The following is a 262935-nucleotide window of genomic DNA, read 5'->3' on the forward strand; positions in this document are numbered from 1 at the left end:
GTCCCAAAGTTATCACGTCCTAGTGAGCTGAATGACTTTCAGCCTGTCGCTCTGACATCACATGTGATGAAGACCATGGAGCGGCTGCTGCTTCACCACCTGAGGCCACAGGTCCACCACGCCTTCGACCCTCTGCAGTTCGCATACCAGGAGAAGGTGGCAGCGGAGGATGCCATCATCTATATGCTACACCGATCCCTCTCCCACTTGGACAGAGGCAGTGGTGCTGTAAGAATTATGTTTCTAGACTTCTCTAGCGCCTTCAACACCATCTAACCTCGGCTTCTTAGTGACAAGCTGACAGAGATGGGAGTAGATTCATACCTGGTGGCATGGATCGTGGACTATCTTACAGACAGACCGCCGCAGGGGACTGTACTTTCTCCGGTCCTGTTCAGCGTATATACATCGGACTTCCAATACAACTCAGTCTTGCCACGTGCAAAAGTTCGCTGAAAACACTGCTATCGTGGGCTACGTCACAAGTGGGCAGGAGGAGGAGTATAGCAATCCTAATCAAGGACTTTGTTAAATGGTGTGACTCAAACCACCTACACCTGAACACCAGCAAAACCAAAGAGCTGGTGGTGGATTTTAGAAGGCCCAGGCCCCTCCTGGACCCCGTGATCATCAGAGGTGACTGTGTGCAGAGGGTGAAGACCTATAAATACCTGGGAGTGCAGCTGGATGATAAATTGGACTGGACTGCCAATACTGATGCGCTGTGCAAGAGAGGACAGAGCCGACTATACTTCCTTAGAAGGCTGGCGTCCTTCAACATCTGCAATAAGATGCTGCGGATGTTCTATCAGACAGTTGTGGCGAGCGCCCTCTTCTACGCAGTGGTGTGCTGGGGAGGCAGAATAAAGAAGAGGGACGCCTCACGCCTGGACAAACTGGTGAGGAAGGCAAGCTCTATTGTTGGCATGGAGCTGGACAGTTTGACATCTGTGGCAGAGCGACGGGCGCTCAGCAGGCTCCTGTCAATCATGGAGAATCCACTGCATCCACTAAACAGGATCATCTCCAGACAGAGGAGCAGCTTCAGCGACAGACTGCTGTCACTGTCCTGCTCCACTGACAGACAGAGGAGATCGTTCCTCCCCCACACTATGTGACTCTTCAATTCCACGGGGGGTAAATGTTAACATTATACAAAGTTATTGTCCATTATACCTGCCTCGCACTCTCCACCTTGCACTGCGTTTTTATTGCTCTTTAATTAATATTGTTTTTATCAGTATGCTGCTGCTGGAGTATGTGAATTTCCCCTTGGGGATTAATAAAGTATCTATCTATCTATCTATAAATAATATTCATACAGCTGGTAATTGTTTTTTGGAGTTAACAGGTTTTTGCTTGTGTGGACCAAGTTTACTTCTTTCTCAGTACTCCGGTTTCTCTTTTAAATTTCAAAAAACATGCACATCAAACAAGGTGGTATGGTGCGAGCATGGGTGTATATGTTCATGTATCCTCTGATGGGATGTTATTCCATTCACAGCTCTTTCCAGTCTCCCCCCAACAACTGAATTACAAGTGTCTAAAACTTGTTGGAAATAGACACCATACTGTAAATTAAGATTCATGCATTTAATATAGTCATGAAGTAAATATTTACTAAATACCCAAATTGTCAGTCTTGTTTATAAACCAGATTTCCAGATCTGCTATAACTGACTAAATATTCTTTAAGAAGCATTTGTTTCAAATTTCAGTTTGTAGTTTGAATTATAAAAGTCTGTGAGTTTGATGTATCATCTAAAAAAAGAAGAGAAAGAATGCTGTGCTCCTTTGTCCATCACCATTCTGTTAATGAAATCACTAATAATAAGCTTCAAGTCGCACTGTTACATCAATAGCCAACAGAAGTCTTCAGCATTTAAATACCTACAGTAACTGTAGAATTACTATTAACTAAAGAAAGGATTCTTGAAAAATATCTGTACCACTTTCTCTAATATTGAGTTTATTTTTTGTATAGTGCCTTTCACTGAGCACAGAGTCAGAACTATCCAGGTAAGGCAGAAAGGTACCATTTCTAGAGGATACACTGGTCTATCACAGGGCCAAGCACATATCCACACATTCATAATTCTGCTCATTTCTTCTGTGCATGAGAGAAAGCTTCTATACTATACATTTAACTATCATTCCTAATTGTCTTTTTTTTTTTTTTTTTTTTTTAAACGGAACAAGAAACCACAAATTATCACAGCTCAGGTCAAACATTTGTTTCAGATCTCACATTTCATACTTCATATTTTGTTTGCTTTCATACTAATTATGTATCATAAATTTAGTTTGTCTTAGTGATTTAAGGGGAACTGCATAAAGGGTGGTTGGAGGTACTCACTTTTGCTTTTCAGCTTTATATTGCTGTGTGCAATCATCAAACAACTTCTGGTTCATCTCCATAAAAAGCTTAAGGGCATTATAGATCAGTCCATGGATTGTCCTTTGTATAAAAAATACATAAATAAAAAAACATTCAAATTAGTTTACTAACTGGAAAAGCAGAAAATAAAATATTCTGACAAAAACAGCTTGTGTTATTTACCCACCACATATACAGTAACAGGCTTACTGACCGAAAGCTATTTTATACCAACAACAGTGTCTGGTGTACAAATACAGTGGAACCTCGGTTCACGAACGTCTCGGTACACATACAACTCTGTTTACGACCAAAAAGGACGCCAAACTTTTGCCTCGGTTCACGACCACACACTCGGTATATGAACAAGCCAGTTTCCCTTTCGGTTTGTGCGTGCCGATGATTTCCGCACGTGTTGCATTGTTTTCGGTCAGACGTGCGTGCGTGTGTGCTTTCGCTGTGAACTCTTTGTGCTCTGTTTCATTTCCCTTCCAGTTCGTACGTGCCGATTACTGTATTTAAGCACGTGTTCAGCCTCTCCCTGTTCATTGTTCTCAGTCAGATGTGCGTGCTTTACCTGTTAACTCTTTGTGCTCTACAGTATTTCGTGTGCTTTTGCAGTTAACCATGGCTTCTAAGCAAGTGAATAGTGGTGAGAAGAAAGTGTTGCAATGTTACTTTTCTCTTTTTTCAAATGTTCATTTTTTTCCCTGTGCTTAAAACTCATTTAAAAAGAGTGTTTACAGCGATCGGGTTGTAATGCTATTGGTGTGAACTCCTGCAACGTTACTTTCTTGGTTGGCTTTTAAATAAAGTTCGGATTTGTTCAAATGTTCCTTTTTTCCCCCCCTGTGCTTAAAAGTCATTTTAAAAAAAAAGTGTTTATACAGTAATCAGATTGTAAGGCTATAGCGCGAACTGCTGCAATGAGAGAGAGAGAGAGAGACTGCGCATGCAGCTGAGCAGGGAGCCTGGGTGTTTGTCAGTGTTATTCAGTGTTTTTACATTAGTTTACTATTACACTGTGCATTCTATGGTGTAATTAACTATATTTGTGCTTACAAATCTTTAAAAAAATATATTTACATTTAGTTCGTACGGTCTGGAACGGATTAATTGTATTTACATACAATCCTATGGGAGAAACACACTTCCTTTAAAGCAAAGGAACACTCCACTGTAATGGATTTAGAAAAAAGTGTTGCATGCATTATGGTAACAGGTCTCCGCTTAGTATAAACATGACTGATATATAACTGAACGGAGTTCACAAAAAATAACCTTTAATCTAAACACTTAATGTGCGTTTACAAAAACCTACTTGTTCCAGTGGCTTTTGGAGTTCTTGTATAGTGCAGGAAACATGATTGGGAGAATTTTTGCAGCATTATCACTGATCAAACTCATTATATATTCATTGTTCCAGTAGTACAGTGCTCTTTCTGCCACCTGCCACAAAACAGACAGAATTTTTATAAAGTTGATGTTCTATTCATAAACAATCCTCAGAATAAAGTTATAATTTCAATTAGAAACATTAATAAAATTCATTAAATGGGGCAAATGTATAGGAATCACTCCTGCACAAAAAAAACCTTTGAAATCAGAGCAGACACAGAAAACAAACAAACAAAAAAAAACCTGAAGAACTAAGCCTTCATATCACTTCATAAATTAAATTAACTTGGTCTACTTTTGTGCTTACTGATTCACCAATAACATAAAATTATTCACGGATTTCAATTATTACAGCTAAGCATATTACACATGTACCATAAAGAAGCAGTTAAATGGAAATGTTAATGTACTATTCCATCTTCTAAAAAAAAAAAAAAAATTCTGCAATCTAGAAAGCAAAGACAATCCATCATTTAACAAAGGCAATACCTAAAACCTGCAAGAAATCCATGTTATTGAAGCTTTACGCAATTTACAGAACACTCAGAATACTTGTGTGTTTCAAGAATTACCAGATTACGTGGCACACCTCTCAGCAGACCCTACATCATCTTGCTAGATGACAGATGTTCTGGAGCAATCTGGAACTTTTCTACTAGTCTATTAAACACCTCCAGAGGCACCAATTTGCTTTAAATATTTTCAATACTGCATGTAAAGTTCCAATTTAAAAACTAATCATACACTGTCAGAGTACATTTTCGAATGTAGTTACACAAAGTTTCATGGGGTATTTACACTGAGCAATGTACATGGTTAGAATGCCCTACTGTGCTTCTGGATCCTTCTCTAGCTTTTTTCCTATGCCCTAGATGCCATGATCGTTGGCTTCTTGACATTAATAAACAAAGACTAGGATGTTAATAGTAGAGACACTAATTGAATCAAGTTGCTCCACAATGATTTTTGTAGAGTACAAACACCAAAACTACACATAGTACTCCAAGTGAGGCTTCACTAGTGTGTTATGTAGTTTAAGCATATCCTCTCTTGACTTGAACTCCACACAAAGTACTATATAACTTAACATACTATCAGCCTTCTTGAGTCCACTGTGATTTTTCTCATAAGGTGTACTCTTAAGTTCCTAACCTGCATGTCTTTTGAGTAGTGATGTTCCAATTGATCAGCCAACTATCTAAATCAGTCAATTTTCACTACATAATACTCCATTGGTGATCAGTAAATAATCATTCCATACGTTTATGTTAATTTAGTTGTAGTGCTCCTTTTTGTAAGGTATTACGGAAGTTGAGCTAGCATGTATCTTTTTTCCTGAAAACCTCCTATAAATTTTTTTCCAGAGAACTTCTTATAAAAAAAGAGCAATAAGGCAGACCCGAGAGAGAGAATCAGAGAAGGCTGGATATTCGCCTTTACATTAATGAAAGTAATAAACAGGGAAAACACAGTTTGTCTGAGTTTGTATGGTAAGCGAGACTGTGAGAAGTACAACAGCTCACATTTTTGGTTTTAAAAAAAAAAAAAGAAGAAATAAAGAATTTGAAATTGCCTCTTAGTAAAAAACAGACTTGTTACCTTGATATCAAAATGTGTTTATTTTACTTGTAAATTATTAAGCATATTAGCCTTGTATCTTCTTGATAAACATCTTATGAACATTTGATAGACTTGGGGCTTATTTTTTAAGGTTTGTGCTGTGTTTATTACTTGTTTTGTGTGTCACTAAGTACAAGTATTGGTAAGAAACAAATACTACATAATGACAATATTTAAAATTACACCTCAAGAATTAGGAATGTCTATCTGGTAAATTGGAGGGAAAAAAAACAACTGCTTAAATATAGTAAATGTATATTTTTACTGTAATAAAAGCTGTAGTGCAACTATTAAAAATTATTCAAAAATTGTATTTTTACATTTAAGCGGTGTTTAACTGCTAATATTAACAGAATGTTTGAGAATATATATTTTTGTTTGACAAAGGGTGAAAACAGCTATTTTTAATTAAGCTTTGTTTTAGATAAATACATTACAGAAGAAATTAAACAATATGGCAGCTTGTAAATATGAGAAGCGCTTTATTTTCTTTAATGCTTTATTTATTATGGATGCATTTGCTCTACGTAAAAAAATATGTATTTAAGGGAATTTTATTTATTTTAGTATTTTTATGGTCACTGAATAAAACACCTACAGAATTTCACCTCTGACGTTTTGTCTCTGTCCCTTTATATGAAGTTCTAAACCAGACTTGTCCTAAACCTCAACCCCCTTTTTCACAGTTTAACCAATCCTTTCCTAACCTGCACCTCCCTAACATACTGATTAACGTTTGTAATACACCATTTACTCTAAAGCATTCACTGAAGCATATGAATTGTAATAATCAGGATTGTACTGATGGCGTAGAGGTGAATGAGCCACTGGGGTCACCATAGTGACCATAATATAATGCAGTTCTGAGTGTTTTGGAAGATTGCAAATGCAAAGACTAAAACTGTTAAGTTTAAATTTAGTAGGGCAGATTTTCAGCAGATGTGGCTAAATCTAATGAGGATAAACTGGGATAAGTTTTTAAGTGTGGAGATATTCAAAGAGCAGTGGAACAGGTTTATAAACGTTTTACATATAATGCAGGACAGGTACATACCTACAATTGGAATTAGGAAATTAAAAAAAAACTCTGCAAAACGTTAATAAAGAGTTGAAAAAAGAGCTGCAAAGAAAAAAAACAGCTGTATAAAGCGTATAAGACTAATAAAGTGATCCCTCCTCGATCGCGGGGGTTGCGTTTGTGGCAGATGAAATTTAATGCAAGTAAATGTAAAGTATTACATGCAAGAAAAAAAATTTTAGATTTAAATACACAATGGCTGGCCTGAAAATCAAAAGTACACCTTATGAGAAGGATTGAGGAGTCACAGTGGACTCAACACTATCAACTGCCAGAGAATGTTCAGGAGCCATTAAGAAGGCTAAAAGGATATTAGGTTGTATAGCACAATGTACCCAGTACAAATCCACTGAGGTTCTGCTCAAGCTTTGTAATGCACTGGTGAGGCCTCATCTGGAGTGCTGTGTGTAGTCTTGGTCTCCAGGTTAAAAAAAGGGCCTAGCAGCACTAGGAAAAGTCCAGAGAAGGGCGAATAGGCTGATTCCAGGGCTACACAGAATGAATTATGAGGAAAGATTTAAAGAGCTGAGCCTTTTCAGCTTAAACAACAGAAGATTAAGAGGAGACATGATTTGAAGTGTTTAAAATAAAGGGAATAGGTACAGTGGAGTGAGACTTATTTTAAACCAAGTTCATCAAGATCACAGGGATACAGTTGGAAACTTGTTGAGGATAAATTTCTCACAAACAATAGGAAGTGTTTCTTTATACAGAGAACCACAGAAACATGGAATAAGCTACCAAGAAGTGTGACAGACAGTAGGACTTTAGGGGTGTTAAATAAATTACACAAACTGAACCCACCCAACAAATAAACTAAAGCACAACTTATTTACATGTATATAAAATGTCTATATTTTGTATTTCTAAACAAACACTGCAGGAATGAATAAATAAAGAGGACAGGTATAAATTAACATTCACTAACCCACTAAAATCCCATTCAGGGTCCTGGGAGCATAAAGTAACAAATAGGAAACTTGGTACATCACTATAAAGTCTATATTACTGAATTTAAGGTATCGTTGAGATTGGAAAGAAAATATTTTGTTATTTTACCAAGGTCTATGAATGAAAACTCTATTTCAAATTCCACAGTGTGAAAATGCAAACATTGTATGTACTGTGCTTACTTAGGATAAAAGCCAAATTTCTTGAGCAACACAAAAAAGCAGAAGCCATTTTAATAAATATTTGTTATTCCTAATCTTAAAATGGCAGTTGTTTGAGGTGATCATTACATATTTTTTATTTTGCTAACCAATGTCTTCTCAATGAAGTGCACAAAATGAAGATACATTGTGTAATATAACAAAGTTCACATCATCATCTGTTATTTATTTATGTTAATAAAGCATTTTACTTAACACCATACACACAGAATCTGGGTCTCTAAGTAGAAAAATGCTAACTGCTTACCAATAAATACAACCTGTAAAATTTCTGGATCAGTTTAGGTAATCAGATGTTAACAATTACTGTCTTTATTGTTACAAATGCAAATTTAGCTTGTTGTAAGACAATCCAAAAATTTATTTCTCATCTCATTGCAAAGAACACTATTTCACTTAACATCTTGAAAAATGCTTGTTTTCAACTAAGGTGCACACAATTATTAAGGAATAACTATACCTGACCACATTTTGGGTGCAGAAGCAGTACTATTATAATGATTATTCACACTTTATATATGTTATGAGAGTGTGAAACTAGATTGTTTCTTTATAATAGTACTTTGTTTTTAAATCAGTATTATAATACTAATATTAATGTCCCTTTGTTTATCAAGTAAGAGGTGACTTGGACTACCTTACTGCTGTCATGATCAAAACCTGTAGCTACAGGAAACAAGACAAGACAACTTTAGATTGTCGTAGTACTTCCACAATATGTGCATCTGTATCTCTTGTTCCAGATCTTTCACTAGCCTGATTGTTTATCTTATGTGCATCTTCCTAATTACACCTGATATTAAAAATAGGTATCTCCAAAATTGGATTGCTAATGTTTACTATCTTCTGACTTTCCTTCAGTAAGGCAAATGTGTGTTTTTAGATATACTGAAAACTTGTTTGAACATGGTTGGTTATTTTTTAAATGAACTGTCATGTATAAATGCTTTCAAACAAGGAAATTAATAGGTTTTCCATTCTAGTGTTTTCAAAACAATTCCCCCACAATTTTCAGGACAGTTAACCATTAACCTAGCAAGGCTCCACATTCTATTGGTGAATAAGTCAACTGATAAACTAAAGAGGCACACCCAACACTTCTTTTAGGACAAACACTTAAAATAATAAAACTGAGAATGTTGAGAATTTTTCTCAAAGTTCTTTTTCAAGTTCTGATTGACCATTCCAAGTTCTAATTGTCATCAAGATTTTTTTCTCTCTAAGAGTACCTGTTCACACAGTATATAAATATTAAAAATATTGAATCAAATAAATGTCTACATACACACACATAATTTTTATTTTGTTTAAATTTGTAAAAGTAACATTAGTGAAGTGCTTAAAAAGAAAATCAAGCATATAGCAAATTAACTCTAAATTAGTTTGCTTTTTTGGTGTTTCTCATAATCGGCTAAAAAATGACAAAAACCTGCAAACAGTTTCCTAGTCTGAGACCATACTGAGGTTTGGTAAGTGGTAGCCTTCCTGTATTGTTGAAAAAGCACAATGCTTGCTTTAAGTGACCTCTATTAGAAGAGATTTTCTAAGGTGATCTTAAAGTCTTGTTTTTTTAAACTACAGTAATCCCTCCTCCATTGCGGGGGTTGCGTTCCAGAGCCACCCGCGAAATAAGAAAATCCATGAAGTAGAAACCATATGTTTATATGGTTATTTTTATATTGTCATGCTTGGGTCACAGATTTGCGCAGAAACACAGGAGGTTGTAGAGAGACAGGAACGTTATTCAAACACTGCAAACAAACATTTGTCTCTTTTTCAAAAGTTTAAACTGTGCTCCATGACAAGACAGAGATGACAGTTCAGTCTCACAATTAAAAGAATGCAAACATATTTTCCTCTTCAAAGGAGTGCGTGTCAGGAGCAGAGTCTGTCAGAAAGACAGAGGAAAGCAAACAAATCAATAGGGCTGTTTGCTTTTAAGTATGCGAAGCACCGCGGCACAAAGCTGTTGAAGGCGGCAGCTCACACCCCCTCCGTCAGGAGCAGGGAGAGAGAGAGAGAGAGAGAGAGAGAGAGAGAGAGAGACAGACAGAGTTTGTTTTTCAATCAAAAATCAATACGTGCCCTTCGAGCTTTTAAGTATGCAAAGCACCGTGCAGCATGTCCTTTCAGGAAGCAGCTGCACAAAAGATAGCAATGTGAAGATCTTTCAGCATTTTTAGACGAGCGTCCTTATCGTCTAGGTGTGTGAACAGCCCCCCTGCTCAATCCCCCTATGTTAGGATCAGAGAAAGGCAGCACAAGAGAGACAGAAAAGTAAGCTGGGTAGCTTCTCAGCCATCTGCCAATAGCGTCCCTTGTATGAAATCAACTGGGCAAACCAACTGAGGAAGCATGTACCAGAAATTAAAAGACCCATTGTCTGCAGAAATCCACGAACCAGCAAAAAATCTGCGATATATATTTAAATATGCTAACATATAAAATCCGCGATGGAGTGAAGCCGCGAAAGGCGAAGCGCGATATAGCGAGGGATCACTGTACAGTAGGAGATCTCAGTTGTCTTACTTTTTCAAGAGTACTCCACTGAATGCTGAAAAAGAGCCAATTTGAGCAAGAAAAAGGAATAATTCAACAGTGCAGCAGAAATTAAGGATTTATACCATAAAGATAATTTGCTGCCACATGCTGCACCTTCTCTAAATCTATTGGTTGCAGATTGGAAACATTTCAGATACACATTCTATAATGGATTACAAATCAATTTGGGGCTGGTTCTTGCCAAGTTTCTATTATCAATAGGATGGGCTCTTCCTTGCAAAACCAAAGTAGACAATAAGATATGAAAAGAAATAGAATGGATGGATGAATTTAACACACACACACACACACACACACACACACAAAGAGAATCAGAGATTGCAAATGGAATATAATACCCTCAGAGAGCTTGCAGTAAACTCATTGTCTAGGCATACATTTTGCAAACCATATTGGGCACAGCACACAGTTAAACATGGAAACACTGTCAGCTTTTGTTAGAAGAAAACAAAAGGAGTGGAAGCCATGCTTTCTGCCAGACCAAAACAAAAATTAAATTACCAGTTAAAATGGGACATCACTCCTTTCATATTATCCATGTTCTTCAAGAATCTTTCAAAAGTTGAAGAAAATGTTGAGTATGAAATATTAAGATGCAAGTCTTTTCTGATTTAAAAAAATAAGTGCATGCTCCAGCTCAAATGATTGCTACAAGGAATATTTTGATTTCTTTGAAAGTTAAAACTACTTCGTACAGAAGCACATTTACGGCAGAGTATGTATATTTTCACTACATCCCTTCCACAGAAAACTTTTACCATTTGATAATTAATTTTTACTCAAATGAAAGACTGGACTTTAGAAAAGCTGCCATATAACATTTTTTCCAGTCTTTCGCCATTTAAAGATAGATATTTATCTTTTAGAATAGACTATCAAATATTTCTGGAGCCTTGAATACTACATTACAACACTTTACTGTCCTCACATGATGTATCAGGAGTGACTTTCTAGTTCTTTAGTGTTGCTGTTTGCCTAAATATCATGACCTGCTCAAAACCAACAGCACTTACACACAATTAGGGTAGTATTAATTTTTTTTTTAATTGGGCCAATACCACAGACAGAAAGGCAGGGGGAAGTTTACTACAAAAAAGAAAAGAAGGGCCCATATGTATATTTTGTGAGTGCAATATCAGTATATGCTATCAATGAAGGAACACATTCATTTTAAATTACTTGCTAACAACAAACTCCAAAACATAAACAGAAGTCACTGAGTTTTATGTGCATAATAAATGGTGTATATTCTTAGCACAGTCAGGGCAAAGATCCAATTAATATTGTGTATTAATTTATGTAATAGAGAAAAGACTTAGGTAACTGTATACAAACAGGTATCTTAAATAATAAAATGGTAGGCAACTACCTAATACAACATTTCTTTGCAATTATTGACAGGAGAAAATACTACAAGAATGCATATCTATCCACTTCCAGAAGACAAAGAGACTCAAAATGATAGCTTACAAACATACTTGACCTGTGGTCATTAGGGTACTGGTAACTACAACAATATACTGTATGTTATGCTGCATTAATGTACTTAATATATTTTGTCCTTACCTGGAAATGAGGACTGGACACACATTTGGCTAGCTGTCTAAAGAGTGGCTCCATGACCTTTACAAACTCTGATGGCTCAATCACATCAAGTATTTCTTCCAGTTCATTCAAGAACATAACTTCTTTTGGACTGTGAGTCTTTGGCCAGAACTTCAGTAAACCCATAATCACCTAAAATAAAACAAGATAGATTTATTGTCTATAAAGGAGATAAAAGAGACAAATTGTTTAAAAATTGAAAAATTACAGCTGAAAACACATATTACACAAATAATTCCCCCCCATGGGTTCTGTGTTCTAAATTACTCAGGAACACAGGCCAAAGGTATAATGGAGATTGTCAGAAGACCCCACTTATAAAGTGATCTAGTCAGCTCACCTTCGGCGTAAGGTAAGCAAATGCTTCCAGAAGAAAGGGCGTTCCTTACAAATTAAACCTTCTGTATCTTTATTCTGAACCTTTACAAACAGCATAAAATTGCTACCAAACTAATCAAGTCCCATCCTCATCAATTTATTTATTTTTACTAGCTTTAAGTTTTTCTCCGTTGGCCATGCTCTCTTTCTCAGGGGTGGGGGTTGATTTGTTTTCAATCCTATTTTTTGTAAAAATTGATCTATTTGTATGGAATGATAACAATAAAATCAAAATAAAAAAAAAAAATTGCTACCAAACTAAGTCCATGATTATATAAAGGTATAAGCATAAAGGAGTGAGGAGCAAGAAGAAAGGGGCAGACACCACTCTGTCCCCCATTATCTCATATCATTTAAAATCACAAACTTAATTGTGGTACTGTTCAAAGAAATTAAGGAATTAACAGAGGAAAAATAAAATTTTATATGTAACATTCTATGATCTGCTTCTCACAACTGAGAAAGGCGTGGCGGCAGATATATATACATATACACACACATACATACATACATATATACATATATATATATACATATACAGTGCATCCAGAAAGTATTCCCAGCGCATCACTTTTTCCACATTTTGTTATGTTACAGCCTTATTCCAAAATGGATTAAATTCATTTTTTTCCTCATAATTCTACACACAACACCTCATAATGACAACGTGAAAAACGTTTACTTGAGGTTTTAGCAAATTTATTAAAAATAAAAAAATTGAGAAAGCACATGTACATAAGTATTCACAGCCTTTGCTGTGAAGCTCGAAATTGAGCTCAGGTGCATCCTGTTTCCCTTGATCATCTTTGAGATGTTTCTGCAGCTTAATTGGAGTCCACTTGTGGTAAATTCAGTTGACTGGACATGATTTGGAAAGGCACACACCTGTCTATATAAGGTCCCACAGTTGACAGTTCATGTCAGAGCACAAACCAAGCATGAAGTCAAAGGAATTGTCTGTAGACCTCCGAGACAGGATTGTCTCGAGGCACAAATCTGGGGAAGGTTACAGAAAAATTTCTGCTGCTGTGAAGGTTCCAATGAGCACAGTGGCCTCCATCATCCGTAAGTGGAAGAAGTTCAAAACCACCAGGACTCTTCCTAGAGCTGGCCGGGCATCTAAACTGAGCGATCGGGGGAGAAGGGCCTTAGTCAGGGAGGTGACCAAGAACCCGATGGTCACTCTGTCAGAGCTCCAGAGGTCCTCTGTGGAGAGAGGAGAACCTTCCACAAGGACAACCATCTCTGCAGCAATCCACCAATCATGCCTGTATGGTAGAGTGGCCAGACGGAAGTCACTCCTTAGCAAAAGGCACATGACAGCCCGCCTGTAGGACTCTCAGACCATGAGAAAGAAAATTCTCTGGTGATGAGACAAAGATTGAACTCTTTGGTGTGAATGCCAGGAGTCACATTTGGAGGAAACCTGGCACCATACCTACAGTGAAGTATGGTGGTGGCAGCATCATGCTGTGGGGATGTTTTTCAGCGGCAGGAACTGAGAGACTAGTCAGAATAAAGGGAAAGATGATTGCAGCAATGTACAGAGACATCCTGGATGACAACCTGCTCCAGCGCTCTTGACCTCAGACTGGGGCGACGGTTGATCTTTCAGCAGGACAACAACCCTAAGCACACAGCCAAGATATCAAAGGAGTGGCTTCAGGACAACTCTGTGAATGTCCTTGAGTGGCCCAGCCAGAGCCCAGACTTGAATCCGATTGAACATCTCTGGAGATCTCTTAAAATGGCTGTGCACCGACGCTTCCCATCCAACCTGATGGAGCTTGAGAGGTGCTGCAAAGAGGAATGGGCGAAACTGGCCAAGGATAGGTGTGCCAAGCTTGTGGCATCATATTCAAAAAGACTTGAGGCTGGAATTGCTGCCAAAGATGCATCGACAAAGTATTGAGCAAAGGCTGTGAATACTTATGTACATGGGATTTCTCAGTTTTTTTTATTTTTAATACATTTGCAAAAACCTCAAGTAAACTTTTTTCACATTGTCATTATGGGATGTCGTGTGCAGAATTCTGAGGAAAAAATTGAATTTAATCCATTTTGGAATAAGGCTGTGTAACATAACAAAATGTGGAAAAAGTGACGCGCTGTGAATACTTTCCGGATGCACTGTGTATGTGTGTATATTATCCATATTACTAACCGAGAATGCTAAACCGGATGGACGCAGGGACATCCGGCCATGGGCCGTAGCCGCAAAAAGACGTACTGCGCAGGCGCAAAAAGAGTCCGCGAGAGGCGGCTGAGGAGCCGCGAGAGGCGGACAAAAGAGGCCGCGAGACGCGGATGAGAGGCCGCGAGAGGGGGACAAAAGAGGCCGCGAGAGGCGGATGAGGGGCCGAGAGAGGCGGACAAGACCACAGAAAAAAGGAGTGAGCACAGAAAAAAGAGAAAAAAGGAGTCAAAGAAATGAGGCGCAACGAGCACCGAAAAAAGGAAAAGGCACATAAAAAAGTAGTCAAACGCAGGCAAAGCACGAAACACATTGCACACGAAACTAGACCCAAAAAAAAAAAAAAAAAAAAAAAGAGGCTTGCACACAACAGCAAGGCACCCCCCCCCCCCCCCTCTACAGGCACCGGACGGGACACACACCAAGATGGGGATTCAACAAGCCCATGGAACACAAAAAAAAAAGAACACAAAACCACCCCACAGACCCTACAAGCAAGGGACGGGACACACACAAAGAGGGGGATTCAACAAGACACAGGAACACAAAAAGAAAGAAGACGCTCGCGCAACAACAATCCTCACCCCCCCCCCCCCCCCATCCATAAGAAGTGACACCCAAAGCCACATATTCTAAAGTGAATGTCAACACCTTCACACTAGGCAGCATAGGTGTCAGCATAGGTGGATCTCCTTACAATAAAGCACTATTAACCGTTCAACTGCAGAAAAGGAAACATATTAACAGTGAGTGCGATCCTCCTTATTACTTATCCATATTTCGCATGCTGACAAAGAAACAAGTCATGAATACACGGTCACGGGTACAAAACGATTCGGAAAGGATAACAGGAACAAACACACACAGAGACGTGCCCAAATGGACAGACACAATGAACGTAGACGCATACAGCGCGCGTCTCAAAGTGCTGCATCGAAACAAGCACGATTTCAAAACGAAAGAGCTCGCGTCTCAGACATACAAAAAAGGGAGCAAAGAGAAAAAATAAATGAACGCAGACTTCTACAAAGCGCAAATGAACTGCCAGAAAAAAAGAAAGCAAGACTCCAAAAGGAGAAAGCTCAAATGACCGACATACAAAAACGGACAAGGCTCAATACAAACAATCCACGACGTAGACTGAAACGGACTTTGCGCAAAGCGGAGGCGAATAAATTAAAAGAAAAAAATAGCGCATCCCAAATACTGGACATGCAACAACGCGGCACTCAAACGCCAAAAGCAAAACATGCACGTAGCGGACATCAACGCCAGACACATGTTAAACGCTTAAGCCAAATGGCTGAAAACGCCTTCAATAATGAATCCACTATTGAGGAAAATTCATTGGGATTAATGAATGTCATTTGCAATCATTGTCATTCACTTAACTTCCCAGAAGAAACAACTGGCAATACAAATAATGAATTTACACGTTGTTGTCAAAAGGGGCAGATTAAACTGACTCCTTTCCATTCATATCCTGAATATCTACAGAAGCTTCTAACTAACGATGTGCCTGAAAGTAAAAACTTTATGAACTGCATTAGATCCTACAATAGTTCATTTGCTTTTGCATCTACCGGAGTAAATATCAGGCCACCAAAAGGCAATGGCCCATACTGCTTTCGCATATGTGGACAAATATTGCATCGCATTGGAACAGTGCACCCTGAAACAAATCAACAACGCAAATATGCACAAATCTACATCCTAGATCCAGATGAGGCAATCTATCAACGAATGAACCTTCCTGAAAACAAACAATGCACAGAGTTTATAATGAGAAACGTCACTCATGTCATAAACAATCACCCATTAGCTAAGTCTATAAAAATGCTACATGAAGTTGAAAAGGAGGCCAATACAAAAGCAAATGCAGAAGGTATAGCGGCAACTACAATTGCTTTGGTCTTGATAAAGGACAAAGAACAAGATCCAAGACTAACCCGGCCGGATTACCACAACACAACCTTACCCTTAAAAACGGAACAATATTCATGCTATTAAGAAACCTTAACACTAAACAGGGTTTATGCAATGGTACACGGTTAGTCGTCAACACCATGACACACAATGTTATTCAAGCAACAGTTCTTACAGGATCACATGCTAACAATACTGTTCTCATTCCTAGAATTGACCTTACGAGTTCTGACCTAGAATTACCTTTTACATTGAAACGCCGACAGTTCCCCATTAAAGCTGCATTTGCCATGACCATCAACAAATCACAAGAACAAACCATGGACAAGGTTGGCATCTACCTCTCTGAACCCATTTTTGGACATGGACAACTTTATGTTGCCTTCTCACATGTTCGACGTTCATCTGACGTTAAAGTTAAAATTATAAATGATCCATGCCAAGGAAGACTCATTCAAGGACAAGACACCATCTTTACTACTAATGTTGTATACAAAGAAATATTCCAATAAAACATTACTCTATGCCAAACACTCTATTTTTTATTTCTATATGCATCATCCAAACCTGCACACTGTACTATATCTAAATCATACATCTCACTCTTTGTCATGCCCCAACGCCAGGGGTTGGCGAGCGAAGCGAGCAGGGGGCGGAGCCCCCTAGTATATATATATTATATAAATGAAGAGAACACATAACACACAAAGAAGTAAGGTACTGTAACTAAAAATAATGATCTTTAAAATTACACTAACAACAGCTATTGGAAAAATAATGAAAAACAACTATACTTAACACAGTAAACCAACAGCTGAATAAACAACTGAGTAAGCAAATAAAAAGGCATAAACAAACTATATCAAAAAGAGGAGTCCAGTTTTGTCTATTCTTGTAATCATTGGTATGTGCGTCCACAGATTCCAAATTTTTAAAAAAAATTTGGAATTATGAAAAAGGCTTCAGTTGTTTCTGTGTAGATGAAAAAAAATCTCCACACATGTTAATCCTGACCACCTATGAGACTGGACAAGGGTAATCCATACTGAATTCCACCTTCTTCAAGCTTCCTTTTATTGCATTTGGGCATATCAATTGTGCACCAAAAAGATACCACTCTCTAAAGCAACAAAGACTTTATTATGATAATTTCGTGGGTTGCAATTCAAGTGTTTTAAATAGTTATCTGTGTCAGTTTCAGCTTGCTAAACATATGTAATGAGGGTGCTGAAGAGTTTTACAGTGATGTCCACATAAATCTGGTTTTTTTTTTTTCATATCATCTTCCAGGGACTCAGTTCTGAAGAGGACCTGCTTCAAGTTTTTGAATTCTGTTTGAAGTGCAACTACTTCGACACAAATTGTATTGCAAATCACTTCCATGAGTTGTGATGATGAGCTATCGTTTGGCCATTATGACAATCTAGTAAATTGAATAACTGAAGGTTGTAAGTATCTTAAGTTTTCTCACAGTCTTTTTCGAGGCAAAGCATTAAAAAAATAAATAAACAAATAAAAATGACATGTCCACACACTACTCTAACTTATATTTCACCACAAAGTTTAAACAGGTAAAACACACAAAATACTGGTCATCTGGGGCACTAAACTGACACAGAAAAATGAAAATGAGTGTTACGTGTTTATATGATTAAATGTTCTCTTTATCAGAGTATTTAACAAAACTGTAGGCACTTTCAGTTTTACCTTTTTTCCAAGATTATTGATTTTTATTACACCTTACAAATGAAATAATGCTGTGAAATTCAAATGATTATTAATACAATCATATCTTTACAAAGCACAATGATTATCTTCACGTACATGTATGTAAAAATATTACAGTACAAAAGATTATTGTTAAAATGAAAAAAACTGACTGTAAAAACCATTCTGTTCCTTTGTTCTACTTTGCAAACCAATAAAAGGTAGACCAAAATGCATTATTCACCTCCTGACACTGCTAGATTGTGAACTTACAGTCTTATTTAGTACTACATTTATTATAATTACATTGCACCATATTATCGTCAGGATATTTTATTATCAAGGATGAACCGGCATTACATTCATTTATGTTTAAACTGTGCATTACTTTTATTTTTTTTAAACATCTGTACAGGTGTTTATAATGTAATACAGATGACTAAAATAGTTCTCCTAAATCCTTTTTCACCTCTGCATATTCTCTGTACGTTTAATTATGCTAGTGAATTACCCTCTACAAAACTGTTTATATGTAAAAACACCGTAACTTTAGTCTGTGTAAATGAAAGAGTGGATGGGGTTGTTGTATGGCTTGATGAGATCAGGAGTGGCAGCACAGGTGTATGTTTATCAAATACTAAAAACCTTCACATCAAAATAAATCCCAAGAAATCGCAAGCTGCCACTGACATGCTTATTATTGTATAGCTTTAAAACTGGAGCTCATAAAAACGAATACCTTTTCCATGGAAAAAAAAAAAAAGATTTTTTTTTGACCTTGACAAGTTACAAGTGCTGACGATTTCCATCTACTTTAAGTGAATGCACATATGGTCATCACTGTCAGTAACATAACTTGTGACATTCTGCTGCATTGATAACTAGACTCTTACCATCTGTGCTGTAACTCCACAGTCTGCTTTAACCTTTCTATTTAGAATGAATACCCTGCATTCAAACTACAGCAGGTTCAAGATGCTAGTGCTAGTACACAACCTCAATAGAAAAAAAAAATCTTTACTGGCTCGGGTACAGTGGCATCTTTTCCACTTCACAATCAAGACACCTGTATTTACCCAAAAGGCTTTGAAAATAAATGTAGAACATCTAACTAGCCTGCTTATTCAGAATATACTGATGAAGCAACCGCAATCCTTTGGAACCAGTCTTTTAATATTACAAAGTTTAAACTGAGCTCCATTTTCAATCAGCTATTTAAATCCCATTTGGAACAATTAGGTCTTCCTTAGTGACAGGTCAGTACAGGTCTGAACTGCACTGAAATGTCATTTACTCACCCGTCACCTTACATCTGCCCAGACACTTACAGCTATGTCCTTGAGTCATAATCCTCTCACAACAACAACAAAAAAAAACTTTCTGTAAAAAGGTAAAAATGCTGAAAGATAAAACCAGCATTAAACTGGGTAAAATGGCAGCCAGGACCCTTTAGCTTACTTCAAAAATCTTGCTATGCTGTTATGAAATAGAAGCCAACGCTCTTTAAAAGCCATCAGTTTTCTGTGTCACTTTTTCATACCTCCTGCTTTCTCATTTATTAACTGCATATTTAAAACCCCTGGAAAGGCAGATGTCAGTCTGAGCCAGCTTTTCCTCACAGATGTAATCAATAGGCCACGTTTACAAAGACGAGCACTCAATGCCAGACCAATCCACAAAGGAAGACAGCAGCACCGTTGCACTGGAAGAATGCTCAAAGTTTTTGTTTAGGTTAACAAATGTTATTATTAAAGTTCTGAATGGGAAACTCTTACTAATGGCCACTGAATACTAAGTGAATACTATGCAGTAGCATAGCATATTGGTATCATTTGGCTAAGTAGTTGTGCAGATATAATCACAATGATTTCTCAATCAAGGTTTCACACTTCAGATACACATTCATATCAGAAAATAAAAACAACCTCCCTATACACACAGAGCAAGCAGATGAAAACTCACAAAAGTTGTCAATGCTGTTAAGTCCAGAGTATTGCATCTAAATCATAGATGAATTCAAATAGATCATACAATTCCCCATGTTTTATTGATGTATGTAAACAGAGGAAATATCAATAAAAAAAAAACAACAGACAATCACAAATGATGTCTTTAACTAGCATGTTTATGTAAATGTAATTTCATAATCGGATAAGGAATGGCAACACAAAAGTGTTTTAATTTACTTAATGTTCATGCGAATGTTCTGCATCAGAAAGGTGTAAAACTAAACACATTCTAAGAAAGAGATTAAAGGGATATATCATAAAAAAAAAAGCCTGATATTCATTTGACCTAGTCACAGAAAGGAAAGTAAATCTTGGCAAAAGAAGTGAAAACAATGTATTCTGAAGTGTTCTTTCATGTGTTACATGTTTGAAAGAAACAGGACTTTTCATCATGATTTGAATATCCTTCAACGTCATCTATTTTTCATCATTTGTAAGATAATTAATTGCATATTCTTGACAACATGTCATGTGTTTATGGTGTGGATGTATTTTGGTGCTGTTGTAATTTTAGACTGGCTATTCAAAGTGTTTATAAATCTCAGTTAAAGTTTTGCAAATTAAAAAAAAAAATTAAACATACCACAAACTACTTTCTCAAATTCAGAATTTTTTTCAACACAGCATTACTTACAAAGACTAAAAACAAGGTAAACTTGTTTGATGTACAGTCTGCCACTGCATGGCAAACACTAACAATTATTTTGAATTTGAAATACCCTAGGTCTTAATTCCTTTATCCTGTACATAGAGATGAATGGATACTTAGACTGTTTCTTTTTTTTTTTTTTTTTTAAATGTCAAAATCTCAGCCCAATGACATGATTAATTACAACATGGATGACAACAATGGCATTATGATAAAGCAAGTAAGCAAATAAAGATTAAAAAAAGGACAATTCACAAATTAGTAATTTTTATTAGTACTAAAATATGTTTATTACCATCTGTAGAGCATGACACTGTAGTATTATAATGAATACGTCGTCTCCCGTCCAACTTCTCAACCTACGTATCCAGTGCAGGTTTGCTGGGCTGCAGGAGCTTTGAAGAACACACACACACACGCGCACACACACACACACATGCGCGCGCACACACACTCTCTAAGGCCAATTTAGTACCATCCTTAAATGCAACTATAGCTGAAACATCATGGTACCTAATTTGAGTGAAGTAGCAACACTTGCATGCACAAAACAAATCATTGTATACTTACTGGTTCTGTCAGACTGCTATCCTTTTCTAAAAACTGCACAACACAATAAGCGAGCTATAAAAAATAAAGTAGAAAATCACTAATTAGGGGAATATTCACAGATTAAATTCAAAATAACAGTACTTATATTAGAATTTCCAAATCTTTACCATTGAAAAAACACTACCAAATTATATACATTTTATACAACAAAAGACTTTCTACACAATAGTTCATTTAACTCAAAAAGAATTGCATACCTGCGGATGATACACGCTAAGTGATTTCACTTTATGTAATGGTAATAGTACTCTAATCAGAAACATTTTGTGCTCCTCCTTCAGTGGTAAAGCAAAACCATTTATTATGCTGTGGACAAGAAAAGAAATGGCTTCAACAGAAACAATACAAAACTACATTATATAAGTGATAAAACTTGCCAAATTAAAATTTTAAAATAGAATTTTGCCCACCTTACCTTCCTAATATTTCTAATAGTTCTGCAATTCCATTATGGTGTTCCGTTTCATATATAAACCTAAAAGTCATAAACCAATTAGTATTAAATAGGGTACATTTTTTGGGAAATCTAATATAGGAAAAACAGGTTTTACACAAAAGAACCACATCTGAACTTTTCAAAGAAAAAAAAATATAAAATTCAAGAAAGCCAGGTAATACACAGGCCTTTAAAAATATCATTCTATTGCTATAAAACTAGTAATTGGAAAGACTGAATGGTAACTTATAAATTAATAGATTACCTGTAAAATATATTATTAATCTGTCTTCGAATATATGCTCTAAGACCTAGGAATTTGCCATAGATCCTGTGTAGAATAGTTTTTAGAAAATCTCTTTCCCTGGGATCTTCGCTGTCAAATAATTCCAGAAGCTGAGAGGAGGAAGACAAGGGGGGAGGGAGGAATAAAACAAAAAGTATTGGTACATAATAGAACAGTTAATTAAATAAGTATTCTAATTCCTACTTCAAGTAACATACCGTACAGGTTCTCAAAGATAAAATACAAGTAGATATGCTACTGTATTTCTTAAAAAATATTCAACACTTTTTTTTATTTCCAATATACTGCCTCACAGTGATTAAACATTTATAACATTTTCATTTTTTAACAAATATGTATCTGTTTAAAATGTAAAGTCAATTTGCAAAAGTGATGCTACACCTAAGTTGGCTAGTATCACTATCAAAATATTAAAATAGCCACTACTATATTCATAAAACAAAAAAGACTGTAAAAATAAAGTAGTAAATATTATACCAAAAATAAAAACAAACTAAAATTGCACAAAGTCCACTAAAAGTAAAACTGATGGTACAGTGGCCCTAAGCAATGCAAAGATATCATTTGAAATTGTAGTCAGTTTAAGGGGTGACATGAATCTGGGGTTCCCCGGGCTATTTTACCTCCTTGTGGGATTTTTAATCTCTGACCACATAAATTAGTAAAAGCATTTTCCATTGGCTGTACAATAAATAAACATTTAATTAAAAAAAAGATCCATTGCTATTTCCAATGTCTCACAAATAGTAATTGTAAAAACGTAAGGTTTTATGGTCAGAGAGCTGCACATCTTTATAGACTAAAATTATAAATAAATCATTTAGCCAATTGACAAGTCATAACAAAGTAACACATGCTTCATACCTGGTTTAAATACTTACAGATAACACAAATTTCTGGTCAATGTACTTCTTTGCTACATTTGGCTGAAAATCTGGAGATTCCAAGAATCTCAGAAAAAACTCATATACAAGCTAATAAAAGAGAAGAAAATGTGACTCTTTTAAAAAGTACAGCAAATAACAAAACAAATCCTGCTGATATAATATTGAAAAATAGCATGTACAGTATTTCCAAATATGCAACAGTACGGTTTTAATCAACCTATCCTACAAAAGTATATAAAAAAAAAAAAAACTAGCCAAATAACCATTAGGACACAAATGGCATGTATTTATGAAAAACATTTCTAAATATTTTAACTAGAATGTTTTGTGTGAATGAAAGTACTAAACTGAATGACAGTAACAGCTGTTTCCAAAAAAATGAAAAATAAAGTACTGTGAAATGAAGATCTACTGAAGTATGGTAAAATTACACCTAAAAGTCAGCCTCAGTTTAGACTGTAACTAAAATGAATCCTCTCTTCCAAAATTACACTTTCTGTTGAAAGATTTTTTTAACCAATAATGAGACAAAGATATCCTGCTTAGGAAAATGTTGATTAGAGCGATTATCTTAACAGAGTAAAAAATAGTTTCTTCAGAATGTAACTTGAATTCTGCACTATTTGGAAAATAAACACTCAGTGGAAACCTACCTGCAGATGAGGCCATGCTGCTTCTAGTGTTGGCTCATCCTCCTCAGGATCAAACTCTGCTCCCGTTGGATTTGAAGAAGGAGGCAGTGTTCTAAATAGATTTACTGAAAACTACACAATAAAAGATAAAATGTTACAGTAATCCATGGCCATAAGAATAAAGATTCACCTTTGAAGGCTTTGAGGCAAAATTCAGTAACCTTAAAAACATCACTAACATCTAAGACCCCTTTAACACTAGTTTACAGTATACCTTCTTCTTATGTACCAGAACTGTACAGAGATTTGACTGCACTACAATCTCCACCTGTAACCCTTATGAAATAGGACAGTTTAACAGATGGAGCGCACCATAGTCCAAAGAATTCTGTGGGAGGGTTACACTTCCCACTGGTAGCACCACATGCTACTTTTCTACTCGGAAACACTGCCTATAGTACAAAGTGCTGCAAGGAATAATGGAGTACAAAAGGGTAAATGTGTTTGAACTGTGTATCACTGCCAAAAATTAAAATACACATTAGCATTAAAAGAAAGTATTCTACACAGTTCAACCTCAACTAAACTGTAGAAAAACATGTAATATTTGAGTTCTGCAATGCACTGTAAATATTTAAGTACAAACATTGTTATGATTAACATTATCTTATTACATTCACTACATAAAACAAAATTTAGTAGACAGTTCCAAAATCTACACTTAAAATTTTACTGCTCCCTCTCACAGTGGACAACTGCTACCAAAGTCACCATTGGTAAATGAACATTCCTGAAAAGTCAGATAAATTCCAGAAAACAGAAATAAGTTGCATTTGCATATAGCACCTTTGTGAACTTAGGGCAAGCTTGGTGTACAGCTGCAGTTTTGATCAGGTTCAATTAAAACAGGGGAACAGAACATCACAGCTTTAAGGAGTACACAGAAGCAAATTAAAAAAAAAATTTCAGCAAGTTTAATAATTGGTCCTCACTCACTAAAACAGCAGGCTTCAACCCACTTTTCTGAGCAAAGTTCTAAAAAGGTTTCTTCTAATAAAAGTATCTAATGTATAAAAGAAATTAACTGATGAAAGATTATATTTGAGACACAATTGTTTGAATGATGATAAATACAGTGTCAAAATACAAATCTCTTAATGTCACAATGCCGAGAGCATTCCATATCTTTAAAACTGTCTATGACTACTGACGAGCATGTGTACTTGGGGACAGTTCAACAGCTAAAAGCAGTTAAGCACTACCACTCCAAGTCAAGATGGGCTACTTTCATTAACATAATCAACTGAAGCTCAGAGGAATGCCAGCTGGAAAACAACTGACCTCACTTCCTCTCCATACCAGGAAACCCCACCCCTTCTGGGAGACCACTATATAAACCCTTTTACTACCAGAAGTTGTCATTTATTTTAAGACCAGCATCTGTAGAGGACAGAACACCCTCTCAGAATGGCAAAATACTATTCTGAAGACCTTTGGTTTTGTTATTGGCTTAAGCCATTATTTTGCACCCTTGTGTGCCATTTATTTTGATCAACCTTTTCTGAATCAAAATGGGGCTAACCAGCTGGTAACCCCAACTCTTTGGGCTGACTCTTTCTAGTTTGTTTTCACACTACAAGGAAATTTAACATCCAAGTTATTTTCTGCTGCATGGTCACTATACTCTAGGTTAGTGCTGAAACATCAAATGGGTCTTACATCAACAGTAATTAACAATTAACTGGTAAAAATCACACAGGAAAGAATTATGATAGGATGTCGTCTCCACAGCTAACCAAACCAGCTCAAGTTTACTTATTTATGACTTCTTCCATAGTCTCATATAAAGTTTGATTTATCTGCAACCCAGTAGCAGAACTAGAAGTTAGGTAGCACTACATACCCCATCAGCTTTAGATCCCTTCCAAATCATTTATTTCTATCTGTGGCCACTTTGTAATGAATAAAGTTAGAATTATACCTAAGATTTGCTAATTTAATAGGGCGGCACGGTGGCGCAGTGGGTAGCGCTGCTGCCTCGCAGTTGGGATACCTGGGGACCTGGGTTCGCTTCCCGGGTCCTCCCTGCGTGGAGTTTGCATGTTCTCCCCGTGTCTGCGTGGGTTTCCTCCCACAGTCCAACGACATGCAGGTTAGGTGGATTGGCGATTCTAAATTGGCCCTAGTGTGTGCTTGGCGTGTGGGTGTGTTTGTGTGTGTCCTGCGGTGGGTTGGCACCCTGCCCAGGATTGGTTCCTGCCTTGTGCCCTTGTGTTGGCTGGGATTGGCTTCAGCAGACCCCCGTGACCCTGTGTTCGGATTCAGCGGGTTGGGAAATGGATGGATGGATTTGCTAATTTATTGGAATACACTAAAAAAAAAAAAAAAAAAAAAAAAAAAAGACAGAAAAGACGCTTAACCCTGAATACCGCCTAGGTGTAATATGATTTCCTATACTGCAATTCTTCTGATGATTAACATTATTAAACTTAAGGTCTTTAAAGTATTACAAAATCATGATCATTCTATATGAACTGTTGTAATTCTGTTAAAGAAAAATGATCAAGTTAAAAGTGATGCTCAATTTCATCAGAAACATGCTATTGTTCAAATGAATCTAGAACTGAAATTTAGCAGAACTTCTCAAATTTATTAAATTATATACAGAAATTATGAGTATGGACCTCTAATATACATGACCATGTCATATGCCGACAAATTTTATTAATCACAATTCCATTGATATCTAGTTGTTTAAACGAGCAAATAGCAAGATGTCTAATAGCTATTGCAAATAAAATCAGGAATAAACAGAAATGAGTGCATTTTTAATAAAATTCTTTTGAATAGCTGACTTAATCTGCATCTTTTCCATCTTTAAGAGCTCTAGCAACAAAGGATCTTGGAGAGTGTTAATATACCAAGCATGTCTAGACAAGAAAACTATAGCTGTGGTACTTGTATTCAAAATAAATGTAGATGTAATAAAACTAAAAAAGAAAAAAATCTTTACTTAGTACATCATTTTCATCAAATCATGGCGAGTAAAGCATCTCGTATCATTCCTTTATACAGTATGTTTGGTTCCTGATGAACTGATAAGTTGTTTGACAGTGCTAGACGCTTCTTTCTTATGTAATTGGTGGGCTAGTAACTTAATTGCCTTTTCTTGTTAGTCATAATAAAGATGCACTGATTTAAATAATAATTGGTTCAGCTCTGCTGAGATCAATGAATTGGTCTTTGTTCTAAAAATGAGTCTCTTTTAATGTGGCTTATAATTCTTCATCGATTTTATTGATGTGGATGGTTAATTCCATTTCCCCTTCTGTTGTGGAGTTAATTTTTTGTCAAACATAAGTTATTGTTTGTCCCCTCAAATATACTGTACTGTGTTTCCAGGTAGCTCTAGCATCTAATTCCTGATGACTGATATTTTGTTGAAACTAAACTATTGATGTGGAAATGAATATCAATGTTTTAAATAATGAAGTATTTCTCAGCTAAAGCTAAATCAACAGTGCTTGATATTCAAGGCTCAAGGATAAGTAGGGGTATGGTCGGAAATAACAATGGTGCAATTACTGTAATTTCAACAAAAAATAATCTTTAATAACTATAATGTAACAAAGAAAAAAAGGAATTTTGCTTAATATGTGGCTGAAGAAAAAAATGTAATATTCCATAATCCATTTAATAAACTGATGGCTGCAGTTGAAGATGAATAATCTAAAGCAGGGTTAAATACAGAATAAAATCTCTCTTGCTATTATAACTTTGTCACTGTACATACTGTGGATTAAAGAGAGAAAATTAACTCAGAATTACCTATTCTAATTAAGTGTAAATACAACATGTTACAATTAGTCTTCCCCACTACTGTATCTTTGTTAAGAGTCAAAAAATTATCTTAAATGTCACAACAGGTATTGCTTTAGGACTAAATTATGCCCCTCCTCCTTTATTTACATTTGCATAATAACAATAAAACACATATCCAGCCCATCTTCTCTTTAACCCAGAATTAATCATTAATATTAAAATGAATGTCCTATAAGAAAGCTTCATCTGGACTTCAATAAGATGCAAGGGGAATTTTTTTCAAATTCATGATTAACACTGACAGCATTAAAAGAATTTTCTTAGACATCTGTTTTCTTACCATGATGACAGCTTCAGGATAAATGGACTCGGTGATAACATCCCTGTTATGTGTAATGTACTCCACCATTTCATTGAGACCAGCTCGCTTAACTTCCTTGTATTTCAAGTCACTGAGGGGGTCCGTAACAAAATCAAAAAGCACACAGCACTGCCGTAACTTTTGGATAAAAAGTTCTTCCCTGTCCTGAGAAGGTGCATCTGGGGGGACAAAAAAGTGAAATATACAGGTTTTTATAAGCTGTTCAAAATACATTTATCAATTTTTAAGAAAATGTATCATGTATTAACTACTTTGTTCTTGTGACTGATAAAGTACCACTAAAGTCACAAAATCTTTTTTTTTTGTGATCAAAAGTATATTGGAATTTTAATAACTAATGTACAAGTGATTAGCAATTAACAGGTTTTCCATAACATAATTAGTTATAAGAAGCAGTGGTAACATCTATTCCTAGCAATAATCCCCCATTCTTCACACCCAATCCCACCCACAAAATTAGCCTTCCTTGAAGAGAAACAATATAAAAGAGACAGGGCCAGAGCAAAACCAAGTAGAATAAAAATAACCCAGGTGATAGCTGCATAGGGGACAAAACTTAAATAGAAATAGAGTAAGCAAGCGACACCTATCTGTGCCAAACATAAGCTGCACTAGAGTACACCATTTTGTAATACAACAGGGGCAGATGACCTTATTATCACCACCAGTGAGAGGTTTAGATTTAAAAATTAGGATTGCCAAGATATAAAAGACAGAGCAACAACAGTTTTCCAGTAAGTGGCCATTGCAGCTATTGTTCCTAGACAAAACAGTCTTTGCTAGATACAGTAGATAAGGACAGAGATGAGAACTAGTTGTGAAGTTTTCAACAAAACAAAGTTGTTGCACTCAGTTTTACAATTGATAGCTGGAGCTCAAGTGTGTCTCCGACGTCAATGTTGAGTCTAATTGCACAGTATGAAAATGAAAACTTTCAATTGAAACAAGTGAATCTCCATTACCAAGAATTCACTGGCTCTCACATAGCTGAAACTTTGGTTACAGCATATAATGTCATAATGCTCACAATATTACAATGACCATGAGGAATTGTTGGTTTCCCTGGCCTATGATGCCCCTGTGCCTATAGGAAAATGACGATGCGTGTTCAGCTCCGTGCTCCCATCTTCTGCTAGGGAGCCCTTGGACCCAACACCGTCGGTAATGTTACCGATGAGCTAGACAGTGAGGCAATAACATTAGAGCAAGAGGTTGGTGCAAAGTGCAAAAGTGCTTTTATTTACAGCCAATCAACAAAAACAAATGTGTTCAAATAAAGTGCTGTGCATTCAAAGTTCAATAAATCCAATAAATAAATAAATAATCCATTAAAACAATGCAAATCGTGGAGGCTAAAATAGAAAAACACAATCCTTTAAAACTGAGGTTAAAACGTTGTGCAGGAAGCAGTCTTTAAAAAACCAATGACAAGTCTGGTGCTTCTTTTAAACTAGCGTCTCACCTGCTTCTCCCGTTAGGGCCCTGCAGCAGGCGAGACGCTCTCTCTGCAGCTGACCTTCTCTCACTACTACTTCTGCTGCCAGTCGCCGTACCGATCCTTGGCTCTGGTTGGCCCCTCCTGACAGTTACTTGGGACTCCCCAACGACCAAGGGTCCAACACTGGGGAGACCACATCCCAAGTCCCAACTCCCACTGCCTCCCGCAGCCTTAAGCGGAGAGTCACCTGCCTCCGGTCACTTCTGCCCTTCGTAAAAACAAACTCTGCGGGAGCGACCACATCTACTACTTCCCTGGGTGTCGGCCAAACACCCAGGCTGTCTGCTCTGCTGCTGCGAGCCTGCTCTCGCTCGCTTTCCTGCACCGGCTTTCTCTCACTTGCTCCCTTTCTGCTTCCTTCTGCAACCTCCATTTACTTTTCTTTTCTTGTTCATCGTTCATTCCTAGCCGGCTCAAGCTTCTATTTATGCCGAGAGGACATAGTAGCTGCAGCACATTAGCCCCAGGAACAATCACGGATGTGGGCAGTCTCTCACCTGTGCACTTAGGTGAGAAACGCCCACACCACAGATTGCCCTGAGACCCACTACAGCCGCAAGCGCGGCGATTATTTATTTAAACAAAAACTGGCCTTTGCTGGGAGAGCTGTGGACCCACAAACACCACAATGGCACTTCAAGCATTCTACCCAAACTTGCTCACGATTTAAAAAACACTAAAAACTACTTGACCAGCCCATGAAAAAGTCACAGCAGGATATCAAGTCAAGGTGGAACAGCATATGTTATATGCTACACTGTCATTTGGAGAAAAAACACATATTGCTGGCTTATGTAGCTGACTAGGACACCCTGATCTTCACGTCAACATAACAGAAATTAATAGAAAATATGGATTCCTTCTTGGCAACATTTGAAGAGCTAACAAAAGAAATCTGCTCACTGATCGCATCTGCTGGAGAGTCTCAGAAAAGGTGTAAAAACATGAAAACAAAACTCTTTGTGAAGCAGCTGAAACAACATCCAACAGCATAGAATTTGAGCCTCTCAGTGTAGTGCTAGGATACTTGATCCAAGGTAAGAAACGGAAACAGTGCATGTAATATGTTATCTAGTTAGCATTTACATGTGTATTTTAACAGTTCTGCTTTTTTACGCATTACGGTAGTGAACAGAAAGAATTCTGGAACTCTAAGTGAATTTGTAATTTCATAGCCAGAAGGCACCTTTCATAACGGTGTCCTTGACCTTTAATTGGGGCTTGTACTGCAGTTATGTATTACAGTAGTGCTGGGTGATTATTTGATTTTTACAATAAATAAGATATGCAAATGTTTTGACTGAAGTCTTTTTATTAATATTTCAGTGAACATGTAGATAGATTGGGGAAAAAGGATAATACTGTGACCGACCAAGCTATTACCCAAATATAAACTATCAAGTTGATACAGATTAGTTAGCAAATTGTAATCTATCTTCTCATTTGGTTGATGAGCACAGTGTTACAAGCCTAGTTCATGCAGTCATAGTCCTGAATAAAATGATACTAAATATGCCTGGGTTTGCTACCAGATGAAGTCAAAGGCATCAGAGATTGATCTCTACATCTGTGAACCTCTCACCCCAACAAGCACAGAGCCACTGGCTTTCTAAAGGCATACTTTTCCTGAATTGACAAAAGCAGTACAGGTATATCTTTGTACTCTTTGATCAAGCGTGGACAGCAAACGTCTGTTCATTAATGCTTTACACATTTTAGATGAGAGGAAGAACGGACAGTCTTCAAAAAATGCAGAGATGCTTAAATTCTTAAATTAGAATCTATCTTCAATGCTTAACAAAGAATAGGCTAAACAGGGCTGTCTTGATTCTTGTTGATATAGTCCACTGTCTTACTTTATATATCCTACTGAACATTTTATTACAATTGTGAAGTGTGATTAAGACCAGCCTTTCATTTTGTTTTAACTTGTTTTAGTTCTCATATGAATGCACTGTGTGTAAATAAATGTTCAATGTATATAACTCTTTTAACCATTATAACAAATAAAAATGTTAATAGGTCAGTGAATAATCAGCATACATTTCATTTTGTTAATAGAAATTAGGCAAAAAAAAAAAAAAACTCCTGTGGTCCACATTTTCTTTTAATTAGAAAAAAAAATTATGTTAACAGTTTATTATTTCATATAAACCTTATACATGGCAGGTGATTGAGTAGCTAAGTTAAAAAAGAAATTGGTTTTGGTATTGAGATTGGCCAAGCAGGCTCTAAAAATGCCTGATTTGTTATCTCTAAGTACTGTAGATGGCGCAGATGTTTTTGAAACCTAAGTAATAAGTGGTAAAACCTGTTCTTGGATTTTATGAAGCAGAACCACTTGCTGTTTCACAGATTTGAAAATACTTGCCTAGAGTGTATGAACTGTTATAATATTGCACAGACTTATAATATGCCACAGGCTTAATTTTATTATTTTATAATAAAATGGCTAAATTTGGCTAAATTACCATGGTACAACTGTGGCACCTTTTGGTTTAACGCTTAGTGTTTTTTGCAAAACACCACATTGCCTACTTTACTTTTGGTAGCACATACATTTTCAGATGGTAGTGACCCAATTAACAGCAAGATATACAGCACTAAACACCATATGGGGTGTTAAACATTTGAACAGCCATCATCGCATGTTTATAATTAAGCCCACTTGTCACACTACCCGACACCTGATTTAATACTTCTGTAAAGAGATATAAAGATATAAACCATAACTTGTAATGCAAAATCTTTCCTGTTGCTAAACAGCTTGAAATTGCTCGCATTCTTTTGTATGGTGATGTGTGACTACAGTAAATGCAGTTGTTTAAGACTTGGAGAAACAAATTCACAACAGTCCTAATAAGTGAGCTTTATCAGTAATGCTTAGCTTGTAGATAGGAAACATTGGATTGGAACACAAACCTTCAACTACTATCACCCTCCAGGAATGAACTTGAGAGCCCCAGGTGTAAAGAATTATTTTTTTCAAATACTGCCAAAATGTGCACGTGCGCCATATGAAACAAAATTCTGTTGTTGTTCTTTACCTTTCGACAGTGAAATATATGACTACACCTATTTCTTAATTTAAAAAAGTATGGCTATATAATGGATTTATAATCATTAGTACAAATAATTACTATACATTTAGAAAAATTGATAACACAATAAAAAAAAGCTAGTTAATAAGTATTAATTTAATAAGTGTTCACAGGCTTAATAAAGTAGATAATTAAAACTTGTAAAACAGAGCACAAAAATTAATAAGCAACAAGCTAACCAATAAAGAAGACGGTGATTGGAACTGCAAGAGGAATACTGTAAGGTTAGTTTTGTTAGTCAAAAAGGCCATCTAGATGAAATAACTGTTGGAAAACCAGAGGTGTGCTGTTTGTGAAATGCATCAGAGATCTTTGTTGAAGTCAAAGCACTTTTTAAGGATGACTGGGCACTAATTTCTCAAAGCAGGTATGAGTAACAGATTAGTAACTATAGGAAACGTACAGCATTTGTTGTCCTATGTAGTCAGGAATGCACTGAAAGTTAATGAATTAAAAGCTGAACAATTATACTCAGGGTGATTGATGTTGTATTGAACAAACATATTTCATATAATAAACAATTTAGTTATAAGTTTTAAATCACGTATTAGGTGTAACACACATATCATCCCATGGATTTCTATATATAATATGTAAATAAGTTTACTTAAAAATATCAAACTACATTTTTCTAGAAATAGATAAAGCAACCAGTTCAAATACTACTTCATAACAATTGCTATTAATTTTCTAAATAAGTTCAAATTTATATCGACAGACTTAAATCATGGGACAAAATATTATTTGCACCAATCATTAGTCAAGTCTTAGTGCTAATCAAATTTTTATATGTAATATGTATGACCTAATGTTATACCATAATATTATGCTCACAACTATATTAGATATTTGTACAAGGTTAAGATTTGATTACTGTGTTCTTTGTGAATGTGTTTTAATGTTACATTATGGTCTCTCTGTAAAACCTGTTGACAAACCAAATTTTCCCCTTGGGAGAATAAACTGAATTGAGATATGTGTATATGTATGTACAGTATAAATGTGTTTTATCACTAGTATACTTAGAATTACTGCAGATAAAAATAACATGAGCAACACTGTCCACATACTCAAACTACACTGCAGTATAAACACACCTCTCTGCTCAGCTTTATTTGAAGGAGTTGTTGGTCTTCTTTAAACATTTAAATAACTGAAACAATATTTTAATACTTAATGAGCCTTGCAATGGACTGGAACAGCACCCTATTCCACAGTGACAGGGGTCTACCCTCCCACTGCTTTCAAATAAGCATATTCCTACAACAACTCAATACATTATTGATTTCAATTATATGACCACCTGCTAAAGTAAGGTGATGCCCGTTACCAATTGTCTGTACTTTAAGGCCAATGATCTAATATGCTCTCAACACTGTGCTGTATTTACTCCACATAGAAGGTTTTCTGCTAGCACTGCTACAAAATTAAATAATAAAAATCTGTCATATATTCTCAAGAAGCATGTAATGTTTTTCAAAATTCATGATGTGAAAAATGTGCATGTCCAGACAGCTACTTGTCTGCTATGCAGATTATTGGTGTGCTCCCCTGTAAATTAAATACTTAAGTCCTGGTGCTCCAACCCCCATGTTTTGATTTCATCAGCAACTCATAGCCAAAAGTTGAAATTATGCCTCTTAAAATATTTTATGTGTAAAAGAAAAACAATCCAGCATTTGGAGACATCATATACACAGAAGGGTAGTTTTATTTAATTAATTTACTATCACATACAGAAAAGGCTATTTTTACTTAATTTGTCAGAACTTTTGTATAGCCCTTTTTTTAAAGATAATTCTAACAGGGGTGAAGAAAAAAAAAAAGAAAAAAATGTATATAGAGAAAGCTACAGCAACGCTATTAACACTTACTTCCACCATCTCTGACCTTAACACACACACACACACACACACACACACACACACACACACACACACAGTGGTGTGAAAAACTATTTGCCCCCTTCCTGATTTCTTATTCTTTTGCATGTTTGTCACACAAAATGTTTCTGATCATCAAACACATTTAACCATTAGTCAAATATAACACAAGTAAACACAAAATGCAGTTTGTAAATGGTGGTTTTTATTATTTAGGGAGAAAAAAAATCCAAACCTACATGGCCCTGTGTGAAAAAGTAATTGCCCCCTTGTTAAAAAATAACCTAACTGTGGTGTATCGCACCGGAGTTCAATTTCCGTAGCCACCCCCAGGCCTGATTACTGCCACACCTGTTTCAATCAAGAAATCACTTAAATAGGAGCTGCCTGACACAGAGAAGTAGACCAAAAGCACCTCAAAAGCTAGACATCATGCCAAGATCCAAAGAAATTCAGGAACAAATGAGAACAGAAGTAATTGAGATCTATCAGTCTGGTAAAGGTTATAAAGCCATTTCTAAAGCTTTGGGACTCCAGCGAACCACAGTGAGAGCCATTATCCACAAATGGCAAAAACATGGAACAGTGGTGAACCTTCCCAGGAGTGGCCGGCCGACCAAAATTACCCCAAGAGCGCAGAGACGACTCATCTGAGAGGTCACAAAAGACCCCAGGACAACGTCTAAAGAACTGCAGGCCTCACTTGCCTCAATTAAGGTCAGTGTTCACGACTCCACCATAAGAAAGAGACTGGGCAAAAACGGCCTGCATGGCAGATTTCCAAGACACAAACCACTGTTAAGCAAAAAGAACATTAGGGCTCGTCTCAATTTTGCTAAGAAACATCTCAATGATTGCCAAGACTTTTGGGAAAATACCTTGTGGACTCATGAGACAAAAGTTGAACTTTTTGGAAGGCAAATGTCCCGTTACATCTGGCGTAAAAGGAACACAGCATTTCAGAAAAAGAACATCATACCAACAGTAAAATATGGTGGTGGTAGTGTGATGGTCTGGGGTTGTTTTGCTGCTTCAGGACCTGGAAGGCTTGCTGTGATAGATGGAACCATGAATTCTACTGTCTACCAAAAAATCCTGAAGGAGAATGTCCGGCCATCTATTCGTCAACTCAAGCTGAAGCGATCTTGGGTGCTGCAACAGGACAATGACCCAAAACACACCAGCAAATCCACCTCTGAATGGCTGAAGAAAAACAAAATGAAGACTTTGGAGTGGCCTGGTCAGTCAAAGTCCTGACCTGAATCCAATTGAGATGCTATGGCATGACCTTAAAAAGGCGGTTCATGCTAGAAAACCCTCAAATAAAGCTGAATTACAACAATTTTGCAAAGATGAGTGGGCCAAAATTCCTCCAGAGCGCTGTAAAAGACTCATTGCAAGTTATCGCAAACGCTTGATTGCAGTTATTGCTGCTAAGGGTGGCCCAACCAGTTATTAGGTTCAGGGGGCAATTACTTTTTCACACAGGGCCATGTAGGTTTGGATTTTTTTTTCTCCCTAAATAATAAAAACCACCATTTACAAACTGCATTTTGTGTTTACTTGTGTTATATTTGACTAATGGTTAAATGTGTTTGATGATCAGAAACATTTTGTGTGACAAACATGCAAAAGAATAAGAAATCAGGAAGGGGGCAAATAGTTTTTCACACCACTGTATTATATTATACAAACAAAATAGGAAAAGTCCCTGAGCCTCTGAAATTGGTGATTTGGTTGCTAATTTTGAGCTTCTTTATTCCCATTCAGAAAATGCCATCAGGATTCTGGACTTAGCAACATAGCGGTATTTTAATAGCCTTTAGACGCCTCAATCTTTTCTCTTCTTGTTGTACATGACAAGTTTACACAACATGAGTAAATGCTCCAGAAAAACTCTTGGATAGTCAACAGTTAAAATCCTGACATCTCTGCTCATCATCAGATAATGATGCACCAATATTCCCTTTTTCAAGAGCAGCCGCAAGAAATGATATAATCCACCTCAAGCAGGCAGCAGAATTTAAAATGGTTCCCCAGTTTTAATATCCCCAAGGGTTGTTTTTTTTTCATCTCTGTGATTAAAGCCATTTTAAAGCACAAACAAGAGCGAAGAAACAGAACATACATTATATCTACACACAATTATGCAGCTATCACTACACAGTCCCCTTGCCTGAATTCAGACAGGTGCTGGACTCGTTACTGGAGAACTGACATCTCACAAAAACTGAATATATATTTTAAGACAATCATTTAAACAAACACAACCTAAAGACACATATCAATTCCCAGTAACATTCTCAAGGTGGACACGCTCAGTATGTTTGAAAGTTTTTGTTATGTGTTTGGACTGGACCTGTGTCCTGTTTACTGTGATTGTAAAATTACCAACTACAGTTTCACTTAAAGAAACCTCTAGAAAAGGATAGTCTGCACAATGACGACAAAATAACGCAAAAATGCACCCTTTATCTAGGGTAGATTCAATTCCACAAAACATTTACACACAGTCTATATTAATATGCACTTCTTTTAAAAGCAATACCTTCCAAAAAAAGTGTTAAAAATTTTTTTACAGGATCTACTTTAACTCAAAATTCACTCTATAACTAAGATGAACAATTTAAACTGCTGTGAAACTATGGAATACATATACTTAATCAAATTCATAACACATGTCGACTACTGTATAGTTTGGTTTGCTAATTTATTTTGAAATGTTTACATGAAGAAAAATCACTTTGCAATCTATCCCACCTGCATGAAAAAATAGAATAGGAATTTTTTAAAAATATTGTAAAATGCTAATTACAAATTAATATCATCATGCCTGGAAAAAAAATGATTGAGTCGGATATTCTTCCAGACACTTAAATATATAACATGTATTATATTCAATTGTAAAAAATAAGTAAATTAATGAAACACCAATACATAATATACTGTACACATTACATCCCAGTCTAATCTAACAAAAACAGAAGATCCACATCAAATACTTGCTTGAAAGCATCTTTTTACACAAACAAATAGAACACTCCACACTTCAAGCTCACTCAGGAATTACATACATCAGAGTCTGCAGCAGCTCCTGTTTAAATAATTTTCTGTATGCACTATGGAAGTTTGACAACAAGGCTTACCAGCTCCCAAAATGAAGAAGTCTGACACCAACAACCATGTTTTTATCTTTTACTTTTCAGTCACTTTTTTCCAATGTATTTTCTGTTTACAGTCACAATAAGGTGATGATGAACTAACTTGTGACTTATTTCAGCATGACACAAAACTAAGCTTTTCCTTAATCAATATGATTTAAGAAGGAAGTGTATGACTCCATAGGAAATAACTGTCAGGGAAACAGTGGTCCTGTGATATATATTGTTATACTGTAATTCATGGTTTCAAAAAAATATATAGAATCAAAACACCAATAAGGTACGAATGAGCAAGGGATGCAATATTAAATGAAAGGAAGAACGTTCTTTGCAACTTCCTCACAGACCTGCAGTGCCACAGGAATTCCAACCCTACCCGTGTAATTCTAGGATGTGACCAAGCAAATCCCAGTATATTTCTATGATTAAAAAAATAAATAAATAACACTCCTCTGCTTTAAGAACAGTAATCACATTCAAACCATTATATGTACTATTACCCACCAATATTCATCTTATTAAACTGAAAATTAACAAAAAAGGTTTCAAACTATCCCATTAAATCCAACTGAAACTTCCTACAATCTGATAGCACAGTAATAATTGTGATAATATTATGCGAATTAGTTTTATCCCAAATGAGATCTCAGACCTATTATTATCACAATATTTGGCTTCATTCAAACTAGCCAAAGTCTAATCATCCTAAGCACTGGCTCAATGTATTCTCTAAACATTCGTGTACGCAATGTAGCAGGAAGATTGTATTTTCAACCCAAATTTGATATTCATTTTAAGCACTTTATTCAGTTTTCAGTCTGAACTATTGTTTTATTTTCTCCCTTCTAGAATGTCTTATTTTCTTCAAGATTACTTGTGTAATAAATTGTATTAAGTTTTAGGCACAACAATAATCCATAAAAACAGATTCAAATTCATCATCAAGCAGTTTCTATTTCAAAAACCACTTCAAGTAATAAACAGAGATGTTAACATTGGAACAAATACTGTACTGTAGTACAGAGTTTAAAAAACAGTAGTTTTCTATAAGATTTAGCAGCTTTAAGTGAGAAAAGCGCTATATAAATGCAAAGAATTATAGAAATTGCACCATAAACTCCCTCACTGCCAACCTTAGGGAATTTCTAATATACATTTAACAAGCAACATATTATAAATATTAAACTATAGAATATTCAATGCAAGTATCAAAAAATTTCAATACACACTGCCTGAAAATAATACATCAAGATAAAAAAAACTACCATGTTATTAGCATTATATATAAAAGTAATTTGCATGAATAATCTTTAACCAACAATTTTGCTCTAATATGATAAAGTTCTTGAAGCTTTTAATTAACACATTTGTTAAATAACCAAATAGCTATGCAAAAAGTTACAGGTCAGGTTGGGGAGCATGCAGTGATACAGCGTATTGCCGCACCCACTCCACTACACAACGAAACAGCTCAGGTTCCAGGTTGGCAATCCCCCCAGGCAGACACGTGGTTCAATCCCACCCCCAGGAAATGGCCATCTCTCTGCCTATGCTAGGTGTTACAGTATATGGGTGTCCCCTTGACCCCCGGTCTAGCCACTCAGGTCCTCAACAATGAGAATCCTGTGAGCCAAATCACCCACGGGGAATGCCACCACATGGCCATAGTACCGTAACTGACACTCCCTCACAATGCAGGTAATGTGCTTCATTCGGGACTCCGTGAGCAACCGCTCATTTCACAAAGTCAAACCAGCAGTACCCAAGGATACTCCAAAGAGAGACAGTACCGAAGGAATCCAGTCTTCATCTCAGGTCACTGGATAGCGTCCATGTCTCGCAACGATATAGCAAAACTAGAAGCACCAGGACTCTAAAAGGCTTGGACCTTAGTCCTTTTACAGAGATACCGGGAGTACCACACACGCTCTCCCAATCAGTCTACTGACATCATAGGAAGAATCACCAGAGACATGAATGTCACTGCCAAGGTAAGTAAACCTCTCGACAAGGTCGACACTTTCTCTGCAGACAGACACACTGCTGTGTCCAAGAGGTCATTAAAGGCCTGGATCTTGGTTTTTATCCAGGACACTCACAAGCACAGACACTCAGACTCATTGCTCAGTCTCTCGAGAGCCCTGATCAGAGTCTCCATTGACTCCGCGAAGATCACAGCATCGTCAGCAAAGTCAAGATCAGTGAATCTTTCATCACCAACAGATGCCCCACAGCCACTGGACCTCACAACCTTGCCCAACACCCAGTCCATGCAAGCACTGAACAGAGTAGGAACAAGAACACACCACTGATGAACCCCAGAATCAACTTGGAAAAAACACATAGGCTCTGCCTCCACTCTGCACGGCACTCACAGTACCAGTGTACAGGCCGGCCATGATGTCCAGAAATCTTGAGGGGATCCTGCAAAGTCTCAGCTCAGGATGTCCCACAGGGCATCTCGATCATCCGAGTCGAACGTTTTATGAAAATCGATAAAGGCTGCAAAGTAACTGCCGATATTCATGTTTTATACTCCATGAGAATCCTCAGTGCCAGGATGCTGTCAATGGTAGACTTCTTAGGCGTAAAACCTAGGTGAGCAAGTGATCATAGATCCTATTAAGAATGACTCTAGTAAGGACCTTACCCAGCACAGAGAGCAGTGTTATCCCCCTGTACTTGTCACAATCAAGCGATAAACCCTTCCCTTTCCAGGTAGGGATGACAAGTCCTGTTTTCCATTCAGTTGGTATGACACCAGTCTCCCAAATGGAAGCAAAGATTGCTTGCTATGCCAGGAAGACAGCCTTACCACCAGCCTGGAGAAGTTCACCCTGGATACCACAGATCCCTGCAGCCTTGCTTACCCTCAGCTGGTTCACCACTTGTGCAATCTTAGTGAGATTGAGTGGTTTACAACTAATTGTTACAAAAGTTACAACAAAGACGGAAAATGTAAATAGAAAACAGCATTGACCTAGAAAGCCAAAAGCTATTATGAATGCTATCCAAGAAACATTGACCTTTTTTTTTTCTCCTCCTTAACAGAAACAATTTGTTGAACATTTTTTTTGTCATGCATTAAATTCTGGAGTCAGGAAAAAAAAAAAAAAAAAAAAAAAAAAAAAAAGGAACAGTTAAGGTTACCAAAAACTGAAATATTCAACTATGGAAGGGCCTGAAGTACCATACCATAATAATATAGCTCTACTTTTATTCAGAATGGTGTAGTCTATGCACAACACAGCACAAACAATGTAACAATTATAACATTTGACAGAAATTAGAGTATCAGAGTATAAGTAAGGAAAATTTTTGAAGCTGGAGCCACCTGATCATATGACATAATTATATGAAGCTGAAACACGCTCTGGTTGAGCGGTTTGATTACAAACACAGAACAAAAGACGACTTATCATGCATACCAAGTGACCAGTAAACCTAATGTAAAAAAGAATTTCACATAACAGACTATTTAAAGTAAAAGATGAATATATGACAATAACAATAACACCCAGAAATCTATCAGTAAAGCAAATTAGCAGAATACAGTTAAAGAGATTACAGTACTTAGGATTTTAAATCCTTATTAAATCTTAAAAAAAAAATCTTAAAACTACACTAAACACACTTTAGATTTGGATTAAATTCTAAATAAAATATCATACCTTTCAGAGCTGGCAGTTTTTGTAGTTCCCGATTTTTACTGAGGTTAAAACGTGATGAACTCTGGCGTCTTTCTTTTTTCACAATCTGTGGTCCCCCAGAGTATTTGATTTTATTCAGCTGAGTAGGTGGCGGGGTGCTATTGCTGGGCCGTTTACTTGCAGTCTGCTGTTGCTGCGTCTGTTTGAAATAAAATTTACTCAAGTCAGAAACACAAAATGAAAAATTATTCACATGAAAATAACACAACCTAACTAGCACTTTTTATATTCTGTGTTACAATATATGGAAAGTGATTTATTATGCCCAAGCACCTGGAGAATATTTACCAAGTGTTATTGAACAAGCAAAATATAACAACTTGGACAAGTTAGACAAGCCTTATTCCTATTTATCTGCGTAAACAAAATATGTATGCCATGTAAAATTGTACTTAGAAAGAAAAGGACTTCTGGGCCATTCAAAAGGTACACAAATGAATGGCTAAACATAAATTAAAATTTGCATATCTGAATTCTTCCTGACTTGGTCACAGGCAATGTACATTACATCCACTCATCATTGTAAAAGGATCCATAGGGGAAGGAAGTTTTTACGAACTTGCAAATGGGATATCAAATATGTTTACAGTATGCAACTGTAAATGAGTATCTCCACAGAACAAAGTCAAAGAAACTGTTTGATTTCGTTTTTGTCCAATAAATGCAGGGATTAAACAGAACAACAGTGGCATTTATTTTCTCAAACTTTAAGCTTCCTTCATTATCCAGCAGAACATACAAATGTCATCTTCACAATCCCCAACATTAAAACTCACCTGCTACAAACGCATCTCACCGTCTTGGAGCCATATTTGACAGCATTCTGATCCTATTACCTATAATCACTGAAACATTACAAGCCTACCTCTTCAATTATGCAGAAATTCTATTCCAGCTTAATTCAACTTAATTTATAACAGCTTCCACTTTCAGATCCTAGCACTACACAACCTAATGTGGCTAAAAGTCATGAAACATAAAAATAAAACACAGCTTTGAAGGAAACAAAGGAAAGGGTCATGAAATACTTACAAAAGATATACCGTATAAGCACATTTTAGATTTTTTTCCCCTTTAAATCCTGATTAAGATGAAATGCTGTACGTCAGTCACATTATAATAGTGTATATCACTGTCCTATAGCTAAAGGCTCTACCTCCTAGGTAGTATCTTCTATTTTCTTTTTGTTTTAATCCTTTTTTTTTTTATTAAATACAATATAACAATAGCCAACTCTGCTTGATGAAAACATATAGACTAGCATTTAACAAACAATCCTAAATTTGAAATATTTCAAAAATGAAGAAACTTAGTTTTTAAACATGAAGTGATCTGTTGATTGAAGACTAAATGAAAATCAAAGTCTGTTTTGTTTGCATCCAGCCAAACAAACTTTACTCTTTTGATATGGGAGTATTCAGTACAGTCTTGCTATTAACAGTTACCACTCAATTTGTTTTCTGAAGCTAAAGACAAATAATTGACCCTTATCAAGTAGTTAACAATGTAATTAAGGATTATATGTTAAGAGGTTAAATGAGAAATACAATTAGATGTCATCCGCATATATTTAGAAAAAAAGTTCCCCTTAATGAGAAAACAAACGTTCTTAACTGGATCAATGGACAGAAGGAAGAACAAATCAGGAATAAAGGTGTTCTATGATTTTCTTCCAGGCATTTAAAACTACTCTGTATCATTAAAGATGTAACAGGTTGCTCTGAAACTTTTATTTATAAGCACAGCCCAAGACTGGAATACCATAACCTACTAAAGCACTGGCCACAGAATAGACTTTAAAATTGAATGATGTATTTGGTACCTAAATCCAAAAGGTATACAGTGATCCCTCGCTATATCGCGCTTAGCCTTTCGCAGCTTCACTCTATCGCGGATTTTATATGTAAGCATATTTAAATATATATCGCGGATTTTTTGCTGGTTCGCGGATTTCTGAGGACAATGGGTCTTTTAATTTCTGGTACATGCTTCCTCAGTTGGTTTGCCCAGTTGATTTCATACAAGGGACGCTATTGGCAGATGGCTGAGAAGCTACCCAGCTTACTTTTCTCTCACTCTCTCTTGCGCTGAATTTCTCTGATCCTGACGTAGGGGGTGTGAGCAGGGGGGCTGTTCGCACACCCAGACGATACGGACGCTCGTCTAAAAATGCTGAAAGATTATCTTCACGTTGCTACCTTCTGTGTGCAGCTGCTTCGTGAAGCGACATGCTGCACGGTGCTTCGCATACTTAAAAGCTCAAAGGGCACGTATTGATTTTTAACTTTTTGTTTTCCTCTGTCTCTCTCTCTCTCTCCCTGCTCCTGACGGAGGGGGTGTGAGCTGCCGCCTTCAACAGCTTTGTACCGGCGGTGCTTCGCATACTTAAAAGCCGAACAGCCCTATTGATTTGTTTGCTTTCCTCTCTGTTTCTGACAAGTCTGTGCTCCTGACGCGCACTCCTTTGAAGAGGAAGATATGTTTGCATTCTTTTAATTGTGAGACAGAACTGTCATCTCTGTCTTGTCATGGAGCACAGTTTAAACTTTTGAAAAAGAGACAAATGTTTGTTTGCAGTGTTTGAATAACGTTCCTGTCTCTCTACAACCTCCTGTGTTTCTGCGTAAATCTGTGACCCAAGCATGACAATATAAAAATAACCATATAAACATATCGTTTCTACTTCGCGGATTTTCTTATTTCGCGGGTGGCTCTGGAACGCAACCCCTGCGATGGAGGAGGGATTACTGTAGTCAGTCATGCGATACATTACCATACAAGGGATGTCACAAGAACCAATTTTTTGGTAACAAGGCTAAAATGCCAAAAATGTAACTGTATTAGCTTTATCACAGTATCAGTACCCAAGTGAACACCAGTACAACGTTGATAAATGACTACAAGTAGACTTATTACTTTGAAAAGCAAAATAATATATGATAAAATCATAAGAAAAAAATAGTCATGAAAATGCCTCAGAGTCCTACAGCACCACATGAAGACATATTGTTACATTAAAAAACAACCATTTTTGGAGGTAGATCAAAAACAGATTTGTGCATACTTTAAGAGCAAATGACATCACCAATTACATACAACTGTTTAACTTTTAGATGGCAAACTGAATTGAAGATGAATTGCTTTTTCATATCATGTCCTGTACTGTCTCGATAAATGAATGCCACCTTTGCATTCATTCTGTGATTGCTCATCAACAGGTATCCATCTAAGCATCAATCTATTTTCTAAGTGGTGGCAGTGTCACGAATATTGGACTGGGGGATGTACAGTGGAACCTCGGTTCACGACCATAATTCGTTCCAAACCTCTGGTCGTAAACCGAAGCAATTTCCCCCATAGGATTGTATGTACATACAATTAATCCGTTCCAGACCGTACAAACTGTATGTAAATATATTTTTTGAAAGATTTTTAAGCAAATATAGCTAATTACACCATAGAATGCACAGTGTAACACTGACACAATCTCTCTCTCTCTCTCTCTCTCTCTCTCTCGCTCTCTCTCGCTCTCTCTCGCTCTCTCTCGCTCTCTCGCTATAGCCTTACAATCCGATCGCTGTATAAACACTTTTTTTTTTTAATGAGTTTTAAGCACAGGGGGGAGAAAAACGAACATTTCAACAAATCTGAAATTTATTTAAAAGCCAACCAAGAAAGTAACATTACAGGAGTTCACGCTAATAGCATTACAACCCGATCGCTGTAAACACTTTTTAAATGAGTTTTAAGCACAGGGAAAAAAGGAACATTTAAAAAAAGAGAAAAGTAACATTGCAACACTTTCTTCTCACCACTCTTCACTTGCTTAGAAGCCATGGTTAACTGCAAAAGCACATGAAATACTGTAGAGCACAAAGAGTTAACAGGTAAAGCACGCACGTCTGACTGAGAACAATGAACAGGGAGAGGCTGAACACATGCTTAAAATACAGTAATCAGCGCGTACAAACCGGAAGGGAAATGAAATAGAGCACAAAGACTTCACAGCAAAAGCGCACACACGCGCGCACACACGTCTGACCGAGAACAATGCAACACATGCAGAAATCATCGGCACGCACAAACCGAAAGGGAAACTGGCTTGTTCCTATACCGAGTGTGTGGTCGTGAACCGAGGCGAAAGTTTGGCGAACATTTTGGTCATAAACCGAGTTGTACGTGTACCAAGACGTTCGTGAACCGATGTTCCACTGTAGATGGAAACTGTATAGCAGAAGTGCCAATAGTTGCTGCATGTAAAAATCGAAGGAAGATTCAAACAAAGTGGGTATCTGACTTGTCTACACAGCAATGAAATTAGATTCTCCATTTGTTAATAACAAAATAAAATTAATGAGTGTTTTGATGCTCGGAAGCACAAAGCATGTCTCTCTAGTACTGTGTTAACAGAAACGGATTGCACAGATGTGCAGTTGTAGCAATGCTGGCAAAACAGCATACTGAATACAAATCTACAAACACTAAATTTGTATCAGTCAGTTGGTTTTTAAAGGCAAAAAAAAGTTCACGAATATAACTCCTACCCTGTATTGCCGTGGTATTGAATATCATGAAATCTCACTGGAATTGGTATCAAATAGTGAAATTCTGGTATTGCGACATCCCTATATCACAATACTAGCTGTGCTACCCCCATTTAAGACGGGCTGAAATCTAAGTAATCAACTTAGACCTCAGCATTAACATTTGCAGTGCATCATGCAATGCATATGTCTCTGTTATATGCCATCCGGTATGGAATTCGTAAAAGCAATGTTAATGTTTGTGATGCGCCATATGTTGGAATGATAAATGCAATGCATTTTACTTCTACAAATATTTGTGAGGCGTACCGACCAAATGGACATGCAGACACTTATCCTTTTATTAATGTGGATCATTAAGCACTTTCAGCCAACAAATTATTTAACAATAGTTTGTCAAGAAACACTACTGGGGCTCCTTCATACACTACTGCAATGCATCTTTATACTTTCTCAACTGTGACTGCACTCTTCCCATTAATCATGTCAGATGTCTGTTTTTTGTAATTTTTGTGTGTCATTGTTGTTCATTAAAATATATTTCCGTATCTCTTGAGCGTCTGTAAAGGCTTAATTTCCCCTTGGGACAAATAAAGTACTAATTTTCTTACTATCTACTTGTCAATATCAATTCAGAATTCCCAACACTGACACTAAACAACATTAAAGTACTAAATGATAAAATGCTCTGGTCTTATTACCAAAAAAAAAAAAATCTCTTGTTTTGTTCACATATCTGTTTAACAATAATTTACAAACCAAAATCTGTACAGTTGATGGATATTAATAAAAATAAACAAAAGAAGACCGAGTTTAAAGAAGACAACACACGATCTAATGCATTTCTGGATACATTACAGTTACCACAAATAGATAGATAGGTTCGCTTCCCGGGTCCTCCCTCCATGGAGTTTGCATGTTCTCCCTGTGTCTGTTTCCTCCGGGCACTCCGGTTTTCTCCCACAGTCCAAAGACATGCAGGTTAGGTGCATTGGTGATTCTAAATTGTCCCCAAGTGTGTGCTTGGTGTGTGTGTGTGTGTGTGCGCGCCCTGCCCGAGGTTTGTTTCCTGCCTTGCGCCCTGTGTTGGCTGGGATTGGCTCCAGCAGATCCCCGTGACCCTGTAGTTAGGATATAGCGGGTTGGATAATGGATGGATGGATGGATGGAACTGGATAAACCTCTGGCGCTATCAGAATTACAGATGCTATAAAGTCACTTCAAGGCGGGAAAGCAACATGCCCTGATGGCTACCCTGCAGAATTTTATAAGAAATTCTCCGCTCAGCTAGCTCCACTCCTATTAGCAAAACTTACAGAAACTAGAGGCAATCAAATTCTACTTCAAACTTTTTGCCAAGCATTAATCACCGTCTTTCCTAAACAAAATAAGGACTTATTACAATGTGCATCATACAGACCAATTTCACTTCTGAATAATGATGTTAAGATACTCTCAAAAATCATAGCTAGAAGGATGGAGAAAGTGCTGCCTTCGGTAGTATCACAAGATCAAACTGGATTTATCAAGGGTCGACACTTATCCTCCAATCTTCGACGCCTGTTTAATGTAATATACTCACCAACAAAGTCAAACACCCCAGAAATAATATTATCATTGGATGCAGAAAAAGCATTTGACATGATTGAATGGAAATACCTTTTCACTACATTAGAGAAATTTGGGTTTGGCCCGAACATTTGTGCATGGATCAAACTACTGTATACCAATCCAGTAGCTTCAGTTTGTATTAACAACATTTGTTCAGACTACTTTAAACTAGAACATGGTACCAGACAAGGATACCCCTTGTCACCACTGCTATTTGCAATCACCATTGAATCACTGGCGGTTCACTGTCGAAATGCTGATCAGATAAATAGGATTATCAGAGAAGGACTGGAACAGAAAATTTCTCTATATGCAGATGATATGGTACTGTATATATCAGACCCACAAAATTCTGTGCATGCAGTCCTAACAGCACTTACAGAATTTCAAAAGATCTCTGGTCTCTGAATTAATCTGAATAAAAGTGTACTCTTTCCAATGAATTATCAAGCATTTAATATTAGATTAGACACCCTAACTTTTATCATTGCAGATCAGTTTAAATACCTAGGGGTAAACATCACAAGTAAACACAGAGCTCTTTATCAACAAAATTTTGCTGTCTGTATGGAAAAAATTAAGCAAGACTTGCATAGATGGTCAACCCTTCATCTCACTCTAGCTGGAAGAATTAACGTTGTTAAGATGAATATTATTCCTAAGCTTCTTTTTTTATTTCAAAACATTCAAATATACATCAATAAATCATTTTTTAAGCAATTAGATTCAACAATAACCTCATTTATTTGGAACTCAAAACATCCACGTATCCAAAGAGCAACCCTACAAAGACCTCAGGCAGAAGGTGGCATGGCTCTACCTAATTTTCAGCTTTATTACTGGGCAGCAAACATACAAACTATAAAAACCTGGACACAAATAGATGAACATACACAGGCCTGGTCTGCAATAGAAGTAAAATCCTGCAGTACTTCTTTATATTCCCTGCTTTTTGCCCCAATAAATGCAAGGTATCGGCAATATACTAACAACCCAATTGTGCTTCACTCACTCAGAATATAGAACCAATGTACAAAGCATTTTAAGATGGAGAAGCTTTTATCTGTGGCACCTCTGCAAGAGAACCACCTCTTTCAACCCTTGCAAACATATGCAGCTTTTAATATCTGGAAAAAAATTGGGATTAAATTGCTCAGATATCTTTATACAGACAACACCTTTGCATCCTACGAACAATTACATTCCAAATTTAACTTTCCAGCTACACATTTCTTTCACTATCTTCAAATTAGGAACTTTTGTTAAACAGAACCTGCCCAATTTTCCTCATCTTGCACCCTCGTCCATGCTGGAAAAAATATTGCTCAATTTCAAGGATTTAGACACAATCTCTGCAATATAAAATTATTTTACAGTCCCTCCCTTTCAAAGATCCAAGAGGAGAATGGGAAAAAGATCTCTTAAATAAACATATCAGAAAGGGAGTGGAAAGTAGCAATGCAGAGACTTCACTCGAGCTCCATATGCTCAAAGCATACAATTATTCAACTCAAAATTTGATATCGTGCACATCTGATTCGCCTAAAACTGTCCAAAATGTTTCCAGGGCAAGATCCAACCTGCAAACGCTGCAATCAAGTCCAGCCTCACTGGGTCACATGTTTTGGGCCTGCGCCAAATTAACATCATTTTGGACCAAAATTTTTAAGTGCCTTTCAGACAGCCTTGGTGTCACAATCCTTCCTAACCCATTAACAGCTGTGTTTGGTGTTCTTCCAGATGGGTTTAAAGTGGAGAAGGACAAACTGTGATTGTATTCACTACACTTTTGGCACGCAGACTTATTTTGCTAAACTGGAAGAATCCTAACTCTCCTCTTTTACGTCAGTGGGTAACCGATGTTTTATACTATTTGAAATTGGAAAAAAATCAAATATTCAGTTAGGGGATCTGTATAGAATTTTTTTTAAACCTGGCAGGATATAAATCAATAAAAGTTTAGAATAAGCTCTTAAAGCACCGAGGAAGAAATTATTTCCACATTTCTTTTTCTTCTCCATTCATCTCTACTGGCCTATTAAACTCATCAATTTAGGTATATTTACAAGCCTTAAGTTTTACCCCGTTGGCCATGCTCTCTCTCTCTCTCATGGGTGGGGGTCGACTTGTTTTTCAATCCTACTTTTTGTAAAAATTGATCGATTTGTATTAATGATTACAATAAAATTAATTAAAAAAAAAAAAAAAACTTAAGTTGTTCAGAATGATTTCAGGAATTGTGGAACCACACGTGAACTACCAGGCCATCCTTCCCAATCTACTTTTTGAACCACACGTGAACTACAAGGCCATCCTTCCCAATCTACTTTTTGAACCACACGTGAACTACCAGGCCATCCTTCCCAATCTACTTTTTTATTCCACTATCCTAATGGATAAAACTTTTGCTCCCAGCAAGTTTTTATAGAAATCACTGTCTACAATAAATAGTTTGGATATTTCGTTGGCTTCACATTGTTGTTATCTGGTCAGCAGCTGAATTTTGTTTTTCTTGGTAAATCGGTCACAACACCAGTACGAAGTTGGTTCTTAGTTTTGCATAATAGGAGAGCTCATGTTTGGGGAGGTGTCTGAAAATATGTAGAGCACCAGCTTATATTATTTACAGCCGGTAGCTGAAGCGTCCAATGTTATTTAAGGTGTAAACAGTCAAGGTGGTTTTGAAACCAAATGCCAGCTTTAATGTAAACCTGACAGGAAATAACTGCAGGTCAAAACTAACAGAGCATGACCTTTTGAGAAATCAACACACAAAACCACTTTATTATTTGTTTCACCACAGCACAGCAATTTAAATTTTTACATTGCAAGAAAAACAAAAAAAACTTCCATCGCAAATGGGCTACTTTTGTCACTCACTAACTATGTTGCCTGGCAATAAAGTCCCATCCAGTTTGACTCAGTTCCATTCAGTTAAATATTATCTTACACTGAAAACATCCACTCGTATTAAACTTAAACAGCAACACCAAATTTTCTATTAAAAATATCTTTATATAAAAAAAAAAAAAAGAGGCCAATGGAGCACAGCAGTTATAAATAATAAACTGATATCAGGAATCACTATCAGGCCACTAAAGCCTGCTTCATTGTTATTGTGTGCATTTCTGATCATTCTGACTTGACAGTAAACTGAAAAATTCAAAAAATATATTCTTATGTCATAATGTTCCAATTTTGTTCTCTGTATTTTAAATTAAATGCAGCAAAATATAATTTGAGATATCATCTTCTAACAAGAGGCTTAAAGTAAGCAGCAGGCTATTACTACAGATGTAAGTTACCGCTTGAAGGATTCTGGTGAATCCTGTGGCACTGTTCAAATCCAGTTCAACTTCAAACACTTTAATAATAATAATAATAATAATACATTTTATTTATATAGCACCTTTCCCATGCTCAAGGCGCGTTGCAGTTGTAAGTCACTTCAAGAACTGGATTTCAACATGGAGGCTCCAATACTTAGGGGCTTCCCCTAAATATGCCAATTATTACAGACACTATAAATAATCAGTATGTCATTTGCTTTTAAATACAATGCACCCAAAATAATACAGGAAATGTATGTAGTGAAATGAAAAAGAAAAATGATCAAGCATACAGTATAATCTTCCTAGCAAGCACCCAGTGGTCTTATGATATACAATTGCCACAGCATCCTCATTATATCTAGCACTAACAAAAGCCTCCATGTTCAGATTTTATTGCTGAAGCATAACATCCTAAAACTTTCAATTTAGACTACTGCAGTAACCACCTAGTAGACATCTCTGAAGCAAGTCATCAATATATAGTCAAACACATTTTTTATAAATATAAAGTGTATCAAGTCAGTCACACATTAATCTGTATACCTCAAAAGACAGAGCTACATCCATGTCAATAACTGAGGAACAAAGGTGTACCTAAACTCAGAGGACATGGCATAGACCTACAACACTGAGGTAATACTGAGGAAGGCACAAGAGCTTATTCCGAGTTATCTGGGGAAATGCACCATTGAACATACCCTTACACAATCATAGAGAAGTTAACATTAAATGAAGAGATGTAAATCAAACATTGCTGTAATAAATTAGTGCTTTGTAAAACACTCAATTTCACACCAGCAGGATCAAAAAATATTCTTACTGCGTATCACACCAAAATGCGAAGCATATGATGTGAACAGTTCAAGTATGACTTAGCTCTTCTGTTTATTTGTAGTTTGATATATTTGTAATTATTCCTCACCATGTGTTTATTCTGAGCTGAACAAAATGCATGTGTTTTGGTATTTTGTTGCCTTTGGCCATCATTCTGGATGCAGTACATAATTTATTCTTACTACTCAGGAACAAAAGATATGCACTAATTCAATGATTTGGTTTATCACCTGTACTTGGTTTCTTACAGTTTATTACAATATTGCTTATTAAACTGCCCAAAGCACCACCTTAACAGTACAGAAAAGGACAGAGAAGTACTGCAACAGAAGAGTAACATTTTTGTTTTCTGATTGCCAGGAACAAACTTTACTCCTTAATTCAAAGCAGTAGCCGTTAAGGTACAGTATGTTTGTATCCTACAAGATGTGCCTTTAAACAGATGCAAACCACTGATGAATGGTATTATCCTATGTTCAGAGAGCACATTTATACATTAGAAAAAGTGCTACTCACCACGTGGTGAGCTGTATATGTTCTTGTTGTTCATTTAGGGAACGGTGTTCTATCTCAATTTTCTTCAGTCCAGAAAGTGGGGATTCGGGGGGGGGGGGTAAAAAAAAATAAATAAATGAGAAAAAACAAAAATGTCTACGTATTTTGGCATATTTAATAATTAAAATTCAATCATTAAAGTAGTACAAGAAAAAAAATATACTGTATATATTGCGGTGTCTAATCAGTCCCTTAAAGAAGCAACGCAAGTCGAGAAAGACTCAAGCTTCTCATTGTGCATTATTATTTATATCTTTAATTACTGAGGCACATAGAACAGGTTTAATATTACTGGATAATGTAACTATCACCACTAGCTTACACTGGATTAAAGGTGTACAAGGGGTCTTTCAGAATTAATTTTGTCATATAATACTAGGGTCATCCCTTGATGGTTTTAGCCTAGAATAAGGAGGAAAAAGTTGGGAGGAACAGCTCAAAGAAATTAAAGAGTGAAAAAAATAAATGCACCTTTTCTTCAAGAAATGATGTATATACTGTAAATACAGCAGATTGAAGAATTCATCTTCGATCCCCAAAAAAATTTAATTTTTTAAATTTCTCAGTCCCATGTCTCCTCTAGATCAAGAATACCTCTATTGCAACCACCTACCTATCTGATCAAATTTGAAAGCACTAAGAATCATTTATTTTTCATTACTGGGAATAATGTATCATACATATCGAGATAAATCTGGTAGTCTACTGTGATCATATTTTTTTTTCTCTAAAGCCCATGATAAAATGCCCCTCATTTGTTGCTACATAGCACTAAAATGTAAGCTCTGGCACTGTTTAGCAATGAGTATCAGCTTAATATTCATAGGTTTAAATTTTATAAATTTCCTCTACTGACTAGTTTGAGTGTTCTGCTCTACCCACGCCAACAGTAAAAAAGCAGGCTGTGTCAAGTTTAGGCACAACTAACTTAATAATTTGACTGAAGACTGTTACAAAGAGTTTAGTGCTTAAGAGGATTAAAGATATGGTCCTAGAATATTAATATTATAATCACTATAACATAGGCCTGTGCGATATATCGAGTGGCATGATATGAACAATATTTTTTAATGCATCGTTTGAAAACAAACCTATCGCGATATATTATGTAATATATTTTATTAAACACTACAAGTGTGTAGTGCGTTATTTGTGCTAACTGGAGCACATCCTAAATGCAGTCATTGCGATTAAACCACGCCTCCTGCTTATCTTAAACAGTAACAACAACGGCTGAGACAGAGTCAGAAACGAGTACGGCTATCAGCGATGATTTAGTGCCAAAAAAAAGGTACAAATGTGACCTCCGTTGTTTGGAAATGGTTTGGCTTTAGACAAAATGATACAGAACAAAAGACTGTTATATGTAAACTTTGTAACAGAAAAGTAGGAACGAAGAGTGGCAACACCTCAATCCTCTTCAATCATTTGAAAACAAAACACGTTACGAAGTACGAAGAATGTATTAAACTTCGCGAGAACTCTGCTCAAAACGCAACGAAACACATCCCTGCCGCAAAACAAATCACGCTGGTGGCAACGTTCTCTCGTTGCATGCCGTATAAAAACACAAGCCCCAAATGGAAGGAAATAACAGCTGCAGTAACATACCACATTGCAAAAGATATGGTCCCTGTTACCACTGTCGAAAAACAAGGATTTCAGAAACTACTGAGAACGATTGATCCCAAATATGTAATTCCCAGAAGCGCTGCCCAAATTATACAACGAGGTAAAGGAGAAAATTCTGAATCAGCTTCAGAACGTTCACCACTTCTCCACCACATCCGATCTGTGAACTAATCGTACCATGCAACCATACATGAGCTTAACGGTTCATTTTATTGAAAACTGGGAGATAAGAAGCGTTTGTCTTCAGACAGGATTTGCACCAGATGACCATACCAGAGAAACGATTGCACTGGGACTCAAAGATGCGCTTAAATCGTGGAAATTAGACGACGCACGACAAGTGTGCATCACCACGGATAACGCTGCAAATGTGATTAAAGCCGTTGATCTGAACAAATGGAAGAGACTGCAGTGCTTTGGTCACTGGCGTGTGTGTGCGTGCTAGTAATGTGTCGCTCACGAACGAAACGGTTCTTTGAGCCGGCCCTTTTTAGTGAACAGTGGGAGCCGATTCCCATTTTTTGGAACCGATGTCTGTGTAGTGTTTGTAGCGAAACACTAAGTGCAAACATCTAATCATGGGTCAGAACACTGCTAAATTTGGCTGAATTATAAAAGGCTAGAGTGGGAAAATGATGAGGCGTTTGGGAGCCGAAAGAGCAGATTCTTAGTGAGCTGGGCAAAATGATCCGGCTCACTAAAAAGAGCCGAAATGCCCATCACTAGTGCGTGCGTGTATGAGAAATGTTTGAAAATAAATAATAGCACGTAATAAATATAAGAAATTTGTAATAATAAATGTAAAGTGTGTGTGTGTGCACGTATGGGAAATATGTTAAAATAATAAATATGCTAAGAAATAGTAAATAAACGTAAATAATAGTATGAGAAATATTATTAATTAATAATAACGTAAATAATTAATAAGACTGTAATTTGTGTTTGGTATTAGAGAGAAGCATGAGAGATCACCGCATTGAACGGGCAATTGGTGTATGCAAAACAATTGTTGCATGTTTTTCCTTCAGCTGGAAAAAAAGAAGATTTGACCGCAACACAGAAAGAACTCAATCTGCCTTCCCATCAGCTCATAACAGAATCCCCTACAAGAAGGGGGTCAAGGGCAGCAATGATACAGAGAATGTTGGAACAAGAGAGGGCCATCACCCAAGTTCTCTCATCTGACAAGAAAACCAGACATCTGGCACTTACATGGCAGGACATACTGTAGATACTAGAGTCAACTGATAAAGCTATTCGACCCTTCCTGGAATTTACAGATGCACTCTCAGCTCAGTCCTCTGTTACAGTCTCCTATGTTAAGCCAGTGCTACACCTTTTTCAAACCAGCATCTTGGCTCACCAGCCAGAAGAGACAGAGCTCACTATGTCAAGACCAAAATTCTTGATTATCTGAGAGAGAAATTTGATGACCCTGCCACCCAGCAACTACTAGACATTGCTTCTTTTTTGGATCCACGTTTCAAAAGATCATACATTCCTGAGGAAAAGTATGAAGAGGTCAAACACAGAGTTGTGTCTGAAGTGGAGACCAGTGCCCAGCCTGACTTAGCTGAGGAACTTTCAGAAGCAGCTGAAGCATCACCACCACCAGCCAAAAAGGAGAAGCGAAGCCTTGGTAGCTTCTTTAAGAGGCCAACATCTTTAATCGACATTGTCTGACAGAGTTAAAATTGAAGCTGAACTTTCAACCTACCTACAAGCAGCTGAAACTGACACTGAGACAAACCCACTTGCATGGTGGAAAGAGCATGAGCCAATCTTTCCAACTCTCAGTCGCCTTGCAAAAAAATATCCCTGCATACAGGCCACTAGTTCGCCCTCAGAAAGGGCATTTAGCACAGGTGGCAACATAGTGAACTGCCACAGGGCATCTTTAAAGCCAGAGGCAGTTGACAGACTTGTCTTTCTTGCACAAAATTTGTGAAATTGTGTTACCTGAATGCATGTTCTTGCCACGCTTGGTTTACAAAACGTAGCTTAAAAAGAGCATATTGAAACATTATTATTTTAAGTTTTTTTTAGGCAAACCTAGTAAAGTAGATAAAGCATCTACTCCTACGTCACCTAATATTCAGACAACTGGCTTTCTTGCGTAAATGCTTAGATGTGTTTCTTGCATTAATGAGTATATTTTGGTTTATGCCTATGATGTAAAGTTGTAAGTTTGCAATTACATGTAAATAACTAGAGAGCAATATAAATGTGTGGCTTCTTTTTTAGTAATAATGGATAGGAAAAAAATATTGTGGCATATCGTATATTGACTTTTGGTCCAAAAATATCGCAATTTGAATTTTGAGCCATATCGCCCAGCCCTACTATAACATACTTTATTAGGTGAAAATCTAAAAGCTGTAGAGCACTGTACGGATGAACATTTACACATATCATGCAATTTATTTTTTGGTTATGAAAGTCACTACTTGTAATTTTATTTAAAATGAGTCACAACAGTCGGTCTTCCACAAACCTTCACTACCTGATGATTTTCAACATCAGACAGATTAACATTGCTTGTTTGTGGGGTCCACAACATCTGTGTTACTTATTTCTTGTCGCTGCATTCTAGTCATTGATCTGTCTGCTCTCATGTGCACACACAGCTTGCCTCTACAAACAAAGACAATAGTGAGTCACAGACTAGCCACGGCCAACTTCATTGCAGCGCACAGTCGACTGCCTCCGACTTGAATGAAGGCTACAAATAAAAATCGCCTGAAAAGTTGCGTAATGTGATGTAGCCCTAACCTGTAGTTACACTGGAAACCAGCTGAAGTCAATTATCCAACACAGAAAAGTGAAAGGAAGGTGACATGACTCACTGTCATTGAGAATTTGACTGTTTCAAAATTACACGGAATATGTTAGATGTATGAATGAGAACTGAAGAGTAAATTCACTACAAACACTACAAAGCTGTCAGTGCTAACCACCCTCATGTAGGCTACCTGTTGGCTACCCTTGCCATATGTAATCCAAGTTTTTTCATTCCTTGATACTTCATTGCTATAGAGTATATGGACAGAATAACGTTTGCATTTACACTTGCATTAAATATCTGTCACTACTTGTGACTGGTTCGCATCTTGGGTTCTCCCAAGTTTGCAGAAAGTTTGCATGTTCTTTCCAGTCATTGTGGGTTTCACTTGGTGCTCTGGTTTCCTCCCACAGTCTAAAGACATGCAGATTAGGTGAATTGGCGACACTTAAGTTGGACTTAGTGTGTGTTTGACATATGTGTTTGTTCAGCCTGAGATGGACTGATGCCCTTGTCCAGGGCTTATTCCACCTTTCAGTCCTATTATAGTTGGGAAAGGTCCCAGTCCTCCTTACAACCCTGGCCTGGATTAAAATTCATTAGAAAATGACATGACAGCCCATATTTGAACTTTTTAAAGTGTGCTCCGAGTTTAAATTACAATGTCATCTTCAGTTTGTTTATATAGAATTTTTTAATATGAGCAACAGCTATCTGATCACAATCAGATTACCAGATATTAATGTTAATGTGAGGTGTAAAAGTACCCTTAGTTGCACAGCTGTTGCAGGCTTTTATTTAATAAGATACAATGGGTCAAAAAGCAGTGGAAAAAACAAAACAAAGTACCCAGCAGAGGACTACATTTATGTATTCTGCACAAAAAGCTCTAAATGAAACTTAGTAATGATGAAGTGATGGCTGGTCTCAGGCATGCATGACATACCAAAACAGTGCTGAATGGGGCAACATTAAGAAGGAGGAAATCACTGTATTATTTATTTTGAAATACTGCATTTTTTAATAGACTTCAACAAATTTGTTATTGTTACAAGCCTTGGCATGCTTCACCAAAGCTGAAGAGAATGTGCAATTTATGTTTTGTTGTAAAATTAATTTTGCCTTCCTGTCTTATGGATTTGTTGAGCAGGTGTTCATACATGTGGCCAAGTGAACATGCACAAACAATGTTTTCATTGTTGCTTGTTTTAAAAGCCTTTCTCTTACAAATGCCCCCCAAAATAAAAAAGGATTGGAAGCTTTAGTATTTAGGATACAGACATCAAGACCACTGGTGCTTAAGATTCATCTGTACAAAGTGAACTATGCGGATGCCCAATGTTGCATTCTTAAGCCATTATTCATTGAGACCACCAATAAGGTTGATTCAATATGTACACCTGTGTAGGCCAACAATTGTCAAGTAATTCTCTATACCATAAATGCATACTGTTCAACTCCTGTGCCTATGCCTCGAACACATTTTTTTTTCCCAGAAAAAAAATTTTACTTTAGATTTTTCAAACTTTTAACATTGTTTACACTTACTATTTAATGCTTATTTAAAGAAAGTAAAATGTAAGCTGGAAAAGAATCTAAGACATGTTTTCTAGGATAATTGAAGTGAGTGTATACATAGATAGACAGATATACAGTACCAATAGTTAAAACTTTTGTTTAGCATTTTACAGAATGTCAATAAATAAATAAATAATAACAAAAAAATCCTTCTCAAACACACACCAGAATTACTTAAAAAATATCATGAATGAAGAAAAAGAGCAGACAGAGTGAGGCATATTGGTGTTTGTAGACATTTCTAAATGTATATGAAAGAAATCTCTCTCTGATGCCTTCTTTTTTTAAATATTTTGCTCAAATTCTCAAGTGTAGTTAAAATACATACAGACCAACAGTTGTGTTTCTTTTTTCAGGGAGGAAATAATATCAGCGGTGTATTAGAAAGATTACAATATGCAAGCTTTCGAGGCAACTCAGGCCCCTTCTTCAGGCAAGATGATTGATTACATCTTGCCTGAAGAAGGGGCCTGAGTTGCCTCGAAAGCTTGCATATTGTAATCTTTCTAGTTAGCCAATAAAAGGTGTCATTTTGCTTGGCTTTTCTCTACATTCATAATGGCTAACACGGTACAACACCCTAGTACTAGCGGTGTATTAGTAATTCTGTCTGTGTAAAAATGGTTTCATCAGCAGTTTCCACTTTTCTTTGCTCACACCTACTGTTGCTTTGTTTGCCGATCCTGTGCAAAGCTGTTCCATTACATCCCACTCAGGCGCTCTGGGTACTGAAACACTAACCCTCCAAATATGCGTATGCTTCAGCAGCACAAACTAAATAATCTTGCTGCCTCCTTTCCAGCTGTATAAGCTATGTGGTTACCGTACAAATGCTTTAAATAAAATTACTGACAAAATTAAAACATTTGTGATACTATCCATGGCATAACAATATATAATGAAAATGATCAGTATGGCACAATATTAATGCCAACATATTAAAAAAATAAAATTTCAATGACATTTTCCAGTACTAGTTCAAAAACTGAATTATTTTCTCTTTACTATAAAGTTTCCATTCATTAAATAACAAGCTTGACCCATTGCTATTATAAGTTCATTTTATTTTTTAATTAATTTAATGGAACCTTGTATTATCTTTCGAATGTGTTGTTGTCACACTTGTTCTTGGCTTAAATGATGGGCATTCATGAGTATTAATATAGTAATTGACCAAAGCAACAAAATAAATAGACTTAATTTTCAAGGATTTAAAAGTATCTTGGAGAACAATTTCTGAAAAAAAAAAAAAAAATGCAAAAAAAAAGTTCTAGAACTCAAACTGGAAATAGCATTACTGACAAGGCGTGTGATCACAAGCACACAGAGAAGAATATTGCAGATTATGCAGAAATCAAACCACAATGACTCTTTCACAATATGGCAGCAAAGGTTTGATAATAAAGGAGCTAAAGTATATTAATAGCTCACAATTGCATAATGATTAAAAATGCACAGATAATTAAAATAACAAATACACTTCCAGGGTATTTCTGGTTTTGGGGGAGGAGAAAAAAAAAAAAAAAAGATACTGCCGGTTTTGTCAAAAGCCATATCGTTCTTGCATTTTTTTTTTAAACCACACAAAGATATAACTCCTTTAAAGTTTACCACATGAACATCTGTAAACACCAAAAGTGTTCACATGCAAATTGCAGAATGAGGCTGCAAAACAAACCCACTGGTAAGCTTCCCCACCCCATCAACCTTAACATTTCTCCGAAGATACAACTGCTCTGTCCCTCATGTACTGATGTGACCTTAACTTTTAGAATAAGCTATGCACGTTTTTGATTCTTTAGGCTGTATACACTGATTAAAACATATGATTATTTTGATATGTACTACAATCTGGTCATGACAAACACAAGTTAACATCTCATGTTTCTGTTTACTTATCATGGTTAAAAGCATTTAAAGGCATAGTAAATCCCACTAGAAAAAATACATTTTATAAAAACTTTTTAAAAAAATAAACTTGTCAAGTTACAAAATTATTAATGAGGCTTCTGATTAGTAAGTGTGTTAACAGGAGTCCTGTGTGTAGGCAGAAAACTACTTAACAGTGACACATGCAGTAAATTTAGGCTATATATGGTGTTTACACACATTCACAGAGATAAAAGTTCCTTTTAAGATTAAGAAGCACATTTTAAAAAAGGATGACAAACATACAATAAAAATTTGGAAATTCTGTGCTTAGTCATAACTGGACGATAAATTTGTCTTTTCATTTGAAATGATATTTTCAATTCTCAATTTTGTAAACACAATAATGACATAATCATGATTATACAATGTTGAAAGTCACTGTAAATGGCTGTCAATTAGCACTCTTAAAAATTTTAATAAGACCATATCTTTAAAACTGAGCTACATGACTAGGAATAGATTATGACAGTAGTTGTTAAACTTAGGATTTCAACTTAGTGAAAATGAGATTAAATAGCCCAACAACCGCGATGATACATGGTGTGCCAAAGTGCTCAGAGGCTCTCCTCCTGGATCCTTGCAACTATGAAATGTGAAATACAATTCAGGCGTTTTATTTTTATTTTTTTTGGCAAAAACGTTACTTGAATTTAGCACACTCGTCTTTTCTAGCATTTTATAGTTTGTTGGATATACTGTGCCAAGGAGGAGATATGGCATTCATTTGGTATTATTTGTGTTTAAAGAGCTTGGTTTTCCACAACTTTGTTTTCTGTAATCACAATCTCCTTTTTTTGTAACTCTTTCTTCAACTAAGAGTTACGAAGAGATAAGACCAAACTATCAGGTATGGTCTTTTATTGTACACTAGACAAAGAGCCTGTTTCGACAACGTAAGATGAAATGGGCACGAGTGGAATAGTATAATAAGTATAAGCACCACAAACCTGATATAGGTGTATTGAATGAATGCGTAATTAGGCCTCGGGCTGTAGTCGAAATCGCCTTTCAAGCCTCTAGAGCTTTAATCGAAGTCGCCTTTCTCTTTGAAGTTTCGCGGCCGTAGTCGCCTTTCTCTTTGAATTTTCGCGGCCGTTAATCCGCTGCCTGCCGTGATGTCGGTCTCGTAAGGTTTTTCGGGCAGATGCACGGAAGGCGGCGTGCGCAAAAGGCGACTGCGCATGCAGCTTCGGACAGACGTGAGTGAGTGAGTGAGTGAGGAGACTGGCGATTTATGTATTAAGATTTAACTCAAACACCTTTTTCTATTACAATTATGTTATTCTTGCAGGTCACATATGTAATTGTGAATATTCACAACGTTTGCTTAAAGCATCACAGAAACTATTAAATATTCCTGGGGGGGGGGGGGGGGAAATAGAGTCACCACACCCCACTGGGGTTGCAATGCAAAAAAATTGAGAATCACTCAGGTATGCAGATGTTTTAGCAATTTTAAGACAAGTGAATGCACCTAAAGGCTCTGCACTCTCAGGCGCACTCCTTGAACAGTACACAACTTAGGGTCTTAGCAGGATTGCTGAGGTATCCCTGTAATAATGATCCTGACTAGAATAAGCAATTGCAACAAATAGAAGGACAGATGCAACAGAATCAAACATTAAGTACTCAGGAGAGCCAAAAACAGCAAAACAAATCCTATTGAATGGCAAAAAATGCACATTTGTCATTTGGAGTGTGGGTCAGTTCACAAAGGAATACCTTTGTATTCTTCCACCACTATTACTGGAAATTAAGTAAAAAAACAAAACACGGTAATCTGTCCTAATGCTACACCGACTGATAACCGGTACTCCTGCCACATAACTTGCACTACATGCTGTTCACATAGCACAGAATTTTACCTGTTCTATAAAGAGATCTCAAGAGTTACCACTTAGTGACACCTTCTCAATTTGTTTTGTTCACAAGCATTTCTTATCAGAGATTAGGTGAAGCAGTTTTTCATTGGTTCAATTTGTACAAACTGCTATTAAAAAAAATGTTTTTTTCTGTAGTGAAAATAAAAAGGAGTGGGAATGCACTACACAAATATTACATTTCTCCATATATAATCAAATAAAAAGATGCCATAATAGAAGAGATGGATTACTATTTTTGTGATAATTACATGACAGATCAGAGTAACGTCAAAACTCAACAAAAATTCATGTAATACAAAATTCTTCAATGATAGCGATTACTAGAAAGAATTCAAGTGAAATTTACCCAAATGTTGCATTAAAGGATGTGAGCTCAGCTTTTTTTTTTTTAATTTATATATATATATATATATATATATATATATACACACACACACACACACACACACATAGTGTCTTCTATTAAATCAGAATCACAAAACAACATGCTTTAACACACATTACCTACAAACAAAATATACAAATATCATAATATTGTATGAGGTTATGCACTAAAAAATTAGAGTTTTACATAGTTTTACATTATTGTTTATTCCTACTTTGTCATGATATTAAACAAATATAAGATCCCAATGAAAGCAATCAACCACCACCCAAACACTAACTAAAAACTATTGCATTGATTTAGCCAACAATGATGCAATGTAGTGGGAGGAAGCAGATGGAACAGTAAATAGCATTTGCCTCGATACTAAATAGCAAATCATTGTCTTATAAGTACACAACAAGCAGGTCTTAATTGCAGAAGCACAATAGGTAATGATTGGCTGGAGTGATGGCTGTTAATACAGCATCACTCAATTCAATGGGTTCATATGTCTATTCAAAAGACCAAGCAGTAGTTTGCTTCTGTAAGCTAGCATGCCTCCTAGTTGCTACTGGCAACTGTAATAAATAAAAACATTAATAAAAGGAGAGTTTGGTCACAACTGTATGAGATACAGACAGAACCACTGTTAACCCAGCTACATTGCAAAATTTCAGCAAGAAATTAATTCAAATTTTTCTATGTACTGCCAACGAGGATGACTCTAGAATGTCATTATCCTCTGCTCGGCTCTTATTAAATAATATAAAAATTATGAGATAGTAATAAGCAATGAAGACTAAAAACAAAATCACCAGTACTCAAAGTAGCCAATTTTTGATTCAAGTTTTCTTACTTAAATTCTGTTAAATGAGTTTAAGTTACCAAAATACACAGCAAATTTTTAAAATAAAATTACAGGAAGCATATATGGTAAGCTACAGCTACATTATAAAAACACACAGCTACACTATTCGATAAATTTGTATTGCAGCAGTAGTTGGGTGCTGTGGGTGGGAATAACAAGATTAAACTGTACTGGGTCCCTTTTCCCACTTTACAGATGCAGCAAAATATAATTCATGTAACCGTAATACCTACTTTTCATTACACCTTTATTTTAGGCATTATGAGTCAAGCCAGCATCCACCTAAAGGCACATATTGTGTGTGACAAAGTGGGTTGACTGAAGTAGCTAAATCTGCAACAGGACATTGAAAATGGTACTTAAAATGATGACTTTAAAGCTGCTAGAATTTATTTTTAAAAAGTCTAATATTATCCATTGCAATTAATGAAAAAGGAAAACAGCTTTTGTTTGCTATAATGGAGAAAACAGTGAACCAGATTACAAGCAGAACAATACTATAAGGATGATACATTTAAAAATCTGTTTTTAGTATACCTACTGACAAAAACAATAGCAGTGAGGCAGAAAAAAATCTGTTCTAAACTGCATTGTGAATGGGTGTTTTTAAGATGGAGAAGACTGTTTATTTTATTAATAAGATGGAGAAAACTTTATTTTATCAACAACTACACAAGCTAACAATTCAAAAATATGAAGAAGCAGATTATGGAAATGACGTGTAAAATCGATCTGAAAAACACTTAAGTACTGCACAGGGTGCCTGAAGAAGCACACTTTAGAATTTAAAAAATAAAAAACAAAAAAACAGTTGCTGAATTTGCCTCATTTCTAATGTCAGCTTTTGCCTTCAAATAAGTCTTTTCAAATACAGGTCGGCCCACCTGCCTTATCCATGGGTAGGTTATATGGTTCCAGGACCCCCAAAGCAGATGTGCAAAAACCATGCTCAGGACTTATATTAAAGCACAAAGACAACTGCATGAACAAAGGGGCTGATACAGCTGGACTGAGCAAGGCATGGGTACACCGTGACCCAACAGCATCAGCTTGCACATGTTTCTTGTGCATTATTTAGTTTTTTTAGTATTCTTTTATTTTTTTTAATAATTTTGAACTGTGGATGCCAAACCAAGACGTCACTACATTCAAATTGTGACATTCGATCTGTTGGCCCTAACCAGTACCTGACAAAATCCTACAAACTATTTCATTTTTCTGTATTTAATATAAACCAGAAAAGTTGACAAATTAGCCTACAATGTAACAAAACAATAAAACGAGATTGCCCTCACCCAAGCATTAACAATGCTTTTACAAGCATCATTGGCAAATGAATGGAATCAGTTACAAAACTCAGTTAATAAAGCAACTGTCTAAGAAAGGTTCATTAGCAAAAATTCAACAAAGATTAAAAAAAGTATTATTCCATTTCACTAATATATGGACATTTTTATTATGAAGCCAAAAAAAGACTCAGTAGCAGTATACAGTATAAGGTGTCTCTCTTTTGATGAGATATCCTATAAGAGACTAATTAAATTACAAGCAGCAGGGCATTTAGGAAACGATACACTTTTAAGAAATGTTTGTCTAAGTACTAAAACTAATGATTGGCTTTTCATTGATCACATTAATTCAGTTTATTTTTATAACCTTCTTCAACTAACTGCAAATGCAAGTATTCATTTTACAAATTAGTAAATATAGATGAAGTTGCATTGAATAATCTGCCGCTATCCAAGCTCATGGGGTGGACAAGAACTGTGTAAGAAACAGACTTCGGGTCTTATTCCAGTATTTCAGATGATTTTCATTTCTTGGGATTGGTGCTTCTGACAAAAATCCCTACATTAACTGAATAATTAAACATGCAGACATATACAGCATTGTATTCAATTCCATCTTTCACATCCAAATGACTGACCTGCATTTTGGCTTTTAAAAGGGCTGTCAGATTAAGATTTGAATCTTCTTATTTTAAAAAAAAAAAAAAAAAAAAAAAAAAAAGGGGTAAATGTTTAGGGTGCTTCAACACACATCTGAATTATATGCAAGGCTTTTAAAATATTTTCTTATTGATATGCTATTTACTTATGTGTTTACGAGTACTGCATCATTACTTAAAAGACTCAAGTGAAAAATGTGGCTTTAATGAACATGACTAACTCACAAAACGCAATAAAAGAGAAATAAGATACACATCGCACTCTTCTTAAGTGAGATATGACAAGCAAACAAAACTGTCAGTGATTGCTCATACAAATCTTACTAGACTTTTACTAACCTTGATGTACTAACCAGAAATCTATATGTGAAGAACAAATGTATCACTTGGTGGAAAAATAAAAGAAAATTTCAATGCCTCTGGCGCAGAAGTGTGCACAGCATTTAACTAACACTTCATGGAAACATTTATTTCATTCTAGCAGCACATTTATTTAAATAGGTCTCTGTCAACTCAGCAGACCAGAATTTTTCATTTTACCTTGGATATTATGTTTTGGGAGAGACTGCTTTATTCTTGCTACCCTACTTCCACATCTCACACTTTTAATATACAAGGAGTCACCAGTTGCCAACATTAATGGCCGAAAGTCTTTTAAATTAGCCTTGGGCCTTTATGTGGCCTGCATGATGAGCTCTCTGCCCAACCATACATTTTAGAAAGCCATTCTTTACCATGTCTCATTGGCTGTACCTTTTGCACATTTCTTCAAGACGGTCTTCAAAATACTCTGTAATGTACTCAATTACTTCAAAGTTTGTAGTCGGTTTTTTTTTGTTTGTTTTTAAATCCCTCACCTGATGTGTACTTTTACCCAACAAGTCCATAGCTATTTAGTTAGCCTATTGTACATTTAAGGCTATTTATACATAGTTCCCCCATTACACCTCCAAGCAAATCTGTCAGAAACACATTATATTTTCATTTAAACACTGCTAGATACAAAATGTAAGGGTGAAAAGGAATTTAATGAGAGTTTTGACTCCAGTCTTTACATTCACAAAAACAGATTTCAAGTGTGGAGAAGACTTTTAAAACCCAGTGTATTTTTCCTACTAATACATTTTTGGACATCATCTCTTAACACATAAATAAAAGCAACAATTTAGTTTTGAGTTTTCCAAAAACTACAGTTTGTAAAAGAAACTTACGAAGTCTTAGCAAACCCATTACTTATGCAGCCTACGCAGTTTTCAGAAAACAGCAATAAAGGTTAAATCAGAACAGAATATGCTTCAGATGTATGGTATACCTGCACAGCCTACTGCAATTTCCATACTACAAGAACAACGATGCAATACCAGAGAAGGTTCAAAGAAAAACCACTAGATCAATTCCAGGAACTGTCTGATAAAAGCTGTTGTACAAGAAAACAAAAAACTGAACAAGGTCAGTATTTACATTCAAAACAAAATAAGATTAGAAGGAAACTTTAGTGATGAGTTTTGTAAAGAATAAGGAAGGTGAAGGGAGCTGTAACTTTAAAATACATTTTCAACAAGAAAGGGTAAGTAGTAGTCAGTTGTGCACAGATTTCCCCAAACATAACTGCATATACTGCACATGGAATAGTAATAACACTGTAGTGTATTCAAAAAAATATCCAAGGGAGCATTTTTATTTCAGCATCACATATTCTGGACATGTGAGGGAAACAGTCAAGTTATGCTGGGGGGAAATGTTCCCTTGTGAAAAATCTCTCTTCTTAGGAATATGTGCAAACCTATAAAAATTACTGAAATAGATGCAGAATACATTCAGTCTGTTTAAAAAATAACAAAAAAAAAAAAACAAGACATGATAAACATTATGACCATCTTAGTATGAAACGCATTATAAATACACACACATATATACAGAGTGAGAAAAAGAGGAGAGAAAACATTTATTGAAAATATTCAATAAATCCAACCTTCACATGTCCCTTCAGTAAACATGAGCCCAGGGCAAGCTACCAGCTGATTGCACTACAGTTGTTTACATATTTTTACAACTGGAGCAAGTTATGTGACTTGTGCAGTATCACAAAATAAACATGTGGCAGAGACTGAACAAGCAACAATAAGCTCAGCCATAAGACTGCACTCGCTGTCCAAGACAAAAGTCAGAAAAGCGAAAAAAATAAAGAGATCTATGAAAAACATATTAACCTCTTTCATTTTGTCTGTACCATTAAATATTTTGACATGGAATGTTATGAAATCTTCAAATAGTAGCAGTTCAACAAATGTTCCTACCAAATTTTCATACATATTTTATTAACAAAAATGATAAAATAGCTGATACCTCCAATTGAAACAATCTAATTAAAGAAACATCTATGGCCTGCTGTCTTGACAAATTCAAAGATAATCCAGATCAGTCCCATCCTATATATATATATATATATATTTCAGAAACTTTGACTCAACCTAGCCTTCATCACAGATCCTTGAGATATTATAACTAACCAGGAAAAGAGTTATGCAGCAAACTGATAGCTACCACCAAAGGATTCCAAACATCAAAACAAGCAGCAAAATAGGAAAGGAGGATGTGAGCATGTGATGAGAACAGAGAAAGCTTCAATTTCTCCCTCCTACTCCAGTTTTTTGTATATACACCATGAAACCAGTTCTACTCTTCCTGGCAGGTTATATAGACTGCGTAAATGAAATATAAATAAACTAATTAAGTAAAATAAAAACTAAAATAGCTTATCAAGGAGTATGACTCATGTGATACATAGTGTTAATCCAAATGCAAGTATCTGCATTTTTATTCCTTTTAAGAAGACCAATGCTGCACAATTTCACTGAAGTCATTTATATAGGCGACCTGTTGTAACTTCTCTGGGAAATGGGCAATAGGTGAGGAATACCTCAGCCAAGCTTCATTCCTTCATACCTGCTCTGCTGGAAGCCATTAAATGAGCAGCTAGGCACTATATCCAGTTTCGTATGGTGTGGGTGTACATACATAACACATTAAAAGGCAATTTGCAAAGGTACTCGGCTTTACAAATGTAACTGGAGAACTTTACTTCACTCATATTACAGTAAGGGCACCTAGCGAATATGAAGCTGCTTTTTTCAACTGTAAGCAGTGATATTCCTTTAACATACTGTACAAGTCATCTGTGATGCCAAGATAAGACTGACAATCGATGTGCCTCAGTGGTCCGGGGAACCTGCGACTCATTTACTTTGAAGCAAAGTAGCTTTGGCAGATGTGAGAGTTCTGTACATGATGGCTGGCTTGTTGGTAAGGTAACTGGCTGAACCCTTAGTGTTTCATATTCCACATACTATTCACTCTAATAGCATTAACATCATTACATGTGCCAAATACTAGTGGCTACCCACTCAGAAGCTGGCATCTTACACCTTTTCCCGACTCCCACAGCACAGAGAAGAGGCACTACAATATAATGCTGAGCACAATCATGCATTCTCAGTTGAAGAGAGCAGCCACATACTCTTGAATGCAGGTAGTGGGGTCTCAGTGTGTCAGGTGGGAAGCTGCTCAGTCAGCCAATGGCTTTCTGCAGCATTTTGATTGCATGTGTAGGATGTTGATTAGCATAGTCCATATATGGTTGTTTCATGCGACAAATGTGCAGGGCTAGAGGCACATCCACCTACTCATAAGTACAAGGTGAATGCAATTTATAAAATTAAATTGCCTAAAAATGTGCGCACCCCAAGCATTATAAATCTTTTTTTTTTTTGTTTTGTTTTTTTTGTGTACACGTTTCCATTTTTTTTGGTATACACTAATATGCATGCTCAAATCCACATAACGTTTTAGAAATAAGGCCCCACGTCTGAATGTAACTCCATTCCTATCACAGGTCACCCAATCAAAATGTGTCATTTTAAAATCATCACCCACCCCAAGCTGCATCTATTTAGTCTGAAAGAGAAAAACTGGAGTGTCAGAAGAAAAATGCACATAGCCACAAGGCAAGCAAACCTCAAACAGTTGATACCTAAGGCATGAATTTGATCTCTTATAACTGTGAGGCTGTAAAACTAATAACTGCATCACCTTTCTGTTAAAAGGAACACCAGCATCAATTAAATAAAGAGGAATGAGAAGTCACTGTTTAGCAAAACAACTACAAAGCAAAAGACCATAAAGAGGATGACATGGTGGCACAATAGTGAGAACTCAAAGATCCAGCATCCTGAATTCAAATCCTGTGCCTGGTCATTGTCTATCTGAGTTCTGTACATCCAGACTGTATCAATGTGGAATTTCCTCAGTATTCCTCTCACGCTCCTAAAAACATGCAAGATGGGTTTAGTAGCAACTCTAAACTGAAAGTGAGTGCATGAGAAAATGTACCTTGTAATGGACTGGCACCTCTGGGACCAACCTTGCACCCAATGTAGCTGGTATATACTCCAGCCACCTAAAATTATGAATTTAAGTAAGCAGGATTTAGAAGGTTATGAGACCACAGCTTTAACCAATACTAACTAAACATGAAGAAAATGAATATCCTAAAGTTTTAAAATAAATTCAACAGAAAAAAGGCAAGGCATAAAAAATTTAACTAACTACCAGCCTAAACATAAGTGAGATAAACAAACCTGCAAAAATATAAGCAGTGGTTGGGGAAATGTACACTAAACTACAAGACTGCCAGTTCAACTCCTGTTTCCACCTCACTGTGCAACTCTTACCAAATCAGTTAACCGTGTATGCTTGTACTGTAGCTTTAAAAACAAGAATCAAATGTACAGAAACAACTGAAGGTCAACTGGACTAATGGCAATTACAAAATATAAAAAATGCATACAAGCTGGTATGTGCTGCTTCACTTACATCTAGATATGCAACTGCAATCTGGATATAGGTCACTAACTCTGAACAACATGCAGAAGAACACCTTCTTTGCATGGATATGAAGTTTAAAAAAAAATCTATATGACAACTGGATTACAATGATAAAAAAATCAAGTATGTAAATATGAATAAACAGTACTTTACAGTAAAAAATAAAAAGACAAAGTGAAGAAACTACACACATCTGATTTCCATGTTGTTTCAACACTATACCAGGTACCAATGGGCAACGTTTCATTAAAAGAATTTGAATTTTTTTCTGGAAAGTCTGAGAAGTCTGGGAAGGCAGCTTAAGATTTTTATTTCCAGGAAGCTGAAGTGACTTGCTGATGATCACACAGTGTCAACAGTGGGATCTGAGCCCACAACTTTAGGCTACACCACACTGCCTGCCCGCAACATCTTGTCATACAACCGACTACTTTTTTTGTTCGTTTTTCCAATTGGATCCCAGGCAGGTGAAGTGACTTTCTTATAGTCAAACAGTATCAGTAGTAGGATATGAAGTTCAGAGCCATATTCACTACACCACACTCCCTATATAACTCTGTAAGTGAAATATGCTAAAAGTCACTTTTCTATACGTCACAGTTTCTTGCTCCAATACTGAATAGTTGGGAAATTACATACAAAAATGACAACAAAAAAAAAAGAGGAAAACATTCACTTGGCAGAAACCCACTCCCAAAAACCATGCGGCAGTAAGTTCTGCTAAAGGACTTTCCATCAACTACAGACCAGGTAGCACAGAATTTTAAAAAGTGCATCCACTTGTCTAGGTGTAAATACCTAGATGGGCCAGCTGCCTTCTACATTTCTTTTAACTACAGTATGCTCGCCTTATCTCCCCCATCTTGACAAAAACAAAAATTACATTTTTCACCTTCCTCTTTACTTAACCGCCCCCCTATATAATTTACAATACATTGTAATGTTAGTTACAAGCATCCAGTCATCTTAATATAAGCAAAAAAAAAGAGCTAAAATGTTATTTAATGAACAAAAGCATTTTTAACACAACTACAAGAAAAGTACAAATATTTTTGCGATGCCGGCATTTTCTTAAAAGATTTCCTCTCATGTGGCAACTAGCCTGCTTTTCCACAAAGCCGTCAGTGCATCTGTCATCTTTAAAGACCTGATGCCTATAAACTCAGCAAGGGATCCATCATTTTCTGATGAAAGCTTTTATGTCATCAACCATCCAGGGGTCATGCAGACTTCACAATTCTTTCTCCTTCTGTGGGCTGTGGTATACTTGCAATATCGGGGCGTTTCAATGATTGCACTTTTTTTAAAATAAATAAAGTTGAAATTGCTGCCTACCTCTTCCGAGTTTTCAGCTCCTGCGTCCTTCCCACCGCTACTGCTGCTGTTTTTAGTCCCGCTTTTGGCAGATTTTGTTGACTCCTATAAACAAAGTCGTAAGACTTGTCATCCATCTGCATAATTTACAACCAATCCGTTCGTAAGCTGCTGTCACAAATCATAGATAATAATGAGGTGTTCTGTATCCTGAAACGCACACAAGAGAGTTGATTTCTGCAGGGTACAAGTAACGCTAAACGGGTCTGACAGCACACGGGTCAAAAGCTGGGATGTTTCACGTTTGTTCAAGCAGCTCCTCTTTAAGTGTTATAAATGGACAACACAAGGTGAGCTTACACAGAAAGAAAATAACGTTACCTTAACTTTACCGATTGCGGTAAATGTTTACTTACATATCTCCAAGATTATCGCCACAGTCAGAATGAAGAAAGCCAACTGCGTGCGTAAGGTTAATAGTTTTACACATAAAGAGAATGACTACTCAAAAAGGTTCAATCCAAATTCAATATCCATCCATTGCCCTGATGGTGAAACAATACGGATCGTTAAATGAAAAACAAATTCAGTTCTCCTCTCTCCATGAGTGCCGGTAACCGATGTCAATTGCGCGGAACAATAACTACAAAAAAGAAGTGCTCCGAGGAGCATATTTTTTCTACATCACCGGGATTTATTAAAATGTGATTTCTTTCAACTGAAAATAAACACTTAAATCATGCGGATACTGCGGACCGAATTAATCAAGGGCCAGAGAGCGAGGCAGGCTGGGCGCTTTTTTTTTTTTTTTTTTTGCAGCGTCTCCAAGGTAGGCCCTAAGATTACATAGCCTATTAAAATAAACGGCGCTTTCCCCATTTTGAAGACCTGCTGTGGCCTGCAAAAGATAACACCGCTGGTTGCTTATCATGCATTACCTTTTCCTTTTTCGTTTTATTCGGCATTTTGCTGCTGTTGATTCTGTTGTTGACGTTGCTCACGGTACCTCCGTGACTCGTTTCCCCCAGTACTCTGTCCGCTCTCACTCGGTTACCTCCAGCACCCTGCGCCCTTGTAGGCCAACAATTTTTTGATTGGTCGAGAACGGGGAATTCTACCTAGTGACGGAGAACAGGGAATTTTTTTCATAGGGCAACTGTGCGCACTGTTCGTCTTTCTTTTTTCCGATTGCACAGTGAACTGTAAACTACCTAGCAACCTCCCAAATGAAAAAATGGGATTGGTTGGCGCAGCTGCGGAAGCGTGGACATGTCAAAGCGGGCAGTCTATAGAGGAGGGGGCGGCAAAAGCTCAGGTTGCGTTTTATTTTTCACGCTCGCCCGCGCGGTGGTTAGGTAGGACACCAAATTTGGACTTTCGATAGAAGTGTTGAGACCGGATTTCAAAAACTGCAGTTTTATAACTGACAAAAGAAAAAAAAAGATTCAAGCCTTTCAAATAGCACGTTGCGCTTCAGTTCAGTTTAGATGATAACCGTGATGCTTTGCTTTACACTGAATTTTAAAATAGCAGTTGAAAAATGTAACTCGGATTTTTGTCTAAACTGCACGCTGATCTGATATCCGTGATAAAGGCGCCCTCCATAGAGATGAGGGAGTACGTGTTTCGGAAGGGTTCTTTCTGGTCATTATATGACAGTTTGCATGGGCACTTAACAACATCAAAACTCTTCAAACTGATACAGACGAGAGACGTGCAGTCAACATACTTTTCTGTTATGTTATCCATTTCCATCCCGATGATGGTTACTGCACATGGCGCCGGCTTTACTATTTTTTGCTGTCCCAGGTGATGCCGCAAATGTCACCCCGCCAACCACCTTGCTTTGAGTGGAATCATCACTGCCAGACCTCTACATGGAAATCTGGAGACACAGGGAGCCAGGAATGGAGAAAGTGAAATATGGAGGATTTGGATACAAAACAGTGAATTTAAAATTCTAGAATGTCTTGGGGGACATTTAATTACTGGTATAAATGTCTGTTTACAACACTGGTCCATGCTTGAAAGGGTGCCACTTCAGAAAACACAGGAATTGGGCTGTATTAGCAGGCTTTATGTATTTTGCATTTAATAGTTCATTGATGAAAAAAAACACATGATTTGCAATCAGAATATTTCAACTAAAATTACTTGGTGTAGCTCTCTATTTAAACTGCCAGCAAACCGGGCAGCTTAGAGTGACGATGACAGTTAAGTTAAAATCTTACCAAGATAGCTAACATAAACATATACAGTAAATCTTTGCTATACATGGGGGATGGGGGTAAGGGCACAGGACCACCACAAATGTGAAAATCTGTGAATATGTTTTAGCCCAATGTGTATTCAAAGTTTATTGAACTAAATAAGATGTGAAAAGTTGCAATAACCATAAGATAAAACGTTCACTGCATAATCAAATCACATGTGTAAGAATGGCAGCCGAAACAAAGACGTGTGCCGTCCCACAACCAGAATACATTGTTCAGCAGTTCTTTAGTGAACAGTAATTTTCTATAAAATTGAAATTATAACAAATTTGTGTGTATAGTTATTGTAGTAAATCACAGAAATTATTAATATTACAGATGCAAAACACTAAGCACAAAATAATAAATGCTCACGGCACAGTCCAGTTTTTCAGATGGAGATGAAGGTAGTGTAGTTATGAAATGAACATCCCCTGTGAACAGCCTCCTGAAAGTTTTATAAAGTTTTGTCCTACTTTGATGCCGATGTTTGTGAAGACTTTTAGAAGTTGGGTGTGCTTCAGGGTGAAGCCTTCCAACCCAGACATACTCACACGAAAAAGAGGGCACAGGGGAAGAACATAAATCAAAAGAAAATTGTAATCCGACAGGTGTAATTGTAATCCAGTTGTGCAGTGAAGCGCTGATACAAAATGACATCACCGATTGTGATCCTGCCAGCTCGTTATGGCTCACTCTTAAAGCTAGTGCCCTCATCTTTCACCTAGAAGCCCTGGCAGCAACTGCCAAAGCTGTGGAATGACCCAGTACCCCGAGGGTTGCTGGCAGCTGCAGTCCATTTTAGTTGCAGGTCAACAGCATGAGCTGTGGTTTTCCACAATAGGTTAGCAAAACTTGGAAAAATAATTTCCATTTAATTTTTGATGACAAACCCACAATAGGTGGATCTGTGAATTGTACACCTGCTAATCACAACAGCTGACCTGTACATTTCATTTACATTACTGAAGTAAATTGACACGCTTAATATGATGACTTACAATTGTTCAATGAAATTGAAGTATAATGATTATCTTTAAACATTTACCCAGGATTCCTATTTATGCATCTTTACTAACATATGCTAATAATGTCATTTAACTTTCCTGTCAATACAGAAGGACTATGGAGAACTTTTTCAGCATGCCAAGAGTGAATCTCATAGATGATGGTGAGCAAAAGGAAATAATATTTGCCAAGTTTTAGCTCATGTGGGATATGCTAATAGTTTGAATTAAATCAGATTTCACAAATGCATTCAAGAAGTGTAGTTCTATTGTCGTTTTAACTGTCGAACGTTATTGTCTCATGTCTGTCCTTCGCAACGCCAGTTTGAGGATTATTTTTATTATCTATTGTGACAGATAGGGGGCGCTGTCGTTCCATTGAACCCTTAGACCACTCGTCAGACACCAGATTAAAGTCCAATACTTAAATTTATTATTATAAATAAGTGCACAAAGCACCCTCCACTCCACAATTCTCAATAAACAATACAATAATCAATCCTCCACTCCCAGCAGCTCAGTCACCCTTCCTCCCAACTCAGCTCAACTGCTGGGATCTCCCATAGTCCTTGACCCGGAAGTGTTTCTTTCTCTCAGTCCACGTGATTTCATAACACTTCCGGGTCAGGTGAAAACTCCTTCTTTTCTTCAACCCGGAAGTACATCATTTCCTCTGTCCGCGTGACTGGGAAGTACTTCCAGGTTATTACACAGAAAATATAAGTCCCTGGGCCTCCCTGCAGCGGCCCCCACGTTATCCAGCAGGGCTGTGATGAAAGACTCCAAGGCCCATGATGCCCTGCTGGAATTAGGGGCACCTCCATGTTGCCGGGAGGGCTCCATCTGGTGGCTTGGGGGTATTGGCTGGGATTAACTGCCGGCCATATACCACACTATGTTGTATAATTGTTGACCCCACAATAAAAAAACACTGGTAATAGTGGTGGTTTGTATGAGTCATCAGGTATCAAGACAAAACTTTACAATATGAAAAAATATAATCAGGTTAATGGGATATCAGCTACCTGTATTGAGTCAGAGTGTTCTTAAGTCGGAGTGAGCAAAGTTTTGAAAAAACGCAGCCCCCTTAAATTTTGCTGCCCTAATCAACTGCCTAGTTTGCCTAAATGGTAGAGTCAGCCCTGACTGCACCTACCCAGGTTATAAGTAACGAGTGACTAAGCAGAGAATTGGTTCCTCAGTATAGATTGACTTAATCATGGCATGGTGCTGGAATTCACATGGAATGATGACCAAATTTGACTCCAGTATGTCTTATTACCTGGTACTGGTGGATCTGTAAACAAATAAAGTATTTCATTTTAATCCAAAATGCCCAATTAAACTATGATCTGGTTAATCAATGGTAACCCAAAATAAGAAAGATGTCCAGCAAGATGGATGAAGAATCAATCCTTGAGCCAAAGATCTTGGTACAGAGGGAGAAGGAAGTTCTCTTTAGGAATGGCTTCTGTCAATCAGGGCTGTCCTCCATCTCATTCCACTGTAGTCTTTTGTTGGCCTTTCTCATGATTTGGTATGGTTTTGGGTCCTCAAAGGCCACCAGTCTTTATTTCCTTCGTAAGGTCCACTTCCAGTGTTGCTAAGGGCGTGGCCTCCGAGATCGGGACCCATACGTGATCGACGTAACAGGACAAAAGGATGGCTATGAGTTCAAATCTTTAGATGATCTGAAAATACCAAATCTCTGATGTATTCCAAGTTTATCTTTGTGCTCTTTTCTCGCATGTACTTTCACTTTTGACCTTCATGTTCTCTAGATCAGGGGTAGGCAACGTCGGTCCTGGAGTGCCACAGTATGTGCAGGTTTTTGTTCCAACCCAGTTCCTTAACGAGAACTCAATTATTGCTGATGAAGCACATATTGCTTAAGTGACATTTTAATGCTTCATTTTAGTGGTCTCGCTTGTTAAGGTTCTCCAACCTTAATTGCTTATTTCAATCTTAAACTGCTGCATTCAGTGTTTTAATTGCTCCTTATTAGCAATAAGATGTAAAAGACAAAGCAGCCAGCAGTTCTCCAGCTAGCTTTTTTCCAATTACATCTGTGTGTGTTCATCATGCACGGTTTGATTTAATAAAACACTTAATAGAAAAATGTGACAGACTGAAAATGATCTGTTTTAGGCTTCAAATCATTTGGATGATATCCTTGGAAAGGAAAAAAATCTACGATATAAAAGCCTTACATTGCACAGACTAACAAACCATAAAATTAAATAAGGTCTGAGATTGGCAATGATTGGTTTCTAATTAAGCAATTGGGTTAAATGAAAACCTGTAGCCACTGCGGCTCACCAGGACCGACATTGCCTACCCCTGTTTTACATCTTATTGCTAATAAGGAGCAATTAAAACACTGAATGCAGCAGTTTAAGATTGAAATAAGCAATTAAGGTTGGAGAACCTTAACAAGCGAGACCACTAAAATGAAGCATAAAATGTCACTTAAGCAATATGTGCTTCATCAGCAATAATTGAGTTCTCGTTAAGGAACTGGGTTGGAACAAAAACCTGCACATACTGTGGCACTCCAGGACCGACGTTGCCTACCCCTGCTCTAGATCACGATTATTGTCTCTCGTATTGGGCTTCTGTTTTGTTTCGCTTAATATCTTTTTTTTGGTTTTGTTTTGTTTTCTATGCACATCTCTCTTTTTTTTTTCCTCAAAGGTTTATCTGCTAGTTTGCTGATAGTACTGTCTAGTAATTCTGGGAACTACTTAAAAAAACAAACAAAATAGACACTAATGGGATTCTTGAACATCAGCTGGTGGGGTGGTGTGGGGGGTACCTTGGCTGAAATGTGACAGGAGTAAAGCGGACATCAGGTGAGCTGATTTGTATTTTAATAGTCTTGATTATCATGGTGCTGCTGGGATGTTGCTTGTTGATCGGACATGAAGGTAGGAATTTCACTTCACTCCATATATGTGACAATATTATTACCACTACTACAACATGTATGGAGTGTAAGAAGAAGACAAAGTCTCGGTAGTATAACCCTGAGACAGAACTTCAGTATTTTCAAGACTTGCTTACTCTAATGAACGTTCAAAGGGATGTATGCAGGTGGCATCTGAGCAGCCAGTCAATGGCAGTGGGCAGTCACTCACACCTGGTCAGTGTAGAATCACAAGTCTGTATATCTTTGGAGTGGAGGACGAAAGTGAAATATCTGGAAAAGAATGAAACATCTGGGAATGTTATTTCAAGACTTCAAATATGTAATCCTGTATTCATTCTTTTCTCATGTGAATTTTGTGAGTCATGCTGTAATGATAGTTCATTATTCAAATACTCTCAAGTGGGTGTCACAGTAAGGAGGCCAACATTCATGTCCCTGGTTCTCGCAGTATCTGTGTTGGTTTCCTTTGGGTGCTCCGGTTATCTCCAAAGACACACAGGTTAGGTGGACTGGCGCCACTAAATTGGCCATGGGGTGTGTGTGTGTGTTCGCCCAGTCCAGGGGATCGGTCCTGTCTGGTGCCCCAAGCTTGCTAGGATGTGCTCCAGCCTCCTGCTCAGGATTAAGCAGGTTTAGAAAATGGTATGATACAGTCCTCTTGATCCATATGCTTTAAACTCTCAAGTTTTAATGGCATTTTGCTTGATGTGGTGTAAATTTACTGTAACTCTCACACATTGTCTATCTCTTGGCCAGGTCTGTCTTGGAGAAAAATCTCAAAATGGAAACAAAAGCAGTATTTCAACAGAATCTGAATTTCATGTCACAGCTGAATTAGAGGTACAAAACATCTCATTTGCCCCTTTTATGTCATCCGTCCTTAAAGGGTAAGCTTGGCATTTTTCAAGCCTGTTATTTTTTGTTGACAATCATGGTATCCATTCACTTGCCTTGGGAAATTGTGATGTTAAGTGAAGCATTTTATATGAATTTTAAAATATATGATGCCATCTCTTAAGGTTGAGGTCTACAGAGCATCAAGCCAAACGTAAAAACAAAATCCTTAAAATGTTTGTACTAATGCCTTGCGGACCCCTTTTTTAAACCTCAAGAACAAACAAGGTATTTTTTTTTCAACTGAGAAATGCTTCATGTTAGTACACAATTTCTTGTTATAAATAAATGTAGACAATGCCTAGAAAAATATTGTTTGCAACATTAAATTTCAGTGGATTTATTTTTTTTTTCCACACTGATGAACAGAAAAAGACTCATAAATGTCAAAGTGAAAACAGATCTCTGCAAATTAATTGTAAATTTAAAACAGAAAATAATTGATCACTTACATATTCACCCCCTTTAACGTGACACCTTTAAATCCTCACTGTTGAAGCTGATTGGTTTTAGAAGTCACATGATTAGTTTAATGGCAGTCACCTGTTTGGCGTCTCAGTTAGTTGTCATGTAAGTGTGGAAGGTCTAACTTGTGGTGAGTCAGTATGGTGGGCTAACTTACACACTGAAAACAAAAGAACAGCCCAAGCAACTCAGTGAAGAGCACAATTCAGATGATGGAGACAAGAAGATATCCAATTAGTCATGAGGAAATGAAAGAGTATGGCACAGCTGTGAATCTGCTAGAGCAGGCCGTCCTCAAAACCCAAGCAACGTGGCAAGAAGAAGACGATTAGTGAAGGAGGCCACCAAGAAACTTATGGAGCTACAGGGGCTGAGATTGAGGAACTGTGCAGACAACAACAGTTGGTTGGTGCTTGGAAGCAAGGGACACCATGGAGTTTGTCAGAAGGCTCACGGGAGACTCGCAAATCAGCTGGAAGAAGGTAAAATTTCACTTTTTGGACACCAGACTAAACGCTTTATTTGAATACTCGACCTAACCAAAACGAAGCACCCCCACCGTGAAGCATGGTGGTGGCATCATAATGTTTGTGGGGGTGCTTCTCTGTAGCAGGCACAGAAAAGCTTGTGAGGGTAAAATGAATGCAGCAAATCCTAGGGAATCTTGGAGGAAAACCTGACTGCAGTCTGCACGGAATTTTGCATCTTGGGAGAAGATTTGATTTCCGGCAAGACAACAACCCTAAGCATAAAGCCAAAGCTACACAGGAATGGCTTCAAAACAACATCGTAAATGTCTAGGAGTGGCCAAGTCAGAGTCCAGATATGTGCCTGGTCTTGAAAAAGGCTGTTCACTCACGATCAACATGACACTTGACAGAGCTTCACAGCTGATGTGGCTCCACTTTGAGTAGCCATAAAAGTGGTACATAAATGTAATTGTTATTTTTTTTTAACTATTAAGTAATGTTATCTCATCTTGAGTGGTAAACCAAGATAGACACAGGGAGAACATGGAGATTCCACCCAGACAGTGGGTGTAAAATGCCCACCTGGGGTACTAGAGCAGTGAAGCAGTGCTAACCGCCATGCAGCCCACTGAAGACCTGCTAGAAGATAAAAAAAAAAAACTTTTTAAGAAGCCTTTGTGACCAGCACTGAGTGATTAGCTTCACAAATGGATTGGATTCAGTGCACTGTGGAAATGTTGTTCTGCTCACAGTACTGCCTCAAATCCACAATAATCACAACAAAAATCAGTCATGACCCAAATAATTAATTTATTTTTTGCTTATATTAAACATTCGGCCTATTTAGGCTTTGCTGGGAGATCAGGAGATGAATGTGTCATTTACCTGAGATGTTCTCAATATGCCAGTCATTATGTTCTCCGGGTTCTGTTGGAGGGTGGAAGGTTACAAGAGGCCAAAATTCAGAAGTCCTCAGGTTGAGCAAGTTGTGGTGCTCCAGTGTGTCGGAGGTTCAGAGGTTGTGAAGTTTTCACAAAATCCCCTTTTGGGTTTAGCAGTTGCAGCAATCAGAGGTGGCAGGCTGTGTCACGGATTCTTTTCTGATTGTTATTTATAGCATTTTAATAAAATGTAAATACTTATTGTGGTAAAATGTACTTACCCGACATTGTAGCCCTTCAACGAGGGTCAACATGGTCGCAATGTGAAAGGTACCAGAGGTTGGCACTCCACAAGGACGCCGGCCATTTGGAGGCCTACAAATCAGCCATGCATGTCACAGGGTTCAAACAAGCTGACATCAAGGTGATCATTGGGTGTGATGAAAGAAACAAAAAGAGCATGAAGTCTGGTTGCCGACATACATGGATACTGTAAGAGCTCTATTGTCAGATAGTTGAGAAAGTTCTGATTTGCTGACTGATTAGAGTAAATGAGTGACATTGAGGTGTGTGACTACATGTGCAAACGTGAAGGGAAAAAATAGAGTAAATAACCCCTGATCGGGATTGGTGATATACGGTGGACGTCTCTACATCTTCTGTGATTGGCTTTTCCTGGGAGATCAATTTGAGGATTAGCCTGTTGGAAAATCTGGCCATTGTAACCACCAGGGGGCACCATGCAGTCCCAAACCCAAGACACAGTAATGCCCAACACACTTATAGGATAAAATAAAAGGTATTTATTTATCTATTTATCCTCAGTATGTTTCCAACAACCAGTTTCAAAAGTTCAGCCAAAAATGCACAAAATAATCAAAGTCTTTCTCCTTTCTCCTCCACTTGAGTGTTTGTTGCCTGCTGCCTCCCGACTCTGACTCATTAATGTAAGACAACGTATGCCAGACCCAGGACTGCTTCTGGTGCCATGCAATGACTTATGGGAAACATTTCCTGGCCTTAAAGAAATTTGGGAGGTCCTCCCCCAACAGCACCTGTATCAGAACACAGGGAACCCAACTGCATTTCCAGACTCCATATCCCAAGCAATCTTGTGGGTGTCCCGACTGGGTTCCCAAACAAGGACCACCTGGTGTATGGAGGATCACTGGTCCATCCATTATGTGATACGGGTTGGACACCAAGTTACTTTCTCGTCTCATCGTCCAAGCCATTTGTCCTTCGGTCCTGGCCTCTGTCTGGGTATGAAACCATCCTCCTTCCCGACCGGGATGCCTGTTCTCCTCTTACTCCATATAAAAATGGGGTCTAGGGGTCTTCTTTTTTAACCATCTTCAGATCTCTTTTGATCTCTGGTTTTCAAAGGATCTCGACATTTTAGACTCCCACGATACCAAAACTACAAATATCTTGATGATGTGTGTGTGTGTCTGTGTCCTGAGGACAGACTAGAGTTAAAACAGCTGGATAGAAAAATACTAAACTCGAAACTTAAGCCTGTTGTGAGATGACAATGTGCTGATTAGTTTTTGAGCCAAATCATGTGAGAGAAAAGGACCCTCAAATGCTGTAATTACTGTAATTCTGCAATTAATTATGAATTCTTCATGTCAATTGCTATCGTAATGACCTATTTTATGACCAGAAAGGTCAGCATCAGAGCGATAAATAATGACTGAAATGGTATAGAATAGTTCAGGTTCCTAGGGCGCAAAGCCCACTGAAGCACACGTCCGAATTTTTGTTTATCTTTGTTTTAATCAACATTTGATTTGGAGCCACTGTCAATACTGTACAGTCGCTTGCACCTGTTTTTGCTATTGCTATTTTTATTTGTGTTCTTGCAGTGAACCGTGTGAGTAATTGCAAGACAATTATTCACACAGTTCACTGTGTTTTTGTAAATATACTCGGCACTACTGAAATAAAACCAGAATCTCTATTTTTACAAATGACACTTGGTCTGTGGCTCCCTCTGTTACCAACTGGTCATTCAGTTACGACCCCAGATGTCCACAGTCTAAATCTGTCACATCAGGACACTGTCTGTTGTTTCTTTCGCTCCCTTTCTCTGCTAGCTGAAGTGCTCTCAGTACCCCATCTAAGGTCTTCTTTTGGTGCTATGACATCATGAAGACCTGAAGGTTATGGAAGGCTGCAATTCTAAAGTCCCAGGGCTGAGCAGGTCAGTAATTGTGATGCTCCAGTGTGCCCAGTGTCTACTGGTGCTGCCATTCTCACGTGCCAGGGTGTGGTAACAATTTTCCACAACTTGAAGATAACATTGTTTTGGTTCCATAAACCCCACATGCTATTAATCTCTGAAAGCAAAGATCTTACTCAGTGTTTCTCCTGGAAGAGCCCAAGAAATACTTTCTTACAGGCTAATAAGGTAAAAAGTAAGAATAAAATAATAAATTAAACACACAATGTAACATAGTAACCTTCCATCTGTCTATTTTCAAACCTGCTTATCCTGAACAGTGTCACAGAGAAGATTGGGCAAAACCCAGTAAGCATCATGCATGTGGCAGGAACAATCCCTGGACAGGCTGCCAGTCCATAACAGGGTGATGACACTCACACACACAGGCCAATTTAGCAACGCAAATTAGATTAGATAGAACGTTATTCATCCCCAGGGGGATATTTGACGTTTTACAGAAGCTCTTCAAATAGATAAGTAAATAAATACTGTGACACGTGTGCATGGGAGACAGTTTATGGGCTCAAACAAAGATGTTTCTCCACTGGACCAGGGGTTGGCACTGTATTCTAACACATTCTCTTCTGTCCCTCTGCAGACCATCTGAAGAACCTGCTTCGTAGAACACATCACTTCCACTTCCGGCCTCTATGAGCACACCTATCAAAGACGTTATTTCCACCTCCAGTCCCATTAAGCCCTTCTCTTCCTGTCTACCACCTATATAATGTCTAACTTAGCTCTAAGTTCTCAGTTCTGTTTTGGACTTACGTCTGTAAAGATATATTGTTTTTTTCCTTCACTTTGCCTGATATCACCAAGTATACGGATGGCCACCCCAAACCTTTTTCTGTATTCCTCTGTTTATTTTACAATATTCACACACACTTTGGTTTGACATACCACAATGACTATAAAGCAAGACAATTAAAAAGAAAGCAAACTTCTGACTTGGCTGTCCCAGTCCTAACCTGCACGTCTTTGGACTGTGGGAGCAGACACGGAGAGAACGTGCAAACTCCACATAGGGAGCATGCAGGATGCAAACCCGAGTCTCCTTACTGCAAGGCACCATGTAACCCTGTATAATTAAAGCTAATATTTAATTAGTAGGTGTCGTGATGTAAGATTTTGCATATAACTTGATAAATATTTTATATGTCTTTATTTGTAATTTAGGCAAAGCAATGTGATTTAGTGTTACATTAGTGAGTGTTTACCCCCCCCCCCCCGCCCCTTAGGAATGGGTCTCTCTAAATTTTACGACAACCCCCGCAAGAAAGTCATAAAGACATATGGTCTTGGGGGTGGCAGGTTTTAAGATGTTGTATTCCCCCATTGGTCTGAAGTATGGCAGTTTGGAATTGGCTTGGATCAGAAGCTTTTAAGTACCATGATGTCCTATTGGCTGTAGGGGTTGGACAGAGAATCTATAAATCTGCTTGTTCAACCACATTCTCTCTCTCTTACTAACCAACATATGATGAAGAAGTATCTCTCTTACTAACCTCTGATCATGAAGACCAAACTAATGAACTGAAAGGACAACACAATGGAGACCACAGCCTGGCAGCCATATTTGAACAGGCTTGCAGCCTGTTCTGAAGAAAGCTGAGCACCAATGAGGCCTTAACTAGAGACATCTCTATATATAATCTTCATTTGGATCTTGATCTTTGTTTGTCCGCGAATGAATTAGAAGAAGAAGCACTAGATGGCAGTAGAGAGACAGCTAAAACATAGGCATTGCATTAAGAATCTCCTCCAGGCATATACTACTGAAGACTGTAGTACTCCAGTCACACCTCAAAACACAGACATTCAAACTAAACAAATTGTTGTGCTTTAAATTAACTAATCTTTATATATAATCTTCATTTGGATCTTGATCTTTGTTTGTCCGCGAATTCCACGCATGCATAAACCACCTTCCAGTTTAGTACATTGTTGTTACTCACGGATGTCAACAATGTGCTGGAATAACGAAAGGGGTGGTGGACAGTGTTACGCTGGTTAGCTCCTGAGGCCTGGTTAGAGAATGAGATTGCCGAAGATAAAAGGTACGTGCCTACGTAACATATGAATGAAAGAAAGACAGTGGGTAAAATGAATGACAACGTAACAGCACGTTCCGGAAATTATTAGTTACGTTGTAGCCGGTGAGTGCTGCGCGTCTCACAGTTGTACCCTGGCTTGCTCACATGTCAGTGAAGTGATCCCTATTTATGCTTTAAAGAGCCTGGATACCTATGTGTCCCCCTTTTATAACCATTGCTCCGTGTATATTGCCTTACTCTTTGGATTGCCACAAAGCAACCTGCGGGATTGGAGAAAGGTTGAGAAGAGAGGAAACGACAGCGTCGTGAAAATGAGACGGACTGTGAACGGAGAGAAGCAGAAATGCTGCTACACCACCACATAATTACTGTTCAGACAGTGATTCCGAGTAGGCCGTTCCTATCGAATCAATGTCCAAGGATTTTGTACTTTTGTTTCCCTTATAAAAAATCATAATGCTGTGCGATGAAGGGCCCAGTTCACGACTGGCAGCCGCGTTTAAACAGGGAGCCCTTTACAGACAACTTTAACACGCGCAACGTAGTTGGGTGCACATGGCTAGTTTTAAATAACTAACAAGTCTGTGTGCCGCCTGAAACTACACATCACCATTTAATCAGGTTGTATGGTTGCCAATATTCAAATGTATTTTGCATATTGTTATTATTTATGAATATTATCAATAATACATTATTTTATGTGTAACTTAACTCCTGCTTGTCTTTTTACTACACCTAATTGCCTATAGATATAGAAGGTAAGGTGGGGATAAGTTATATACTATAATACCTTATAAACAGTGGTAAGTCTGTGAGATTAGGCATTCTGACAAAGGCTACTTATTAATACTACAATAGGCGAAAGTAGAGCAATATATTACTCTACCAAGACAAAACAGTAAGTTATTAGTACATAAATATAAAGCCTACTGAATCCAAGGAACGTAGTGACGCACTGAATGTTGATTGAACATCACTGCTGCTTACATCCTTATTATAGCCAGTCGAGTGCAAATGTGATAAGCAGTGCTAAAATAAATTGACATTATAGTTTAAAATGAATTCTGTTTTTATCTTGTGTTTATGAACTCATTTTCACGTTTATTTTTTGTTATCTCTCTTTCTGGAATAAATCCTGACTGTTTGACAGCTAAAAAAGACAACAGCCACTTTTCTTGATGAAGGGTAATTAGGATTATCTGATAGTTGCCTGCTTTTAACATGAATTGCCAAAGCACAAAAAATGTTTTGGTATCATCTTCGTCATCACCAGTTTCATGGCCATTTTCCAGGTTTGCCAAGATTAGCCGATTGCTCTCCAAATCTCTCAATTCCTGCTTTCCACAGTCCAGAACATCCTTTGGAGTTATGAGCCATTAGTTTCAGACTATTCAACAGCACCTCTTCTTTGTTGTCATCCCCTCCATGTTGGTGCATCTCTTCACCCACTCTTCATGCTCACACCTCCTTAACTTTTCCACCGCACAATGCCCCTCATATTCATCTTAACTCAGCATTCATGTTCCTCTCACTCTACGACTCTCCGCACATTCATTTGATGTTCCTCATCTCTGTTCTTTCCAGATTTGCTTCTATTCTTTCATCACCCTACTTTTCCTCATACAGGTTTCATATACTTAGGCCTGTGGTTACTCCAACCTGGTGGTAAGATAAGGTCATCATCCAGAAGGAAACTGAATGAGGCTTGTGTCAAGAAGGGTCATCTGGATTTTAAAATGTCTGCTCCCATACTCCTTTGATGAACAGAAACAAAATTATCTTGATCATTATTATTATTTGAGATGTGCTTTGTTAAACACAATACATCTATTTTGATACTAATTGTTAAAAAGCTAAATACCATTCTTAGACATTTTGAAATGTATGGCCGTGCATCAAGGACTTACCTTCATTATCTCCGTTATATCATCACTTGACCCTGCATGCCCTGGCTGATGGCTCTTGAAGGTACGATGAGAGCTTTTATTAAGTACTAACGCACAGCGGCTGTTGACACGTTGCGACTGCTCTGCAGCTCCTGAACGAGAGGCCGCCTGACGCCAGCAGCTCACACAATGGGACACGCTGTGTCATGACCTGTTACCTCCCAGCCACCCCTGAACGAGCGCAACCTTTATATGCACCACAACCAACGGGCAGGCCTGCTGTGTTCTTATATTGCATGTCCAAATCATTTTCGAGTAATGGCGTATTTTACATGTTTAGAAGACAGATAGTAAGTAAATAAGTAAGTAAAGTTTATTTATAAAGCATATTTCACAGACAAGAAGTCACAAAGCGTTGTACAATAAAAGAAAAATAAAAGATTAAGCTAGACAAAACATAAGACTCATTAAGATACATACTAGAGTAAAACCTATCAAATACATTAAGTAAACTAAAACAGAATAAATAAAAATAAAATTTGTAACAATAAAACTCTAAGCAGCCTGGCTAAACAAAAAAGTTTTTTTTTTACTATTTTTTTAAGAGTCCACAGAGTCAGCCATACGAAAGTGAAGAGGAAGATTGTTTCAAATCTTCACTGCAAAGGATTGAAATGCTGTGTCCCCCCTTGTTTTTAATCTTGTACAAGGAACAACTAACAGATTGTGAGCCTGAGATCTAAGTATGCAAGAGGCAATAAGTTTGAGAAAGAGGTTCAATAAATAGACTGGAGCTTGTCTGTTTAATTAATGCTCCATACACAAGTACAAGAGTTTTAAAATGAATCATAAAATCCATGGAAGCCGATATCAAGAGTATAAAATTGGTGTAATATGGTCTCTCTTTCTGGAACAAGTTAGCAACCTGGCAGCTGGATTTTGTATGAAGACGCGAAAGAGGATTTGTCTAAGCCAGTAAACAATTATGATAATCTAAGTGCAAGGAAACAAAGGCATGAATGATTTTTTCCAGCTCTGATAATTAGATAGATAGATAGATAGATAGATAGATAGATAGATAGATAGATAGATAGATAGATAGATAGATAGATAGATAGATAGATAGATAGATACTTTATTAATCCCAAGGGGGAAATTCACATACTCCAGCAGCACCTTACTGATACAAAAAATAATATTAAATTAAAGATTGACAATAATGCAGGTAAAAACATACTGTATAATAACTTTATATAATGTTAACGTTTACCCCCCCCGGGTGGAACTGAAGAGTCGCATTGTTTGGGGGAGGAACGATCTTCTCAGTCTGTCAGTGGAGCAGGACAGTGACAGCAGTCTGTTGCTGAAGCTGCTCCTCTGTCTGGAGATGATCCTGTTTAGTGGATGCAGTGGATTTTCCATAATTGACAGGAGTCTGCTCAGCGCCCGTTGCTCTGCCACAGATGTCAAGCTGTCCAGCTCCGTGCCAACAATAGAGTCTGCCTTCCTCACCAGTTTGTCCAGTCGTGAGGCATCCCTCTTCTTTATGCTGCCTCCCCAGCACACCACCGCGTAGAAGAGGGCGCTCGCCACAACCGTCTGATAGAACATCTGCAGCATCTTACTGCAGATGTTGAAGGACGCCAGCCTTCTAAGGAAGTATAACCGGCTCTGTCCTTTCTTACACAGAGCATCAGTATTGGCAGTCCAGTCTAATTTATCATCCAGCTGCACTCCCAGGTATTTATAGGTTTGCACCCTCTGCACACAGTCACCTCTGATGATCACGGGGTCCATGAGGGGTCTGGTCCTCCTAAAATCCACCACCAGCTCCTTGGTTTTGCTGGTGTTCAGTTGTAGGTGGTTTGAGTCGCACCATTTAACAAAGTCATTGATTAGGTCCCTATACTCCTCTTCCTGCCCATTCCTGATGCAGCCCACGATAGCAGTGTCATCAGCAAACTTTTGCATGTGGCAGGACTCCAAGTTGTGTTGGAAGTCCAATGTATATAGGCTGAACAGGATCGGAGAAAGTACAGTCCCTTGTGGCGCTCCTGTGTTGCTGACCACAATGTCAGACGTGCAGTTCCCAAGACGCACATACTGAGGTCTGTCTGTAAGATAGTCCACGATCCATGCCACCAGGTATGAATTAAACTATAGATAGGAATTTTGAAATGTTCCTTGAATGACAGATAGATAGATAGATAGATAGATAGATAGATAGATAGATAGATAGATAGATAGATAGATAGATAGATAGATAGATAGATAGATAGATAGATATGAAGGTGCTATATAATAAGATAGATACTTTATTTATCCCTTTGGGAAAATTAATGTGTCCAGTACCTCAAACATCAGTAAAATTGTTAAAAATATAAAAACAAGGAGAATAAACATAAATAAATAAATAGATAGTAAAAAGTACAAATGGGTCAATCGTCAGTATTAAAAGGTAGAGTGGTGACCAGGTCATGAATCACTTGTACTGACAGTAGCTTTAGAAAATCTCACAGCGGTAGGAACAAATGATCTTCTAAAGTGTTCAGTTCTACAGCGCACTGACAGCAGACGACTGCACCATTTACTTCTCTGACCTGCCAAAATGTTGTGGAGAGGGTGACTCCTAATGTCAAAGATGACTTGTACCTTTCTTCCCCTCCACCCTTCCGCCACAATTCCCAGTGCATCCACAGTCCTACCCAGGGCAGAGCCGGCCTCCTTCACCAGCTTCACCAACAAAAACCCACAAATTCTAACAAACTTCAAGCATTGATAATCATTGATTATGGGCTGCCATCTTTGCATAAACTTAATGTAATTGTCAATAAAAGCCTTTGAAACTTATGAAATGTTTGTAATTTTACTTCAGTATACCAGAGAAACATCTGACAAAAAGATCTAAAAACACTGAAGCAGCAAACTTTGTGAAAATTAATATGTGTGTCATTCTCTATCTATCTATCCTCAAAACTTCTATCTATCTATCTATTCTCAAAACATCTATCTATCTATCTATCTATCTATCTATCTATCTATCTATTATTTAGTGCCTTTCACTTCTATCTATCTATCTATCTATCTATCTATCTATCTATCTATCTATCTATCCTCAAAACTTTGGCCACGGCTGTACTTTATATATCTTGCCCTATGTGTATGTTCAGAGCCTTTCTTTCCTCTGTGTCTGAACCTCTCTTGACTGGCTCTCCCTCTCTGGCACCATCACATAAAGCCTTCTTCGCAGACTCTGTCATTTTGAGGCACCTTGCTCGCCTCCTGTCCGCTTTCATACTTCTTGGCTTTGAACTTCAAAGTCTGAAGGCATCTCTCAATGTGCTTTCTACACCTTTTACTCTTTTTCGTGTGTCTCACACTCGCACTCCCTCTTTTGATTGTGTCACCAAAGCCAAACTAACCTTTTAGATTGCTCCAAGGCAGGGGTGGGCAGATTCAGTCCTGGAGGGGCGCAGTGGCTGCAGGTTTTTGTTCCAACCCAATTGCTTAATAAGAAGCACTTATTGCTCAAGTAACACTCCTGCTTCACTTTAGTTGTCTCGCTTGTTAAGATTTTGCACCCTTATTGCTTATTTTAGTCTTAAACAGCTGTATTCTTGGTTTTTAACTGCTTCTAATTAGCAATAACATGCAAATGACAAAAGAGACCGGCATTTCTCCATTTAGCTTGTTTCCATTTACACCTCTGTGTGTATTTATCATGCACTATTGGGTTTAATTAAATACTTGGAAGAAAAGTGAAGAGAAAAAAGTGAAGCACTGAGAATAACTCGTCTGTTTTAGACTTCAAATCATTTGGATGATATCCTTAGAAAGGAAAAAAAATCTAGGATATGAGAATAACTTGACATGGCAGAGTTAAAGCACTAACAAGCCATGAAATTAAATTATTGGCAAGAATTGGTTTTTAATTAAGCAACTGGGTTGGAACAAAAACCTGCAGCAACTGTGGCCCTCCAGGACTGAATCTGCCCACCCGTGCTCTAAGGGACTGGACAACACAACACAGAAATTAATGTTTTATTAAACAGTAGATGTGTTGTCCTGTATTCCTTGTGTTTTATGGTTGGAATTCCAAGATTTTGGATTTATTGCTTCTATTTCTGGATTACCATTGGGTTTTTATTCAGTGTCCTGTTTGCTTACTTTTTTGCCTGCTTTTGACAGTTTTCTTTGGCCTGTCCAGTGTTGGTTCTTGCCTTGTGACCACAGCCACCATGAAGACAGCCAAGTTAATGTTTCACTGTGATCGACGTATTCAGTAAACGTGTGACGTCACTCTAGCATCGGTTTAAAAGTCGGTGTCATGCATTTCCTGTTTATCTGCAATTGGAATAAAAGCACTTTAGCGTGTGGCAGGTGTATTTTCTTGATTTGGTTTTCTTTGTGCTTAATTTGTGCTTTAAAATTATTGACTACATCGGAGTTCTGAATATTGGCTTTGGTGAAAAACAGGGTTGGATTTCTGGTCTCAGACTTCTACAAAGTATAGTTATGTTTCATCTTCTGGTAACTTTAAAATAAGCTGTGTTTCCTCCACCGTAGGCAGAACAGAGAGAGCCGCTACCACCCCAGCTCAAATCTGAAGGCTGTAAGTAAAGAAATAGTTTTAATTTCCACTTCTTTGATGTATCCTTGGGAGTCTTTAAATTCAACCTCCAAAAATGAATCCAAGAAAAAAAGTCCTTATCCTCGACCTTGTGCAGAAAATTGCTATACAAATGAAATTTAAAAGAATCACCCACAAACATACAAGGCCATTAAAAAAAAACAAACAAAGAAGAGAAGGCGGAATTCAAAGTAAAGAAGAATTTATTAAAAGCTACATGATAAAGATACATTTAAAACATCTTTTAGAAAACTAGAGCTTAAGAAAAACTGAAATTACCTTTTAAACTTCCCTCCCTTGCACACAACATACCCTCTGGTGGACTTCTGGGGTGTGCCGGTTTGCTGATGCTTCTGGTCCGCTCTTTGAAAGACAGGAGAGCAAGTTTAGTCCTGGAGGGCCATACTGGCTGTTTTTCAAGAAAATATTTTAATTAGACACTAATCTTTGCAGGTAGCAGAATTTAATTATAATGCTTGTTATTGTTTTAATTCTGTCATGTCTAGTCATTCTTAACTTGTAAAGTTTTCCTTTCTGAGGATAACATCAAAATGTTTTGTGGCTTGGAACAGTTTAGTCATTTTCAGTGCTTCTCTTTTTCTGTCTTCCACTTCTGCCTAAATGTTCTGTTAGAACAGATTCTTCATAGTGAACATTATCATGTTTTAGCTTTAACGGCAATGCCAATAAGGGAGAAAACCTATGAAAACCTTAACCCCAATTACCATGTAAGAAAATGCAAAAACCCCAAAATCTCAAAAATATCAAATTTCATAAAAATTCCAAAGATCAAATTAAAAAAATCAAAAAACAACAAAATTAAATACAGAAACTAATCAATAAAAAAACAAAATACAACAAAAAAACAAAGGTAATCCAATTAAAAAGAAAGCAAATCTCCTAACCATAAATCAAGAGTCAGAACTCAGGAACAAAAAGAATCCTGTTGTGACTCCTGCACACAAAACCTCAAAATTGGGTACAGGCCTCAAATTAACTAGCGAAAGCCAAACCTGCTCTCTGCAAGTCTGGACCCACTGGACAGGCCTCACCCCAGGCCGACTTTCTCCCAAACTCAATGGGGCAAAGACTTTTAAAAAGTAAAATATCACAATGTTCTCAAAAGGAGGTGGGGAAAACTGTTAAAGCTCTGGTCCAAGACAAATCAAACATATTTACTTATTATTTAACAATTTATTAACACTAGAATTTCTGATGACTATGAAAAAAACTCGTAATCCCGGCCCACCTTAAATCTCTTCACACCTTTCCGTCAGCGTATTTTGTTTTGTAAATGCGTTCGATCAGCAGAAGCAGCAAGCAGCCTGCTGCCCCGTCTCCCACCTTGACGGAACTCTGCTTACGGGCAAAAGGTTCTCCCAGCTCAAGCCAAGGCTCCTTATCTGCGTGTGAGATCTGGAATTGTACAGGGTAAATAATACAGTTTATCGTTATTTGGAATACTGCATTTCATGTGTGTTTCGTGTATACAAAGATCTGGGTAAGCATAGGATAAAAGGAAATGCAAGAAATGCTGAACACATACCTAAATAATGATTGAAGACTTTATTCCAAATATCAAATAAACACGTGCACTTTTATTCAAGAATACAGTTGACCCTTGATATACGACTGGTCTGACATGCGAACAACTTGATTTACGACCAACATCTTGTATTACGACCCGAATGCTGTCACGTTTATCCGCTTGTGCGATTGTAAACAAACAGCCGAGAGCGTTCATAAGCATCAGTCGGAGTCCAGATAAATGTGTTTGTGGACGTAATTTCGGTCAGTGCAGTGATTTATATAATTTATTTCGATAATTGCTAAGGAAGGAAGAGAAGGTAACGAAGGTAAAGAAAGCGATCACAATCGAAACGAAGAAGGAAATTTGTGCAGAAATATGAGAGTGGTGTTCGTGTGACCGATCTCGCTAATATGTACAGCATGTCGAAATCCACCATCTCAACAATTTTACAAAGAAAAGATTTGTATAAGGAGGCTCCTTCCAAACAATAACCACCTTCCATTTTATTCTCCTCCTCCTCCCTTCCTGCAGCCCAAAGATGTCAAATTAAATGGTGAGTACAGTATGAAATTGTTGTTTTTGGTAGGCTAGGCACTTTTTATAACTTTTTGGTTAGTACATTAGAAAAATTATTGGTGTTTTGGTAAATTATGCACATTGTACAGTTCAACCCTTTTTTATTATGAAAAGGTTAAGTAAGTGTTTCTGTGGGAGGTTCGGAACGCATTATGGGTATTTCCATTATTTCTTATGGGAAAAATAGTCTTGACTTACAACCAACTTGAGTTACAACCAGCCCTCGCGAACGAATTGAGTTCGTAAGTCAAAGATCCACTGTATAACCAAAGAGAAAAACAAAGCATTCCATTTACATGTGCTTCAGGAATTCTAATGTTAAAGATGATACAAAAAGATTGCAAAACAAAGGCAAAAGCAAAAATACGTTTTGTCTAAAAAGGAAAATCTAACAGCAAATAAGTCCAAATAATAAAAAGCCAGAAACAGTACCTTTAATGAAAGCAGGACCAACAACTAGAGAATCTAAGAATTCAAAACAAACACTGGAATCAAAAATGTTGCCAAAGCTTGCTGCAGCTTCTCCTTAAATATTGCTGGAGTCAGTTCCCCAGCTGTATCATTTAGTGGGCCCGCCTCCTTAGGCTTCACATGTGAACAGGGGCCTAAAAAGTCCTAGAATCGGTCAATAGCATGGGAGTAGGGTGTATTTATTGTATATGCTGCTATGTACTGCATGCCTACAGACCGATTAATCAGTCCACTGAATGGCATCAAGCTGAGATAATCGAGTGTGTATTTATGTTTTTTATTTTACAATCGTGGAGTTGACTTGGGCAATTTTTATTTTCTCCAAGCCACCTTAGCAGTTTTTTAAACAGACAATGATAATCAGGTTTTTCAACACTGACAGACTTCAGTTCATAATGAGTTTGTTCCCCATGGACAGACTGCTAATCAGCATTATTGAGCTGCTGAGGAGTCTATAGGAAAGCATCAGGAAAAAAAAACGTCTGATGTAGTGGCACACCTAAAACTGGATTTTGCACCATGGCAGTGCACCTGTGCACACCACGTTGTCAGTCCAAGAGTTTTACACCAAAAATTACGTGGTTGTTGTTTCACACCCCTCGTCTTTACTAGAACTCACTCTCTGTGACTGCTTTTTGTTCCCAAAATTAAAATTAAAATAAAAGAATGGGCTAAAATCCCACCTGAACACTGTGGGAGACTCATTTCTTTGTATAGAAAACATCTTGAAATTCTCATTGCAAACCAAGGCTTCTCCACCAAGTATTAAATACATTTAAGTTAGCATGAATGCTTTGATCCTGTGACATTCCACCTTTTGCACATAACTTTGTAATGGATTGGACTGTTACAATATCTTTGTTTTTAACTCAGTAAAAGGACACAACCAATGCCAGGCCTACCTTCCATGTACATGGCTGCATTAGAGATATGTTTAATGACCAAATTTGGAGCCATTGAATGCTTATTCCCCCCACTGTATCTGCATGGGTTTTCTTCCTACAACTCCAATGACACGCAGGTTAGATTAAGTGGCTGGACCTGTGGTGGACTGATGCTTTGTCTTAGGTTGACTTCTGCCTTGTGTCTGGAATGACCCTGAATTAGATTTTGATGGTAAGAAAATGTTATGTTTTCAGTTGGCACAATTACAAAACACTTCCTTGGATGACTAATAAAAAGGTTCAGAAACAAGTATCAGAATTACTTTAAAGCAAGAAATTTGGCTTCTGTAATATGTGAGTCAATCAGCTGTCTAACATATTTATCACTTCTTGGAAGTTACACAATAATTGCTTAATTATTGGATAAATGCCAAGGTAAATAATTTATCTACTTTGTCAATGTTTGGCTTGGTGGGGTGTTATTATAAATATATAGTATATACTGTGTTTTTAAACACTGAATCAGAAAGTCTGCTTTCATATTGTTGAGTTCAGTAGGTAATGAGTGAGGTGTAAGAAAAAAATATGTCATTCAGTTCAGTCCACTATCAAAATTCAAAAGACTAAGAGTGACCATCTGCCACTGAACATTGATGGCTCAACTGTGGAGGTCGTCAATAGCACCAAATTCCTGGGTGTCCACCTGGAAGAGAACCTTACCTGGTCCCACAACACCAGCTCTTTAGCCAAGAAAGGCCAGCAGCGGCTCTACTTCCTGCGTAGGCTGAGGAAAGCCCACCTTCCACCAGCTATTAACATTCTACAGAGGAACCAGAGAGAGCATCTTGAGCAACTGCATCACTGTCTGGTTTGGAAATTGCACGGTCAAGGATCGCAAAGCCTTACAACAGATAGTGAACACAGCTGAGAAGATCATCGGTGTCTCTCTTCCCTCCATCATGGACATTTACACCACACGCTGCATCCTCAAAGCCACCAGAATTGTGAATGACCCAACATACCCCTCACATTCACTGTTTACACTCCTACCATTGGGAAAAAGGTACCGAAGCATTCAGGCCCTCACCTCCAGACTTTGTAACAGTTTCTTCCCCCATTCAGTCAGACTCCTGAACACTCATGGACCGGACTGATATCCGATATATGTGTTCTGTTCTTCAGTGTTGCACATGTTTGCACATTTGACTCACATACACCTTGTTATATATTATGTGTCTTTATATTATGTGTCGTGGATTCTTCGTTGTCCTGTGTTTTATGTTGCACCATGGTCCTGGAGGAACATTGTTTCATTTCACTGTATGCTGTACTACTGTATATGGATGAAATGACAATAAATACTCTTGACTTGACTTGAAGACCACAAAAACAAAGGAAAGAATTTAAAACGAGGAATCCATGAAATAATCAGTTGTTTTCCCTTGCTTATATTTATTTTTTGTTTTATTGTTACTTTGAAATTGTGGTTGTTCTTGTTGTTGTGTAATATTTGTTAAGTTTGTTTATTGTTGGATATTTGTGTTTTTAACTGCCTTGAGATTCCTTGTACTTTGTGGGTGAAACCCCAGGAGGCAGGGCCACCCAGATGTCATGGCTGCAGTGAGCACCGTCAGCCTTTATGCTGAAGTGAAAGAGAAGCTTCCAACAGTGGTCCATTGAGTTTGTTTGAGATATTATTGTGGGCTTTGTTTCCCTTTGATTTTTCTGTTTCTCTGATATTTGCTTGGATTACTGATTTTTGGATTTTATACTTGGACTTGTTCAATTTGTATTTCCTTTTTTAGGCAAATTGTTTTTGCCTGGTTTCTCTAATTTTGTGAATTTTTTACTTTATCAAAATTAATTTTTCATTTATAAAAATTCATGGTTTCGTCCTATCAGTGACCTGACAAATGCGCGCCGACAAAATTGCGACGTCAAAATCGCGCCGACAAAAACGCACCGACAAATGCGCGATAATACTCTTTAATAAAATCCCTGTGTGCGTCCAGGTGTCCGTGTGTCCGCGCTCAATTGAGGTCGCCCTTTTGAAGCTCGCCTTTTTGTGCGCACTCTTATTGAATAGAGCCGTACAAGACAGTATTACAGTCACAGAAAATTAAAGACACACAATACACGGCGGCAGCCCATGAAGAACGGTCAGCTCAGCAGCTAAACATCAACAAAAGAAAAGCTGAAAGAAAGAAAAATACGACCAACAAAAAGAATGAGGTCAAAGTTCCTTGCCATTTAATATAGACTGTGACCACTAATGTTTATGCACTACTGTTCTAGTGCCCGTTATTGTAATGGGCTAAATTACTAGTTAGTAGTATAAAAGCATAAAAAGTTCTACTTAAATATGGTTTGTAAAACTTAATTTAGATGTCAATATTATGAGATATGAGAAATAAAACATTTTGCTATATACGAGCGTATTACATGATACCTGGCTACTTATTAGTGGGTCAGCACAGTCAATTGGCTTTCCACAGCTTGTTGATAGAGATTTTTATTTTCGCTATTTTGTCGGCGCGCATTTGTCGAAAATCAGTTCGCGGGTTTGTCGGGGCACATTTTTTCTATCGCGCATTTGTCCATGAACCGTCCTATCAAGCTGTTTTGACAGTTCCTCCCTCTTGAAAGGCAATCTTGTAAACTTTGTGAATAGTTATACTCCAACCAATAATAATATGTTTTACGTGTGTCTTACCCTATGTTCTTTGTAGTGATTTTAATCTTATGTTTCTGTGGTGATAAAGTTTCTGAAATAATGGAACCCAAAGTTGATCAATGCTGGATATCAGGAAACAGTATCAAAACCGTCCATGAAAAAAAGGTCCCATTACTTGTTTTGCACACTCCACATGTCAAGTCATCTGGTCGTATGCTCTCAACATACAAAACAAATTTTTTTTCCTAAAATATTTTTAAAAAGATACCTCAGGAAATAAAGTAGTCCACAAACCAGAAACTTCTTCACAGTGAATTGTGCTTTTGAATTGAAGACAGGACTCTTGACCAGCAAGTCTGGTTGCCTTTAGTTCCTTTTCCAATTTAGAAGTTCCATTATGAACTTTTTGTGGCACAGATTTATACTCTGGCATTTATTTATAATCTAGACTTTGTGTTCAGCCCATTGCCAAGCGCTGCCAGTTTCCATGACTGTGATTGTGTACCTGGCATTATAAGTTAGGTGACGATGCTTCTGTTATTCTGCTAGATTTTTTAGGACCCCGGAGGTCCAGAGGGGTCACTCCCAGGTTAGCACTGCTCGATGATGCACAGGAAAGCAATGCGAGGTCAGGCGCAGCAGTGTGCGTATTTTTGGTCAGCAGGACAGGAACAGGCAGAGTGCCACACAGCGCCATCCAGTCACACTTTCCTCATCTCCCAGCTTGTTTTGCCACTCTTCGTGATTACAACCCGTCATGCTTTCTGTTATTTTTATTTGTTTATCATTTTAGATTAAATCCACTTTCTTTTACCAATGTCCTGCCTAATATGAGTAGCAGCTCTACAGGAACATGTTTCACATGCAGGATTATCCCCAATTTTCTCCTACTTTGCAGTATATTCACAAGCACATGGTGTACTTACCAAATGACACAACTGACCTAAGTACTGGCCACGTAGATGCCATGCCTTGCTAGACATTTTTCCACAGTATGACTTCTTGTTCCAACTTGCAGGGCAGCATGGCAGCCATTATAGTCCACTCTGACCATTGCTTCTTCCCAGATACAGAGTCCCATGGAAGCAGGGAGCAGGTGGAAACATCTGGCAGATGGCGGGAGCATCAGGACATCGCTGTTTTCACTGGCATCCTGGTAGAGCGCCTTGTTCAACTGGAGACCCTGTGGAGTGAGAATGAATTGTTAGATTTTTAATGAAACTATTGGTGGACTGACAATCAAGAGAATCATCTATAAATAAAAATGGAACATCTTAGTAAATGATGTAAAATACAAAGAACAAAATGTTCACACTGGAAATAAGGCATTTTATTTGACTGGTTAAAAAGATAGAAAGAATGGCAAAGTGCAGCACTGGGAGTTAGCAATTCGGTTAGCAAGGAGTCCAAATGCTGAGATGGTTGGAAATATTCAGCTAACCTGTGTGTGTGTGTGTGTGTGTGTGTGTGTGTGTGTGTGTGTGTGCACTGGGAGGCAAAACCACTTCCACTTTCTTGCACCAAAACAAGCTTATGTTCAGCCTTGAGTGCTAATCCAACATAAAATGGACAGACTTGCAAGATTTGTCTGTACTTAAAAAATGATTTAATCACAGGGGGAAAACTTGTGGTACCCTTAAAAAAATGGATTAAGGGGGGGGCATCTACTGGTCTGTTATGTCATGCTATTTACATACAGTGTCTTTAAAAAGTATTCACCCTCTAGGAAATTTTCACATTTTATTGTTATATTAGCTGTGCTACCCATCAAAGACGGACTGATATCTAAGTAATCCACGTAGACCTCCACTCTAACGTTTGCACTGATCTGTCCCTGTTATATGCCACCTGGTACGAAATTCTTAAAAAGCAGTGTTAATGTTTGCAATGACCCATCTGTTGGAAAGACAAATGCAATGCATTTTATTTCTAAAAATGTTTGTGATACGCCATCTGTTAGAATGACAAATGCAAATGCATACGTCGCTGTTATATGCCATTTGGTAAAGGATTCAAAAAAGTAGTGTTAATGTTTGTCATGAGCCATCTGTTGGAATGAAAAATGCAACACATATATTTGTTATATGCCATTTAATATGGAATTTGTAAAAGCAGTGTTAATGGTTGTAATGCACCATCTGTTGGAAAGATAAATGCAATGCATTTTATTACTAAAAATGTTTGTGATGCACCATCTGTTAGAGTGACAAATGCAATGCATATGTCCCTGTTATATGCCACTTGGTATGTGATTCATAAAAGCAGTGTTAATGGTCGTGATGCACCATCTGTTGAAAAGACAAATGCAATGCAAGTTACTACTAAAACTGTTTGTGTTGTGCCATCTGTTAGAATGATAAATGCAAATGCATACGTCTCGGTTATATGCCATTTGGTAAAGGATTCAAAAAAGTAGTGTTAATGTTTGTCATGAGCCATCTGTTGTAATAAAAAATGCAACACATATGTTTCTGTTATATGCCATTTAATATGGAATTCGTAAAAGCAGTGTTAATGGTTGTAATGCACCATCTGTTGGAAAGATAAATGCAATGCATTTTATTACTAAAAATGTTTGTGATGATGATGCACCATTTGTTAGAGTGACAAATGCATATGTCCCTGTTATATGCCACTTGGTATGTGATTTGTAAAAGCAGTGTTAATGATTGTGATGCACCATCTGTTGAAAAGACAAATGCAATGCATGTTATTACTAAAACTGTTTGTGATGTACCATCTGTTAGAATGACAAATGCAATGCATGATGCGCTGTTATAAGCCATTTAGTAAAGGATTAAAAAAAGTAGTGTTAATGTTCATCATGTGCCATCTGTTGCAATAAAAAATGCACTGCATTTGTCTCTGTTATATGCCATTTGGTATGGGATTTGTAAAAACAGTGTTAATGTTTATGATGCGGCATCTGTTGGAATGATAGAGACATAGCAACAGACAGACACACAAACATTTATCCTTTTATTAAGGTGGATAACACTGAATCCAAGTGAATTTGATTTTACTTTTTTGACACTGAGAAAAGGACGGATTAATGTCAAAAGTGAAAACAACTCTCTGCAAAGTGATCTAAATGAATTTGAAATATAAAACATAAAATGATCAATCAATAAGTATTCACCCCTTTTAATATGACACCCCTATATCCTCACTAGTTTGTCCAAATGGTTTTAGAAGTCACAGAATTATTTCAATGGAGGTCACCTGTCTGATTCTTATATAAATGTGGAAGCACCAATATGTGAGAGTCAGTATGGTGGCCTAACTTATCCAATAAACACAGAACAACACCCCAGGCAACTCAATGAAAAGCAGAATTCAAGGGACAAGAAAATATCCAAGTCACTGAATATCTAGGTAAAGTAGTCATGAAGTAATGGAAAGAGTGTGGCACAGCTTGTAATCTGCTAGAGCAGGTCGTCCAAAAAACAGCAAGCATGCAAGAAGAAGGTTAGTGAGAGAATCCACCAAGAAAGCAGTGAGAACTCTGAAGGAGTCACAAGCTACAGTGACGTGACTCGGATTGGAGGGACTGTGCCAACAACAGCTGTTGCCCAGGGGCTCCACCAGCCGAGGCTTTATGGGAAAGTGGCAAAGAGGAAGCCACTGTTTTAAAAAATACACGACATTTCAATTTGCCAGAAGGCATGTAAGAGAGTCTGAAGTCAACTGGAAGAAGGTTCTATGGTTTCTTGAGAGCAAAATTGGGCTTCGTGGCCATTAGACTAAATTCTGTGCTTAGTATATGCCAAGCTTTGCACGTTATGAGAGTGCCATTTAGCTCACGCTGCATGGAGTTCACTTCTGAGGTGGATATCGCAGGTTCACAACCAACAAGGATGGGATTTGCAGTGTGGACGGGTGGAGTGTAGTGGCGGTGCTGAACAGTAACGGTGTGGGCCGACACAGACAGAGTTCAGCTGATGTCACCAGGAAGTGCTCTGCACGGCTGACTAAAAGAGCTCTCAATTTAGCTGACACTGCAAGAGCCACATGCTGCAGGTCTGTGGTTGACCACCTACAAGGCACTCTGTGCACTCTTTGTAGGACGAAGAAAAAAATGACAAGCAGCCATGCACAAATTATTATACTGCAGATAAAGATAATACGGGGAAACAAATATACAGTACTAGCTTTATCTAACACGCACATCTAACAACACATAAAAGCAAACTGGTGTTGTTATGACTAGGAGCCCCAAAAGCAAATCCAAAAATTGCGGTTTGTCACAGTGGGCCATGTAGAATCTTAATAAATAAAAAGATTTAGTAATACAAAAATGCTCTGAAAAAAGCAAGATTTGTACAACAGAAAAAGGCAAAGAAGAGCCGCCTGAAACTGAAGGCAACCCAAGTGAACAAAGTCTCAAAACAGAATCCAGAAACAAGGTCAGAAACAGAGGATGACGTCAAAAATTCCAATAATTGATAAAAAAAAAAAAACAACAAAAAAAAAAACTATAAGACACAAGAGACTGACCACAACCTGGCACTGTGGGCAACCCTCGCCTTTATAGGGGGAAGGCAGTCCATGGCAGTGATGGGCAAAACACAAAGCACATAACAAAGGCTTAGATACACAGAGGGTACATTAACATAAACTGGAGACTCAAAAATGAACTAAAAAGAAATAACACAATGATATGAACCCCAGCCAGAGGAGGGAGGGATATAGATAGATAGATAGATAGATAGATAGATAGATAGATAGATAGATAGATAGATAGATAGATAGATAGATACTTTATTAATCCCAAGGGGAAATTCCCATACTCCAGCAGCACCATACTGATAAAGAGCAATATTAAATTAAAGAGTGATAACAATGCAGGTATACAGACAGACAATAACTTTGTATAATGTTAACGTTTACGTGGAATTGAAGAGTCACATAGCGTGGGGGAGGAACGATCTCCTCAGTCTGTCAGTGGAGCAGGACAGTGACAGCAGTCTGTCGCTGAAGCTGCTCCTCTGTCTGGAGATGATCCTGTTCAGTGGATGCAGTGGATTCTCCATAATTGATAGGTGCCTGCTCAGCGCCCGTCACTCTGCCACGGATGTCAAACTGTCCAGCTCCGTGCCTACAATAGAGCCTGCCATCCTCACCAGTTTGTCCAGGCGTGAGGCGTCCTTCTTCTTAATGCTTAATGAATATAACAGGTGTGGGGTTTACTTGTTCAACTGCTCTCTACTGGACACTTTAAAAATGAATCAGTTTCCCAAATGTTACATTTACAGGAACTACATAACTGCATTCACCAAATAATTTTAAATATGTGTACATAAATCAGAATTAGCTGCCAAGTACGAGGCCGAATGGCACATTTCCAGACAAATGCATCAGAGTGCTAAGTTGGCTTCCCCTACCTCAACCACATGAGGCGCACTTTTCATTTTGGTGTTCAGTTGTGCACTGGGACTCTCATAAGCCTGAAATGAAAGGCCTCTGGAGTTGCGCTCGCTCCTGCCACTTCATGGGGATACACATTTAACTTTATGCAGTTGTGAAAATGTTAACACCATTAAACGTTTCATTTTGATATCAAGTGGGCAAACATGTTAATGATAAAATATAGTGAAGCAACAAACACGCAGTCACCAGGTGCCCCCCCCAACTCCCTCTCTGCCCTACCAGGTGGAGTGGTGGCTCTGAGGGTAGGGATCTGCACTGGAAATCAGAAGGTTGCCGGTTCGAATCCCATAAATGCCAATAGGGACTCTGCTCTGTTGGGCCCTTGAGCAAGGCCCTTACCCTGCAATTGCTGAGCGCTTTGAGTAGTGAGAAAAGCGCTATATAAATGCAAAGAATTATTATTATTATTATTATTATTACCTATAGTTACGCCAGGTGAGTATCCATGTAAAGTTAGCACCAATGGCTTACAGTCCGTGTTGTGACATTTAATGACAGCCGTTATGAATTACTGTGCCGCTCCTGGGTGGTCAGCACTGCTGCCTCACAGCTTCATGAGAATAAATTCAAATCATATGGATTATGGTTGTTGTAACCAGAATTGATAAAGAACCATCTGATACTGTGATTTGTGAGCCTAATCACATTTACCACATACATTTTTCAGCTAACGTTAGGACAATCCTTTCAGGCAGGGACCTTAAGTGATAAAAGTAAAAGAACTGCTCACAGATAATAAAAGAATGTGCCACTTTGGGGTCTAAGATACCCTCATCCATACAATCTGAAAGGGCTAGTTTTGTAGTAACTCGTATGTGGTATTGATTAATGGAAAGTGAGAACATATAAGGCCTCTGAAGATGCCTCAAGCTAGAAGCCCATTTATACTGTGACGTGTGACTCCCTGTCTTGCACTTCAAAACATGAGGCTGAGTTTCAGTACTTTAGCAAAACTAGCTTTTATTCAGCTTGAAACAGGAACAGCGCGGTTATTTATTAAGATCTGCCGCTCTCCAATACACAGACACAGCAGTCAGGCAGGTTAGTGGCTAAGTAATACTGTGCCCTAAATTTATAATATTCCTTGTCTCGCGATCGACTCAGATCTGCTTTAGCTGCGAGCCGATTCCGCATTGGGAGCCCACGGTAGACGTGGCGATCGCGCTTCGGGACACTCTTCAGCGTGTCATCCCATTGAGGGGAGGCCCAAACGAGTTTAGAAACCTTACAATATATTTACATTTATACAGCGCTTCAGTGAGTGAGCAGCCACTTCAACCACCTGCTTCAACATCAGCTTTGAACCCCGTGTGTGGCTCAGCTCTACAAAGCCACACCTTTGAGAAGGAAAAGGACAACGCTGATCAAGAGAAGTATCCTTTGAAAGGCATCCTAAGAGAGAGCAGTTTTGCTACAAACTTTTCTTCTGTTGACGAAAAAATGGATACAGACACCTTAGTCGAAAAGGCGGAGACGGCTGGACGTACAAGCGGTAAGCTCTGTCTTTTCTGCAATGAAAATTACGATCTTGACGAATGCAGTGCAATTCAGAAATTAACGTACAAAAGTAAAATTGACTTTTTGAAATCTAAAGGTTTATACTTTACTAAGATGTCCTTGTTTAAGGCACTTAAAGACTGTGAAGAAAAGATTAAATGCCAAATATGCATCCAGTAATTCTGCATATGAATAAGGAAAAAGGCATCGACGTTAAAGTCTCACCTCCTAAAGAGGATGAGAAGAACGTTTTTTCTGCCCATATTTCTTGTAGATTTGTACTGATACCGGGGCCGGTAAAGAGTGTGTCTTAGCTGTGACTCCGGTTGAAGTTAAGTTTGAAACGAGTGAAAAACGTGTAGAAACATCTGCTCCAAAAGACTCCGGCAGCTCAGCTGTGGACCTCAGTTTTATGTCTCATCCAAAGGACGACACAATGTTTACAGCAGTGTCCCTGTCACTGCACTGGCGGCATTGGGATCCACATAGAGACCACAGGATAAGTGCCCCCTGCTGGTCTCACCAACAACACTTCCAGCAGCAACCCAAGCTCTTCTCAGATGGTCTCCCATCCAAGTACTGGCCAAGCCTGAGCATGCTTAGCTTCAGGTGGAAGACCTCTTCTGAAACACATGAGATATGGCTGCTGAATGTGACGGCGACTCCTTGCCAAGATCCATGCCTCCTCTCCTATCGAAAGATGGGACTGCAGGTGTCAATAAACTCCTGATTTTACCAAGTGTCATTGAGTGTTTTTATTTGGGTCTTTCAACATCAGGTGACCCATCCATGTTTGGTCAGGTGTCATTTGATTCTCCCCATAAATCTCCTCTCACCTGATCCACAGCCATCTTGTAGCCTCTTCTGCTCCCTCTGTAAAGTTAAGTGAGACTACTCGCAAACAAATAACCCGACATGTTCGTGTTTGGACGGTGGGAGGAAACCTGAAATGCATGGAGAAGAACCCAAACAGACACTGACCAGAATCTGATTCATACCATGGAAGCAATAAAATATAATCAATCAAGGTCCCAGAGTTGACAGTTCATGTCAGAGCACAAACCAAGCATGAAGCCAAAGGAATTGTCTGTAGACCTCTGAGACAGGATTGTCTCAAGGCACAAATCTGGGGAAAGTTACAGAAAAATTTCTGCTGCTTTGAAGGTCCCAATGAGCACATTGGCCTCCATCATCCGTAAGTAGAAGTTCGAAACCACCAGGACTCTTCCTAGAGCTGGCCGGCCATCTAAACTGAGCGATCGGGGGAGAAAGGCCTTAGTCAGGGAGGTGACCAAGAACCTGATGGTCACTCTGTCAGAGCTCCAGAGGTCCTCTGTGGAGAGAGGAGAACCTTCCAGAAGGACAACCATCTCTGCAGCAATCCACCAATCAGGCCTGTATGGTAGAGTGGCCAGACGGAAGCCCCTCCTTAGTAAAAGGCACATGGCAGCCCGCCTGGAGTTTGCCAAAAGGCACCTGAAGGACTCTCAGACCATGAGAAAGAAAATTCTCTGGTCTGATGAGACAAAGATTGAACTCTTTGGTGTGAATGTCAGGAGTCACGTTTGGAGGAAACCAGGCACCGCTCATCACCAGGCCAATACCATCCCTACAGTGAAGCATGGTGGTGGCATCATCATGCTGTGGGGATGTTTTTCAGTGGCAGGGACTGGGAGACTAGTCAGGATAAAGGGAAAGATGACTGCAGCAATGTTCAGAGACATCCTGGATGAAAACCTGCTCCAGAGCGCTCTTGACCTCAGACTGGGGCGACGGCTCATCTTTCAGCAGGACGACCCTAAGCACACAGCCAAGATATCAAAGGAGTGGCTTCAGGACAACTCTGTGAATGTCCTTGAGTGGCCCAGCCAGAGCCCAGACTTGAATCCGATTGAACATCTCTGGAGAGATCTTAAAATGGCTGTGCACCGACGCTTCCCATCCAACCTGATGGAGCTTGAGAGGTGCTGCAAAGAGGAATGGGCAAAACTGGCCAAGGATAGGTGTGCCAAGCTTGTGGCATCATATTCAAAAAGACTTGAGGCTGGAATTGCTGCCAAAGGTGCATCGACAAAGTATTGAGCAAAGGCTGTGAATACTTATGGACATGGGATTTCTCAGTTTTTTTTATTTTTAATAAATTTGCAAAAACCTCAAAACTTTTTTCACATTGTCATTATGGGGTGTTGTGTGTAGGAAAAAAATGAATTTAATCCATTTTGGAATAAGGCTGTAACATAACAAAATGTGGAAAAAGTGATGCGCTGTGAATACTTTCCGGATGCACTGTAAGAGCTCTATTGTCAGATAGTTGACAAAGTTCTGATTTGCTGACTGATTAGAGTAAATGAGTGACATTGAGGTGTGTGACTACATGTGCAAACGTGAAGGGGAAAAATAAGAGTAAATAACCCTGATCGGGATTGGTGATATACGGTGGACGTCTCTACATCTTCTGTGATTGGCTTTTCCTGGGAGATCAATTTGAGGATTAGCCTGTTGGAAAATCTGGCCATTGTAACCACCAGGGGGCACCATGCAGTCCCAAACCCAAGACACAGTAATGCCCAACACACTTATAGGATAAATAAAAGGTATTTATCTATTTATCCTCAGTATATTTCCAACAACCAGTTTCAAAAAACTCAGCCAAAAACGCACAAAATAATTAAACTCTTTCTCCTCCACTTGAGTGTCTGTTGCCTGCTGCCTCCTGACTCTGACTCATTAATGTAAGGCAGCGGGCTCTCTTTTATGCCAGACCCAGGACTGCTTCTGTGAATACTTTCCGGATGCACTGTATGTTTAATGCTACTCAGCGTTTGTAACTTCTTTAGCAAACCCAAACTTTAACGGCTTAGGATACTAAAAAATAGGCTGATATGCCTTGTACCTTGTATGTTGTGTGAGTTCAATCAACATAGTAAATATGTTAAGTCTAATTACAAACAGAGGAGTCAAAAGTCAGAGGTACCATAAATTGAGAAGTCAAAAGGTTTTGTGTTCCAACTTTATAGCTCTGGTCTCACCTACTACACATATAGATAAATATGCTTTACTGGATATGCTTCTGCCTCTGGACCCTGAACTGAATTAACTGAGTTTGATAGTGGATAGGTGTATTTGAAATTAAATATTTAAGACAAATTGTAGGTAAAAACAAAAGAAACCATGAAAAACTAGAAACACATCCACTTGTGGAAATCATAGCAATAAAAAAGCTATAGTGGTATGGACATAAAATAATGAAGAATAAACAAATGTATCCTAAAAAGAACGTATACCAGAAGACCTCAGGGGAGACCTAGAAGGGTACAGGAAGAAAACATCAGAGATGCAGCCAGAAACACAAGGGTGACCAAGGAACAAATGAAGATGCTGGCAAAGGAAAAAATAAAATACGATCATTGGCTCAAGACCCCAACAGTGTAAAATGTTAACAGGAAGAAGGTAAAATAACCAATTAGGTAAGTAAAATAGTGCATGGATATTTTAATTTGCTCAAACTCTCAAAACAAAAGATTGTGATATAACACAAAGAAAAAAATAGAAATGATCCATTAAAATGTATTACAATGCCTTTAAACCATATACTACACTTTACCATAAATTATAAATAAAAAAAATACAACCTTTTGAAATTCAGTAGCAAATTTAATTATGCACACACATTCATTACAGTACGGATTAGGCAGAGATCCTGTTAAACTAATGAACCCATTTTTACGTCTGTTCGCATAAAATGGCAAAAGCACCAACTGTTTTTGTCACGTCGGTCTGCCTGTCCACATCAAACAACTCAAGTCCCATCTGTTGAAATTTTGAAACTTAGTTTTCATTAAAATATCTCAAATACAGCACACTGCACAGATTTTGGAATTTTCAAAGACTCCCATTTAAAAGGCACTGGAGGATTTTCAGAATCATCGGTCTAAAAACAGAGAAATATTCGTTAATTACTGATTAATTTACTCTTTCAATTTTCCTTAGGAAAGAATATATAATAAAAATGTTTACCTCTTTTATGCATCCAGTAGCTGCTCCTGATTGTAACACAAATCCCAAATATAAATCGGAATCAGTGAAACTCCAGTGATGTCACACATGGCTCCACCCCCAGTCCTTCCCAATGTCTAGTTTAGCCTTTGGCCCCACCCATCAGTCTGCTGCACAGCAACTTTTATTATGCGTTAGTCACATGAAATGGGGAAAGGGAAATAAAAGGGGAATTTCAGATAGAAATGAGTATTTCCGTTTTTATATTTGCAATGATAACTTATCCTGAAATTCTTTTTATGACATATATAGTTCAAAGTTTTGCATGGAACTAGCTTTGTAAAACTGCCATTGTTGGTATAAATAAATGCGTATCGTGGGGGGGGGGGGTATCTTTTGGAAATAAAATATGGCTAAACTTAACTCACGACGACATAAAAAGATGTACTCTTACAAAAAAGTCGTAACCTAGCGAGGCAATGAAGGTGCTATGTCGATTAGTCGAGAAGAAAATGTCGTACATACCTGTGGTCTTTGAAAGACCGTGCTTTAATGGTACAACGTTTTGTGCGTGATGATGATGATGACGACATCCTTGTCTCAGCCCCAGTGCATAACTGCTGCCTGGTGAGAATTGTAGTCCACACGGCGGTGCTGGTTTTCGAGTTGCCTCCTTCCTATTATAACCTCTTCCTCATTTTAAATTGGACCAAAGGCTAGTCACACACAAAATTTTGTGAAAATCAGACACATTTTGGTAAATTATTAATACACTGAAAGAAGGCTCACTAATATGAAATAATGCTTATTAAATAATTTATTATGGCCAGTGTTATGGCTGCATCCACAGTTTCCAGCATTCCGGGCTTACATCTCTGCCCACCTACAACTTTTTTTTTTTTAAAAAAATAAGGTAAACGTTCAAGAAAAAACTTGCTGGAGTTCTGCAAAGTAACAAATTATGGTGAGTTTCTTGGAAATGCTGCCATCACCTCCCTTTTTATTAATTTAGATCTATGGACTTACTTTCTTTTTTCCATTCCATTTGGAAACAAAAAAAAGTTAGAAAATGCACTGGCCGCAACACACAACTCTTGCAGGAAAAAGTTCCCTGGTCTTTAAGATTTTTAAGAGTTTTTTAGTAATAAAAGTATTACAGTATTAAATAAAATAAACTTTTCAAGTGTAAACAATGTTACTGTCCATTTTATATGCGGTGCTGCACATGATCCTAAAAACGGACCTCCGCCCCTTCCTTGTGATAATCCATCACAACGACTTCTTTCCATACGATCAAAAATGCAGGCCACCATCTCCAGCATACAAACAGAGATTCTCCTGTGCATTGATCACACAGGCTGTATTAGACCAGTGGTTTTCAAACTAGGGTCCGCAGACCCCTCTTGCAAAGTTCTCATTATTAAAAGAAGAACTCCATTCCAGTTTTGAAAACTGCATTTAAATTGCCTCCTGTAGTTTTCAAATAGACAACTGAAAATGTTCTGCACTTTAACATGAGAGTAGTTCACTACCAGTGTAATTACAGACTAGTGCAGCAGTTCTCAGGCAGTGGGCAAGAGTAGGTCAAAAGACCATTAGTTACACCGAGTCTGAACCCAAGTCTCCACACTAGGCTGAATTTCAGTTCCACCACTTTGTCTCAAAGTACTGCTGGAGGAAGACTCCATTCCTGTCTCACTCACACAACCTTGTTTTCCTATTCCGTGCTCAGCAGTCTAAGGTCACAGCTCCTTCTCACTCTTCATATACTAACGGTCAAAAGTTTTAGAACCGTTTATCTTCAAATTTAAACAGCTGAAATGCAATGAGTGCACTAAAAGGGTGAAAATGAAAACAGAAAATTGCCAGTGGTTTAAAGTTTAGGGTTAGCAAACACTGAAAAAAGGAAATTTCAGAATACAGTGGTACCTTGAGATACGAGTGCCCCAACGTACGAGTTTTTTGAGATACGAGCCTTCACTAGGTCGATTTTTTGCCTTGAGTTACGAGCCAAAATTTGAAATACGAGCCATCAAAGAGCTGGTCACTGCACATTCCGAGGAACTGACGATGGAGGAGTTGACGGAACTACAGACGCGGCAACATACGGAGGTTCTGCAGGAGATCGGTATCGTGGAGGAGGTTACCTCATAAAGTGAGATAAAAGAAGTGTTTGCAATGTGGGAAAAAGTTTCGAACTTTAAAGAAAAGAAACACTCTGAAAAAGTTGCAACCGATCGTGCAGCGGCGCTATTTAATGACACTGCCAAACTCATTTCAGAAACATTCTAAAAGGGGAGGACTAAACAAAGCTCCTTGGACAGGTTTCTATTGAAACGCCTTGAGAACGAAAGTGAGGAAAGCGTGGCAAAAAAGAAAAAAACACTAGTGAAGAAGAAAATTAAGTTAAGCAACAGTGAAAGAAATAAACATTACAATACGCTAATCAGCTTCGCCAACATCTTTGTTTCTTGAGATTCTCTTTTATGTATTAGGTTTTATTTTGTTTGTATACAATATTTGTTCATTATAAATACGTTTTTCTTATGTTGAAAACACTTAAAAAATTGGGGTGGTTTTTGGGGGAATGGCACAAATTAATCCAATTTCAATTAATTTCAATGGGGAAATTTGATTTGAGATACAAGCTCGGCCACGGAACGAATTAAACTCGTATCTCAAGGTACCACTGTATTACAAATGGGCCTTCTTCAGGGAATAACTAATACATTACAACCTACAGATATTCTGCAGCAGTTAAAGTAAATGAAGCCTTTCAAGTTGAAGCAAACAATTTGTACAGGTGTCCCGAGTTCTTTTGATTACTTAAAAACCCTTTGTCTTAAAGCATATTTGAACAGACTGTTACTACACCCTCTGAAATACTACACGGAAAATATTCCAGTGATAATAGCACAGCTTAAAAGTGCAGGTCGATAAAAGCGAGTGTCAGGTTTCTACTGTGAAGAGGAGACTTTGTGCTGCAAGTTTGACAGGGCAAGTGGAATTAAGAAAGTCATTTTTTAAAGGACAAAATAGGGCCTTGAAATACCGGCTGTGGCCTACTGCAGGCTGGAAGAAATTCTTGTGGAGCGATGAATCCAAATTTGAAATCTTTGGTTCATTACGCAGGGTGTCAGTATGCCGCGGAGTTGGTGAAAAGATGGTTCCCCAGTGTGTGACACCAATTGTCAAACATGGAGATGCTTTAAAACCTTTGAACGGTAGTATATGATTGTACAAAGACATTCTTTTTTGTGTATATATATATATATATATATATATATATATATATATATATACACACACACACACATATACACATACAAAAAAAGAATGTCTTGGTACAATCCTAGACCCTTTGACCAAATTTTGCACAGTTGTTCTCTAGGACCATACGGAGAAGATGGACATACTTGGGGACCCAGTCCCAGCCTTTTATTTTTTCTCTATGTACTACAGTTTACACAACAGTGACACCTGCTGACTCAGAGGAAGTGAAACATCCAAACAGACTGAAGCCAGACAAAATAACCAGCGCTTCATATTACAGTACTTACCCATCAATGTTGCATGCTGCTTCTATCCACTGTAATATCAAAAAGGCCAATCTGTGCTTTTGCAGGGAGGTGTTGGGTGAGGCCTGATCAAGAGTGGAAGTGCAGCACAGCACAAAAGAGAATCAAAGGGTTAACTCCTACTTTGTTGGCATTTCTTCATAATTTAAGCACTATGCGATTGTCTACATGACAGCTTTCGTGCATACAACCCATCAAAGAGTTACCTCAATTCTGGAATCCAAATGAAACCAAAAAAAAAAAAAAAACCAAATTGATAGAGAGGCAGTGTGGATGGGACAGTTAACAATAACAGCAGGGTCACTATTTACATTCACTTATTTGGCTAACACCTTTATCCAAGGCAACTCACAACATTTATGACACAATTGGTTATATTGGTTTTCCAATTGGAGCTCAGGCAGGTGAAGTGACATGCACATGGTCACAAAGTGTCAGTAGCAGGATTTGAACCCACAACCTCAGTGTTTGACTCCACAGCTGACCTCACACAAGCAAAAGTGTAAATGTGATGTGTTCCTCAGGGTTACACCCTATGCTGTCTAGTTAGTCTCCAGTACAATCCTGAACTAACACTGACACTGATTTTAAAGTGAAGTTTCCTTTATCGTCTGTCCTCCATACTTCAGGTGGAGTTGTGGCTCCGAGGCTAGGGATCTGTGGCAGCAATTAGAAGTTTGCCAGTTCAAATCCCATAAATACCAGAAGAGACTCTACTCTGTTGGGCCCCTGAGCAAGGCCCTAAACCTGCAATTACTGCAACCTGGATATGACATTAATCTGCATCCAGCCCTGCAAGTGGAAGCACCGGCAGCATCTCAGCTCAAATTGTATTGTGGCTCTCCCAACAAAGTATTTTCTAGATCTTTACACTGGAAGCAGTGCATTTCCCAGCCCTTTAATCTGGTGCATCATGGAGCACACGCTGCCTGTGGTTCACAGACAGATATACTTGTAATAAGTCCAGTGAGCTTCATGCAGTAAGCAGAAATCTCCGTTATATGAATAAACAATTAAATTAATTGTTTTTTGGGAAGTGCATTTTCAACAAGAATGCAAGAAATTTGACAAATGAGAGGAGACAGCACTGCGAAGAACACTGTGAGCCAGGGATCAACTGGGGTTTTTCACAAATTTTTACTCAGTCATTTATATCTCTGGATATGGCCTTTCTACATGTGCTGTAGTCTCCTGCGACCAATGGACTACAATATGTTTCATCCCACACTGATGTGGCCAAAGGCAATACAAGCAACATCTGCAATTTGTCCTGACAACTTTGCTCATTTATTATCAGCTGTACTTGTTTTGATTGACCCCAAAAAGTACTTAAATTGCTTGCATTCCTTTTATAGCCATGCGGGTCAAGATTAACATCCTCCAACAAATACAGTGGTGTGAAAAACTATTTGCCCCCTTCCTGATTTCTTATTCTTTTGCATGTTTGTCACACAAAATGTTTCTGATCATCAAACACATTTAACCATTAGTCAAATATAACACAAGTAAACACAAAATGCAGTTTTTAAATGATGGTGTTTATTATTTAGGGAGAAAAAAAATCCAAACCTACATGGCCCTGTGTGAAAAAGTAATTGCCCCCTTGTTAAAAAATAACCTAACTGTGGTGTATCACACCTGAGTTCAATTTCCGTAGCCACCCCCAGGCCTGATTACTGCCACACCTGTTTCAATCAAGAAATCACTTAAATAGGAGCTGCCTGACACAGAGAAGTAGACCAAAAGCACCTCAAAAGCTAGACATCATGCCAAGATCCAAAGAAATTCAGGAACAAATGAGGACAGAAGTAATTGAGATCTATCAGTCTGGTAAAGGTTATAAAGCCATTTCTAAAGCTTTGGGACTCCAGCGAACCACAGTGAGAGCCATTATCCACAAATGGCAAAAACATAGAACAGTGGTGAACCTTCCCAGGAGTGGCCGGCCGACCAAAATTACCCCAAGAGCGCAGAGACGACTCATCAGAGAGGTCACAAAAGACCCCAGGACAACGTCTAAAGAACTGCAGGCCTCACTTGCCTCAATTAAGGTCAGTGTTCACGACTCCACCATAAGAATGAGACTGGGCAAAAACGGCCTGCATGGCAGATTTCCAAGACGCAAACCACTGTTAAGCAAAAAGAACATTAGGGCTCGTCTCAATTTTGCTAAGAAACATCTCAATGATTGCCAAGACTTTTGGGAAAATACCTTGTGGACTGATGAGACAAAAGTTGAACTTTTTGGAAGGCAAACATCCCGTTACATCTGGCGTAAAAGGAACACAGCATTTCAGAAAAAGAACATCATACCAACAGTAAAATATGGTGGTGGTAGTGTGATGGTCTGGGGTTGTTTTGCTGCTTCAGGACCTGGAAGGCTTGCTGTGATAGATGGAACCATGAATTCTACTGTCTACCAAAAAAATCCTGAAGGAGAATGTCCGGCCATCTGTTCGTCAACTCAAGCTGAAGCGATCTTGGGTGCTGCAACAGGACAATGACCCAAAACACACCAGCAAATCCACCTCTGAATGGCTGAAGAAAAACAAAATGAAGACTTTGGAGTGGCCTAGTCAAAGTCCTGACCTGAATCCAATTGAGATGCTATGGCATGACCTTAAAAAGGCGGTTCATGCTAGAAAACCCTCAAATAAAGCTGAATTACAACAATTTTGCAAAGATGAGTGGGCCAAAATTCCTCCAGAGCGCTGTAAAAGACTCATTGCAAGTTATCGCAAACGCTTGATTGCAGTTATTGCTGCTAAGGGTGGCCCAACCAGTTATTAGGTTCAGGGGGCAATTACTTTTTCACACAGGGCCATGTAGGTTTGGATTTTTTTTCTCCCTAAATAATAAAAACCACCATTTACAAACTGCATTTTGTGTTTACTTGTGTTATATTTGACTAATGGTTAAATGTGTTTGATGATCAGAAACATTTTGTGTGACAAACATGCAAAAGAATAAGAAATCAGGAAGGGGGCAAATAGTTTTTCACACCACTGTATGTTAACTTCAGCACAACACATCCATGCTGCAATTGTCAGTGCATGAGGGAGTACAGTACCTGGCAGCCATGTTTAATATTTATCTGAAGTGTTGGGGGGTGGGGGTGTTTGCAGAATATAAAAAGGAGTGTTATTTTAAAACATTAAAAAATAATCCACATAAATATTCATCCAGATACTTCATGCAGGATCATAGGGTACTATAGAAATTAAAAAAAAAAAAAAATTGTGGCAATCTGTTGTTGCGTCATACTCATCTTTTCATGTGAAGCTAAATAAACTGCAATGCATATCTGCTTCATTTTATACTCCCCAATACCTAAGGTGGGAGCACTGCATCCAAAGAGAAAAACATTGACTCTTAATCTACATAAAGTAACTTCCCCAAAAAAACAACATTAAACTACTTATTTTAGATACTGTATACCTTCATTAAAAAACAGCACACAGATCAGGCCACAGAGTACTATCTAGGAACAATCTCCAAGCTCTACTAGGAAATCCTTAGATGCTTCAGTTTTATCATGGAATCACACTACAATCTGTCCCAGTTCAGGTATTTGTACTGGGATAATTGCCAGTGACCAGCCACAAACCTGAAATACTTGGGTTACCAAAGTCCTTGGAAGCAGCGAACAACTGGGGTTCTGAGAACCCCATGCTCATGGGTGCAGGGTGTGCTTCTAAGCACTGTAAGTTGGAGCGGTTCCTGGTGACGTCAGCTGAGCACTGTCTCTGCCATTACACTCTGTCCACAGTGCAAATCCTAATGGCTACACCAAGTGTTTTATTGTGGAATCATATCATGATCCATCCCACTTTGGACATTTGCACTGTCAGTGGGCAGCTGCAAACCCAGGGCCTCAAGAAGCTTTCCCTTTTCATTGCAGTGAGCAACAGGAGTTCTCCTATGCTCAAGTGTGCAGGGGCTGCCTATAAGTATTACAAGCAGAGCCCTTCTTTGAGACTTCAGCTGAGCTCTCTCTGTCCGTACCTTTTGCGTAACACTGCCAAAACATCCACATGGGTCTAACTGCAGTCTGCAACAAATATGACATAGGTCAGGTAATGCCCACAGCGTCAGTCACAAAGTGCCCCGAGACAGATGATCTTCACACAACCCCAAACTTAACCATAGTGTAACAGAGCATATGATGGACATTTTGTGACTGACCTCATAGGTACTACAGTCTGCAATTACACTCTATTGAATACAGCTCACAGCTCTAGTCAAGAGAAGGAATCCCTCAATTGTGTCCTGGGTCTTCTCCTGGGTTTGCTGTACACCATCTGAGGGAAGCATCCTGGAGGCCTCCTAACTATATGCTTGAACTACCACAATTGGCTTCTCTTGATCCAGGTACAGGCGGTTCTATTCCAAGCTATTCTGCCCCAAGTCAAGCAACCCTGTGCAGAAAGCTCATTTCATTCATTTGTACTTGAGATTGCACCTCTACAGACAAGAGAGGGAATGAAGATTGGCCAGTAAATTAGAAACTTAATCGGAGCACTTCATCCTCACTTTTATAAAGCTGCTTCCACTGCACTGGTTGAGCAGTCAATCACACAATCACCTTGGTCCTCTTTCATAAGATTGTGTATCAAGGCAAGATGAACATGAATTTGCTGCAGAAACTATTACAACCATGCAGGCAACAACTGTACAAATATTTAATTTTAACAACAAGGATCAGCTTATGAATGCAGTAAAAATTTTAAACACAGCAGTGCTCTACCTTGAATTGCACTTACTATATAAACTACAACTGCGAGCTCTTGAAACAAAAAATACTTTAATTATACAAACAACATGGTGCAGCATATTAACACCATTACAAGTGTTTCATTCAAGCAGGGTACTACCATGCATTTTCAGTTTCTGCACGTTGAATCAAGAAAAAAAAACAATTCAAGCTCTTGTTATTTTCTATTTCATTGAAAAATACAAACATTTTGGAGTGATCAAAATGCATATATAAATATAGACATCATTTATAAAGGGCATAGGGTAGCACAAAGTAGAACACTTTCTGTCTGATAGACTGAACAACTGTCTTTTTGATTATAAACACATTTTTCTGCATTTTCCTGGACTGATAAAGTATACTTACATGCAAAATGAAGTGAAGGCAGCTGTTCAACATTTTGTGGCACCAAAAAGCACACAGAAGTGGCAAACAAGTTACATCTTAATATCCTATCAAGAAGTAAAGGTGAATCAGCTTGGTGAGTGTTGTCTACTGCCATCTTCAATAAGGCTAAAACAAAGGCATAGAATAAATGTCCACTACAGTTCAAATACAAATTTGGAATTAACCTTTTAACCAAAACCTATAACTTTCTCAGTACTGAACTCAACTAAATTACATAGTCCTACAAAGCAGAGGAATTACATTCACTCCAAGAATGAATTCACAAACAATACAAATTAGGTGTCTATATACACTTTATTATGAACACTAAACATGTATTTCAAAACCAAACTGGCAAACATACAGAATGAATGAAATTTTATTTAGAACAAGAACAAAAAAAAGATGAGAACTTAGAAGTGAAAGATGCCAAGATATGAGAAAATCCAAATCTTCCTCAAAAGTCTTCTTTTCTGCTTTGTTTCCTTTCTTCACAAGATTGTTATATATTTACATCAAGAAACATACAAAATAATTTCTAAATCCTTCCTTTTCTGGATCATTCTATCGTTCTGCATCTTAACGATGGTTTCTTCCGGGCAGGCTGAAAACTTTGCTTGAATATTTCCACATTTATTAATGAGGAAACAAGAAAACTGTAGCTGCTGCAATTGAAGGTACAATTTTATGTACACTTGGTCACATTCTACAAGAAAATTTATGCAAAATTCTTTAACACAAAGTCGATAACAATTTAACAAATTAACAAAGACAAGAGGAATGGTTTTCCAATAGTGAAGTGAATTAAAAAAAAAAAAAGAAAAAAAAAGGGAATATAAATATATTTTAACAAATGTGCTGGGGAAGAAAATCCTAAATGCTTTCACCTTAAAGATTTTTTATTTCTATAGCAGCAATCAGAAACTCAAGCACATACTTAATATACAGAATATTACAAGGAAAAAGTCATATCCATCACAAGGTTTGTACTTAAGTTTGAATCTTTTTTTGAGATTACCTTTCAAAACTTTGAACATTTTGCCCCATGTCGGCTTCAGTGTCAGTGGCCTGACTGTTCACTGATGAAAGTATTACTCGTAAATAGTTTCTGTAACTAATCTTAACTAATTTTGGCCATGTGTTTGTCAAAAGTAAAATACAATTAAGGAATTCACAAATTTGTAAGTATAATTATGCTTCAGGATTATCTTTTTCAATATTTTTATTTTCTATACTCAGGATCAATATAATTCATCACCCTGCTCAGTCTGCAGGACCCCCTGTGCTGTCATTTGCTTTTAAAACCTCTTCTAGCAGAGGTTGCTTTTCCATTTCAGAATCATTCACATTTTCAGTTTTAAAAATGTTGCCACAAATTTCATCATTTTTTAAATCAGCCTCTTTTGTAGGAGGCTCATTTTCAGAGCTGGGAACATTTAAATCTGCATTATCAAAGCCTGTATCGCACGTTTTAGATGGTTCCTCGGATTCGATCGGTACAAGTTCATTTGCTATTTCATTTAAATCTGCCGTTTCAAAATCTTCATTGCACGTTTTACCCCTTGTATTTTCCGTTTCTACCGGTACAAACTCACTCACAATTTCAGAAATATTTAATTCTGCTGTATCCAAAGGTATACCGCAAGTTTCATCATTACTTTTTTCAGTCTCCATTGGTACAGACTCGTTTGTTGCTTCAGAAACACTTAAATCGGTGGTTTCAAAGCCTATATCGTAAGTATCAAGGTTTAAATCAGCAGAAGACAAATTTAAAGATAAGACCTCAAAGCTACTTTGTTCTACAAGGCTAACTTCTTTCTCTGCCATTTCCAACCTGATGGTTTCAGGTTCATCACTAGAAACCTCCAAGTCAACAGACTGATGAACAGTGGATATCTCTTTGAAGCACGCGGACTGATCCTGATCATTGTCTTCCAAGTTGAAAGTGTACGCCTTACCATCAGAAGGCATAAAATCATTTTCAAAATGATCAGATGTTTCCTGATCACAGAATACATTACTCTGAAGAGCAGAGTCAAGGGAGTCAGGTTCATCCATGTGAATGTCACTATTCAATGACACATCATGTCTGAGAACAAGTGTGCTTTCTTCCACTTCACTCTGGAATGGAATATCGTCCACTTTGATTTCAGGTACAGGTGAAATGCTAATTTCTGAATTACCAAAATCACTTGCATTATTCTCATCTGCAGGATTGTCAGCTGAAGTTATGAGTGGCTTACAAAGCAAATTTTCATCCTCCAAAGGTGGGAGACTGCTTTCACTCTCAACTGCATTAACGTCTGAAACAAAGGGCACTGGGTCAGCGCAGCAAGATTCACCAACATTCACGATCTCTTTAGGCTCCATTTGGTTTTCCGACTCCTTCACACTTACACTACCGGTTTTTATCAATGTCAAATTATCCTCTGTGTTTGCATCACTTTCAGAACCTACGGATTTTGACACCTGATCTAGATCAGCATTTTTCTCATTTCTACTAGGTACATCTGTCTTTGTTTCTTTTATTTCAGGTTTATCTTCTTTTATTGTATCCTGATCTGTACTAACAAATATAAGATCACAGGAGCTCTTTGCACCACTGCTATAAAAAATGTCATATAGGTCTTTAGCATTAGCCGTGGCCAAGCTTGACTTTGGTTTTTCAGTTTTCATCGTAGATGCCCCACAAAGAGGAGGGGGGCGAACAAGCATTGTTCTTGTTTGTTCGCTCTCTGGCACACCAGGGGCTGCAACATCAGATTCAAAACTCATGACTTGCAGCACAGGGGGTGGAGGTGGGGGCTGGGGCAGTTTGGTCTCTGTTGGTGTTTGGGTTTGATCTTCAGTACCTGGAGGAACTTTCAATACTACCTCTTCACCACCGAAAGCTTTAGAAATGAGATCAGGGGTCAGTACGATGTCCTTTTTAGACTCACTCTTGATAACAGGCAAAGGTTTGCTTGCACTGTTACCAGAAGATTTAATAGAGAGAAAGGCATTTAATGGGGCTGGTTTGCCGACTGCAGCTGTTGAAGATTTTCTAAGTACCATAGCTGGTAGGGGCAAATTAGGCCTTATTTTAGCTTGTGAAGACAGTGCAGGTGTAGAATTATTGCGTGTCCAGGCAGTAGTCTGTGGGATTATAGTCTTCCCAGACAACCTTATTGCAATGGGCTTTGCTTTACCAAGCTGGGCCTTCCCATCCTCTTTTTCTTTACTTTCATCACCAATATCTTCAACAGGTGTTTCTTTCTTCTCCTCTTCTTTTTGTTCTTTCTTCCAATTAAACTTTCCAAACATTTTTACACCTGTTACTGGCTTCACAGTTTCCTCTGGTTTCTTTTTCAGTTTCATCTGAACCAAGGGTTTGAAAGTACTGTCCAATTTTTGTAAAACTGCCTTATCTTCTGACTCCATGGGGCTGTCGGGTTCCTCTGTATCCTCCTTAATCACTATCTTGGCTTTTACATCCTCACCTTTTACGCTCCCAGATTCTTCTACCATTTTTCTTTTCATCTCAGTTTGTCGACGTTCTTTATTGTCCATAACTGCAGCAAGTCCTGCTTGCCTGTCCAGATTTCTTCTCTGTTCATATAAAGGATTTTCTTCTATGTATTTCTGAAAGGATGGGAAAAAATAATTTACTTCTAATGGCATTAGAATAAAGAGTAAAAAAAAAAGTCTACATTTATCACTAACAGATTAAGCCTCGCTGTCCAAAAGCAAAAATACGACTTTATGCAATGCATGATGAAAATGCAGAGTGTTTGTTGTTAGTGAGTTATGCAGCTTGAATGTCACTGAATGAAGAGAAGGGCAGTGAGCTAGAAAACTTAATTACTTTTAGGTAAAATATTCTAACACTAGCTTTATTTAACAGGAAAGTCTGAAGAGTACAGTTGTAAATGGGGGGGGGGGGGGGGGGGGGGGGGGAGGGAATGGAAAAACAATAACATGGAAACTAAAGGGTCTCTTAAAATAATATACAAGGTGCAAAATATTGTAAGAGTGTAGGGGAAACACCCATCTTTGAACTTTCCTGCTAACAAAATGTACTAATTAAACTGATGAAAGTTAAAAAAGAAAACTTTTCACTATACCCATCTGTAACAGTAAAATAAATAATTTTTAAATAATGTCACTATTTTAAGTAGAGTGGAGTTTGCATGTTCTCCCCGTGTCTGCATGGGTTTCCTCTCACAGTCCAAAGACATGCAGGTTAGGTGCATTGGCCTTTGAAAATTGTCCCTAGTGTGTGTGCACGCCCTGCCCTGGGTTTGTTTCCTGCCTTGCATCCTGTGTTGGCTGGGATTGGCTCCAGCAGACCCCCCCGTGACCCTGTAGTTAGGATATAACAGGTTGGATAATGAATGGATGGATGAAGGTCAGAATACTAATATATTTATTTTAGGCATACTTTAATCATGGCCAAACAGACAGATAGAGACCATAATAAGCTTGTGCTGAATCTAATAAAATAAATTTAAGATAGGCTGCCGTTACTGGATTTTGCATTTCACTTGAACTTTCAGGCAAGTAAATGCATTTTTTTTTTTTAAATCTCAAGCAAATCTACATTTTATCAGTTTTTAAATACAGCATTTTAAGGTTTTATTTTCATTTTTGGGTGGCACTGAAATTATTGCTGTTGCCTCACCACTCTCGGGACCTGCATGAGAGTTGCTTGTGGCCTGTGTGATGTTCATACACTCTCACGGGGTTTGCTTAGGTGTTCCTTGTACATCCAAATTATGTCTGTGATGGCCTGTAATGAGTGCACCTTGTGAAGACCCAGTTTATCATTTATGGCTGCTTTCAAATGTATGACAAGTGCTGGTTTATATAAGCAGTGTTGAACAATGTCACACTACGGGACTCAACCGCTAGTCAGAGAGCATGGCAAATGTAAAGTCTGAAGTTGCTAAACCTCGTCATTTCTAAGGGTGTTAAATCATATGTCTGGGAATTGCACTGTGTGACTGAATACTCCTTAGGACTTTGTCACATTTCCAAATCTCTTTATTTTGGGAGCCAATCAAGATAGAGAACACTGGAATAACAATCATCAAACGGTCATTGGAACTGGCTCTAAAGTTTTAAAGCTTGAATTCCTTCCCTGCAGTTGACCTTTGCACACTGACTGTTTAGAAACTGATGTGACTTCCTTAAGATTATGTAAATGAAGCCTACAACTGAAAATAATGGTAGAAGTCATGTAGGATGACACTGGCTTTAAAGAATGGGTGGAATGACGAGCATACTTTTCCCACAAAGGAAAATACTTAGATCTACACATCTGTAAGCATGAAACATTGTTTTTATTTATGCTTTTTGTAAAGAGTAAGAGGTATGTTAACAGAACTCAAATTTGTTTAGTCAGGATTGTGGGCAATTCAAATATTTAAGCAAAAAAAAAAAAAAAAAAAAGGGAAACAAACTACTTAAGCATATTTCCCAAGCTGTATTTAGTCACAAGTAGTGTTTTGGGTTCTTGTAGTACAGACGATGTCTTAACTGATTAATAAAGATATACTTCTTACATTGTGTGTGTGACTTTACTTGGTTTTCCTCTGCTCAGCATTCATTTAAAAGAATTTCTGAAATGCACACTGTATTATGGATTAATATGAGAATAAAAGCCACTGTCTTGAGTGAAACGCATACTGTCAGTAATATTCCAAGGAAAATTAAATCATTTAGTTGTTATAGGGCAAGTTGTCCTACAGAAGTGTGTGTGAAACTCTAGTAAGAAAGTGCTTGCTATCAAGCTGCTAGTCCCCAATTTCTATTATAAATTAAAAAGCTGCACTCTGCAACAATACCCAAAGAAAGGTTTTCATACATTCTGATCTTTTTCTTAACAATTCATTCTAATTTTAAGATTCACAGATTACCTTGTATTTTTCATTATGGTCATGACATGAAACATGTTCTTCTGCAGCAATCTGGTCACCATAAAATTTTTCACACAACAGGCAATAAAATCCTATTACAGATGTCAAAAACTCCGACCCTAAACAAAAAAAAATTTTTTGCCATAATGTATGAGTAAAGAGGATTAAGAGGAAACTGGCAAACATTAATATGATTAAAAATACATTAGTAAATTATCAAATTTAACTTTTCCATGCCTAATTACAGTATACAGCAGTGTTAACTTTTATCCAAGTTTACAATTTAAAGCGGTACGTTTGAACATCCTTTGTATTTCTGCACCACCTCTATTCTGAGCCACATTTTAAAATCGCTAATTCAGAAACACAACGTGTGACTGCTATTTGTGAAATAGCCACTTAATAGCTTTTCAGAGCTATGACAGAGCTGGTGCTTTAGTGTACTAGTATAGATTCACCTTTATAATACATTCAATCTGAAAGTAGCATTTAAAAACAAACGCATAAATATGTATGTCGATAATGCTGCTACATTGACTTTTTAGTACAGTTGTACCAGGTGTGTAAATGATGAGTATGGAGATGTAATCCCAGTTTTGTTTAATTGTAAATCTAAAAAAGTAAATTTTACTGATCTCCCCATCATGACGAACAGCATCACCAATTATGTAGCTGTCAACTAATAAAACTTATGTCTATGGAGAGGAAACACAGCATTTTAATGTGCTCCCTTTTCTTCATATTGGAAATGTATGTATATCATAGTTCCCTTCTTGAAAAAGTAAAGATGTTCAACTGTACTGCACAAAATAAAAATAATGATATCAAATAGAACTTTTTAATCTGGGATCACAGAAAAGATTTTCTAGGATATAAAATGCTTTTATCTTTTTAAAGAAAAAACAAAAGCAAAATTCAAATTTTTCGCAAAAAGTACTTCACATCAAATGTCATATCTTTAATTGGTTTAGCTTTATAAGAAGTGGAAGTACTAGAATTACTTTTTTCACTTCATTTCGATTAAAGCAGAGTGGTTTTGTTGAAGGTTGGGGCAAAAGTATTGAGCCAGATAGCCGGCTGGTTGGACTGAGAAACCTCATGACTGGTAGTCACAGAAATGTACCATAATTGCTCCAGACCTGCTGGTAAGATTAATGAGGTCTGTGACTGAAAATCACTGGAAAAATCATGTAATGTGACAGGGCCTTAAACTGCAAATCTTCAAGAAGGAAAGGCTGCAAACAAATGATCGGCAGTCAAAGCAAGTTCGGGTGGGAGAAAAATTAGAATACATGCTTGATACATGCAGTCTAGGATTGAAACTGCTTGTAAATCTACTCATCACATCAAAATCTATTAGTATGACATGAAATCTAGGTATCTTCAGCACCATCTTTGAAAGAAAACCAGTTAAAGAGATAATAATAATCTTGGAAATCTTTTTCTGATGATCCCAAATTTAAATCTAAACTCTCACAGGAAGGCATACTATAGATTTTTCCCCCAATATCTCTATTAAAATTAAAAACAAAAACAAACATACCTTTTGCTGGAACAACAATTTTCTCCATGTTTTTTCCTGTTTGAAGTTTACCATCAGTGTTGGAGGTTTTAGCAGCCCAAGGTCTATCATAAGGATCTTGTGTCTATGTGCACAGTGATAAAAGTATTTGTTACAGTGCTGGCTTTCCAACTAATTTTGAATGGAAAAAACTATGTGAAAGAGGTGTTAAAGTCTTTGCATATTTTGTGTAAAACAAAGCTTAAAAATTAAATAAATTTATATATAAACATTCAGAAGGGTTAGTTGGGAGAGATTTCCAATGAAGAGAGCAATGATGGTCGTGGTAATCCTGTTTACAAGGAGCCACACCAATTAATGCACCTTTCACCAAAAGAAAACCCCACAAAACTAACCATAACCCATGGGTATTTCAACCAAAAAGACCACCTTTCTCTTTATAATTTAAGCAACTAGCTTAAATTCTTTCTAATCTACTTAACACAAACAGCAAAAATTCTAAGCTTCTTGTTCAGCAGTAATTCTAGAATGCCCACAAACACACAGCTAAGTCATTCTCTCCAATTAGTACTCGGATCTCTCAATTCCCACTGAAGATCGCTTTTAAAAAAAAAAAAAAAAAAAGGGATGGGATATAAATGTATCAAAAATCAGCCAGAGCCAAAACATATTAAAAGGTAATTGACTTTAGTTTTAAAATATCTCATGTTATGCATCACAATAAACCTCATAAACATAGCAATGCTCTCAGAGACTTACTGTGAAATGACTATAGCATGTGCAGTTTTGCATTACAGCAGCTATGATCCTTTACAAAAAATTTTTAAAATGAAGAAAAGAAAAAACAATACTGTAACTTTTGCCGATCTTTAATACATTAACAAAAAACAAAAACTTGCAATACAATGAAAAGTGTTATTCATTCAAATACTATTCTTAGTTATTAAGGGAGCAGTCCAAGTCCAAAATAAACACTAGTACAAGATGCTCATTTCTCTGTATGTCGTGAAATGGCAAGAACTTTAAAAGCCTACCATATAGCTTATTTTTATTTATTTATTTTTTAACATAAAAAAGCAAGATTGAAGAGTGATCTGTCCACTGACAAACAGATGCACTGGCTAACAGGTATGAAGGTGTTCTACACGAGTTTTTTTTCCACTGCTAACTCAGAACTCCAAATTTAAAAAAAGGTAAAACAATAGGGATAAACAGCACCATAAGATAGGTCATTCTTGCAGTAGGTCTTTTGACAGTAAAAAATATAATTAAACATAAATTACTTTATGGTACAATGCTTAATTTTGGCATGTTTGTTGTCATAAAAGTAGGATGCAATACAAATCACTTTTCTGTTTTATTGAGTTTACATAGGTTCACAAATTCATCTTTCACAACTATAATATAAGCAGATTAGTGTAATGTGCAGTTAAACTGATTTTAATAATATAAATATCAAAAATTTCACAAAGGTGGTATCCCAATCCTCCCTCTACAAAAAAATTACAAAACACATAAAAGATGATGTAAATGGTCATTTTTCTTTATTATTGCAGTTATTGCAGTGATTATGTAAAGACAACATTATTAAGTGACAATTGGACAGTGATATAAGGAAAAAATGAACAGTAACAGGTCCTGTTTTAATTTCCAAATGTACATACTTCAACCACAGTAAAAGTTCTCAGATCACCTACCTTTCTGTGTGCTTTGCTGTGCAGATGCGTAAAGAAATCAAACATAGATCCGTATAGTGTGTTGCAGTTTTTGCACCAGTGATTACCAGCATCATAATATTCATACTGCTCTAATGACTTGGGAGTAAACTGAGGTGGCACTGTCTTGGCACTTTTTATCTTGGCAGAAGGTAGTTTTGAAGGTAGTTTTGATTCCTACATTAAAAGGAAAAAGGCTGGATGAATATTGCATAGCTAAACACAAATAGGAAAAGCAGAAGTTCATTGGGCTAGGTAATAAAACAGATATATTCTTTAAAAAAGCCCATAGGGAAGGTACATGTGGCAAATGGTCTTACCTTTAAACTTTCTTCGAAGTTGCATACATTAATGATATGACACTGATTTTTGTGTATGCAATGAACTTTGTTCTTTTCTTATTCCAGGAAATGGGAGAGAGAACAATACCTATACAATACTAGCATTATTTTCAGTAATGCATTTCAAAGACGACTAATACTACCATTTGTTAGAAGAATGTTTAAGATGAAGCTTGACCATCTTAAAGAAGCGGGGAAAAAAGTTGTCAAGCAGTCAAATGTGCATTTTAGTTTGGTAACATTTGTATGAATTAGACACTTGGGTGACAATACCAAGATCAACTGAAATATATATGGTGATCATAAACATAAGACCTCTGTAAAACAACAGTGTCAAAAAAATCTATATAAATACAATGTTACTGATAAACTGTACACAGATTCACAACAACACAATCAAACCCTAGCTGAAAGTCAATGGGAAATTTAAACTACATATAACACAGGTCCAGTGGTTCCCAAACTCAGTCCTGTAGGTTTTTGTTCCAACCAACTTCTGTTTTTATTTGGACTCCAAGACTAATTAAGTGAGCTGTTATTTCCCAGTTTGTGTGTTTTGGGGTAAATGAAGCAATTATAAAAGTACGTGTGTTAATACATATAAAATAAAAATTAAGCAGTTATTTGTGGATTTTTTTTTTTTTACTTTCTATTTATGTTCACCATGATTTCTATTCTGCCTTTCCATTATTGACTAATCAATGGGTTTGACGGTGAATCAGTTCATAATTTAGTGTTGTTCGCCTGGGTGTGTGTGCTTGTTTTTAATTGTCACTATTAGGATACAATGAAGGGAGGAAAACTGCATAGAATAAGGGAAAAATAATAGAAAAACAGCAAAAAAAAAAAAAAAAGTTAAACTACGGCAAAAATATAAATATTTCTAAATTTCTTATAATGCTGTGCTTTTCTGAATGCAGAAGAGAAAGAAAAAAGACCAGCTAACTAAACATGATCAATTACTCTCAATTATTGTGAATCTGGTTTGAACAAAAACCTGCAGCCCAGGTTGGGGGTCTCCAGGACTGAGGTTGGGAACTACTGCTTTGGATTTTTGAGTGTTACATTTGACATTCATTAAAGGGACCATAATACAGTGGAACCACAGTTCACAAACATCTCGGTACACGTACAAATCGGATTATGACCGAAAAGTTCGCCAAACTTTTGCCTCAGTTCACGACCACACACTCGGTATACGAACAAGCCAGTTTCCCTTTCGGTTTGTACATGTTCAGTCTCTCCATGTGCAGTGAGCAAGAGAGAGTGCGCGCGCGACCGACCGACACACACACACACACACACACAAGAGAGAGACAGAGCAAACACACAGGCAGCGTTAGAGAGAGCTGCGCACACACACAGGCAGCGCGAGAGAGAGGGGGCTGGACACACAAGGTAGGAAGGCAGTTAAAGAATGCACTGGGCTTGATTTTGTTTTCACTTCTGTTTACAGCAATCGGTTTGTAGCGTGCATTGTTGCAATGTTACTTTTCTTGGTGGTTTATTAAATTACGGATTTTTTCAAATGTTCATTTTTTTCCCTGTGCTTAAAACTCATTAAAAAAAAAAAAAAAAAAAAAAAAAGTGTTTTTAGCCAGCAGTTGGTAGCGCTATAGCGCGAACTATTGCAGTGTTAGTTTTTTCTGCTGTTCAAGGTTTTCTCAGTGTTATTCAATGTTTTTACATTTAGTTTACTATTACGTTGTGCATTCTATGGTTTAATTAACTATATTTGTGCTTAAAAACTTAAAAAAAAAAAAATATATATATATATTTACATACAGTTCGTATGGTCTGGAACGGATTAATTGTATTTACATTAGGAACAGTAAAGGTGAGCTAGAATAGACAATGAAATAGCAAATGCTTTCAACTTGTATTGCAATGAAATTTGTGAAATGAATTGTAAAGAGGTCAGTTACCTCTCAAAAGTTACTGGAACTACTAAGAAGGTACTTGGCGACTTTGAAATTGTACAGGAAGTAGTACTGCTTGGATTAAACAGGCTGAAATCTAGAAACTCCCCAGGACCATAAAACATTTATCCTTGAGTGTGCAAGGAAATTAGTGATTACATATATAAAACTTTGGCATGTTTTTAGAAAATCTCTGCACACTAGGCAAATGTGTAAACAATACAGGCTAGCAAATATCACTGCATGGTATAAAATGGGCGATTGGGCTGATCCAAGTAGTTAAGTTTAACGTGTATCATGGGTAAATTAATAGAAGCTATTGAGCAGAAACACATGTCTAGAACAGAAGTATTAGCAAATATTCAACAAGGGATCAGAGGAGAAACATTGTGTTTCAGATTTGCTGGAATTCTATGAGGAAGAAACAAAGGCATATGATAAAAGAGGTTTCCATGATATTACGCCATCTTGATTTTCAGAAGGCTTTTGATAACATACCACATGAAAGGTTAGTAACCTACCTAAAAGAAGTGGGAAATCAGGGCGCAGTCTGTAAGTGGGTACAAAACTGGCTCAAATATAGGAAACAAAGGGTTTATGATGAGGAGAACTTTTTCAGAATTAGGTGGAGTTAAAAGTGGTAGCTTTCAGGGGTCAGTGCTAGGGACACTGCACTGTTCAACAGAAAAACGATTTGGACAAGTATATAATCAATAAGGTGGTTAAGTGTGTAAATGATATAAACTAGGTGGAAGGGCAGATAATGAACAATTAGCTAAATTATTGCAAAGGAACCTGGACAGTAGGCATAAGCCGATTTGTTGCAGATGAAGTAATGTAAACAAATGTAAGGTATTACCCATAGGAAGAAGAAATGTTAGATTTGAACACACGCTAGGAGGTTTGAAACTTGAAAGTACACATTATGAGAAGGGTCGAAGAGTCAGAGTAGACTCATCACTGTATACATCAAGAACGTTAATAGGATGTTAAGTTATATAACAAGATACAAGCATTAGGAGTACAAGTTAGGAGAGGCTATGCTCAAATTATATAAAACACTAATGAGATTTCACATGGAGTAATGCAAACACTTTTAGAGAACACATTACAAAAGCAATATAGTTGTGCTGGAGAAAGACCAGATGAGAGTGACTATGCTGATTTAACCTTTTCAGTTAAAGCAAATAAAGATTTACATGTAAAAAATTATGAAAGGAAGTAGTACAATAGGTCCTGAGTTGTTATCTTAAAATTAATTTTGTATAACAAGAACTCAAGGACATGGTTGGAAATTTAAGGCAACATTTCAGACAAATGTTAGTAAGTTTTCCTTCCCGCAAAGAACCATAAGACACATGGAATAAAATTACCATGTAGTGTGGTGGAAAGCAGGACTTTAAGGCCCTTTCAATCCCAATTTGTCTTTACTTTGGACAATCTAGGTGAATAGAATGGACGCGCTTGTTGGGCTAAATGGCCTGTTTATGTCTCAATTTTTTCCCCAATGTTTCTAACTAACAGTTACTGGCAAGTTGATACAAACAGGAACATAGTACAAAAAGAAGATAGGTCTTGTATTCTATGTGCATGGGTTCGATAAACTAAGACAGCGAGCCTATAATTTTGCTTTTATTAGTTTGAGAGAGGTGAAAACCTGCTATTGAATCTATTGGAGCAGAGCAGTAACAAGCATTTCAATGGGTAAGAGGTGCATCACTTTGCACAATTAATCAGTAGTAAATTTTTTTAAATAAACAACAAAATATTTCTCTCAGAAAAGCATATACAAATGATATCTAGCGAAACCTTCAGAATGTTCAATTACATAACACAGATTTCAGGCCATATTGAACACTCTTTCCCTAAGCCATTGAAAAAAACAGAAAAAAGCAAAGCAGGAAAACTAAGTCAACTAAGAAAACTGCTTTAAAAAGTAAGTCAACTCTGTCATGACGCTGTGCATCGTAAGGCCGGAGATAAACTTAACGCTACGTGATGCATGAACTTGAGGACACTGCTGCTACGCAAGCAATGTAGTGTCTACACTTGCGTGCGTACGTACTTTAGTAAATCTGGAGGATTCCACCAGGTGTCAGAGAAATCATCACGGGGAAAAAACGTCCAATTGTGTTGCGAGTTCAGAGAAGATGTTAAAAATAATTACTTGCATCCTGAAGCTGTTACGAAAGTGTGCAAAAAAAAAAAAAAAAGATGAAAACAGTAACACAGAATGTCAAGACAGTATGTGATACTTTTAAATGTATCGCATCACCATGATGGGAAATATGCAATGCTTGCATTGCCTATGTGAAAAATGGATGAAGAAAAGCACAATAAAGACATGTCAGCATTTTAGTTTGATGATTTGCTTCACCTCATCGAACCATTTATCAAACATCGAAGCACACTGATTGATGCTGCTGGAGCTTAAAGCCTTCCATCACATGTTGATAACAAATAATGCCGACATCACATACCAAAACTTGTACACACACGGCACCTATACTTTTCCTGGCACTACAACTCGTGCATACGGCACATTATGACACAGTGCACAGAGGATGTGTTAAAAGAACGCTAGGAATGTGCACCAGCAATGATACATGTGTATACGTGTTCTAAGCGTGAAGTATAAACCAGCCCAAAGAAACAAAAGTGGACAAGAGCTGCATACTTCATTAACATAAGTCTAATTAAAAACAGGAACTGGCAGAAACAAAAATGCTGCCCCCACTGTAGCCTTATACAGGCTAAGCTAAATAGCCGGGCTATGTGAAGTTATGTCAAGAGAAGCCATGTTTAGTCCATTTAACAAACTACACAGGACACATCTGGAATTTTTAGCTCCCATATTACAAATCAGTTACAGGGAGAACAGTATTCACTGCTGGACGTATTTCAGGACTGCAGCATATGAGCTATAAGAAAATACTGATGGACTTGAAATTTTTCAATTTAACCAAACAGTTTAAAGTGCTATACTATAGAAGGGTACAATAATAAGAAGGATGCAATTAGGGTGGATGCCAGCTGCTACTTTAAAAACAGTACTTCAGGATGAACAGAATGAATAAATACAGTTAAAAGAAGCACCCTGGAAACATTTAAGAGGCTGCAATATTTTAGAACCATTAAATGAATACAAACTGATTACTCATGCCAGTCTTAATGACCAGTTTTCATCAAAACATTCATGATCAGATTTGTTACCACAGTGAATTCAATGTAACATTCTGCAACTTGGACTTAAGTGCTCCAGACTGCAGAACTACTGCCTGCTGCTTATTTATGGATGATTATTGAATAATGAATATTTTTTACTACTTGGCCATTCTTTTTTCTTATGAGAATCAAGTATTCAAAAACTGAAGGAAATAGATAAAAACAATCTTCCATGTAAACTTTTCGTTTGACATACTTTTTCTTACTAAAGAAACTAGCACATTTTATTCTTTTCACTGTATTAAAAAACAGATGTTGTGCAGTGGGTACTGGTAACACTTCTCCTAAAATTACACCACATCAGAACTAGAACTGCAAAATTTTTTAACAATACTAGTATATATTTTATATACATACACATAATAAAAAAGCCTAAGCCTCCATTCTTTTAAAATGTTTGCAGACGCACAAAACTGTAAAGCAAAAAAGTTAAATACAAATAAACAAAAATGAATTTCATAAAAAACATAAAAGAACACTTAAGAAAACATTTTTTTTTTTTTTTAAATACACATTTTTAAAGAACTTCAAACAATAATAACATTCTCTTGCTTTTCACACAGAAGTATAACATTTACAAAATAAGAGGGGGACAAGTATAGCTGCACTACACCTACAAATCCAATAAAATAATCTTTTACCAACACATAAAAATCAAGATATAATGACACGGTTACCGGAATCCAGCCATCCAGTTAAATAACTGACATACCCCACACTAAGAATTCTACCTTGTTAGACGAAGCAGGGCCAGCCGAATTTGCAGTGATAGTGGTAGTAGTAACTGTGGTGATGCCACTACAGGTGTATGATGATTTTTCTGGACTTGGACTTTTTTCTCTATTTTTTTCTGGAATGTTCTCTCTCTCTTTGACAACTTTCTTTGATTTCTCAGAAATGTGGAGGCCCAAAATCTGAGCCACCTTGTCCAACTGAGCACGTTTCTTCTCTGCTTCTTCGTGCTCTTTTCGGATGACTGAGATCTGCTGCATCACCTCTTCTTGAAGCCGACTAACCTCTGTAAGCAAAGGGTCCTTGTGCCCATCCTTCTCCCTTCGTTTCTTCCTAAGAAGCTCTCCTTGAACACAGTAATATAAATGCAGACAGTTGAACATTTACACAAATTTGCTGTTCTTCAGGAGCTACTAAAATGATCACGATGCTGGCAACAATTTTCATTACATTTTTTATGTACTAAGACTGTAAAGAGCATACAAAAGTAAAACATGTTTACATTCACATCTTAGGTGCAGTTACACTATAAAATCTAACAGAGGTCAAATGCAAGCACCAGGAAGAGAGATGGATCCAGAAAATATGTTATAGTATGCATCACTGGCAGTGCAAGGTATTTGACCTGGGGGGGGTCACACTCATTAGTGGCCCCCCTCAAACACCAGCCCAAAATCATCCCCCAGCCCCCACAAAGCTTAGTGCATGATGCGTACAAATTTTAAGATTTAGCATACATACAATCAATTAGAGCTGTTATGACATCAGGGGAGAGTACATAATGTTAGAACTTGAGGAGATCAGTGGATTTGCATTCTAGAATATTAAGCCTGACCCAGAGTGCTGTTAGAATTGTCAGCACTGGTATATTGTCATGGGCCACCGACACCATCATTTGCAGAACATTCATCTCTCTCTCTCAATATTAAGTTTTCATCTGTATTCATTGCACTGTTTTCTATGTTATCTGTGTGGCAATTTTCTTCATCAGAAAGGATCGTCCGTCTTTCTCTCTCTCTCTGCCTCATTACTTTGAGCTTCTTTGTGCACTTTGTCATTGTAGCTCTTGAAATCAAAGCTAAAATAAGTCACTTTTTTATGCACTCCAACACACCATACCGATTTTCTAGCTTGATGGGATGTGGAGGAATATGTGCCCTTTTTAATCTTCAAAAATGTGTAGGCAGAGAGATCGAGAGAGACACAAACAACACACATAGTAAATTATCACTATTTCCACAGATTCGCTTATCCATTATTACAAATGTGCAACACATTTCGTGACACCAATGTTGTATTACTGTACCATTTTCAGTCATGTCTACCAGAAAAAATGGTTCCAAGAGATCTATCGCACAGTAGCAAAACATTTGATTTTGGGCATCACAGACCAGTTATTGCTCAGATGTCCAGGGCTGCACACTTACTACATGGAATGGATCAATGTGTATCTATCTGGTGCAGAGAATCAACATGTAAACCATTGAACCCCATTCTTGAAGACAACCAGTGACTGCAATTGCTACTCATGAATAAGTAATTCGCAGCAAGTTCAGATAATAAGCTCTCATTACATGGGGCTCCCGGGAATGACAGTGCACGGGCATCTCACATGTGAACGGTTTTAGAACGAGCAACACTTATTTTTAATAAAACTACTGTAATATGTTGACACCAATAAAAGACTAACCTTAACTACAAGAAGTTCATGCTGTCATACAAGTTCATGTATCTAGTTAGTTGCAGTAATAAGAGCGTAGAAAGCACAACGTGTTGAGCGTGCGGTCGTCCAGGCGAGAGCGCACCTTCATGCAGAATACGCCAGCTGCTGAGAAAGCACGCTCTGCCTCCACTTAAGTAGGCGGCACAGTCATCAGATACTGATAACTTGTTCTAAACATCGCCCGCGCTTGCCATTGCTCTGAAACACCTCCATTTCAGCTTTTACTGATTCATCCAGTTTCTTGTCATCATTCTGTGATGGCAAATTTCTTACCACAGATAATGCTGATGCAACAGACTGACGCATTGCAATTTCAAGTTCCTGTTCAAAGCTGTCAACAGCACAGACATCAATGAACTCTGCCCCATCCCGGCATTCGTGAGCTGCAGAGTGCAGACACCTCCCAGTCCACTGTGCTCAGTCTTAGTGGGAGCCGGGAGACAGACTGCTGCTGGTCTGTTGTTGACTGAATTAATGAGCAACACGGTGCCAAAAACCCGTGCCAGTTAATTATTTTCAACTCTGTTATTTCTTGATCGATTTTTACACACTATATATGCGAACTTGGCCGTCCCCATTCTGCTGGGAATTTAAGCAGTTTCATTCCCGGGAATGTGGGAATGTCTGGGAATCCCGGGGTGAATGGATTCCCTAATTGCCATCTAACACTGCCCAAGTCACTTTTGAACACACTGGTTTAACTCTTGACTTTTTTTCCATGTACCATAGCATCACATCATAAAGGGAAACAATTAGTTTACCTCGACACTATTTTAAGGAATTCTTAGCTATTACAAGGATCAAACTAACAATTTAAATAAATATTACCTTGCTGTTTTCTTAGTCTCTCAAGTTCCTTCATTAGATATTCCTTCCTTTTCAAACGACTTTCTTTTTCTTTTCTCAGTTTTTCTCTTTCTTCAATAACCTATGCATGTCAGATTGCCAGCCAATGCAACAGAAAAGTTAAGCACATTCCTTTCATGGTTAGATAGTATGAATTTCACATAATATACAAGTATAACCGTGTAATTATCAGAAGCATGCAAGGGCAATAAAAAGAATGAAACAGACCTGCGTATAAAATGATATTAGGAAATGCAAAAGTAACAAAAACATTTATGAAATGCACCTACTGATTATGACTGAATGAAGGTCTTAAAGAAAAACAGTGGAAAAAATGTGCACCTGTGACTAACAAAATCTAAAACCACACCGACTCATCAGCCGAGCTTTACATTTGAGAAAAACCACCCATTAAACTAATTTGTAAGGCAGAATTCAGTGCTGATTTAGTTCAACCGTAGGTTATCTTCAAAAATTTCAATCAATCCTAGCACCATACATTTTGTTTCAAATCAATGTCGGCAACATTCCTCTGCCTGCTTTGGAGAGTTACTTCAGGAACAATTACACATTCATCCCTTTCACATAAGTTCTTGCCAAATTCTAAAAATGTTTTGCAAATTTCACCCTTTGTAATTTTAAGAAAAAAAAAATCTTATACTGTAGCTATAAACGGGACTGAGCTATGAATCTCAATTCTCACTCCTCTGGTGGTCTTACAACATTTACATTGAAAAACATAACCCAACAAGTTTCTCTTCAGACTATATTAGTTGTTATTATTTAAATAGGTCTCCTGCATAAACGCTACATCTGGCTGCAAGAAAGTCACATAAAGAAAAGGGATAATGTAAACAGCAGAACAACATGGCATAAACAAGGTGATAATAACAGTTTATTCTTAGGAGTTAAGTCATGAGTTCAAATATACACCAGGTCCGCAAACATCTACCTCAAAATAAACTATCCTGTGGTCTGACTGATGATCAATGTCAGTGAGCGGCACTGTGTAATCATATTAAGACCTCAAACTTCAAAACACCTTCACCTAGAAAGGTCACATCACTTCACTAATGTAACACCCAAATTGTCAGTATCAATATTTATAACTTCTCTTGGATCTTCATTGCTTAATTATGTCATTTCAACAGGGGCTTTGTGGAGACATTATTACTTTCTACAGCAGTGGTGAGCAACATCCGTTCTGGTGAGGGCTGCAGGTTTGTGTTACAAACCAACTGCCTAATGAAAAATCAGTTATTGCTGATAAAGCACTTACTGTCTCATTTTAGCTATCTTGCTTTTTAAGATTTCAAACCCTTAATTGCTTATTTTAGTCTTAAACAATTGCATTCACTGTTTTTAATGGTTCCTTATTTGTAATAAGATACAAATGACAAAGGGACCAGCAGTTCTCCATCTACTTGTTATGGTTCACACCTGTGTGTATTCATCATGCTCTATGTAACTGGCACAAGAAAGCATGAGCATGTTACCCCGATTTTGGCTTCCCTCCACTGGCTTCCAATTCGTTTTTGAATCCATTTTAAGATCCTTGTATTGGTTTTTAAATCTTTTAATGGGTGTGCCCCTCTTTATTTGTCTGAACTGCTGCACCCTTACATACTGTCTCGCTCTCTCAGGTCAGCAGACAAGATGCTTTTACGCGTTCCCAAGGCACGATGCAGACTCCGAGGTGATCAAGCTTTTTCAGTTGCAGCCCCAAAACTCGCTAGCTGCCTTTAAATCCTATTTAAAAACACATTTTTACTCTCTGGCTTTTAACCCTGTATAATATATTGGCTATTTGTATACTTTTTATACTTTCCATTAAGAATCTCTTCAGTTCTTATGTGTTTATGTGTTGTTTTTCTTTGTACAGTACTTTGGTCAGCCTTGAGGTTGTTTTTAAAGTGCTTTATAAATAAATTAAAATAAATATTTAGTTTAATAAAATATTTAGAAGAAAACTGAAGACAACAAAGTGACAAGACTAAAAATTAATCTACTTCAGGATATAAACCATTTGGAGGATATCCTTAGAAAAGAAATATATATATATCTGTGATAAGAATGACCTGACATTGTAGAGTTAAAAACATTAACAAGGCACGAAATTAAATAAGATCTGTTATTGGCAGGAATGATTTTCTAATTAAGCAACTGGATTGGAACAAAAACCTGCAGCCACTGCGGCCCTCCAGGACTGACGCTGCTAACCTTCTATTCTAAACCATTCCTGAATCCCATTCAAAAATAAACACGACTAATTTATAATCAATTAGAGCACAATGAAAACGCAGTCATCTCTGACTACTCACATCCATACTCAGTCTGGTTATCCTAATCTGCAGGTCTTTCAATAATGAAAAGAAAAAAAAAAAAAAAAAACAAAAAAAAAAAACCAGATACATAGGCAGGTGGGGGATTCAAACCCTGGATACTGCATCCATGAGGCAGTAGCAATAACCACTGTGACAACCTATGGAGCATTTCTAAGAAACAATTTGAACGTTGGGCAGGGTACAGTAAAGGGAAAAAGACAATTACTTTTTGCTTTTCAGTTGCCTTATTTTTCTCTTCAGCCACTTTTTGCTGCTGAACCACAATACTGCTGGAAGAACTGTGCTGAAAGCTCTCCACTATTGGTACTTGCACAAGGGAAGACTCCTCCTTTTTAAGTTCTGCTTTATTTTCAATAGGCACTGTTTCAATGACTCGCAAGAATGGGCGACAAGATTTTAGTGATTGCTCTTCCTTCTTTGAGAGAACCGGGAAAGTTGATGGTTGAGGGATACTTGGTATTGATCCCTGTATCGGAGGAGGGGGGTGGAGGAAGAGGGGGAGGAGTACTATAAATTGACCAACTCTGGGGAGGATAAGGCATGTAACTGTTATAGTGTTCATAACTAGGCATTGGGAAAGTTGAAGGAGGCATCATAGGTACATATTGGGAATAAGGCTCCACTGGAAAAGAAGGGGTAACAGAGACTGATGATACTGGTTGGGCAGAAGAAGAAGTGATGGCAACAGATGCAACAGGTATAGGGGGTGGCTGCGTTGCACTCTCCCCCAAGACTGGGATATTACAGCCTTTTTCAGCAGAATAGTCCAAACCAGAAGATGAGATATTTTCATTATGAGAGCTGCGCCTTGCACTGGAGGCTGAGACAGAATTGTTATATTCTATTTCAGAAGATCTTGTTTCACTTGGTCTACGAGGCTTCTCCCAATTTGTAGGAACTTCAGCCTTTTTCTCTTTCATTTTTTCATAGACTCTCAAAGCTGTTGGCTGTGGTTTCTTCCCATGTAGTCGCTCACGAATCCGTGTTGCCAAATTGCTAATTTCAGATACTCCAAAGTCTAAACCAATTGTTTTCAGTAGATTTTGAATTTTTTCATATTCCTGGGTCTCTTGATTGTGATCTCCAACATTCTCAGGTTTAACCATAGACAAATCCTTACTTTCCTCTGGAAGTACAGATGTATAAGGACTAGTCACTGTCCGGCTACACTTAATTGTCTCTTGTGAATGACTGTTTCTTTTATTTTCTTGGTGGTGACTAACATTTGATGTGCTTTCCTGGTAGTGACCAAGCACAGACTGGTTCAGTGGCTGATGACTTCTTAAAGGAGAAGTCTCCTTCAGGTGGATTATACTTGGTGGACTCTCTTTATTTGGATGCCATGTACCCAGCGTTTGGCTCTCTAAATGTTTGTTTTTTAGCGTGCCTACGTTTTCAGGCTGCAATTGACTTAACTGCTGGGTAGAGATTTGAGAATGAAGCTCCTGAAAAAGACCGACCTCAGGCTGAGATGGTTTTATATTTACTACAGGAAGTGAGTGAGATAATATAGGAGATTCTGTTGGCTCCTCGTCCTCATCTCCATAGAGGAATTTTTCCTCATCCTCAATATCTGGAAAGGTTTGGCTTTTTTCTTGTGGAGTAGAGAAATCCCCCATCATTCCTAAAATTCTAGAAAAGCCACTGCCATCCTGACTGGCTCTCTCATGTGGAAGGAGAAATTCATTAATATTGTCTACAGTCTTTTGGGGATCTTCATCCTTTGACAAATTTTCACAATGGTCTTCACTGGTTTCAGGTGGCTGTCTTGGAAAGTTCTGTGAATAGGACTGTCGTCTTGCTTCTTTAATCAAAGCAGAAAAAAGACTAGCATCTATTCCCTTGTTGAGGACATGGAGAAACCGGTCAGTCTCCATGGCTGCGTTGCTAGTCTGAGCTTTTGTAGTTCCACTTGTAAAGTCATTGTTCTGAAACATTAAAAGAAATAATTCACAGATTATTATTAAAGCACATCTCATAAAAAAGTGTAAAGCTAAAACCTCACAGAGAAAAATCACATGCTGAATACCTTATAGCCCGCCAATTCAAATGATGGCCAGAGGGCCGCATGCGGCCCAGAAGCAACCCATGAATGGCCTAACCAGTGGTCCCATCAGAAATGCAGAGAAAAACCAAGAAAAACACATTTTGCGAGCCTTCATAAAAACTCCTGCAGTAGTACAGACCATGAATGTAATACTCCGTGTAGCCTAGCAACATTCAACCCACAATGTAGAACATTGTTGTGCATCTACAAGTTGTGGTAGTAGTCTAGAATTCTGTGACGACCTATTGAAGGAGTTGCTTTTCTGGGGGAATCTCTTCCTGCTCTTTTACCATTCACTCCCCTGTCATCCTGATATTGTCATGCAGCTCTCCCTAGGGAGGTGCCCTGAGCTCGCACAAAGAGACCCCCCCCCCCGACTCAATTCCCCACAGCCCATGCAGTAGCGAGACACGTCACAATATCAACATACATGTGGTGATTTAAAACGAACCTATGTTTCCTCAGAATGCCGTAGATATTCTATTCATATTTGATAGTTACTTATTATAGGCTTGTGCACTAATAACTTTGATGGTGCTGATAAAAAAAAATAAATAAATAAATAAATAAAAAAATAAAAATAATAAAATTAATTCTGTTAAATGCACTGTGTGATGTAACTGGGTCACATACATGGGCATGTCAAATATGACAACTGTCGCTGCTGATCTTGTCACCCAAGGATATAAGAATACAATTAGAAATCACAGCAGATGATAAATATGACAACTCTGTGGCAATCTTTCTACAAGACTCTCAGAAAAATATGCACTTCAGGCTAACATTATAGATAAAATCTGAGCAATTGGACAGTATTTGTAGACTTTTTGCTGTTGAATATAATTCAATCTGAGCGTGCATGTGTGCTACAGAATGGACTAATGCTCTGTCGAGGGTTGGTCCCGATTACTATAATCTCCCACCAGTCCATTTCTTGTAAATAAAGTCATATAACTCTATGGAGCACAAGCACATTCCAGCAGGCATACAACTTGCATTACACACAAATATTCAGTTAGATTTATTATATCAGCAATTGCTTTATACTCTTCAGGATCAGAGATGATGCCAAATACAGGCAGGCACAAAACCCCGCATGGAGTTCCTATTTAGTTCTTGCTGCCACTCTAACGTCTTGCCCTCCACACTCTAAAGCACTCGCATTATGCTATCTTTCAGTCCTGCATGTAAATAGATTCTGGCACAAACATTACAATATTTTGTTACCAATTCCATAATAGGCAAGGAATAATTTATAACGTTAGGCAACTCGATACACTAGTTTCTCGTTGTTTTGTTTAACCGTAAAAATGACTGCAATATTTGTTTCCAAAAATTAAAAAATATTTTTTGTGGTTGATTTTGAGTAGGTCTGATGAATGGGCATTTGTGTTCCCAGGCCCCTCAGGGGCTTCACCTACGCAAGTGTACTCAGCCAATCGATCTTTGTGTGCTTGGGGATATGGAAACACCAAACTTTATTTTGCTACCCTGCTGCCCTCTCCTCAGATAGACACGGGCCAAGGATTCATTTTTTGTAAACAGGAAACAAAATCTTAGTTGAATTATTGTGTCCATTTTTATTTATCCAATTGGTAACTAACAATTTAAGGTTGTTAATATCTTTAAAAACAGTCCTAAGTTGCATCCAAACTATTTTTTTATGTAAAAAGTAAATCCTTTAGAAGCAGACAGCACAGTACAAAATGCTCTAATAAAACAAACTCTGCCCCACAAAGTGATTGTTCTCTACTTTTCAGCTCTACTGCCCACCAAAAGTCCTCCATAAAGGTACATCACTGAATGCAAATTCTGTTGGTGAAAAGTTGTACTTCAAACAGATGGGAGTTAAATTGTACAGAATTTGTATTTACAATGCATGTTACACTTTTGCACACACATTTGCCAGCTTGATGAATTGTGCTTGACCGCATTAATGTTACTGGAGCTCAGAGGTGCCCTCTGCTGATGAAAGGGTTGTAAGTACATGCTAGAAATTGCTACGAGCTATCAAGTAAATGGCACTGTGGCAACTTAGCACTAAAAATCGGGCGCATGCCAAAAGGAAATATAACTAGTGATCCAAAAAAAAAAAAAAAAAAAAGTCAAAACACTCAAAGCAGCAGTAAAGGTTTAACAATGCTTGTACCTGCTTGCTTAACAAATAAATCTAAACAAATATTTTTGTAGAAAATAAAAATGAAAAACACCATAAAAATGGTAGACTGGCCATATAACCAAAATACCTCATCAGTGAAAGAAAAATCCCCTTCTGTCTCAACACGCTTTTTCAGAATTGATTTCTTTGGCATATGCAGTGTTCCATCAAGTCTAGCCTGGCCAAAATCTGAAATCTCCACCGATCTCCCTTGGGCTTCATAACCTGTTGGACCACCACTATCCCTCTGAGCAATTTCCTTTTCTAGCTTCTCCATCTCCTCCTGCTCTTTCCTCTTACGAGCCATCTCCAGCTCACGGAAACCATCACTAGCATTCTTGCCATATGGACTGCGACTTCTGCTCCGACTGCGTCCTCTGCAGCGGCCTCTGCTCCGGCTTCGCTGGCTTCTCTCTGCTGTACGCTCTGAATGTCGGGACCTCTCAGAACTATAGCTTCTATCATCATGGTCCATATCATATGGATCTTGCCTTGGTTCTTTTGATGAGTAACGATCATTTTTATATTTTTCCCTCTCACGGCTTCTTCCTCGTGATTCTTCATTCAGTCTCAGGGAATAATGTGGACTTCCTCTTCTGTAATCTATACCTGAGCGATCATGTGATGAATATCTTCTCCCATAGTCTTCTTCAAGCCCATCTCTAGAATACAAACAACAGAACATTCATCTCATTTTGTAGAAATTCCATGTAACAAAGATAGTTATTTTACAACCATTGTATGTGTACCGTGCAGACTGCACAGCTACTGTGGTGGCTTTACCAATTACGAAAACCTTTTTTAGTTTAAGCCGGGGTAATACAACTCCACTCCTGGAGATCCACAGTGGGTTCACGTTTTTATATCAACCAGTTTCACAATTAAAAGCCAGGCCTAGCAGTTAATGATACTTGGTAATTAATATCTCTTGCTAGCTATTATTCTTCCCCAACAAATCTTTATCGTGTTGTAGCTTTTTTCATTTTAGAAGAATATTATCCATATGTTTTGTGGTCTAGAACAGATTTGTACCACTTGGTCCTTCTCTCTCTCATTTATTTCAAAACACTGCATTAACATAGATCAGTGGTTCTCAAACTGTGGGGCGGGCCCCCCTAGAGGGGCGCGAAAATATGAAAAAAGAAAACAAGAATCAAAAATATGAAACCAAAATAAACTACATTCTGATACTAGAAAAATAAATACAGAGTTAGATAAATGTTGATAAAAGTTAAGTAGGTATAATAAAATATGCATCTATGATGTATCATTAATTAAAAAAGAACAAATTGGGATTAGTGGGCTCCTTTCAAAAAAATGTTAGGGGGGTGCGATTGAAACTGTTATGAAAACTCGGGTCGCAAATACTTACAAGGTTGAGAAACGCTGATATAGATACTTCATGATGTATATACACAGGAAGCACATTAGCTAGAGAGCTGCTGGTTTCTTTGTCATTTGCACCTCATTGCTAATGGATGGCTGATTAAGAATTCAGGCAACAATTAAACACTTAATGCAGCTGTTTAAAACTAAAATAGGCAATTAAGAGTTCTGATCGTAACAAACGAGCAAAAAATAATGAGATCTAATTAAAAATTTGGTTAAAGTAAAAACCTGCATTACACTAATTTAAACAATGCTTCATACAGTGGAACCTTGGTTCACGACCATAATTGCAATTTCCCCCATAGGATTGTATGTAAATACAATTAATCCGTTCCAGACAGTACAAACTGTATGTAAATATATTTTTTTTAAATATTTTTAAAATATAGTTAATTACACCATAGAATGCACAGTGTAACAGTAAACTAATGTAAAAACATTGAATAACACTGACAAACACCCAGGCTCCCTGCTCAGCTGCATGTACAGGCTCGCTCTCAGCTGCACGCTCTCTCTCTCTCTCTCTCATCAGCAAACGAGCCTGCCTGCTCTCTCTCTCTCTCTCTCATCAGCAAACGAGCCTGCCTGCTCTCTCTCTCTCTCATCAGCAAACGAGCCTGCCTGCTCTCTCTCTCTCTCTCATCAGCAAACGAGCCTGCCTGCTCTCTCTCTCTCATCAGCAAACGAGCCTCTCTCTCATCAGCACACGAGCCTGCCTGCTCGCTCTCTCTCTCTCTCTCTCTTACATTGCAGCAGTTCACGTCGGACCGAGAACAATGCAACACGTGCGGAAATCATCAGCGCGCACAAACCGAAAGGGAAACTGGCTTGTTCGTATACCGAGAGTGTGGTCGTGAACCGAGGCAAAAGTTTGGCGAACTTTTTGGTCGTAAACTGAGTTGTACGTGTACCAAGGAGTTCGTGAACCGAGGTTCCACTGTACTTTTAAGAATAAATACCATTACCGCAAAGAGTAGTTCCAGCTCAATATAAAACCAAAAAAAAAAAAAAAAACCTCCCCATGAAATGAAATACTTGTTATAACTTTGACTAAGCATTTCCATGCCACCCAAAACACTTAATACAGGTTCATCATTGGTGCAATGTTTCCAATAGAGGCACTGCCTCAGGTAGAGTAACAATAGGATTAGGGATTAGTCAAGCATCTCCTGAAATCCAAAAGTTTCACCGGACATGTGGTGTAAGCAGGGCATTATCAGCGGCCTTCCTTACCATGATTGACTCAAACCCCAATGAATAACTGAACTACTCATAAGGCATAAGGGTCTATTGAGGCATGTGACCAATATGAAATACACTTTCAACATTTACCCCTATTTATAGTGTTTTCTCACTATGATGATATCTTGCACTGCCACCAAGTGGAATCCTCCAGATTTACATAAAGTACGTGCGCAAGTGTAAACAGTACACTGCTTGTGTAGCAGTAGCATCTCCAGGTGCACGCGTTACATCACATGAAGTACAAACCCAGCCTAACAGAGTGTAACAGTCATGCGCAGATTATGAAATCCTTAACTATAACCAGTTTATATGGCCAAATTACCTGGTGTGTTATTCTGGTTAAAGAAACCAGGTTAAGAGCTTACATTGCACTTAAACTGATTTTGCATGAATAACCTGGTTATTAAATGAAATGTAAATGCCTTAACTGTGTTTCCATTGTTAGATGTATCCAACGTTAACCCACTTACACAATTCATCTAATATTTCTCCCAGTATTAAGTCATTTACTTGAGATTCTTTGTGGAATACTGAATGCGGTGGTGTATCATGTTAGGAGTATACACTCTGGACACCCAACAAGCATAGACAATGGCTATGTTTAATTATTCATGAAGAAAGGATACAACTGACCCAAAATTCACTGTTCTAGTGTATTGTTTTACACAGTGTCTCTCTTGTTCTCTATCATGATCCGTTCCACAGTGGCAAATGTTTCTTTCGTCATGCCTCCATCATTAATGTCAACATCAAAACATGTCATGATGAAATTCTGCAGCCTGAACTATACTAGATGAAGGGGACGGATCCTGGTACATGCTGACTAGGTAACAGTGAATGCCAAGAGATGCATTATCTCTAGCCTTTGAAATTCAAAGATAGCATGGTTCTAAGACAAAGGAGGAGGAAAGAAAAAAAAACACACACACACAACACTATACCCAAAAATTTGTAGTTCAAATAGTACAAAAGAACTATTTTTGTGGCACTTGCAAAATTAGCACTACAGAATACCTCTTTCAGTTTCAACTGATTATCCCCTCCACAGTATTTTCTTCTAAAAATTAAAATCAATTACTTTACAATAATTTTAATAGAAAATACTTTCCTGTTAGATCTAATTTTATTGAACATAATTTTTTTTGCTCTGTATTCTTTTAAAATTAAAAATACCCTGTGCAGATTTTCAACATAAGCCTTAGGTCAGCCATGTGCAAAATAAATACTTTAATGCAAACAATACTTTAAATAAAAGCTAGCACACTACTGAAACTGTATCTATGAAACATTTTGTGCAAGTCTGATCAAATGCACAATTGCAAAATAAGGGTATGTGCACTGAAAACAGCTGCCACAGATCTTTACAAAAGCAGTGATGGAAATCTGCAAAAAAACTACAAAGTCATTCCATTAAAAGTAGAAACCTTGATAGCTTCTGAAAAGTATCTGGATGTCATGCTGGGAGAATTTAGTTATTAAGTAGCTAAACAAACTTACACTGGTCTCTTCTAATCTTTCTTATGAAAGGTAATTTTTTTTTTTTAAAGCTAGGAATATCAAAATATTTTTTCATTCAAGTGCAGCAAAAAGTAAAAGTTATTGCATGTTATTATGAAGCCTGAAGTTATTATAAAAGTTATTATGAAGAGGGCAAGAAATAACCCTGAAATATTTTCATTGGAAATATGAAAATGTGAAAAAAGAGCTGTATCATGATTTGCAGAATACTGATAATCATTTAGGTCCCAAACAACATATTCAAAGAAAAATCTATTTTGTAACCTTCAAAATAATATTAAAGCAAGTTATTTAAACCTCCAGTGTATGCAGCTTTTTTCCATGTATCAATGTCACTTCACTTAAAAACTTAACTTGCAAGGCAAATAAATATATGCTACTCGCCAAGGCAAATAAATGTATGCTACAATTGTGAAAATATAACTTCAACTACAAAAGTACCAAATGATTCTTTACAGCAGTGATTCTTAACATGTATTCCTCCAAGGTCATAAAACCACAATAATATGTGCGCCCTCCCCTTACATAAGCCATAATATTTAACCTCTTGTGCTTTTGCTGCAGTCTTGACAAAGGTGTTTGCTTTTGAACTTACATTTATTAACAAAGGCATATTTGCTGTTAGAGCCATTACACGGCCTGTATTTTTAAAGCATAATAAAAAATAAGCCATTTCAACTTCACTGTGTTTTTAAATAGTATTTTTTTTTTTTTTTTTTTTTTAAATAGGGTGCCTGAAATTCTTTATCATAAAATATTTTCATTGGCATTTTGTTTTTGGGATAATGACCAGTAATCATCAAAAACTACAGAATTTGTTAAAGCTGATGTTTCTGATAACAACAAAAGTTGCTCACTATTCATTATGTCTTATGTATTACAGTAATCCCTCCTCCATCGCGGGGGTTGCGTTCCAGAGCCAACCGCAAAATAAGAAAATCCGCGAAGTAGAAACCATATGTTTATATGGTTATTTTTATATTGTCATGCTTGGGTCACAGATTTGCGTAGAAACACAGGAGGATGTAGAGAGACAGGAACGTTATTCAAACACTGCAAACAAACATTTTGTCTCTTTGTCAAAAGTTTAAACTGTGCTCCCATGACAAGACAGAGATGACAGTTCCATCTCACAATTAAAAGAATGCAAACATATCTTCCTCTTCAAAAGAGTGCTTGTCAGGAGCACAGAATGTCACATAGATAGAGAAAACAAATCAATAAGGCTGTTTAGCTTTTAAGTATGCGAAGCACCGCGGCACAAAGCTGTTGAAGGCGGCAGCTCACACCCCCTCCGTCAGGAGCAGAGAGAGAGAGAGAGAGAGAAAAACAAACATGCAAAAATCAATACGTGCCCTTCGAGCTTTTAAGTATGCGAAGCACCGTGCAGCATGTCGCTTCACTAATCAGCTGCACAGAAGGTAGCAACGTGAAGATAATCTTTCAGCATTTTTAGATGAGCGCCCGTATCGTCTAGGTGTGCGAACAGCCCCCCTGCCTCACACCCCCTACGTCAGGATCAGAGAAAGCGCAAGAGAGAGAAAGAGAAAAGTAAGCTGGGTAGCTTCTCAGCCATCTGCCATAGCGTCCCTTGTATGAAATCAACTGGGCAAACCAACTGAGGAAGCATGTACCAGAAATTAAAAGACCCATTGTCCGCAGAAATCCGCGAACCAGCAAAAAATCCCGATATATATTTAAATATGCTTACATATAAAATCCCGCGATGGAGTGAAGCCGTGAAAGGCAAAGCGCGATATAGCGAGGGATCACTGTACTTATTTAATCTATATATATATATATATATATATATATATATTATATATATATATAAATCATTGTATGTGTGTGTGTGTATGTATATGTATGTATGTTCCAGCATCACTTCCGAACGGCTAGAGCAATTTTCATGAAACTTTGTACACATTTCTCATTGGTCGACTAAAAATACTGTAGGATGAAATCAACCCTAACCCACCCCCTTCTGGGTAGGGTGGGGGGTGATCTTGTGGTCTTGTATTCATGTTATCATCCAATTGACACTCGGAACGACCACCAGAGGGTGAACTGGAGGTGACTGCAAGCATTCTTTATGTTTGAGCACCACCGCACCCCTTTTGCTTTTGAAATTAGATAGAGTTGGCTGGTTACGAGCATCAACTGGATGATAACATACATACAAGACTATAAGACAAGTACATTAGTGAGTCTTCATTGTTTGTTAATTTACTTTTATGTTTTTTTTTTTAATTATATTTTTCTCAAACTATTTAAAAAAAAATACTATTTTCCTCTCAGGCAATGCTGGGTATTTCAGCTAGTTATACATAAAATAATATACTTTGAAAAATAATTTCTTAAATCAAGGATTGGTCACATTAAAAAAATTTTTTCGCAAATTAATTTCAGAAGTTTCTTCATTATTCTGTCTATTCAGCACTACAACATTTCCTTCAGTGACAGGAACATTTAACACAAATAGAAATGCAGATGTATTTTCAATTAGTATACAATCAAGCCACTGGAAAAAACAAAAGAATCTTGAAGGGCTATAACAGCAGAAAGGTAAGCTTCACAAGAGTGTCTAGCCCTGACACCTGTGCATTTCAAAAAAGGGAGTGAAGCGGTAACAGCAGCACATGTCAAGCTGCACCTCCTTCATGAGACTGGCATCATTCTAAAACACAATTATTTCTTTATGGCAGTGTGGCATGTCACCTTTTCCCTTTTTCTTGTTGGATTATTGCAAGCAGCAAATTACAGGTTAATACCTGCAGTGTTCTAAGCAGCAAAAATTAACACGAGTGGACACTGGAGATGCATTTTAATGGCAGGTGTGAATGTGATCCTCCTATATATAGATACAATCTATATGAAATGAATGTTAAAAAGGGGTCTTTGAGAAAACTGACAGTCATTTTGTGCCATATCTAACAAAATTCGACTGCCCTGCAATTGTTTGATTTTTGGTGATTTGAGGATTTTTCCTGCTATTTTATCATTATTTTCAACCATGTTGTGGTCACCCTGGAAAATTATGGAGACCCCTCCTGGTTTAGAACCACCGAGTTAGTGTAATACAATATGCCAGAATCTAAACAGACTCGTGGTGGGGTGTTTCAAGCACTCACAGAACTGAAATAGGTGAGAAAACCACAGTTAAACACTGGTGTAATTCATCAGTGTAAAATAAAAAAAAAAATATGAGAAAATTCAGATCAGGACAACTATACCTAGTTTACGTAGGCTTTAGTATCCCTGAGGGAATATTGACATGTTGATATTCCCAGAGAAAACCTCACACAATGATGTCCTGTCCCCCAAGGAACCCCACAACCAGATCCAAGGATCACTAGAGGTCCCTTGCTGAAACTAATGGTCATTTTCATACTTCAAACAGCACAAGCTGAATAAGAATTGAATGGGCAGCCAATTGGGTAATTCCATGTCAAATCATCACACTTTTTGGACCTCATCGTCACAGATTTTCATGGAACTTGGCAAGCTGATTTGGTCATAGGAGTAACCCATAGAACTAAAATTGCATGGGTCTTGGATCAATATTAAGGGAGATTTAAGCTAACAATGTTTGAACTTATCTCCCTAAATATAAGCGGAACAGAAATGGTTCTCATATTGTTTTAAAACTCTTATCCAGCTCTATGTTTTGCATAAACACTATGCTCTCCCCAAAATCAAAACTTTCCATGTTATAAGTGATTATAATATTAAAAATCGAATAGCAAAAAAAAAAAAAAAAATTATTTTAAAATTGGTCAATTTTCTTTTTACTAAGGCTAGCTTATAATGTCACAAACATCTCCAGAAAATTTGGTCATTGGTGTTTGAGTCGCTGCCGAAATAGCATTACTTATCTAAAGTGTGCATCAAAACCACAATTCCTTACAATGCTGCTGAATAGCAGTTAGTGATCAGTGAATGGTACGGGGTTATTAGGGTTCACAAAAACTAAGACTAATGCCAAAACTAGCAGTGAAAACAATGTTCATTTAAATAAAAATTAGTTAAAAATGAATAAAAAGCCAATAATGCCAAAGTAACTAAAACAAAATAGAATAGTAAAATCAGAATAGTTTTAGTTTATCTTTTTAGTTCACAATTTGACTTCTTGAGAGACACTGCCCTACTAAAAAGGTCTTTGAATTAAGTAAATTATATTTGAGATCAGAAAAACTAACACAAAAACTAAACTGAAACTAGATGGGCTCTTAGACCACTAGAGTGAGGAAAGAAATAAAATTTTGGTGGAATGATGAGTAGGTTACGTACAAACTATACTGTTTGAATGGTAAGGTGGGGACGTAAGAATATAAATAACGGCTACATTCTCAATGTATACTGCATCAGAACAAATGATGTAGCAATTGTGTCTTCGCTTGAAACTGTGCATGTCTGTCCTGTTGCCGTCACAAGTTCATCTACTAAAAGCACATCCTGATGATCCATGTCAAGTATATCAGGATGGTATGGGAATGAGTAGGATGGAGATGGTCCATGAGGATGTAAAAAGTTCAGTCTCAACTCTCCAGTGCCGAGCATAGTTTCTTTAACACATCCTGGCCATGTACCATCATCTCCAGATGTCGAGGGATGATGCCATAGGTTCAAGATCTGGAGGGTCTCCTAAGTCACTACTAGAAGAGTCAAACTGACAGATCTGTTTGCTCTTGGGTGTGAGTTTTGATAATCTCACACAGCAGTTTCTGCAGATGCGCTGACCTGACCTTAAATTGAGACTTAGGTGCTCCTGTATTGCTGTCTAGGGCACATGTCTTAAACGCATGGGTTTTATCTTCTTGAGATGAAACTTGAAAAGGTCACAACTAGATTTCTGATTGAGTCTAAACAACTTCTCTACCTAAGACATGTATGGTGCTGCAGTAAAGACAATGCTTTTATCTCCACCAGGTAATTGATAGCATCTGGTATTGATTGATTACACCTGACCGATTTGCACACTTCACTCCACTCTGATTAAATGCAGGGTGGAGCACTGGCATTTATTAGCCACATTGGAACGGGCCTTTTTTCATAGCAGCCATATTGACATGAAATAGTATGGCAAGCACAGGTGTCACTAATGGAATTAATGAAGCTTCTGCTCAATATCAGGGTAGCATAACTGGAACCTTAATTAATGTCATTACTTACACTTGTGCTTGCCAAACTATTTCATGTCAATATGGCTGCTATGAAAATGGCCCATTAGTGATATGAAACCATGTGATGATACCTATAAGTAATGATATCTCAGCAATGATTCAAAAAGCAAACATCAAATTTTCTGGAGATGTTCACGACATAAGCTAGCTTTAGTAAACAACTGACCAATTTTTTGCTATTCAGTTAACATAAAATCAATCATAACATGGTTAAGTTTTCATTTTGGGGATAGTATATTATTTATGCAAAATATAGAGCAGGAAAAGAGCTTTAAAACAATATGAAAACCATGTCTGTGCAACTTATATTTAGAGAGATATTTGTGTTATTACTTTGACTGGCTAGAAGTTCAAACTTTGTTAGCTTAAATCTCCCTTAATATTGATCCAAGCCCCATGCAACTTTAGTTCCATGGGTTACTCATATGACCAAATCAGCTTGCCAAATTTCATTAAAATCTGTGATGATGAGGTCCAAAAGTGTGATATTTGACATGGAATTACCCAATAAAAAATCTCTGATCTGGACATTTTTGCCCATTTCAAAACACACCTGGATGATTATGAACATTTCTGAATAAGAGTTCTCCGAATGTATGCCTCTAAAACAGATAATTTTCTTAAAGAAAAAGATCACATTTTGAAAAATCCTAATATCACGTACGTCCAAAATAAATCAATCCAATGTTAAGCATAGGTCAGTCATGGTCTGGAGCAGCCTTTTTTGTCCAAGGCCCTGGGCAACCCAATTTTTGTGGCACTACAAATTCAGATTTAGCAAAACATTTAGGGGAGCTGGATCATTTCAACAAGTCAATCAAACAAATGATTAAAAGGAAGATTTTTTTTTTTTTTTTTTTTTGCAATGGTTAGCAAACTCAATGGCCAGTTCCTACCAGAGAAGAAAAGCACTGACAACCTGAAATTAACTGCTCAGGAAAAGAAAGCCAACAAATCCAAAGAATTCAAAAGTTGTGTATGAAATAACAGGCAAACAAATCCTCAAAGCAGATGTACGAAACTCATTGGTAAACTTTAGGAAACATCTGGCTGCTGAAGGCTTCTAAAGGAGGCAACAAAACTCAATGAATGAAATGCCAGCCTTACTTTTAAACACAGCAAACGGAGTTTCTTGTAAGAACTGAAGAACATAAATGTCTTAAAAGAACAGGCCACTCAACATAATATAGCCTGTCAATGGCTGTTCACTTAACAAAAACCCACTTAGGATAAGAACTGACAATAACCCATATATTTTCTAGATACTTGGGTCACAATACTATAAAACTGCATTTTTCCAGTTTTAAAATATTAAAATATGATTCTTTGTATTTTTTTTGGTTAATGTGGGAATACACTTTCAAGTACATTAGCAGTCTTTGAAGTATGTTTGGGAATATTTAGATATGGTGCAGAAAAAAAAAGTAAAAAAAAAAAAAAGAAGTAATATCTAAATTTTGAGAAAGTCCTAACGAGATGATTAGTTATATTTGTAAATGGGCTGTCAACCAATATTTAAAACATTGTCTATGTAAAAATACATAATTTAGATTTTGGGGGGTTTCAGATATATAAGGTAGACTTTATTATCCCAGATGGAAATTTGTTTGCAGCAGTAAAGTACAAAAACAGAGCACATTGTTACAGAGATTCAATAGATAAATAAAGACCCAACATTTGACAACCAACGTTACTGCATAAACACACACTAAAGAGCAACACAAAGAAGAATAATAGTTTCAACAGTACCCAAAATAATAATGCAGAATTTAACATTTAGCAGCATCCCTACAACAAGAGAATTTAAAAAGTTTATAGCTCCGGGAATAAAAAAAATTCTTAAATCTGTTGCTCTTTACCTTTGGAAACCTAAATCTGCAGCCTGATGGCAACTGCTAGCATTTAGAGAAAAGAGGACAGCATATGTCTGACAGAATTGAGTTGGCTTTCTTTCTAACCTGTTTGAAATATATTTCAGTGATAAGAGGTCTGCTGTGAACCAATAATTTTACTGTATATTTTATAATGTTGTTCAGGTGATTTATATTATTGTGGAGGTTGCTAAACCCACAGATAAAAGTAAATGTAACAATGGATTCAATAAAGGACTTATATAAAAAAAAAAAGGGTCATTATGGTTTTGTCCACTTTAAACCAGTTGAGTTTCCTAAGAAAGTCGTGATTGCCCTTTTATACAGATTTGCACAGTGTTAAGTTTAGTTTGTTATCAATGAGTGTTTTTTTTTTTTTGTTCTTTATTTCGCCTTATACAATTTCTTGTATTAGGAATTTGGTAGTTTTCGCATACCCCTTGGGGTCAGAGCACAGGGTCAGCCATTGTACAGAGCCCCTGGAGCAATTACAGGTTAAGGGCCTTGCTCAAGGGCCCAGCAGAGCAGTGGCCTTTTTTGGCAGTGACGGGGATTCGAACCGGCAACCTTCGGGATACCAGCGCAGCTCCTTAGCCTCCGAGCCACCACTCCGCCCTAAAAAATCAGGGGAGAGCGCGATCGCAGTCCCCCACTACCACAAATTATGCAGTCGAGTTTCCCGCATTTGGGGAAATCGCAGGGGTCAGCACACCCGGAGTGCAATGGATGAGCCTCGCCCTGGGAGAACCACCTTAGTGATCATGGTATCTCCCCTGCCAGGTAAGTAGCTCCCAGGTATTTGTATTGCTCTACCATCTCCACGGTCTACTCTTCAATTAAAGTTGAAACAGTGGATGGTGGAGAGCACCTGAAATCTACAACCATATCTTTTGTCTTAGAAATATTTAGTCGTAAAATTAGAGTGATCACACCATTGTACAATCTCAATGACAATAAGTCCATGGCTGTCTTCCATACCTTGAAGACTCACAATGACAGAGTCATCTGCAGATTTCAGGATAAGTATATCCTTGTGTGAACTCCTGCAGTCATTTATATACAAGATAAACAACAACCTTGTGGAGTGCCTACAGATGTACTTAGGTTATCAGAGAAACAGCCATTGACACTCACTCTTTGTGTTCTATTTGTTAAAAAGTCAAGAATCCACCCCACCCAAGTTAGGTTCAAACAGAACTGATCAGTTTCTCAACTAAAATGTGAGTTTGGATTGTGTTAAAAGCTGATGAAAAGTCTACAAACCACAATCTTGCATGGTTTTTTGATCCATCCAAGTGCTTATATAATAAATTCAAAAGTGTTTCTGTGGCGTCCTCCACACCCCTCTTTGCTCAATATGCAAATTGGTGAGGGTGCAGAAGAGCCTCAGTTTTGTTAAGTAGTTGCTTCCTAATTAAATTTCTCAAAGGATTTATTTCATCAAATGAGAAGTTAATGTCTCTGGTCTAAAGTCACTTGATGCTTTAGGGTGTGCAGTTGCTGCCGATGGAGTAACAGTTGCCTGTTTCCATAGGCTTGACACTTGCTTTAAAGCCAAGAACATTTCAAATATGGAGTGGAATATTAGAGAGAGCTCCTCTGCGCAGTAATGAAGTAGACGGCCAGTAATTCTGTATGGATCCAAGCTTTTATTTGATTATTGCTTGTTTAAGGACCTTTCTAACATCATTCTGGTCAAAGAAGGGCCGACTACTGACTCCAGACCTCAGTCCGTCCTTTTGCTGACTTACGTCTGAAGCAAAATCCTGTGTTTCAAATCTTGAATAGAACTCATTCAAGTTTTGCACCAACTGATAGTCAATTTTGACCCCAGCCAGTTCATCTCGATTATTGCTTTTGTATGAATGCCAGCCATCATCTTCATGCCATTCCATAAGCAGCCCAGGTTATCAGTGCACAGTTCATGTACTTCAGCTTTGTTTGCTTTATTTCACCCTCTTTTGTATGCTACCATATCGGACAACTATGAAGACTCTTAATGCCGTATCAATTATTTAAATTTCACACAAACCAAGAAATGTTAAGCACTACTCTATTCTGAAATACTCAAAGTTCCATGTTAACTAACCATAGAGGCAGGACATCCAGGGATGCTTTACATGTTTCATTGTATCCCCCAAAGCAAACAAGCCATCTTTTCTTTAGGTCTGAATTGCCCTTGCTGTGATTTGACAACAACTTGATAAGTTTATTTTTAAATGAATTTGAGTTCACTTTACACCTCATTATTTTATAGTATTGAATTATTTCAGTTTCTCAAAATGCATCCCTCTTCTGTGAAATATACTATTTAATATTTTTAACATTTACGGTTTCTAGGGAACGGCTCTTGTGGGTGTGTGTGCTTTAACATTTTCATGGTACATTTCCGCTTATATTCTATGATTACCATTTAAAGAAATTACCATACCACTTTCTGATTTTTCACACCTGAATACACCCAAACATCTGAACAGATTTCAGTTCCTAAAACTGCTAATTACAGTACTGCAAAAATTCACATTTGCATTAAAAGAATACTCCACCCAAAAATGATATATATTTTTTTAATGTATGTAGTTTATAGCGATTGCCAAGAAAACCTTTTAATCTCATGTTTTAAAGTTCAATGATTAAAAACAAAAGGTGACCAATTCTGTCCAACAGCAAATAATATCCATTATCCAGTCGAGTACTCAAAACATGTAAAACACATACATTTTTGGCTAAAATATTATTAGTATTTACCTCCAGGAAAATTTGGCACAGTGTAAACAAGAAAAAAATTCCCATAATCCTGGGTTTTTGAACTGAAGACAGGACTCTTGACCAATGACCGGTTCTTCAATTCAGAAGCACAGTACTTTAGCAAAAATATGCATGCATTTTGCACATTTGAATGGATAACGGACAGAAGGATTATGAGACACAAGTAACATGAATATGTTTTTCTTATTTTCACATGGACATTATTCACATCGTTTGTCACTTGACAGAATGGGTTACCATTGTGTTCCATTACTTCATCAACTGTTCTCTCTCATTCCACATAAAAAGATCAGACTAAAAATTTTCTTAGCCATTCCTTTAATACATTCCTGGAAACTACCGACTGCATTTGCATAGAGCAATATTTTTTTTAAATAAAAAATATTTGCAAGATGAAATAACATTAAATTTAATTACATAGGTATATGACTTTACATACAGCTTGTGATCTGTCTCTAGTATAAGAGACATTAAAAAATAAAGTTAAAAAAGATGCAAAATTCACCAGTCAACACAAAGCCACATAGTGCCTTGGGGATTTCATTTCTGTTTCTCTTCTATTTAAAATGAGCTATACTTGATGTTAAAAGACAAATCTGATCGGGAACTGTGATTACACAATACTTTTTTTTTTATTTTTTTTTTTAATTCAAACTAATATTTAAGTTTTAGTGAATGTACTTCCAGAAGATCAGTAAAGTAACTTTTTTCTAGACCAGCATACCTGGAATATACATTACTGCCATGTGTTAGCTCATGGGGATCCACTCTTCTGTGCTCTGGAGAGCCACTATGGCTGCTATTATTTCCTACAGTGATTATTAGGTTGTGATCAACAGGAATGCACGAATGAGTTGGTGAGGAAGTAAAATCCTACAAAAAGAAAAAAAAAAAATGCATCAGTCACTCTCGATGTTATATAACATTAGCAATACGCACCAAAACAGTATTTAAAAAGACCAACATTAAGAACTTACTATGTATACCAGTCTTAAAATTAATGTCTTACACTTAAATGTAAGCAAACACTGGGTGATTTAATGATAACATGAATTACTAACATGGATGGAAGGCAGGAATAACCTTGGTGAAATAGCACCAGCCCATCACAGAGCATGTTCATAAACACACTTAAACTCAGAGCTGCCAAACCAAAGAGGTCTTTGGCTTATGCAAAGGAAACCAGGTTACCCATAGAAAAACTTGCACAGTGGGCAGGAGAACACCGAAAATTCTTGCAGGATGTGCTCAGGCTAGGATTCAATCCAAGTCTCCTGGTGCTGTGAGCCAACAGCACTGACCACTGCCCAATCATTCCACCCTGCTAACTGCTTGGCTTACCTATTTTAAGGTAGACACAGACATGTAATTCTACAGACCTGTGATTATACTAGTTACACACTGAAAGCAAATTATGTTCTAGAAAAAATCCTGAAACATTGCAACCATTTTGTAAAACCAATACAGTACCATAACATTCTCAAACCTACTTAATCCCTTTCTGGGAAGCGCCTACCCAGAAAAAGCACAATAATTCTGAGAAAAAAAAACAAACTATCATACGCCTAATGCCGATTCACATTAGGTGACTTCTAGTCTATGGGAATGTCAGATTTGCTGATCTTGCCATCAAACCATCTCCAATTACAGTAAATGAGAAAAATCACTGCCTATATCACATTTACTGACAGAGCCAACCTTCCAGCAGAGTCCCCCTTTCTCTTGCAAGATTTGGCTCAAAAACTAATCAGCACATCATCATCTCATGACATGCTTAAGTTTCGAGCTTGGTACTTTAGACTGTCCTCAAGAAACTGTGACAAATAGAGACACACACCCTTCATCAAGATATCAATGTTTTCGTTATCAGGGGACTCTAAAAATGCCGCGATCCATTGAAAACCGGAGACCAAATTTTTGACAAATCTAAAGATTCCGCTCCTCCTGACGACAGGTCAGTGTTTCCCAACCTCGGTCCTGGGGACCCCCTGTGGCTGCAGGTTTTTGTTCCAACCAGATTCCTAATCAGTGACAACACCTGATAGCACTGATTTCATTTAATTAGCTGGTATTATTTTTCTTTTATCCTACATTCAGAAAAGCACAGCAGCATGATTTTTACATTTATAAGACATTTAGAAATATTTCTGGTTTTGCTATAGATTTAAATGCTTAATTCTCTTTTGTTGATTTCATCATATTTTGCCATTTCTCTGTGCAGTTTTTTCCCTTTGTTGTATCGTATTAATGAGAATTAAAACTGAGCAGAGCAGACACCCGGGCAAACAACACTGAATAAGCAAAGGCTGCAACTACTTTAGCATCAGATCCACTAATTAGTAAATAAAAATAATGGATTAATTAAACAATTAGAACACCTACAAAAGTAGAATGAAAATCAAGATGAAAATATTGTTAAAAAGAAAAAAATACATTATTCCTATATAACTTCTTGATACATTTTAATATACAGTATATATTTTTTTCTTTTTAAGCAAACTTAGTTTTCTAATTTCTATATTGTTCCCAAAACACAGAACTTGGGAAATAACAGTTCACTTAATTAGCCCTGGAGTCCAATTAAAAACAGAAGCTGTTTGGAACAAAAACCTGCAGCCACAGTGGGTCCCCAGGACCGAGGTTGAGAAACACTGCGACAGGTTTTGGTGGGGAAGGGTACAAAGCAAAAATTCACATTTTGCAAAACTCTAATACTGAATACATCCAAAATAAATCAACCTAATGTTAAGCAAGGGTCAGTTATAGTGTGGTACTGCCTTTATTGTCCAAGGACCTGGACGACCCGATTTTTGTGGCATTACAAATTCATGTATAGCAAAACACTCAGGAAAAAACATCAGCCTGTCTGTACAAGTGATGAACTGCAACAGAAATCATATATCCCAGCAATCAGCTAGATCAGGGGTTCTCAAACTCAGTCTTGGGGAGCCTCTGTGGCTGCGGGCTTTTGCTCCAAACAGATTCACAATCAGTGATTTGATCTCATTTAGTAAGCTGGTCTTTTTTTTTCTTCGGTTATTCTACATTCATAAACGCACAATAGTATGATTTTTACATTTATAAAATATGTAGATTTCTATTTTTTCAATTATATTTAAATGCTTAACTCATTTGTCTTCTATTATTTTGACCATTTTTTGTGTAATTTGCTTCTTTCGTTGTATCCTAATAAAGACAATTAAAAATAAGCAAGCAGACACCTTGGAAAACTGAATGAAGAAAGGCTGCAATTACTGTAGTGTTGGAGTCACTAATTAGTAAATAACCAGAAAACCTGGAGAAAACTGTGAAAATCAGGATGAACATATTGTTAAAAACATACAATGTACATATAACTGCTTGGTATACATTTAATTTACCTAACTTAGATTCATAATTTTACATTGACTCCAAAACGCAGAAACTGGGTAATGATAGATAGATGGATAGAGATACTTTATTAATCCCAAGGGGAAATTCACATACTCCAGCAGCAGTATACTGATACAAAAATGCAGGTAAAAACAGACAATAACTTTGAATAATGTTAACGTTTACCGAGAGTGGAATTGAAGAGTCGAATTGTTTGGGGGAGGAACGATCTCCTCAGCCTGTCAGTGGAGCAAGACAGTGACAGCAGTCTGTCGCTGAAGTTGCTCCTCTGTCTGGAGATGACATTGTTTAGTGGATGCAGTGGATTCTCCATAATTGATAGGAGCCTGCTAAGCGCCCGTTGCTCTGCCACGGATGTCAAACTGTCCAGCTCCAGATCACTTCATAAGGCTAGCAGTCCAATTAAATTTAGGATTCAGGCGCTGCTGCAAGTGGCAGCCATTCCAGCAGCTCAGTGTATGACTATTTTCATAGCTTTTTCTCTATTTCACTGTTAACTCCTACCACTTTCTTTTATGCGGACTCGTTCCCTGGACACTTTTTACTACTTGGACATGGATTTTTTACATGTCGAGACTTGTCTATTCAATTAGTCAATTTCAAGCGCTGAGAACAAATGCCCGCACCGATGTGGTTCCCTATTTACCTGACGAGGTAAGAAGGTGATATCGTGGCAGCTGAGCCGGCACTAAGCTAAGCTAGAAGTGCCTTCTGTGATCCTGGGAAATGTGAACTCACTACCAAATAAAATCGACGAACTGCTGCGCTGGTGAAAAATGTCAGGACCTACAGAGAATGCAGTTTGTTGTGTTTTACTGAAACGTGGCCAAAAATTAACATCCCAGATGCTAACGTGGAGCTACCCGGGTTTAGCACAGTTAGAGTGGACAGAGATGCAAGTACCTGCCGGAAGCAGAAAGGAGGAGGACTTGCACTCTATGTGAATACAACTCTGGACATGTTAAACGTTAAAATCTCCACTTGCTGCAGGGACATGGAACGGTTGGCCATAAGTCTGCGTCCCTATTACTTGCCCAGAGAGTTTGGGCACGTCATTGTTGTTATTGTTTACATCCCTCCTTGGGCGGACATGGAGATAGCAGGTGACGTCATCCATTCCGATGTGGCTAAATTACAAACACAACACCCCGAGGCACTTGTGCTAATCACTGGAGACTTCAACCATGCAACGCTGGACAAAACATTACCTGCCTTCTCCCAGTATGTGGATTGTAACACCCGGGGAAATAGGACTATTGACCTACTGTATGCAAACGTTAAAGACGCATAAAGCGCCACCCCGCTGCCTGCGCTTGGGAAAGCAGATCATAACCTGGTTCTGCTTCAGCCTCACTACAAACCCAGAGTGATTGAGCTACCTACAACCACATGCTCATTCAGGAAGTGGTCCCCTGAGGCAGAGAAGGCTCTGAGAGACTGCTTTGGAACTACGGACTGGGATATCCTGCAGGGGTCATATAGTGAGAACTTTGAGGAGGTTGTTGACTGCACTACTGACTACATCAACTTCTGTATGGACATTGTAGTTCCAGTAAGAACAGTACGCTGCTATGTTAACAACAAGCCATGATTATAAGTGACATCAAGGGCCTTTTGAACCAGAAGAAAAGGGCTTTTAAAGGCGGTGATCAGCATGAGCTCAAGCGCGTGCAGAAGGAACTCCGAGTCCAGCTCAGGGCAGCGAAGGAGCAGTACAGGAGAAAGCTGGAGCAGAAGTTGCAGAATAACAGCATGAAGGAAGTGTGGGATGGGATGAAGATCATCACTGGTTGCAGCTCGAAGAAGGGTGCCACCACTGAGAGAGATGTGGACAGAGCAAACCAGATGAACAACTTTTTTGACAGGTTTGAGCACCCTAACCCACTCTTCACCTCGGCGTACTGCACCCTCCACCCATTCTTCTGCTGATACCAGCATCAGAGACAGTTTACCCTTACCCACAATTACAGCAGCCCAGGTAAGCGGAGAGCTGAGGAGACTTTGTGCCAGCAAAGCAACGGGTCCAGATGGAGTATCGCCACGACTGCTGAAGACCTGTACATTGGAGCTGGGGAGTCCTCTACAGCGCATCTTCAACCTGAGCCTGGAACAGGGGAGAGTCCCGTGGCTTTGGAAAACATCTTGCATCACCCCAGTCCCAAAGGTATCATATTCTAGTGAGCCGAATGACTTCCGGCCTGTCTCTCTGACGTCACATGTGATGAAAACCATGGAGCGGCTGCTGCTTCACCACCTGAGACCACAGGTCCGTCACGCCCTCGACCCTCTGCAGTTCGCATACCAGGAGAAGGTGGGAGCGGAGGATGCCATCATCTATATGCTACACCGATCCCTCTCCCACTTGGACAGAGGCAGTGGTGCTGTAAGAATTATGTTTCTGGACTTCTCTAGCGCCTTCAACACCATTCAACCTCTGCTCCTTAGGGACAAGCTGACAGACCTCTGTATGTGCATCTTGGGAACTGCAGGTCTGACATTGTGGTCAGCAACACAGGAGTGCCGCAGGGGACTGTACTTTCTCCGGTCCTGTTCAGCCTATATACATCGGACTTCCAATACAACTCGGAGTCCTGCCACATGCAAAAGTTTGCTGACGACACTGCTATCGCGGGCTGCGTCGGGAGTGGGCAGGAGGAGTATAGGAACCTAATCAAGGACTTTGTTAGATGGTGTGACTCAAACCACCTACACCTGAACACCAGCAAAACCAAAGAGCTGGTGGTGGATTTTAGGAGGACCAGACCCCTCATGGACCCTGTGATCAGAGGTGACTGTATGCAGAGGGTACAGACCTATAAATACCTGGGAGTACAGCTGGATGATAAACTGGACTGGACTGCCAATACTGATGCTCTGTGAAAGAGAGGACAGAGCCGACTATACTTCCTTAGAAGGCTGGCATCCTTCAACATCTGCAATGAGATGCTGCAGATGTTCTATCAGACGGTTGTGGCGAGTGCCCTCTTCTACACGGTGGTGTGCTGGGGAGGCAGCATAAAGAAGAAGGTCGCCTCACGCCTGGACAAACTGGTGAGGAAGGCAGGCTCTATTGTAGGCACAGAGCTGAACAGTTTGACATCTGTGGCAGACCGACGAGAGCTGAGCAGGTTCCTATCAATCATGGAGAATCCACTAAACAGTATCATCTCCAGACAGAGGAGCAGCTTCAGCGACAGACTGCTGTCACTGTCCTGCTCCACTGACAGACTGAGGAGATTGTTCCTCCCCCACACTATGCGACTCTTCAATTCCACCTTTGGGGGGTGGGGGACTGGGGTGGTAAACATTAACATTATTCAAAGTTATTGTCTGTGTATATACCTGCATTGTTATCACTCTTTAATATTTTCTTTATCAGTATGCTGCTGCTGGAGTATATGAATTTCCCCTTGGGATTAATAAAGTATCTATCTATCTATCTAAAATCTAAAAATAGAAGTTGGTTGAAACAAAAACCTGCAACCACAGGGAGTCCCCAGGACTGAGATTGAGAACCACTGTGCCTGATCATTTCAACAAGTCAATCAATCAATCTAACAAATGGGTCAAAATGTTGATCACTGTCACAGAGTCAACAACCAGAAACAACAACATTGCAGATGTGGAAGCGGAGCAACAGCAGAAAAAAGTTTTGGCATATCTCAGTAATGCTAAGCGCCCCCTGAACCCAATATCAGTATTGAGGAGAGGAAGGCTCTCATGGCACTCAGTAAGAATGACAACATCATCATCCTTCCAGCAGACAAGGGGAGGTGCACAGTGCTAAACCAGACTTACTATCATGAGAATCTAACAAATGATTAGACAGAAGATTTTTTTTTTTTTTCTGGAATGTCCACTCAACATCTAGTTCCTACCAAAGAAGTACAGACAACCTGAAATGAATTACTCTGGAAAGACAGTCAACGAGTACAAAGAATTTAAAAGCTGCGTATGAAATAGTGGTAAACAAATTTTGAAAGCAGATGTAAGAAACTCATCGGTAGCTGTAAGAAAAAACTGGCTGCTGAAGGCTTCTAAAAGATGCAACAAAATTCAATGACTGCAACAGCAGCCTTGCTTTCAAACAAAGGAAATAGAGTTTCTTGGAAGAACATAAACATCTTACAAGAACAGGCCACATAACACAATATTGCCCGTCATTGGCTATTCACTTAACTTTATTAAAAAAAAAAATCCACTGGGGGTAAGAACTGACAATTACTGATTTACAGTTACATCAGTCTCTTAGAAATCAAGGCTGTCTTTACTTTTGTGTCACTGGCCTGGTTTGGTCATCTTAAACAGAGAAACAAAAACAAAACAAGTCATATTGCAAAATGGAGCAATAAAATAAGGTCTCAACAGTCAAATCTGACAGTTTAATAAGCAAGTATTGCAGAAAGCAAAGCGAGTATTCTGTTGCACAGGATTTATCAACTACATTCACAATTTCAGCCATCAAGCCATGAGATCAGGGGTCAAGGTTTCAAGGATAAAAGCAACCAGTTCAAATACTCCTTTTTACCAACTACCATTTATCTTCTAAATAAGTTCCAATTTTAATAGACATCTATAGGCTTAAATCACAAACCTGGGTTAAAAAAAAAATGTTTTACTGTAAGTGCTCACTGCCAAATGAATTTGTACAAAGATTATGTTTGATTGATGTGTACTTTTTTATGCGTTTTTTAATGTTACATCATAATCTCTCTGTAAAACCTGCTGACATACCAAATTTTCTTCTTGAGATAATAAAGTTGAATTGAATGCTGAAAAGACTGAACTCATAACTAAACAATGGTGCAAAACAATATCTGGATATCCTCACTTATAACTGGATAATTTTAAAATCTCCAACCAAGAATGGCAAACATCTTTATGATGTGGCAGAAAAGCCAGAGTACCAGGTGGACATCCTAAACAGGCACAGGGAGAGCATGCGAACTCCACACTGACACCATGAGGTAGCAACGCTGACCCTACACTTGTAAATAGTATAAATTCAGTGCTACACCTAACCATTATATGGCTGTATTTTTTATTGTATTTTATCCTTATTATGTAAATCACTCTTAATTGCAACAAGGGTAAGAAACGTGCTATATAAATAAATTTGCTTTGCTTTAGTGCCTTGTTAGTGGCCATTCAGAACGTTTGCACTGTTAAAAACGTGTCTATGCACTCTATGTGTTACATTAGTTCACAAGATCTGGTTTTACCCTGCCCGCAGGCCCGCCGCCTCGGTAGTCGAGTAGGTTCCTTCCGGGAGAAGAGTGTCGCCTTCCCGGAGAGGGGCGGCGGTAAGGCTTGCTGCTCTGGTATCCCGAGGAGATATAGTGATGTCGGTCTCTATCATCCCGGTATACTGCTGGCGAGGCTGGCTGTCGGTGTACAGCATCTCGTGGAGATAATTGCCTCTGGTGTCCTTCCGATTCCCGATACCTGTCTCGCCTTCTCTCCTTGTCTCTGGGAGGCCTCGTCTGGAACATTACGGCCTGCGTGCAAAAACAACCGAAGCAATTGTTGTTATTACATATTATGCCAATCGCATCTCTCAGAAAATGTCCAGCTTCGCAAAAGAAATGTTCCGCTGCTTACTTCACGACTGTAAAAGGTATATTTGAATCATGTGGCTGCAGCCAAGCAACTACCCTTCGTTCGAGAATCGTTCTCAGGATTGCTAACCGCGTGACTGCGGTGCTGGCCGACTGAAACTTACCAGGAGTTGAAAGAGCGTGAGTCGCCGCTAGTTCAGTGCGTCTGATATGCGGGTCAGATCCTTCACTGTGAAGGAAGACAGTTTAGTTTCATGTCTGCTGTTCTATTCACCTGCGGACACTGTTTTGTTTTGATTTTAATTTTTGTACTTCAGTACCGATTAGGGGGGTGGAGTCTAACTTTAGGCGGGGCATCCATTACTGACCCTTTACATTCACCTTCACATTTACGACTATTTTTTTCCAGGGACCCCTAAACCAAATCAAAGATAGACAGATAGATTGATGTGAAAGGCACTATGCCATAGATAGATAGATAGATTAGATGTGAAAGGCACTATATAATTGATAGATGTACTTCGTTTGTCCGCAAGGCGAAATTAGAACTTTACAGAAGATCGCGAGCGAGAAAGTGACATAAATAAATAATACTGTATATAAATAATAAACAAACAACAGACCCCAAAACATATATAAGACCTTCCGGCTTGGATTGTGGAGAACTGTTGCAATAAAAAACGGGGCTATAGATTACAGTAAGTTGGCCAGACCTGTCCAGATGTCCATTTGAAGGCGTTAACATTTGAATAAAACGGGTCCAGCTTGTTGTGTCCGGAAAAGGAACATGCCGTTATAAATTAGGTTCAGAATTTCGCATCGTTCTGTTGGCGAGTTTAAAAATAATCATCAACAGGATGCTGCAACCGCTCCTGTGTAGTAACCTGGACAAATTCAGTCAGTTTTTCAAAGTCTGGATCACACTTAATGGATTTAATTGTAATGTGCTCGCATCTCCTTCATATGTCTTCAGGTCCTCTCCTGCTTTTACCACTCTCTCTGATTATATGAAATGAAAACTGCCCTGTATTATCCATCCATCTATCTATCTATCTATCTATCTATCTATCTATCTATCTATCTATCTATCTATCTATCTATCTATCTATCTATCTATCTATCCCCAAGAGGAAATTAAAACTTTACAAAGATCTTCCTCCCAATACATTAAACTTCAAAGAAAACAAAAATTTAACACAGAGAGTGCCAGTCATCCTTGGGTACCGCCTAGCTGGGGATGAAGTTTCGTCAGGATGTACTGGATGCACACCCAGAGACCCGTGACCAGCAACGGGCCATTTCAAAAATCCTTCACAAGGATGTGGACTTCTAAGTGTCGAAATGACGAAGGGGGACCCGAAAAGCATATATAGAGTTAATGTTCAGGTGTCTACAAACATTTGGCCATAAAGTGTTAATCACTAGAATGCCGTTTCTCAACCTGTGAGCCATGGCTGACCCCGGATAAAAACCAGCCCATCCCCCTCACTGCTCCGACAATAGCGCTCGATTCATAGCTGCAGCATCTGTAAGTGGTTCGCGACTGATCCTGGATGATCTCCCCAAAACTCGCTCTGACGATCTTGCTCGATTTACAAAGGAGGAAAAGATTTGTCGATTGCACTTGATTTACCTAACGTTCTGACACTCTGGTGATCGCTAGGACCGCCAAACCCAGCCCCTCTCCCACACACACGGTCATGCTCGATTCACCATGGTGGATCGCACAAGAATCACAGATAGGTAACCCCCCGACCCCCAATGGAGTTACAAAAACACAGGCGTGTGAAAAAACAGGTTGCTACACCACAAAGGTTGGGAAAAAGCACACTAGACACACTCAGGTCTGCCTGATGTAGCGTTATGAATTGATATATTCAAATGTTTTTGGGATGTGGAAAAAATGCACACTGGACAAGAGGAGAACTATGCAAGGACACTCTGGTAGCTGGAATGTTAATGAAGGACACTGCAATTCAGATGCAGCAGCATTGACATCGGAGTCAATATCTTAATGGCTAAAATAGATTAAACCAGTTACATTTCCAATTCGATTCATCTGCTAATATCAGTGGTTTCAACGCTTGGTGTGTGGGTGTGTTTGTGTGTGTCCTGCGGTGGGCTGGCACCCTGCCCGGGACTGGTTCCTGCCTTGTGTCCTGTGTTGGCTGGGATTGGCTCCAGCAGACCCCCGTGACACTGTGTTCAGATTCAGCGGGTTGGATAATGGATGGATGGATGGTCCAGGAGCCCAGCTTATCCTGCTGTCTTCTGTTTCACAAATCAATAGATAAACCTTAAAGCAAGGAGTTGGTCCAATTTGCCAGTGGATGGAATGCCTTTAACTCATATCACCCTTTTACTCTCCCACAGAAGATAAAGGACCTATCTTCTCTGCCCACCCACTTGTTTGTTCTCCCTTTGTAATACAGTATGACTGTGCACTGCATTTAGCTTGAGTGGCATGAAATGAGAATTAGTTCTATACATTTTGCCCAGTATGTTTGCCTACTGACAACATCCATCCATTTTCTAAATGTCATTTTACATCTGATGACTTTTCCGGAGATTTTCAGTCGTGACCTTCATTTAAATAGTCTTAAGAGAGTCTGGTACAGTTGGCAGTATGTGCCTGTGAAGCCAGTCATCTAGTCTTACGTACCCCACAACTAACTCAAAGAATCCGAGGCTTGCTCCAACAAAATCGAGCAGGATTGATGTTGTCTTTAGATATACTGTATGGGTAGGCTTGGTGGGTTTAAGAGCTGGCCACCAAAGGATGCTCATCAGGAAGTACAATATATGTAACTCAGCACAGAGGAATAAGGAACATGGGTGTTTTGTAACTCATAAACAGAAGAACATAAGCTTGTCTGTCTGATGGTTCATGTTTAACGTTCTACAACACAATGGGAGAAAAAAAGGGCAGAAACTGAGGCTGAACCTGCCGTACCTGTTTAACCTTTGTACAGTGCTGGCTCAGCCAGATAGCACACTATTGGCTGTTGGAAAATGGAGGAAGGCAGAATGTGCTGGAAGGTCAGCAAACAGTCGGAAAATGTGACATGCCCAGAGATTATCTGACATACCCAATGACTAGAAGTCTTGTAATGTGACATCAGCTTTATTTTCTTGTTCTATTTGTGAAGTGTCATTCAGATCCCACTTAAACATTTGTTTTTTCAGTCTCTTTTTCTTTCTTAGTTGTCTTTAACTGAAACTGTTATAATTTGATTCTTCTATAAGAAGTCTTTTCTTCTCCTTCTTCATCTTTTCCCACTTCTGTGTAGGGTCAATGTGTTTGATCATCCTTCTCCACAAATCTCAGTCCTGCACCTCCTGCCCTGTCAGACCCTTTTCCTTCAGATCTTCTTTCACTTTATCCATCCACCTCCACTTTGGCCTTCATCGTTTTTTTTTTTTTTTTGCCCCTTACTTCTTTTCCCATCACTCCTTTGCCCACTGTGACAACAAGGAGGCACCAGAAAGCCCCACACTACAGATACAGCAATATACTACTCACTTTATGAATAAAATAAAGGATCTTATTCCTCAAGGCACTTCTTTTCTCCAGTAATCAGCCACAATAATACAAAATAATAACCAATTATTCTTCCTCCTCTGTACCTCCTGCTGAGTGTTGCCAGCTGCCTTCCGACTCTGAATGCTTCCAGTGTCATGCTCCATGAAGCACTTCCAGGCCATAAAGAAACTAGAGAGGTCCTTCTGTAGGGACTCCCACAGTGCTGCATTTCTGGACTCCATCTCCCAAGCATCTTTGCGGGTGTCCCAACTGCGATCCTGTGTGAAAACCACTGCCACCTATCGTATTGGGAATTTAAACTGCTCCTATCACTGGTTGTTTCATTAATTTATACTGGCCAGGTATAAAGTTATGTATTTATTCCAAAGGCCACTCTGTCTGCATCATCACGCTGGCCTCCCGTCTGGGTAGTGGTCTCTTCTCTTTTGTGGCTGGGATGCCTATTCTCCTCCCACATCACATATTCATTGTCTCTCCTCACCACACGTCCATATCACTTCAACCTACTTTCCTGTAGTTTCTTACATATCTCTCCCACTTTTGTAGTACCTCTGATTGTCTAATTACTTATTCTGTCCTTTTTTGTAACTCCACACATCCTAATGTTCTAATTTCTGCCACATCTAACTTCTCCTGTGCTCCCTTTACTGCCCCTGTCTCAGCTCCATACAACATTGCTGGTCTTACCACCGTCTTAAAAACATGACCTTTAAATTTCCCCTTAATTCTTCTATCATCCAATACTCCTGATACCTTCTTCCAATTGTTCCATTCAAACTGAACTCTATGTTTTATCTCTGCATCTATTTTTTCCATCTTGGGCTACCACTGATCCTAGATATTTAAATTTCTCCACTCTTTTCAGTAGCTCTCCATGCAGACTAACTTCTGAATCCTGATCATCATAAAATCTTCCAAAGGTCTTCTCCATTCTGCTATCTTCCTCTACATTTCCTCTTTTCTGGTGGTACACAGCATAATCTCTTCAGCAAAAGGCCTGCACCAGGGAGATTGGTCTTTTATCCCACAAGTCCATGCATCCATAACCAGATCAAAGAGGTAAGGACTTCAAGAAGATCCATGGTGCAGACCTCCTGTAACTGCAAAATTGTCTGCTAAACCAACAATACTTTTAACTCAAGTCCTCATTCCCGCGTACATATCCTGGACAATCCTCACATAAGTCTGTGGTCCTCCTTTCTCTCTCATGTACTGTACCACCAGACCTCTTGACGTGGCATTCTGTCATAAGTCTTCTTCAAGTCAATAAACACCATGTGCAATCTTTTCTATTTTTCTCAATGCTTCTCTGTCAGCTGTCTTAATGGAAAGACTGCATAATTTGTTCCTCTACGTGACGTAAAATCAAACTGCTCCTCCCATATGGTGGTCTCTTCCCTAAGCCTTCTCTTTATAACCCTGTCCCAAATTTTCATTGTGTGTGACATGTGCTTTATCCCTCTATAGTTTTCACAATCCCGAATATCACCCTTCTCCTTATAAATGGGCAAAACCTCAGTGTTCCTCCACTTCTTAGGTATTCTCCCTTGTTTATAGATCTTCTGCACTTGATCCCACAACACATCTAATTCTTCTTCTCCTAAGCACTTCCACACTAGCATTTCATCCAGTCCTGTTGCCTTCCCATTCTTCATTCCTCTCCCTCCTTATTCTTGGTACTAGCCCTTCATTTGAGACTCCATCTCCAAATACTACTCTTGGATTTCCTTCATTCAACAGCTTTTCACAGTACCTCTTCCATCTATTCTTGAGCTTATGATGCTCATTTAAGTCCATAGCTTCCTTGTTATTCATCTGCTTAATCTGACCAAAATCTTTTCCAGGCTTGTTCCTAGTCTTAGCTATTCTAAAAATCCTTTACTCTATCCCTCTTTTGTGTTCAGTTTTTATACATCTCCTCCAGAGCTTGTGCCTTGGCTCTTGCCATTGCCCTCTTTGTCTGCTTGTTTGTCCGCCTATATATTTCTCTATCCTTCTCCCTCCCTGATTGATGCCATGTCTTGCTTGCCTCCTCCTTAACTTTCATCAGATCCCGCATCTTACAGACAGACCTCAGTATGTGCGTCTCGGGAACTGCAGGTCTGACATTGTGGTCAGCAAAACTGAAGCGCCGCAGGGGACTGAACTTTGTCCGGTCCTGTTCAACCTATAGTATATACATCAGACTTCCAATACAACTCAGAGTCCTGCCACATGCAAAAGTTTGCTGACGACACTGCTATCGTGGGCTGCATCAGGAGTGGGCAGGAGGAGGAGTATAGGAATCTAATCAAGGACTTTGTTAAATGGTGCGACTCAAACCACTTACACCTGAACACCAGCAAAACCAAGGAGCTGGTGGTGGATTTTAGGAGGCCCAGGCCCCTCGATCATCAGAGGTGACTGTGTGCAGAGGGTGCAAACCTATGAATACGTGGGAGTGCAGCTGGATGATAAACTGGACTGGACTGCCAATACTAATGCTCTGTGCAAGAGAGGACAGAGCTGACTATACTCCCTTAGAAGGCTGGCGCCCTTCAACATCTACAATAAGATGCTGCAGATGTTCTATCAGACAGTTGTGGTGAGCGCCCTCTTCTACGCAGTGGTGTGCTGGGGAGGCAGCATAAAGAAGAAGGACGCCTCACGCCTGGACAAACTGGTGAGGAAGGCAGGCTCTATTGGACAGTTTGACATTCGTGGCAGAGCGATGGGCGCTGAGCAAGCTCCTGTCAATCATGGAGAATCCACTGCATCCACTGAACAGTATCATCTCCAGGCAGAGGAGCAGCTTCAACGACAGACTGCTGTCACCGTCCTGCTCCACTGACAGACTGAGGAGATCGTTCCTCCCCCACACTCTGCAACTCCTCAACTCCCCCCCTGGGGGGTAAACGTTAACATTATACAAAGTTATTGTCTGTTATACCTACCTCTATCTATCTATCTATCTATCTATCTATCTATCTATCTATCTATCTATCTATCTATCTATCTATCTATCTATAACTCTGAAACAGAAATTTTGGAGGGATGCATTTTTTTGAACCATTCTGTTTTACAACCAGCCTTCCTGATAGATTCTCAGTTGGTTCAGGTTTATTATACATTCAAAATTTTATCAAGGTTGACTCAACCATTTTGGACTAATGCATAGTTTTTGAGTTTCCCCCTGGTACAATCCACCCTCTCCAGTGAAATGTTTAAAATGCCATCTAGCCTTAATTTTCAGTTGGACAAAGAGCAACCTATGTGTGACATTTCGTTAAAATCGATTCTGCTGTTTTTGTGTAATTGGCAAACAGACAAACCGATAAGACATTTTCTGGGGATATGAAGTGAAGTCCTCAGTGTGTAAAACGGAGAAATTACATCAAACAAACTCGTAAGACAGACAGGGTATTACGATTTCATTTACAGTATATATATATATATATATATATATATATATATATATATATATATATATATATATATATATATATACATATATACATATATATATATATATATATATATATATATATATATATATATATATATATATATATATATATATACATATATACATATATATATATATATATATATATATACATACATGGAGAAAAATACTGAGAAAGTAGAAACTAGTGAAACTAAAAAAGAGACAAGTAAAAGTAAACGTTGACCCCCTAAAGAGTAAAAAAGTGCAGGTGTTTCCTTACCAACATATGCATGCTACTGTCGGGTTAAAAAAAACTATATAAGGAAATACAGGCCTCAGTGCCTGACTGCACACAGCCCACGCAGTCCTCTGCCCCCTCAGACCACCCGCCATGTTTAAAAGGAAGTGTGGCTTGGTGACTAAAAAGGGCTTACTGTTATCTCTCTTGATTAAAACAGAACCAAATAAAGCAATTTTAGAAACCCTGAAATATCTGCAAATGACAGGAGAACTTTCAGTCCAGATTTAAGTTGTCATCCACCAGCTTCTTATTTTTTCTTTTTCAAGCTTCCGGTGAAGCAACATGATTTGGCAGTTTGTAGTGAACCCTTTGTGTGGAGGGGTCTCTTCATTCATTTATTTTTTTACATCCATTTCCTTTGATCTTTTTGTTTCAAGAAGTCTTGGTTTCTATTTTAAAAGCAGTTCTTATTAATTTCCACTAGGTGTCATCAGGAACATCCATCCATCCATCCATCCATTTCCAAAACCCGCTTATCAGGGCAGCTGGAGCCTACCCCAGCAAGCATCCGGTGCAGGAACAGGCAGGAACAACCAACCTCTGGACTGAATGCCAGCACATTACAGGATGAATTCATAGAAATACATACACCAGGGCCAATTAAAGAATAAATTTAGTCATTTTCAAATCATTTCTTCACAAACATAGCATATATGCATTTGCCACCTAAAACAGTGTTCTAAAGTTAAGTGTTTTCTATAAATTTTAAAGTGTACATAGTGAGTCCTGACGTTTTTACAATGAACCCTATGGTGTAGTAGGAAAATAAAAGCCTAAAAACTTACCAAATACGTCCTATTTGAGTTTCGATAAAAGACAACATGCCTTCTGTATTTCCATGTTTGTGACTACAAAAGGGATCTGGAAATACTCATTTTATCGCATATTCCTGGCACTATTTTCCTTAAGATAGGGATATGGTGGCACAAAAAGTTTACCACGATTTGGTCTTTCAAGAGGAAACCACAATCTGGGGTAGGGGGTGAAAGAATATTGCACAGGAAGACTAAGTGCTGAGTTATCGCACACGACTGATCTTCCTTTAAAATTCTTTTTTTTTTGTTCAAAAGTTACATATATAAAATATTTTACAATGTGTGTACTTGCAAAACACGAAGCAATACTTAGATAGATAGATAGATAGATGGATAGATTGATACTTTATTAATCCCAAGGGGAAATTCACATGCCCACGTAAAAGTAAGTGTGTCCAGGGAACGAATCCACATAAAATAAAGTGATAGGAGTGATCAATAAAAAAGAGAAAAATAAAAGTAGAAAAATGAAGTCGTACACGGAGCTGCTGAAAAGGCGACGCCTCAGTCATACCTCTACTTGACAACTTATACTTGACAACTATCTTGGCTTAAAAAATTGATGAATTTGGTATGTTTTTTATCCTCCTCTGGCTGAGGTTCAAAGACATGCTTTATGAATTTTTCTGTTTAATTTTGAATATTTTGTTTTCAATGCTTGTGCTATGTTCCATGTGTTCTGTTGGTGGTCCCACAAATGGCAGAACCACCAGCCCTAAAAATCTGGAGGGTCCTTTACAGTTCCTGGCAGTTCATTTTGATTGCACTAGCTGTTTGGTAAATGTTACTTGTGTCTTTTTTGCTGTGCTTTGCTATTTTGATTTATTGGATTTTTTATCAATTTGCTCTGTTTTTCAACTTTGTCTTTGGATTGTGTATTGGGACTTTTTCACCTTGAATTTCCCTTCCTGGCAATCCCTTTTTGCCTTGTGCACTCTGCGGAACATCATGTGCATACACAGAATTTTTTTTGATAAAAAATCTCTTATTTTATGAAGACTAGGGGGCTTTGCCCCCTGCTCGCTTTGCTCGCCAACCCCCCTGGCAGCGCTACGCGCTAGCCTCATTGCGGTTTTGTCGCCCACGTATGGGGATGCGGTTTTACAATTTAAACAGATATTTATTTTCATGGGAATTGTTACATATGCATAATAGAACTATTTTACATTACAGCAAGTAATTAAGCATATTAAAAAACAGTAAAACGTAATAATATGAAAGTAAAATATGTTTCATGTTGCGTTGGAGTTATTCATTGCGTAATACAATTTAATTCTGTTTGGCTTTGAAATGAACACGCCAATACTTTTTAAACTTACACTTTTACTGTAGAACTTCAGTTAAACAATTTTTTTAATTAAATTTTCGTCAATATCACATTGAATTTTGATTCTGTGTTTGGACTTTCATCGTGACAATGCAACGTATAACTGCCTGTGATTGAATTTTGTTTCTTTCTCTCTATTAAATAAAACGACTTTTTCGAATGTTTATCGCTGTGATTTGTAAATTGTCATAGCAAAAGCTATTCTAACGGGATACTGTTAACGTTTTAATACAAATGACATATCAAGATCTCCTTTGTTGTGTAATGTTATCCCCTGAAAATGTACTACACTACCTTTCTTGGATACATCCTTCTTTCTACACTAATTCGTGTAGTGGAAGACCGGACAGAGTTAACAGTTGTAGATATTCCGCGGGATATTGTAATTTGATGTTTTCATCTTCTGCACGATCACCACCAACTGTTTCAGCATAGTCTATTGATATACATTTAACCAATTTGCCGTGTAACCAATCATCATTTTTGGCGTTAATTCGTTTGACTTCATCGTTTCTCGGTGTTAGGATTGCCCGTGTACTCATTTCTTCTGTTGATAACCCTTCGTGATGAAATTCTTCAATAAGATTTGGACATAATATGTCTTCTTTAATTGGGAACTTAAAGTGAGGAAAACGTTAAACTTTATAAGAGCTGAGAGAGCAGAAACTGTGTCTGTATATGCCAGATTCATTAGCATCAGGTGAACCATTTTGATGTGAGAAACACATTTTTGGTTTTGTCTCCTCAATAATAACCCCATTTCTCAACGCAACTTTTGAAAGGCCTTCAACTCGAAATTTGAAGCTGTGTCAAAAGTAGCATGCATGTAAAATTAATTTCATGAACTTTGACACAGGAATTTTGGAGGGATGCATTTTCTGAATCATTCTGCTTTACAACCTTCCCGATGGATTCTAAGTTAGTTCAGGTTTATTATACATTCAACATTTCATCAAGATTGACTCTGTGTCACACAAATGAGAGGTGAGATTACCGTGTGTGTGGTTGAAAATGGTTGAGAGGAGGACGTGACTTGAAAAAATCTCATGGCCAAAGTCTCAACTCGCAGGACTTGAAAAAATCTTCCAAAACGTTTTGTCGCATTGCAAGATTTTTTTATATAATAGAGAGATTCTACATAGCCCTTTATGTTTCTAGCCAAGAGGGTTGATGGGATTTCCCCCTTTAGTGGGCATTTTTGGAATAGTTCTTGAAATGCTAGTGTTTTGGGACTCTCAGTCGTAACAGTCCTGCCTGCTTATAAAAGAGCTGCCCGTTTAAATCCAATGTGAAGACTCAAACCTTTAGTCTGGCATATCCTGATTACAGATACTGAATAGCAGTGCATTTGCACTTCTGCTTGTTAGTCATTTGTACAAAGATTTAAATAGTATAATGTGACGGACCAATGGGTGTCCCTTGCCCGGCCAGGAGACCATGAGCAAAGAAGGACAACTAAGAAGCGGAGACATTCCCCTGCCATGCCAGGACAAGAAGATGCTGCAGCTGCACTGGGGTTGACATCCAACCAACCCCAGAAGAACATACTGACTGGGCTGCTGGGACAGGGACACCTGGACAGTGGGTAACTGCATACTATGGGCAGAGCATTCCTCCCACTTCTCGGGCGGGTTGCAGGGGGTTATGTTATGCATTGAGCACTGGAAATCCTCCCAGGTCTTGGTTTAAAAGTGACCCCTCTGCTTGACTCAGGGGCATTAAGGCTCAGTCAGAGTCAAATGTGGCCAAGGGAGTGAAACAGAGACTGTTTAAGAAGGTATTGTTGCCATTAAACCTCTGTGCATGCATCTGAATTGTTGTGTGTGTAGTTGTGTCTGAGGTTTAGGGCAATGCAAAATCCCCCAGAAGCCACAACAATAATTACAGTATGAACCATTAGTAATCCTCCTCTGTCCTGTTACTCTTCATGGTGCTCTGCTGTGGCACTTGGTGCCGCTGCTCTATTACCAAGCCGTTCTCTTGCCATTTGAAAAGTCACCTGAGATATTGGCAGCCTTGGAATCAATGAATGGAAAGATTGTGTTGTCAGATTAGACAGACCAGCATCGACTTTTAATGTAGAATGGCCGAGACAGGGTGGGTGGCCAGTTGGCCAAGGTCTCTAGGACTGTGATTGTGTCTGACTTTGTCTGTTATAACAGGTTTAGTTTCTCCAGGGATGCTGCTCGAGTTTTTGTTTTCCTTTCTTCTATTGTCAGCTGGCTATAATTCAACAATTAATTATTGAATAATTTATATAAAAATAAACTGAATCCAGTTGAAAGGTATAAATAATGCTGCTTGACAATGAAAAGCTTTAATTTGCCAGATAAGAATACTTAACAGGGTGCCTAGAAGGAACTGTCTGAGGGTCTGCCCCTGCCCTTTCTTTGGCCTGCTGTTTGCCCCTCCCATTTGTGTCTGTTGCTATGCAAACCATATTGCATGGCAGTCACATGATGGAGGCAAGGGTAATAAAACAGGGAGCGCAGATGGCGGTAGCTGCCTAGCAGAGTGTACTTTGAGCCTTTGTAATTCTGAGCTCAGCTTGAGCCTTGATGGTTGCTGCATTCATTCTTGTGCTTTGACCTCTTTTTAGGTTCTGCTATTGTCTTGTGCTCTATGGAAACTTTTCCAAGGTAATTTGCAGTATGCATCTTCTTCAGTCTTACTTTTTGATAATGGACTTGAGCAAACCACTTTTTTTCTCAAGGTTCATGATGACAGCTGCACGTTACACAGCGGTACACCCTGGGGTTTGGCTTTTCCTCTGGAGAAGCTGACATTGAGGGGTTATATACGGGACATTTTGGCCTCTCTGATTGAGAAGTGTGAATGTACACCTGACAGGTGGCACAAGGGTGCACTGGTCAGCTTTTCTGCTATAGAGCTTTAGGGTCCTGGGTTCAACTCCTGAGCTGATCATTTTTTGTATGGAGTTTTCATGTTCTTGTAGTGTTCTCCACACATTTTGTTTCCTTTGATATGCTTAAGATGTGAAGGTTCATTTGACTGATAAACTCTAAACTGGCACTAAATGAATGACAGCACCATGTGTGTTTCAATTTACTGCACACAAAATGGCAAAAAGAGTTGCACGGTTCATAATATCCAATATTCAGACCCTTGCTCTCCTCTGATCTCGAACCCCAAAACAGGCTTCAGCCAAAGTAGCATAGCCCCAAATGGAAGGCTTCTTTGTGCTATGTTCTAGCCAAGGATACTTCCCTGGTTTATATCTATATTCCTTTTCCCTTGTCATTTTTGCTCATTTTTCAGTTTGAATAATTGATTGTGATTATCCATCCATCCATCCATTTTCCAACCCGATGAATCCGAACACAGGGTCACGGGGGTCTGCTGGAGCCAATCCCAGCCAACACAGGGCACAAGGCAGGAACCAATCCCGGGCAGGGTGCCAACCCACCGCAGGACACACACAAACACACCCACACACCAAGTACACACTAGGGCCAATTTAGAATTGCCAATCCACCTAACCTGCATGTCTTTGGACTGTGGGAGGAAACTGGAGCGCTTGGAGGAAACCCACGCAGACACGGGGAGAACATGCAAACTCCATGCAGGGAGGACCCGGGAAGCGAACCCAGCTCTCCTTACTGCGAGGCAGCAGTGCTACCCACTGCGCCACCGTGCCGCCTTTGATTGTGATTATTGCTGTTAATAATATTGTTCAGTTCATTCATCCTTTAGTTGTTATGTTTTATGATTTACTATTTTTAAAAGTTTTAGAGTTGTTTATGTACTTTTCTGGAAATGACTTTATGTTCCACATATTTGGGGATCCCCCAAAGGTGAGACCACCCCTTTCATCACTACTAGGGACCTGCCCCTGGCTCATTAAAAGAAGGGGCTTGCATTTCATTGAACGCACTTTGGTGGAGTTATGATTTCAACTTGTAAGTATTGCTATTTGTATTGGATCTTCTAGGTATTTTTAACTCTTCTTGTTTCTGTTTTTAGGATTAAGATTTAGAAGTTTATATGGCCACTTGTTTGTTTTCAGATTGCCTTGTTGGCATCTTCTTTTGCCTTTTTTTTTGCTCTTTTGTGCATTTTGTTATATTCTTCTGTTTTTGTAAATAAAGATTTTTGTCACCTATCTCTTTTCAAGCCTGGGGTTTACAGTAATCCTCTCTCTTCTGGGACATTTACATTATATTTTAGGACTTTTATCTTTTTGCAGCTGAAGCCCATTTGCCCAGGTGTAGGCGGAAGGCAGCTAGTTGAGTAGCCTCTCAGCCTGCAGATCAGTGAAACTTTTCTAGGCAGGCTAGGTTTGGAGTCTGGCCTGATCCTTGGCTTATTTTTGGACGCCTCACACCATTTTCGTCATTTTGTTGCTGAATTCATAACACTACGCCTGTAAATGTCCAAAATGGAGCTCAGGATTAAAGAGTTCAGAAATACTAATAAATACTCCAGAAATACAAGGGGACGCAGGGGACAGGTAGTAATCAATAAAAAAAGAGAAGAGAAAATTTTAAAAAAGCAAAATAAGGGCAAAAAAGGGTTTGCCTACTGGGTCAATCTAATTCAAACAAGTCCACACCCAAAATCTAATACCAGCAGGAGAAAGAAGCAAAATGGCCACAAAAAAACAGAAAATATAACAATACTCACCATTACAAACCTTTTTCTGGCAATATCAATGAGCCTCTGAGGGACTCGTTTCCCAGCCAAACTATAAAGGCTGAGGGCGGTTCCTCAGCAGTGATGTGACGATTGCCCCGCATCTTGAGATTCCACCCATAGAAATCAAGGAATATATCCTTTAATCCCCAATACACAATACATAAATCTTAAATATCACATAAATAGTACAGCACAAACAACACATGACAGATATATTTTTTACCAGAACTTGTTCCCTGGTGTATGTTTATTTTCCTTTTCTGCATTACCTTTGTTTTTTTGTAAATCAGGGGTCTGGCCTGGCAGTGAGCTGGCAGGTAAACTTTAGAGCAGAACTGGGAGGAGTGCATAAAGAGAGCAAAAAGGATTAAAACCAGTGGACTAGAAAAGGCAAACAAAGACATAACAGAAGACAAAAATTGTAATCAAAAAGATATAAGCAAAGAGGCCAAAACCGAACGAGACTCATAAGAAGACTTCCAGGAAAGATCTTTGAAAGAGTTTTGGGATTTACAGATTGGTTATGGAAGAGAAGCCCTTGCTGACCCTTTTTCCCGTTGCGTTGATTACAAACAGGTCACCTTTGAAACGTGGGGAAAGGACATAACGACGGGTACTGAAAATAGCAACGATCAAGGACCTATAATGGCACCCAAAACATTACCAAAAAAAAAACAGTACCTAAATCATTAAGAATTTTGAGTAAACAATGACATGAATGGAATCCCTGATTTCAAAAATCCCCAAGTCAAGTAAAAGACAGTACCATAATATCCAAATGAGCCAATAGAAAAACCAAATCATGACAGGCGCTGCCTCTTGGGGCTCCATCCTCAAAATACTTGAAGAAAGGAGAACACAGGATACATAGATAATAAATAATAAATATATATATAAATACATTGAAGGTCTGAAAAATACTATATAATACAATAATATACTGTATAATAATATAAAATATTTTCCAAAAAAAGAACAAAGACGAAGCAGAAAAGGAATTTAAACACAATTCAGAACACAAACCCTGGTTGTAACATAACACTGTGATGGAACGACACTTGTCCAGAATTGGCTATAACCACTGAAACTGGCACAGGCTTGGCCCTCCACCAGTCTGTATTGGAATAAGTGGGTATGGAAAATAAGTGAACAGAAAATTAAAGTGCCATAAATTGGAGGATTAGGACAGATTGTACACTTTGAACAGTTCAGGACTGCAGGAGCCTGAGCCTAACACAGCAACACTGGGTTTAAAGAAGGTAGTAACCATGGAGGGGTACCAGTCTATCAAAAGCAAGAAAGGTTAATTCTACACTGTATGGAAGACAGAGGGCACTCTAGAGCCATCCCTAAAATTATGTTGCATTCCATTTGAAATGGGAAGTTGGAATTTTGAACTGGAATGCTTCCTTAAATTGGGATTTCCAACTCAAAAACTTGGGGCTGGTCTGTCAAGCCCAAGTTGGTTTGACTTCACCTCATGAACTCAATCCAAAATGGCGACAAACACCACAAACTTTAGTGAGAGCTGTAGTATTACATTGTTTTCTAACAATTCTGTCTATTTGTGTCTCATTAAATCAATCACACACACAGTACTATCCAACGTCTATCTTGTGGACATGTTCTACAGTGTTTGGATATGTAAATACCCCATACGGCGTTGTTAACAAATGCTATTTATTCCAAATGAGAAAGCACAATAAAGGTTTTCCTGGACACATCCATATTGTTTTCTTCTAATGTTTTATCAGAAGGTGATCAACTCAGATGTGACATCATTTCCAGCTCTGACATCCGAGGTAAATGGAACACCGCATCAGAACAATACAAAAATTCAACATATGAGTCAATTTCTTAACAATTTGAGGTAATATATCACTCACACATTTTAAGTCTCAAGCTGATATTGCCACAAGAAACTTATGGCTAATAAAAACTGAACCAGAATGCCAAGGACCCCCACACCCACCTGAGGAGTCTGAGAAATGAGAAAGATGAGTAACTAGGGCTATTGCTTTAGTTTTGAAATGCAGATAATATCAGTGCTGACAGAGTTGTAAATAGATCAACCAATGATTGGAGGACAAAGTACAATAACCGGTAATGCCAGGTGAATAAAAACAAAAGTATAATCCAAAGTCACTTCCATTTATAAGAGGGGCACATAACTATAGGTTTTTTAGTGAAACTGGAATACAACTTGAAATTGTGCTTTTTGTATTTGTGCATCATGTGTTGTCCATTGAATTGCTTTCACGCATTCTTTATCGGTGAGTATGTAAACTTTCAATCAGTAGTGCACTATGATATGCAGTTTATGAAAGATACAGTATGTCTTCCTTTAGCATAGAGAAATATGTACTCTCTGCTTAAATATGTCACTCAAGTCGTGTTAGAATACAGATGTAAAAAGATAAAGTACAACATTTTGGGATGAGAGGCTTTAATACGTTTGCATGGCCTGAGACAGGATGTACTGTTCAGTACAACTTTGGGTTAAAGTAACTGGTCTTCTGAGGTGTGCCAGGGTCAAAAGGGTGTTCTGGGGACACAAAATTGGGTTAAAAGAACAGTGCTGGAAGAATGTGCCAGACTGGAAAGAAGTAAAACTGTGGGTGTGAGTGCAGACAGCCCTTTTACAAATCGCTGAGACCCTAAGCACAAACATTAAAGAGGCTGTCCTGTGTTATTCTGGGCGGCTGGCATGTCATCAGCCACTGTTTATGTATACACCTGTCACTGGCACGTAGGGCCCACAGAGACTTAAATGAGATAAACAGTGGACAGAGTATGTTAGCCTTTGAAATGTTTTTATGGTAGATGCGCAGTATGGAAACGGTGCTGTATGAAAGGAGCTGAGCAGCTGATCGAATGTGGTCAACGAGGGGACATTAAAGTGGCCACATCCACTGCTTGGTGGAACATTTACCTTTGCTGACTCACATCTCCAGAGTCTTGGATTCAGCTCTCAGCCCAGGAGGTGTCTGTATGGTGTCGGCACATTCTCCATGGTGTCAGTCTTGGCTTAGGTCGCACATCTTGGAAGACCCAAGTGGGTTCTTAAGGCTTCAGCACTCTCAAGTGCAACACCCCTAAACAAAGAGAAATATCATTTAAAAATGATTTATAATAATAATAGTACATTTTATTTTATACAAGGCGCCTTTCAGGGAACTCAAGGACACCGAACAACAATAAATAAATAAATAAATAAATAATTAAATAAAAGACACAATTATAAAAAACTTAAAACATCAGAAAATCTAGAAATTAAAACCAAACAAAACCATTATAATCAGGAGGAAAAAGATTCAGCCATTTTAAACAGATGCGTTTTAAGTTTACATTTGAAGGATGAATATGATTTGATATTTCGGAGATCCGCAGGCAATGAATTCCAGAGCTTGGGAGCAGAACAGCTGAAAGCTCTGCTCCCCATGGTGGTTAGACGGGCGGGAGGGACAGTCAGATGGGTGGAGGAAGAGGATCTAAGGTTACGGGATGGAATGGCAACATGAAGAAGGTCAGACAGATATGGAGGGGCGAGGTTATGGATAGCCTTAAATGTTAATAGTAGAATCTTAAAATCAATATGAAACTTAATCGGGAGCCAATGAAGCTGCTGCAAGACCGGAGTAATATGGTGAATAGATGGGATTTGAGTGATGATACGTGCTGCAGAATTCTGGACTAACTGAAGCTTATGAAGAGATTTATTCGGGAGACCAAAGAGTCGTGAATTGCAGTAGTCCAGCCGAGAAGTGACAAGACTATGAACAAGAATGGCAGTGGTGTGAGGAGTGAGGGAGGGGCGAATGCGATTAATATTACGTAGGTGGAAGTAGGCAGACCGGGTGATGTTATTAATGTGAGATTGGAAGGATAGAGTACTGTCGAGGATGACACCCAGACTCTTGACCTGAGATGATGGGGAAACAACAGAGTTATCAATAATAAGAGAAAGATTATTGGTTTTGGATAATGATGATTTTGAACCAATGAGGAGAACCTCAGTTTTGTCACTGTTTAATTTAAGAAAATTCGAAGAAAACCAGGATTTAATTTCAGCAATGCAGTCAATAAGTGAGGGTGGTGGAAAAGAGGAGGTGGGATTACCAGCAAGGTAGAGCTGGGTGTCATCAGCATAACAGTGAAAATTAATGTTATATTTGCGAAAAATATTGCCAAGGGGAAGAAGGTAAATAATAAAAAGAAGAGGCCCCAGGACAGAGCCCTGGGGCACACCAGAAGTAACAGTGGTGGGTTGGGATGTGAAGGTTTTAAGTTGTATGAACTGAGTGCGGCCTAAGAGGTAGGATCTAAACCAATTAAGTGGAGTGTGGGTAATGCCAATCAGAGATAATCTATTAAGGAGAGTGGTATGACAAATAGTATCAAAGGCCGCACTCAGATCAAGGAGGATGAGAATAGTGATTAGACCAGAATCAGCAGCCATAAGGAGGTCATTAGTAATTTTAACAAGTGCCGTTTCTGTACTATGAAGGGGGCGAAAACCAGACTGGAACTTTTCATATAGATTATTGTGAGATAAATGGGTGTGAAGTTGGATAGCTACTATTTTTTCAAGAATTTTGGAGATAAAGGGCAAGTTAGAAATGGGGCGAAAATTATTGAAATTAGTAGGATCAGCACCAGGTTTTTTTAGTATTGGGGTTATAGCAGCAGTTTTAAAAGATGAGGGAATAATACCAGTAGTGAGAGAAGAGTGAATGATGGCAGAAATGAGAGGGACTAGAGAGGGGAGGCAGGCTTTAACCAGAACTGTAGGCAGGGGGTCCAGCTGGCAAGTAGATGACTTGGATTTGCAGATGAGATCTGAAATTTCAGAGGAAGTGGGAAGCTGCAAAGAAGAGAAAAAGTGAATAGGCGAGTGTAGTTCAGAAGGAATATAGAGAGGATCTGGACCAAGGTGCTGATGTATCTTTTGGATTTTCTCGTTGAAAAAAGACATAAGAGAATTACAGAAAGCAGTTGAGTAAAGGTGAGATGGTAAAGAGTCTGGAGGTTGTGTAACATTATTAAGTAAAGAAAACAAAGTTTTGGTGTTACCTGTATTACGAGTAATTAACTGAGTGTAATAATTAGACTTGGTTTGAGCTATACAATCCTTATAATAGAGAAGATGATTTTTATACATCTCTTTGTGGACAAAGAGTCCGGATTTTTTAAACAACCTTTCAAGTTGCCTGCCCTTAGCTTTCAGAAGCCGAAGTTCAGGCGTAAACCAAGGGGCAGAAAAAGAAAAAGAAACAGAACGGGTTTTTAGCGGAGTCAGAGAATTAAGAATACCATTAAGACAGGTGTTATAATATGAGACCAGTTCTATGGGAGTGGATAAATTATAAAAGTCCATTTGGGAATCGATTCTAGAAAACAGCAAATTCAAGTTAATATTCTTAATGTTGCGAAAGGCTATGAGACATGGAAGTTTAGGAACAGAAAAGGTAAGTTTGGCATTAAATGAAAGAAGAAAATGGTCGGTTATAGTGAGTTCATCTGATTTACAGTACACATATTATCTTTGTTACTATAGTACTATAAAGTAAAACAACAAGGTCTGTGTGTCCAGTCCCTCTGAGCAATCGGAGTGGTGGCTCTGAGGCTAGGGATATGTACTGGCAATCGGAAGGTTGCCGGTTCGAATCCCGTAAATGCCAAAAGGGAGTCTGCTCTGTTGGGCCCTTCAGCAAGGCCCTTAACCTGCAATTGCTGAGCGCTTTGAGTAGTGAGAAAAGCGCTATATAAATGCAAAGAATTATTATTAATTGGTCAGTCTGCCTTTGATCTGATTGGTCAGTTTACTTTTGATGATGCAATGAAAAAGGAAGTGTGAGTGTGAGACGCACAAGGAAGAGTAACGGCGTATGAGGCACGCTGAGAGAGTCACCTTTAAAGTTGGCACGTATATAATCGAACAGTAAGTGAGAAAGGCGCCTCAACAGTACTGACAGAGTCTGAGAAGCAGGCGATATGGGAAATGCTCCCACAACCCTAATCTTAACCACAGTGTAACTGGACATTCGATGGGCTTTTCATGACTGACGTTGTGGGCATTATTTTACGTTGAGGAGTTACTGTACATGACTAACCCTATAGGTATTGCAGGCAGCAATTACACTCTGTTGGAGATGAATGACCAAATGGCATATAACAGATAAATATGCACATCACAAACATTTATTAGTAATACAGTAAAATGCATTGCATTTGTCATTTCAACAGATGGCTCATCACAAACATCAACACTGCTTTTATGAATCCCATAGCAAATGGCATATAACAGAGACACAAGCATTGTATGGTGCACTGCAAACATCCCATTGGGATTAATAAAGTATCTATCTATCTATCTAACGCTGAGGTCTACGTTGATTACTTAGATTTCAATCTGCCTTAGATGGGTGGCGCAGCTAGTTTTAAAATATTTGCACAACGTAAACCACAACTCTACATGTTTCTGATTCATTTGACTTTTATATAGGCTGTCCAGGTTGTCTGTTTGTATGCATTGTGTCCCGTTTGGAAAATACCCCAGTTTTTAAATTGCGGCTCATTTAATAAATGTCAACGGTAAAATGTTATTTGATATAATTTAAACAACGTGCAACTCCACCCTGACACACTATGGGGTAATGAGTTGTGCACCGTTTCGGAACTACGAAAATACAGTGAGCCTATTTTTATGTATTCTTGTCAAATTAAATTGGACAAAAGAAAAACTGATATTAACCGATCTTGTCCGTCGTCATAATTTATTGGTATGATACTCATTAAAAAGTATTTTTTTCTAAGCAAGGAAATATCCAAACAGCAAAACACACGTGCAGCGCTGGGGTAAGGATAGTATATAAAATACGTAGTATATATAGTATATAGTCACCAACGTGTATTTTACAGTAACTTCAAACACTGCAGCTAAACAAGAAAAGAAATCAGGTAAGGCGCTCTGGACGCAGGAGGTGGAGTATATCATCCTATCAGAGCTCCTCCTTTCGGGTCGAAAATCTACGGAAAGCTGTTTAGATAAAACTATTGAGTTGTTTTTGGCTGCGCACATCATCCAATCAGAGTTCCTCCTAGCATCACGTGTTTCTGTGACGTTCTACTTGTAGCCTTGCCAATATCATAACCATTCATTCAATTTACATCGATCACGAACCTTTATCATCATAATCCTCATTATTATTATTGGGTTAACTGATGTCAATCTTAGTCTTATCTTGTTGTCCATATTTTGTAAAATGACTGGCATAACTTTAGTCTCGACACTTAATACTTCAACAGCACCTCACGTAATAATTCCGATTAATACGACAGGTTTAAATAAACATCGCACTTTGGGGCTCGACAGCTGGATGAATGCGGTATGCCGTGTGGCTTGTGGCCCAGATCGCACGCCACAGAGTTCAGTTCTGACAGTCCAGACGTCGAGGATCGCGAAGTGACAGGCGCCACTCGTCTCAGGTTCATCACTTGAGGATATGCCATTACGGAAGTACACACTGGCGCCAAGTAGCGACCAAAGACAAGAAGTGAAGTTTTGCACTCTTGACTTGCTCTCAAAGAAATGTCGTCCCACTAAAATGAGAACGCAGCCGTTGGGTTCCGAGGAACAGTGCACACACTGGGCGTAAATGTGTTTCACAATGAAAGAAGAAAAACGCAATTGTAGGAATAGTTCAGAAAGAACGGCTCAAAAATCACTGGCAATTTAAAAGAATGAGCACGACGCTCTTTATCTCAGAAACAGACGGCGATGAAACCACGATATAATAACTCAGGTGAGTGTAAGATGTGTTATTATTTTAGACTGTAGTTTTTAAAGCGGTTATCAAAGCCTGTGTACTTTACATCTAGCCAATTGTCTGTCATCTGCTGCCCCGTGCACAAAGTAAGGTGAGCGCTGCCGTCCACCCGCCGGCAGTTCCGTTTTTTGTATCGCAGTCTCACAGCTGAGCGTGAATCACAGAAGAGAACTTGTTGTTATTTGTAGCACTGTGGAGCTGCAGGCATGGCCACATTTATTTATTTAATATAATAAACGGTAGCAGTTAGACAAGAGTTCAAATAATAGCAGACCTTCTGCTTTACAGAACTGTGTTTGATTGCAATGAGTTTAGAGTTTGCTTTCGTTTAGCAATTTGAATTGAACATAAAATCTATTTGGTGGACCAGCTACTTGATGAGGTCTATGGCTTGATGGAAAATAAATTAATTGCGGCTACAGAAGTACAAAAACATCGGTGGTTGTACAGAAATGGCAAATTAAATGATATCTGAATAATACGTTAACGTGAGCGTACACGTCATCAACAATGGGCAACTTTAAATTACACGTGTATACTCAGTGATGGCATGGCGCCCGTCCGGGTTTGGTTCCTGCCTTGGATCGAGTACTACAGGAACAGGCTCCAGCTTCCCCTGTCCCAGAAATGGAATAGGATGTATCCAAAATGGGGATGTAATTTTTTTTGGACAACATTGTCTCCATAGATTAGTTTGTTACATTTTTGTAAGCATATTTCCATTAGAAAAAAAATAGAACACTCAAGATGAGAACAGGCCATTCAGCTCAACAAAATTACTAGTCTTATCCACTTAAATCTTCCAAAATAAAGTCAAGCTCTGAAGATCCCCAAAGTTCTCCTGGCCGACACATTGCTTGATCACTTATTCCATGTGTCTATGGTTGTCCGTGTGAAGAAAAACTTTGGTACTTGTGTACTAAACGGATGGCAGGTCCTACCCATTCTAGTGTTGGGCTCCGTGGGGGAGATGCCCCGGTTGCTTAATTTTTGGAGTTTAAATTATTAGACTGACCTACCCCAACCACAAATACTAACCTTAAAATTAGTGGGGGTGGAGCAAAGTTGCCCATAGGTCCCTAATGTTAATGTTCCCTTTGGGTGCCTAATGTTAAAAATGAAAATCCAATTTGTGTCAATATAATAGACAAGGGTACTGGCCGTCCATGCCATTCTAATGTTTGTACGAAATTTACTCCTAAGAACTTTCCAACTGTGTCCCCATGTTCTTGTTTTAAATTAACAGTGTCAATCAACTGGACTAATTCAATCATGACTCCTCTTAATCTCCTTTTGGTTAAACTGAAAAAGCTCAGCTCTTTTAATCTTTCTCTCTTCTCTGGATTTTGTCCAGAGCTGCTGTGTCATTTTTTGTAACCTGGAGAACAAAACTGCACCCAGTACTCCAGATGAGGCCTCACTAGTGTGTTATAAAGCTTGAGCAGAACCTCCTTGGACTTGTACTCCACACATCAAGGCGCTATATAACCTAACATTCTGTTATCCTTCTTAATGGCTTCTGAACATTGTCTTATTAGATTTGAATATTAGTCCAGTATTCCTTTGTAGATGAATTACAGTAATTGTGACATTGTACACACTGTGATGTGTGGTCAGTGGCGCTGTGCCGATTTTAAATAAATAAATGTAAACACATTTCTCATTAAAAGTGCTTCTCTGATTTAATGATCCCACTCTATTTTCTGTGAAAAATTTGAAGCATCTTCATAAAGGAATGCTTTCTTTTGATTTCTGTTCTGTTGGTGGTGGACTTGCCCATTTTCATATACATTGTCACACAAATGAGACATACTCAGATAAAGGTTTGGGGCAGCCACCCGTATAATCTGGTATCCTGGCTGCAAAGTCGTTTTCATCAAATAAACAGCACTGATGTGCATACAATTGAGTCCAAGACAAGATTGAGGAATTAAGAAAAAGTGCAGGGTTTTAAAGGGGAAGACAGGAAGTGAAGTCATAAGGATCAGGGTCATGTTCGTTCTCCATTGGTTCAAGCCCGGACGTGACATCAGAGGGGACGGAGCCAGTAAAGTCTCCTTCCATTGGCTCGGTCCCGGAAATGATGTCACGAGAACCAGGTGGAATCTCCCGGGAATGGTCTGCAGGCAAGAGAGAAAAAGTGTCAGTGCACTCTGCCACCTCCCGGCATGTCTCAGATCTGCCGTCACTCAAGCCCTTTAGCTGCCTCCCATGCGCACGTGTGTGACAACATATAAACTTCAGATATTTGCGATGTCAGAGGAAAGTAGAGATAACGCAGTTTAACTCAAGGTAAATATGCACACTCCTCACAAACAATGTCAGAACTTTAGAGCTTCAAGGCAGTGCAATAATTAAGAAACATAAGAAATTTGAGAAACGAGAGGAGACCATTCAGTCCATCAAACCCATTTGTTTAGCTAAGTTGTCCCCATATCTCATACATATTCTTCCTGAGGGTTCAAAGATTTCGGCTTCAACTCCATGTCTTGGTAGTTTGTTCCCAATTCCCACAACTCTTTGCTGGCTTCAGTCATGAATACACTTCTCTAAATTTCCACTGATGTCTTCAAGTATGTGATTCACCCTTAAGCTGAAATAAGGTTGCTGGATTTACTTTATCAATGCCTTTGAGGATTTTGAAGATCTGTATGAGATCCCAATGCAGTCTCCTCTGGTCGAGACTAAGCAGATTTAATTCTCTGAGTCTATCATAGTAGGACATGTTCTTAAGTCGTGTGATGCACCTTCTCTGCACATCTTCAAGTGCTGCTTTGTCTTTCTTGTAGCATGGTGACCAAAACTTCACACAATACTCCAGATATGGTCTTACTAGTGAGTTATATAGTGTTAGCATAACATTCCTTGACTTAAATTCAACAGTTTTTATGGTAAAACCTAACATTTTGTTTTCCTTTTTAATTGCTTCTGTACATTGCTTAGTCAATGAAAATGTTGTGTCACTATAAACCCCTAAATCATTTTCAGAGGTCACTTCCTGTAGGTCAGCGTCTCCCATCTTGTATTTATAATTGATGTTCCTGTTGTCCACATGTTGCACTTTGCAGTTTTCAACATTAAACTGCATTTTCCAAGTGTTTACTGAGTTTTGAAGCTTGTCCAGGTCTTATTGAATTCTTCTTGCTGCTGCAGTTCCTCCAATTTTAGAATCATTTGCAAATTTGGCAAGTTCACTAAACTATACCAGAATCAATGTCACTAATGTAAATAAGAAAAAGTAACGTGGGTTTGAAGACAGACCCCTGAGGGATTTCACTGATGACTACATTGCATGGGGAACATTCTAATCTCATCTGTACTCTTTGTCTCCTGATGATTAACCAACTTGAGGTCCAGTGTTAGAGGTTACCTCTGATGCCTACAGCTTCTAGTCTTAGAAAACAACCAAAAGCTTCTTGAAAGTCAAACTAAATTGTCATATGCTTTGTTTTTTGTCAACTGTTCCAGTTGCTTCTTCAAAAAAAATCTAAAGGACTGGTTTGGCAGGACCTTCCTCTCATAAACCTATGATGCCCGTTATTTAGTAAATTATTTTCGTTTAGATAATTTTCTAATTTATTTCTTATAATAGTCTCCATGGCAGGTTTTCTTCTTAAGTCTGAAAATAATGAAAGTTTTTTTAAGTTTCCACCTTGAAATCTTTTCTGTTTTCAGTTCCAGCCAAAATTGACCTTTTTCAGCCACATAACGTTTAAAGCAAAGCATTCAATAGCAGCATACTGAGATAGCCAGCCAGCCACAAAGAAGCTTTTTTTTACATTACATGAAAACCAGGCATATATTTCATCATACTATACCTCAGTTTACAACATTACCCATCAGGACATTGCCATTAAGCCACTAAAACTTGATCAAATCTTAGAATTTTCTAAAACAGAATTGGCAGCAGTAGAAAGATCATACATTTACATTCATGGGGGAAAAAGGGGAATACACTGTCAATACACTCTTACTCTGTCTGTGCAGGTCAGTGATTATTAATACAGTTTAAAATCATAAAATAAGATGTAAAGTTTTCTTAGAATCAGAACTGACCTGCCAACCTCCCTCGACCAGATGTATCGACTTTATCCTCGACTCTGACTTCACTGGATGTCTGTTTTTGTTTTTTTGTCATATGCCCACACTGCCTCAATAGACCTTCCACCACTGGTGTAATGGCAGGTTGAACCTTCTTGCTTACTACTGAGTGTAATTCTCTTGCCTTTGCTGTGGTGTTATCTTAATGGTTATATTTGTTTATCTGGAAAAATCCTTCACTAATTTGTAATTTGCAAAAAAAAAAAGCTTTGATTAGAGTCAATTCGGGTGTTCTACAAAGTACAGCACACTTTTCTTAAATGCAATTTTCTTAATAAAAAAATTTATTTATATAGCACCTTCCAATACAAAGTATAATTTATTGTGCTTTACACATGGCAGTAAGTGGAAACCAAGAAAAACAATAATTAAATAATTATACTAAGGGCCAGATAGTATTAATACATGAAGTATTGTTGGTCTTTTTGTTCTGCCCTTACCACATTCTGTTCTCTACCTTATTATGCTTTTTTGGAGTCGGATGAAGTTAAGCTTAGAGAAATACTTGAAAGAAGCACTCTTTTATAAACACTGTTATTGTTCTGTATTTGATTGTAGTGTATTACACTGCCTACCAATGACTTAGTATAGAGATTATACAGAATAGGGTCTTAAGTATGCTGTCTCACTGTTGGGATTATTGTTCAGTGACAGTTTAAGTGTGCTATTAACAATGATGACTTCTCATTCTCTTGTAATACAGGCAGTATTTGTTAATTCCAAAGAATATGGCTGACTTCCTCACAGAGCTGTGCCATAGCAACCCGCTGGATCCCTTACCTGTGTGGCAGAATGGCACCATTGGACCATGCTTCAATCAGCTTGTGTTAAATGCTTTACCTCACACTCTTCTCGCAGTCTCAAGTGCTTGCTATTTAGGCACCTCAAGGTAAGTAAATGGAAATTGGCCAGGACATGATAGATGAGAGCTAGTCAATCAAAACAAATCCACTTTTATAATGATTCAATTTTACACACCCTCCGAATTCTATTTGCGGTAAACTGATCTAGGTTATAGTTTACTGAACAAGCAATTTTGCACTCTGGCATCTCTGCTAGCTTTCAGCCACGACTAGTATTCTATTTTGTATGATATCTGGATCATCTGTTCTTGACTGTGTGAATTTGCACCTGGAATGCTGGCTTCCATTTGAAGTCAAAGGGCTTTTCATTGTTTTGCAAGAATAAACTGGTGTTCTGTTTAGAAAGAGTCCATGTTTTGCTCTGTGTTACTACTTAGAACGTTACTTAACTGGTTTCAGAAGTTGGATGGACTGGTCATTATAAACAAATGTACCGCTGTTTTCATGTCATTTTAAACCTTTCATAATTTTACCTCTACTTCATGCTGTAGTGAAACAGGTTTTGGTACGGACAACGCTACCTCATATCTCCAGCATTTTTGATCAAAAATGCTGGAGATATGAGGTAGCGTTGTCCATACCAAAACCTGTTTCACTACAGCATGAAGTAGAGGTAAAATTATGAAAGGTTTAAAATGACAAACTTTCAAGCACAACTGTATGTGAAGTCTGCAGTTTCTCAGCTGTTTATCTAGGTTTTCCATGTATATTTAATTTTTCCTCCACATTTCAAATGTTAGTTAGTTTGATTGGTAACTATAAATGAACATAGGTTGGATGTGTGTGAGTGTGGCCTATGATGGACTACTGCATTGCCCAGGTATGAGATATTGTAAGCACTATCACTTTACTACCATCTTAATACATAATTCGCCAGTCTCCTCACTCACTCACTCACTCACTCACTCACTCACTCACTCACTCACTCACTCACATCCGTCCGAAGCCGAATGCGCAGTCGCCTTCTGCGTATGTCGCCTTCTGCTCATGTCCGAAGCCGAATGCGCAGTCGCCTTCCGCGCAGCTCCCCGAATAACCTTACGAGACCGACATCGCGGCAGGCGGCGGATTTAGTGCCGCGAAAATTCAAAGAGAAAGGCGACTTCAACCGACATCCAACCCCAACATCGCGGAAGGCGGCGGATTTACGGCCGCAAAATTTCAAAGAGAAAGGCGACTTCGATTAAAGCTCTAGAGGCCTGAAAGGCGATTTCGACTACAGCTCAAGGCCTAATTACGCATTCATTCAATATACCTATATCAGGTTTGTGGTGCTTATACTTATTATATATTATACTATTCCACCCATGCCCGTTTCATCTTACGTTGTCGAAACAGGCTTTTTGTCTAGTTAATTATAATTATAATTATTGGGTTTGGGAAATGAGTGATTGTAGCTTTTTTACATTATACCATTTTTTATACATACAAATATGATTTTTTTTGATTGGTGATTAGGTTCTTCTCTCCATAATGCAAAATCTGGAAGTTATGGATGGAATTCATGAGAACTAAATAATGTACACTATTATATACAATGTATATTTTAATTGTTTATTATAATATAGTATTATACATATAATATAATCTTTATATATAATACATTACTGTGGCTGTCCATTTGTCTGTCCAGGATTTTAAATCACCTGTAGCTCATAAACCGTTTGACCTATTAATCTGAAATTTGGTACACATATACTACGTGATGTCTGCTATCCGTTTTTGGGGTGATGATTGACCTCCAAAGTTATTCCTCTTTTTATTTTATTTTATTGTAGAAACAACTCTCAGCAGCAGCCTAGCAGGGTGGCAGTGTGACACATGCGTACGGGCGCCGTTCTCATCCCTACCACCTTCGCCATCACTTCCCCTACATCTTCATATCTTAAATCATTCTTGAGTCAGATTGAACACTTAAGTGCCAGCTTAAGTGAAAAAATTAAAGAAAATGTACCAAGTAATTACACCAGAAACACTGACTTAATCAGTTTTAACGCAAACAGATGCAGACAACAGAAGAGAAGAAGCGAGCCGCTAGGGTGGAGAAAAGAAGAGCTGCTCAGGAAGTAGCAAGTGCATCAACCTCTGAGCAAACAAATGCTAAACATACAGAGAAAGAGGATGAAAACTAGGAATGCTCAAGTCTATTGTATTCACTGCACGTTATCATGCAGTGCACCGTTACTGGTGTATATTATAATTTATAAACTATTTTATACATTACTGAGAAAAAGCGCTATATAAATGTAATGAATTATTATTATTATTATTATTATTACATTGTATACCAATAAGTACTTGGTGGTCCACATCAGTGACAGGTTGGACTGGTCTCATAACAAAGAGAAGCTAGATAAGAAAGGGCAGAGCAGACTCTTCTTCCTTAGGAGACTGCAGTCCTTTAATGTGAGTAATGACATCCTTCACATCTCCTACAACTTTGTGACGGCCAGTGATTTTCTACGCAGTTGTGGCCTGGGAGGAAACATCACTTTAAGAGAGGCCAACCGAAAGAACAAGAATAGAGTGGGAGATCAACAGGCAGATTGGTGTGGCGTCTGCAGTAATGCGGGCTCTGCATTGGTCTGTCGTGGTGAAAAAGGAGCTGAGCCGAAAGACAAAGCTTTCAATTTACTAGTCGATCTACGTTCCTACCCTCACCTATGGTTATGAGCTATAGGTAGTGACCGAAAGAACGAGATCGCGAATACAAGCGGCTGAAATGAGTTTCCTCCGCAGGGTGTCTGGGATTTCCCTTAAAGATTGGGTGAGAAGCTCGGCCATCCGGGAGGAGCTCAGAGTAGAGCCTCTGCTCCTCTGCATCGAGAGGAGTCAGATGAGGTGGCTCCTGGACGCCTCCCTCTAACTGGGAGGAGGCCCCGGGGAAGACCCAGGACTCACTGGAGGGACTATGTCTCTCGGCTGGCCTGGGAACGCCTCAGAATTCCCCCGGAAGAGCTAGTAGAAGTGGCCAGGGAGAGGGAAATCTGGGCATCTCTGCTCAAGCTGCTGCCCCCATGACCCGATCTCAGATAAGCGGAAGAGGATAGATGGATGGATGGAAGGATGGATATTTAAGTGAGAAATGTCATGTGCTTCATCCATTAATTGTAGATCAGCTTGTATTTATATGATCTTTGTCATGCTGCATGACCCAAATTCTGTGAAACTTTATTTTGTAGAAGGTCACTTTAATAATTTTCAGTTGAATTTTGTAATACAGTCCCAAATTTGTTATTTCTTCCATGACCTCAAGATGGTTACTACAACTGATAAGATGTTCCAAACCATTATATTCCAGCCACACTTTTGTTTCATTGTTAAGATATTGTAATTTGTGTCCTGCGGTGGGTTGGCACCCTGCCCAGGATTGGTTCCTGCCTTGTGCCCTGTGTTGGCTGGGATTGGCTCCAGCAGACCCCCGTGACCCTGTGTTCGGATTCAGCGGGTTGGAAAATGGATGGATGGATATTGTAATTTGCTGGAAAGCAATATTCCATTTTGCCAAATACAGTATAATGTTTCTCATTTATACCAAAACGTTAAACTTTTGCTTACTTTGCCCACATATCTTTCTAGAGCACATATTTAGTGTATGTCATGCATAATATGGCCAGCTGTATTCTTTTTGAAGAACATTTAGGTTGAGTGGTGACTATAAAATTGCCCCTTGTTTTTGAGTGTGGATTTGAGCATGAGTGTTCCCTACGGTGGGATAACGTGCTATCTGGGGTTACCTCCTGCCTTGTCCCCAGTGTTGCTAGAATAGGCTGTGCTCCTCTCTGTATCTGTGGAGTTGATTAAATGGGTTTCAGAATGGATGGAGGGTTTCCCCCTTTGTATCCTTCCACGCACACTGCTTTATTTTTTCATTATCACTGTGGTCTGTAGATCCTTAGTCATTACTTTGGGTTCTGTGGGACCAGCTAGAGTACTGTAACCCTTGCTTCTTTGTATGGGTTTTATTGGATGGCCACTCCTGAGGAATAGGAATGGTGTAAAATGTCCTGTATTTGTAAACTATCTGCTTAAGTGTCAACTGATGCCATCCAAAGTGTTGAAAAATGTTTTGTAATTTATTTAATTTTCATGAGCATCAACAACTTGTTTGATGATTATCCTCAGAAATCGCAAATAGGGTGTGAATCTTCACCCTTGTAACAGATGGGATATTCTGATGGTGGTTGTTAAAGTTTTGGAATTTGTTTTTAAAGAAACAAGACTCAACGGATACCTTGTTCTAATTTAATTGATCATAAAATTAAGACACAAATCATCTAAATGAAAGAGCAGATTTTCACAGAGGTTCACCTAACAATGGGGATAATGTTCATTATCATTTCTGTGTGTTGTTTATTTCAGCAGATTGTTACTTTTAAGAACTGTGCTAAGATCACATCCATTTTAAACATCACATTAATGGAGAAATACGGATAATTCTGAAAGGTCCATAACTTGTTGTTCTGCATTATATTAAAATAGAATTTGCTTTATCAAACAGTTTGAAATAAATTCTATGAAGTGATCTGTACAAACTGCGGTGGGCTGGCGCCCTGCCCGGGATTTGTTCCTGCCTTGTGCCCTGTGTTGGCTGGGATTGGCTCCAGAAGACCCCCATGACCCTGTGTTAGGATATAGCGGGTTGGATAATGGATGGATGGGTGGATCTGTACAAATAAGGACTGACAATTTATTTTTGGACTAGTATAGCCTGAAGTGTTGCCACCATGTTTCACTCTGGCTACCATTCTGGGGTATAGTGAATTTGTGTGGAGTTTGCTTTCTTACCATGTTCACCAGGATTTGCTTCTAAGGTTCAATGTAAATATGTACGTGGCTGCTTGCGTGTGATTGGCTGTCCTTTATGAGGGATGCATATGAATTTTCCTTAATGAAAATTGTTAAAGCTGTTAACAATCGCAGCCGTTCATCTATAGCTTAATTTTTAGAAGTACTGTAGTTTAAAACTGCAATGGCAGATTTTCTTTATTTAACCTATGTTCATTTTTTCTTTAAAGGAGAGACGGTTTTCGAGTCACCCCATCTTGTGGATGGAGCTGTAGAGTATGCGTGTCTTTCCTTCTGGCACTCCTCTTCATTACTGATATTGGTGTAGTCACCTTCCTTCACAACCCTACGCTCTATTTGGACATTCTGGTCAATGGTATCGGTACACTTGCGTGGTTAATTCACAGCATAGCCTTGCTGTCTCTTCGGAAATCTGCTTATGGAACGACAAAAGGCCCAGCAACATTACTGGTTCTGGCTCTTCTGCCTGTCATCACTTTGGTCATCACTTTAATATCTTTTTGCTTAGACAGCAACTATATAGACATTGGTCATCCACTTCTTTTGCTTCGCCTGGTACTTGTCTCAGTACAGCTGCTTTTACTTCTGATCTATTTAGTTGCATTTCTGGTACCATCTGCCAGACAACACCACTCCCATTCGGTTAATGATTCAGATTATGCCCCGTTATTACTGGATGCTTGTTTAAGAGGACCAGATGGGCAAATTGTTGCAGAGGATGGCAGTAGCTGGATTTCAAAGCTTTTCTACTTGTGGCTGAATCCTCTGATGAAACAAGGTGAGCTCCAGGAACTGAACAGACCTTCTAATGTTTACCTGCTCCCAAGGAGACTTCGTGTCAAAGCTGTCAGAAGTCACTTTGACAATTGTTGGGAGAAATGCAGACAGGAAAAAGCAGCTCTGGAGGAATCCCTTGTGAACAACAGGATAGATGTCCTAGGCCGTGGACTTCAAAATGGCCCAAGGGAGAGGGCTCGAGAGTACACTGATGAATATCAAGATGAAAAACAGGGTCACAAAGTGATTGATGAACCAGAAATCAAACTGCTATCAGTTCTGCACAAAGCATTTGGCTTGAAGTACTATATGCTGGGGGTGATCAAATTGCTTGGAAGCATGCTTGGATTTGCAGGCCCACTGTTGTTAAATGACTTGGTCAATTTCATGGAGTCAGGAACTGCTCCTGTTAGTCATGGAGTGTGGTGTGCCATTGGTCTCTTTGCCAGTTCATTCTGTGGTGCCTTACTTCGAAACTATTTTGTATTTGAGGTGTCCAAGGTGGCTCTTTGTGCCCGATCTGCTGTGATTTCTGCCATATATCGCAAGGCATTGCGTGTCAGTAGTACTACTCTGGCACGTTTCACTTTGGGCGAAGTTGTTAACTTTATGAGTACGGACACAGACCGCTTAGTGAACTTTTTCCAAAGTTTTCATGAGGTCTGGAGTCTGCCGTTCCAGTTTGGAATCACACTTTATCTGCTGTACCTCCAGGTGGGCGTTGCCTTCCTTGGTGGGCTTGCCTTGGCACTACTATTAGTCCCACTTAACAAGGTGATTGCCAACAAAATCATGGAGAACAACAAACACATGTTAAGGCACAAGGACACACGTGCGAAGGTAGGATCATCTTTTCATATTCATTGATGACTCTGTTTCATCCTGGGTTAAAGTTATTTTTTTTTAAGATGTACATCATTCTCATTTTGTTAAAAGGTAGGAAGTCTGTATATGAATGTTGTTTTGAATCCAAACAAAACTTAATTGCATTAGGTGGATCCCTGGAGGAAGTTCTAATCCATGGGACTGGACTTTTAGCTATTCCTCTGTGCTTACTGTGCAAAATGCTGAAGACTTTTGAAGTTCTGTTTTATTTATTAATTTATTATTCCTGTTACAATTACCTGCTACTGTTAGTTGATTAAGCCACACTGTTTCCAAATCAGCTACTTCTGACCACATTGTGAATTCTTACCTCCTATTACTTTCATCATAAATTAAAACAACTTTAGGTCTAAAAGAACTTCTTTTTCTAAGCTAATCCATGCAATAAGCCTGCCCAAAAACCTAGGTCCGTCATTCATAAAGAAAATTTACATCAATAGGTAATTTAATTTTTTTGTCTCAGTTGCAGCACTTTCTAGCTCTAAATGGCTGTCTTGATATATTTCAGTCTGGATCCACATGATTTCATAGCATTGAATCTGCCCTCCTGAGAGTGACAAGTGATCTTCTGCTAGCAGTTGATTCTGGAAGCTGTGCTATGTTAATTCTGCTGGATCTGAATGCCATCTTCAGAACAGTCAATCGTGATTTTCTTATTAATAGACTTAAACATTGGCCTGGCATTTGGAACACTGCTCTTGAGTGGTTTGGAGACTACCGTAGAGACAGGACATTTGGTGTCAACTTTGGTAGCTCATCATATTCTATAGACCCCGTTATCTGTGGGGTACCCCATGGGCAATTCTTGAACTAGTTCTTTTTTCTTTGAATATGCTGCCACTTTCCACTATATTAACATTTTTTATCCACACTCAAAATCGGATTGAGGTGAATAACCCAGTAAAGGCAGTTCTTACAAATCCGCATTTTCATGGGCAAGTTTTCCCTTGTCAAAACACTTCAACATCATTAACCTCATCATTGGCCACCATGAATCTGAAAGTAAGCATGATGCCTGTGATAATATCTTGTGTCTTATAAATATGTTTAGTCAAATTGACACATTATTTTTAGGTTTCTGTTACCAGATTTCACACAAGCACACTCTTTCCTGCTTGGATGTGCAATTAAGCCCTGCAAAAGACCTAGTAAGTGTTCTTCTTGCCTTGCACCCAGTGCTGCTTTTATAATAATAACACAGCTATTTGTACTTTAGTAAGATAAAGTATTATGTTGGGTTACTCATTACTTTAAAATGTGATTGGACTATGTAACGTGTGTTACTTTAACATGTGACCCTACTGCTCTTGAGATGGTGTTGCTGAGTTTAGCACTGTACGTTTAACTCATCAGCATACATTTAGTGATTTTCTGAAATATTGAGACAGATTATTTCAACCATGAGATGGAAATAATGCAATTGCCTGAACATTTATGTCTAAAAATTTATGTTGTGGGCACTTCCTCCCATGGTTACTAAAAGTGTGTGCGAAACAAACATATACACAGGCATACAGGGTGCAACATACATAAATAGACTGCAGAATCTTTAACTGTAACCTGGTTAAGGGTTTACATAGCCACACCCCTGCCTCCAGCAAAAGAAGCCCAAACCATCACATTTACTCCTCCATGTTTGGCAGTTGGTGTCACACACTGAGGAACCATTCTTGCAGTACTCCACAGTGGACATTTCAAGGCCCTATTTTGTTCTTCACGGAATGGCCTTCTTGCTGACACTCACCCTGTCAAACCTGCAGCACAAAGTCTCCTCTTCACAGTACAAACTGACACTTGCTTTTTTGACCTGCACTGTTAAGCTGTGCGTGAAGCTATTGTGCTGTGAGGTGCCTATGATCACACAAGCTGGTGACCCTCAGAAACTTGTCTTTTGATTGGGTTGTGACTTTGGGTCTGCCAGATCTCGTCCTATCAGAGTTTCTTCCAGTTTCCAATTGCTTTTGGATTGAGTAGGACACCACTGGACTCACTGACACTTTCATTTTTTTTTGCAGTGTCTCTAAATGAAAGGCTAACACGTCAAAGGGTAATAATTCTCTGTCTCATTTCATTTGTTAATTGGCAATTTCTTGCCATTATCACTAGAATATTGCCCAATAGGACTATAGAGGGTGTAGTAACACAGTCTGCCTAACTCTGCTTTAAGACACACTAAGGGTTTTAAGTAATCAACAGAAGTTGGGACACCAGTGCAAACTGTTTGCTTCAACTTGCAAGTCATACATTTACTTTGATTGCTGCAGAATATGTAGTTTGTAACCTATTAGTTGTTCCCTGAAGAAGGCCCATTTGTAATATTCTGACATTTCCTTTTTTCAGTTTTTGCTAACCTAAACTTTAAATGAAACCTCTGGCAGTTTATTGCCTTCCTTTTCACCATTTTAGCTTGTTCATTGCATTTCAGATGATTATATTCAAAGAAAAACTGAGCTTTTCTAAAACTTTTCACTGGTAGTGTATAAATATAATATGAAAGAAAATCACATAAGTAGGCAATTGCAATGAAATGGTGTGTGACAGGAAATTTTAAAGGCGATTTTTGTGATCAACAGGCCAAAATTCATAAGATAGACCCAACAGCAAGCAATATTTTCTTTGTCCAGTGTTATCAATTATATTTGCTGCATAGCACAGATTTAGCATGGGTTTTTGATTTGTTAGTTCATTTGAATAAAAGCATTAACTAAATAAATACATTGTATTGCCCCATATTCTTGTTGTGGTTCACATATTGTACTCCTGGAAAAGGTTCAGAATTATTTATGAGCAAAAAACGTAACCCTGTTATGACTTGACTTAGCACTTACATCTCCAGAGTTAGGCTGGTATGCTTCTCTCTAGGTGGCACACATTATATAATATTCATTAGATTTGTTTTCTTCTGGGTGGCACAATGTAACTGTGTTTATCACTGCCACATTACATTTTCAGTTTTCGATTTGAATCCTGAATCGTATTCTGGCTATGTGAAGTTTGTTTTTTATTCTGTATCTGTCTTATGTATACAGTAATTGATTGGTACATACTCATTTTTTGAAAAAATCATGACAGGCTTAGACCTTAGCAGTGCTTATGATAAGTAAAGTATGCATGTCCTCCAGAAATATCCAGTCTTCTTTTCTATTCTTATATCTCTATGTCTTTAATCCTAATGTTCATTGCAGCTGGTAACAGAGGTCTTATTTGGCATACGTGTGGTGAAATTTTATACCTGGGAAAAGCTGTTTTCTGAGAAAATCTCTGCCTGCAGACAACTGGAATTGGCCCATTTGAAAACCATCAAATACCTGGATGCTGTTTGTGTGTACACCTGGGCTGCCCTTCCAGTAGTCGTTTCAATCCTCACTTTCATTACCTACGTCCTACTGGGCCATGAACTGACAGCTGCCAAGGTAAGCCAGTAATGACTTTGAGTTCCTTGTTGTTCATTTTACCTGAGAGAAAGAGTCTGGATAATGTGCAAAGTAGGTTTCTTTACAGAGTTTTCTGAGGTACTAAACAACTGAGGTCAGGCATGTCATTGCCATCTACTTTCTGTACAGAACATTGTTAAATTAGTTGTGTCAGGGAATGAGAAATTTTAGCAAGGTTGACGGAGCGACTGTAGATTTTAACACATTGATTGATGGTAGTTGTTTGGCACAGTTAAAGATGCTAAGATTTGCATTGGGTGTGACGAGGATGGATAGGATTAGAAATGAGGACATTAGAGGGTCAGCTCAAGTTGGACGGTTGGGAGACAGTCAGAGAGGCGAGATTGTGTTGGTTTGGACATGTGCAGAGGAGAGATGCTGGGTATATTGGGAGAAGGATACTAAGTATAGAGCTGCTAGGGAAGGGGAACAGAGTAAGACCTAAGAGAAGGTTTATGGATGTGATGAGAGAGGACATGCAGGTGATGAGTGTAACAGAGCAAGATGATGAGGACAGGAGGATATGAAAGAAGATGATCTGCTGTGGCAACCCCTAACGGGAGCAGCCGAAAGAAGAAGAAGATTGATGGTAGTTGTTTTTTCTAAGGTGGTGCCAGCTGAATCCTCAGATTGTTTGGTGAGTGGCTCACTAGAGCTTATTGGGAGAGCAAAACACAGTACTAACTACTCATAACACGTGTTGTAGGTAGATTCGAATACAAATTCAAGCCAAGAACAGAAACTTTAGCTATGAAATTAACTGAAATGAGTAAAACACTTCATTGCCTGCAAGATATTACAGATGCCAGGTGCAGGTAGAGAGTGAAAAATGACAGGCATAGTTCAGTAAATAACAAACATTAGGCAGAGACAGAATCACAAAACACTCAAGTAAAAGAGAAGCAAACTTTTACATAAGGCACAATGCTAGAGTGCTCATTGAAGGATGGGGTTTTTTATCATCTCACCACTTCTATCATATGGCTTCCATATGATAAATGTTTCCAAGCAACATCATTACATGTGAATGATCAGCAGGGTACTCTCTGAGAGCAACACATTTGTTAAAGGCACAGGAACTTGGGTTCAATCCCTCATGATCTGATAGTCATGATCTGTTCAGAGCAGCTTACTGTTTCTTTCCCAAGTCTTCATGGGTTTTCTATGGGTACTTCATTTTCTTTCTGTATCCTAAAACCTTGCATACCAGGTTGACTATAACCTAAGCATTGCAACTGTAACAGTTAAGTATGAATTTTTCAATTAGTTCCTGTCTTTCTGCCATTGCTGCTGCCTAGACACTGTAATAAAAAAAAGAGTGAATGTGTACACAATGACAGGATTTATAGATCAAGTTACATTTACAGACAACATGGTGACACTATTATTAGGGACACTGTTGCTGCCTCATAGCTTCAGAATTATAGATTTGAATACTGTCATGGACAGTGTGTGGAGGTAAAACATTCTTCCTGTTTCTCTATACTTCTTACTCTGAGTATTATAGCATTCCTTAAAAATTACAAATCTGTGTAGGTTAAAGAATATAAGTTTGGTATTTTTTAAGTAAATTTTATTTCCTCACAATCATGGTATATATTAAAATTCTGTTCTGAAGTGAAGTATTTTTTATTAATTTTAAAAAATTAATATTTTATCTGTTCTTGTAGCTAACAATGGGGGTGAAGGGTACAAGGGTCCATAGATGAATGAACACATGTAAAAACTTACCAAGTATTTCCACTTTGAAGCAGTAAAATTTTTCAATTTAAGAAAATACGTCTTTCACATTTATGAGGCATCCTTATGATAAGAACTGGAAACTAGAAATAAGTATTTTATCATAGATTCGTGGAACTGTTTTTCTGGAGGTAAGAATAAATTTCCTTTCTGCTTATCAGTGCACAGCCTTCATCATGGATGGAGTTATGACAACCCGGGAGCCACCAGAGCCCTGAAAAATGCCACTGAAGAAAATGAACGGTGGAATAAAGTGCACAGACTACTTTTAACATGGCTGAATTCCACAACTGTGTTTTAGTTTGTGCCTTTTCCGTTCTTTAAACAACATATGCTCTTATGTAGTATGTATAAAATCTCAAGACATGGATCATTACTCAATTACATTTTTGGCATGAAATCATTTTCGCTAAGTTTTAAGGCTTTTTCATTCACCTATGGACCTGTGAATCCATTAGCACCATTGCAAACTGCCTGAACAGACAAGGAATCTTTTAAATTTATAATAAACAGTTCACTTTAGAACACATTTTTATTTGGAAAATTAATGTATACCATGATTGTGAAGAAATAACTTTGACTTGAAAAATACCAAACTTATCTTTTATGTTAACTTGTGGGTTCAAACTGCCTTGGCAGGGGTGTGTGTGTGTGTATGGCTAAGCCTTTCAGAGTCTGAGATAGGCTTTGGACCTGTACTAACCTGAATTTGATAAACAGGTACAGAACATACCCACATATTATTATATCACTTATTGTTTGTGCTTTTTTCTTAATAGAACAGTCTCCCTTAAGAAACATTACTTGCAAGGTGAGAGGTTAGCCTTAGTTTGGTGTTACTTTTCATAAAGCCTTTAATTTCAAGTTTACTGCAAGTATTTTATTTTCAGTGTTAAAAGTATGGCATCTAAAAATTTTAAGTGAGCTCTGAATTGTTGGATGGGCATTTCAAGTACAACATACATTAACCATTTTTAAGACAGAAGTAACCTATTTCATTTTTCAGGTTTTTACTGCGTTGGCGCTAGTCGGCATGTTGATATTGCCCCTGAATAACTTCCCATGGGTTTTGAATGGAACCTTAGAGGCTAAAGTATCCCTTGACCGAATCCAACGTTTCCTCCAACTTTCAGATCAAAACTTAAATGCTTACTACAGCCTCAGTACGTACTCGTCTTCTTTTTGAGACAGTTTGTATTTATGTGCTTGTTACTATGCTTTACCTTTTTTTGGCAAAATGTTCCAACAGCAATTCCCGATGACCCTCATGCAGTGATTGAGTTAAAACAGTCAACATTTACATGGTTTGTACCAAGAAGGAGAGACCTACAGGAGACCATTGCAGAGGATGAAAACCACCAGGGCAGTCTTCAGCTGTGCAATTTGAACCTTACTGTAAAAAAGGTTTGTTTGACCCAGTACTCTCAATATGGTTTTAAAGAAAACCTTTTCCAAAGAGCATTACTGGCTTGATGGCTTCATTATAGAATCATAATAAGTATTTTACATCTGTCTGTTATTAGCCAGTAAACTGGGAAGAAAGCACAGAAGTAGCACAGTGGGAGATTTTTCTTTCTTTTGAATTGTGTCTTTATTGTGTATCCTTATTGTATGTGTTTTCATTTTTTGCCTGCTAGGGAACATTTGTTGCTATCATTGGCAAGGTAGGCTGTGGAAAGAGCTCGTTGCTCTCTGCTATCACTGGAGAACTAAACAGGTATGCTTATCTCTTTAATATTGTTTTTTTGTATCAGTAAGGTGCTGCTGGAGTATGTGAATTTCCCCTTGGGATTAATAAAGTATCTATCTATCTATCTATCTATCTATCTATCTATCTATCTATCTATCTATCTATCTATCTATCTATCTATCTATCTATCTATCTATCTATCTATCTATCTATCTATCTATCTATCTATCTATCTATCTATCTATCTATCTCAGAAGCAGGTATGGGAGGAATACATTCCATCAACTAACTCATAATATTTTAACTTTCAAACTGAATTACACTACCAGTCAAAAGATTTAGAACACCTCACTTTTTATGGAAATGCATGAAGTTAAATGACTTAATGTTTCATGAAATCAAGGCATAGAACAAATAAATGGCAAATAAAAAAAAAGTCATGGAATTATTAAGTGTAGAAAATGTACACAATTCCTTGACTTATTTTTTTTTCAAAACCTTTTCAAAACCTGGCAGGATCTAATCAGTAACATTTTGGAATTACCATTTAAACTGAGGAAACAGGTTCTCTCCCCTATGTTGCTCCATCCATCCATCCATCCATTATCCAACCTGCTATATCCTAACTGCAGGGTCACGGGGGTCTGCTGGAGCCAATCCCAGCCAACACAGGGCGCAAGGCAGGAAACAAACCCTGGGCAGGGTGCCAGCCCACCGCAGAGCACATACACACACACACACACTAGGGGCAATTTAGAATTGCCAATGCACCTAACCTGCATGTCTTTGGATTGAGGGAGGAAACCGGAGCACTTGGAGTGGCGGCCCACGTCAACAGCCATGGACACTGTGAGAAGGACTTTAAAGTCACAGTGCTTATGGGCAACTTCAAAACACAGCAAGAGAGAAAAGAATGGGAAGTTAAACTCATGCTAAAATTTAATACTTTACAACATGGATTGAATAAAGACAAGAGTTTTATGGCCAGATATGAGGATTGTTACATTCCAGAGCCCCCCATGATAGGTGAAAATCCGCGAAGTAGCGACCTATATTTATTTTATTACTTATACATATTTTAAGGCTTTATAAACCCTTCCCACACTCTTATAAACCTTTCTCACTCTCTTGTTAACCTTTCCCACGCTCTTATAAACACTTCCTGTGCTCTTAAACACTTTCTACATTCTTAAACACCGCAGACCAACACTGCACACTGCACGCAGCGATCAGACGTCAATGTGTCTGCACTCGCTTTGTGAAGGGGGGCAGCTGAACTCACGCTGAGCAGAAATGGACTTTGTGCTGCTTCTGCCAAAATGCCTGCTTGTCGCTCTGCGCGAGGAGTGTGTGTGTGTGTGTGTGTGGGTGTGTGAGAGCTGAACGCACCTTCGCTCAAACCCCCCCTCCCCGGAAGCGCAGTACGCTCCTGCCACTTCGCATTGTCAAGGGGGTGGGGAGCTGAATGAACGCTAAGGAGAAGTGGACTTTGTGCTGGCTTTGTGCTGGTTGTCGCTCTGCGTGTCAATAATTTAAAAGCCTGTATATCACCAATTTTCCTGTCTCACTGTCTTGTCTTGCGTGAAGTTAAAATGTTTTATAATAGTGAGATGTTACTAATATCCTTAGCCCGACATCCACATATCATATGTGTTAACAAAGTGTGTTTTATAAGTTTACATGTGTTTAAAGCATGTGGGATGGGTATTTTAAGGCTTAAACTAAAAAAATGTTTATTTATATGGTCTTTCTATATCGCGGATTTTCTCCTGTTGCTGATGGGTCTGGAACATAACTTCCGCGATAGGCGGGCAGTCATTTGTATTTAAAAACCCGCGAAGTCGTGAATCCGCGAAAAGTGAACCGCGAAGTAGCGAGGGATTACTGTACAGACCCACATTGTTTTGAAAAAACTCATTACAAACTTCAAAAGACTTTGTTGGACAGTTATCTTATCCAGAGATCTTGACAATACATTGTTCTTTTCTCTCTTGTTAAATTAACCCTAGCCTGAATGAATCTATTAATTTTTTACATTCAAAATTCCTCATTTAAATATTTACCAATGTTGTTTCTTGTCCTAGAGTGTGTATATAAACATAGGAAACTCCAGTTTCTGTATTACATCTTGCCTGAAGAAGGGGCCTGAGTTGCCTCGAAATTTTGCATATTGTAATCTTTTTAGTTAGCCAATAAAAGGTGTCATTTTGCTTGGCTTGTCTCCTCCATGTTTGAAAGTTGGTGTCACACACTGAGGAACCATCCTTTCACCAACTCAATGACGTATAAGCACCCTGTGTGATGAACTGAAGATTTCAAATTTGGATTCATCGGTCCATAAAACTTTGTTCCAGCCTGCAGTAGTCCACAGCTGGTATTTCACGGACCTATTTTGTCCCTTAAGGAATGGCTTTCTTACGCCACCCACCCTGTCAAATCTGTAGTGCAAAATCTACTCTTCACAGTAGAAACTGACACTTGCTTTTTTCAACAACTGCCTAGTTGTGCTTGAAGCTGTTGTGCTGTTAGACACCTTTCCCAAAATCTGGTGACCCTCGGAAACGTGTCTTCCAGTAGGGTTGTGACTTTGGCTCTGCCAGATCTCCTCCTATCATAGTTTCTTCCAGTCTCCAATTGCTTTTGGATTGTGTAGGACACCACTGGACTCACTGAAATTTTGATTTTTTTTGCAGTTTCTCTAAATGAAATGCCTATACTTCTAAGTGTAATAATTCTCTGTCTCATTTAATTTAATTGCCATTTTCTTGACAATATCACCGTAATATTGTCCAAGTAGTAATTCAGAGGTTGTAGTAAAACAGTTTGTTCCAACTCTGTTTTAAGACAGACAGAGGGTTTTTAAGTAATCAACAAAAGTTGGGACACCAGTGCAAATTGTTTGCTTCAACGTGCAAAGCTTAATTTACTTTAATTGCCGCAGAACATCTGTAGGTTGTAACCTATTGGTTGTTCCCTGAAGAAGGCCTATTTTTATCCATCCATCCATCCATTTTCCAACCCGCTGAATCCGAACACAGGGTCACGGGAGTCTGCTGGAGCCAATCCCAGCCAACACAGGGCACAAGGCAGGAGGCCTATTTTTAATATTCTGAAATTTCCTTTTTGCTAACCCAGACTTTAAATTTAAACATATGGCAGTTTACTGCTTATCTTTTCACCATTTTAGGTCATTCATTGCATTTTAACTGATTACATTTGAAGAACAACTGGTGTTCTGAAACTTTTCACAGATGGTGTTAATAACTGTGATTGGTCAGAAGTACAGCATTTATTCTTAGCATTTAAGTCAAATTATACTAGCGCTTGCCATCATAATTGTTACGCAGCACAGCCTAATAGGTAAAGTGTTGGAATAAAAAGTACAAAGTTGCCAGTATACTTTATACTGTTGGCTCAGTAGGTCTGGGCAAGTTACCTAAACTTAAACAATTCTACAGTAATATGTAAGATGCTTTATGTAAAAGATTTAGCTAAATAAATGTAAACATAATTATTGGTGGCAAACTTAACAAAAAAATAATTACACCTCAGTTCATTAATGTCATTGAGGAGGAGGAGATTTTGTCTTACATAACATATCAAAATGTTTCTTTACTGCAGGTGTGAGGGTGTGGTATATGTACAGGGCAGAGATCAGGGTTTTGGACTTGCTGTTCAGGAGCCATGGATTCAACATGCTACTGTCCGTGAAAATATCCTATTTGGTAAAGAATACAACAGTCGATTTTATCAAGCAGTCATTGAGGCCTGTGCACTGACAGATGACCTCAATGTAAGTGTTCTCTTTTTTTCCTCTAATTAAAATAATTTTCTAAATAAACTGGATTGATCAAATTAGAGTGTGACATCTTTTTAAAAAGTCAATAATGATATATAAATGTGTACAACCAACTGTTGAAATTAAATTGTGAAAAGCCCACTGATAGGATTTAGAAATGGCATAAAAAGTCACATTTTGTAAGCACTGCACTTTATTAATTTGATTGATTCTGATTTTGTGCTGTTCACATTATTTGTAAATATAAATGTTTATACAGTATTTTTTTGTAATTTTGTTCAATTTTTTTTTTTTTTTTTTTTTTTTTATATTTTTATTTTATTAATTTTCATTGTAATCATTCCATACAAACAGATCCATTTATAACCCAACAAATTTGAAAACAAATCAAACCCCATCCCTGAGAAGGAGAGCTTAGCTAAAGGAAAATTTCTTTAAGCTTTTTAATAAGGCAACATTAGGCAAAAGAAGGGGAGAAGTAAATATCTATATAAATAAGAGATGGAGAAGGGAGTTAAATACAATAATAGTTAATTCTCTTATTCTAAAATAATATTGATTAAATCCTGCCAAGTTTTGAAAAAGTTTTGTACAGATCCTCTAACTGAAAATTTGATTTTTTCCAATTTCAAATAATATAAAACATCAGTTTCCCACTGACTTATAAGAGGAGAATTAGGATTCTTCCAATTTAACAAAATAAGTCTGCGTGCCAAGAGTGTAGTGAATGCAATCACCGTTTGTTTGTCCTTCTCCAATTCCAGTCCATCTGGAAGGACACCAAACACAGCTGTTAGTGGGTTAGGAGGGATTGTGATACTAAGGCTGTCTGAGAGGCACTTAAAAATCTTTGTCCAAAATGATGTTAGTTTGGTGCAGGCCCAGAACATGTGACCCAGTGAGGCAGGAGCTTGGTTGCAGCGCTCGCAGGTCGGATCCTGGCCTGGAAACATTTTGGACAGTTTTAAGCGAGACAGATGAGCTCGATATATAATTTTTAGTTGAATAATTCTATGCTTTGCGCATATAGAACTCGAGTGAATTCTCTGCTTTGCTACCTTCCACTCCTTTTCTGATATATTGATTAAGAGATCTTCTTCCCAATGTCCTCTTGGATCTTTGAAAGGTAGGGACTCTAATAAGATTTTATATATTGCGGAAATAGTGTTTGTTTCCTCGGAATTGAGCAGTATTTTTTCCAGCATTGTGGAGGGTGCAAGGTGGGGGAAATCGGGCAATTTCTGTTTAACAAAATTTCTAATTTGAAGATAGTAAAAGAAATGTGTAGCTGGGAGGTTAAATTTTGAACGTAATTGTTCAAAAGATGTAAATATGTTGTCTATATAAAGATCTCTGAGCATTTTAATCCCAAAACTTTTCCAGGTATTAAAAACTGGATATACTTGCGAAGGTTGAAAGAGGTGGTTCCCTTGCAAAGGTGCCACTGATAAAAGATTTTCCATCTTAAAATGCTTCCTAATTTGGTTCCATATTCTGAGTGAGTAAAGCACAATTGGGTTATTAGTATATTTGCGATAACTTTCATTTATTGGAGAGCAAAGCAGGGAATATAAAGAAGTACTACAGGATTTTACTTCTATTGCAGACCAAGCCTGTGTATGTGCATTTATTTGTGTCCAGGTTTTTATGGCTTGTATGTTTGCTGCCCAGTAATAAAACTGAAAATTAGGTAAAGCCATGCCACCTTCTGCCTGAGGTCTTTGTAGGGTCGCTCTTCGGATACGTGGGTGTTTTGAGTTCCAAATGAATGAGGTTATTATTGAATCTAACTGTTTAAAAAACGATTTATTGATATATATTGAAATGTTTTGAAATAAAAAGAGAAGTTTAGGAAGTTTGTTCAATTTAATGTATAACTTTGTAGTATCCTTTTACTTATAAATAATTAATAACTTGCCCTGCGATGGACTGGCACCCTGTCCAGGGATTGTTCCTGCCTTGAGCCTTATGCTTGCTGTGTCGGACTCCAACTTTCTTACGACTCTATTTAGAGTATAGCAGGTTTGGAAAAGTTCAAGTTTATTTGTCATTCCTGCCATATCTAAAATACAGTGGGATGAACTTGTATTACTCAAGACCAGAAAATGTACAGAAAGGAAAAAAACACAAAAAAGTAAACCAAGACAGTTTTAAATTCACAAAGTCCAACCAATACTTACATAAAATAGTTAATTAAATATTATGGCTAAAAATAAATAATTATGTGTATAAAAACTGGCTTGTAATGTGCATGTCAAAGAGAGTTTAGCAGACTTATTGCCTTATGGAAAGAAGCTAGTGCACATTCTGTCTGTTCTTTATTTTATGGAACAACATCTCGTACCACATAGCAGGAGATCGAACAGTTCATGAGAGGTATGCGAGAAGCCTCTCACAATGCAGAGGGCTTTCTTCATGCATCTGTCCTTAAAAATGTCCTCAAATTGACGGGAGAGAGACCCTGATAACCCTCTCAGCCATCCTCACTACACCTTACGGAGTCTTCCTGTCAGACACACTGCAGTTTCCGTACCAAGATGTGATGCAGTTCGTCAAGACACTCTCAATAGTGCCCCGGTAGACGGTAGTAAGGATGGGAGGAGGGATTCTCACTCGCTTCAGCCTCCTAAGGAAGTGCAACCTCTGCTGAGCTTTCTTGACCTGGTGTGTGGTATTGAGAGTCCAGGAGAGATCCTCAGTGATGTAGACACCCAAGAATTTTTTGCTACTGATCCTCTCCACAGGAGAGCTAGTGATACGCAGTATTCAGCCTTTGTTCTCAAGTCCACATTCAACTCTTTTGTCTTGTTGACATTAAGGGACAGATTGTTGTCCCCACACCAGCTCACTAACTGTTCCACCTCTGCTCTATAAGATGTTTCATCTCTTTACCTACTACTGTTGTATCATTAGCAAACTTAATGAGTTGATTTGTGCTAGATTTGGCAGTACAGTCATGTGTTAGAAGAGTAAAGAGCAATAGACTGAGCATGCAGCCCTGAGGGGCTGAGGAAACTGAATGACTGAATGTATCATTTACATTAGATGCATGCTTGTAAGGACTGACAATCATGTTCATTTTCCTGCATTTGTGATTTGTAAGACGTTTTAAATAAAAGTACTTGTATCTCTCCAATGCAGAAATGAATTTTAATGCTTTGCTTATTACTTAAATATGCATGAAACATATATTTCTGATAGCTATTAAATAGCAGCAGTGTAAAAATTTTGAAAGGGAAATTGTCCATCTATCTATTTTATTATACCTCTTTTCCTATTTCAGCATTTTAGGGGGCCAGACAGAACCTTGAGAGTAAACCAGCTCTAAACGGGTTATGTTACATACAATGACATGTACAAAAGACCTATTTAGAAATTTTATTTAGAAATAACCTGCAATACCCATCTATGGAACAGAGAAGGAAACTTCAGTAATCAAAGAAGCCAACATGGACATGGTGACAGGGAGCAAACTCCACACAGACAGTCAAGTCAGGCTAGTAATTGATTTCCAGGCCCATAGAGTTGGGATATTGCAGCGCTAGCCACCACTTTGACACCAGACTTTATTAGAGGAATCAGTTGAACTCAAAAATAATGAAAAGATATATTTCTAAGCAGAGAAAAAAAATTCTGCAAAATGAGAAAAATAGCTGGTGATATTTTCTCAATATGAATAATGTGGATTTCCATCCTGGCTTTTATTTTATATGGCTAATACTTTGTTTACTCTGTGTAATTTACTCTAATTCTGGGATATTTTTTAAAAAGTATTCAAAGTCATAAAGACTGTATTTTCTGTTGTTTGAAATTGGTGAATATATTTCATTTAGATACTTCCAGAACAGAAAACCATTTATAGTGTTTTGTGATAAAAAATAACAGTATATTGTAAACAAGTTCAGGGTTTTAAATAATTTAAGCACAATATACATGGAGTGGCCATTTTTTGGGTGAATAAGTTATGTGTTGAGTTGGTCGTTTATTGGCCCCCAGAACTGCCTTAGTACATTGAGGTATGTGATGCTGACACTTTGGGGCACAGGGCCACTTAAATTTTTAGTCTTGCTCATTCTCTGTCTGAATTACAAGCAGATGTAAACACAAAACATCTGGTACCCAACTTCTTCTTTAAATCCATTTGATTGTAATTAAGATGCTGTAATGACTGAGCGGTTATACAGGTATATATAGTAATTATATATGAAGGTCAGATATACAGTATCTAATTATTTAATAATATAATAGTTAGTGTATCTTATAAGTCAAATGTCCACAAAGTTTTATCTGATTGTATCTCAGACCTCATATGCTGCAATCTGGGCCACACAAATTTATTTTGTTGTATGTTAACGTATTTTTCAAGGATGTATGCATTTTGAACGAATTCACTTTAAAGGCCATTTGTGCAAATTTCATACATTACAGGCTAATATTATAAGCTAAGATTTGTTGTTGTGTTGTCTGTAGATACTGCCTCACAGGGACCAAACAGAAGTGGGAGAAAATGGAGTCACCCTCAGTGGAGGGCAGAAAGCTCGACTGGCCCTTGCCAGAGCAGTGTACATGGTAAGATTATTCCAAATAAGTTTGTGTTTCTTTATAGAAAAAAGCTGTTTTATGTGCAAAAATAGAATTAGATGATGCAATGTATAACTACATAAATAACTTTTTAATTGCACTAAGCAATTCAAAAATGAAATACCAAGAAGTTATTAGATAGATAGATAGATAGATAGATAGATAGATAGATAGATACTTTATTAATCCCCTAGGAGAAATTCACATACTCCTGCAGCAGCATACTGATAAAAACAATATTAATTAAAGAGTGATAAAAAATTCAGTGCAAGTTAAAAAATGCAAGGTGGAGAGTGCGAAGCAGGTATAATATATATTATATATTGTATAATATCTAATATATTAGGAGACCACTTGTAAAATTTCTGCTGTTTCTATTCTCTGGGTTTCTCTGGCCTTATCATAGGTTTCAGACGTTTTTCTTGTGGTTTTTCCTTACACCTCAACTAAATTGATTATTCAAAGAATACCTTCACTTGTTTATGTATCATTCTTGTAAATAACTAGTGTTTACTATTTCAATTTAGCTATACTTCCTGAGGGGTGGCACGGTGGCGCAGTGGTAGCGCTGCTGCCTTGCAGTAAGGAGACCTGGGTTTGCTTCCCGGGTCCTCCCTGCATATCGTGTCTGCATGGGTTTCCTCTAAGGAATCCATTCCCGGGAATTTGGGAATCCCACATTTCATTCCCAGGAATCCCAGGCTCCCGGGATGACACAGTGCACAGGCATCTCACATGTGAACGGTTTTAGAACGACCAACACTTATTTTTAATAAAACTACTGCAATATGTTGACACAAATAAAAGACTAACCTTATCTACAAGCAGTTCATGCTGTCATATAAGTAAATGTATCTTTAGTTGTGGTAATAAGAGTGTAGAAATCACAACGTCCTCACAGGTGGCGCAGTGGTAGTGCTGCTGCTTTGCAGTAAGGAGACTGTGGACGATTGCGGGTTCGCTTCCCGGTTCCTCCCTGTGTGGATAGCGCTTTGAGTACTGAGAAAAGCACTATATAAAAGTAATGAATTATTATTATTATTATTATTATTATTAACGTGTCCAGCGTGAGGTCATCCAGGCAAGAGCGCACCTTCGTGCAGAAGTACGCCAGCCGCTGAGAAAGCATGCTCTGCATCCACTGAAGTAGGCGGCATAATCATCAGATACTGATACACTTGTTCTAAACAACGCCCGCACTTCCCGTTGTTCTGAAACACCGCCATTTCAGCTTTTACTGATGCATCCAGTTTCTTGTCATCATTCTGTGATGGCAAGTGGCACAGATAATGCGGATGCAACAGACTAACGCATTGCAATTTCAAGTTGCTGTTCAAAGCTGTTGTCTGATGAAGTGCAAGCTGCAGCAATGGCGCCACCTTAATTATTTTCAACTATAACTTTGTTATTTCTCGATCGATTTTTACACTTTTACACACTATATATGCGAGCTTGGCCGTTCCCATTTTCCCGGGAATTACAGCAGTTTCATTCCCGGGAAATGAAAAACGCGGGAATGAAAAATGTCCGGGAATCCATCGGGAGCCCGGGAATGGATTCCCTAGTTTCCTCCGGGTACTCCGGTTTCTTCCCACAGTCCAAAGACATGCAGGTTAGGTGCATTGGTGATCCTAAATTGTCCCTAGTGTGTGCTTGGTGTGTGGGTGTGTTTGTGTGTGTCCTGCAGTGGGCTGATGCCCTGCCCGGGATTTGTTCCTGCCTTGCTTCCTGTGCTGGCTGGGGTTGGCTCCAGCAGACCCCCGCGACCCTGTGTTAGGATATAGCGGGTTGGAAAATGACTGATTGACTGACTATACTTCCTGATCAGGATGTACTTGGGAGAAGTTTTTGCTTTGGTACTGATTTGCTTGCCTAACTGAATATTATCAAGCAATTGTTTTCAGACTCTTTTTTTCCCCTCCAATAACTCAACAAACTTAACCAGCCATTCCTGGTGTAGTCATGGAATATCCACTTCTTCCACATTAAAAGAATACTCCACTCAAAAATGATATTTTTGTTACATTACTTACCCCAAGTAGTTTGCAGCAAAGGCTGAGAAAAAAATGTTAGTCTCATCTTTTCATGCAGAACAGAGAGAGAAGAAGGTTATGATATAATAGAACCCAGTGGTATCCAATGCTGTCCAATGGCAAACAATGTGACATTGTTTTGTACATGCGGGGGACAGAAGAAAACCTCACATTACTTGAGTTGCATAATCCACATGGCTGTTGTCCAGTTGTATGCTCAACACGTGCCAAGCTCAAGACTTTTAGCTACAGTATTACAAAATGACTACTTGTGGAAAAATCCATGTACATTATAAACAGAAAAACACATTCCCATAAATACAGGAGGACAGGAAAGAACTAAACTTGAAATTGTGCTCACAAAGAAAACCATACAAACACACAGTTACTACCAGCTTTTGTGATCCCGTCTTTTGGCTGTGGGAAAAAGTTAAGAGTCTGTAGGAAAAATCATACAGATACATGCAGAGCATGCAAATCACAAGTCTCATCCCGGTGTTACTGGCAATTTTCTGGAGTCTTTGCAGAACATGTACTTATTTATTGTTAGTAAAAATATATTAGTAAAATTGTATTTATATACTGTCTCTTTTTAAGGAAAAGGAAATTTACCTTCTAGATGATCCATTAGCTGCTGTTGACTGTGATGTAGCTAATTTCCTCCTGGAGAAGTGCATTCTGGGAATTCTAAAACACAAGACACGAATTCTGTGTACACATCGACTAGAGTTCTTAGACAAGGCTGATGTTATTGTTCTGATGGATGATGGAAAGATTGCTCAAATAGGTATTATCTTTAAATTGTGTTAAACAAATGTGAGTATGTAATTAACCAGGATGAATTCTAATCAACGCTTAATGACACCTTTGCTGAAATTGTAGCCTTTTCTATTCAAGACTAAAGTGATCGACAACTCTTACCCTGTCAGAGTAGAAAGTGCTCTTTAGGTCAGGGCTGCACCTGAATGTTCTTTTCTTCACTTTTTCTAGTACTTCAGTGTGTTGTTAGTATTGTGTTGACCACAGTTGCACACAGTACTGTAAATCTGTTTAGTACATAGTATAGATCAATCAAATTTTGTTATTTATTTGTTATTTGAAATTGTATTAGATTTTTAATCTAGGCAGTGTTCAGAAGATGACAGTATTATCAAAAATCATAAAAAGATTATTTATTATGTAATGTGAACAGCAGGGGGTGTTACAGGACCCCCCATCCCCATACACAACCTCACAGACACAGTCCCAGGTGTAAACTTGTACTTTTATTTTTATAAAGAACCTTTAACAGGCTTCTTTTCTCACAACAAAGCAAAGCAAACCCTTTCTCTTCTCTCTCCTCAATTCCTCCCTGGCTAGTGTTGTCCAGCCCCTCTCCCAAATCCCTGGGTGAAGCTGAGCAACTTTCTTTTTTACCGGACTCGGGTAAAAACAAACATAAAAGCTAAACTAAAAGTAATCACAAGACCTCTGAAGCAGGTTTGTCAAAATTGTATTTGCTAGCAATTCAAAAAGCTTATTTTTTATTAATTTTATGTGCTTCATGTGATTTATTTCAGGTACACCTTCTCAGATTCTTCCTATAATAGAGGCCCTTCCAAAAACAAGAAAAAATGACGAGAACATGAAGGAGAAAGGTATGGACTGGCTGTAAATGTTACATCAAACCTGACAATGTTTTATTCTGCAAAGGAGGCCTACAAGCACACAATTTATAGATATGTAGTATATCACTCCATATTGACTGGGGATGCTATTGACCTTTCTTGATATTAAACGCCATTTGTTTTGTTTTCTTATTTCCTAGACAATACTGAGAATGACCAAGAGAAAGATAGTTCCCTAGACCAAGATATCACTGTGTCTGCCTGTATTGGGGACGAGCAGAAGCAGATGGGTGCTGTGGCACTGAGGGTTTATAAGGCTTACTGGCTGGCTGTAGGCAGTTGTCTGGCATTGTTCATCCTCCTTTCACTTCTTCTTATGCAAGGTGTGTGAAATTTGTAACCTGGCAGATTTGGTTTGTCATGCGCCCTTGGTTGTTTAGCTGTGGCTACCTCTCATGTTGGTTTCAAAGTTAATAGAAAAGGGTTTAGAAAAGGGTTTAGTCAAACACCATCCTCTTGAGTTTGTTTCCACAGAGTTAAAATAATTCTAATACCGAAAATATCAAATAATAAAAAACAAATGATATAATGTAATTGATACAGTCTGTTATGCCCCTTTCATTATTTATGTCTTACTTGCATTTCTTCCTGTGCTTCTTTCTTAATTTCATATATTTATGTATTTTACTTTCACCCAGCCTCAAGAAATATCTCAGACTGGTGGCTCTCCAATTGGATTGCCAGTTTAAACCATAAAAGCAACATCTCATCTGAAGTCTTGCAAGTCAAACTTTCACCCCGTTTACTCCTATTCTGTCCTGGTGGCCTACTGTAAGTTAATTAAAAATATGGAAAATAAAAATTTCAAATGTTTATCTTTCAGTGTTTAGTAGTGATTAGCACTTTGTATAATTTAGGATTTATTTCCAAGTGTTTACATTGTTAATAAAAATGATTTATGGCTATTCTTCTAGCTCAGGGGTGGGCAGTGTTGGTCCTGGAGAGCCACAGTGGCTACAGGTTTTCATTCCAACCTAATTGCTTAATTAGAAACCAATCCTTGCCAATCTCAGACCTTATTTAATTTTATGGCTTGTTAGTCTGCAATGTTAGGTTCTTATATTATAATTTTTTTCCTTTCCAAGGATATCCTCCAAATGATTTGAAGCCTAAATTGGATAATCTTCAGTCTGTCACATTTTTCTATTAAGTGTTTTATTAGCTTAAACAGTACATGATGAACACACATAGATGTAAATGGAAAAAAAGAATGGAGAACTGCTGGTTGCTTTGTCATTTAGATCTTATTGCTAATAAGGAGCCATTAAAACAGTGAATGCTGCAGTTTAAGATTTAAATAAGCAATTAAGGGTGGAGAACCTTAACAAGCGAGACCACTAAAATGAAGCATCAAAATGTCACTTGAGCAGTAAGTGCTTCTTCATCAGCAATAACTGACTTCTTATTAAGAAACTGGGTTGGAATAAAAACCTGCAGCCACTGCAACTCTCCAGGACCGACATTGCCCACCCCTGTTCTAGCTTATTAACTGCAAACTTATATACTAAACCTAAACTTTGAAATAGTGCACTTCAGTGGGCTGATATAGGATTCAGTTCAAAGTTTTTATAGGTCAGGGTTTTCAGGATTATTCTTATTAATATTGCCTTACTCAACAATGAACTCAATTTACTTTCCGAAATGGGAAGCATGTAAATGCCTAATGCAGTTTAACATTTAAATGTAAAGACTCTACTGACTGGGGATCAGGATTCAATGTATACCAGCTGATCACATTTTAGTTTTGTAACCCTGGGCTCCACCAGGGATATACTGTTCAGAAGATCCAGCTGATAAAATGCAATTCATTACCATGTGTAGATAGTAGAATAACATTCTTACTTGCATATCTGAAAATTGCTCCAGGGGCACGGTTTAGTGGCTGACCCTGCTCTCTGACCTCCAAAGGTCATGAAAAAAGATTTATCCTTGGGGATTAATAAAGTATATCAAATCCGATCAAACAAAAAAATATTGACTCAATAATACAATACACAAAAAAAGACAAACAGACACACACACACAACATTTATATATATATATATATATATATATTTATATATACTGTATTTACAAAATATACCATATATATCTGCAAGTATTTATCAGAGGATGTTGCAGCTCAGGGCTGTAGAAGGCAGTCTGTCACCAGCTTCGTCTTCATGAGGAGGATTATAGAACACCCACAGCTGTGTATACCGTATCTGGGCTAGTGTTTGCCATTCAGTATCGATTTTTAGATGCTTACTGTTTATGTATAAGTTTTACTGGTGTAGGACACACTAGAAAAGGGTAAAAATGTAATGCTGCTTCTTTTTTTTTTTTTTTTTTTAAAGTACATTAGGACAGTCAAGACAAGAACAGGCCATTTAGCCCAATAAGTGTTGCCAGTCCTTTTCACTTAATTTTTCCAAAATAACATCAAGTGTAGTTTTCAAGGTCCCTGAAGTCCTACTGTCTACCACACTACTTGGTCACTTATTCCATGTGTCTGTAGTTCTCTGTGTGAAGAAAAACTTCTAATGTGCGAAATTTACTAAGTTTCGAACTGTGTCCCCATGTTCTTGCTTAACTCATTTTAAAGCAACAGTCTCGATTCACTGGACTTTATTCCCCTCATACTTTTAAACACTTTAATCATCCATCCATCCATCCATTTTCCAACCCGCTATATTCCTAACTACAGGGTCACGGGGGTCTGCTGGAGCCAATCCCAGCCAACACAGGGCACAAGGCAGGAACCAATCCCGGGCAGGGTGCCAACCCACCGCAGGACACACACAAACACACCCACACACCAAGCACACACTAGGGCCAATTTAGAATCACCAATCCACCTAACCTGCATGTCTTTGGACTGTGGGAGGAAACCCACGCAGACACGGGGAGAACATGCAAACTCCACGCAGAGAGGACCCGGGAAGCGAACCCAGGTCCCCAGATCTCCCAACTGTGAGGCAGCAGCGCTACCCACTGTGCCACCATGCCGCCCCACTTTAATCATGTTACCTCTTAATTTCTGTTTGGTTAAACTGAAAAGGCTCAGCTCTTTGACTGTGTCTTCATAATTCATCCCCTGTAGCCCTGAAATCAGTATAGATGCTCTTCTCTGGACTTTTTCTACTGCTGCTATGCCTTTTTGTACCCTGGAGACCAAAGCTGTGCACAGGACTCCAGATGAGGCCTCACCAGTGCGTTATAAAGCTTAAGCGTAACCTCCTTGGAAGTACTCTACACATGAAGGCGCTATATAACCTAACATTCTGTTAGACTTCTTAATAGCTTCTGATCACTGGCTGGAAGTTAATAGTGACATGTCCACTATGAACCAAAATCCTTCTCATAAGGGGTACTTTCAGCTTTCAGACCTCCCATTGTGTATTCAAGTCTACATTTTTACTTTCTACCTGAAGGCTCATGAGGAGCTTTCACTGGGATCCTCAGTATACAGGAATGATAGGAATTAATTTATGTAAACCACATATTCAGAAAACTTCATTGAACAGTACAGTGTGTAAACAAGTATTTAGAAATGATGTATATGTAAACACAGTGATCTGTCTTGAGTATAATAATATGTATTGAAATGTGGGATTTTCTTTTATTTTAGCAGTTTAGTTTTGAAGCTGCTAGACAATCAAAGTGTTACTGTTGTTACAATGTGCCCATATTTTATAAAGCCAGCAGATTACAAATTTTCAATCAACTGCATTCATAATTTTAAGTATTCTGCAAGTTATAAGAAAATTCAAATTGTGTCTGTATTTTCTCAAGTTTTAAACAGAAATCCACCATCTTTAAAATGCAAAATACATTTCTGTGATGCATGGCAATTCTCAAGCCTACTTGGTTCCTACATTTTTTGCAAGCTTTGTCATAATCCATCCAATTTGTGTACTTGGTTTGATGCTGACAATCAAATCAATTGTAATCTGTAACACTGTGTCCTGTAAAAACCTAAGACTAAAGCATGTACATATAACAAGAACGTCACAAAGTTCAAATACCTATTTAATCTAGTTCAAGCAGAATTATAGGAGTACATATAATTAATTACTTCATATATTTTAATACAGTCACCCATAAATCACATTAGGATTTCAGGGATGGATACATGAGTGCATCCCTGCATAATGTATTTAATATAATATATACACTAACACAGGATCAGTTTACAATCGCCAAATAAAAAAATCCAATGCGCACATTCCACACAGAAGGCACCTGGAGGCTGATGGCAAACAGAGATTATCATCAGTTAGCAGGTGCTGTCTGTCTGGAGTTTTCATGTTATCTCTGTGTTGATGTCCATAATGTCTACTCTGGATATTGTAGTTTTTTTCATAACCCTTTTTGATTAATTTGCAAATTTGTAAATAAATGTTGAGTGCACATCAAAGCACATCGAGTAATGGACTGAAATTTGGTAATTGGGTTAATTCCTGTGTTTCACTTAAAACTGCCAGGATAGGCTGCTTCTACTTATGATCCTGTAATAAAAAACAGGTTCAGATAATGAAAATGGAATGTGAATTTTAAAATGGGAGCATATCAGACTTTGACAAATGATCAGTAGAACCAAGATAATAGAATTTGTTAATAATTTCTAAACAAGAAGCCAAAATCAAATTATATTATTTTACAATCAATAATTACAGTATAAGGCCCTATCAAAATACTGACATTTTTGGAATGTCTAAGTTCTCTAAAACAGTTAATTTTGTTATCAGTAATGCAGTAATGAGTGTTGCTACCAAACATCGTCAGGAAACTGGTTTGAATGGTGGCCTGGCCACTGTTCTATGTAGATGCTTTTCTTGTGCCTGAGACTGTGGAAGATCCAACTCTGTACAATCCTGAAATTAGATTCTGCGAGTTCACTAAATTAATGGATGGACAGCATTTTATTTTGTCGATATTTTATGAAATAAAAATAGCATTCTTTGTAAAGAAATCAATTTTATTTTTGATAAAAGCTAAGTCTAGAACTTGACACATTTGTTTATCCTATTCATTTTTCCTTCTCTAGAAATTCTTATAGAATCTCTTTTGTTTTAAATCTTATCCTTTATACTGTAATGCTGTCTGTGCATTGGTCCTAAACAGTTTTTATTATTGAAGTGTATAATTGTTATTTTTTTATTATTTTTTTTAAAGGTACCCTGTTACAGTTCCTGAGGAGAACACTACATTGCACACTAACACTTCAGATGTAAAATTCTACCTAATTGTCTATGGTTCTATTGCTGCAGCCAATTCTGTCTTCACAGTTATTCGAGCATTCTCCTTTGCCTATGGAGCCATTTGTGCTGCAACCATCATTCATGACAGACTACTGAGCAGGGTGTTGAAGGTACTTTTTAAAATAGATTTAGGCTAAAAACGTTATTTTTGTTACATGTATGTTGTCTGTTCTTACCTGAACACAATATATACACTGAAGATTTAATGTAATTGAAGTTCTTATGTGATTTTTATATCTAAAACAAATAATAATCCTCTTTCTGCTAAAGTACATTATTAGACTTAGACCTTTGTGATATTTCTTAGGCCACAAAATTAACTTTTTCCAGCCTAATATGTTTTTTTAAATTTAATGTGATAACACAGGAATGGGTTTACATTGGATGTAGTAAAAAGACACATGTAATGTGGCAAATTTGTTTTACGTCTGATTTGAAGTTCTTTAGTTTGAGTTTTACATTGATTCATGTTGTCAGACTAATTTACTGTTGTAAAGATGGCAAATTGAAAACCGTTTTATATATACTTTGTCATTTTTCTATTTTCTGTCCTGTCCAGGCCACCATGACTTTCTTTGACACCACCCCCTTGGGCCGCATTGTCAATCGTTTTTCATCTGACCTGTATTGTGTAGATGACTCCCTGCCATTCATACTGAACATACTTCTGGCGAATGTCTTTGGGCTACTGGGAATGCTGATAGTAATAAGCTATGGGCTGCCCTGGATTCTGCTAGTGCTGTTTCCTCTTGGCATCATTTACTTCTACATCCAGAGATACTACCGGCAAACCTCCAGGGAACTGAAACGGTTGTATAGCCTCACCCTGTCACCAATTTACACACAGTTTTCTGAAACTCTTACTGGGCTCACTACAATTCGAGCAAGCCGTGCGGCACCCAGGTCAGAATCCGCGATGGAGGAGATTAAATATAATTATGTAATTACAATAATGCTAATGGCCTGTTCAGGGGCAACTCGGCAAAAAGACAACTGGGCAACAGACAACTCGGCGAAAAGACAATTGGGCGACAGACAACTCGGTGAAAGACAATTCGGTGAAAAGACAACTCGGCAACATCCTTTACCAGTTAGGTAATAGTTAGGTTCAAAGAGATTTTTTAATGATATTTAAATGACAACGTAGGGCGCCGGGAAAATCCACAGAATCACCTGCTTTATGAGAGTACCAATACGTTGAGAGTAAAGATATTCCTTAAGCCGTACTCGCAGGTCACCTTTTGTATTCTAAATAACGTTATCATACAATTGCAATCAATACAATTTATATAAAGGATTAGCAATTTTGGTTGCAGAAGATCATGTAAGATAGAGTTTGTTCCATCTGCAGAATGAAGTTTGTTCGTCAATTATATAAATTTATTTTCAACATTTTAAATCATGTTGTCATTTAAATATTCTGTAATTAAAAAAATCTCTTTGAACCTAACTATTACTTAACTGGTAAAGGATGTCGCAGAGTTGTATTTCGCCAGGTTGTTTCTTTGCCGAGTTGTCTTTCGCTGAGTTTTCTTTCGCCGAGTTGCCACCGAACTCTAATGGCCAGAGACTCAATCACTTTCACAAATATCAGGATTTTAATGAAATCTGGTCTGCTGATATGATTCCAAGTACATTACTCTTCTTGTGGCTTGGTTGACTAAAATTATTTGGAGAGTTTTGCTCAAGGAGACCTCTGATTGTTCTCTGGTAGTCTGATATGTGAATGGACCTGAATGACATGCATGTTAGATTAATTGGCAGCTCAGATTTGGGCTTGACATGACTGAGGGCTGGCATGTGTGTGAGTGCCTTTTCATGGACTAGCACCATGTTCAGGGTTAGTTCCTGTCTTTCAGCCAGTGTTACTGGTATTTTCTCCAAGGCTTTTCCAAGGCATCTTTGCCTGATTGGAGAGAACATGGAAAATGCCTTCACTGTGGATTGAGAAGCTCTCGCTTATCTCTCCCTTTAGAGAGCTGAATGGAAATAGATTTTATAGGCTTAGCTGGTGAAGAGGAAGAGCAAGTGGAATGGGTTGTGTGAATGTAACAATGACATATGGAGCTGTCAGGAGGTAATATTATGTTTAGTCCTTTTAGGGTAACATTGGAGTTAGAGAGGTTTGCCAACAGGATGTGGCCCAAAGAGTGCTGTATGCAGTAGTAAGATATGGTGGGAATGGGAGGGTGGGATATTGATATATTTGCGCCTGGTTACACTGTATAATGTCTTCCCTTTATAAGTCATTAACAAATATTATTTAATGCTTAACAGGTTATTAGTTAATGTACATTTAAATAGTCATCAGTGTAAATTATTATACAGTTTTACCAATATATGAATTACAGTGTAGGGCCATTAAGCCACGGACCAGTAATCCGCAAATTCGCTTAAACTGCGCAAAAAGCTTGGATCCCAATTTTTTGACACTATGGATCGTACGGACCTAAACATGGCCTCTCAAACACTCGAGACAGGTGTTGACAGCTGTTATTTTGGCATTTCGAATGTCCGTGATTGACATGCTATGCACTATCACGGATTAAATATTTAAATGCTGGCTTATGACTTCAAAGAGGTATTTATAGAAGATTAGTCTTTTATTTATCAATAAGCAATAAAATAACTTACAATGAAATTCAAATATTAATCTGTTTTATCCACGCTGAGTCGTTATAGAGGCCGCCATTGTAACCGATTCACACCTTACAATGCTACAAAGTTAATCCGCGGTAAATCCGCAAAAAATCTACTCGTGTTTAAAGTATTATTTTTAATTCGATAATCTGATAAAACTTGAAATTGTATAAATATGAGTCACAAACCCAACGTAAATCACTTCAGTTTCTGAATCTATAGCAAGCACATCATATTTGCTTTAAAAATGTTTACGCCATGAGTAGTAAACATAAACACGCTTCATATGATGTTCAGCAAAAGCTGGATGTCATCGAAAGAATACGAAACGGCGAAACTCGCATTAAAGTAAGCAGAGAGTTAGGGTTACCTGAGTCAACACTACGTGGATGGATCAAAGGTGAAAACAAATTAAGAACATTTCTTGATGAGCTTGATGAAGGTGGTTTAAGACGCAAGAGAGCCAGAACAAGTGATCAAAAAACATTTATTTTTTCATTTTTTATTGTAATTTATGCATTATCAAAAAATATTTAAGCCGCAGACCACCTAAGCCGCGGTTAAGCAGTTTGGACCCCAATCACCGCGGCTTAATGGCCCTACACTGTATCTTAATGATATTTACAAGTTGTTAACATTCATTATGCAACATCGTTACATCTTTACAGATAATTTATTCATTAGTGGCAGATTTTTATTTTTGCAGTAGCTAATATGAAGTTGAAACTATTCAGCAATTGTTACAGATTTATTAATGAAAGCTATTATACTGTAAAGTGTTACGCTTTGTCTTTTGTTTGTATTCTTAAGGAAGTTTAGTATTTTTATGCCAACTGGTCTTGTTTTAAAGACATATAGTCTGACCTGTTAGAGGACTGAAAAGTACAATTTTAATTGGGGGCAATGCAATCAAAACCAGAGCTTTATCTTTACCAAAATTAATCTGACAGCTGTTTAAGAAATGCTGTAATAGTGATTTGCATGTTCTTCCAGGTTTGAGCAGGAAAATGAGAATCGTCTGGAAGCCAACCAGCGCTGTCTGTTTGCAAGTAATGCAGCCATGCAGTGGTTGGATATTCGGTTGCAGATGTTGGGTGTTGCTGTAGTTACTGCAATTTCTGTGATTGCAGTTATACAACATCAGAAGAAATCCGTAGATCCAGGTGAGCAGTAGCAACTGTATATCATATTTGTGGCTGAAAATTAATGGATTTCTATTGTAGTTTGAAATAATATCTTGATATGCATCTTACTAAAACATAACTGACATCATATTCTCATCAAAATTGAGCCTGCTTTCAGTTGTAGTTTTAGATTTGACGTTAATATTTTGTCACTCACTGATTTGTGACTTATTTTTTTTGACATTTTCTAAGGTATATTGGCCATTATCATGTTACTGTTTGAAACCTCAGTATTAAATCTACTTTTGTGAAACATTTAATTTTTAAAAGAAAGACTACAGACTATTTTAGTTTTTCTTTTGGTTTCTTCCTTGTACTAAGAAGTCTCATTTATTAGGTTAAACTTGCGATTACATTGCTCATATCCCAAATCCGTTACATGCTTACATTTTTTTTCCTGCAATACTTACATTTACCACATTTATTTATTTGTACCATTAACATGTACTTACTATGCCATTAAACACTTAAACTGACATGAAAATATTAAACATACTGCAAAATGTGTGTGAACATTTCACACCATCAAGCTCCTTTGCTTAAGGAGCTAGGTTGTCCCAATGTCTCACACAGACGGTTTTCAACAGTAGTGATAGTATTCATAATGACTATATAGCATATTTTTATTGGGTTATTACACTATATTTTGTGAAAAAATGCATACAGCACTTCTGTACTGAATAAACATCCCCTTAATACCAACAGCAACAAGTCTACATAATGCCTCACTGGGACTGTGACAGCCATGTCAGAACCTTTCTTTTCTGTTTTTAATTTTGTTGTTTTATAGTCATTCTGGTATGTGTTCAGTCCTAAGTGTCTGTGTATATTTATCTACTTATCTGTCTATTTATATATTTATTTATTTAAAGAGCTTCTGTAAAAAGCTAAATTCCCCCTTCTGGACAAATAAAGGTCTGTCTGTCTGTCTATCTATCTATCTATCTATCTCAGTGTCTTTAAGTTTGTGCTTGATGCGTGTTGCTATGCAATGAAGTACATAAAGTACAAGTTCTAATAGTTAGAAATATCTCTTCCATGATCTAATGTTATCTTAAGTGTGAGACTTAGTATATGGTCAGAAATTAGATGAGACAGATCCTTAGTTTATCATTTTCATTTTTAGCTTCTTATTTTCTAAGCTATATCTAGGGGTCTGAAACATTTGCTAATGCTTTAGATTTCTGTAAGTCCTAAAAGAATTCTCTGAATAATTGGTGAGTGAAACTACAACTAGATTTCTGTAGCTCAGTGCCCAGTTAATTTGGTCAAGTGACAATGATTGATGTTATTAAATTTTTTTTGGACTTTCAGAACAGTAACAGGTGTTTAATTTTGTAGGCTATAGCATAAATGGAGAATACAAATTTTCCCGTAAATCCAATGATTTCATTCAATAGCAGGTAGTGGATCAGTAGTAAAATTTTGACTGATATCAATACCAGCTTTTTGATCTTAGAACCAGCACAAAATAAAAGATAACTCCAAAACCCTCCATCTTTATCCAGTCTATATCAATCGAAGCAAGGCGGGTTCTAGGTAGAGGTCCCCAGGTAAAGTACCAATCACTTTGAAGCAATAAATGGGGGCCCCCATGAAGTTCTAGTCATGTCGAAGCATGTAGATTTGTTTTGTTTCATCAAGGCTTTGAATAGCGAGTATATCTGGAGTGTTGGTGGGGATTTGTAGAGGACTGACAGAAAAGCTGACGTTTACTTTTGGTACCAAAATTTCCAAAATGTTGGTTCGGTACAGTATTAAAATTTGTGCTTTTTGTATTTTTCCAGTACTGGTATACTGTGCAACCCTACTCCTTATAAACTGACAAAAGAAACACCAAGATTTGAAAACATGCACTAGGGGACATTTCTCTTTGGTATTGCTCTTAACAATAAAGTGCATTGATCTTTTTTGTTTAATGGTGGTCCTCTACTCAACCAATCTTGACAGTCCCCTCTTGTATTTTTGACAGCTCTGGTAGGCCTGGCTCTATCATATGCCTTATCTGTCACAAACCTACTCTCTGGGCTTATATCCAGCTTCACTCAGACAGAGACTCAGATGGTGAGTGTGGAGCGGACAGAAGAGTATTCTACTGATATTCCCACTGAGCCACAAGAAGCTACCCTAAAGGTAAATACAAGATTGCAATAATGACAGGAATGTGAGGAAGTGACTAAGTTGTTTCACTTTTCCATTTGATGTGGGATTGACTTTCTTTATTTTTATCAGATAAGTTAAGTTGGCATAACACTATCAAGTGATACAGTAAATGTTTGTCATCATACAACACAATGATTTATTCACCGGTTTTTCATAAAGCAATGCTTGAGTCCTATAATTTTGGTTGAATAACAAATTAAGAAAACTTGTAGACAATTAAGTGTGGTGTCTAGTCTAGTGATGCAAGCTTGTTTGGACACTAAACTGCTCTAGTATGAATGGTGAGGACATATGAATGTGTTTCTTTGTCTCATTTAGGCAGAAGCCTTTCTGTTGCTAGTTACTGTCCACACAACTGTCTCTCTCCACACTGCTAATAAACAGAACATTTCAGGCTAGGAAAACAAGTGAGTGATTAGTCATACACAATGACAGTCAGTGACCTCTTACTATTTTACTACTCAAAAGTTACAATTAGCTAATAAAAAAATTATCAAATTTGAATGCAAATGAATCATCATGTATAATAGTTGCTCAAAAGATTATATTAGATTCCATGACAGATAGGAATATGAAATTGTGTTATATACTTGGCATCAAGATTAATTTAAAGTAGAACAGCAAAGAGAGTAATGCTGCAGTCTTATGGATCTTGTGTCTTAAGTTAGACAGAATTCTGCTTTTAGAAGATGAGCAGGTTATATGGTTTGTTTGAGGTTAAATTCCTGAGTCTGCGATACTGACATATCAAGTTTGAATCAAAGAGGTTAACAGGTTCTCACTGTGTATGTACATATGGCTTTTATACTGGGACTTTGGTTTCTTTGCACTTTGTAAAAGCATTTCGTCAGTTTGAATGCATCTTAAATGTACCAGATATGTTTGTGTTACTTTTGTGATCTACAAAGGAATGGAGTCAAATGTAGGGCAGGTTCATGTCTTAACGTTTTTATTGCTGGATTAGTATTTTGCTCTCTGCAATTCCAACTGAGAATGAACTAACTAGCTAACTAACTAACTCTTTTTCCCCCCCACGGGGGAATTTGTCAGTCATGTTGTAAAAATGGAAGAAGTGATAATTTGTTTTTCTACATCTCATATAATAAAAGTTGTGTGATTTGTTTCTAAATTTATTTTCTTGTTTAGGCAGTTCCCATGTGGCCTAGGCAGGGACAAATTGAGTTCCATGGAGCAGTTTTAATATATCGACCTGGCTTACCTAATGCCTTAGACGGAGTGGATCTGGTCATTCATTCTGGAACAAAGGTTGGAATTGTGGGTAGAACTGGTTCTGGGAAATCTTCAATGTTCCTGGCACTGTTTCGCATGGTAGAGCTGAGCGGAGGAGAAATTCTTATTGATGACATAAACATTGGCCTCATCAACCTGGAAGTTCTGCGGTAAGGAATTTTCATCCCTCATTTTTTGACTTACTAAGGCTATATGTTTTGTTGTGGTAGGGTCTTAAGGTGACCCTGTTCTCCCATTTATACTCTTTATTGGGTACACCATAACAGAATGGCCCAAATCCCATACTCTTACCTCACTACCAGAGTTGATTACTATTGCAGTTCAACACTTCCCCCTTTCTTTTACATGTGTAGGCCCAGGCAATTAGAGTACCAGGACAGGCAGGAGAGAAAATTACTTTTTTATTCATGCTTAGATTAACTTAAGTTTCCAGTTTTGCTCAAAATAGGGTAAACTGAGTGTTGGTAAAATAATACAATTTGAATAATCATGTTGTATCAAATTTGCCTACTATTAGGTGGGTTTGTGTCTTAATATGTTGAATGGTCTCAGGTACAATATTGTCCAGCATGGCCATTGAATGAAATGGCCTTCTCCATGAATGGAGCAGCTGAGGAGTAGAGATAGAAATAGAGACAGAGAGAGATGGCCTCTCCTCAGGAGAGAAAATGGCAGAGAGTTTGCTACTCTAAATTTAAACTAGTCTGTCTTCCTTGATGTACTCTATGTCCGTGAACAATGGGATGTAGTAGTTCAAGGTTGTACTGACCGAAGTTCCCTCAGTTTAGCACTGATCAGCTCCCATTCCAGCCCATACTTCATTCCTGCATGTAAGTATTGCTTCCTATTTTAAACAAACAAGAAAGGAACGATAAACAGGTGATTAAGTCGTAAACTGCCTTTGTAAAACTACCTTCCAGTCCAGGTTTTCTTCCTGGTGGGAGGAGCTCATATAATGTAATGATATTTGGAGCTTATACAGACTAAAACAATGCCTCTGACACGTTCACAGAGTTTCACACCCACTCTCGTCAATTCTCCCCCCTTCCATCATAGATGATTAGAGCATTTAACAGAAAAATATCAACGGTCACATTGCTAAAATGTTGGAGAGTAACAATGGCCTATTTTAAAAAAGCTGCTTTTTAAGTCACCAAGTCATTCCTTAAATGACATTATCAATTCAGTTATCAATTATGTCATTCAATTATCACTATGTTAAATATAACTAATACACAACAAAGTTAAGCAACGACAAAAGACTGTAACAAATGAATGTTTCAGATAACAATTGCATTTGCGTAATCCTTAACTCAGTTGATTTCTCTTCTGCATATTTTTATTTGTGGTCATATTTTAATTACCATAACACTATGTCTTGAACAGGATATTCTGATTTTATAGCTATGTAGCACATTGCATCTTGCAATATGCTGCCATAACAGTGCAGTATTTTAACATATACTGTCTTTTCTCCATGTGTTGTTTTTACTTATTTTGTTGTTTCCTTTTTGTGCACCATATTTGCACTGCAAGCATTTATTACTGATGGATGAAATTTAGTCCCTTGGTTTCTAATTATTATCTTTCTTTTGAGTTTTTAGGTCAAAGCTTGCAATCATTCCACAAGATCCTTTCCTGTTTAGTGGAACCATTCGGGAAAACCTGGACCCATGGGGTCATCATTCTGATGCCGAGCTATTCAGTGTACTTGAACAATGCCATCTAATAAATGTCGTTACAAGAATGGGTTAGTAAAGTAAAAAGCTGAGATTCCTTGAGCTAAAATCTAAAATTCATTTACGATCTTTGCCCTCTTTCATTTGTTATAATGGTATTTCATATTTTATGACCTTTCGTTTGTTTTTTTCTTAGATTTTTCTCACCCGGTTAGGATTGTTGATAATGGGGATTTTCACTATTGTATTGCTTTTTGCTTCAGCATTTATTTGTCATTAGAATTTGCAATGCTCTGTGATGCTACACAGTGTTTACTTGCATGAGCGTCTTTTTGTTTGTAACTACTCCCATACTTGTAGGTGGGCTTTGTGCAGAAGTGGGAGAGAGAGGAAAGACTCTGTCTGTTGGGCAACGACAGTTGGTATGCTTGGCTCGAGCATTGCTGACACAAGCTAAGGTGAGAATGCCAGTCAAAGAAAGAAAATTGTTCCATTTTAGAATGGTGGTTTTGCTTTTTTCATACTTTTATTTTATTTAGTTTAGTTCTTCCACTGCCTTTTAAGAATTAATCCACCAAAACAATATATTCAAATGTTTGACATTTACTGAAAATCTTTTTCCCCCTTCAATGTACTTTTTTGTTTCTGTACTATTCCAAAATGATCACATTTTTGTGATTTGTTGTTATAATGTATGTTATATAATATTACATTTTATAAATAAATAAAATATCCTTGTATTATTTAAGAGTAACCTAAATATTAATGCTGTCTAAGATTAGAATTCAAATACCAAAAAAGCTACCTCCTTTGACAGTGCAATGACAAAATGCAAATAAATTTATTACGCATTGCCATGCTACTTGTACATTGAAAAAATAGTCGTGGATGCATCTCTTCTTATGAGATTTTTGAATATTAGAGAAGGAAAAATAAAGATTTTCTTCATATTGATTTACAATTTAATTGAGAGTCTGCCATTTGAACTTAAGTGTATTATTAATTGACTTCAGAGCAAAACTTGAATTGTGAAGATTTTGTTTGTTGAATCCAAAGTCCGTTTGGTAAATTGTTGACTTATTGCCTGGTTTTCCAGTCTGATATTTGTCTGTGAAATCACCAGTCACCATCTGTGAACCCACAATTTTTGGGTTACAAGGATGAATTTATCAGCACCTCCTGGCTGAATTCCCAATCAGCCTCTACCTTGCGTGCAGCACTGCCAATGGCTACACCAAGCAAAGGGTTGCCACGAGGTACAGAATATGGTGCAGATACAGCTATTCATGTTATAACAAGCTGCTTTCCAAGTATTTTACTTATATATAGTTAGGAAATAATTGCATCCAGTTTATCTTGTGCATTAGTTCCAGAACTTTACTTCTTAATACCAGATCATGTACGTTCTGATGGATATGAATTTAATGTCAGCTAGCCTTTCCATCCAACCAGGTCTGCCATTAGAAAACCTTACATAACTTGTTGCATTATAGATAGTAATGGAAAAAGCAGTTTTTCAATGTAAGGTGGGCTAAGTGTTACGTTTCTTGCTAAGTAGTTATTTTTGTTGCATTTTTTAACATACATATAACAAGTTTTGATAACCAAGCTATATGTCATATAGATATTGTGGGAGAACCGAAATTATATAAACCTTTTTTTTATCTTAGATTTTATGCATTGATGAAGCCACAGCCAGTGTGGACCAGAAAACAGACAAAATTCTTCAGAATACCATACGGGAGAAATTCAAAGAGAAAACAGTTCTTACAATTGCTCACAGGTAAAGTGGACAATGCCAGAATCTGACATTTGTTTTTATGTTACAGCTTTGATCTGAAACCAGAGCAATGTATTTATGTTCAAATAATACATAAACATGTAAAAATAACACAATTCCAGAAAAAGCCATGGAAAAGAATGACAATTGAAAGAACATGTGTTTATACAAGTTTTATAATAGAAATTGTTAGTTTACTCTGTTTTGTTTCACATTAGAAAATAAAGCCTTATTCTAAGGTTCACATTTTACGTATAGTGTATAGTGCTGCTAGACATACATTGATTATCATTTTTGTACAATAATGTGAACAATTTATAAAAAAAAAAACTGCCTCAAAACAGAACAGGAAGTAATATTTGTTTCATGTATGCCTCATGAAAATTCTTATGTGCAACATTACTGAAAGTCATTAGCAATCTGTTTCTTCAATTCCTTTAGATTACCTGCAATAGCTGACTGCTGTTACTGATGTAGCTCATTTTCACAGAAGCTTTACTGTACTGTACAAGGCAGAGCAGATGTACAGTGCATCCAGAAAGTATTCACAGTGCATCACTTTTTCCACATTTTGTTATGTTGCAGCCTTATTCCAAAATGGATTAAATTCATTTTTTTCCTCAGAATTCTACACACAACACCCCATAATGACAATGTGAAAAAATTTTATTTGAGGTTTTTGCAAATTTATTAAAAATAAAAAAACTGAGAAATCCCATGTACATAAGTATTCACAGCCTTTGCTCAATACTTTGTCGATGCACCTTTGGCAGCAATTCCAGCCTCAAGTCTTTTTGAATATGATGCCACAAGCTTGGCACACCTATCCTTGGCCAGTTTCGCCCATTCCTCTTTGCAGCACCTCTCAAGCTCCATCAGGTTGGATGGGAAGCGTCGGTGCACAGCCATTTTAAGATCTCTCCAGAGATATTCAATCGGATTCATGTCTGGGTTCTGGCTGGGCCACTCAAGGACATTCACAGAGTTGTCCTGAAGCCACTCCTTTGATATCTTGGCTGTGTGCTGAGGGTCGTTGTCCTGCTGAAAGATGAACCGTTGCCCTAGTCTGAGGTCAAGAGTGCGCTGGAGCAGGTTTTCATCCACGACGTCTCTGTACATTACTACTGTCATCTTTCCCTTTATCCTGACTAGTCTCCCAGTCCCTGCCGCTGAAAAACATCCCCACAGCATGATGCTGCCACCGTCATGCTTCACTCTAGGGATGGTATTGGGCCTGGTGATGAGCGGTGCCTAGTTTCCTCCAAACGTGACGCCTGGCATTCATACCAAAGAGTTCAATCTTTGTCTAATCAGACCAGAGAATTTTCTTTCTAATGGTCTGAGAGTCCTTCAGGTGCCTTTTGGCAAACTCCAGGCAGGCTGCCATGTGCCTTTTACTAAAGAGTGGCTTCCGTCTGGCCACTCTACCATACAGGCCTGATTGGTAGATTGCTGCAGAGATGGTTGTCCTTCTGGAAGTTCTCCTCTCTCCACAGAGGACCTCTGGAGCTCTGACAGAGTGACCATCGGGTTCTTGGTCACCTCCTTGACTAAGGCCCTTCTCCCCCAATCGCTCAGTTTAGATGGCTGGCCAGCTCTAGGAATGGTCCTGGTGGTTTCAAACTTCTTCCACTTACAGATGTTGGAGGCCACTGTGCTCATTGGAACCTTCAAAGCAGCAGAAATATTTCTGTAACCTTCCCCAGATTTGTGCCTCGAGACAATCCTGTCTCGGAGGTCTACAGACAATTCCTTTGACTTCATGCTTGGTTTGTGTTCTGACATGAACTGTCAACTGTGGGACCTTATATAGACAGGTGTGTGCCTTTCCAAATCATGTCCAGTCAACTGAATTTACCACAAGTGGACTCCAGTTAAGCTGCAGAAACATCTCAAGGATGATCAGGGGAAACAGGATGGACCTGAGCTCAATTTTGAGCTTCATGGCAAAGGCTGTGAATACTTACGTACATGTGCTTTCTCAATTTTTTTATTTTTAATAAATTTGCAAAAATCTTAAGTAAACGTTTTTCACGTTGTCATTATGGGGTGTTGTGTGTAGAATTCTGAGGAAAAAAATGAATTTAATCCATTTTGGAATAAGGCTGTAACATAACAAAATGTGGAAAAAGTGATGCGCTGTGAATACTTTCTGGATGCACTGTATGTCATGTCATGCAGCTATCCTTGTGATATGGTATTGGAAGTTCTGCACAGGGCTAACAAAGACAAAAACAAAGACAAAAAAAGTACATTATGAAACATTTGCACCATAAAATATCATAGAACATTAGAAAACTTCTGATGACAACAAGCCATTTAGTCTGACAAGCTTGTCCATCTTTGAAAATACCATCAAGTTCAGATTTATATGTCTATGAAGTCCTACACTTTACCACACTACTTTATAATTTATCCCATGGTTCTTTGTGTGAAGAAAAACCTATAATATTTGTATGCCCTTAAGTTTCCAACTGTGTCTCCAAGTTCTTGGTAAAGATTTTTTTTAATAACAGTCTGGGGCTACTCCACTAATTTCTTTCATATTTTTAAACACTTCAATAATGTCACTCTTAATTTCTGTTTACTTAAATCTTTATTTAGACCCAGCAATTCTGCAACTAGAGCTTGTTTTACAACAGTAAACATGAACCTGAATACATGGTTCTTTTTGTAGTGATTTCCAATTTTCTGTATGTAGACAAGGAAAAACTGTATCTTAAAACAGCATTCATCTTTTTATTATGCTTTAATCTTTAATCACATACCTTGTTTTTTTTTTAGAAATAAGATCAAAATAAAGTATTTGTGTTCTTATTAACAAGGGATCTAAAGTAAGCAAAGAGTTTTATTCATAGAAATTACCAAACTCAGATTTTGGATTGTACCCTACATTTTATCCACTGCCATACGTAATTTAAAGGAAAATCTTATCAACAAGCCATCAATGAATATTTCTTTTTGTATGAAATTAAAGTAGAGATTCTACTCTTGATGTTAATGTGTGGTAGGCAGTGCCACCTACTGGCTGAGGTGCTGGACTATAAACCACAAATGTATTAGTTAGATTCCCTCCATGCAGACTAAGCAGCTCACTTAGTTAATTCTTTTGTAAACAGTTCCTCAGCATTTATACAATTGTATACCATAATTATTTTAATGTATATCTTGAGGTTTGTTTATACTCACTTTTCTTACATGTCTAATGACAAGGCAGATTTTATCTATCCATCTACAATATAGTGCCTTTTCTATCTATCTATCTATCTATCTATCTATCTCTTTAAAGTCTAGCACACTAAGTTTGTATTATACAGGGCAGTGTGAAATTAAAGCAACTATTTAGCACTGCAAATAGGTCCATTTTTGAGCCTATGCAGTATCTTTCTTTTGATGTGAAACAGGAGCCCACCTTCTTTTTTAAACTTGGTGTGAAACAAGAGTCTTACCTGGCATAGCAATAAAAACACATCTAGAGTATTAATCTGTAGAGTAGTCTTCAGTTCCTTACATTGTTTGCAAGTGTTAAGAGGGTGCTACAAATGCAGAAATGGTCCTTTTGTGTTAAAGCTAATTTCCATATACTGTATATTAGTTGAGAGGAACACTATACAGTTACCTAGAAACAGATGATAATAAAGCTTTGCTTTACATTAACTGGTAAAGAAGAGATTTGTATGTTTATAGCTGGCAATGAATGTTTGCCTTTTTGTATCTCGCTGCTGCTGCATTGGGCAGTATGGTGCTGCAATGGTTTGAACTGCTGCCTCACAGCTTCAGGAGAAAGGGCGTAAAATTAATCTGGGCCTTGTTATTGTCTGTGTTGTTTGCATTTTCTCCCAGAGCAAGGTGGCTTAGGTTAACTTAAATTGGTCAGGTGATATTGAGTGTGGATGTGCCCTGCCTTGCAGTGTTAGGTTGGCTTCTACCTAGTACCCATTCTTTGTAAGACAAGCTGACTTTAGTTCAAATGGATATTGCAATGCTAGAGTAGTTTACATCAGTCATGAATACTTTGTGCCCCTTCTCAGTAGCTTGCACAGAAGATCTGTTCAGAGCTACGTGCAATAGATAAGTTTACTTTGAAGTCCATAAATGTTCACTACAATCTTTCTATGAAGTGCAGTGAAGATTAGCGCTTGTTTTTTTTGCAACCATGATATTTCCTTAATGTCTAGCAAAGAATGGTTACTAGAATTTATAAAAGTAAAACTGGGTTGTGTATAAATCAGTCACAAGTTAACCTAAAATGCATATATTTAGAATGACTGAGCAATCCAGTGCAACAAGTGCCACAAGAAATTTTTTAAAGCCGATCCCTGCCTTGCAGACTGCCAGGATTTCCTGCTGACTATTCCACTTGTGGCCACCAGGGGGTGGGGGGGAACCAGCTTCCCAATCCCAACACAAACAGACCCAAGGCATAATTCCAGCACACACAAAGGCTTTTTATTTGGGACATTTTTCAAGCAAGAGTTTCCCACAGCAATAAGCACAGTCACAACAAGTACAATAATAAGACACTCGGCACTTCTCTTCGTTTCTTCCGCCTTCACTCCTCCTCTGGCAAGTGTTGTCCTCTCCCTCCCAACTCTGGCTCTTCAAATGAAGTGAGGTGGTCCCTTTTATGCTGCACCTGGGAGCACTTCAGCTGTCCCATCCACATTATCATGAAGTACTCCCCAGTGTGGTGGAAGCCATAAGTAGGGCTCTGCTTCTCTCCCTGGCAGCACTCACAGAACCCAACATAGCTGTGCCAAAGTCCAACTCCCATGGAGCCCTGTGGGAATCTGAGACACTGCTGTAATCCAGGGGGGCTGTTCCCCTGTTCCCCTGGTCTTTCCCTCACGATGGTCCCCCAGCCCTCTGTCAGTGAAGATAAAAAGTGCAGACTCCTCAAAAAGATAATGGTGTTAGGGAATGAACCCAGGTCTCGGTAGCTATGAGGCAGCAGTGCTAATCACTGCAATATTGCATCACCCAGTATTACGTGCAGTATTCCTTAATATTTTATATTAGTTTTATGTTTGTTTATTCTTTATTGTGTTAATTTAATTAGACCTAAATCCAACACAAAATGCCACACATACAGAGAAATGTGACATAAAGTCATTACTTTACAGACATTTGCCTTCTTTGAAAGTTTGTACTGTTGATATGAATGGCAAGCTGAAAACAGTTAAACTCTGGATTAAGTTCAGGCATTAATAGGTGGTATATCACAGAGTCAAAGCACGAGTCTTAATTTCTGTGTTTTTGCTTTCTAGGCTTAACACTATTATGGATTATGATAAGGTTCTAGTGATGCATTTGGGGAAAGTGGTGGAATTTGATTCTCCGGCAGCCCTATGCCAAGAAGAGACTTCCTTTTTTTATAAACTTGTTCACAGCAAGACAGGGTAAGATCAAGCCACGGAGTTCAAGAGAGCTAGAAGTTGGCACTCAAATGCTGAATATTCATAGCAAACTAACCAGTGTTTTAAAAATGTTAAAGCTGGATGTTCTTGTACTGAAAATCTTTCAACTATGTACTACATGCCTCATCATGTAATATTACAAATCTGATATCAGAGGATTTGGTGTGTGAACAGGTGTCATGCTATCCATTGTTAATTGCGTCACTTTTCAGCAGTAAGAAGAAGAAGAAGCATGTACATTGTAATAATCTACGTTTTGCCAAAGTTCTTCATTATTTTCTTTATATTTTCATTTATTATTTAGTAATAAATTATTTCGCTGTGCTGTAGAGCCAGTATGGGGGTTTATAGACTTGCAGGTTAGATATTTCAGTTTTTCCAGTTGTATGTGCACAATACTGTATATCCTTAGTGTTTATTTACAGTATATGATGCATTTTTGCATGAAGTGTAACTAATTAATAATTCTTGAGGTAAGCATTCAGAATTAGAATTACAAATGGAATGCTCTAGAAGATTAACAAAAGGGTATCAATTTAAATCATTGACTTTGAGGCACGTGACAGATGTCTTCAACATCTCTCTACTATAATAAAAAAATCTTGGGATGAGACATGACTTTTGGAAGAGACTTTTTGGAAGGAAGTCCCGTAAGACGGAGACTTTTACCATGAGATTCTTTTAAGTTACGACATACTTACAACCTTTGGAAGCAAGTAACACGAGATGAAGACTTTTGCAATGAGATTCTTTCAAGACACGCCCTACTTACAACTATTTTCAAACAAGACCATGGTCATCAGGTGCATTCTGGCACTTAACCTGGACAGACACCAATCCATTAAAGGGCTTACTTATGAACACACACACACACTTACGAAGATCTAGTTTAGAATCACCCATTCATCTAAATATGGCAGTGAGAAACGATGCAGTCAAACAAATTAACGTGAAAATTGTTGATCGGTTACATGGCAAATTGATTAAATGTGTATCAATAGACAACGCTGAAGTAGTTGGTGGTGATTGTGTGGAATGTTATTGCGTAATTTATGTATGAGTGATGAACTATGCAATAGAACAAGATTAGTTGTATTAAAAATTGGTTGAACAATTCTAACATGTAAAATTTTAACAGGTGACAAGAAAGGTAATGTACAGTACATAGTACATATTCCACGAGTAACATGAGACACAAAAGGAGATCTTGATATGCCATTCGTATTAAAACGTTTACAGTTTCCTGTTAGAATAACTTTTGTTATGACAATTAACAAATCACAGGGACAAACATTCGAAAAAGTCAGTTTATTTATTAGAGAGAAAGAAACGATATTCAGTCACGGGCAAGTTATACGTTGCGATGTCACAATATAAATCCAAACACGGAATCAAAATTCAATGCAATCTTGAAGAAAAGTTCATTCCAAACATTGCTTTAACTGAAGTTTTACAGTAAAAGTGAAAATAATACATATGTAACAATTCCCATGAAAATAACAATCTCTTTAAATTGTATATCCAGTAAACCAAACCTGGGAGTTGGCAAGCGAAACGAGCAGGGGGCGGGAGCCCCCTAGTTTATTAAAAAAGTAAAAAAAATCTCAGCTTGCAAGATGACATGTATGAAGCATTTGCCCTTGTGTGAGCACTCTTCTATAATCCAGTTATGAGACACTCTTGGAAATAAAGTGAAGGATTTTAGGAAATTTAAAGGGGTGGACAAATTTGTGGAAAAAATGCAAAATGACACAACGTGGCATATGATACAAAAAAGATGACAATTTAAGCACTTCAGGAGCAGTAAGTAGATTCTTAAGACTAAAAAAAAGCACATGGTGTTCATAATTTAAGCATATTAAGGGAGTTTTAACTAAATGGTCAGTTAAAGGGCCTAAATTATTAAACTATGTACAAAAAAAAGTTGTTAAATTTTTGAAAGATGTAAATGTGATTAACCCTGTAAGGGGTTTTCTGTGAATTTAAATGAGAGCTACATAATGAGTAACTTAATGAAGTTGTTACTGATTTAGCCCTGCTGAATCTTTTGCAGAAATAGTTGGTCAACCATTAGACACACACATACATATGTACACATCATTTAGGTATATCTATATCTCTCTATATAGACATCTCTCTCTCTATCTCATCTATCAATATATATGATGTACAGCTTAATAGGTGCAGGCTTTTTTCCTCTCATCCCTGAGGCAGACATGCCGTTTTTCATTAAGTTGTTCTTATTGTTCATTACCTACCATACAAAGCTTCATAGTCTGGGTGGACAAACGCTAAACGTAAGTTTTACTCCATTACTGAACCTGCTTACTCAAATACATGGTCTTGGTAGGGACTGAGCCCAGTAACATATGTTGCAGGGAAGGAGCCAGGAATGGTTAAAGCACCTGGCCATCCCAGGGTAAATTGATATATGCATCCATACACATTCACACACACGCTTTTTATACTGAACAGTTCATCCAACATTCATGTTTTTGGCATGTAGAAAGAAAACCGAGGTACTCTGAAAGAAGATCTTGCAGATTAAGAGTGATTAAGCCAAAGCTTTGTAGGCGTGACGCAGTATTATACAAACCACGTGCAGCGAGTAATGAGCTATGTTTAGACCTTCAGAGTTGATGTGTTTTTTGCTTCTATTACTAAAATTGCATAATTTAATATCTTACGTTGGATAGACTTGATAGCTATTTGGTCGGAGAGGGTGCTAATAAAAGCATAGTGAATTATACAGTAAGTAGCATATTATTTTGCTGACAGGAGACGTTCCATTGCTTGCTTAAGTAGCAGAAATGCTATTTAGTATTTATCCATAATTTCTTTAATCTGTACCAATTTGTTTAATGATAAACTGACAGTAAGATAAAGTAGAATATTATTAATGAACTTGTTTTTATTTATTTATGTTTTAAAGTGGACCACTCTAGCAACTGATATTGATCATATTGTATATCCAGTTTCCTCTTGAAACTTCCAAAGCACTTTGAGGAAGTGTCCTCTCACAAAAGACACTATAAAAATTTTTCATCACCTTTTGCTGTGTACTGTAAAACATCAAGATTGTTTTTGGTTTATTTATGGATTTAATGTGATGAAGTTGAATGCTTTTTTTATTGGCTTGAAAGAAATATCAACCTTAAAAAATTCATCTGTACTACAGTATACTATTTATTTTAATACTGACCTTTACAGAAACTGTATTTTTTATCACAAGTCTTGATACCTTTTGAAAAGTGTATTATCAAATGTAATCTGAAATGTTTACAACAGGGCAAGAACAGTAAACTTTAGAGCTCTGACTATTGAAATAGATTTTTTTATTTATAACATTTGTGTTATATGAGATGTCCTGTCTAACTAGAAGTACATCATATTTATGTGACATTATTATGGATTTCTTTGTGTTATTTTTCAATTTTTGTTGTATCAGAATTTCTTTCTTGATCAAAAATTAAAACCGACTGTAACATTTACCTCAGAATGCTCAGCTTGCATAGTGTGCTTTCCTTTGAGGCTATTTATTTATTTTGAAGCATGTGAAAAAGGGGTAATTACACCTACAATGCAGCTTAAATCTTAGATTCTATACAGGATGCTATTTTTTAATTAGTGCATGTTATGAAACTGACATCTTTTGTGGGGAGTCTGAGCCTTCCCCAGTAACATAAGCTACAATGTAGGAATCAATCCATCACAAGGCATACAAATGCTGTACTAACTCAGAGGGAGACAGTAAGGAATTTTATTGAAAAGGACCAGGGACCTCATGTATAAACAGTGCGTATGCACAAAAATGTTGCATAAGCCCGTTTACACACTCAAGCGCGATGTATTAAACCTAAACTTGGCGTAAAGCCACATACATTTTCACGGTAGCTCCAACACTGGCGTACGCAAGTTCTCCGCTCGATTTTGCAAACTGGTGGCACCCAGCGTCAAAGCAGTGCTACTGTTCCAGTGTGGTTTCCCTTTCTTTTTTAGATCCACATCCCTGACACGGCTTTATAAATACAGTGGAACCTCGGTTCACGAACGTCTTGGAACACGTACAAATCGGTTTATGACCAAAAAGTTTGCCAAACTTTTGCATCTGTTCACGACCACACACTCGGTATACGAACAAGCCAGTTTCACTTTCAGTTTGTACGTGTTCAGTCTCTCCCTGTGCATTTCCTGTGCAGCGAGCAAGAGAGAGAGAGTGAGAGAGCACGACACACACACACAGGCAGCGCGAGAGAGAGACACACACACAGGCAGCGCGAGAGAGAGAGACACACACACACACAGGCAGCGCGAGAGAGAGACACACACACACACAGGCAGCGCGAGAGAGAGAGACATACACACACACAGGCAGCGCGAGAGAGAGAGAGACACACACACACACAGGCAGCGCGAGAGAGAGAGACACACACACACACAGGCAGCGCGAGAGAGAGAGACACACACACACACAAGCAGCCCGAGAGAGAGAGCTGGACGCATAAGGTAGAGAAGGCAGTTAAAGAATGCACTGGGCTTGATTTTATTTTCACTTCTGTTTACAGCGATCGGTTCATAGCGTGCATGGTTGCAATGTTACTTTTCTTGGTGGTTTATTAAATTACGGATTTTTACAAATGTTCATTTTTTTCCCTGTGCTTAAAACTCATTAAAAAAAAGTGTTTTTAGCCAGTGGTTGGTAGCGCTATAGCGCGAACTATTTCACTGTTAGTTTTCTCTGTTGTTCAAGGTTTTCTCAGTGTTATTCAATGTTTTTCAAAGTCAAAAAGTCAAAGTGAATTTTTTTGTCATCTCAACCATGTACAAGTATACAGATGGACGAAATTACGAAGCTCAGGGTCCACAGTGTAACAACATGACGTGCAAATAATAATTTAAAAATAGATTTAAAATTTAAATTAAAATTAAAATTTAAGTTAAAATTAAAACACAAACAAGACAAGACATTGCGAAAAGACAAGACAAAGACAAAGAAGTAGCAGCAATATTGATGTGTAAGATATGTAATAAATAAATAATAAATAATAGATATAGATAATACAGAAATTATCAGTGTATGATAATAGTTGTTTAAGAAATGTGTAAACAATGACAAGTCAGAATGTTTCACAGCAGAAGGATAACAAGAGTGTCAAAATACTTAAAGGTCATTGGGAGATTTTCAGTTCTTTTCTACATGCACACTCGTCTTTGCAGGACAGTGGCCAGAATGTATAAAAGTTCTGTTTTTAGAGGTGGTTGAGGCCATGTGGAAGGTCCCAGGGAGCAGCCTGGTGTTAAGGAGTCTAACAGCTTGGGGGTAAAAACTCTCCTGCAGCCTGGCAGATCTGGCTTTGATGCTGCAGTATCTTCTCTTGGATGGCAGAAGTGTGAAAAGTCCATGTGAGGGGTGTAAGGGGTCCTGCACAATGCTGCAGGCCTTGCGTACACTGCGTTTGTAAAATATGTCCTGTAGTGAAGGGAGAGGCACCCCAATAATGTTTTCTGCTGTCTTCACTATCCTTTGCAGGCGCTTGCGGTCTGATATGTTGCAGTTGCCATACCAGACAGTGATACAGCTGGTAAGAACACTCTCAATGGTGCCTCTTAGAACATGGTGAGGATGGAAGGGGGAGGACTTGCTCACTTCAGTCGCCTCAGGAAATGTAGTCTCTGCTGGGCTTTCTTGTTTAGTGATGAGGTGTTATGTGTCCACGTAAGTTCCTCAGTTATGTGCACACCGAGGAACTTGGTACTCCTAACAGTCTTCACATCTAAACCGTTGATGCTGAGTGGGATGTGGGCAGGACGTGATTTTCTGAAGTCCACAATTATCTCTTTTGTCTTGTCGACATTGAGAGATAGATTGTTGTCTTCACACCATGCTTGACAGCTGTTCCACCTCATCCCTGTATGCTGTTTCATCATCCCTGCTTATCAATCCCAGCACTGTTGTATCATCCGCAAACTTGATGATGTGGTTGGTGTTGTGCGTGGCTGTGCAGTCCTGAGTCAGCAGGGTGAAGAGCAGTGGACTAAGCACACAGCCCTGCGGTGCTCCAGTGCTCAGTGTGATGATGCTGGAAGTGTTGCAGCCCATCCGAACTGACTGGGGCCTCTCTGTCAAGAAGTCCAGGATCCAATTGCAGAGGGTGGTGTTCAGACCCAACCTGCTCAGTTTTACAACCAGCTTTTTAGGGATGATTGTGTTGAAGGTAGAGCTAAAGTCTATGAATAGCATCCTGACATATGTGTCTTTTTTATCCAGATGTGTCAGGGAGAGGTGAAGGGCAGAGCATATGGCATCCTCAGTTGACCTGTTTGTGCGGTATGCAAACTGAAAAGGGTCAAGGGAGGCAGGGAGATTAGTCTTTATGTGTGACATGACTAACCTTTCGAAGCACTTCATTATGATTGGCGTGAGTGCAACTGGTCGGTAGTCATTCAGGCATGTCACTGATGACTTCTTCGGCACTGGTATGGTGGTGGTCGACTTGAAGCATGCTGGGACTGACGACTGGCTCAGAGATGTGTTGAAGATGTCTGTGAGGACACCAGCCAGTTGACTGGCACATTCTTTGAGCACACGACCAGGTATGTTGTCAGGTCCTGCAGCCTTGCGTGGATTGACTCTGGATAGAGTCCTCTTCACGTCATTTATGGAGAGACAGAGTGCATTTTGTGGTTTATGGTTTATTATGCTATGCATTCTATGGTTTAATTAACTATATTTGTGCTTAAAAACTTTAAAAAAATATGTATTTACATACAGTTCATATGGTCTGGAACAGATTAATTGTATTTACATACAATCCTATGGGGGAAATTACTTTGGTTCATGACCAAATCGGGTTACGACCACAGTTTTGGAATGAATTATGGTTGTGAACCGAGGTTCCACTGTACACTGAAATTAACCACATATTGTTCATTAGTTTAAGGCATCTGATTGTAATTAACCTGTAACAATATAATGGTCCATAGAATGGCCAAACTATTCCAAATACCATAGCTGCTTTAGCGTTGTTACTCTCACTGCACCTTCTTCTTCTACTTTCTACCCTTCCCTTTAGGTGTTGCCACAGGGGATCATCTTTTTCCATATTACTCTCACTGCACCACTCGGAAGTGGTCTCTTCCGACAAACGCTTCAGAGCCTTTCCTGTACGGACCTCGCGGTTCAGAAATAGTTTCATCCCAAGAACTATAAATGCACTCAATCAATCCATCAAGTGCTCCTTATAGAACTGTTTGTACTTATTAATACAATTACCTCACTGTAAACTTGCGATACAGTTATATTGCACAACCTGCACCACTTTATAAAGCGCATATTTACATATGGTGACGCTATCATTTTTAAGATGAAATGCAGCAAAATGTTTATTACATTATACAGATAAAATGTTAACGTCATTTAAATAATCTATATTGTTAATAATTAAACATGTGAGAACACGGTGTCGCAGCACTAGCGACGAGCTGGTGCCCCGATTGTTCCTGTCTCGTGCTGTATTCTTGCTGGTGCTGACGCAACACTGGAAAGTTAGATGGACAGAATAATTAAACATGTACTACGGAGATATTTCAATGTTCCTTAAAAGTTTTGAAGAATCGGTGTTCTAAGCTTACAGATGGCTTAACATCTATTACAGAGCTGATTGTGTGGCGATTGGTTACTTGGAGAAAGAAAAGGAAGGACAGGAATTGGAGGTTAGTACTTTTGAAAGAAACAGTACTGCTGCAATAAATTATTTCACTGAAGGTCGCGCACAGCGCAGAAAGCATCTTGCGTGAGGCAGTCTCTGGCCGGGGCACCAGCTCGTTACTATCACTGCACCACCGTGTTCCCATGTTTAATAACATGCTTTAATTCCTATCATCATGAAAATGATATCAAGTATACATCTCAGTATTTTAATTATTCAGAGAGCTGTAATATCACGAATGTAATGGATTCTGTGTCCTGTCGGAAGCACATTTAAGAAGAAGCACATAGTGATTCACACACAGAGTACATAGAAGAACATATACAAAACAAAGCATTTAACATGCTACTTTAGTTACGATGGGATTTGAGAAACTAGTAAATTAAATGATTTTAAGATGAAGTTTATGATGTTCTACTTTAATGACAAAGTAAACTACGTGATTGAAGTGGAAATTTTGAGATTAAAGTTGTCATTTTGAGCTTTTGTCTCACTGTGTCCCTATTTTTTTTTTCTCTGTACCCTAATAAGCCTTCATATGACACTGAGACAGTGGGCTACGACTCACCTTTTCACAGCGACTTTGATATCTGACTGCTTCTTTTTTATTTCAGGCACTGTGCGACTTTGTGAACTTGAACTTTTGTGTTTCTCCGACACTCTATGTCACTCGATCAACTTCCACTCGATTATATCACTGTTTAAACCAACAAATAGAAAGTTTTTCCTTGCCTCCACTTGGTATTCGCTGAAATTCTTCTATTTTCCCCCGTGCTTTTGCCATTGTCTTTTCACAGAAGGCTGAGCTTAAGGGCTATTTATATTGATTTGCATATTCAAAGAGGCATAATTCTGGGAGGAGTTGGGGGCGGGATAGTAGGCGCGTGCACGTGCGTTACTTTTCAAGCTGACTGGGATTTATGTAGCGGAAGAATGTGGAAGTTGGCGTACGCATAGATTTATGCATCTGGATTTTTTTGTGCGTATGAACATTTCCGCTTTTGTCCATATGCCATGTTATAGTGTGAATTCTACGCACCGCATTATACATGAGGCCCCAGGAGATGAAATTCAGTTGGAGAATGAGCCAAATTCAAACCCAGAAGTCAGTCCTGTCTGTCCACAAGTTAAAATTGCTAACCAAAATTTGATACACCAAATAACTAAAGCAAAGATTTAAAGCCAGCTAGGAAGTCTTCCACAAAAGGTCTGCTGTTGATGGCAAATTCAAAACAGTTATTCACAATGCTCCAAAACATTTGTAATACTTTGGTTTTGAAACCCTGCTCTCATGTCCTTATCAAAAGGAAGAAGTTACATGCCTATACTGAATAGGACTTCATTACATCACCACTTGTATCAAAATGTTTGTCCTATGTATACGTCAGGGATTCACTACACAGTATAGCGTAAACATCACTGGTTTGTTGCAGAGTGCTGCCCATGCTATGTACTCCTGTTTATGAGCCACTTTAATATCAAACTTGGATAAAGTTTGGGCTGGTGTTTCTGATCATTATTATTTTCAAGCTGAAAAGAAATGAAAGTTAAAGACACAACATTTTAGTTGCATAGTTTCCATCAGGTTGTGACAATTATATATGATTCTACATAACTAGCTGTGTAAGCCCGTGCTGTAAAAAGCCAGGGGTCCTAGAAACTATTGAAATTGCCAAAAAAACTAATGTAGAGATGTCAGGTAAATGAAAGCAACACTTCCACGTGTAGATGTTTATATATAAGATATGAAATATACTATATACTTTCAGTGTTTGTTGTAATGGGCACAATTTGCTGTTGTTCTTTTGTTTGCATAGGCATTGTTGTATAAATACTTTAGGGTATCTGTTGGCTGCGAATAGCATCAACAGATAATGTCTTTCATTCAAGCTCCCAACCTCCTCCTCCATATTGCAGTGAGTTTTGGCTTGTATGAACAAAGTCGTGGCACAGCTCCTTTGATGAAAGAGGGGGGATTACTGTTACCATCCTCCATCTTATCAGCATATCAGTTTGTCTGAAATACATTGCTTGTTAAAGACATATTCCCACCTCTCATTATATGACTGACCAGGAAACATATGATTTTATTTTCTTCTATTTCCGAATAGCTGGGAATATTGAAGTCATGTCTGCGCAGTGACGTTTAAGTGTGATGGAAGTGTCATCCACATATTGTATTCAGAGTTTGCTTGATCTATACTAGCACAATATATTTTCTAAACATTGCATGACTAATTCTGCTAGCAGTCCAGATAGTGTTGATCCCATAGGGGTGCCTTCTTTCTGTTAATATTTCACATTGAATTGAAAATGGGCTTGAAGGCAGTGAGTTACTAACGTGGCAGTTTTGTTTCTGTACCCAAGATGGTGTCATCCTTTAGGTTCATTAGCAAAGTCTCTGTGTCTAGTAGGACAGGTATGGATATAAACAGGGATTCTCATCATCTCTGATGGACTGCTCTCGGAAATGTTTTAATGCCATCTCAGAATTGTACGTGGAATAGTCCAAGGACTTCATTACGCATGTTGACGTCTGGAATAAACGTTTAGGTAGATTGTATGGAGGACCATCCTGTAAAACGTCTAACAAACTCTGCATGCATATCCATGACCATGAAAATGATCCATCCATCCAACCATTTTCCAACCTGCTGAATCCGAACACAGGGTCACGGGGGTCTGCTGGAGCCAATCCCAGCCAACACAGGGCACAAGGCAGGAACCAATCCCGGGCAGGGTGCCAACCCACCGCAGGACACACACAAACACACCCACACACCAAGCACACACTAGGGCCAATTTAGAATCGCCAATCCACCTAACCTGCATATCTTTGGACTGTGGGAGGAAACCGGAGCGCCCGGAGGAAACCCACGCAGACACGGGGAGAACATGCAAACTCCACGCAGGGAGGACCCAGGAAACGAACCCAGGTCTCCCAACTGTGAGGCAGCAGAGCTACCCACTGCGCTACCATGCCACCCTCCCTTGAAAATGATGTGAGGAGAAAATATCCAAAACAGTGTACTGGCACATTGACTCATTTACACAAAACAGTAATTGGAACACAGCTCTAGTTAGGACAAGAAGAAACTCAAAAAGCAAACAAGAGTTTGGCAAGGCATGGTTCATAGGTGAGAACCCAATTAACACATACATCATCCTAAATTCTTCTTATGCCCTGCTCAGAGCTAAAACCACTACGCCAGGGGTGGCAAACTCCAGTCCTAGAGTGCTGCAGTGGCTGCAGGTTTTCATTCTAACCATCTTCTTTATTAGTTTTTGCTGCTAATTAACTTCTTTTGCCTTAATTTTAATTAACTTGATTCAGGCCACTTAGTTGTTTCTTTTTCTTTAATTAGCTGTCAAACAATAATGAGACACAAAACAAGGTGCCACATGACCAGCTCACCCATGCCCATCACACAATATCTGAAAATAAAAAAAGGTGAAGGTCTCAGTAAGGTTGATCTCTCAGGTCCCCAAAACATTTTGACAATGTTCTTAGAAAAAACAGAAAATCCACAGTTATGGTAATGTCTGCTGTGTCAGAGTGAGAGCAGCAACAAGCCATAGAATTAAATAATGAGTTTAATTAACAGCAAGAATTGGCTTCTCATTAAGAGTGAAATTAGTTGGAGTTTGAAGCCCCAATTTAGCTGGTCAATTGTTGACTTGTTTCACATTTGATTTCTGTTTGACTGTCATTTAATGAAGAAAATAATTAATTCAGAGCACTGAATCCTTAAAAACAGGGCCATTAAAATAAAGGGAAAAAGAAGTTAATTAGCAGTGAAAACTGGTCACTGATTAGGAAAAGGGTTAGAATGAAAACCTGGAGTTTGCCACCCCTGCGCTACGCCATCAATGACCCATACCTCCTTTCACCTAAAACACTGTTCTTCCCTCATGTCTAATTATTAGTCCTCTGATGAAGACACCTAACAGGTGTCAAAAGCTCAGGAATAAAAAGTACTTTGATATCTGCCTTTTTATTGTATCTATAATAGATGTAGAAATATACATATACTGTAGATATAGATATAGACAAGTAAAGGTATACAAACTTAACAAGATATCATTGGACAACGGACCAAGAGAAATGTGTTGGCTTCAAAATGTTTATTGATTACTTTCTGCCACTAGATGTCACTGTGATGTGAAGTTTCGAACATTCTGAATGATCAAATCTTTTTGTGAATCAATTGTTTCATTTGATTTGATCTCTCAAATGTTTAATTTCTGCCATCACTAGAATTCACATACAAACACAGGGAGTTATACACAAACCTGATGAGAAGTAACCACCAGAACCAATCTTTTAACCTCCTATCGCATCAGTGACGTCCGATGTCACAACCTCCTCAACCATTGAATTTTGACTATGGTACTCATAAAGTGGTTGTGCCCATATGCAAAACAAAGGAAGTGAGCATTTAATTACTCGTACCTTTTACTGAACTACTTCTTGCAAACAGTATTTAAATGGCATGCTAAAAGAAGCAGCTTCCATACCCCACTGCTTGTTGGCTGTCAATTTTAAGTGGTCTCTTACTGAAATTCATTGTATTCATTGAAGAAAAACAATTTTACATAAACTAAGAAAAGACAAATCAATATAAGGAACATTAATAATATACAAAATTGGTTTTGCTGTTACTTAAAGAAGAAACTTGATCCAGCACTACACTCCTGGCTAAATTGTAACACTAAGGGCATAAGTATGCAGGTAAAGATTTTTCAGGTACGGAAGACAGGTTTCAAGGTAAGGTAAAGTATTTATTTTAGGTAAGGAAGACTGAAGTTTTGAGGTAAGGTAGTGTTCATTAGCACTTGCAAGTATGAATTTCACTGTACATGTGACAATAATGCCTCTCTGAATTTGTGATTGGCTATTTTATCAGAGGGAGATTCCCGATTATCTGCATTGGCCCAAAGGGTTGCTTTGTAATCCATCCGTCCATCCATTTTCCAACCCGCTATATCCTAACTACAGGGTCACGGGGGTCTGCTGGAGCCAATCCCAGCCAACACAGGGCGCAAGGCAGGAAACAAACCCCAGGCAGGGCACCAGCCCACCGCAGGGCACACATACACACACACTAAGCACACACTAGGGACAATTTAGAATCGCCAATGCACCTAACCTGCATGTCTTTGGACCGAGGGAGGAAACTGGAGCATCAGGAGGAAACCCATGCAGGCACGGGGAGAACATGCAAACTCCACACAGGGAGGACCAGGGAAGCGAACTCGAGTCTCCTAACTGCAAGACAGCAGCGCAACCCACTGCGCCACCGTGCCGCCCCCTATGTTGCTCCATTTATCATTATTCATTTATTAATTTATCTTTTTACTTATTTTTATTAGCTCGCCCACTTTCTAATGCTATGGTACCAAGTCCAAGTCCCACAGTCTCAGGGAGGATGAGCAGTCAAGAGGGAAACATCCCTCTGAGCAAGAGAAATGGGTTAGAAAACATTACATTGTGTTTTACTCCTTTTGTAATGTTGTTCTTTTGTTGTTGAAAATGATAAGACCAAATAGCAAAAGAAAACAGAAAACTATTTCAGCCTACACAGAATTCAACTGCCCCTGGCCAACTAGTCATCCAATCCCTCCTTAGTCGCAGACAAAAGTCAAAAACTCTGTTGATATACAATAAACTTCAGATGTGAGGTTTGATGCATCTGATGCATCTACTCTGAGATTGTATTCCATGTTCAGTCCTGGTAATGTGATCAAGATGGAAGTGATGCTATGTTCTACCACAGGGCACCAAGAAAAGAAAGCAGGAAAGACTCAATAACGGCCAATCGCAAAGATTTGTGCAGTTATTAAAACATAAAATGTTTAGTGTCATCGGCACCTTTACTAATTATTTTACCATGAACAAGTCCACCAAAAGCCCTTTAACCTTCCAAAGGTTTTTTTTTTTATATTGGTGGAGACGTTAATCCTGGAAATGCCTAATTAGACTTTTGTTGCATACACACCCCACAATACTCACCTCTGGAATCCGTAATAAGGGCTGATTATAACAATAAACGAGAGCACTGTAGCCTCTGTTACCTGAACCTGAATATCTCGGCAAAGGCTAGGGGACATGCTTCTGGGATTTACAGAACACAGTCTGCTCCCAGATCGCTCAATACCTTTGAAAACATTCTGAACACATATAGTACTAGACGTGTTTGCCAAGTAGGGATTGGCTTGAAAGCCTTGAAATGCTCCAGCAGAGACGAGCAGAACAAGCTCCTGCTGGGTTACCTATATCCTTCAATTTCCATATTGCTACCTCGGAAAGAGTTGAACCTGAATGAGCAAGTTTACTATATTAACATTCATTACTTGGGGTAGAATTGATAATGTCAGTAAACAAAGCAGTTTCAGCGAGAGAGTACCCAAAACATTCTTTCATTTTAAACATACCGTATGTTTATTTGCATATCAAATATTAGAAGTGAAAATAGAAGAAAACAATGATTCAAGTCATTGTCCACACAGAAACCTTGACCTCAGTAAAACCAAGAGAGTATCTGTAAATTGAGAGTCCTTTCTTCTTAATCTAGCGAAGATGTTTTTTAACACTTTAAGCCATCGTGCAGCCTTTTCCTCCTGTCTTCATTGTGGCACTTTTTCATTTTGTAAGTGGCACCGTACTTTACTTTCATCCTTTGATGAGCAGGGTGTTTTGTTGCATCTTCACGCCTATATCTCTCATATATCTCCACGCCCTCTCTCTCGAACCGCAGACGCTTTGTCTCATCTCTTTCATATCGAAAGCTATGTGTCGTTGGGTACTCTCAAAACATACAGTGCCTTGGTAGCTGATAATGCAAGATTTAGTTAGATCCGCCTAAATCAGACAACAAAGAATTTTCCATGGTCTGGTTACTTGCCAGTTAAGATACTTGTAAGATAAACACCATAAATATTTGACTACAGTTCCCTGTACCCATTTCACATCTTCTTATCAGCATACACACACCAGTTAGTTTATCTGAGCATAAACATATCTCTCTATTATAAAAGAAAATCTTGAGACGAGATGAGACTATTGCCTAGAGATTTTTTCAAGTCCTGCCATCCTCTCAACCATTTACGGTTAATGGCCCACGTTCGCGGTCCTCTCACCCCTCATTCATGTGAATGCTTTTGTTAGACACAGTTCCTGTGCTCTCAGCTCTTATAAATTTTTACATTTTCCTCACTTTAAGTTCCCAATAAAAGAAGACTTATGTCCAAATCTCATTGAAGAATTTCATCCCGAAGGGTTATCAACAGAAGAAATGAGTACACGGGCAATCCTATCACCAAGAAATGATGAAGTCGAACGAATTTAAGCAAGAATTGTTGATCGGTTACACTGCAAATTTGTTAAATGTGTATCAATAGACTATGTTGAAACCGTTGGTGGTAATGGTGCGGAAGATGAAAACATCAACTTACAATATCCCGTAGAATATCTACAACCGTTAACACCATCTGGTCTTCCACCGGCCGAATTACTGTTGAAAGAAGAATGTATTGTAATGTTATTGTGTAATTTACAGTATGTCTGAGTGATGGGCTATGCAATACGACAGGATTAGTTGCATTCAAAATTGGTCGAACAATTCGGAGACATAAAATTTTAACAGGCGACAAGAAAGGTAATGTAGTACATCTTCAGGGGATAACATTAGACACCAAAGGAGATCTTGATATGCCATTTGTATTAAAACATTTACAGTTTCTCATTAGAATAACTTTTGCTATGACAATTAACAAATCACAGGGACAAACATTTGAAAAACTCGGTTTATTTATTAGAGAGAAAGAAACGATATTCACTCACTGGCAGTTGTACGTTGCATTGTCACAATGTAACTCCAAGCACGGAATCAAAATTCAATGCGATATTGATGAAAAGTTAATTCCAAATATTGTTTTTACTGAAGTTTTACAGTAAAAGTATAGGCTTAAAAAGTATTTGCGTGTTAATTTCAAAGCCAAACAGAACAAAATATATAACGCAACGAATACCTCTAACGCAACATGAAACATAATTTACTTTCAATTTATTATGTTTTACTATTTTTTATTATGGTGAATTACTCTCTGTAATGTAAAATAGTTAGGTCTGTTATGCATATGTAACAATTCCCATGAAAATAACAATCTGTTTAAATTGTACATCTGCTTCCCCATACGCGAAGTGGCTAGCGCGTAGTGCCCATAAGGGGGTTGGCGAGCAAAGCAAGCAGGGGGCGGTGCCCCCTAGTACATAGGTAAAAAAAATAACACTGTTTTTACTGTTTGCTTTTATATTTGCATACTTCCCAGAATTCTCTGTTTTTGAAAAACATACTGTCATTTCTGTAAATCAGTGTCATGCTGACTAATTCTTCTGTCCAAAAGGCAGACATGTCAAACTTCTGTTTAAATTCACACATATAGGATACTGGAGCGACTGTGTAAAAGGTAATATTTTATTAATTGACCAACCATAAATTAGCTAAATAAGGATACCTGTTCTAGGCATTGCATCAGTAGTAACCTTGTCTATGCATCAAAAAGTGAGAGAACTGTTTTCCAACTGAAGGAGATAAACAACTGTGCCAGCTTCAGATAAACTGCCATGGGGGCTGAGCAATTAAAGACGATTATATAATCATCCCCTGGTAGACTGTTATGAAAGTAGACTCTTACTCAGAAGATAAGCCAAAGTTCAGTTTAGCCTTTGGCCCTTTTTTTGGAGGCAAGAACTGTCTTCTTACACAACACACCTGTTTTAATGTTTTTTGACATCAGATTTGAGTCTTTTTACCTCAGCTTCACATTCCCAGGAGTCAAGAAGTCTCACCTCATCCATCTGATAACTACTGATCTGCAAAGGTTTAATTATCCATTGATGCTCCATATTGGGCAAGTAGTTTACCCTTAGGCTATACTATAGGATATAAGGAGACTGGAGAACCATGAGAATGTGGAAGATTCTAGGACAATCTCCCAAAATGCACATGTGTGGTCTTAGCCGTTATCCAACATATATTTGTAATTATATTACTTCTGTTATTGTATTTAATTTTAATTTGCTAGTTAATTAATCACTGTACATTACATCTGATCTTTGACTCTGGTATAAACAATACTTATTCTAATCTTAGGCCGGGTTTATACTTCATGCGACGAAACGCATGCTCCAGCGGACGCTCCTGCTACGCAAGCGTTTTACTGTTTATACTTGCGCACGTACTTTACGTAAATCTGGAAGAATCCGCCAGGTGGCAGTGTGAGATATTATCACGGTGAGAACAAGTTCGGCTTTGCTGTGTTGTGAATTGCCTGGAACACCCATTAAATTCTGATGACACCTTGCCGCAAAATCTCTGAAAATGATGTTTAATGATTAAATCCATCAATCCAGGGATGTGTCCATTCCAGCAAGCATTGGGCACGAGGCAGAAACAATCCCTACACTATGAGAGGCATCAGCTCATCGCAAGTTGAATACAAGCAGTCACATACACTGGTGTCATTTTAGTGTCACCAAATCTGCATATCTTTGGAAGGAAACCAAAGCTCACTGTGGAAACCCAGCAGGAAAACATGTAAACTCCAGGCAGAGAATACCAGCGACGTGACTCCCTACAAGACAGCAGTGCTACCTCTCCACCACCGTGTCACACCCATGTGTGTAATTATTATCAGTATTCATTATTTAAATTAAATTAATGATTTATCTGTAAAATGTAACATACATACTTTAATGCATTTCGTCATGAAAGTGATATTGAAGTATAAATCTAAGGATTCTAAATGTGCAGAGAGTTGGAATATCATACATTTAATGTGTTCTGTGTGGTGATCTATTGTTGTTTGCCTCTGCTGTCATGTCAGGAGGAAGCCACAGAAAAAAAAAGACGGCACAGAAGATGGTATGTGAGACTTTTAAAATGTATCGTGTCATTACGATCGGTAATATGCGACGCTTGAATATAAAAGCACCACGAATGCATCTGTATGTCGCCATTTTGTTTCACTACATTGAATCATTCATCAAATACCGAAGCGCGCACATCGATCCCATAGGATCCGCATAGCGGCTTTCTGTCACATGTTCTGTAGATAGTAAACAGACACTCTGACGTCACATTCCAACTTTGATCACACTGCACACACCCCGACTTTTTTGCTGGTATCGCAAGTCGCGCACGCATCACATTAATTTCTGAGGACCTGCTCAGAGGATGCGTCAAATGAACGCTGGGAATGCGTGGCAGCCATGATGCGTGAAGTATAAATGAGCTCTTATTCTTGGTGGGCACATGCCAGAAATTCAGCCTCTGAGGTTCACTGTCTGAATATTATATAAATTGGTGAGTATTCTGTTTACAGTTAGGCTTTGAATTAAATGTAACACACCTTAAGATTGGATACCTACCATCAGAAGTTTAATTCTGAAACACATGGTTTCCACGCAAAATATTATTCATGTAACACATGGTAATAGAGCTACATAGACCCTGAGGTTACATATAAAAGGAGAATATTAGCCATAGTTGTATTTCTTTCCAAGGGGGTGTAACTCAAAGCTTTACAAACAATAATAAGTCAATGCTAACTCAAACATTACAGTAACTTATAATGAATTCAAAACTACAGTAAAAGTAATCTTTAAATATTAATAATAAATTGGAGTCATTTTAAGAGATCTGAGCCCTTATTTCTGTTTTATGGTTGAGAAGAGTGACGATTGTAGTTTAAAACTGGTGTAATAAACAATTAAAATAATAGACATACAGTAAATGCATAATCAATAAATGCATAAATTAACAGCCAGCTAAAAAGGCCTATAAAAACAAAAATAATTAGCTTTCCCAGATTATCCACTTCATCCTATCTAAATAATATCTATGCTCTGACCCCAAGGGGTATGCGAAAAGATGCATTTCACTGCGTGTTGTCCTGTATAACTATGTATGCGACAAATAAATAAAGAATTATTATTATATATGTATTTCTAAATAAAACCACAAACTGTTCAGTGTTCATCTGTGTAATGTCATCTGCCATCCACAAGGGGGCTACAATTTCTGATAAATAAAGGCAACAAGCCGCACAAAAAGGGATGTAAGGGCTAGCATTTCAGGCAAGCAAAGGTTCCTAAATGCACAATGTGATTGAAACACACTGACTTACCATTTCACTGTATTAGTCCTATACTAGCCACACAAATGAAACATGATTCTTATTTAACAACCTGTAAAAAACACAGAACAGAATCGGTGACAAAGGGCAGCCCTGGCGGAGTCCATCTCTCACTGGAAATGGGTTCGACTTACTGCCGGCAATGCGGACCAAGCTCTGACACCGGTTGTACAGGGACCGAACAGCCCTTATCAGGGGGTCCGGTACCCCATACTCCTGGAGCACCCCCCACAGGATTCCCCGAGGGACACGGTCGAACGCCTTTTCCAAGTCCACAAAACACATGTAGACTGGTTGGGCGAACTCCCATGCACCCTCCAGGACTCTGCTAAGGGTGTAGAGCTGGTCCACTGTTCCGCGACCAGGACGAAAACCACACTGTTCCTCCTGAATCCGAGGTTCGACTATCCGACGGATCCTCCTCTCCAGAATCCTTGAATAGACTTTTCCAGGGAGGCTGAGGAGTGTGATCCCTCTGTAGTTGGAACACACCCTCTGGTCCCCCTTCTTAAAGAGGGGGACCACCACCCCGATCTGCCAATCCAGAGGCACTGTCCCTGATGTCCATGCGATGTTGCAGTGACGTGTCAACCAAGACAGCCCTACAACATCCAGAGCCTTGAGGAACTCCGGCCGTATCTCATCCACCCCTGGGGCCCTGCCACCAAGGAGTTTTTTGACCACCACGGTGACCTCAGTCCCAGAGATGGGGGAGCCCACCTCCAAGTCCCCAGGCTCTGCTTCCTCATTGGAAGGCATGTTAGTGGGATTGAGGAGGTCTTCGAAGTACTCCCTCCACCGACCCACAACATCCCGAGTCGAGGTCAACAGCACACCATCCCCACCATATACAGTGATGACACTGCACTGCTTCCCCCTCCTGAGACTGAGACTGAGTACTGCTGGGAGACTTCAATGCTCACGTGGGCAATGACAGTGAGACCTGGAAGGGTGTGATTGGGAGGAATGGCCCCCCCGATCTGAACCCGAGCGGTGTTTTGTTATTGGACTTCTGTGCTCGTCACGGATTGTCCATAACGAACACCATGTTCAAGCATAGGGGGTGTTCATATGTGCACTTGGCACCAGGACACCCTAGGCCTCAGTTCGATGATCGACTTTGTGGTCGTGTCGTCGGACTTGTGGCCACATGTCTTGGACACTCGGGTGAAGAGAGGGGCAGAGCTGTCAACTGATCACCACCTGGTGGTGAGTTGGCTTCGATGGTGGGGAAGGATGCTGGTCAGGCCTGGTAGGCCCAAACGTGTTGTGAGGGTCTGCTGGGAATGTCTGGCAGAGCCCCCTGTCAGAAGTAGCTTCAACTCCCACCTCCAGCAGAACTTCGACCACATCCCGAGGGAGGTGGGGAACATTGAGTCCAAATGGGCCATGTTCCGTGCATCTATTGTTGAGGCAGCTGACCGGAGCTGTGGCTGAAAGGTGGTCGATGCCTGTCGTGGCGGCAATCCCCAGACCCGTTGGTTGCTGCCCTTTGTCACCGATTCTGTTCATAACTTTTATGGACAGAATTTCTAGGCGGAGCCAGGGTGTTGAGGAGGTGCGGTTTGGTGGACTCAGGATTGGGTCTCTGCTTTTTGCAGATGATGTTGTCCTGTTTGCTTCATCAGGCCGTGATCTTCAGCTGTCTCTGGATCGGTTCGCAGCTGAGTGTGAAGCGGCTGGGATGGGAATCAGCACCTCCAAATCCGAGACCATGGTCCTCAGCCGGAAAAGGGTGGAGTGCCCGCTCAGGGTTGGGAGCGAGATCCTGCCTCAAGTGGAGGAGTTCAAGTATCTCAGGGTCTTGTTCACAAGTGAGGGAAGAATGGAGCGTGAGATCGACAGGCGGATCGGTGCGGCGTCCGCAGTGATGTGGGCTCTGCATCGGTCTGTCGTGGTGAAAAAGGAGCTGAGCCGTAAGGCAAAGCTCTCAATTTACCAATCGATCTACGTTCTTACCCTCACCTATGGTCATGAGCTATGGGTAGTGACTGAAAGAACGAGATCGCAAATACAAACGGCTGAAATGAGTTTCCTCCGCAGGGTGTCTGGGCTCTCCCTTAAAGATGGGGTGAGAAGCTCAGTCATCCGGGAGGGGCTCAGAGTAGAGCCGCTGCTCCTCCACATCGAGAGGAGTCAGATGAGGTGGCTCGAGCATCTGATCAGGATGCCTCCTGGACGCCTCCCTGGTGAGGTGTTCCGGGCACGTCCAACCGCAAGGAGGCCCCGGGGAAGACCCAGGACACGCTGGAGGGACTATGTCTCCCGGCTGGCCTGGGAACACCTTGGGATTCTCCTGGAAGAGCTAGAAGAAGTGGCCGGGGAGAGGGAAGTCTGGGCATCTCTGCTCAAGCTGCTGCCCCCGCGACCCGACCTCGGATAAGCGGAAGAAGATGGATGGATGGATAAAAAACACATTTTTGTCACCCCAATGTGCTAATAGCATGCAACGCTAGAATATCATGGCTCCAGTCATGGTTTAAATGTGTGACTGATGAGACTTCTTTCATGCTGGCAAACATTCGAGGTCAATTCCAGGTTTTGGGGCCTTGTCACTACATCTTTCCCAGTCGGTAAGGCTCTCGAACTACCAGTAGAAAAGCACAACACTTCTGGTTAATTTCAGAGGAACAAAATTTCAAAATTCAGAAGCAAATGCTAGGAAAATGTTACAATTTTTAAACTGTGCAATTATATAATCCACCCTCACAATTATCTTAGTGTGAAAATGTATTACAGAAATGGGAATGTTATCCCCAAATGTGACTGCATAATTTTCACAGTAGGATTTCGAAATTGGTTTGCCGTTTAATTGAGCTTAAGTGGGATTTCATGTGTCATTCAAATATAGTGTAGAAAGTATCTAATGCCTGTAATTGCTGAAATCAGAAGACTGCAAGGAATGTTGATTTGCCGGGTCTTAGCAATTAGGTACTTCTTCACACTGTAGTTTTGTAATGGTGTGGAAATCGGCATAAGCACACCAAAACTTACTTTATTAAAGGCATTGCAGAAGCAGCAGTGGATTTCTGTTTCTACATACCTCCACAGCAATGATTGAATTCATCAAAAATAATTGTGTGGCATCCATCATAAGAAGCTGCTTACTAGTTTCTAGTCATCTAAAACACAAGAAATATTGTTGGTGTTTGAGGGTTTGTTTTTGTTTGTTAATAATAATAATATCTCTCGGGCTTCTGTAAAACCTAAATTTACCCCTTTAGACAAATAAAGTTCTCTATCAATCTATCCCAATATCTGCAAACAATCGCATGGCAATTAGTTCCAAGAATAAGTAGCCTGTGCGTGAAAGGGGCTTGTGAACATTGTAAGGATCCATTACAATGAATTATTACAGAGAATTATTTTCTTCACATTTCCATGTGAATTAAACTTTATTTTAAATTGCACATTTCTAGAAGACCCCTCCTATTATTGTGGCCTTTATGTAATAGCAACCAAACACGCAAAACAGCTGACCCATGAAATACCAATGCACAAGTTGGCATAAATGAATTAATATGCTGTAACCGGATGTATCCAAATTTAAGATAGACGGCTGGTAATCCATTTTATCTAGAATTAGAAGAGAGGGACTTTCCAAATTTTTTATCCTGGCCATCATTTCAACATTTCTTTTTAATAAACTAAAAAATGTACAGCATATACTCGCGGATAAGTTCTCCCACAGATAAGTCAGGACTTGATTTTACTGTATAATTTCCGCTATTTTATAATGTCGGTCGTATAAGTTGAATGCGGAAAACTCGCGCTATTGGTCCAAGAGATTATGATGTGCTAACACCCACCTGAGAGAGTAACCATGAAGCACACGGCCTTTTACCTCTATGTATTGTACCTACGTGACCACACGGTAATACCCAAACTATTCCGAAGTGACGTTTGCAGTGATTTGTGTTTTTTTGTATCTCACACCCTCATACACCTTTATCGTAAGAGCATCCCTTATCTATGATGGAGCGTTCGATCAGAAGAAAACATGAAGCTGGTTTTCAATTAAACGTTGTTGAAATACTGAAAGAAATTGGTAACTGCGCTGCTGCAACAACATTCGATGTGTCTAAGAAACTGATGTGAGATTGGAGGAGGCAAGAAGATGTAAAAAAAAAAAAAAAAATGAAGTGTCGTATTTTTGAACGGGCGTATAAGTCGGGATCTGATTTTATGATTGATTTTTCGTCTTTCAAGACCCGACTTATACGAGAGTATATACGGTATATCTATATCTATAATTAAAAATGTAAGTTGACTGGCTGACTCACTCAGTCATCAATATAAACATTATTTCCCACTTAGTTAAAAAGCTGAAATTTGGCAGGATTGTACATCTAGGGCAGTAGGTATCTGCTAAGAAAAGACAATAACCCCCCACAGTAGAAATAAACTAAATAACCCAAGGTCTCAAAACGATTTGACAGATTGAATGATTTTACAGAAAAAAGAAAATTAGCTGACTCATGTTGTTTTCTATATTTGTCAATAGTAACAGTACACCGAGTACACTATGCTAACGTGATGCACAACTCTAACAGAATCCCGAAAACAGAGTAGCACCCGCTCAGCGGCCTGTTTGCAGTGCGCCTGTGTGTGCAAATTAAGGTGTATAGCAGAACCAACAAGTGGCGTAGACGAACAGCACCACTGACCAGAAGGGGAGATGTCTTAGCAGACGGGAATAAGACATAGCATTGACTTGAACGTAAAATGCCCATTTTGTTGTGTGTTGACATGAGCTGATGAACCACGAAAATGATAGATAGATAGATAGATAGATAGATAGATAGATAGATAGATAGATAGATAGATAGATAGATAGATAGATAGATAGATACTTTATTAATCCCAAGGGGAAATTCACATACTCCAGCAGCAGCATACTGATACAAAAAAAAATTAAAGATTGATAACAATGCAGGAAAAAACGGACAATAACTTTACAATTTTAAATTTTTAAATTTTAAAATGGGTTGCAAAAGTGGAAAAATCAAATTCTCATCTTTTAAAAGTATAGTATTTGATTTACACCTGGACTCCGAACATTTTCTCAATGCTCTAAGAATAAAAATAGTATTTCAAATGATATATAATCAAAGGCAATTTCTTGCCAGATTTTAAAGTTCAAGGACAAGTATATCACCATTGTCTTAAGAAATTTCCCAGGGACACAGCTAGTAAAGAAATGACGAAGTGCCAAGTCATAAGCATGACTACAAACTAACTTGTACGGAACAAAAATAAAAAAAAAAGGCTTTTCCAGAATCACATGCCAAGCTCTTCTTCAATTCCAGTTAACGAGGGTTCAATACCTTCGCACTGTGACACTGTGTTTCTGTCATGCTCTCCAATTTTGATTTATGTTTTGTTGCTTGGCATGTGACTTCTGGTTTCCTAGTTAGTCCAGCATGCAAAAGAGCTTGCCTGTGATGGCCATTGCTTTATTCTCATCTTCTTCTTCTTCTTCTTCTTTCGGCTGCTCCCGTTAGGGGTTGCCACAGCGGATCATCTTCTTCCATATCTTCCTGTCCTCTGCATCTTATGTTACACCCATCACCTGCATGTCCTCTCTCACCACATCCATAAACCATCTCTTAGGCCTTCCTCTTTTCCTCTTCCCTGGCAGCTCTATCCTTAGTACCCTTCTCCCAATATACCCAGCATCTCTCCTCTGCACATGTCCAAACCAACGCAATCTCGCCTCTCTGACTTTGTCTCCCAACCGTCCAACTTGAGCTGACCGTCTAATATCCTCATTTCAAATCCTATCCATCCTTGTCACACCCAGTGCAAATCTTAGCATCTTTAACTCTGCCACCTCCAGCTCTGTCTCCTGCTTTCTGGTCAGTGCCACCGTCTCCAACCCATATAACGTAGCTGGTCTCACTACCGTCCTGTAGACCTTCCCTTTCACTCTTGCTGATATCCGTCTGTCACAAATCACTCCTGACACTCTTCTCCACCCATTCCACCCTGCCTGCACTCTCTTTATCACCTCTCTTCTACAATCCCGGTTACTCTGTACTGTTGATCCCAAGTATTTAAATGGCTCCACCTTCGTCAACTCTACTCCTTTCATCTTCACCATTCCACTGACCTCCCTCTCATTCACACACATGTATCCTGTCTTGTTCCTACTGACCTTCATTCCTCTCCTCTCTAGAGCATATCTCCACCTCTCCAGGGTCTCCTCAACCTGCTCCCTACTATCGCTACAGATCACAATGTCATCAGCAAACATCATAGTCCACAGGGTCTCCTGTCTAATCTCGTCTGTCAACCTGTCCATCACCATTGCAAATAAGAAAGGGCTCAGAGCTGATCCCTAATGTA

General features: G+C 38.2%; 3 protein-coding genes and 1 non-coding gene across 5 annotated transcripts in view; 1 reads left to right on the forward strand and 3 right to left on the reverse strand.

Annotated features, from left to right (window-relative positions):
- ppp2r5d (protein phosphatase 2, regulatory subunit B', delta) overlaps positions 1 to 72263 on the reverse strand; it is a 79024-nt gene extending 6761 nt beyond the window's left edge. The window contains exons 1-13 of one of the 2 annotated variants that reach the window (XM_028820918.2): positions 72109 to 72263; positions 71192 to 71275; positions 41068 to 41245; positions 27712 to 27911; positions 23571 to 23681; positions 22912 to 23004; positions 21989 to 22119; positions 21703 to 21762; positions 21485 to 21593; positions 21246 to 21299; positions 11774 to 11944; positions 3699 to 3826; positions 2357 to 2458 (exon numbers count right to left, since the gene is read on the reverse strand). In XM_028820918.2, coding sequence (XP_028676751.2) covers positions 2357 to 2458; positions 3699 to 3826; positions 11774 to 11944; positions 21246 to 21299; positions 21485 to 21593; positions 21703 to 21762; positions 21989 to 22119; positions 22912 to 23004; positions 23571 to 23681; positions 27712 to 27911; positions 41068 to 41245; positions 71192 to 71275; positions 72109 to 72135 — 1448 coding nt within the window. In that variant the 5' untranslated portion in view covers positions 72136 to 72263. Of the gene's footprint in view, positions 1 to 2356; positions 2459 to 3698; positions 3827 to 11773; positions 11945 to 21245; positions 21300 to 21484; positions 21594 to 21702; positions 21763 to 21988; positions 22120 to 22911; positions 23005 to 23570; positions 23682 to 27711; positions 27912 to 41067; positions 41246 to 51943; positions 52006 to 71191; positions 71276 to 72108 lie in introns of those variants that run through there. The other variant, XM_051919204.1, reaches the window with a different exon arrangement.
- A 44681-nt stretch (positions 72264 to 116944) lies between these two features.
- znf318 (zinc finger protein 318) lies at positions 116945 to 164449 on the reverse strand. Its single transcript, XM_051919230.1, is given in 12 exon segments — positions 116945 to 120269; positions 122546 to 122664; positions 124089 to 124191; positions 125765 to 125959; positions 131999 to 132345; positions 134551 to 134650; positions 137119 to 137391; positions 137393 to 138841; positions 141207 to 141780; positions 155818 to 155966; positions 163709 to 163984; positions 164209 to 164449. Coding segments are annotated over 11 exon segments (5937 nt in total). The 5' UTR covers positions 163979 to 163984; positions 164209 to 164449; the 3' UTR covers positions 116945 to 117911.
- LOC114666301 (U1 spliceosomal RNA) lies at positions 152949 to 153112 on the reverse strand. The gene has a single exon (XR_003718559.1). It is a non-coding gene; the product is annotated as a U1 spliceosomal RNA (small nuclear RNA).
- A 20868-nt stretch (positions 164450 to 185317) lies between the features above and the next one.
- On the forward strand, positions 185318 to 241177 carry abcc10 (ATP-binding cassette, sub-family C (CFTR/MRP), member 10). The gene is made up of 22 exons (XM_028820162.2): positions 185318 to 185919; positions 190748 to 190933; positions 195926 to 197333; positions 200564 to 200791; positions 203559 to 203715; positions 203802 to 203956; positions 204190 to 204269; positions 207864 to 208035; positions 212512 to 212610; positions 215253 to 215442; positions 216215 to 216292; positions 216463 to 216645; positions 216961 to 217093; positions 221480 to 221675; positions 222125 to 222468; positions 225199 to 225368; positions 227362 to 227522; positions 228699 to 228952; positions 230408 to 230553; positions 230843 to 230940; positions 232153 to 232265; positions 237530 to 241177. Exons 2-22 carry the CDS (start codon positions 190773 to 190775, stop codon positions 237663 to 237665), a joined length of 4662 nt encoding a protein of 1553 aa, XP_028675995.1. The 5' UTR covers positions 185318 to 185919; positions 190748 to 190772; the 3' UTR covers positions 237666 to 241177.
- The last annotated feature ends 21758 nt before the right edge of the window (positions 241178 to 262935 follow it).

This window comes from Erpetoichthys calabaricus, chromosome 15 (assembly GCF_900747795.2).
Source record: "Erpetoichthys calabaricus chromosome 15, fErpCal1.3, whole genome shotgun sequence".
NCBI classification, from domain to species: Eukaryota; Metazoa; Chordata; class Cladistia; order Polypteriformes; family Polypteridae; genus Erpetoichthys; species Erpetoichthys calabaricus.

What these genes read in the sequence shown, in the direction of transcription:
- abcc10 (XM_028820162.2), top strand. Translation starts at nt 190,773, where the DNA reads ATGGCTGACTTCCTCACAGAGCTGTGCCATAGCAACCCGCTGGATCCC. An exon ending in CACAAGAAGCTACCCTAAAG is followed by an intron (nt 227,523 to 228,698) that starts GTAAATACAAGA and finishes TTTCTTGTTTAG; the next exon opens with GCAGTTCCCATGTGGCCTAG. An exon ending in AAATGTCGTTACAAGAATGG is followed by an intron (nt 230,554 to 230,842) that starts GTTAGTAAAGTA and finishes CCATACTTGTAG; the next exon opens with GTGGGCTTTGTGCAGAAGTG.